We start from the raw sequence: 288,358 nt of genomic DNA on the forward strand, positions 1-288,358 counted from the left end.
ACGTTTAATTGTTTAATATCATACCAGATTATACAGACAGTCATCTAAACATCTGTTATAACCGGAAATTTCTGTAAACAATTTAATGTTGCTGACGTTATATTGGTTTTTATATTCGAGAAAAATATTCTAATAATGTCATACAATAGGCTACTAATGGAAATATTGCTTCAGTTTCCAATGTGGTTACGCCTACCCTAGTTTTAGGTACCGTATGTTTCCATTACACTAATTATCATCATGAGTGCCGACTAACTACTTCTGCCACCCCTCGTACGGTACCTTAGGAATTTGCCCTCGGCAGTGACCATAAGGGAAAGCACGTTCTGGAGATATTTTTACTGTATACATTACCACACCTCTAGCGAAGCTCAACCCCTAAACTAAGGTCGTGTTTGCTGACTGGTAAGACATGAGTCACGTAAGGTCGTGCTTACAAAGCGGATTATTTATTGTGCTTTCGTCTAATTTTACGCCGTTTCATCTTACCGCAATCTTTGTTCGTGCTGCGAAATTCTGTACATTGTTATTTTTAAGGCGTGCAATAATACGGTGGCTAATTTCTTGTGAACAAAGTGACGATTGCTATAAGAGAATAGCAGCCTGCCATTGCTGTTGTACAGTATGTTCTTAACTTGTAGTTTTAAATCATCTACAATCGAATCATTGTATAATAGTTCATTGATTCTGGGTTGTTTGTGTTGTTATCAAGGCGGCTATTATTGTGAGAAGTGATTTAGTAATTTTTATCTATCTGACTTAACGGTTATACGTTATTGCTAATACAATCAAACGATTTAGCGACGTTTATACATTAGAAACGGATATAAGACGGTTTATCAAAAAGGCTAAACTTACTAACTTAAGTGAAGGGGCTGGAAGTTTTGAGGAAATAAGTGCGTCAAGTGACAGTGTTGAACAGAACAAAGAGTGCAGTGTTCACGAATTGGAATCTTCACAAGATATATAACAATGCTGTGATAAAGCGGATCTTCATGGGGGGATTATTAACGAAGTATTTCTGAAAGATGAAAGTGGCAGAAAAGACATTGGCATGTTCTTAATGCGGGAAAATATATGTGACACTCTTAAGTATGAATTATTGTTAAAACCATGGGTCCCACAAGTAACCTACGATTTTAAAGTTGATTTGCGAGCTGGAACCAGCCGCGCTTTCAGACACCAGTGGTTGAAGGATTATTCTACGTGGCTATGCTATTTTCGTGAACTGAAGGGTGCTTTATGCCGAACGAGTGTTCTGTTTAAGCCGAGCGTTAAAAGAGGTCTTCAAGGTTCATTCATTACGAAACCTTTCACAAAATATAAGGACTTCAATGCCAGCGCCAAAGACCATATAAAATCAAACTGGCATAGAGAATCGTCAGAAAAAGCGAAAAACTTTGTGGACATCTACGAAGGAAGGCAACTCACGGAAGCTGATCTAATAAATAGTAGTCTCCAACATCAGACTGAACAAAATAGAAAGAAGCTGGAACCAATTTTGTCAACTGTCATTTTCTGCGGCACCCATAATATCTCACTTCGAGGGAAAACGTTAGACAGCGGAATTTTCCATGATTTATTGGAATTCCACCTGGAGGCGGGAGATGCGCAACTACAAGAACACCTCTCATATTCTGCAAAAAAATGCCAAGTACACTTCTCATCGAATTCAAAATGAAATGATAAGATTTTGTGAACAGGAATTACGAGAGATACTGGTTACGGAAGCAAATTCATGCAATGCTTTCTCTGTTATTGCTGACGAGACAGCTGACATATCTGGAACCGAGCAGCTGTCTATTGCAATTCGGTTCGTCAAGAATACATCTAGTTATGATTTGAAAGTATGTGAAGAATTCCTTGGGTTTCAGCCTTTGGAAGAAATGTATGCCAAGTCAATCGCAAATTCAATTTTGAGTTTTTTAACAAGCTCTGGTCTGGATTTAACCAAACTATGTGGTCAAGAATACGACGGTTGTGCTACTATGGCAGGGCGTGAAGGTGGAGTTGCAAAATTAATACAAGATAGGTATCAAAGGATATTTTCTGTCACTGTGCTAGTCATAAACTTAACCTGTTAATAAACAACCTCAATGAACTCTCTGTTGTGAATAATGCGGCAGGTACCATCAAGGAAATAATTCACTTTTTTCGTGAAAGTCCACTCCGAAGAAAGCAGATCTGTAACTTGCCTATTTTCTGTGAAACAAGATGGTCCTCAAAGTACAAAAGCATTAGGATCTTTTCAGAAAACTTTTCCAGTATCATGAAGGCTATCGAAAATATTTCTAACTGCCGAAGTTTCAATTCCAAGACTCGACAACGTGCACAAAATCTTCACTGTTCAGTATCGAACTCGGCCTTTATTGTTGCAATTCACGTAATGGCAAAATACAGTGGCATTTTAGAACCCGTAACAAACTCCTTTCAAGCGGAAGGACTGGAGCTCTTCAAATTTAGAGAACATATCTTGTTGCTACTGGACCTTTTTAAAAAACAACGATCAGACGCAATTACCCACTTTCAAAGAATAATGGTAGATGCTGAGGACACAGCTTCTAATAGTGGATTTGAAATAGCGATCCCTCGCCTCGCTCCCAAGCAGCGTCACAGGGCGAACTAGTGATGGGCAGTCTTAAATGAGGTCTCGAGATTTCTCGGGATTTCTCGAGACTAACGCAGGTACTATTTCTCGCGAGAAATTTCGAGAGATCTCAAGAGCGGTGTCCCCGGATTGTGCGGCGAGCAGCGTGTCGTAGGCCTACAGGTAGTCGGAGCTGAATGTTGTTTGAGCCGATTATGTTAGCCGACCACGGGCTTTATCAATTTCATAAATACGTGTCAACAAGCGACGAGGGCGTTCATTTCTACAGAGGTCTATTTTGTCGCAGTATAACATAATTATTCTGGCATTGTATGCACTGGTAGGTGTACGAATGAGTGGTTTAAGTACAGAACCTGACGGCTACTGTAGATACACGTACCTGGATACCAGAAGCGTGCATTATTCGAACTTGAGACGAGGCAAAATGCGCCTTGCTTCATATGCAACCACCACTACGCATGAGTGGAATGTGTAATCTAAAATGCTTCAGTTTGCTCCAATTCTTTCGACTGGTAGGTGTACATTGTTATCAGACCCCACATTCAATAACACATGACCACTGCTTGTGTTTACCGATATTTTGGTGACGAAGGAAATAATTCCTTACAATGTTATAGAGTATTCGCATCATAATTAGGTACTTCGATATATGACGGTGCATTGTGAAATTGTGTCTAGTTGTACGCGACAACTTGAAGACGATGTCCGAAACGCAACGTAAGACGTGGATGTCGGTTATATTGAAGATATGTCACATAGCACAGCCCGCTATGTTGCTTATGCAAAAGAAGAAAAATACGTCGGCAGAAATACACCTGGGATGATCTGACACTTAAAAACATAATATAAATGAAGAGCAATAGTCACAGAACATCTCCGGCCCGGTCTGAATCACAAGAAGCTACCCTGCCGACAACGATTGTGAGGCATCCAGGTAGGTTACATCATAATAATAGTTATTAACAAATTGTACGGGTTATTCAGCTAAGAAGTCCACCTGACATAACTCGTGAACAGTTTAAGATACTGGCATTCTGTCTTCACTTTCGTTAATGGTATTAAGGAGCTCATAGTTCAACACGCAGTGCTTTCCTAGGCTTTTGACAAAATTTATCGTCACACACGTTTCCATATGAGAACTGCTGATGACAACTATCAAGCTCACACTTTTAGTTACTGGGACGTCGCACAGCTCGCAGCACACGAGAATCGGTCTCGAGAGCGTTGCCCATCACCCCTACTGAAAGAATTGGAGCAAAGTCGGGCATTTTAGATTACACGTTCCACTCACGTGTAATGGGGGTGGCATATGCTGCAAAGCAAATCTTCCACGTCTCAGGTTCGAATAATGCACTCCTCTAGTATCCAAGTAGGTGTACATCCTATCTACAGTTAAGCCTATTCACCAATTATGCATGGTTATTCAGCTAAGATGTCCACCCCAAATAAGTCGTGAACAGTTTAAGATACTGACATTCTGTTTTCACTTTCGTTAATGGCATTAAGGGGTTCATAGTTGAACATGCAGTACTTTTCCAGGCTTTTGACAAAATGTATTGGCACACACGTTTCCATATGGGAATGTTATTTCACGCCATTAACTTCCAATGATATACTATCAAGTTTACAGTCGTAGTTACTGGTACGTCGCACAGCTTGCACTACAGGAGGATCGGTCTCGAGATCTGCGACGTCAGTCTCGAGAGTCTCGAGAGAGAGCGTTGCCCATCACTAGGGCGAACCACAATGAAACTATGGCTGAGGACTATTACAGAGTTTCAATCTACATTTCCTACATGGACTCACTGATACAGTCTCTAGAGTCGTGTTTTGGAGAACAAAACAAAACCATACTGATGCTGTATTCTCTCCATCCTTGTGTTATGAAGACATTAAGAAAGGAAGATTTTTTGCATTCCATGAAAGTTGTTGCTAATATCTACAAAATAGACAGGTTAATGGTGGACGCAGAGTTGTGGTATGACGTGTGGCAAACCAAGGACTGCAAACCAGATATGAATTTCCTGGAACTTTTAAAAGAAGGTAAGGATTTTTACCCAAGCGTAGGTGTTGTTTTAGAAATTTGTATATCCCTGCCCGCGACAACGTGCACAGCGGAGAGGAGTTTCAGCACGCTTCGTAGGGTGAAATCTTGGCTTAGATCAACAGTGACAAACGATCGACTTAGTGAGCTTTGCATGCTGTCTTTGCACCGTGAAAGAATGGTCGTGAACAAACAGAAGTTTATTAAAAACGTTATTACACGATTTTCCAGAGAAGCTCCTAGAAGAATGAAACTCCTCTTACCCGATTCTGTAGTTTAAGGACATATTACTTTAAAAAAGTAATTTAAACTATTAATCAGATTTAAGCGTGGTTTACATCCATTTAAATAAAAATGATGGATAATATTTGTCATCAGATAGATATGTTTTGATTGAATTAATGTGTATGCTGGAAATCGTATTACGAAACTAAGCCTTCATATTCCTTATGCTGCTAAATCAGTACAGATTTTTTGATTCGTACTTTTTTCTTCTCATTTAAAGTAGACAGAACATTTGCGTAGCTAATGCTTTTTATCACTGCCGTGAAACTAAGTTTGTGAGGAAATAAAATGAACATTACAAAGTTTGTCATTCCGTATAAGTTTTTCATTATTCTAACAAGAGCACTGCAAGATATTCATGATTGGCTGTGAAGAAGAGGGAAAACCTGATTATCCACTATAACAGTGAGTACAAAACTAATTTTTTTAAACTTGGGAATATTATTTTAAGTAACTGACAAATTATCCCATTGTGTGTGCCATTCGAATAATTAGCCAGGTTGAGTTTTAGAGATATTTCTACAGTTGAATTTAACATAGTGACTTGGTATTATCTCAAAATATACCCATTTCTTTAGAAAATCCGCCAACTTAGTTAACATTACCATTTTAAGAATTGCTTGATTTCTAATTTTTGGAAATACGAACTGATCATTATACCATTTGTAACCATTTTAAGAACTCAACCTTTTGATAATGAATCACAGAAGAGGAAACACAAAATTTTGTGGTCAAAATCTCTGAACTAAAGGCTAAATATCCATTCATTCCGGCCATAAAGTAGCCAACGGTTTCAGAGCAGCAAAGTGCTGCAACGAAAATGGGTGGGGGTGGCTGCTTGCGTATCATCGTCATCTAGGTAGGTAATGAAACGAAATAATTTATCTTCTTTATAGCAGGAAAGTTGATCTAGAAAAGTGTTAATGTGCCCCCCTGGAAAAGATCCTGCGGGCGCCCATGGTGAGCGTTAATGGCACAAATAACCAGACTGGTATTAAAATGAAGGGATAAAAAATAACTGTAATCACATTACTCGAAGGTAGTTTCTTTTTCAGAAATAGGAGCAATAATTAACAACTTCCCAATTCTCGAAGAGGTGAATGTCCCTCTAGAGGGAGATACTAAACTTATTTCTATTACTTATCAAAAGACCTATCTTCGCTGCAAAATGTCTTCAAACCTAGACGTAGACTTTGATGTTTCCGACTCAATCGCAAATTTGTTAGGATTTTCAAGTCAAAAATATGAAGCTAATAAATTGCACATTTCTGGGGAGATTATTAAAATTAATAACGTAAACTCGATTCGCGTATGTTTTACCCCATTGCTTTGGAATGACGGAAATTTCCGTCATTGTCCGCGGGTTCCCATAAATGCAATGACGGAAATTTCCGTCCACCCTCTTTATTGCTTTGTTGAGTTTTCCAAGTATACATATTGATATATCATTGCAATCCCAACATATCTACGAGATGTTGGTAATCGTATTTCAGCTATCTTTGTCCTTCAGCTACGTATTTCGCCGCCAAAGAGTCTAAATATGATCGAGTAAATTGCCGCGTAAAGCTTTAGTGAAGGTACAGTCAACGTCATGGCCGAGTAGGATGAAGCTCGAATATTACGTTTTTTGGAGGAAAGCGATGTCAGTGACGGTTTTTCCGATGCAAGTGATACTGAATTACCTTCGAGTGACGTCAGCATTAGTAATTCCGAAGAATTAGATGACATTATTGAAGAAAATGAAGGCGGGGACGCAGGTTGGCGTGTGCATAACCTAGAAGACTGAAAGTGTACACAAACAGACAATGTACCAAATAATATGTGGTGTAATCTTCTTGCTACCACAGAGTTCAGTTCTTCAAGCCCCGTACTTTTTCTTCTGCTGAAAGAAGGTATTGATGCGGTTTGTCAGTCTTGTATTTATTATTATTATTATTATTATTATTATTATTATCATCATTTCCTGATGCCTGACTAATGAGCGCAATTAAAGTTATTTAACTGATGCCGTTGCCTATTCCTTCTCCCAAAATCTCTTAATCTTCTCACTGTGGCTTTTCTTGCGAGGTCTGCTATGACTGCAGAGGAAAAATCCCAAGGGAAAGAACAGGGGTGAATCCCGCTATGAATGTGATAAGTGTAAGGTGGCACTGCATGTATATGAGTGTTTTAAGATCTACCACACTGTGTTGAACTATTGTTAAAATGTGAACTGTCTTTTAGTGTGTTGAGTTGCTGTAGCAAAAGTGTTCTCTTTTAAGCCAGATTAAATCGCAATCAATGTATATTTTCAAGGAGAATTGCAGTTCAATGGACCTATCTTCGCTGCAAAATATCTTCAAACCTAGACGTAGACTTTGATGTTTCCGACTCAATTGCAGATTTGTTCGAATTTTCACGTCAAAAATATGAAGCTAAAAATTGCACATTTCTGGGGAGAATATTAAAATTAATAACGTAAACTCGATTCGCGTATGTTGTAATCGCGTGTTAGGTTCAGGTTGCTATCTTAACGGTAAACAAACACATTCGTTATACAATTTGAAACCGCTTGTTCCAGCAGGCTATCGTATTGCAGTTCAACCGTCGAGTATAAGCTTCTTATAGGTAAACACTAGTGTTATTCAACATATATCCATTGTACTCGAAGATCAGTTCGAAAACCCAATCGACTTACAAGATGAGGATGTAACAGTAGAGTTAATTATTCGTCCAGTGAAAATACAATAATGGTATATAACATAAAGCGTATATTTATGTACTATCCTTCGAGTAAGGAACGAGTTCAGCAACAACATAATGGTAGTAATTCATAACAACCGGACAATAAAGCGAGGATTAAAAGAGAAAGCCGACAGAGTAGTAAAGTTTAGCGCCAAGTTGAAGAAAATCTCATCGTGTACTCTACATGAAAACATTAACTGCCATTAATAAAGATTTTTTTACAGTCGCTAGTCTACCGACTACTATAAGTTAAATTATATCTATTCTATTTCTCCTTCAGAAACTATTTGTAGTCTCTTTTCGTGCTGAATCAAGGTAACATCAAGAAGAATTATGTTTAACGTAGCAGACAAAGTTGTATTTGATAACGGAGTAGCCAGGCAGGAAGTAAGGAACTATCATTCATACGCAGGCACGAAATATAAAATTAACGATGAAATTTGAGTTCCTGTACACAACCAAGAGCATGTCTTTTTACTTTCCGAAGGCGATATTCACATAGAAGGTGATATTGTTAAATCAAGCACAGAGGATACACCTTCCACTTCAACCGTCCCCGGTCAGAACTTTGGAGCAAAACTCTCCGATGAAATTCGTATTAAATTAAATGCGAAGGATAAATTAAATGCGAAGGATATTGAAAGAACTCGGAAAGATTTTTTGCAGTCACTATGCTACCGACTACCATAAGATAAATTATATAAATCCTATTTCTCTTTCAGAAACTACTTTAGTCTCTTTTCGTGTATAATCAAGGTAACATCAAGAAGAATTATGTTCAACGTAACAGACAAAGTTGTATTTGATAACAGAGTAACCAGGCGGGAGAAAGGAGCTATCATCCACATGCGGGCACGAAATGTGAAAACAGTGATGAAATTCGAGTTCCTCTATACAACCAAAAGCACGTTTTTTACCTTCTGAAGCCGATGTTCACATAGGTGATATTGTTAGATCAAGCACAGAGAATGCGCCTTCAACTACAGCCGTCCCCGATCAAAACTTTGCAGCAAATCTCTTCGATGAAATTAGTATTGAATTAAATGGGAAGGAAATTGAAAGAACTCGGCGTGTAGGTACGACTAGTGCAAAAATAATTCACCTCTAATTCTAAAAATGGAATGCTAGCACTTCAAAATGCCGGTTATTTTCCCTCAATTACTACACGACTAAACAAAGCGAATGCTGTTCCATACAATCACCCCATTGCGTAGCTGCCTCTGTGGATCCGTGGTAGAGTGTCGGCCTCCGAATCCCAAGATAGCGGGTTCAAACCTGGCAGAGGTAGTCGGATTTTTGAAGGGCGTAAAAAAGTCCATTCGACACTCCATGTCGTACGATGTCGGCATGTAAAAGATCTCTGGTGATACTTTTGGTATTTACCCGACAAAATTAATTAAATCTCAGCCATAGGCGCCCAAGAGAGATCCGGTTTACTCTGTCTGCCATCTAGCGGACCTAGAGTAAAACGGAACGTCGAAATTGACGAGCAGACAGCCAGATGGCGTCAAATCGAAATGTCTGCACACGGTAGCTGAGGCCATACGATTATTATTATTATTATTTACCCCATTGCGTGTTCTTTGCAGTTTATTTGAGGACTACAAGAAACCATTTATAAACTGTAAACTTGAATTTATCTTTATTCGCTTTGTCTGGTTGTGTAGTAATTGAGGGAAAATAACCGGCATTTTGAAGTGCTAGCATTCCATTTTTAGAATAAGAGGTGAATTATTTTTGACAAGTGTGCACTGCTTTCAAACAACGCTGTAGATACATCTAAGGTTAAGGTACGCAAACTGTATATAAGGCCACCATCTGAAGCCGATGTTCAAATAGGTGATATTGTTAGATCAAGCACAGAGAATGCACCTTCAACTACAGCCGTCCCCGATCAAAACTTTGCAGCAAATCTCTTCGAAGAAATTAAATGGGAAGTAAATTGGAAGATCTCGGCGTGTAGGTGCGACTAGTGCAACTACAAATCTGTTCCATACAATCAACCCATTGCATGTTCTTTGCAGTTTATTTGAGGACTATAAGAAACCATTTATAAACTGTAAACTTGAATTTATCTTTATTCGTTCTAGACATGACAAATGTGCACTGCTTTCAAACAACGGGGTAGATACATCTGAGGTTAAGGTACGCAAAATGTATATAAGGCTACCAACTCTAATACTGTCCGACGAGGAAGAGGTTAAACGCATAAAGTTGATACAAAAAATCCTTCTATACCTGTAGCCTTTCGATCGTGCAGTTATCATGAGTTCCCCACAATTCCAAATTCAATGAAAATTAATTCAGAAGTTATGACTACGTCACAAGTAAAAAAACCGATAATTTTCATGCTTTGTTTCCAAACCGATAGAAAGGAAATTAATGTTGCTTCTTCTGAGTTCGATCACTGTAATATTCAATCCGTTGCCGTATTCTTAAATTCAAACTTTTATCCATATGCAGAAGGTGTAGCTAATTTTAACAATGGTGATTGTAGTGAATTGTATGATGTGTTCATCAAGTTTTGTAATGCGTATTATCAGCGTGGCGATATTCGTTCTGAACAGAATATATCACGAAGTGAATTTCAATCGCATTGTCCTATTGTTATTATTAATTGCATGGAACATGTAGAATCGATAAAATCTTCCTCTGTAGATGTTCGCATTGAAATTGAAACAAACGAACCTATTCTAGCCAACACTACTCTACATTGTATCGCTATTTATGATCGCATAATAAATTATAAACCTCTAACGAATTGAGTATTTTTCTTCCAATAATCATACACGAGTGTTTCTTCCCTTTTTTCCTAACTGCATATATAAACGAGATAGAGAGAATTCTCTGCTTCAGTTCTTTGATATGGGACACACTATGAGTGGAAAATCTGGGGGAGTGATTGTTGACACTCAAAAATTACCCACTGGAGTTTACGAGATAGCTTGTAATATAGATTCGTCTACAAATGCTTTCCCTACAGCAATATTAGGTATGAGTGTACCTAATTTAGATTTCACGCTTACGTCGTTCTTAAATCTTCTCAGTGATCAACAATACCAATATCTGGTTGTGTGCAACTGTGTTAATAAAAAATGAAATGGCGTATGGCTTTTAGTGCCGGGAGAGTCCGAGGACAAGTTCGGATCGCCAGATGCAGTTCTTATTTATTTTAAGCCCGTACGCCGTGATGAGGATGAAATGATGATGAAGACGACACCTACACCCAGTCCCCGTGTCTGCGAAATTAACCAATTGTGGTTAAAATTCCCGACCCTGCCGGGAATCGAACCCAGGCCCCTGTGACCAAAGGCCAGCACGCTAAACATTTAGCCATGGAGCAGGACACTGTGTTAATGAATTACGTCTAATGGTACCGCAAGAGTATCCTCGTTCATGCATAATTGACTTTAACACTATAGAAGGTGTATCCGATTTAAAGACAATGCGTAACGGGTGTTTCCCTGTCGATTGTCCGAGTCATTTACCACATGTTGCAAGACATTCAGGCAGCTGTGCTTTGTTCAACATTCACGCAGTTCATACTCGGTTAAAATCATCAGATGATTGCAGTGAATTGTATGATATGTTCATCAAGTTTTGAAATGCGTATTATCAGCTTGTTCTGAACAGAATATATCACGAAGTGAATTTCAATCGCATTGTCCTATTGTTATTATTGACTTTAACAAGTTCCAGGTGTAAGCAGATTCAATATATTTGAGTGGGCTTTCTTCCCTAAAAACATATTGACTATTTACGAACAACATCAGTTAAATGCGCTCTGGAAGTATCTACCAAATCATCTTCAGACAAAATTACACCATCCCTGTCAGGATTCATGAGCCAACAACAACTACTACTATTAACGTCTGAGCTTGATATCAGCTACTAATTCAACAATTATTAAGATGAAGAAAATAGATAGTGGTTTCATTTTTTGCGTTCTTTTTCTATTTCATTCTGCTATCAACTAATTTTCCTTTTTCTTGCTTTTTCCATTTTATTCTGCTGACAATTAATTTCCATTCTTCCTCTACGGGTGAGCACGAGAAGAAGAGTAAACAATTGTAGTATAATATATAAAAAATTGTGTACAATCATAGTTAACGATAAATAAGTGAAAAATAAAAAGAAATCCTTTTTTAATTCTCCTACTCCTATTTTAGTCAGAGTAAAAGTAATAAAAGAGATATAACACAGGAGCTAATAGGGTAGGATGGTTAAAAAATCTAACAACTTTTGATCATCTAGTTTGGATTTCATTTTTAGAAAAGGAAAGAGTAAAAAATAAGGTTTACAATGCACTTAAATATAGGACGTAGAAAAACAAAAATAAGTTAGATCGACAAAATTAAGGTTTACAATGCACTTTAATATAGAAAGTAGAAATATAGTATAGTAATTTGAATAAGTTTAATGTTTATCTAGTTTGTAATTCTATAAGGTAACAATTCTCTCTAAAATAAAAAGATTGATAAAATGAAGGTTTACAATTTACTTTAAACAGTACAATAAATCGAATACAGAAGAAACAAAAATAAGCTCATCTATTTGGCAATTCTATAAGATTACAATTCTCTTAAAGATCTTCTTATGCTATTACTTGATAAATTGGAGACAGTGAAGATGCACATTTCTCTGCTATCACATTATATTCTTTTTACATACGTAAGGGTAATCCGATGAGGAAGAGGTGTTTACGAAAAACTGATACACAAAAGGGGGCTACCATACAAGATAGCTGCCCCGAGGCAAAATGTCAGCTATACATTGGTTATATTCTTTTCGTCTTCATTTTACCTATCCGTTGTCTGCAAGACTGTAATGTCCAAGTGGTAATGTATTAATTTTGTTGCCTGTGATGTACCTTTTGTCATCATTACATGAGAGTGCTAGTTTATTTTGACGAATCGTGAACACGGAATGAGAAGTAGAAGTGATGCACACTTGTAGTTTGGTCAGTCGTCCACCTTCATAAAGGCAACGTCTATATTGATCAATTGAAAGGTTATCGACAACATTTTTTGACACCTTTTGCTTTACAAGTAGGTTTCGCCTTTTCACACAACTTAATAGCATACATCTTTGGTCGCAAACCTACAAATTCTTCAACGATACTTTCACCGTTTTCATCCGTTATTAAACCTATTTCGCCTGAATTTTTTCTTTCACTTTGGAAAGGATTATTTTCGTCATAGTTTCCCGTGTCAAACAAAACTGAATTTTCCTTCACAAACTCGTATATATTAGAAGAACAATTATATATTAATCTTTCGGTGTCAGTGTTTGCCAAAGTAACGTTGTAGTGAAAATCGTTCATTTTTTACAAATGTAAAATTGTAACACCGAGGTAAACCGGTTGATTGTGAAGAATTTGAAAGTTTCTTCTTTTTGATAATCATTCACTGATCGTCCACTATGATACGACGTTTAAAGTTTGCTTTTGCGATCAATGTAGGAGCACCACAACGGCCCTCCCACTGTGTGACCCATTTTATTTTTTTAAAAATGAAGCCATGTTTTCCAGTGTTGACTTAGTTAAATGTAACAAAGGCTTTTCAGTCTCTCAAACACACAGCAAATACAACGTAAATTAAAACACTATAAACATATCTGTAAAACACACACCAACATACAAAGAATGACATGTTTCGTTCTACAAGAACATCCTCAGATTCTATCAAATCACTTAAAAATAAGCTTATATGTGTACAGTATTGTTTACGTAGCGTAAACTTGTCAATGATAGAGAGATAAGTGATAACATGAAACAGTAATGACAAAAAATAAAATATATACAATTATTAATACACTGACTGACAGAGCAAATGCAACACCAAGGAGGAGTGGTTCGAAAGGGATGAAAGTTGGGGAAAAAACAGAGTCGGCACGGAAGAATAATTGATGTTTATTTCAAACCGATATGCAGGTTACACAATGCGCACGGCATCGACTCAGTAGGATGTAGGACCACCGCGAGCGGCGATGCACACAGAAACACGTCGAGGCACAGAGTCAATAAGAGTGCGGATGGTGTCCTGAGGGATGGTTCTCCATTCTCTGTCAACCATTTGCCACAGTTGGTCGTCCGTACGAGGCTGGGGCAGAGTTTGCAAACGGCGTCCAATGAGATCCCACACGTGTTCGATTGGTGAGAGATCCGGAGAGTACGCTGGCCACGGAAGCATCTGTACACCTCGTAGAGCCTGTTGGGAGATGCGAGCAGTGTGTGGGCCGGCATTATCCTGCTGAAACAGAGCACTGGGCAGCCCCTGAAGGTACGGGAGTGCCACCGGCCGCAGCACATGCTGCACGTAGCGGTGGGCATTTAACGTGCCTTGAATACGCACTAGAGGTGACGTGGAATCATACGCAATAGCGCCCCAAACCATGATGTCGCGTTGTCTAGCGGTAGGGCGCTCCACAGTTACTGCCGGATTTGACCTTTCTCCAAGCCGACGCCACACTCGTCTGCGGTGACTATCACTGACAGAACAGAAGCGTGACTCATCGGAGAACACGACGTTCCGCCATTCCCTCATCCAAGTCGCTCTAGCCCGGCACCATGCCACACGTGCACGTCTATGCTGTGGAGTCAATGGTAGTCTTCTGAGCGGACGCTGGGAGTGCAGGCCTCCTTCAACCAATCGACGGGAAATTGTTCTGGTCGATATTGGAACAGCCAGGGTGTCTTGCACATGCTGAAGAATGGCGGTTGACGTGGCGTGCGGGGCTGCCACCGCTTGGCGGCGGATGCGCCGATCCTCGCGTGCTGACGTCACTCGGGCTGCGCCTGGACCCCTCGCACGTGCCACATGTCCCTGCGCCAACCATCTTCGCCACAGGCGCTGCACCGTGGACACATCCCTATGGGTATCGGCTGCGATTTGACGAAGCGACCAACCTGCCCTTCTCAGCCCGATCACCATACCCCTCGTAAAGTCGTCTGTCTGCTGGAAATGCCTCCGTTGACGGCGGCCTGGCATTCTTAGCTATACACGTGTCCTGTGGCACACGACAACACGTTCTACAATGACTGTCGGCTGAGAAATCACGGTACGAAGTGGGCCATTCGCCAACGCCGTGTCCCATTTATCGTTCGCTACGTGCGCAGCACAGCGGCGCATTTCACATCATGAGCATACCTCAGTGACGTCAGTCTACCCTGCAATTGGCATAAAGTTCTGACCACTCCTTCTTGGTGTTGCATTTGCTCTGTCAGTCAGTGTATAATGAAAAACTTACGTATTTATCTGGACTGCCGATGTTAAGTCTGTTGTCACCAAACACTACTTCACTATTTTATGTCGCGCAACTTCCTTAAGTTCGTTAATGAACAACCAAAAATGGCGTTATTCATTAATTTATAGAAAATTTTCTCGAACTCAATTTTTGCTAGCTTTCGTTTCTCTGTGTTCAAATCAATGTAGCATTTTAACCACGCGCTTTGATTAAATTGAATTGGTCTGTAAATGCGAGCTACTTGCATACCTAATTCCACACTGTTTTAATAGTCTATAATGAAGAACATAGCGTTAGTTGTTGTAAAGAATGCATATTAGGTTCGTGGATTTTTCAGGGCACAAAGGATAATCGGCATGTTTGTCATGAAGTTCTGGGGGTAAATCAAATCTGCCTCCACCATATACTCTATACTGATTCATCTCCTACATTCATAATGTCCAAATTCTCGACCCATTGGAACCCGCCCGTTGGAAGAAACTGTTGCATAGCGAATCCAGACAAATTGTTCACGTCAAAATACATTATGTATGATTCGGGTTTTGACTCATCATATGTTGACATGTACTTGTTATTTGCTACTGCATGCCGCGTAACGCATTGCACATTACCACCGCGTATAGAGAGTTCGAAAAACTGCAGCATGTCAACATTTTGAAGTAATTCTAACAGGAACATCTGTTAGTTTCTTCATAGCGTCCAGGCCATAGACGGTGCCGTGTATAAATGAGCAGCATCAATACCATACGTCTCTTTACCGCTCAATCTAAAATTTTCAAATACATCAGCCAAGAGTAAAGTGTCGATTTTCAAGTAAGGATCGGAATATTCACCCAATAATTTACAGTTAAACTTATTCCATATGAGGTGAGCAAACGCGTAGTTTTCTTCCGATACATTTTCACCCTTCAAAGAGCTAAAGAATGAAACCCCTGGCGGCAAACTACTCTTGTCTAACACCTCGCAATAGTACATATAAATTAGGTTTGTTTAGAAGAGTTATGGGGAGGTAATTCAGAGAAACTGGGTGGGCTCGGAGCGGTGATGACAGCATAGGAAGCATGAAGTCAGGCAAGGATGACATAAAATTGTTAATTCAATTCAATTCAATCACTACTGATCTGCATTTGGGGCAGTCGCCTAGGTGGCAGATTCCCTATCTGTTGTTTTCCTAGTCTTTTCTTAAATGATTGCAAAGAAATTGGAAATTTATTGAACATCTTCCTTGGTAAGTTATTCCAATCCCTAACTCCCCTTCCTATAAACGAATATTTGCCCCAATTTGTCCTCTTGAATTCCAACTTTATCTTCATATTGTGATCTTTCCTACTTTTAAAGACACCATCCAAACTTATTCGTCTACTGATGTCCTCCCACGCTATCTCTCCACTGACAGCTCGGAACATACTACTTAGTCGAGCAGCTCATCTCCTTTCTCCCAAGTCTTCCCAGCCCAAACTTTGCAACATTTTTGTAACGCTACTCTTTTGTCGGAAATCGCCCAGAACAAATCGAGCTGCTTTTCTTAGGATTTTTTCCAGTTCCTGAATAAAGTAATCCTGGTAAGGGTCCCATACACTGGAACCATACTCAAGTTGAGGTCTCACCAGAGACAAATATGCTCTCTCCTTTACATCCTTACTACAACCCCTAAATACTCTCATAACCATATTCAGAGACCTGTACCCTTTGTTTACAATCATATTTATGTGATTACCCCAATGAAGATCTTTCCTTATATTTATACCTAGGTATTTACAATAATCCCCAGAGGGAACTAATGTTAAAATGTAGAAGTATTGTAAAGAAAGGAATAAAATTAAGTAATTTGATAAACACATATTTACCAGGTATTGTAATAGGAATTGAATAATGGCTGAGAAGTGATATTATGGATACTGAAATTTTCTCTCGGAACTGGTGTGTTTATCGTAGGGACAGGTTTTGAACCATAGGAGGGGGAGTATTTACACCGTTGAAAGATGAATTTGTAAGCTACAGAAAAGTTAAGGATGAGGAACATTAAATTCTAGGTGTAAGACTTATCTCTAAAGGATAGGCAACTTGATGTTTGTGGAGTGCACAGACCTGGCCAGGCTGACGCTGATGCAGAATTATATGATAATCAGCTATGTGGGGAACGACACCGAAAGGAACGTTATTGTAACGGGTGATCTGAACCTGCCAAATGTTAATTGGGAAGGGCATGCGAACGACAGAAAGCATGACCAACGAATGGGGAATAAGTTGTGGGAAGGACAGCTGAATCAGAAAGTGATGGAACCAACTAGAGGAGAAGATATTGTAGACGTGGTGTTGATAAAATTAGATGAGCTCTTCCGAGAAACTGAAGTGATAGATGGTATATATGGTGTTAGAAAGGAATGTCGTAAAAGTAGAACTATTAGGCAGTACCATATGGTTGAAAAGAAGGAATTATGATCAATGGAAAATGGTAAATAAAAATGTAAACAGCCTATAGGGTGGGTTTAAAGCAATTGTTGAGGACTGTGAAAACATATACTGTATGTACGAAGGCCATCCGGAAAGTGATACTCGTTTGCGCAATAAAGACACAGGAGTGAATATTAACAAATATACACATTTTTATTGGAAAGAGCATACTTTACACTACTTCTGCACATAATCTCCAAGCAGATTTAGGCATTTGTCATAACGTGGGACGAGTTTTTGTATTCTATCGGCATAGTCCTCCGCCGCCAGCGTATTGAGATAAGTAGTCACGACTCGTTTAAGTTCTTCAGCGCTGTCAAATCTTTTTCCCGCCAGAAAGTCTTTAAGCTTCGTAAAGAGATGAAAATCCGAAGGGGCCAAGTCCGGGCTATACGGGGGATGGTCGAAGATTTCCCACTTGAATTGCTGCAAAAGTTGTTGTGTTATCGCAGCTGCATGAGGCCTGGCATTGTCATGAAGGAGAATGACGCCTCTAGACAACAGACCTCGCCGTCATATTTTTTGCTACTTGCTTTACGTCGCACCGACGTAGATAGGTCTTATGGCGACGATGGGGCAGGAAAGGGCTAGGAGTGGGAAGGAAGCGGCCGTGGCCTTAATTAAGGTACAGCCCCAGCATTTTCTTGGTGTGAAAATGGGAAACCACGGAATACCATTTTCAGGGCTGCCGACAGTGGGGTTTGAACCCACTATCTCCCGAATACTGGATACTGGCCAAGCTAAGGCTGAAACAGGTTCCAGGGAGGACATTCCGGAGATCATTATTTCATTAATTAGCAAGGGGAGTGTATATGCGAGGACTTCCAGAAACCAGAAGTATTCAGTCAGCAATATGTAAAGGTAGTTGGATATAAAGACAATGTCCTGATAGAAGAGCCGACTAATACTCGCGAAATACTGACATTTATGTATGATAATCAAGAGATTTATAATAGCATTCAAAAGGTTGAAAGCTAGAAAGGCAGCTAGGATTGATAAGATTGCTGGAGATATATTAAAGTCTATGACTTGGGATATAGTGTCATATATGAAATACTTATTTGATTACACTTTGCATGAAGGAGCGATGCCAAATGAATGGAGAGTAGCAATAATAATCCCAGTGTACATAAAGCGGATGATTACAGGCCATTCCTAATACCTAATTGTCTCCTATCAAACCAGTTAGTAATTTCGCAAACATGTCTAATATAATCAGAAAGAATGCTTTCCCAGAGATTACAAACACATGCCAAACTGACTGGCCTGTAACAGTATTATTACAGTGAAGCTCAACTTGTAGGATTCCAGCGAGATATAGCAGTTATTTTAGGTTCAGTCAAACGGACTGTATCGCTATTGACCTAGACAAGCCTGTTGGGTGTGTTCTTATATGTATACAAAGCACTGGAATCACAGATAAGGCTACTTGCGGATGATGTACTGTAGAGTGTAGTAAATGTGTTGCAGGATTGTGAGCGACTGCAGGGGAATTTTAAACTATGTTGTGATATGAACAGCAGACAATAGCATGAATGTAAATGGGATGACAAGTCAAGTTAGACGTTTCACCAAGAGGGAAAGTCATCTGTTTTAATTATTGTGTTAATGGGATGATAGTACCTCATGGGGAACACTGTAAGTACCAACGAATGGTCCTCATTGGGATAATCATATTAACGAGGTTGTTGAGAAAGGTTATAGATCTCTTCACATAGTTATGCGAGTATTTAGGGGTAAGGATATGAAGCGGAGGGCATATAAGTCTCTGGTAAGACCGCTGTTACAGTATGGCTTTAGTGTACAAAGGGCACTAGGAAAGTTTTGCAACACGCAAAACCGATTGGCTGGACACTCCTGTTATGGTGAGCGAAGAAAAGAGGGGTGAAAACCGGTCTAGAAGACAGCAGGCGCGACCTTCACACCAGGCTGTTACCGAGCAGTGAGATTGAAAGCAAGTTAAGATGTCAGTGTGGTCTAAAGGTGAATATCGCGCAATTATCCGCTACAAATTTTGCTTGTGGATTAACTGTTGACCAGTGCCTGGAGGAAATGACTCCTGTGCTGGGGAAAGACTCTCCACATCGAACAACAATTTTCCGCTGGTACAAAGAGTTCCAGAGGGGAAATTTTGGGGTTGAAGACGATCCTCGTTCTGGGTGATCGTCTGAATCAGTGACTGATGAAAACATTGAAACTGTAAGGAAAATGTTGCAGCAAGACAGACGGTTGACATATCGGCAGGTAGAAGAGACCCTCCACATCCCTGCACCAGTTATTCATTCAGTTCTACAGTACCATCTTCATGTTAGAAAAGTTTGTTCCCTTTGGGAGCCCCACTCACTTTCAGAGGAACAAAGGGCACATCGAGTGAAATGGTGCCGAAAAATGCTAAAACAGTTTGAAAATGGGACTTCACGTAACGTCAATAGCATCGTTACTGACGAAACTTGGCTTTATTATTACGATGTCCCAACAGAACCCCGGAACAAGGTGTGGCTGTTTGAAGATGAGGGTACTCCTGTGACTGTGCGAAAGTCAAGGTCAGTGAAGAAAAGGATGATTGCAGTATTCCTCACTAAACGGGGCATCCTGACTCGGGGTGTGCTAGAAACACAAAGGGCAGTTATTACGAAGTGGTACAGTGAGACTTGTCTGCCTCAGGTCATCCAGGCTCTCAAGCAGCTCCGTCCAAGGTCACAGCTCAACACTTCGCTGTTGCATCACGGCAATGCTCCAGCACATCGTGCTAATGTAACAGTGGATTTTCTTGCCAGATCAGGGTTGACTGTGTTTGATCACCCTCCATACAGTCCTGATCTTGCCCCATGTGACTTCGCACTCTTCCCAGAAGTGAAGACGAAGCTGAAAGGGCGGCGTTTTTCATCCGACGAGGAGCTTCTTGCAGCGTGGGATCAAGAGTGTGAAAATGTAACCAAAAAAGTGGCAGAGTTGGTTGAGTGACTGGTTTTGACGTATGGAGAAGTATATTAAGTGTGGTGTAAATTATTTTGAAAAAAGTCTAAAGCGTTCACTCACATTGCGAAACTTTCCTAATGCCCTTTGTATGGGACACTCACCAGGACTACTTGATATGAGAAGTGGAAGAAATTCAAAGGAAAGCAGCACGGTTTGTTCTAGGTGATTTCCGACAAAGGAGTAGTGTTACTAAAATGTTGCAAACTTTGGTCTGGGAAGATCTGGGATTAAGGAGAAGAGATGCTCGACTATGTGGTATGTTTCAAGCGGTCATTAGAGATTTGGCGTGGAATGACATAAGTACGGCAGACGAATACGCTTGAGTGGAGCTGTTAAAAGTAGGAAATTTTATAGTTTGAAGATGTAGTTGGAATTCAAGAGGACAAATTAGAGCAAATATTCATTTATAGGATGAGAAGTAAGGGATTGGAATAAATTATCGAGGGAAATGTTCGATAAATTTCCAAGTTCTTTGAAAATGTTTAAGAAAAATGATAGGGAATTTGCCACCTGGGTGTTAGCCCTAAATGCAGATCATTGATTGATTGATTGATTGATTCACTCCATACTAGTGATATATTCGTATGGAAATATTCCTGTATGGAAATATTCCTTTCCGAGAAGCAAGTTTAAACTGTAAATCAACGGTGAAATACCGTCTTGTTATAAGCTTCGAGTCCTCACTAAGTAGTAGTAATAATGCCATTTTGTCCAGCAAAAAAGGAATAAAGTTGTATGTGTCTATAAATGGTAGTTCAACACATTGTCTTGGGTTATAATGAGAAAGTTTGAAAATCCCTTATATCGCTCTATGTTCACTGCTAATAATTTAATGACCGGGCGAGTTGGCCGTGCGCGTAGAGGCGCGCGGCTATGAGCTTGCATCCGGGAGATAGTAGGTTCGAATCCCACTATCGGCAGCCCTGAAAATGGTTTTCCGTGGTTTCCCATTTTCACACCAGGCAAATGCTGGGGCTGTACCTTAATTAAGGCCACGGCCGCTTCCTTCCAACTCCTAGGCCTTTCCTATCCCATCGTCGCCATAAGACCTTTCTGTGTCGGTGCGACGTAAAGCCCATAGCAAAAAAAAATTAATGTTTCCTCCATGATTTGCCGCAGCATCCCCTCTCTTCCTATGCAGTTCTTTAATTATAAAATGACCATCATAGGCCGTCAGATTATGGAATGCTACCGGCAATATAGAAATGTTACGATACTGTAAGTTACATGATTGATGTGCTGATCCCCTGTCAGCACCAGTTAAATGACAATGATCGCGAACTTCAATTTCATTATCTGTGATTTACTTCTCACATGTGACATAATGTAGACAAGAGGAAAGAATTTTCTTGCTCAAGAGATAGCGGTAACATCGGTTTCGTTTCAAAATAATATGGTGCACGCCTGTCTACTAAGTTATACATCTCATCTACGAACCATTTAACACAATCATTACCTCGATAGAGTTTGAAAGAACACAAATCTCTGTCAAAACTACAGCGTAAATAATATGCCAGGCTGTATGACACATGTTTGTGATGTGTTATCATTTGGAAAACAAGTAGACACAGGTTTCAGTATGCATTCTGTGTCAGCATACACAATAAAAGGCACTGTCTCTTTAACCTAATACTCTGTAAAGTGACCTAGTCGTTCACTATCCGTAGGCATTATACTTCTTGTCACCAGAAATTGTTTACAGTCATTACTGCGCAAATCTATTTTTTCCTCATTAAGGAAGTGAGACAATCATCGTCTGCATATACAAATTTTATTTTTATGCTTCGTAAGAGATGAGCGCACAAGACGTGAAAGATTCTTAATTAAACAGAAGTGATACTTCTCACTGTCACCAGTCTGAAGCATTAGCAGATCTACTTTATTTTCAGACGTTTTGTGTGAAACGTGCAAAGGTACAAGGGTAATCTCTTTACTGACTTCTTTCTGTCCTATGCACACCAGTTGTTTTCATCGCACTGTGCACCAAATACATTTACAGAGATTTTGTTTTGATCTTCAGACTTTCTAATACATCTCATTTTCATCGGGATTGGTATGCCTTTTAAATGTAAAATTAAATTACAATGTGGACAAGAAGAAATGCGATCCACATGATGTTTAGGCAGCAACCACACTCCATGGGAAGCAAGCATCCCGTGTGTTCTGCAGATTAATAACTGCCTTCTTGTTTGTAACTGTTGAAGGCGACTTCCACACATGAAAACCAACATAGTTATTTATGTTTATCCGCAATTCACAAATTCGTAGCAGAGACCAACCCGAATAACGAGCCTCGAACTCTGTCAAATTTTTCAAAATCGGTTTAGTTACACGCTCGTTATACCACTCTCTTAAATTCGTACTTTCGTTAATTTCTGCCTTCCTATCATAGTATGAAAACAACTGTTAGAGAATTTATCGTGAAGAACATGTTGTATGCAGAGGACAGTATTTACTTTCAGTGCTTGTGTATTAAGTGCTTTCTTCACATATTTATTAAACCACAAGTAAGATTTATCTAGGAACTTTTCGGAAAGTAAGAAATCATTTTTAACATTTACCACCACTAGTGTGTATGCTCTGCGACGAAAGGCTTCCTCAATGTGTTTATACTGTAAAGCAGATAGATCTAACTGAAGGGTTAGCCCTGCGAGCATGTAAATAAATTTCTAAAATCCGATTACGCAATTCCTCCAGCTCGTTAAGATTTTCAATCAACTCTAGCTAAGCAGCTTCTTCTCGCTCCTCACTAGGTTCGAACTTATACAAAATTAATTGGGATCCATTTACCTCCCTCATAAACTCACGAATACGTTCAAATGCTCTATTAAAATGAGCTTGCGTTCTTCCCTCACCTTCATCCGTATGTAAATTAATGTCTAATATTCTACGTTTGCTTGAAGGAAACTCCATGACTAAAATGTGGCCACAAATTACGTTCTGGTGCTAAAGTTTTCTGCGTTCTCAAGACAAGTCCAACAGTTGCTGTAGCAACGACTTATCAAGAATGTACAATCCGTCATCACACATTATAACCATCGAGCTAGCTCACTCCCTACTACACATCTAGTATTTTTCTACTCTGATGGCGGGCGGCCAACATGCTGTCAGGGGAAGTGGGGTGCGGGCAGTATGTCACTGCCCAATCAGACAAAAGATCGCCTAGCGGTGCCGCGTTCACTTCGCTCCACGAACTGCTGTGTTGCCGAGTAGTCTTACAGTGTGCGTTGGGTATTACAAAGAGCTTGTTTGATGAGTTTGTTTTATGAGTAATTCTTGCCGCGTCCTTTACTGCATTCTTCGATTAACGTTTTCGTGGCATGTGATGTGACGTTAGTTTTTTCTATTGCTTCTATTTGTGTTGCTCTGTGTTTTTTTTATATAATAATTGCACTATACGTACATCGTACAATGGCGAAGAGGAAGGAGATAAGGAGCCAGGGTAGAAAACTGATCAGCAATGTTCATGAATATTTTCAAAAGGAAGCAGAAAATAATGGTCCTTTAGTGAGTGTGTATAAAGTGCAGCAGAGAGTGTCGGAAGCTTGTCAAGTTAGTACGCGAACCGTTCAGCGTATAGTAAAGGAAGGTAAAGACAGTACCCAGTCATCTGGTTCCATCTCATTTCAATCACCGCGCAAACGAATCAAAAGGGACTGTATAACAAAGGCAATCGACGGATTCCATAAAGATGTAATTAGAAGAACTCTTCTCAGTTATTACGTAAAGGGTGAATACCCGACACTGAACAAATTACGTGGTGATTTAGAACGAGATATAAAATTTAAATGGGGAGTTACTTCATTGTGGAGGATACTGAAGTCTATGGGGTTCAAGTATAAAAAAAGCAACGACAGGAGAAGATTTTTAATGGAGAGAGCTGATATAGTAACAGCCAGAGTAACGTGTTTGAGAAAAATGCATCTCCTGAGGAATAAGGACCCATCGCCCCATATATTTCATTTAGATGAGACTTACATTCATCAGAATTACGCTCCAACGAAAATCTGGCAAGATAAAGAGGGTACAGGAGGTTTAAAAGTTCCTGTAGGGAAAGTGGACGAATTATTGTTTGTCACGTAGGTTCCAGTCGCACTGGTTTTCTACAGGAACGTAAATTGGTTTTCAGGCCAAAGGTGAAATCGACCAGTGATGACTACCACACTGATATGAACGCTATGGTTTTTAAAGAGTGGTTTTTGAAGTTTTTAGACGCTCTTGACGAAAGGAACATCAAAGACGCAGTGATTGTAATGGACAATGCCAGCTACCATTCAGTACAGCTAGAACGAATTCCTACAACGAACACACGAAAAGCTGATATATCGTGGTTATCTGCTAGGAATATTCCTCATGACAGCAATCACGACTCGAACTGTTGTCTCTTGTGAAACAATTCAAGCCAAAGGCAAAAATGTACGAAATTGATACACTTGCTGACAGAAAGGGTCATACCGTTGTTCGCCTGCCACCCTATCACTGTCAATATAACCCCATAGAACTGGTTTGGGGAAACGTTAAAACTGGTGTAGGGAAAAGGGAAAAAACTTTCAAACTAACTGACGTCCAATCTTTAATGGAAGAGGAGCTGGATAAAGTAACCGAACAGGAGTGGAAGGCTTGTGCGTCTCATGCTGAAAAATTTCAAGAGGACAATTACAAAAGGGACGTGGTATTGGATACAGTCATGGACGATATCATCATAAATCTGCGAGACGACAGCCACAGTGAGGAGTCGAGTGACGAGGATATTTCCGGTGACAGCTCTGGTGACGATGGCGAGTGTCGGGGTGCTGTAACACGGATTCTTCAGCTGGAATAAGGTAAGATAAAGTAAGAAAATGTGTTATGTAACTCTGTACTTTTGAACGAATTGTTTTTCGGTCTGTTGTCAATGCACTTGTTATATGCATTACTAACTAACTCGTATCATACTACATCGAAGATATAAGAAAATAATAGAAATAAATACATAAATAAATAAAAATAATAAAACTCATCCACGGGCCATAATCGAACTGTAACATACGAAGCTCTGTATTTCATTGTTATGTGGATTTCAACACAACTTAAACGCGCGCGGGCGCTCCTGGCAACGTTGTAGTAGCGGCCTCTGTCTCTCTCTCTCTTAACGGCCTCTCGCGTCGTGCTGGATTGGTCGGCCCCATGCTCCCCGCTCCCCTGACAGCATGTAGGCCGCCCGCCATCAGAGTAGAAAAATACTATAGTGAACAGTGAACAGCTTCGCTTGGAAACTTGTCCTGAAGCTTACCTAACAATATTTTCTGGTAATAACAAATTTTAGTCGATTCTTGTGAGGAAAAAGACAATTCAATTTTGTATATTTCTTCGAATGTGTTGTAACCAACAAACAGTAAAAATGTCCATTACTTGAAAATTCAGTTAAGAGAAATCGCACTACAGCAGTTGTTACCTCCTGCTGGCTTTCATATGCTTTACTAAGGTTCGTCACATACACTATGAAATTAAAGCGGGCACACCCTCTGCTCCATAGTTCAATACAATTACTAGACAGTTCTTGCTGTTGTTCTGCGCTCAGCTGTCCCGCTTCACCTTGATCATCCTGTGCACTTGTGTTGACTTCCTCCCCTCGATGTAATTGCAATCATTGACTCTGTATGATAGGATATGCTTGATTTTCGGATCCAGCCTTAATCTCCACTTTCTTCCACTTCATCATAGCAACACGGACCTGAAAAGAAGCAGCACATACTATTTTAAATTAACAAAACAATTATGCAAATAAGGACGAAAGAAGTTACATATGAGAAAGAAAAGAACTTCTGCATACTTACTTAATTAAAACAAATGTTGTAACTGGCAGCATTCTACTGTAGGAAGCACACTTGATGATACCCTCTCTCCATGCCTTGATACATCATTTTCAGGTTATTTTTTTAATAGTTATTTCTTCTAATTCTTCTGCAGAAAGTTTTGCAAATTGAGCTGGTAGGAAAACTCTCACAGTCTTCTTATCTTCACCCTCAATATCGGCTATTATTTTCCTTCCGAAACGTGTTTCCACTGCTCTCAGTTCTTTAACCTTAAAAGGATGGTTAATTTGCAACTCGCTTAATTTTCTGTTATGAAACTAAGGTGCCAATTGCTATCTTATTTAATTTTAGTAGCATATCCATTACTTTGAAAATAGTATTACTTTTTTAGAAATAACAAAGTAAATAAACTTAAACTCACTTACTGACGAGGAAAGAAAATGGGTAGTAGAGAAATTCTCTTCCAACTAGATGATGGTTAGCATGCCGTGCACTACTCCTTAAATACTCCCTGCTACCACCTTCACTCCTCACCAGTTGGGTGGACTCGTCGCTGGTTAGCCTTCACTCAAAATTACAACTTGCCATAAACATCCTGTTCATCTTTCACGGGTAGATAACCTTCAACAAGCTGTAAAGCAGATCTTGCCTATTGACACCTGCACTGCACCTCTCCTTGTTTTTTTCCCCCTCACCTACAGTAGGGGGGGGGCGGCCTTCAGTACAGAACAAGTTGCTTCTTGCATAAACTAACATCCTGTTCACCTTTCACCAGCAAGTAAACTTTAAAGCAAATCCAGTAGCCCCATGGTCACTGCACCTCACCCGCAATAACCTTCAAGAAATAACTGCCTCTTACATAAAGACCTCCCAGTGTGTAGTTAACCTTCAGCACACGCATAGTCCAGTGGCGGTTCGTGATATTTTACTCTGGCAGGGCTGTGCCGTCATCTCCTCCCCCCCCCCCCCCTTCCAACGGCCCAGTTTTCACTGTCCAGCACCACGATAATTGTAGATGAAATATAATAATAATAATAATAATAATAATAATAATAATAATAATAATAATAATAATAATAATAATAATAGTAATAATCCGATGACACTGGCTAAACACTGTATGTATCTTCTTCCGATGCAGAACGATCATGTAGCGAAAATACGATTTCTGTACATAAAAACCGTACTTACACATCGTGCCTTGAAGTTCCACCTTCTGGTGGCATTTCTTGGGATGCGCCTTTTTACCACTTCGTCCAAAACAGCAGTTCGTTTCCCAGATTTTGAAAAAAATTATGAAAACCCTTCTAAATTACTAAAAAAAGATCCTGACCTGCTTATTCTGAGTAGCGCATCGCTCAACAATTAAATTGAATTGATGCGCGTAGCAGTGCACAAAATGAGCGTTTTTGTAAACGACCTTGACCCTTGCTTGAACGCCAGTCTGCCTTCCACTCATTACTGAATGGCCGTCGTACGTCTACGCAATGACTTTGTCCGGAGTTTGGTCCAGCTTAAGTTTTTCCAACTCCTGGAATACTGCAGAATACTTCTGCTCAGTGATTATCAGGCAACACAAAACTTATGAATTTTTCATTTATTTTGCTACCCAGCTCGTACCGTACAACAAAAACGAGTTAAGATAAGGTGGAACAATCGGTGGTTTCATCAACTTGAATTGCCACAAAATTTGTCTGAGAGATTTCTTCCGAAATCGTTTGATGGCACACGGCATAGATTGGATTCAGAAGCTCGTTCTGTATGGTATTAGATAACCCAACAAATACTCTGTTATTTGCTCTTTCGATATGTTCTTTCAGTGTGCTGTCTAGCTCTGACATTAAATTGACTAAACCTCGAAAAATGCCTGGTTTATCAGACAGACGTGGTCCCTGAGCGCTAGTTCAAACTTCCCACAGAACTTAATAGCATCAATTAATTTACTAAGAATGTATCGATTCTTCGAAACCTCTTCATTTGATTGTTTAATTTTAAATCTGTATGCGCTGTCTAATTCGCATCGAATATCTACTCTACCAAGCATAGCAAATTCAATACTAGCGTTTATATGTTTCTCGCTCATTTTATGCTTTTTCACTTTTTCACCTAGGTGTTTTATGTCTGATACCCCGAATGATGTCCATGGAGCGTCAACGACATTCATTGCTAAACAAGAGTAACAGAAGAACGCATTCTTTCTCACATCCACACAGCCAGTCAGCCTGCTTATAAAGTAGGCCTATATGCATTTTTGTTCTTGTGCAATATTTAAATTCGGCCGAGAAGACCCTAATTTCTTCAATTCTATCCTATGTTCAAAACTTAAATTCCCGTCACTACTTAAAATACTATTTTCAGAATTCATCTTCCTTGTCTTCCTAAATTAAGACTGTAACATTTAGTTTCAAATGGGCAGGTAAGTACTAAACACACTAATGAAGATATTAAAACGACACTTAAAACTTAAGGTAGAATTTACAATGTTATTTAAACTATTATGGACCGTAGTAGTTATCTACTGGACACTTGCACAGCAACACTACACTAAATGGCATTTAAACACACACACATTAGCCGGCTAACAGCTACTGCAATCACGGCTACTCCTGTTTCACTGATCACAAACGACAATGACATTCACGAGAACAAATAAACAATGCACGCCAGAATTCCTTTCGGCTTCCTCAAATCTCAAAGAAATGTGACCAACGTACAAATAGTGCCGTCACCTTATGATTAGATTTTAAATATTTATTTTAGCTTATTTTTAGAACTGAATTGTTTAAATAGTCAGTCTAATGGAATCCATTGTTTTGTAAGCAGTTTTGGAATTAACCTCTAACAACAGTTAACGTAAGACGTGTGGGAAAAGGCCTAGGTACATTGTAAAGTGGTTGGCGACATTGCTACGGGCTCTGCCGGACAGCCCATATAACCTTCAAGTATTAAATGCTCTAAGCATACACCCCGCCTGCACTCTTCCTTCCCCTGACAAGCCCAAATCGTCTTCCAAGGCTCCTCCCGCACCCCTCACTCTTGTTAAACTCAAGGAGCTTACTGGGGGCTCTCCTGCCAGCACCCGACCGTCTAATGTCTAAAGAGAAAACATTGTGCTGGACCAAAGAGAAAACATCGTGCTTGCTGAACGGATGCCACGGTCAGACAGTCTTTGCCTTGTCTTTGAAAATAAAAAAAGTGAAACGTTTACAGCCAAAACAATAAAGATAACATTGAATAACTGAATAACACAGTACCATAAGTTAGACTTTGCTACATTGTCCATCTCTTTATATAATCAGCTACGGAGTGAAATTATGTTACGTGTTTTAGTAAAGGCGGCGGGGCGGCGCCCGAAAGCCCTTCATGCGCGAACCGCCACTGGCATAGTTCTGCCACAGGGGGTCCCCCACAGGGGGAGCTGGTGCGCACGCTTGCGCAGAGGCTGAGGTGGTCCAGAATCCCCAAAACTCACACTACTCATGTGAATGTTATATTATGAAAAGGAGAAGTCACCATGAAAAGATAAACTGCTATGGAAATGATTGTTTTTTTCACAAAAGCAACATTATATATTACATTCTTTCCAGAGGTGGGAAGGAAATATGTAAAAGTAACTGAATTACTTGTAACAAAAATCTTTTGAAGCATTTTTACTTGTAATCGTTACTTGTCACAAAATGTCATTTTTACTTATAATTTATTTCTTCTAATAAAATTGTAATTGTTAAGTTCAAATAATCAACATGCAACCCATCAAGAGTTTGGCAATGCTGGAGCCCCAGCACTCCAACGAGTCATGCCGTCAACTACAGCATAAAGCCAACACACGCTCATTCGTTTACTTTCACCTTGTGGTTACTGGTTGATATTTAGATAATCATGCATTACAGCTTTGTAAATTTATCAACGGAACCAGAATAAACTTGTGATTGTGAAGGGGTTAAGGAATTTCCATTCCCCTATTTGAATAAATATTTTGTATTACGTGGTCTTCAAAATATTGAGAACGTGAGGTGAAATACAAAATTTGCTTGGGAGTAATAATCTTCAAAGATCCAAGGTATCATCATTAGTTTCACTCTTTGATGATAGCCACTTAATGCATCTGTGTTAACAAGTACAAACAAAATTAATTAACTTTTTTTGCTTACAAATATCTGTGATTTTCTAAAGAACAGCATTCTGTGAAGTAACTGTAATTTTACTGATTACTGTTGAAAAGTAACTTTTAATTGAGTAAAATATTTCTCTGGTACCTAACTGTAATTCATCCCAATCACTTTTATTTTTGTTTTCTCATCACTGGTTGTTTCTTTGAATGCTGTTCAAACCTCTGATATAAATATTTGCTTATAAAGCCTCTATTTATATCTATCTAGTGTATCAAAATGAAACATTAAAAAAAATTAAAAAGTTGACTACCTATAATAAACCATTTGATGTTTTTGTTTCATTTAAGAGATGGCAATTGTTCTATCTTAATTAACAGCCACCCCCCTCTAGGGTCACAAGACCTTGATGTCTGTGCTCTTTTTTCCTTCATTTCTATTTCATTCTTTTCTAACCACCGTAATTTTTAATATCTCCGACTGTGTAGCCAGCCCCTTTGCCTTGGGTAGAACGTTTGTTTTCTGAATGAGTGCATGTGTATGTGGAGGTTTCATCCTTCCCCAGTCACAAGTTTTGTGTCGTGGCAAGGTGATGCATGGCTAATGGGAGAGTTGTTGCTCGTCGCCCACCTCCAGATACCGGGCAACCTCTGGAGTACGCAGCCTTACCTTGGCATGTAGGGCTCTGCCGAAGGTTGACTACTTCTTTCCCTACCAAGCTCGATAGCTGCAGTCACTTAAGTGCGGCCAGTATCCAGTATTCGGGAAATAGTGAGTTTGAACCCCACTGTCGGCAGCCCTGAAGATGGTTTTCTGTGGTTTCCCATTTTCACACCAGGCAAATGCTGGGGCTGTACCTTAAGTAAGTCCACAGACTCTTCCTTCCCACTCTAGTCCTTTCCTGTCCCATCGTCGCCATAAGACCTATCTGTGTCAGTGCAATGTAAAGCAACTTGTAAGAAGAACTTTTTTTCCCTAGCTACTCATAGGACCAAAAACAGAACCCTCTATTTCTTTCTCTTCAAAGGATGGCACCATCAAAATGGCATCTAAAAAGCTACAAAATGTACGAGGTATACTCCAGTACCTATCGACTACAAAAGTAATGAACGTCTTCCTCGATTCCTGGTTGCTAACAGGGTCAAGGGAGTTTTCTTGATGAGAGTCCTTTCCTTATTAGTAATGCTGTAAACAAAATTGTTCGTGGTGAAGTCAATGAGATACGAAAGCTTCATAATGGATCCGTATTCATCCAATGGCGGAGCAGTCCAGATGGCTACTTAAAGCCAAAACATTCAGAGGGGTAGAGGTTAACATCAAGAAACACAAATCCCTGAACTCCTGAAAGGGATTTGATTATAGCTTCCAATGATGACACGATCAGAAACCTTCCTCATCGGGGTGTAGCCGACTTGAGGATGTTAAAGAGGTGTGTCAGTGACAAGCTGCTCGATACGGGCGCTTTCAGGTTTCCTATGTGAATCAACATCTTTATCATTCATTCTTACCATCGAAGCCCAGATTCTGCCCGAATGAATCTGACTGTATGCCAGTACATTCCAGCACGAATGAGGTGTTACAATTGCCAGAAATTTGGCCACCTCATTGTGACGTCAAGGTGTGGTAACATTAAAATGTGTGGGAAAGGTGTGTATGGTGGTGTTGAATGTACACCACCACCCGTGTGCATCAACTGCACAGGTATACATGCTCCAATCTCTAACATGTGTCCCACATTCAAGGAGGAGAAGAAAATCCAGGAGATCAAAACTCTGGATGGAGAAAGTTCAGGTCCATGTCTGCTCCCGAGTTTTTAGTCTCCTTTGCTGAAAAGATCACAAATGTACAGATTATCCTGCAGAGTTTTGTTCCAACTTCAACTACACATGTAGAATTGAAAAGTCCTAACCACAAACCAGATGGCCCAGTAAAGGAACTGGAGATCCCTGGAAGGTATCCATTCCTCTTGGGAAACTATAAAGTATGTCATTGCCGATGTTGCCTGGAAAGGGCCCTTCCCAGGAACATTTTTGGCTGGGAAGTCTACCCCCACCAGGGCAGGGGGGAAAGACTTCCCCAACTAGGGCTGGTAAGCCCTCCTACCAATGCCCAGAAACATAAGGAGAAGGGGAAGCCCATCACACTCACTTAACAAGGTGGAGAAGAAGCCTTCTCCAACATGATCATGGGTCTCCGTATCCTCAAAAAGACCTGGCAAATCATCTGTCAGCCCTCCTGCAAACAGTGCGAAAACGGTGGACAAGAGTGATGGATCTCGACATCCCTCTACTTGGTCACTTTCTGGGGAACCTAGTTCACCCAGGACGAAGACCCACCGTTCCCATCAGACGGCCCTCCATCCATGGAGTGTTCAGTCGCCATGTCTCTCTCATTTGAGGAGAAAATGGAGGCTGTACCATTCATCATCATGAATGGTGACGATGACAATGATGGTGGAGAATGGAAAATAAAAGGACGAAAAAAGGACAAGCAATTGTCCTAATTTCGTTACAGCACTGTTGCAAAGAAACTGCAATACTTATCACTGTCGCCTACCTGAGTTACGTCAGTTGATATCCATCAATGAGGGGACCACAGCCTGTCTACAGGAATCACATCTGAGGCCTTGACACAACAAGATTATGAGAGGATTTTGCCCTTATTTCAAGGACGGAGTAGCTGTTGATGGTTCAGCGACTGCATGGTGGTGGTGATTATTGTTTTAAGAGGAAGTATAACTAGGCAACCATCCTCTATATAACACTAATCAGAGAGAAAAATGGAAAGTATCAGACACTTCGAAAAATGAAGGTATCAGCCAAAGACAAGGGCTATGAAGGGCGTGAAAATGAAAGAATCCATAAGCCTCTATTCGTAATACTGTTGAGGTTGAAAAAAAAACAGGAGTTGACCAAGGGAGGTTGGATAGATGAAAGTGAGGAGCCTGCCACAAGTAAGTGGACGCAATACCAGGACACAGCTAGGGCCCGTGGTCACCAATCCATGTTCAGAGCCCTTGGGGTCCCATATCGTCGCCTCTTACGACAGGCAAGGAATACCGTGGTTGTTGTTATACCGCCCTGACATCTTCAGTGAAAATGTGCTGCTACTAAATCAGTTGCAGTTTGCGCTCTTTTGCCTGTAATGACAACGGTGTGCAATGTGTACTTTTTACCGGACCACAATCTTAACTTGCATGAACTCCAGGACTTGATAGCTCAGTTACCTCCTCCCTTCCTCTTGCTTGGAGACGTGAATGCCTATAACACCCTCTGGAGTTCTTCGTCTTCCTGTGCTGGGATGATGCTTGTTGAGCAAGTGATCAACCAGTTTGATCTTTGTGTGCTCACAAAGGGGAATCTTCTCACTTTAGTAGCGCACATAACACATTCTCCCACCTGGATGTCACCTTGTGCGACCGTGTGCTAGTTCCCCCCTTGCAGTTGCAAGTTCGTGATGACCTCTCTGATAGTGACCATTTCCCAATATTTCTCATACTCTCGAATCAAAGACAGTCTGAAGCTCCGAAGCGGTGGGTAATGAAACAGGCAAATTAGCCACAGAACGTACAGTGATGGCTGAAGAAGTGCTGGGGTCTCTTAACGACCACGTTTCTTCCATTATAAATGGTATTCTGACTGCTGAAAAGGGGACAAACCTACCTCATCCCACATCCCCCACCAGAAATAAGTCCCATGTGGACTGATGAAACTGCAGCAGCCATATGTGATTGCCGATAGGCTTTTAAGCATTATAATTGGAATCCTACGATGACCAACCATGTTACAGAAATCAATTCCCATAGGGAACCTGAAATATTTGTCCCGAGACATATTTACTCATCTGATGGCCTAGCAAGCATCAATTTTTGAAAAAGAGACAGTCTCTCGTAGTGCATTGGCACTGCCGGTGGTTCCAAGTAGCCTACGCAGTAGCCTGCATGGTATACACTAGCCATGCATCTTGGTAGGTATGATAGTTACCAACTGATGAGCCTAAACTGGCACACTGGGGCGAAATGCTGGCAATAGGAATGACTTAGCTGGAAAGTTTATGTACATCCAATAACGGTCAAATTATATTGCTATTACTAGTGTGGTATTCGCTATCATCGGTCTGCCACCGACCATCTGGTTAGACTGGAGGGCGCCATTCAGGATGCCTTTCTCTGGAAGGAACACTGACCCAACCCTACCTGGCGATATGGGATAATCTCCACACTACACCAGTGGAGATTTTGGAGTAATTTACCTACGTTTACTGAGAACTTTATGTCCTTCCGTCTCTTTCGAGCCTGAGTACGCTAAAGAGCATGGAGTAGCGCAGGGATCTGTACTCAGTGTCACGCTGTTTGCAATTGCCATCAACGGCATAGTTGTCACTGCTGGGCCCGCAGTCATTCCATCGCTGTATGTAGACGATTTAGCTCTACATTTCAGCTCCGGAAGGATGGCATTTGCTGAGAGACAGCTACAGCAAGCTATTAACCATGTCAACAGATGGGCTCTACAACATGGTTTTCAATTCTCAGTGGCGAAAACTTCAGCTGTACACTTCTGTCGATGTTGGATTGTGTATCCTAAACCAGAGCTCCACTTATGAAACAGTGTCTTACCAATGGTAGACACCTACTGGTTCCTGGATCTTCATTTTGATAAGCGATTAACGTGGCAGCCCCACATCCATCAGCTGAAGGTAGCTTGCATGAAGAGACTTAATATGTACAAGTTTCTTAGCAGCACCTCCTGGGGAACCGAACCTGTGGTGCTGTTATGTTTCTACATGGCTACGATTCTATCCCAAACAGACTATGGTAGTGTGGCTTATGGTTCGGCATCAAGATCTACACTGAAACTTTTAGATAGTATTCAGCATAGTGGAGTTAAGCTGGCTACTGGAGCTTTTCAGACTAGCCCCTTTACCAGCCTACTTACCGAATCAGGACTTCCACCTTTACAAATAAGACACAGCAGATACTCCTCACGTACATGGCCAAAATTCATGAAATACCGCACCATCCAGGCTATCAATGCATCTTTAGAACCCGATACCACCAGAGGTACCAAAACTGACCGAATGCCACATGGCCGGTTGGGATTCGAATTGATAGCTTGTGTCGTGAGTTAGTTCAAATCAGCAGTTGTCTTGAGCGGACCCATAGCAAAGTACCTCTATGGCTAGTTCCATGGCTGGACATACGGCTAGATCTACTTCATGGACCCAAGATGAACACGGACACCTCTGTTCATCCGATATATTTTCAGGACTTCGTTTACCCGTATCCAGCCGTGCGACATATCTTTATGGATGGTTCTAAGATTGGGGAAAATGTAGGATGCTTTTTCGTCTCCGATGATATTAGCACAAAGATTCTACTTCCCACTTGTGTGTATACGGCAAAGCTTTTCGCCTAGAGGCTCTGCAGTTTGCACTGGCTGACGAAGAGACCACTTTCTCATATGTACTGACTTGTTTAGTTCTCTGCAGTCTATTGACATCTGTTTCCCACAACACCCACTGGTGTGGCGGATTCATGACCTTCTAGCCAGGTTGAGTCATGCTGGCACCAGAAACAGTTTCGTGTTGCTCCCAAGCCACATTGGGATTGCAAGAAATGAACTTGCAGATGAAGCTCCAAAAGAAGCGGCACTTTTACCACCTACAACTATGAAAATTTGTTCTCAGCTACGTTGGCATCCTGGGAATCAAGAGTGGCTAGATGTCCGAACTTGCAGATGAAGCTCCAAAAGAAGCGGCACTTTTACCACCTACAACTATTAATATTTGTTCTCAGCTACGTTGGTGTCCTGGGAATCAAGAGTGGCTAGATGTCCAAACTCCGAACAACCTAGAACAATTAAGAAGACAACTGCCATGACGCAGTCCTCTTTCTGGTCTTCCTGCAGAGAGACAGTAGTTTTATGTAGGCTGAGGATAGGTCATGGAAGATCTGCGCACTCTCACCTACTGAAAAGGGAAGACCCCCCCAATGTGTTCTTGTGATGCTGAATTCACCGTGGCCTACATCCTCACAGAGCGTGCCAATCTTTCTAGCCTAAGACGGAACCTTGTTCTGCAACAACCCATACTAGCCGATGACGGGAATACTGGTGATCTCGCTATTCACTTTGTGAGCGAGAATGGATTAATCAACGGGTTTTAAATTTCAATTTTTCAGTGTCCTTTTCGTCTTAATAAAATATTTTAATTTTTTTTTAAATTCACAATTCTCTGTTTAATAAGCAGCCTTAAATTTATTTTAATTTTTGTTTCTACCTAATTTGTTCAGCAAAAATGGTTACCTAGTTGTACTTCCTCTTAAAACAATAATTACCACCACCTTACAGATTAACAGCCACAGGCGTAATTCAAGGGTGGCAAGAGGTGGTAGTTGCCATACCAATATTAAGAGGGAAACCAAATTTTCTTAATATTACAGACTTAGAAATACATATTTTACAATTACATTTTTAGTTACTCTGTTTAACTTGATGAAACAAAATGATCATTGATCAATTGTATAGGCTACCTACATAATGTTGATAGAAATAATTTCAGTGGTACAAGGACTGGAACGGGTCCACTCAGCCTCGGGAGGTCAGCTGAGTATAGGGGGTGCAATTACTACCTCAGATATCCTCGAAATGGTTTTCCATGGTTTCCCATTTCTTCTCCAGACAAATGCCGGGATGGTACCTAACCTAAGGCCATGGCCGCTTCCCTTCCTCTTCCCTGCCTATCCCTTCCAATCCCCCACAAGGCCTCTATTTAGCATAACAGGTGAGGCCGCCTGGGTGAGGTACTGGTCCTCCTCTCCACTTGTATCCATGACCAAATGTCTTACGCTCCAGACAGTAGAGGTGGGATCCCTCGCTGAGTCCAAGGGAAAAATCAAACCTGGAGGATAAATGGATTTTTTTAAGGTTTTTAATATGTGCCAGTTTGTGTTAAAATTTATCACAACATTTTAAATCAAAATGTTATCTTTATGCAGAAACATTAATTAATTTAACACTATTAAATTACCTGGTAATTAAATAACATGATCTTTGCACTAACACTATTCATTTTACTTGTAAATAAATAGATATATATTATTTGTTAGATATTATTTCACGGACTGACTCTGCCAGCTAATGTTCTGTTAAAAAGCATGGATAATTTAAACTTTTTATTTTATTTGATTTTAGAAGAATTCTAATGCAGTGTGACTCGTTATGAAAGACTCTACAGTCCAGCAGTGTGCCCCACGAAGTTGGCAAATCAGTGAAGACACTTGTAAGTTTTACGGTCTTTTAGAACTGAAGAACCTTTTATTCAATCACTGCATGGAAGTAGCAGAGTTGCCAAGAAAAGGCAACAATTCGGCAAACACTGGTGGTGGGAGTAAAGCTCAATATGAGACAGTGCAACAGTAGGTACTACAAAGCTACAATGCTGTTTCTTGTTACTGACATACTTAAACTTACTGACATAGGAACAACATTTTACGTCAGTTTTTAAATGACAAAATTTTAAACTATTTCCATGGTTAACAACGCCATACTTAAGACTCAAAACTTTAAAAAGTGATCAAGACTCATTCAAACATTTGTTCATATTTTCCACCTTTGTTTTACAACTTGACCAACAAGTTTATAACTTGTAAATATTTTAGAAATGATTTTCTCTTTAAGCACCATCACGTTTTGTATTTTATCTAACCATTGTTATATCATTATTAAGGGTCCATAGTTTGTACTGCAACATGTTAACATCTTTGTTCATTTGTCCTGTTTTGGCTGATGATGGTGTCCAAGACATCGAGATGGGTACCAAAGCTTGACACTCTTTCCTTTGAGGAAATATTCTAAGCTATGCAAAGGTATAACTTTCGACCCTGAAAAATATCGATATATGGATGCAATTTTAACGACGGTGCACACCTTCGTTTTGGAATAATTGGTGGCTAATCTGTAAGTCTTATCACAAATCAGAAAGCACAATCGCCTTTCATTTTGGAGAGAACTACAACTTTGGTCCTATGACTTTTTATCGTATATCTATTCCTTATACGTTAAATAGAGCTGTATTTCTCAATTTCAAGTTAATTTTGTACTTTCACACGTATATGTTAACATTAATTTGGATCACTTATAGGAAAGATAGAATCATGACATTCGGCATGCACATTGGCATAACCAGTGGCAATGTGATAGCCAAATTTTATGATATGCGAAAACTGTACAAAATTTCACACCCAATGATTCTAACTCAATCTAAGCCATTAATATAGGAGATACGAGAAGATGCCATGGGACCAACCATGTAGAACACTGAAAGAGGCGTCTGATGATGAGGTCTGTTTGCAGATATGTCGCAGAGTTTCAAAACATTAACTCTCGAAATAAAGGTCTGCACTTCTAGAGTGTGTCTGTACATTGACTATTTTGGTGACATTTCTGTACAGTTATCCGTTTCAGGTGTAATAATGACCATCTGCATATTTTTAGCTTTGGTGTCTGTTTTTCTGTTTGTCTATAACTTGGAATCTACTGGATATATTTCCACCAAAATTCATATTTAGAATCCACCTGTCCTTGGGTAGGTTTCAGGGCAAATATTGTTTCTAAATCCATGAAATGACTGGGGGATTTATATGAAACCAAAACCGTGATTTTGCACTCCCACAAAATATACACAACCAAACTTAATAGAAATCTACCTGCCTTAATGGAAATTAATTTTTAAACTTTTTTTTCTCATGTGCATCATTTCGGTAAGAGGATATATAAGGGAGATATCATTAACCGGACTTAACTTAAGAACGGGCGCATGTTGAGCGTATTTCTTACAACTTGAAAACTATTGAAGATATTTGAACCAAACTTTATATTTAGCATCCACCTTTCCAAAGGCAGATTTTAAAGGTCAATAACATTTCCTGTTCCTGGAATGGACTGGCGGTTTATAGGGAACCGAAAGGTGAATTTACTCTTCCACAATATATACAGTATATGACCAACCAGACTGGAAATCAACCAAATTTGTTGGAAATCCATTTCTAAAACTTTTTTCATGTGTATTTTTTCGACAGAAAGATTAATAAGGGAAATATCATGAACGGTCGGTTTTGTAGGGTAGGTCCAGCAGACATAGACCAAAAGGTGTTGTACGTGGAGCAGATTCCTTATCCATCTATATAAGTAAAATCCTAACGACTGTGTGCCTGTTCATTGACTATTTTGGCGAAATGTTCGCACAGCTACGCGTTTAAGGGGTAATAATAACAACCATCTGCATAATTTTTTGATTTAGTTTCCTGATAGTCCTAATTTTAACCCTCCTCGCCCAAAATCCACATTGCGGCATAATCTGCCAGACGAACAAGAAAATAGAAATTTGGCAAAATTATACGTTTTAGCCTGTAACAGACAGAACATTTCCAAGAGCTTTAAATTTTTCACTTTTTTCCCCGACGAACATCGAAATATGGAGGCAATTTTAATGATGGTTCAGATCTTCGCGAAGTCCTATCACATAAGGGAAGGCACAATCTCCTTGGTCTTATGACTTTTTGTTGTATCTGTCTCCCATTTACGTTTGATTTTTGTCTGTTTCTCAATGTTAAGTAAATCTGGACTTTTCACATGCATAATACATACTTTCAATCACTTATAAGAAAGATAGAATCATCAAACCCTACACGAAAATTGGCCCACCCAGTAGCCATATGTGAGCCAAATGCTATGTATGTAGCTGTCACATAATTATCTGAAAAGTAATGCAATATGAGATAATCTTACAAAAATTTTACCCTATTCAACGTTTCTAACTCAATCTGACCCATGAATAGATCAGATATCATACGACCAGCCATTTAGGCCGCTAAATCTGACGTCTTATGGTACAATCCTTTGTCGATATGACATACCGTTTTGCAGCAGTCAATCTGTAAATGAAGGTCTGCAATATTTTAAGCATGCATATACTTTCATATGTCAATCTATATATATTCACTGATGTTGTCTTGTAGCGATCGAGAAAGGGTGTGTCTGCTATTGTAATCAGTACTCCCCACACCGACTTTGACTGGCAGTAGGAATGGGGTCCTTCTCCAACATCTGTGTAACTGGCATTAGTAAGGAAGGCCTAGCATTGTAGTGAATAATTCACTTCTCGATTTGACTTGCAGAAGGCAAGGGAGCATGCATTGTTGTTTAAAAGTCCCCTACCCAATTGTGTTTGGCTGTAGGCAAGGGTACCCGCCCTTATAAACAAATGTATCCATCTAAAATGTGACCGGTATTAGGCATAGTGACCTGCTATTTTGATGGAAACTCACCAACTTGGTGTGACTGGTAGTAAGCTGGCTGGCTGTAGGAAAAGGGGCCTGTCATTATAATTATAACTGCACAACTCAATTTTGACTGGTAGTAGGGAAGTTGCCAAACATTCTAATGAAAACTGTAATCTGTCTAGAAGTAGGAAAGGGGGCCTGCCATTGTAACGAAAACTCCCAAATCGATTGTGACCGTGCAGTAGGCGATGGGGCCTGCAATTATAATGAAAACTTCCCAACTCGATTGTGAATGGCAGTAGGCAAGTGAAGAGTAAAATATGCACTAAATAAGTTTTCTACAATTGAATATCTTAAGGTATCACTTAAATGTTTTAATTAACCTAATAACTTGGCTATGATCTAATCCTATGTATGTTATGATTATGAATAATTATTATTTATTAACCAGGTTTGACAGAGTTTCTTAAAGTGGAGGTGGTTTGACACGCTCCTAAATTCAGCAGGTAGGGTATTCCAAATTCAACTGGTGGCGACTACAAATGATCTTACATGTAATTAATCTCATAATAGAACCGTATTGAGGACAATATATTAAAATTATAAAATCCTTTTAATAACAAGGAGGTGTCACCTCATGATTATTTTATAATTCAATGAGTAATATAATGTATTGAGTAGGTGGTTGTTATTAAAAGGATTTTATAATTTTAATATATTGTCCTCAATACGGTTCTATTATGAGATTAATTACATGAAACATGTTCCATTATTTAAGACACCTCATGATTATTTTATAATTCAATGAGTAATATAATGTATTGAGTAGGTGGTTGTTATTAAAAGGATTTTATAATTTTAATACAAATGATCTACTGTAACCAGCTGAGCGGTGAATGGGAATGCTTAGTACTGAGGTGGATGATAATCTGGTAGGAATACTAGAAGGTGGTGCTAGGTAATGGAATTGTGTGGCAAGGTATTCAGGAGTGTTGAGGTTCAGTATACGATGTAACAGAGAAACAGTGTGTAAATTTCGTCGCTCTCTTAAGTGAGCCATGAAAGTCTATCAAATGCAGGAGAAATATGGTTAAACCTTGGTATATCTGAAATAAATCGAACACATGCGATATGTGCCTTTTAGAGCTTGATGGAAAGTGAGGCGCTCAGGTTTCTGTATACTACGTCACAGTAGTTGAATATTGGCATTACCATACTTCGGATAAGCAGTTTTCTTACATTTTGGGGGAGTAAATTTCTGAGTTTCTTAAAGGAATGTAAGGAATAAAACACTCGCTGACATATATCTATTACATGATCGTTCCCAACTAAGGTTTTTGTCCATTATCATCTCTAAGTTTTCAAATGTGTCTTTAAATTGTAACTGAGTGCCTCTTAATGTTACTGGATGAGTGTGAACGTCTGTGAGGCATGCATGTGTTTTTTGAGTAGCTAAAAGAATACACTGTGATTTTTGGGCAATGATTTTTAGTGCATGGTCATCGGTCCTCTTACATATTCTTTCTAAGTCGTCATTCATATTAGTTCAGTTGGTAAGTCACGAGGGTGTGCGTGTGTATATATTTGTAAGTCATCTGTGTATGCAAGAGATTGACTATGTTTAATTACTTGTGTTAGTCCTGAAATGAAGATCGAAAATAGGAGTGGTGCGAGCACTGACCCCTGTTGCATTCCAGTCTCTATAGATTGCCATGAGGAGAAATTTTCACCTGCTGATACACGCTGCCGGCGATAAGAGAGATAGGAATACATCCAGGATAGTGTGCTTTGTGAGAAGTTAAGAGCATGTAATTTTGCCGTCAGTATGTCCGTGTCAATGCAGTAGAAGGCTTTACTAAGGTCTAGAAGAGTTAGAACAGTAAATTCTCCCTTATCCATAGCTACTCCTATGTCATTTGTAACTTTAAGTAGTGCAGTAGTTGTGCTATGATTGCTTCTAAAACCAGACTGATATTTGCCAAGAAGTAAATTGTTATTTAAATATGAGGTTATTTGTCTGTGAACTACTTTCTCCAAAATTTTGGACAGAAATGGTTAAATACAAATGGATCGAAAGTCTTTGGGTTCCACAGGATTGTTAGTCTTTGGGAGTGGGCAAACAATTGCACATTTCCAAAGGGAAGCGAATATGCCGGTTATCAGTGAGGTATTAATGATGTAGGTTAGAGTTGGTAGGATTATGGCTCGAGTTTTTAACAGTAACTGTGGAACAATCTCGTCACATCTTGTCGCAGTTGCTTTTATTGATCCTGCGATTTGTCTCACTTCTGTGAGTGAAAAATATAACTGGTCTCCTCCATTGTTACTATTGTCATTGTGTAGAATTTTATTGTCTGTTCTTTTGTTGTCTCATCAATGTTAACGGGTCTTGTAGTAAAGTATTTGTTTAAATCATCCAGTGGTAGTTTAATGTCAGCAGTATGTATATTTTTTCCACCTATGCCCATTTTTTAAGTTTTCCAGTATTCCAGGTTCGTAAAATGTTTTTTTGAGTGTCTTATTTTAGATTTCCTTACGGCCTATGTGGTCCTGTTACGAAGGGTCTTGTACAGGTCAAAATCGTTTGGTACTTGGCTAGTTTTAGATTTTCTGAAAGCTTTGTCTCTCTCTGTCATTAAGTTTCGTATTTCCTGAGTCATCCATGGACCCGCAGGGCATTACACGGGCAGTGTGTTTTGGTGCGTGTTTATTGAGAAGAGCTAGCAGTTGTTTGTTTAAGAACTCCACTTTATCATCTATATTATCTAAAATATGAGCATTATACCAAGGTATGCTTGCAGCATCTTCTAATAGGGCTTCGTCATTTATAAATAAACATTATAAATTTACCAACTGATGAGCCCAACTTAGCACACTAGGGCGAAATGCTGGCATCCAGGAACGAGTTAGCTGGAAAATTTATAATGCCCTATAACTGATCATTTATACTGGTATTATAAATTTACTCATTTGGGACAAATATTTCAGGTTCCCTATGGGAATCAAATTCTGTATCATCTGATGGACAGGCAGGAATCAATTTTTGGTAATGCCACAAAGTCTCTCAAGTACACTGGCACTGCCGGTGGCTCCAAGTAGCATATGCAGTAGCCTCCACGGTATGCACTAGCCATGCGTCTTGGTAGGTGTGCTATTTACCAACTGATTAGCCCAACTTAGCACACTGGGGTGAAATGCTGGCAACCAGGAATGAGTTAGCTGGAAAATTTATAATGTCCAATAATGGACCATTTATATTGGTATTATAAATTTACTCATTCGGGACAAACATTTCAGGTTCCCTATGGGAATCAATTAAGTGGTATGTTCCGAGCTGTCAGCGGAGAGATGTCGTGTAATGACATTAGTAGATGAATAAGTTTGAGTGGTGTCTTTAAAAGTAGGAAAAATCACAATATGGAGATAAAGTGAAATTCAAAAGGACAAATTGGGGCAAATACTCATTTATAGGAAGGGGACTTAGGGATTGGAATAACTTACCAATGGAGATGTTCAATAAATTTCCAATTTCTTTGAAATAGTTTAAGAAAAGGCTTCCACCTGGGCGACTGCCCTAAATGCAGATCAGTACCGATTGATTGATTGATTGTAGTATAGATCTTGCCATTTCAAAAATAATTAATTACTTTAATTCAAATCGAAAGAGAAGACTTCATTTTGTGTAAAAATACTAATTTCCCTTCAAATGTGTTTATGTGCTATTAATCTTATTTAAGTGTTTGTGTGCTGATGATGGCTCCAAAAGCCGAAACATGTCCACTGATTAGGTTGTTAATCTAATTTTGCCTCAAGTTATATAGCCAATATGGACCAATATGAGCATGATTAACTTGTAATAAAAATACAGTGTTATCAGATTATGCAAAATAAAGGAAGGTTTGTTGTTTGTCCATGTCTGCTTGATTTTTACTTTTATGGATAAAAACAAGCCAAGTAACAACTACATTTAAATTAAGTCTACTTTTTAATCCTGTGTGAAGGTTCTTTACATTACAGACGTTTGCTTATTAAAGTGATTAACATGGAATATTAAAAGAAAGCTAGCAAGTATTAGCAATAACTTTGTGGTCGCAAACTGCTCTCAAAAGGGAGGAGCCATGGACCCCCCTCCACCCCCATGGTGATACCTGCACCCACCCCCATTCAAAATTCTCAAATTACGCCCATGTTAACAGCCTATTATACCAGTGCGTGTTAAAACTGTATGTTAATCTGAAATTACTATAATCAGCAACATATATGCAATTATTTCAGATCAAAAAAGAACCTCTGAGACTGGATATATAGGACTACGTCTGCAAATGCAAGTCAAGAACACTGAAGAATAAACATACTCAGGATATCATGTCATACATAGAAACAAAGATCCTTTTGAATTGTACATTCGTTTGTTCTTTTCCATTATTTATACTTGGGGTATGCTTTGTCGCACTGGAATTCAAATCTTTGAATAAAATACCTTCCATTTTTCTACCACTTCCACTGCTATGTTATAGCAATGGATAACAATACAATTTGAATAGCAGCTTTGGCAGTTTCTTCTCCATCATATGCAATTATCTTCATATTAATCGCATTGATACAATTACAATAGACAGACATAAGGATTCCACCTGATCAATACATATTTATTTACATGTGACGATTTTTATATATCACATTGTGGGACTAGTTTCAATCATATAGCGATCATCCTCAGCCACTTATAACTAAAAATTGACGAAGCAACCAAGCGATGAGGGACTTAGAACCATGAGACTACTTGAAATTAGTACCATTATGTGAGGAACACCATGGGTCGACGTCACTTGCGATTAGTACCACCAAGTGAGGAACACCCTGTTTCTACGTTACCTACGAACAGTACTATTAAGTGAGGTGCACCGCGGGTATGGGCGTCACCTGTGATTAGTACCATTGTATGCATCCCACTGTGGTGGGAGAGTGGGCGCTTGGCTGCACAGACTAGTGTCTAGCGGGAACAAGTGCTGAGTGCTGCACTCCAATGAATTGGTTCCACTATTTTCAGAATGGGTCTGTGTTTCCTATGAGTAGCACCACTATATGAGGAACATGCCTATGATTAGTACCACTTTGTGAAGAACACCATGGGTCTGTGCTGCGTGTGGAACCATAATGCGTGATACATCGTAAGTCTCCATTGCCTATGATCAGTACCACTATGTGAGGAATACCATGGGTCTACATTACCTGTGAGTGTTGCCATTATGTGACATACCATGGGTCTGGATTACCTGTGATTAGTACCACCATGCGAGGAACACCACGAGTCTGCATTACCTGTGATTAGTATCACTATAGTAGGAACCTGTGATTAGTACCACCATGCGAGGAACACCATGAATCTGCATTACCTGTGATTAGTATCACTATAGGAGGAACACCATGGTTCTGCTTTACCAGTGATTAGTACCATTATGAGAGGTCAGAGACCTGGACTTAGGACCCAGTGGTGGCAATTAGGGGGGGGAGAGAGACACGCGCGCGCAAACGCGTGTACTTTGTGGAGAAAACATCACATTTTAATGCCATTTTAGCTGCCTGAAACTAGGAATTAGTAAAAAAAAAAAAAAATTTGTAGAAGCCCTGTTGTCTTATCAGCTAATTCAATCCTTTATCTATATATATAAAATAACTTGTCCTGACTGACTGACTGACTGACTGATTCATCATCGCAGAGCCAAAACTACTGGACGTAAAGAAATAAAATTTTGGGGATATATTCATATTAAGATGTAGGTGCTCGCTAAGAGAGGATTTTTGGATATTCCTTCGCTAAGGGGGTGAAAAGAGGGGTGAAATTTTAAAATGAGTGTGTCTATATCTCGAAACTTTAAAAGTTTACAGATGTAGAAATTGGTATTTAGAATCTTCTTTAAAAATAAGGAAACACGTAATTTTTTGTTTTCAGAAAATCCCAATAGGAGGGGTGAAAAGGGGTGAAAATGGGGAAAATGGGTTGAATGCCCTTAATCAGGATACCAGTACTTATAGCTCAGAAACTGAAGATATTACAGAACTGAAAATTGGTACTTTTGATCTCTTTAAAAATAAAGAAACACGTATTTTTTTGTTTTTGGAAAATCCAATTAATGGGAGGGTGAAAAGGGGGTGAATTTTTAAAATGAGTGAATCTATATCTCCAAACTTTTAAAGTTTGCAGATATAAAAATTGGTATTTAGAATCTTCATTAAACATAAAGAAACACGTATTTTTTGTTTTAGGAAAATCGCAATAGGAGGGGTGAGAAGGGGTGAAAACGGGGTTGAATGCCTTTAATGAGGCTACTTATATTTCAGAAACTGAAGATATTACAGACCTGAAAATTGGTGTTTGGGATCTCCTTTAAAAATAAAGAAACACGTATTTTTTTCTGGAAAATCCAATTAAGGGGGGGGGCTGAAAAGGGGGTAATATTTAAAGATGAGTGTATCTATATCTCAAAACTTTTAAAGCTTATAGATGTGAAAATTGGTATTTAGAATCTCCTTTAAAAGTAAAGAAACACGTATTCTTTTGTTTTCGGAAAATCCCAATAGGAAGGGTGAAAAAGGTTGAAAAAGGTGTCGAATGATTTTAATGAGTCTACTTATGTTTCAGAACCTGAAGATATTACAGACCTGAAAATTGGTGTTTGGGATCTCCTTTAAAAATAAATAAACACGTATTTTTTTGTTTTTGGAAAATCCAATTAATGGGGGGTGGTGAAAAGTGGGTGAATTTTTAAAATGAGTGTATCTATATCTCAAAACTGTTAAAGTTTATAGATGTAAAAATTGGTATTTAGAATCTCCTTTAAAAGTAAAGAAACACGTATTCTTTTGTTTTTGGAAAATCCCAATAGGAAGGGTGTAAAAGGGTGAATAATGGGTTGAATGCCTTTAATGAGGCTACTTATATTTCAGAACCTGAAGATATTACAGACCTGAAAATTTATATTTGGGATCTACTTTAAATGTAAAGAAACACGTATTTTTTCGTTTTTGGAAAATCCAAATATTGGGGGGTGAAAAGGGGGTGAAATTTTTAAAAAGAATGTGTCTACATCTTAAAACTTTAAAATTTACAGATGTAAAAATTGGTAGTTAGAATCTCCTCTAAAAATAAAGGAACACGTATTTTTTTGTTTCCTGTAAATCCCAATAGGAGGGGTGTAAAAGGGTGAAAAATGGGTTGAATGCCTTTAATGAGGATACATATATCTCAGAAACGGAAGATATTACAGAACTGAAAATTTGTATATGGGATCTCCTTTAAAAATAAAGAAACACGTATTTTTTTTAGGTTTTGGAAAATCCTATTAATGGCGGTAAAACAGAAGTGACAAATTGGGGTGAAATTTTTGAAAGAATATCTTGGAAACGTAAAATATTACAGACGTAAAAAGTGGGTGTTTTGAATCTCCTGTAAATGTAAAGAAACATAGGTGATTTGTTTTTGGAAACTCCACTTAAGGGAAACCCAAAAGGGTTGAAATTTTAAAATGAGAATTTTTACAGTATAACTAAAAAAACTTAACACGTTACAGAAGTGAAAAATGGTATATTTTTATCTCTATTAAACATAAAGAAACGTGTATTTTTAATTTTCGGAAATACCACTTGGGTGGACGGGGGGTGAAAGTTACTGAAAATGTTGAATTCTTTTAATTAGGCTACTGATATCTTAAAAATGAAGATGTTACAGACATGAAATTTGATATTTGCAATCTGCTTTAAAAGTAAAGAAATACGTATTCTCGGAAAATCCAATGAAGGGGGGAAGGGAGGGGGTGAAAGAATTGAAAAAATAATTGACTTTAATTGTATGAGAATATATACATCTAATAAAAACTAAAGTTGTTACAGACGTGAAAATTCGTATTTGGATCTCCTTTAAAAACAAAGAAAAACGCGTTTGGGGGGGAAGACCATCTTGGGGGGGGCGGGAGTGTAAAGGAGTTGAATTCCTTTCATGAGGACACATAAATCAAAAAGTGAAGAAGTTAGAGTCGTGATAATTGGTATTTAGAAGATTCTTTACTATTAAAGAAACAAGTCTTTTAGCGGGAAATTTCAATTAGGGGGGGGGGGAGTAGTCTGAAATGAAGTGACATAAGTAAATTATATTTATGGGGATACTTATATCTCAAAACTGAAGGTAATAGACGTGAACATTGGTGTTTGGAATCTCCCTTAAACATAAAGAAACACGCCTTCTTTTAATTTGGGGGGGGGGGGGTTGGCAGTAAAAACTAACGGCGGTGGGGTGTAAAAGGAGGTGAAACCAATTGATTTTAGTGTTCTTAATGTACTTATAAGGATCCTCCGTTGCTCAGGCGGCAGCGCGCCGGCCTCTCACAGCTGGGTTCCGTGGTTCAAATCCCGGTCACTCCATGTGACATGCGTGCTGGACAAAACAGAGGCGGGACAGGTTTTTCTCCGGATACTCCGGTTTTCCCTGTCATCATTCATCCCAGCAACACATAATGATAATAATAATAATAATAATAATAGTAATAATAATAATAATAATAATAATGTTCCGGACCGTCGTCAAATGTGCGGACCGCGCTGGTAACGGCTCCTGGACGGCTAATGACTAAGAATGTAGTCCGGCCGCGGGTTCAGTGCCGCCAAGGCACCCACGCCGGATCTCCTGAAGGATTTTATCCAGATTAAAAATGATTATAGGAAAATACGGTATGGCAAAGATTTACGGACCCAACTGACCGGGAAGAATATCTGAGCCTAGCCCGGGAAGTACGAAATCGATTGCTGGAAAGGAAGATTGAAAAATGGGAGGAAACGTGCCGTAATCTAATAGAAAACGAGTCAGATCGGGAATTTTGGTGGATTCTCGCTGAAAACGAGTCAGATCGCGAATTTCGGCGGATTATATATCTAAAACAATAAGCATTCAATTATAAATTTCAGTATAATACCGTAGCGAAGCACGGGTACCTTGCTAGTTTTCTATAATTATTAACAAACCCAGGTACTGTTTGTTGCCTGTAAATTCATTCCCCCTTCCCCCTGCCTCTAATTCCCAATTGCACTACTATTTGGACCCTTTTCAACAACAAGCATCATCTCAGAAAATAAGACATTGTGAACTGGAGATAGCCTGCTTGTGTACCGTAACCATTGTTTTGGATTCGTGATCATTTTTTCATCATCATTCGTTTTAGATCTAGTCAGTGGACACATTTTGAAGTTTTAATTATAATTTCATTTCGTTGTACCTCATATCATTAGGGACTGATGGCCTAGCTGATAGGCCCCTTTAAACAACAAATATCTTTACTATTTTCTTTTTTCTTCTTCTTCTTCTCTTTTTTTTACTATTTGCTTTACGCCTCACCGACACAGAGAGGTCGTATGGTAACGATGGGATAGGAAAGGCCTAGGAGTAAAGGAAGCGGCCATGGCCTTAATTAAGGTACAGCCCCAGCATTTGCCCGGTGTGAAAATAGGAAAGCACAGAAAAACATCTTCGGGGCTGCCGACAATGGGGTTCAAACCCACTTCCCGGACGCAAGCTAACAGCTGCACACCCCTAACTGCATGGCTAACTCACCTAGTACAACAATTAGAGTAGGTGAAGTTTTATCTAACCCTGTAATAATTAAGAGGGGAATTCCTCAAGGCAGTATTATTGGACCTTTATGTTTTCTTATATATATAAATGATATGAGTAAAGGAGTGGAATCGGAGGCAAGGCTTTTTGCAGATGATGTTATTCTCTATAGAGTGATAAATAAGTTACAAGATTGTGAGCAACTGCAACGTGACCTCATGTTGTGAGATGGACAGCAGGCAATGGTATGTTGATAAACAGGGTTAAAAGTCAGGTTGTGAGTTTCACAAATAGGAAAAGTCCTCTCAGTTTTAATTACTGCGTTGATGGGGTGAAAGTTCCTTTTGGGGATCATTGTAAGTATCTAGGTGTTAATATAAGGAAAGATCTTCATTGGGGTAATCACATAAATGGGATTGTAAATAAAGGGTACAGATCTCTGCACATGGTTATGAGGGTGTTTAGGGGTTGTAGTAAGGATGTAAAGGAGAGTGCATATAAGTCTCTGGTAAGACCCCAACTAGAGTATGGTTCCAGTGTATGGGACCCTCACCAGGATTACCTGATTCAAGAACTGGAAAAAATACAAAGAAAAGCAGCTCGATTTGTTCTGGGTGATTTCCGACAAAAGAGTAGCGTTACAAAAATGTTGCAATGTTTGGATTGGGAAGAACTGAGAGAAAGAAGAAGAGCTGCTCGACTAAGTGGTATGTTCCGAGCTGTCAGCGGAGAGATGGCGTGGAATGACATCAGTAGACGAATAAGTTTGAATGGCGTTTATAAAAGTAGGAAAGATCACAATATGAAGATAAAGTTGGAATTCAAGAGAACAAACTGGGGCAAATTTTCATTTATAGGAAGGGGAGTTAGGGATTGGAATAACTTACCAAGGGAGATGTTCAATAAATTTCCAATTTCTTTGAAATCATTTAGGAAAAGGCTAGGAAAGCAACAGATAGGGAATCTGCCACCTGGGTGACTGCCCTAAATGCAGATCAGTATTGATTGACTGACTGAACATATCATATGATGAAGTTTGTAAATTGTATTATCATCATCATCACTGATATAATTATTTCTAAAGGGGCTAGCAAAACAAGTCAAAAAAACAGACAAAGGCAATGGCATATAGGCTACTGAGGGTTACCAAAGCAATTGGTGAAGCCCAAACCTCAAATGAGAACAATGGAACTCTTAAAGCACATTAACCATCTAACACACTGTTCTATTTACAAAACTTCAAAGCAATGAGAAAAAACGTCGCTCATATTTCTGAGTACAAGGCATCTGAGACTGACATTGCAGCCCAGGCGGTACGTCTCTCTCCCCTTGGACTGCCTCGTGCGGCTTGCTGCTGGATGTCCGATATGTGAAGGAACCGAGGTGATAGGTGTGCAAAGCTTCGCTCTGTCAGTCTGCCACTACTAACCAGAAGGAGAGAGAGAGAGCAACCATGCGTTCCTTATCACATATACTTCCTCGCTTAATACTTCTGACAAAATTATAGAGATAACAGAGTGCTGGCATTTCACTCCCATCTACTTCTACATCCTTGTAGGAAGACACTGCAATGTCTGCTGTTATAGAAGTAATATAATTTTATTTTTATATGTAGATCTGCTAAAATAAAAACATAAAAACCTCAACAACAAAAAAGGACACAAACAAAAAAATGAGTAAAGTAACACCATAACAACTTCATTTCCAAAAACTGTTCCACAAACATTGATGTAAGCCTACCAATCACGAGGCACTTTCCTATTAGAAAAATCAACCAAAATATTAGGCCTAATTACATTTTAAACCATAGTTCATTAGTTATAAGACCTCTTCCTAAGGTTGCATTCTCAAAGCACCATCAAGTCTGATAACTTCTCCATTCAAATAAGGATTTTCGATTATCGTCTGAACTAACATGGCATATTCTTCAGGTTTTCCCAATCTCTGTGGAAATGGGATGGTTTTAGACAAAAAGTTGCGTACTTTTTCAGGAAGAGCGGCTAATAATGGTGTATCAAACAATCCTGGAGCAACTGAACAGATACGAATTCCCTGACTGGCTAGATCACGAGCTATGGGCAATGTCATTCCAACTATGGCACCTTTACTTGCTGCGTAAGCTGCCTGACCCATCTGGCCATCATACGCTGCAACACTTGCAGTTGTAATGACCACTCCCCGTTGTCCATTTTCGTCTGGCTCATTCTCACCCACTAATCCCACTGCCAATCGAATTACATTAAAAGTTCCACATGTATTCACCATAAGAACTTTGGTGAAATCTTCTAGCTTATGTGGCAGTTTTTTGTGAAAATTGTAAGTCTTAAATGCAACACCTATTCCAGCACAATTCACCACTGCATCCAATCTTCCAAATGTTTTCTTTGTTAGTTCTAAGGCATTCACAACATCATTCTCTGATGTTACATCCACTGGGGCAAATACAACATTGTCACCTAAATCTTGAGCAATTTTATGACCCTGTGATGTTTGAAGATCACATAGAACAACTTTACCACCAGCGCGCGCGATATGCTTTACAGTAGCTAACCCCAGACCTGAAGCACCTCCAGTAACAAGGCCAACAATTTTCTGCAACATCATGCGACAATACCACGGTCGATACAAGTAGTGAAGAAGACTCTACCAAACGAAGAGAATAAGGACTATACCTCTTGATCTCTAATTAACACACTCAGCAAAGATCGATAAACTCTGTTACCATGTTCTTCATGAAACTCCCCTATCGCTAATATCTACAAAACACTCAATTTTGTTTCGAATATCTGCAAAAGGTTATGTTCTCACAGGTGATTCGAAATTCAAAACAGTCTTCACACGCACATGAAATTAATTCATCGTACCAGGCATAGCAACAGCGATAACAGTTCCGCAATAAATTGTCATAAGACTGGTACTTCATCACACAACACCTCTGACCCTTACATGATCCTTGCTCTGACCTCTGACTTCTGCTGTCTTGTCTTGTCTTGATCGTATAATTTAATGGGCTTCGCTTGGGAGCGGTATACCCAGCCACGCATTCTCTAAACAAACACAAAAGATGGAGGAGACTGAAACAGAATATGGAATGCAAAAAAAAAAGGGGGATAAGGAATTCAATTACATATCTACCACACAGGAAAAACACAAGGACACAAGGTACTAGACTTCACGCCAGAGTGACCGATACTTGGCGACTTCTACCATCCAGGTCGACACATACGGGGAAAAAGAAAACAACAACACCGAACCTACAGTAAACAATTAGTGTCATAAAGGAAATTCGAGAGGGCAATTACCGTAGTAGGCGTGGGATCGAGTATCCAACACGTCAACTGAGTGGGTAACGCGAATTGTGTACGAAAAAAAAGGTTGTAACCATTTACGCCTGCTAATTTCGAGTAACGGACATTGAAAAAGTAGATGATTAATGGTAGCAATCGACGTACGACACTGACAGAGGTTAGACGCGACCAACTTCTTCCGAAATAATTGATCCGGCGTGCACATGTGGTTAAGCCGCAAACGGACAAGATTCGTAATATGACGTCGAGTATAAGAATGTTGTGTAAACCACGGAGAACGTGGGACATTCGGGAGAATCGTGAATAAGTTCCGTCCTTTTCGACACGCGGGGTTACTCCACTCAGAGGGCCGGTTGCATAAAAATCGTTAACTGTAGTTCAGTTTTGATCGAAGATCGGAAATGAACTTCGTTCTTTTCTCTGTGTGAGTTGTATAACACTAATCTGAGATCACTGAACCAAGTTCAGTTTTGATCTAAGGTCGTCGAAACAGAGTTGACAACATCGCTAAACAAGAGAGATAATTGCGATTGTATCGAATCGAGTTGTATCGAACATGCGATTTAGATAGAAACGATCGACAATTCTCGACGCCATTCGACATTCATTTGTCTGCGATACGTAAACAAAGCCGCAAAATGGAGAAGAAAGATGAGTAACAAGAAGACGCGTACTGCAAATTTTAAGAAAGAGGAAAAAGATATGTCCTTCTTACTTCACCCTCCTCAGCAGGCATCTTGATGAATTGAGGTTTTAGAGCTGCAATCTCTCTAGTGACTTTGTGTATAGTCCTACTTGCAGTTCCTTTATTTACACTGAATACGGTACATCTCCAATTACTATTTGGAAGCTTCCAGTTGCGTAAAATCTTTAGTGTGAGAAGGATCATGAACATTGGATTCAGTGCATGATTTCGTTTAGTTTGTGTCCTTAATTGTAGATGTAATCTTTGTTCTAGTTCTTCAACTACACGTTTTCCTAATCGAAACCGTATTTTAAATTGTCGATCATTTAGTTCTAACAAGGGATTCCTTCTATGTTGAAACACGCGAGGAGCTCTTTGGAGTTCAAATTCTCCATTCTCGGATGAAACGTCAGAGTAATCTGAAATCTGAAAATGGCATAACCTATAGGCCCTAAGCATAAAACAGTGGAGAACAAACAACTTGTTAATAGTAGGATTATTGTTCAAATAATTACAATTAGCATTAGGCCTACTTATCATTTTATTTAATCAACAGTAGGCCTATTTATTATTTTTCTTCGTTATTATGTCATAGACACCTAAACAGATTTATTTCTCACAAAAATAATAATTATATTCCTTCTGCTGAACTTAGTTCAACCAGGTTAATCTGAGAAAATTCACCAGTCAGATTTGATCTTCCATCAAGAAGACATGATCTTGGATTAATGTTTATACAACCAAAATTCTAAGTTCAGCTTGACTGGAGATCAGTTTCGGGTGGTTGAACTCAGATTAACTTTTATGCAACCGGCCCTCAGTCTGCCAAATCTGTCGTAGAGTCTCGCAACAACCGCTCCAAAATTCCATGTAGGGCAACATCAAATAAAACGCCACACCCTGACCATGCGCAGCAGCCTGAGCTAAGCGATCAGCCTGTTTCATTACCAGTGATATGGGAATGACCCGGAACCCAGATAAATGTAATCTTTTTACCTCGTTGATGGAGATCGAAACAAATTTTTCGAAGATTCTGAATGTACCAATGAGAACGGTAATTGGGATTGTGTAAAGCCTGAAGCACACTCAAGGAATCAGAAGCAATAGTGGCAGTTTCGAGGCGGGAGTACTTAACGTATAAGAGGGCTTGACGGATGGCGAAAGCTTCAGCCGTAAAGATAGAAGTCTCCGACGGGAGGGAGAATTGTTTACCTAGAACAAGATCTGGAGAGAAAAAGGCCGCCCCCACACCTGGGGGGGGGGGGTGCAAATTTTGGACCCATCAGTATAGAAGACTGGTGCTAATGTGTGAACATCCTGTGCCAAAATGTGATGGACATATTTCCGAGCACTTTGTGTCCGGGCCGGGCCAAAAGATGGGACCTCCCCTGACGTGGGGAGTATCATGTCAGGGACATAGTAGTTTGCCTGAAAGGGAAAAATGTAGTTAGCTGTGGACGGGTTACGCAGAATAGAGTTGCGAAGATAGCTAAATTTCCAATAAGCCCAAGCCAGCGCGGGGAATCTGTATAACTGAGTACCCATATCTTGATAATAACGAACGAGCAAAGATAATTTAGGGATGAGAGGGTGAGAGTTTAGAGATAAAGTCCGTAGAAGAAACTTGGTTGCTAGCAATTTTCGCCGCAGATTTAAGGGGAATTCCGCAGCTTCAACCAGGGTGGCATTGTTGGGGGAAGATGGGAGAGCCCCAAGACAAAGTTTAACAAACTGTACTTGCAGTGAATCCAAGTGATTAAGTTTGTTCTTGGCCGCCGTGTCGATAAACCCCGAGCCATAATCCAAAGACGATCGAATAATGTTACGATATAACAGAAGCATCGTACTAGGATCGGATCCCCAAGATCTATGTCGTAGGGCAACAAAGAGTGATTTTTTAGGAAAGGACTTATCCACCAGGTATTTGAGGTGGGAATGCCATAGTAATTTCCGGTCAAGGTAAATACCAAGATATTTAGTAGACTGGACTATCGGGATCGAAAACCCTTGGAAGCGAATAGGCGGGTGATCTGTACGCCGAGCCCAAGAAAAAATCATCGCACGACATTTGGCGAAAGATACCTCTAAGTTATGATCATGGAGCCACTTTCCAAAATCCAATAACGTCAGATGTAATGACTTATAAACCTCTTCAAGATGTAGAAGACTGAGATATATCACGAGATCGTCAGCAAATTGGATCATACGTGCTCTGCGTGTAATAATGTTCTCGAGGGACATCGAATAGATTGAGAAGAGAATAGGACTTAGAATATCCCCCTGAGGGAGCCCCGTAGAGGTCAGACGTGCTGAGATTTGTGGGAAATGTTTGAGTTGAAGTGATCTGTGCCTTAGCATATTCAATAGGAGATTAATAAAGAGCGGCGGAAAATTGTAATGTAGCAATTTTTGGAGTAGAATTTTTAAGTCAACATGATCATATGCTCCCCGTAAGTCAAAGAAAATTGCCAACAAAGGTTCCTTCCGACAACGTGCTAAACTGATATCTGTGACCAAAAGATTAATGGCATCAGAGGCAGAACGACCCGGGAGGAAGGCAAATTGATATTTTGGTAGCAGGTTATAAAAATCGAGAGACCATTTGAGGCGTTCCAGAAGAATTTTTTGGAAAAGTTTCCTAAGGCATTAGCCCAGGTAGATACCCCTATAACTATCAGTAAGGAGAGGATTTTTACCTGGTTTCAACAGGGGTACGAGATAAAAGTCATTCCATGTGGAAGGGGTTCGAGCCGTCTCAAGGCAATGATTGAAAATGTGCAGTAAATGTTGCCTAGCTAGAAGGGGGAGTTGCTTTAGTACGGAATACGAGATCGCATCCCGTCCAGGTGTCGAATTGTTGGAAGTATTGATAACCAGATTTAATTCTTCTATGTCAATTGGGCTCATGAGCGACGAAAAGGTATTGGAACTAGGATGGATAACGAAACCATACTGAGGGTCTACCGAATCCGGCGTGAGGTGATGAAAAAAGGTTATCAAAGCATTCATATTGAAATGTATAGTAGACGATGGATTAAGGAGGCGGTTCGATAGACCAGCTATTGCTCTCCATATATGTTTGGACGTTGTCTGCCTATTTAACGAGGCAATGAAAGTTTTCCAAGCTCGGCGGCGTTTATCATTAAAAACCTTTTTCGATTGTGCTACTATGACTTTATAATGTAAATAAGATTGGAACGTACCCAAACGTCGAAAGGAGCGCAAAGCTGCTTTCCGGCGTGATATTAAGGCGGTGCATTCCGCGTCCCACCAGCGTGCATAAACGATAGATTTAGGTGGGAAATATGGTTGGAGTGGATGGTAGAGATCTAGATATTCAGTGATAATAGCTGTGAAGGAACTGTAGGACACCGGTTGACCTCCTAAGGCTGCAAACTTGTGGACTGAAAAATGTTGAAACTGAGAAGAATTGAAGTGGCGCATTCGTCTGCTTACTTTAACCGGGGGTTGAGCGGCGGGAAGACTGTCAGCCAACCCAATAAAGATAGGGAAATGGTCGCTGGAATGGGTGTCCTTGACGATCTCCCATTCCACACGGTGCGCCAGATTACTCGAACAGATAGTTAAATCCACAGCACTTTTATGCGTAGAAGGGGGCGTAACGCGAGTAGGTGACCCATCATTCAAAATCCGTAACTGATATGATGCCGCTAATTTAGCTATTTTATTGCCCTTAGGGCACGAAACGTCACACCCCCAACTCCGATGGTGCCCGTTTAAATCTCCCCCCAGAAGAAAGGGGTGCGGCAGTTGTGAGAAAAAAGTCTCCCAATCAGCATAAGTGCCTTGAATTCTCGGGGGGCAATAGATGGAAATCAAATGGATGTGGTCGATCACAATAGCGACCGCCTGTGTACCAGGTATTTTATACGTTAATGATACCGACGAGTATGGTAGGCTGTTATGGACCAAAATACACGCCCCGTCAAAACCATAATTGTCATGACGAATAACTGTATAATGGGGTATATGAAAATGTTTGGCCGGAGCCAACCAAGTTTCACTGATGAAAATGAGATGAGGTTTGTAAGAATCAATGAGTAAGAATAATTTATGTCTCTTGTGAATTACGCTACGTGCATTCCACTGAAGAATGATCATTTAACGATATAAATGATACTAATGAGTGGAGTAGTGACTGAACTTCCTCTTGCATGGTGAGGAGCATTTTAGACCATTTAGCATCGTTTTCAGCCGCCCGGGCATAAGCAGAAAGTTTGTTTGAAATAGCTGTAATGGTAGCCGATACCCGGTTCGAGGCCCGGGAACTGTCTTGCTTGGAGTATACAGTGGAATCTACATGCCTGGAAGTGGTCGGGAGGTTTGTCCCCGATAAGGAAGGTAGAGGATGTATAGCAGTTGTGACAGAGGGAGGCTGTTTGAGAAGAGCACGATATCCCTTGACATCGTAACCTGGCGAACGATCCGGACTAGGTGGGGGCGATGAAACGACCACCGTAAATTTTCGCTTTCTCGTCGGCTGGGGTTGAGGAAACGGCGAAGTGCTCGGAAGCGGAGGAAAGTTGTGTAAGTTCAAAATGGGGTTGAATCTATTGGCTGTCGGGGTAAAAAAGGACTCTGAGGATAACTGAGGGACGTCCAACGCCTGCTTTTTTTTCAGTTCCTGTTGCCGTTGATGTTCTGGGCATTGAAGAGAACCTACGGAATGTTCTCCTGAACAATTGAGACAACGTCGGGTAGAATTCTTACATTCTGTAGTTTCATGTTCATGTGCGCAATTAGCGCATCGAGGGTGTTGAGCCCTACAGTTTTTTCTGGTGTGGCCGTATCGTTGGCATCGCCGGCAAATCGTCGGCTGGAAAACAAATGGTTCGACCTGGGTACGAACCCGGTAGATGGAAATGAAAGCAGGGAGAGTCTGGCTGCGAAACGTGAGTCTAATGGTACCAGTTGGAATGTAACTGACGCGGGCATCCTGAAAGGAGCGTCGGTTCATTCTCTGTGCTTCGACTAAGGGGGCGGTTGATTCAGCAACCTTACAAAGTTCCTCGACCGATAAATCTTTATCAACCCCTCGAATAACGCCTATCTTATAGAGTGACGCGGAAGGAATAAACGCTTTAAGGTTTTTTCCTTTAAGATAGGGTTGGTGAGAAAATCGTTAGCTTCTGTTCGTGAATTAAACTCAATTTGGATCCTATGGCGACCTCGCCGAGCCAGTTGAGTAACAAATTTACGATCATAAAAATGTTTTCCCAAAGCCATGGGATGGATGCTGCCCAATTTCTTACCGTCAGCAATGGCCTCCACAAATACTAAGTAGGGTCCCGTATGTGTCTCATCATATGTCTGTGTGTCAGGTTTCAGAGAATACACATCAACTTTAGGAGAGGGAGCACGGTTACTATCAGGTGGGGGTGGGTCATTTAACACGAGGGTGTTATCCAAAGAGAACTCACGACTATCTACCTCAATTGACTCCTCCTCCATACTCTGTCCCCCACTCGACTCCGCCATGAGGTTCGGAGGGAGATGGGAAATTAATACATATAATTACTCACAAGACTCCCACACCACTCCCAAGGAAGCGAAGAAACTTGAACACCTTACCAAAACCGAACCTACTCGCACACTATACCGATTAATACGCTAGCACCGATAGTCACGTCCACTCGCCACCGGGAACCAGCGCGAACTCGACTTCTGCTGACTTGTCTCCGGTCGCCCGGTCGTCGGTCGCTGCTCTCAGCTTCTAGAGTTGGGTAGTTCATGAACTAACTAGTTCATTTGAACGACTCGTTTATTTGAAATAGTACGAGTTCGTTCAAATATTTTGAACGAGTCGTTCACGCGAGCATACAGCATATTAAAGGAGGTCGAAGATGTAAGCAAGCACCATCTATTGTAAATCTTACGTACTAGCTCAAGTCCGGCACGGAATACTATCTCTCTTGCGTCGCTGGTGCTGTTGCTAACATAGCTTTACCTAGTTCATTTGAACGAAATGCCGCCAGGGCTGCTTCCATGAAGACAGCAAAAAATGAACTACCTCGTTCATTTGAACGAAATGCCGCGAGAGCACAAATTAACTACCTCGTTTATTTGAACGACAAAATAAGCTCGCACAAAAATGGCAAATGGCGTCCCATGTTAATGATCACATGACAGCACATTTCTCAACTGGTGATGGAGCAGGAAGAAGAGTTATAAAAAATTAGAAATTTTATCTGTCTCTCGTAGATGCCTTTTCTCCACCTAGGGAGGCTGGCGCCGCCGCTGGGCACTGGACAGCTGTTTTCTGCTCGTGCTAGGCGCTCCGCAAGACGATGAATTACCAAGTTCATAGAATGTCGTACTAGCCGCCTAGCTTTGTAACTGAGCGCATGTTGGTTTGAGTCCGGTCCTATGCAAGATACTGCAACCATACCACCCACGCCTTTTTAGTCTAGAGTCAAATGCCACCTCATCTAGAAAACGAAGAAAAATAATCTTCAAAGTGATGGGTGAGCAAAAGCTCTTTCGACCGTGCAAGGATCAACTGCACACCTCCGTTCCAAAGAATCAAACCAATGGCCTCCCAGGGCCATGGTGCGTTCGCGACAAAATATAATAATATAACACTTAACTAACTTAAAGGCATAAATGAACGGAGGGAAATTTAGGATGCAATATTTTTCCGGCAAAATGACAATAAAAGAAAAGTTTAAAAAACCTATTTATTATTCCTTGATAAAATCACGAATAATTGAACTTAACCCTGAATAATTATACTATAATGAAAATAAAATATACAATATCCGATGGACTAAATACAAATTTGGAAATGTCACTCCTTTCATTAAGAAAATATAATAATTCATGTTTGTTAATAATTATCGATTAAATGTCGAAGTTGTTTATTCCGTTCCCTTTTTGACATGACAAGAAGTGTTACATTAAATAATCGGTACAAAATCCTTTTTAAGTACAGAAATATCCTTGTAAATGCGACGGTTCTTATTACAAGCCTTCTTCACTATTAGAAGAAACAATTATCTATGCGAAAAATTGGAGACAACTTGAAGTGGTCGCCTAACTAATTAATTATACTACTAAATAAATAAACAAAAGAATAAACGGACACTAGTGGATAAAATCATAATCATCAAAATAAGATTTGACTGATGTTGGGTCCAGAAATCGAACCCACATCACAATGACTCCGATGACAAATAACGAGACAGAACCCGTTTTGGAATCCAAACAAAGAGGACGTTTTATAGGGTTCGTCCTCCCAGCTCTTTAACAGATAAAAAGGACAATTATCATCTTAGAGCAATTTTTTTTCCGTGGATAAAGGCAGTAAATAGCTTCTTCTCTCTCAAACAGCTGGTTCATACTCCCTTTAAAATCGCCGAGCTTTAAACAACGTAGGAAGTGGGGTGGGGTCAAGGCTGTATGGTTTGCCATTCAAATAAAGGAATACGAAGACGTACGCTCGCGTGCGGTACGGAAAACTACCTCTGCTCACGTCGCTAGTGCTGTTGCCAAGAGAGCTCATAATAAACTACTTCGTTCATTTGAACGACGTGCCACGAGAGCTGTTTCCATAAAGACAGCACAAATCAACTACCTTGTTCATTTGAACGACTTCGTTCGTTTGAACGACTTCGTTCATTTGAACTAAATGCCGCAAGAGCACAAATGAACTACCTCGTTCATTTGAACGACATAATAAGCTCGCACAAAAATGGCCAATGGCGTGCCATGTTAATGGTCACGTGACAGCACATTTCTCACCTGCTCATGAACTACCTCGTTCATTTGAACGACTCAAGACGATGAACGGTATATCGAATGAACTAGTTCAAGCAAATGAACTGACTGGACCCATCCCTAGCTTACACACACTGCTACAGACCATCGCCCTCTACTATGACTGCGCTAATACGCCTTCCCAATCCAGCAATATGAGCGATATGGGCCTAGTTCCCATTTCTACCACCGAGCGCTGCTTCGCTGGCATTGAAACAAGATTGTTCATTACAGCACACGTTAAGTGTTTAGTATATTTCTGTTCAAATATATAGCCATTCACTCTAAAAACATATATGAATCACACCTTACACCTTAATAAAGAAATTCAGTGAAGAACGTACCCCTCCGCAGCGGAAAAGCTGTACAAAATAATGTTAACGGTTGGTAGTAAATACTGTAGAGAATTATATTCACACAATTTTCTGTTGAAGTGTTTCGCGTTCTCGCGTTCAAATTTATCAAAGATCTCTGTTGTTCATGTGGCTATGTTATTTAAGAATACAGGAATAGCACACTCGCAAATAACTTCGCTACCGGGCGAGTTGGCGGTGCGGTTAGGAACGCACAGCTGTGAGCTCGCATCTGGGAGATAGTGGGTTCGAACCCCACTGTCGGCAGTCCTGAAGATGGTTTTCCGTGGTTTCCGATTTTCACACCAGGAAAATGCTGGGGCTGTACCTTAATTAAGGCCACGGCCGCTTCCTTCCCATTCCTAGGCCTTTCCTGTCCCATCGTCGCCATAAGACCTATCTGCGTTGGTGCGACGTAAAGCAAATAGCAAAAATAAAAATAACTTCACTCAATAACTATGAATGTCCAATTTCAGGACAACTGAAGTGAGGAAAATCATGCAACACAGGCACTAAATGGTCACTCATAGATGCAAGAGGATTTTTATGCACAAATGGTTGTGCTTTCAATACAAAATCATGAATAACTTTCAAAATCCACAGTGGCAAATCAGATGGGTACTGCAGCCTGCTGTTTTAATCTCTTTTATAAATCAAGTCCATTAGCCCTGTTGAGCACCTTGGTCTTGTCAAAAGAATCAAGCATCTTGTCCGGCTGCAATGTTGCTACATTTGTGCTACGGACACGTATATCGAATCAATTTTGTATCGATAACGTGTATTTGACAGTGGTACCTGCATTAAAAATCGTGAATATATGTATACGAATGGTCTTTTAAATATCATAAGGCTGTTATTACTTCAGTCGCGAAAATATCTTTCGGGCGCAGCACATTCATTTTCATAAACTTAGGCGGCTCGATGTTTTTGCATGTAAGAAAAATGAACCTGTTTCACAGTTTAATTCGATTGCATCTGATACAGTTTCTTGATAAAATCACCATTTATATCCTGGGAAACATCAAACATAGATTTTGTGTGTGTGGGGGATTTCTTACTTTTCAGAATGAGCCATTTGTCAAAAGCAAGAGGCATTTCGCTATCAACAGGATAACACATCTTCGGTTTAATGTGTTTTGAAGAAGACATTCTTCTTATCCTGCTAACATTAGTCTTACGATTGTCACTCACAATGCGCAACACGAAAAAACCGCAAGCTTCGAATTCCTTTATTGTTTTGAGTGTTAATATACCTGTACCTAAAAGCCTCCTAAACAAGAAAAATGCTGCTGTAACCTTTATTTTGTAGTCACAGCAGAAATTATAAAACAGAAAAGTTATTGACTAGGGTAATTCGATTTCTACTTTCGCTTGCACGACAATCATCTTGAGTAGTATTTATTCGCTCAACATGGGATGAAGCGTCTTGCTGTTGAAAGAAGGTGTCGAGTTTCTTGTCATATAACAACTGCTGTTCGATGGACTACCAACAAACACAATCTCTCTGCTTCATTTAGGCGCTGACTTTCTGCTAAGAGGCGCTCCTTTACTGAGAGTGTTATTCCAGTCTCGCAGTTTATATCTCCTACGTGGCGTGAAAGTGTGGATTTATTCGGTGTGCCAAATATATCGTTTCGGTGATCTTGAATTGAAATTCGACGAGAAATTATGTTTTGAAGTAATATTTAGCCATTGATGACGTTATTCATTGAAAGTAAATTCATGAAACCAAATCCCACTTGCCGATCTGCTTTTCGTCTTACATTAAGGCACACAGTAGTAAATAATATTATGAACATAAACATTAAAACGGTTCACGACCAAAGAAACAAGCCAAATAAAGTAAATACAGGCTCAAATTACACCAGTACTCTTAGCAATGATCACTGAGTGTATCTCGTCAAGCAGACTAATGCCAGCTTCTCAGCGCTCCTAGCGCCTGAACTTGTAACTACGCCGTGTTCGCTCGTTTACATGTGTGACTGGGCGAATGGGAAGGCGTATTAGCGCAGTCATAGTAAAGGGCGATGTACAGACAGACCAGAGGGACAGAACCAGAACACTTTGAGATCATGGTGACCAACATAAAATTCCCCATTGAAGATTCTGTTTCGATTCACCAGAAACAAATGCCCACATACAGTAAAATATTGAAAAATAAGGGGTTTTGCTTTTTATAGTGTTTCGAGGAACACCAATTCAATGTTGTTGTTGGTTTTTTGAGTTGTGCATACTGGTGACTATAGCTCTACCAGATATACAACAAAGAAGGCCGGGAAATACAGCACACTCAGGCTCTCTCCAACGAGATAGAATAACATAGAGAGGCGGAAGCGCTGCCTGGGTGAAGCTAATAGAACGAATGTCCGCCATGTTTCCTGTTGTCACACAAGCAAGGGGGCATGGCCTTTAAATGACGAAAAGTGTAGAAAATACGCATTTTAGAATCACTGGGGGAGAATTAAAGACCGTTGCCGAAAGCTTGAAGCATTAAAGCGAATACCGCCACTTCATCATATTGCGGCACGAGGCCAACATCACGATCAGTTGATTGTAGGGTAGTTCGAAATCATCGCACAGTGACATAAGAATAGGCCTCGAAATCGGAACAAGAGCGTTACCCTGCTTGGCTGTTGTGGTTAAGCGTAAATTAGAATAAAAACGATGGACATAAATATTTATGACAGGAAGCCTTAAAATCATAGGGACCTACAACCTCATTCTGTTCATATTTTTAAAATTATTGCATCCTCATGAGTACTGTGTTCCTTTCTTAATCTGTTTACCCTGTTTATCCTTGGTTTTTCCTACGGACTCAGCGACGGATCCCACCTCTACCACCTCAAGGACAGTGTTCTGGAGCGTGAGACATTGGGTCGGGGGATACAGCTGTGAGGGAGGGCTGCACCTGCTATGCTGAACAGGGGCCTTGTGGGGGGGAGAAGGAAGCGGCTGTGGCCTTAAGTTAGGTACCATCCCGGCATTTGCCTGGAGGAGAAGTGGGAAACCATGGAAAATCACTTCGAGGATGGCTGAGGTGGGAGTCGAACCCACTTCTACTCAGTTGACCTCCCCAGGCTGATAGAATCCCGTTCCAGCCCCCGTACCCATTTTCAAATTTCGTGGCGGAGCCGGGAATCGAACCCGGGCTTCCAGGGGTGGCAGCTGCTCACGCTAACCAGTACACCACAGAGGCGGCCCATGAATACTTTACCACAATAATCGTTTAGTGTAATTATTTATTATAATATAGGGGGGATATCATGTTTTTCCCATTACCATACCATACTGGGATTACTAGCTGAATGGTAAGCTTGAAAGTTGTCCATTATGAAGTGTGGCAACAGAAATCTACAATAAAGGCTGTATAGATTTCAAAAATAGCAGTAAAATACTGTATTTACCATACTTGGTGTACGTTTGAACGAAATAAGTGTTCTTTTTTTTTGTGGTTACGTTTTCTTGGTGGTGGGCGCTCCATTTCCTTTATTTGTAAATGTGAATGAAAATTAAATAGGGCTGGAAATGTACAGAGCATAAGCAACTGAATTGAGTGGGATACCATTTATCTCTTTTCGCTCTCACAACGCATTGTTCCGTTAATTCCTTGTTCTTTAAACGAAATCTGAAACAAAATTCGATAAACAATTACCGTGGCTATCCGTACTTTCGCTAAGTAAACAATAAAATGGATTTAATTACAAACAGAAATTACAAAAAGTAATCTCGACTATAATTCAGTAATACTTACGTAAAGTACGATATATCCTTGGTTTTATTACTCCGATTAGTACAACCATACGCTGAGTTTACGGCTGGCATTCTTGAAAGCGAGATTCTAAGTTTTCACTTCTTAAAACTTAGAGAATTAAATTGGCATGCACGATCTCCCTGTCACCTCAACATAATTATGCTCTCGCGCCAATTCACTTGGTTTTGACAACCGTTAACATGGCTGCCCCTTATCAACTTGCTTCAAGCAGGGAGCGCTGATGACAGGCATACAGCCCCTGTATGTTATTCTATCTCGTTGGCTCTCTCCCACCTAGTGGAATCGAATCGAACCGAACAGCCGAAATTTCCACTCGACCGCTCACATCTAGCGGAACAGAATCGAACGGGATTCTACGGGAAACGTAGTGATGGGTTGCGACTGGAATCGCGAAGAATCGATTCCATATGCCTGGGGAATCGGGTACTCGATTCCGAGGAACTAGTAGCACCATCTATGATGGAGATACGTAAACACGTGCAGCACGAATGTGTTCTGTAATGTGAGTTCGTTTTGGCTTATAACCAGGTCTGTTTACAAGCCATGCCTGCTTTTATTGTAGTTTCCTGGAGTTATATACTCTAATGCGACTGTAGTTTCATCAGAAACTATGATCCTCTGTTTGAAACTATTCAAATTGTATTAAATCAAAACTTGTACGGGGATTATGACATAATATAACAGTACTCTTTCTACAAAATACAATTGTACTAAGGAGACAACCTTAACTAATGTTAAGCAGTGATGAAAAGAAAAATAGTAATTCTGAGAGTTTCTCATAATAATATTTAGTAGTAGTATGAAATGTTCTTATTTTTCTACAACTTTTCCCACACCTATGGGGTCGCGGGTGCGAACTGTATCGCGCATGTTGATTTGGCCCTGTTTTACAACCGGATGCCTTTTGTGACGCCAACCCTATGTGGAGGGATATAATCACTATTGCGTGTTCCTGCGGTGGATGGTAGTGTAGTGTGCTGTCTGAATATGAAGAGGAAAATGTTGGGACAAACACAAACACCCAGTTCCTGGGCCAAAAGAACTAATTGGAGGCGATTAAAATCCCCCAGCCTGCCGGGAATCGAACCCGGGACCCTCTGAACCGAAGGCCTCAGCTTTGACCATTCAGCCAGTGAACCCGACAGTGGTACGGTATGTTCATTGCAAATTAAATGCAACGGAAGCCAGTATGTTAGGAAACAAGTTGTATACTTATTTAAAATGTGACTTAATTCCACATATTTTATACGTTTATACTAGCGAAAATTGAAAACCACATTAGGAAAATACAGTATAAGCATAATAACAATGCCGATTGCTACACCCAGTGTCGAAATGTGTAATGTGATTTCCAGACTAGCAGGGTAAATTGTTATTTCATTATGTGGCATAATTCATTCACGACAACCAGTTACCCATTTCACTGTATACAAAAGAAATAGTAAATATTACACGTTCGAATTTACTCCACTTATATACGGAAGACTCACTCTATTGAGTGCGACCGGAACACTCTCGTGACGTCATCGGGAACCGATTCCTCGCATGCGACATTGAGTGCGACCGCGGAGTCGTAGGAACCGATTCTCGCGATTCCAGGCGTCATTCGCGCACATCACTAGGGAAACGTCACAGACTTGCAATGGACGGTCTGACAGAAGGTGTGAGGAGGTAGAAAATCATGAGAGGTCGGAGAAGTTTCTGGGTGCACGAAATTAACAAGAGAGCCGAAAGAAGAGTACTCAAACTTATTTGAATGTTGAATGCGCGATGAAGCTAAGTTTCGACGGTAGGCCAACTTCAGAGTTCCTGTATTGCAATTTCAACAACTATTTCAGATAGTAGATTTTAACAGAAAAGTTCAATTTTACAGGAGGAAATGCTACATCAGATGCAATGGGAGGCCGTGATCATTTTTAAAACTACTTTAACGCAGTAGATTGCGTTCCGTGGTAGGATGAAATCATTAATCGAGGTAGCCTCAACATTCCTTTTTTATTATTATCATTATTTTTGCAATTTGCTAGGTCTTATGGCGACGATGGGATAGGAAAGGGTTAGGACCGTGGCCTTGAATAAGGTACAGACCCAGCATTTCCCTATCTCCCGAATGAAAACTCACACCTACGCAACCCTAACCGCACAGCACACATACGACAGTTAAAAGTTAAATAAACGATCACAAAACAGAACATTCCCGACCGTATCCAACAAACAGCTGACTCTCCAGCTGAAGCTGATACACATTTTCCGGCTTGCCGCCAAATGGTCGTCCTAAAGATCTCGACACGACCCGACCGTCTACGAAGTTGCACGAATCTTGATAATTTTGTTCGATTCCGCTCCGCTAGTCAAAAAATATTCTTGGCAGAGAATCCTGTTCCGTTCGGTTCGATTCGGTTCGACTCGTGGCGATCGCCATCTCTATCTCCCATTTAAACCAAATACAGTAGAGACAATACATGACACTTACGGATTTCGCCTTGCTAAAACGGGAGACAATTTGACGGTGGCGCTCCTAGTGACTTGACCTGAACAAATCGCGCTAAATTCAAATATCAATGGAAATGTATATACGGAAATGGATAAATAAATTACGTCTAGAAAGAAAGTGGTATTGAGATATTAACTTCGAAGTTGCTATAGCAATTCTGGATAAATGAATGAAGAATTATTTAAAAGGTTATTATTCAAAGACTGAAATTAGACATATAAACAAGGTGTGAAATGCACTGCTGTGAAATGGCTTGATCTTTCATTTATGCATTACTTTTTTAACTTTAGCATACCTGCCTGAAATCTTACGGTTGGATTTGTCTTTTTCCTCATTTAACAATGTATCATCACATTAAGACATTTGTCAATAAAAATATCGGCACATTCCTTACACATATGATGCAATGAATTAACATCTAATAGCTGGACAATTTTCCTCTTAACATGAAGCCTACTAACAGAAAGGAAATCTATAAAATCCCGGCTTTAATCTGAGAAGAGGGATAAAAGAAAGAAAAGTTTGAAAATGTTGTCGATAGTGATGCTTTGAGGAATATTTACGTACAATTAGAGTAAAAATGTCACATACCCTTGGCTGTATAGCAGTGGCGGCCGGTCAGTACGTGCTACCGGGCTCCAGCACGTAGCTTGGAACTGTAAGGAATATTATTTATGTACAGTAGAATTATCCTGGTGTCTTTTCTTTGTTTTGAGTACGATATGAATTTGTGTTTTGTGAAAATCAGGACGAGATCTGTCGAACACCTAGCGCCGTTCTACCGGGGAACAAGCTCGTGCTCATGTGAAGTGAGCCCCTGCCTGTAGCCTGAAGGAAGCAATACGCAGGCGCAGCCAAGCTTGCAACACTCCCCCTAGCCGGCGGAGTATACCGTAAACCGGGATCAACTTTCACTGATCCAGTTTATACTTACTTCCTCTCCCGCAAGGGGGTAGAATTACTCGATGTCTCCTGCTACCAACGAGCTAGAAAGAGGACTATAGAGTGGCTACTGGACCGCCATATTTGAATCTACTTGAAAGCCACGTCCACCATATTGTAAGCGACCAAATCGAGTGGGCTTGTGATGAAGCAAGTACAGAGGCTGCGGGAATAAATACCATTTCACAGTTTTCTTTATTAGGGAAGCACTCAAAGATGCGCAATGTCTGTTTAAAAGGACATTAAAAAAATACAAGATACAGGCTACGTACTTACATATTGTATAAAGAAAGAAAATTAGCGCATTTCCACTAGTCCGAATTACAAAACAAATCACAAGACATTGACAAAAATTTAGACCCACTTATAGGGAATGAAAATATAGAACAGAAAACCTTGAGCAAAGCAATATAACAACATCGAGAAATAATTCATATAACTTTAATAATAATAATAATAATAATAATAATAATAATAATAATAATAATAATAATAAATCCTGATATCTTTACATTTACCTGGAATATGCATTTTGTATGGATTTAGTCTAATTTTACGACCGGATGCCCTTCCTGACGACGCCAACCCTAGGTGGAGTGATGTATTTACTATTGCGTGCTTCTGTAGTGGTTGTAGAATGTTCTGTTGTGTGTAGATGAAGAAGGTTATCCAGTCCCGGATCCAGAGGAATTAACTGTCGACTACCCGGTTAAAATGCTCAACCCGGTCGAATCTGGTGCCCTCTGAACCAAAGGCCAACATGCTGATCATTCACCCAAGAAGCCGGACACTAAACAACTTGGCAGGTTAGATCCTGGCTCAGTACGATAGTATTTAGGTGCTCAAATCCCTCAGAACTCCTGCGGGACAACATTCCGGCACCTCGGCTTATCCGAAAAAGTAGTTAGTAGGGCGTAAAACTAATAATAATTTACGAAAAATAAGTATTCTAGAGCCGTGGGGTACAAGGTTTGAAGTGAACAATGGTGTAATAAAGTATCCCTTAATAATAATAATAATAACAATAAAATAAGAACAATAATTTGTAGGATAAACAATTTGAAAAAATTGCTTAAAAAAAGAGAACAGTTCTTCTTGTGATAATGATCTTAAATCACATAAGTTATTTTTCCTGAATAATTCACTTCGATTATCTTTGGAAGAAGATTATGGTAACGCCGATTTTTTTATTTGCCTTATGTAGCACCCACTCAGACACGCCTTATAGCTACGATGGGATAGGAAAAGGCTAGGACTGCGAAGGAAGTGTCAGTGGCATTAAGGCACAGCAGCCCCCGTATTTGCCTGATGTGAAAATGGAAACCACGGAAAACCAGCTATCAGTGCTGTCGGCAGTGGGATTAGAACTCACTATATCCCGAATGCAAGCTAAGAGCTATATACCGCGAACCACGTAGCCAACTCGCTCAGTAGTAGTGGTGATGTAGGACTGAAAGTCCTCATATTACTCCGTATCGTTGGCAAAGGGGATGAGGTGACTAGGAAATTCTAAATATTGTAGGTGTGCGTTGGACAGCAGGCGTCTTGTAACATCGTTGTTCACTTTATATTTATTTTCAAAATGCTGGGGAAATGTGTTCTGTAGGATACAATGTAATAATAAATAGTGGTATTGGTTTTTCGTCCTACCGACTACTTAGTACGGTTTTCGGAGAAGCTGAAGTGCCGGAGATTTGCCCCGGTGGAGTTCCCTTACGGGCCGGTAAATCTACTGACACAAAGGTAACCTATCTGAGCACCTTCAAATACCAAATACAAGAAAATAAACGTAGGCCTAATGTACACGTGCTGGATTGTGCTACACAGGCAACGTAATTCTGCTAATCGCCCAAAACTGTGTACTTTAGTAAAAAAAGAATCTTATCTAAAATATGATATTTATTCTTCGTGTTTTATCTACAATTTATGCAGTTGCATGCCACACACGTAGAGAGCATATTTTCTTCGATCTAATCTATTAGAAGTATCGCACCGTATGCGGAGAAATTATATGAATGGCGCTTAAACTATGGAGTCGCTATTTCATCTTGGCACCACCCAGAGCACTGTAGCAGCCATGTTAGCCACTCTATAGTACTCTTTCTAGCTCGTTGCCTGCTACCCTTATGTTCACGGCCGACTTGATGCGTCGCTCTAGCTAGCTCCTTGGAGCGCAGCGAGGGATCCAGTCGGCCGTGCTTATGTTGAACGTGGTAAGCGAATCTGCCACTAAAGAGTAGCATCGTCTGGGCTCGAAAGTAAAGCGTAAGTGGAGGCAATCTATCTCACACATGCTTATTAAAATATCCATCTTCCTTTTGTGTCAAAAATAAGGAATTCGTAGGTGAGTCAAAGCATCTTTGACTGACCCTAAATGTTATCCCGCATTACAATGTAATTTACTCTGGTGAAATGAAATAGCGTATGGCTTTTAGTGCCGGATGCAGATCTCTTGATTTGACTCCCGTAGGCAACGTGCGAGTCGTGATGAGGTTGAAATGATGATGAAGATAACACGTACACCCAATGATGTTTAAAATTCCAGACCCTGCCGGGAATCGAACCCGGGATCCCTGTGACCAAAGGCCAGCGCGCTAACCATTTAGCCATGGAGGCGGACATTTACTCTGGTAATAGGGGAGGTCTCAATGAATCAGTTGGTAGCTCTTTCAGTTGCTTTGTGCGGTTTTGATTCCTGATATATGAATACAGCTTTTTCCATTTCCCTTTGTGGTCATTACCCTCTTGAAGTATGCCATTCATATAATTCTCCTTTGCTTCCTTTTTCACTCTAATCAGTTCCGTCATTAGCTGTTTTCTCGCGGTTATATTACTGGTGCGTGTTTTTTCTGTCATTGTGTTAGTGCTAAAGTTTATAGGAAGATTTATCAAATTATTTATCCACTGCAGTGTATATAAAGTGAAATTAAATTAGTGTTCTTAGTGGGGATTTATATTCCCACGATTCTATTTCAACTGATGTAAGTTGCGCCATTAGGTTAGTAAAAACAATATTTCTCCAATGAATTATTTATCACGTAGACAGTTGTCGAAGAATTCATCTGCTTCCAAATTAATGTTGTTTTAGTTTGTTCTGAGTTATAAATTGTGAGAAAAGTTGTATTATTATTATTATTATTATTATTATTATTATTATTATTATTATTATTATTATTATTATTATTATTATTATTATTATTATTATTATTATTACCAAGTTTGAAGTATGCGTTGTTCATCATGGCAATATGCAGATTTAAAACAGCGTATTTAGCTTGTTTTTTGTAGCACGTAGGACGATTTTTTCACGAGCCGCCACTGCTGTATAGTCGAGGATTTTTAAAGTCGCTGGCCTGGAAATGATCTGAACAGATCTTATAATTCTTATACAAGCGTAACGTCCCTTCTTTCTTGTACACTTTATCCAAATCGCTTCTGTGACATTTCAAAACCCACAGCTCACACCTAGAACACCACATCGGTATTGAAGGTTAACTGCTGCACTATACAATAAAATATGCGTATTATATTTTAAGCCCGTTAAAACATGGGTCGAGCAGGTCAGAAGATTATGAAGTACTATAAAAATCTCTGTCACTGGAAGAATATATATGCAAACACAATATTACTTACATGTTCTTGTCACGAGGGAACCTGAAGAACGACCGCGCATTTTTCTCTACTTCGTAATTACTGCAGCCAAACACAGTACATACCTTTCCCCTCATGTTGAGAGGAGATATCAAGGAATGACACACGCTATTATTTAATTATGTCAACTCACTGAAAACGCATAAATAACACCAAAAACTTCACACAAAAATACACGTGCTCTTATGACAGAATCGGTACCGTTCAGGTCTATCCGCTAGAATGAGCTCCAATAGCTGTCCCTCGATATCTCGCTCAGTGTCGTGTATTGACTCTACTGTATTTGTTTCACCGCCGTCTCGATCCTCCTATACTGCCTGCTCTATGCCACTAGTTTAACACAGGCTGGCGCGACTACCAATATTTCTTCAAATCGCCGTAAGAGTGCAGCAGTAGACGCACAATCTCTCCGCGGTAAATACAAGTGCTGCACAGTGTTATTGATGCTTGGGTGTGAAAAGCTGAGCTATTTCGTACAAATAGTAAACATAGCTGTTGTCTTCTGTTATTGCATGTGATAACGTTGTGTAGGACTGTGAAATGAATCAATCGTGCTATGCGTATAGATGTCTTAAAGGTACTTGTTCTATTCCGTTTGTGCAAGTTAACCCACATGTTTGTGCAGAACAGAGCCTTTATTAATTAATCGTGTTATGCTGAAGAATATTTTCAGAAATGGTCAATTGTTGTGTGCCATTTTGCAAATCTCGGCAAGGTGGTTCGCAGCCAAAAGAGATAAGATTCCACGAAATACCGTCTGGAAAAGAACTAAGAGAAAAGTGGTTGTCTGCTATATGTAGGCAAGGTCCCAAGAAGGGAAGTAGGTGGTTGCCCTCAGATTACTCTCGTGTGTTCAGCCTTCATTTTCGTAACACGGACTATAAGGAAAACGCAAAATTGAAGATTTTAAAGCCAGGCGCCGTACCAAGTATTTACCCTCAATATCCGAGTTATCTACAGTCCCGGCAGGTGAAGCCTCGTAAAGAACGTGCAACCTGTGCAACAAGCAACGATGCGATCGTCCATGATGATGACATTGGTAAGCATTTTTCGCATTATACAGTTTTAGAAATAGCTTCAAATAGTCATGAGTCTCTTACTTTGAAATTAAAAAAATACAATTAAGCCTTCTACTTCTTTCCCCAGGTGGCAGTATTGATGAACACCAGGCGGCTAGTCAGTGCTATCAGGGTCAAGTCGATGAACTTCGAAATCGAAGGGAAATTGGAATTCAAGTGGATATCCTCAATGAAAACAGTTCAACTAATCGTAGCGGACCAATTAATAAGCTTCGGTGTCAAATATTTAGACTTCAAAGGCAGATGGCAAAAATGAGAAATGAACTGAAAACTTTGCACGAGAGACTAAATGAAAATCCTGAACTTGACAAAATCGCTGCTATTAAAAAAGCCGCTAATGAAAGAAATCAAAAGGCCGTTTATTTGATTGATCAGATAAATAATTTTGGGAAGAGTAAACCAGAATGGTCGGAGCTGAGTATTCGGTATTGCGTGGCATGGAGATTAGTGTCTCCTAAAGGATACGAGCATCCAAGGCTTTCAAAATTATTGTCAGCCCCTTCGCGCAGCACGTTAGATAGGTACATAGGAAACGTGGAATGCGATGTCGGTATACCTCCTTTAATAAAGACTAGGCTTAGAACCGAAGCTGAAAACCTACAACCAATGGAGAAGCTTGTCTCTATTGTGGCTGATGAAATGGCTCTTAGAGAAAGACTACAGTATGACAGAACTAGTGATAAATTCTATGGAGTGGTAAATGCAGTGGGGGTATATGATCAGTGCATAGGTAAATGTCCCACATTAGCCAATAAGTTGCTCTGTTTTGTCGTGAACGGTCTCTCAAAAAAGTTCACTATCCCCGCTGCCTACTTTCTAGTGAGGAATTTACAAGGGTCCGAACTGTACACTTTATTTAAGAAGGTGATTAAAGCCGTAGAGGATAGTGGATTCCTTGTGATTAGAATTGTGACGGACAATCACAAAACAAACGTCTCCATGTTTAGACATTTTGGAAATGGTGATCTGAAAAGTAGCGTGACGCATCCTTTTGATAACGAACGTCAACTTTTTCTGAGTTTCGATTATTGTCATTTGATTAAGAATATCAGGTCGCAGTTTTTAGATAGAGAGATGACTGACGGAGATGGAATAATCTCAGTGGTGTATCTGAATGAAATATATAAGATGCAAAGAAACTTAACAGTGAAGCCTGTGCGCTACTTAACAAGGAAATACATCGAACCAAGCACGTTCGAGAAAATGAATGTTTTATACGCCGTACAAGTTTTTTCTCCTGCCGTGACGGCCACAATTGAATTCATGAAGAATAACCATATCCGTTTCGTTACAAATGTCGATTTTTCGAAAGCGGGTCCAACTATTAATTTCATGAAGATAATGTATAAATTCTTCACTTTACATGATGTAAGTGACAGGACCCAAGGCTTGAGGCAAAACAATCCAGATTGTATGGAGTTTTATTCTGCAGCCGATGAACGGCTAGCGTGGTTACAGCAAGATTTCGTTAATTACATCAAAACCCTTCAGACTGAATCGAAACGGGCTAAGATGAAAGGATTTACTAAGGAGACAGCTGAAGCACTCCTTTTTACTGTAACCTCTACTGTTGACTGTACAGTTCACCTTCTTCAGAATGGATTTTTCTACGTCCTCACGAGAAGATTTTCTGGAGATCCCGTCGAAGCTCTTTTCAGCTGTGTAAGAATGGGGGGAGGAAGCAATGACATTACCGATGCAAGAACAGCAGCATGTGCTATCAAACGGATTGTGAAGTCTGGACTCATGCTTCATTCCAAAGTTGCCAATGTAAGTGACGTTCATGAATTTTGCAGCGAAATCTTACCAACTGAAAGTGTGAATACCTACTCCACTGAGAGGGAAAGTGACGAAATTATTCTCCCAGATCACGTCTTGATTCTTTTGGACAACCTCAAATATCCAAACGATAATGTTCCAATCAATCTAGAAACAGTTTCTCAAGCTCTAGTTTGCGGGTACTTGGTTCGTGTTGTTGAAGAGAAGATGGAGTGTGACATTTGCGTCAGCAACATCTCACTGCCTAGAGCTTCGACACCACTATTGGAACTGATTATGGGTCAGGACAGAGGAGGGCTTCGATACCCAAAACCTTGTTTTGTTTCCCTAATTAAGCACCTGCAGGAATTTGTTGAAGCTGCTGTGCCCTACTGTCGGAAGTCCTCCAAACTTACGAGTGTAATACGAGGACTTGCTACTTCTTCCCTTTCAGAATGTGCTGTCTTAAAGTGTGACGTCAAAGAACATCAAAAAACTGTTAGTGAAATTATCTTATTGAAGTTTGTAAGACCTCTATTAACTGATATTGCGTTGGGAAGAACTCAAAAAGTTCGCCGTCCGGTATATCACTCCAAGCCTTCTTCCAGGAAAATTTTTAAATTGTGCTAAACTACTGCTTCATACAGGTAATAGACCCTATTACTAATGCAATTTACGAGCTTTTATGAACGTATGACTGTATTGCATCGGGTTCTGTAGACTGTCATCATAACAGTTAGTTAAGAACATTGTGCGTCTTTGTCTGCCATCTAGCGGAGAAAATTTGCCGCGGCGTAGTCGCAAAAAACCTCGCATAGAGCAGGCAGTATAGGAGGATCAAGACGGCGGTGATTTGTTTAAACACAAGTTAAAAACAAGTTCTGTTCGGTTCGATTCGATTGTTCGATTCCGTTCCACTAGGTGGGAGCGGGCCTTAAGACTTGCTAGGAAAATATGAAATGATGTAAGAAATCTAGGAATTTTATTGTAATTTCGCCGAGTAGAAATAATGCTGAAGTCCGGTGATATTAACATCGTAAAGGAGACTACAGTGTAAAGCGAAATATTAAAATATAGCTGAAACTTACGGTCGGTGAATAGGCTGGCTAACGTTCTATGTTCAACAACATGTGCTGCCTGCAAGCTTTCTCTCCTCGACAGGCATGACACCGGGCAACAAAGTTTCACTTTTTGTTTGTGATTCGGTTCTCTATATGCGTAGCCTAACTGGTTCATTTTGCCCAGAAATGAAGGTGTTTTTTTTTTTTGTTTTTTTTTCAATTTGCTTTACGACGCACCTTATGGCGATGAGATAGGAAAGGGCTAGGAGTGGGAAGGAAGCGGCCGTGGCCTTTTGTCTGGAGTGAAAACGAGAAACCACGGAAAACCATCTCCAGGGCTGCCGACAGAGGGTTCGAACCCTCTATCTCCCGAATGCAAGCTCACAGCTGCGCGGCTCTAACCGCACGGCCCCTTGCTCGCTGAAGGTATGATACAATAATCCTAATTTCTTTCTACGGTGAGGGCATCGATCGTTTAGAATTTTATGCGTTTTTCTCGACTGAATACCAGTGGCGAAGCTATTAGTTAATGAATGGGTAGGCAGAAAATCTTACCTTTTAAGATTTCTTGTAGACTAATTCCTAACGTCGAGTTTTCTTGGTTGCAAAATGATCAATCACATGATCCTTCAATAGTCGATCACTCATCAATTCCATCACAAGCTTTTGTCGATAGTAATGGGACAAAAACTGCTGTATTTCATTATTCATTGTATGTTTTCATCCTCTTCAGAGTACTCGTCTCAAAGGAAGCCGTGGTCACAGAAAATGTTAACATTAAGCGAATGGGTAGGAAGGGGGGGGGGGCTACCCCTGACTGCCAGATCGCTCGATCTTACGTCCCTGGATTTTTTCTGTGGGCCCATGTAAAACAACTGGTGTATGCACAGAAGCCGGCCAGTCCTTGTCACCTTAGACAGCTCATTACCGAGGTATGCCGATCCGTTTCGCCAGAGATGTTGCAACAGGCCAGATGGTCCTTACAACATCGCGTGCAGCTCTGTATCGACCACAGAGGTCGTCAGTTCGAGCAGGTGCTGCATTAAACGACGTGGATAACTGAAATCCTGTCACATGTTTCCTAGCCTCTATCAACCCAGCTCCAGACCAACAGCCCTTTTCAGGGCCAAAAAAAACAAATTAGTCTGTGGAAAATACCTGTATTAAGTATACAATCTTGCCACATCCCAGGCAACTAGCTTAAAAAAATACTTGCATGGGACTTGAACCGTCTAACCCTCGAGCACTGTCAACTATCACACATCCTACCGTGCTAGCCATGTGAGCTACTGCGCCACTTGACCTACGGCGCCCACGTCCCAGCCTATACTGGCCACAGGCCATCATCTCCACATCCTAGTCCAGCCTAGCACCATATCCAATGCGATACATACGGGCTTTCACAGGGTCAAATAAACAAATCAGTTCTTGGAAGCTATCAAGTATGCAACCTTACCACATCCCAGGCAACTGGCTGTTAATAAAAATTCTTACGTGCGATTCGAACCTCCTACCTCAAGCACTGTCCACTATCACATATCTGCCTGCCCGCTTGCCATGTGAGCTAGTCCACCTCCTGTTTTAAAGTACGTGTTCTGCTTATCTATACTCATTTTATGGGTTCATTGGAAGTACCCATACTGAATTAATAGTGGTGCTCACGATTCCTGCTGTCTTCCAGCTTGTAAACACACATCTCGTTATATTACACCGGTTTAGGGAGAAGGACCGATGTCTTTCAGAATTGTAGTAAATGTGAAGGGATGCATAAAACTGGATCGCAAGTGTGTGGTGGACCACCCGGTATGATTGACATATGACTTTTATCAATTAATCACCACTTTCGCAGAATATCGACACTTAATTCTGGTAAGCCCGATGCAGTCTTATCAATCAAAATATCATAAAAGCCTATTAAACTTTCAGTGAGACCCTGTTTTGAGCAACACCAGAATATTACACTGACTTGAAATCTATTTGAGACATCTAAGGTCTCATCCGCCTGAATACCAATGAAATCACAAGAATCTAACTCTGCTTTGATCGTCTCCTGAACTATGGTAGTTACAAACCCAATTAATTCATTCTGCATTTAACTTGATGTGCCTTTAAAGCCCGACATGGGCAGAAGATGATCTCAAATGTACTGTTCCTGTTTTGAAAGAAGATCTCTCGGTAAGTGTTCCCCTTCAAAATGTCCTCGAAATCCAAGCTCCTGTGTCCCAAGAAAACACACAATATCAACAAGTCTCTCAACAACAAGCCTATTTTGTTGCACAACTTTGTTATGTTTAATAGCTTGAATTCTTGCACCTTCAGATAAAAGAATTTTCTTTCCTCCTGCGCCCCAGTAAACAGAATATCTCTCAGTCTTAATATGTTTATTTGAATTTTGATGCTTCTCTGCTTTTCTAAGGAAGTTTTTTGTAACAATTACCCCCATTTAAAGCCCATTTCTTTTCACTAGCAAACAAAGCAAAAAAGCTTCTTGCTTTCGGAATAATTTGTTAACCACTATTATTGAGTATACCAAAAAATCTGAAATTTTCTAGCAGCTTCGCCGTCAAAATACGTAATATCTAAATTAGTTATACATCTTTTGTTTTTGGCTTCTCACTTCCCTTCGTTAAGTCCAAAAAGAGAACGGTTTACATTTTAAGGAGGACAAAGACTTGTAAAGTAAACACTACTTCACTCATTATTTGAACGTGGGTTTCCACCAGATGATGTCAGTATTGTTTTACACAACTAACAGAAGCTCAGAATTTTAATTGGTTGTTTCCAGATTGAATTGTCACTAATAATGCCAATAGTGCACTGATTGCCTACTAATTCAAAAGAATAGCGTACACACTAACGCAATTAACAATATGGTACTTTATTGTTGTCTTCGCGCTGGAGTTTCTACACACTCAAAGCAGAAGAGGCATGCCTCAGTGGACCCTAGACCTTGAGGAGAGAGGCGAGCAGGCGGTAACCTAACTTTCCTGCACCACCCCGCTCCCAATCACCAAGCTGGTGGAGCGCAAATGAAACAAAAATTCCTGGGTTAGTCAAGTACCATCGTGCCTCCCTGTCAGAATAAGTAGTGTGCCCTTACCATCTGGCAGGCGATCAGCAAAGCACATAGTCTGCTATCACCATGTAGCACATCTTAAATAGAGATTATTGTAGTTTTAGCACAATAACGATGGCAGATACATCTGTTATGACATTTATATTATTTTACCGTATTTTTTAGGGTAGGCATTGCCTCAGATGACTCTAAGTAGTTTCGCCGCTGCTGTATAGCACAGTTTCGCTCCGGATGAACAGTAAATGTTATCTCCAGTTTAGGATATCAGACGAGTCCCGCTACACTAAAAAATACATGTTTTTAACATAAATTTTTGCTTTTTTGTAAATATTATTACTTTTTCCATGAAACAAAGACTTTTACACTATCTCAAAATATGAATAGATGGGTAAAATGCATTTTAATTGACAACTACTAACATATTGTAACTAGAGTATATTGGACACTTCAAATAACAGACCAGACATATCTTTTCCAAGACAATACACAGTTCTTGTTTATTTTTAAGACTCTAAATTGCACACTGTGCAGATTTGACATCTTTTAGTAAAATTCTACATACATGGATTCAAAGTACTTGCGTATATATAAAAGTAAGGTGGTATTGATAAAAAATAAAAAAATAAAAAAAAATTTAAAAAACAAGCAAAAGATGATGCTGAATTGCTGCTTTGACTTGAAAAGTAAACAGATTTACACGGCTTCAACTTTCGTTTGTATTCCAATGGACTCTCAAGAAGAAGTCCTCAAATGTAATCTCCCATCATACTCTTCAACGACAATCCTTGAGTGTGGTGCTCCATGTCCATGATTTCTTGGTGGAACCTTTCTCCTTGTTCCTTCGAGAAATCTCCCTTATTGTCCTTCCATGTCTCAGATGAGAATCCAACATATGCATTTTGAGAGGAATGCAGCATCCCATTTTACCAAAATTGTCCACAAACTCCTCGAGCAGAGCTTGATATCTTTGAGCCTTGTGGTTTCCAAGGAAGCCTTCTGTCATGGCGGTAAAACTTCCCCAGACTACCTTTTATTTTTCTTTGAGCTTTTCTACAATATCTTCCTTTTTCATGATCTTTTTAATATGTGTCCCCACAAAGATACCTGCTTTTACTTTAGCTTCCGACAACTTAGGGAATTTATCTCAAAGTAACTGAAATGGCTCAGATTCTTGGTCCAGTCCTTTGACAGATAGATTGTTTCATAGGGCCGAGCTTAGTAATTTATGCAGTGGTAGCATTCAAATTTTTGTTGGATTGACCAATGGCTGCCACTTAACGTTCTTGTTGCCAACAGTAAACTGAAATCTCTGAGGACAAATCATCATCTTGTAATGCTCGTGGTTGTCACGACTATCCCATAATAAACAAAATAGCACAGATGCTTTGTATTTGATTTTTTAAAAAAGAAGATAGGCAGAACAGAAGTATAAATAATCAAAGTCATGTATGAAAAGTGTGTAAGTAGTGTGGCTAAGATAGGACAAATAAACTGGTTCATTGTAGAAACAGGACTTCGCCAAGGAAGTGTGCCGTATTATCCCCTCTACTCTTCAACACAATTGTGGATGAAATCTGCAAGAGTGTACAACAAAAAATGAGAAGCAAAGAGATAAAGGCCTTACTCTTTGCAGACAACTTAGTAATACAGGGAGAGGATGAAATGGAATGAAATGGAATCAGGAGATAGAGGAATATGGAATGAAAATAAGTGTGGAGAAGAGTAAGAGAGTAGTGATGAGAGGTAATAAGAGAAGAAAGAGTGAATTATTTAAGTAAATGGAAGACGGTTAGAAGTTGTGAAAAGCTTCAAATATTTGGGGAGTATACTGGCAAAAGATGGGAAAATAAAGAAATTTGAAAGAGAATCCAAAAAGCCAATGGGTTTTACCAATGTGTGAGAGGTATAGTACCAGGACATCCCTGAGAAAAACAAGAAAATTCTGTACTCAATGTATTACAAATGTATTACCAATTTTTACTTACATGGCAGGCACATGGACAACAATATAATGTGATGAAAACAGAACCCAAATCCAAGCAACCAAGATGACATACCTTAGAGGAATAATTGGGAAGGGATAAAATCAGAAACATAGAAATAAGAGAGAGAACTGGATTCCTTAAATTACAAAACAAGATAGAGACCAGTAAGCTGAAAAAGTAGAGATACATGATGAGAATGGAAGAGGATAGAGTTCCAAAGCAAGTATTTACAGAGAAAATAATAGGAGGAATGCCCAGGAAGAGGTGGATGGATACAGTGAGGGAGAGCATAGAGAAGAGAGGAGTAAAAGAAGAAGAAATATTCAAGGAAGGGAGTGGTGGTGAGACAGAAAACTGCGGAGGTCCTTGATTCACAACCCAACCCAGAAAACTGGAAATGAAGAAGAAGTGTATTAAGACATGGAGATGCCCCTTTTGTGTTTTCATGTTTGTCCTCGTCTCCTCTTTCTGTTGCTCCCTTCTCCTACCATTACATTTGTCTTATTTTGTGTTCCTTTTATCTAAAACTTGATTGGACACTTGTTTGTTTGTTCCTTACTACTTAAAATCAGTGTTGGAATCTCTACATCCTCGTTCATGTCTGACTATAAATGCTAATCTCGAGAACCACTGGATGGATTTTGATATGGTTTTCACCATTCTATAAATCATTTCTTGAGAAAGGTTTATGTATGGAAACATTCGTCTATGACCAAAGGAAACAGCAGTTAATGATTTCAGGGAAGCAAGTCAAAGAGAAACGACAGTCTGTGCTTCTTTTTAGCATACAGTTACTGTTAAAGATATATCTATACTAAGAGGGTAAGGATTGATCGGCATAACGAGTTCTATAAAAAAGATTTGGAGAATTTGTATCTATCTTTAACAACATTTTAAGGGGTTTTCTTGTTACAGTTTGCAGCAAAAAGCCAAAGTCGTATTTAGAAACTATTTAATTAATCGGTTTATATGGACATGTAAATGACACGCTTCAGAACGAATGAGCATATTGCGAGTCAGCGTGTGAACCTCTCACCCAAATTACGAAGGGCTTCACCCAGCAGCTAATGGCCAAGTTAAGACTTCAAAGAAGAGTGGATGTGTTCCAAGTTTCGCTGTTAATTCGATTCACCTCACCTTTTCTGTATTCCGTCTGTGAACATTTCAATCCACAAGCTGTTTGGAGTTTCCATGGTAATCTGATGCACTTCAGCTTTGCTTCATTCAGTCTGTGAACATTTCTTTCCACAGGCTATACAATCGAGTCGAGATTGGGGGCAGAGAGGATGTGCTTGGGGTTTCCATGGTAATTTGATTGATAGGAGTGGGAAGGAAGCATCTGTGGCCCAACATTTGCCTGGTGTGAAAATGGGAAACCATGGAAAACCATCTTCAGGGCTGCTGACAGTGGGCTTCGAACCCACTATTTCCCAAATGCAAGCTCACAGCTACGCATCCCCAACCGTCCATCTATGAACATTTCCTTGCACAAGCTACATTGTCAAGTTGAGACTGGGGGAAGGGTGTCTGTTGTGTTTGGAGTTTTGCTGATAATTACATGCACCTCAGCTTTTTTAAAAATTTTGTCTGTGAACATTTTGTTAGACATGCTACAATACAATAATTAAGATTTTTCCAGCGTTTTTCATTACGTATACAAAATCTGATAACACATCATGCTGAGATAGAGAGCAAACATAGGTATAGTACAGTACGTTGCATTCGAAAAAAATGTGTTTATTACACAACAATGAAATTGACGAATAAAGAGATTCTAGATTCTCACAGGACAGAGAAAGAATGACTTCAACAAAGACTAAGGGAGTCATCTTTTTCCAAATTCACTGCCCAGGTTCAAGTATATTACTCAGTAGACACAGTAGTCTATAGTGAAGAAGCTGTTCATTACCCTACAGAATTTCTACATTCTTTACATCCATCCAGCTTGTCACCACAAAAGCTTAAAATTAGGGGGTGCCTATTATAACCCATCAAAGGTACCGTATTCAGTTGGATGCGATTGGTAGTGAAAACTTTGAAAAACTGTTTGAGTGAAGCTACTATTTTAACTGGCTGTGCCACAGGAAAAACTGTCTTAACACTGAGAATCCCTATGATTTCTACAGATTTGCCTTTTGATTTCAAACAAGTTCACTTCCTGGCAACAGTCTGTTTTGGCACGACAATAAACAAAGCACTTAGTGCAGCTGGAGTTGATCTCAGTGGAGAATGTTTTACTCATGGACAGTGCGATACATCAAAACAAAATCTTTGCATGGTCACTACTGGAGGAAAAATGACTGATGTCATATACAAGGAAATCCTATAAGTCCTCGGTTAAAAGTAGTGCATTGCCTTATATTCATAACTGCTCCTGTGTGAAGCCGGGGCGGATAGCTAGTGTATTATAAAATTACAAAATGAAAAAATTCACTGGAACATACACTTGTTTAGAGGAAGAATTAATGAGGGAGATGTTTGATAATTACCAACTTTTTTAAAATCATTTCAAAAACGACTAAGTAAACAACCAATAGGGAATCTGCCACCTGGGTAACAGCCCTAAATGCAAATCAAAGGTGCTTGATAATCACAAATTTATAAGAAGTTATGTAGACCACATTTTATGGGACAAATAGATAATATATTTTAAATTATTTTAAATAGAAGCAACTCCAGCTGAATAATACTACCACCCACATTTCAACAGCTGCTGCTGAATATTGCAGCAATATAGCTATGCTTACAGTAACTTGCTGACAGACTGCAAAAAAAAAGAGCCGGAGCTATTATATAAAAAGTATGAAAAGATGCTTGAAATGTTGGAGCTTAGAAAGCAAAACAAGTACTTAAGAAGGAAGCACTGAAAAAGAAATTGGCAGATTTTTAGGAAGGGACAGTTTACACTAGTGAATGTGTTTGGAGAGTTTCTGTGATAATAAATACATAAAATATTAATATTTAACTGAAATAAGTCTGTAACAGAACAGATTATTTTAAAAAATAGTACTAACCTAAATATGCAATTAGTAGTGAACAAGTAGCTTAACATTCTGCAACTAACCTATAATAGCATAAAGCTCTGCAACAGATTTACATTACCAATGTTATTACTGCAACTCCTGCATTATGAGCTTGTCCTAATATCTATCTTATTAAAACTTATCTAGAAACTGAGTGAGTTGGCCGTGCGGTTGGTGATGCGTAGCTGTGAGCTTGAAATTGGGAAATAGTGGGTTCGAAACCCATGTCAGCAGCCCTGAAGATGGTTTTACGTGGTTTCCCATTTTCACACCAGGCAAATGCTGGGCCACAGATGCTTCCTTCCCACTCCTAGCCCTTTTCTATCCCATCGTCGCCGTAAGACCTATCTGTGTCGGAGCGAAAAAGCCAGTTGTTAGAAAATTCTTTATGTAGCAAAATGGTTGGTTATGACTACATTTTAAAATGCAATGGCAGTTGGAATGTCTTCTGTAACATTGGGAGGATAACCACCATCATTCATCCTGGGGTTGTGGAGTCTTCTCACAGACAGGCACTCTTGGAGTGTGTGGATTTCTGGAAGTAATTCATCTTTCGTTTGTATAGCGATATTACCGTATGCATTACTGCTGTTGCAACAATTATAAGAGCTTTATGAACCTTCAATCTTAGCCCCATGCTCAGAACAGGAAATTCTCTCTTCCATATACCATACACCGTTTCTACAAAATTCCTAGTTCTGACATGAGCTCTGTAGTACCTTACTTCTGCTCTCGTTTGTTTAATACTGGAATTATTGATAATCCTTTGAGAAAGTACACATTATCACCCAAAACTGGGTGGTTCACCAGCCCCTTGTGATTTAGTTTTATGCAGCCCACTGTTTTTACTACAATTCTGAAATACATCAGTCCCTCTCCTTAAACCAGGATAATGTAACTAGATATGCGATTATAGGCTAGAAGACAACAGACATCATGAGCGCCCCTATTAATTCATTATGGGTACCTTGAATGAATCCATAGAACGAGCACTGATACAAAGAACACACACCTTACAATAGGAGGTGCATACACAGACCAGGAGCAAGTACCGTACAGGCTGGAAACTGCGAGCTGCATGTCAAGCTTCGCAATAGCTTACTTGGCAGGAGCACGGTGGGAGTTGTGATAGTGGACGGTGCTCGAGGTGCGAAACCCACAGAAGTTGTTTTCTTTTTTCTTTCGTTTTTCTGTCAAATGCCTGGGATGTGGTAAGGTTACATACTTAACAGCTTCCACAGACTGATTTGTTTATTTGGCCCTATAATGGACCGCATGTATCGTGGCATAGGGTATTGAGCTGGGCTGGACGTGGATGAGGTGGTGATGGTCTGTGGCTAGGACAAAGGCAACCAATTAGCTACATCATACACGTTACAAGCTTCGTACACCTCAGGTAGTGCAAAGTGTGCTCTCTTGGCTAAATAACAACATGCAATGGCAGTAGGTATGTAGCTTCACGAACTCTCCTCCTTCGAGGCAAGTCACAAAGCAACAACACAACACAACACAAAGCTAGTGATGTATTCCGGTGACGAGTATATGTATACGTTACACATCTACGGAGAAACTAGACACAATGCAAACCAGGCACAACACCTGTATCAAGAACACTATCCAGATAGACGACAACCATAACATTTCGGAGTGTGGAAATGCGCCTGCAGGCTACTGCGTCCCTGCGAAGGACACAGACTGTTCCCGTGACATCTACTCACAATGAAGAGGTGGTGTTGGATGCTGTCCGGCATAACCCTCACAACTAGCACACAGGCCATTGCAGAGGATTATTTAATAATTACAATTGACTTAACACAGCACCGACACAGACAGGTCTTATGGCGACGATGGGATAGGAAAGTGTTGGAAGTGGGAAGGAAGCGGGTGTGGCCTTAAGGTACAGCCCGCCCCTGCATTTGCCTGGTGTGCAAATGGGAAACCACAGTAAATCAAATTCAGGGCTGCTAACAGAGAGGTTCGAACCCACCATCTCCCGAATGCAAGTTCACAGCTGCATGCTCCTGTTGTGCAGATATTGCATACCCAGCAGTGTCACCCATACCATCTGCACTTACACCAGGAGCTCCATTGGCATTATTTCAAAGCACGGGAGGCTTTCTGTCAATGGACCCTATAGCATGTGGACACTGATCCTGCCTTGTTTTAGCAACCATTTTATTTATGGACAAATCGTGGTTCCATAACAATGGACCTGTTAATCAACATAATGTGCATCACTGAAGTGTAGTACGATTTGCAGCTTTTCAGTTACAGTGAGGTGCAAATGTATGGTGTGGCATCGTGTGTTATCACCTAACTGGTCCCCATTTCTTTGAAGGTTCTCTGAAGGACGACCGCTATGTGCGGTTTCTCCTAGATTACCTACCACCGATCTTGGAACATATGCCACTCCTTGACCGATGCAGGATGTGGTCTAATCTTCACGGAGCTCTACCGCACTCAGTGGTGTCCAGAACCATCTCCATGCAACGTAACCTGATAAATGGATAGGAAGAGGAGGACCGGTCGCGTAGTCTGTCAGATTGTCTGATCTTACACCCCTGGATTTTTTCTGTGGAACCACGTAAAACAATTATTGTATGCACAGGAGCCGGGCAATCCTGGCCACCTTAGACAGCTCTCACCGAGGCATGCCGATCCGTTACGCCGGAGATGTTGCAACTTGCCAGATGGTCCTTACAACATCATGCTCAGCTCTGTATCAACCACGGAGGTTATCAGTTCGAGCAGGTGCTACGTTAATCGCTCAAGCCGATTCGACGTGTACGGACCTACAAAACATAAGCCAGGAGCGGTTAGACATATACCTGTACGGACTAGGCTAGCGATATTTTAGATGTACATCTCCGTGCCATCTGTTGGTTGTCAACGTTCAACGTCAATTTTTAACACGGCTCGCAGCACAGGGTATCATTCTATCATTCTTCTACCGTAACGCAGCATTATGTTGGCGCAAAAAGAATTTGTTTCATCAATGTCGATCGTTGTAAACAACATGGTGGCATCCTTGCATGGTCTGTATTTATCTAATGCAGCTCTCGAATGCATATTGGGTGAAAGTAGTTATGAGAACAATCAGAGTGATAATGAAAGTGTTAGTGATGATGATTATGCAGAAGAAGGAAATCTTGTGATGTCTCGCCATTTGCTGGTAAAGCTGAGCATGCTGGATTATTTACATCATCTTCCGCTGCGTACTTTCATAGGTCTGCCATTCTAATTTCCAACATGATTGTTCATGCAGTTTGAGACTAAATCTACGTAAACTGTGAATTTATCAAAGCTCATCAAAGACATCACTATTAAGATGTCAGATTCTGATGCAAATTCTGTCAATACAACTCCTACGTAAAAAGTTAAACGAGTAATGTCATATCAAAATAACTCGGAATCGTCATACACGTGGATGAAACCTGTTATTGGATAATGCCACAAGGCCCGATGTTCCATCTTTGCGTGTGAATTCTCGACATCTCATGGCGGTGAGACAGATCTTAAGCAACATACAAGAAATGAAACCCACAAAGCAAATTACAAGATCACGAAATAAAATGAAAAATCTGAATTTCTGTTTTTCTAATCAACTGACAACTCAAATACAGCAAGATAAAGTGACTGCAGCAGAATTAATTCTTGTGTTTCACACTGTAAAACCTAACCTTAGTTACGTCGGCATGGATTGTTCGAATAAACTGATCTCATATTTTGGGGGATTCCAGTGTTGCTAACAGTGCTTCATGTGGAAGAACAAAGGGACAAAGTTCGGTGCAAGATATATTGGCTACAAAGTCTCTAAAAGACATTGTGAGAGAACTTGTTTCTAAAAACTGTTTCTTTTCAATTGCAACAGATGCCAGCAATAAAGGTAATCATAAAATGTTTCTTCTCTGAGTAACATACTTCACAGCTACAAGTGGTGTACAAAACAAGTTGCTGGACTTTTATGAAAGTGCCAATGAACACAAGTTCAATTCATGTGTATCATTAAGGTAGTAAATGAAAATGGCCTGCCTTTTACCTATTCTGCAGACAACACTAATATCAATTACGGTAAGCACAATTCTGTTTTTAAGCTGCTTCATGGTGCACATGGCAGAATTTTGAAGTCAAATTGCTCAGCTCTTAACATCTAAAATACAATGAAGCATGCAACTGATTGCCTTGATATAGACAGAGAAAATGTTATTCTGAAAATACAGTCATTTTTCCATGTCTGTGAAGTGCTGTGAAGACCTAAAAAAAATTTGAGTTTGTAGATATTGAATGAATGGAGATATTGAAACAAGTTACAACTCCCTGACTTTCTTTAGAATGTGCATTAGAAAGATTAATCCACAACTGGCCTGCCATCAAAAGCTACTTCAAATCGCTGGGAGAGGACTGTTCCAAAGTTCTGAAGAAATATTTTGATCCAGAAAATGAACTGAAGGATTATTGCTAGAAATACATTTACTACTCTTCAGAAATGTAGCTAAGATTTTTGTTCAGTGCATCAAGATCTTAGAAAGAGACACCATTTATATGATGTAATGTGGTTACTGAAGAGAAAACTGGAACAAAGGAAAGATCAGTTCTTTGGAATTGCAGTTAAGAATGCCATGGAAGCTCTAACATCTTCAAAAAGAACCAAACTGGTAAAAGTTTTATGCAGTTCCATTAGAAAACCTTAACCCTTAAATGTGCAATTTATTATTTATTTTAAATATGACAGTTTTTCATTCCAAAAGTAATAGATTGTTACCAAAAAATATTTGTCAAAATTAATAAGTTTTTATTTATTTGGATCAATCAAAATGTTAAGAGTTTTGAATGTTTTACGCACAGGTACATGCGAAGCTGTATGATTACTGTAGCTACTGCCAGACTTCAATCTTAAGGATGTCCTGTCTCATGCAATATCTGAGGTAAACAACATTTTATTTGTTTTACCTTAACTGTTTAAAGTTTACACCACTCCAGCTGATTAGCAAGAAAAGTCATAAGCTCATGGAAGTATTGTCTCATAGAAATCCACCTTTCCAATACACTTGGTGATTTATTAAAAATCAAAATTGAAGTTACATGTTAAAATATCAGGATATGTTTCGCCTATAATACAATAGGCATCTTCAGCCGTATTGTCATTAACACTAAAATTGAAATTAAAGAGGTAGACTAGACTTAAAAGCTAAACTTAAAATGCTACATGTAGTGGCTTATAACATTAAAAGATCTATTACAAGAAAACACTTGTATGGATAAAATAAGCACTTGAATGAAACTGACATTTGTGTTGTGTCATTAAAACATCATAGTGGATAAAATGACGTTGGTCGTGTGTGGTAGTTGATATTTGCAAGCACTCAGGTACACTTGTAATTTGTATTCCTAGTATAAAAGTGCTACTGCTGGTTAAGACCGTGATTGTGGCTATTTAAAATCGTGAACTTATGAGTCATGGTAGCTGGGCTTGATCTGTGTGCATCTTGAAGACAGAGCAGCCCTGAGCAGAAGAGGGGACTTCAAGAGAAAGTTCTTCCTGTGGCTGGATATTATGTTATAGCGCAAAACTTACAACTTACAAGAAAAATCATAAAAGATTGTTTATTTCTTAATACATTAGCGACCCCTAGTGAGTTTGTCTGGAAGGCAGAAGTAAATGGATACTTGTAAAATCATAAATCAGATATAACAAGCAAGTATATCCTGCTTTGCACATATGCAATGCTGTGCATTTGAGGGTTAAACTGCCTTAAAAAAATCGTACGAATTCTCGGAGGAGAACGTTGCAGCGGAGGTACCAAGTTTTTGGTTTAAACAGAAGCATGGATTTTTCTTCCCTGTAAGCTGCAGTGAAATCCCTCCAGTTAACTGAAATAACTGATATGGAGGAACTGTATGAAGGGTTTTGTCTTGGTGGGAACATTCCTGCCAGTATTTTGGAGAGTACACAAGATGTCTGAAACAAGTGGTTGTCAGTGTTAACTAGTCATAAAGGACAAAAGAAATTAACAGAAGAATTTAAAAAAAAACCTCTTCTTTTTTAATGTGTGTTCCTGGTTCAAATGGATTTGTTGAACACGTTTTCTCCTTAATATCTAACAAGTGGTCAGACAGTAGAAACAGGTGTTCAGTAGATCAGATTAAAAGTGAACTACTAATTACTGTAAGCATGAACATGTCTTGTAGAGAGTTCCATGGCATGATAAAAGTTACAGTGCAATTTTAAAATGAGCTAAGTCAAATGTGAAGTACAGATGGAGAAAATAAGGTAGTTCTAATAGTGTTTTTTGTCATACCTAATGCATTGTAGTGTATGTACTGTTAAGAGGGTGTAAGTTAGTTTCTTTTACAGATTTCGATAACTATTTTATTCTGCTAATGAAACTAATTATCTAATTGAAATTGGTACCTAACATTTCATTTTCAAGTATTTATGAACTTTCCCTTATTTTTGTGAAAAATCCTGTATTTTTAGGTAAATGTCCCTTATTCTTACATCAAAACGTATGTATGTTGTTGAAATGTGTGTGTTGTGTTTAAATGGGGACGCGTATAAAAAATGTTATTGCCATTGTTATGTAAATATTGGCATGGGTTTCTTACCAATTCGGTGGTGTTCGAGTAAAGGGAGTTAAGTCATAACTATTAATTTTGAGAAAAATGAAAATAAAATTTCACCCTCTTACTGTAAATCAGAGAATGGTTTTGCAAACGTATAAAACATTAAATGTTAACAATGTCAATGTTTTTCACACACTGGATGTTTATGCGACAAATTAGTTGAGTTTGGACGATTTTAAATTCAAAATAAACAGAAGGTACTGACTTAACTCCTTTTACCCAAGTAGCAGTAAAGGCATATACCCTTTTGCACCTTCAAAATTTTATTTAAATACTGCAATACACTAACAAGTACAGTGTATTAAAAAAAAAAAAAAAAAGAATTTGAAAGAAAATACTTCATTGGTGCCAGGAAATGAACTTCCAAATTATCAAAGGAAATTAACTTTTTCTCATTTCACAAGAATACTGAATGCTAGAGATATAAACAATATATTTTTTTAAATTTAGTAATGAAACTATTACAAACAATGCCTTTGTTACATTTTAGTATCCTCATAACCACAAGTTTTGTCTATCTATTAGTAAAGCTCATCATCACCTTCATCACTGTCGGCAACAGTATTAGGAAGAAAATCAGGAGTTACATTTGTTGGAAGTCCCTTATAGTTGTAAAATACATCTTGTATTAAAGGGGGCAGAGAAAGAAGATCTTGTTTCTTCAGCACTGAAATCGGAACGGGTCCATTGTATGACTGCTGAGGTAATAGTCTATTATTACCTTGACCTCGTCTAGATACTGTAAAGAAATTTTTTTTTTTTTTCAGATTCATCCAACGAGTTTTTGTAGAGAAGTACTGTTGACTTTTTCTCATATCTAAGCCACTTTACATCCTTCCAATAAAACCTTTCCCCATCATCATTGTTTTTCTTCATTTGTAACACATTTTTGTACAAATCAGAGTAATCTAAGAAGTGTTCATTACTCATAGGGTATACTTTGAAAGGATGAGTCTTTCCACAGGAGCAAACAAGTTGCATTCCATCATGTGGATGATAAACTGGAATTGAAGCTTTCTTCTTCTTCTTCCTCTCAATAAGGCCATGGTCAGTACCACATTCTACGCGTGTATGTTCAGGGATCAAGAGCTTGTGGTCTATGATGTCTATAGTGCAACCATTTCTTAATGCAGACATGCACAATGCCACCATATTTTTATTTTTGTTTTGTCCTCCACATGCATCTGAGTACATTATTACTCTTTTCACATGAGAAGGGACACCTGTGAGATGTCTGGCCACACAAGATGCAATCTGATTGGAGCCTCTTCCACCATCTGCTTCACTCCACATGTAACAGTGCACCTGATTAGTTGTGCAGTCATGTACAGTGAGGTTGAAAGTCCATAGCAATCTCTTATAAAATGCAACAGAACTCTCTATGTTGAGGGTCGGAAGGCACTGCTGCATATCAAAAGCCAAGACAACAATAGTGCTATCTGACTGGGATAGTTTTTTATCACAACCGCAAATGAGTTAATCCAATTGTGTTTATATCTGACGTATCTTTTAAATGCAAATGAAATTTTAAATATCTGAATTCCTTGAATAGTTTACGCATCCAAAGTTTTCGCCTGCATTTTTCATCAGAAAAGTGCATTAAACATGCAAGAAAATATGGTACTTTAGCAATAAATATTAAATGTCTTAATATTTTTAGTATTGTACTGTTTCTGTAGTTATTGCACATCAAATTTCACCAAGAGAAAGTAAAAGCCAAGTTTTCTAACAAGTGAACTCTTTCTTCAGATTAACCTTTCAACGACACAGATTTAAAGAGCTGCCAGTTAAGAGGAGATGTATCTAGGTTTGATCATTGTGGGAAAAGAAAAAACAAGCATAGAAGCAGTCCATCTACAGTCAAGGATATAAGGAATTTACCTTTTGATTTTCAAAGAATTTCCAAACATCGTTGGAATTTTATTTCTGTACGAAGAAATCTCAAAAACATAGTGAAGGATAATGGGAAGCAATAAAGGTATACAAGAGATAACATTATAGCTTAACAATCAAGTAAAAAAATTAGCAGTAATGATGACTTTTTATATTAATTTCAAGTAAGTGGTTAAAAATAAAAGGCTAACTTGCCCTGTAAGCATCCATTTGATACACTGCTATTTCATTTTTAAAACACAAATAAAATTGTAAATGAACATTCTGAAATACACTGAAGACCAGAGAATAAGTATTAACAATTATTGAAACAACAGAACTTATCAAACACAAGTCACAAGACTCGTCGTCAACTGACCCAACGAAGTAAGGAACACATTAGTTCTTATCACAAAAATCTTCAACTACAGTAATTTAGAACGAACACAGCAGCCTCGTAATAAATTTCACTTTTTGCTTTTGTCCTTATCCTTCTCTTCATCCTTTCGTTCTTTCTTATCTTTATCCTTAGAGAGGTTGCCTACAGCTTGGCGTATAGCTTCACTCTGTGGGTCTACACCAGGAAGATTTTCTAAGACACTCTGAAGGAATTCAGGATCATTCATCACTTCCGAATAGTCTTCATCTCCTTCTACTTCCATCGGCGTTTCCTTGGGCTGGTCCGTCTTCGTTTCAACGGGGATCTGAACACCGCCTCTGCCCCGTATAAGCCTGCGCTCCTCTATAAATAAAACATCACTTCAGAATTCAATACATAACACACACACATATTTCTTAAGAATAACAACCATACATTAAATGAAAATCCACAGCCTGTTTCCAGTCATCTGAACACGTCAGAAATGGAATGATTGAAGCCCCATCTAGTGGCAAAAATAGGAATTGTGCCAGCTACCGAAGCCTGTCTCACTCCCCTGGAACAATGATTAATGACTGATAGATGAAATGGAATGATACTGGAGAGTGTTGCTGGAATGAAAGATGACAGGGAAAATCAGAATACCGGGAGTAAACCTGTCCAGCGTCTGCTTTGTCCAGCACAGATCTCAGATGGAGTGACTGGCATTTGAACCGCGGAAGCAACAACCATACATGAAAAGATATCTGTATGTTGGATATTCAGCCTGAAGGCTGGTGTGACCCTTCACAGCTCTGATAACAGCTGTCATAGATAGCCTAGGCATCACTGAAGAGGCATACTAGGGAAATGAGCTAGGTTTTTTCCTGCTGATTTCCTCACTAAGCCAGAAGTTGCTATTATCTATTAGTCTGTCAAGCCCACCGAAATGCATGCGACTCTGTGAGTGATATTTTCACACCATTAATTTAAATTCTGAACAATTTTGTTTACTGACTGTAATTATATACAATTTACATTATATTGGATTTGTGTATCTGGCAGGAAAATATGCCTCGAAAGTTATCATAAAATGAAGGACGGAGATAAAATTTACCTATCATGATGGAAATGAACTGCTAAATGCTCATATCTCTCATAAGGAGAAGATAATTATTAGCTAACAGAGCATGTGGTTGGGTATGAAAATGTAATCTATCTGAACTAACACAATTTTTTCTCCAGTATATTGAAAGCAGGCGACTAGCAGTCAATGCCGCAGGGTAAAATATACCTCCCACAAGGTCAAAAGATGTCCTGGGAGCCTGTCCACATGGTGAATTACTACGCACCTCACGCCATAATGTAGCCAGATCAATGATAGCTAACGCTTTGAGAGGACAAGGTTATAATGTCTAGGAAGAGGTACAGGGTCTCTCCAACAGAGGAAGCAACTGACGCATTGATATTATTGCTTTTAAGCCATCTTGTTCTGAAGGTTTCACCATTGATCCAACAACTAGATTTGAGACCAACGAAAACTAGCTGGAAGAGGTCGATGCAGAAAAAAGAAGAATTTATGAAGAAACGGTGGACTTCTATAAGCGAAAGTATAAGCTCCCATCCATCTCTGTAATCGGCTTGATGTTAGGTGATAAGTACCTAATCTCATTTTGTTCCATACTGAAGATACAATAAGTAAAATTCTTTCAAGAATAAAATGACTGTGTCCACCTATTCAATACAATTATATTTTGTAGTGATTAAATCCTACATGAATTATAAACACTAGTTAGGAACATGTTTCACCCTAATTTTGGGCATCTTCAGCCTCATACTAATCTTAAGGTCAAGTCTTAAATCTACCTTAACTCTTATACGCTCAGCGAGCCGATCTATCGGCTCGAGTGGTATTGCTTAAAACACTCAGCGTGCCAATCTATCGGCTTTGTGTTCGGATGGCTGTATAAGTACCTTAATGGACTCCCAGATATCAGGAAAAGACATCAATAGTAGCTTTTGGATTTAGTTTACACTTTTCTCGAGAGATAGAGACACTAAGCTCACCTGTTTGGAACAAATAAAGTTATCAAACCGCGTATGTTCACCGCATGGTGAGTTGAAGTGTGCTGCTTGCGAGTACAGTCTCATTTAAGCTTCAAAATAGGTGTTTTCCTTCTTTTTATTGTTTCCATTTTAATAATAGATTATTGTTTATTATATTTTGTTTATATTCTACATTTATCAATGTTCTCAAGTGAATTTTAGTTTAACATTTCGTGTTATTAGATTTTTGTGCCACAAGTAGGCCTAATTTTTTACATGGCTGGGCCAAGTTCTAGGCTAAATAATTCCGATGTTTTAGATTATTTAGATGCTTTAGACGATGACAGTGATGTTATAGCCGATACTGATTCGTATTTCAGTCCTACTCATTGGCTGAATGATCAGCGTTGAGGCCTTCGGTTCAGAGGGCCCGGGTTCTGACCCGGGACCTGGGTGTTTGTGTTTGTCCCAACACTTTCTTCTTCATATTCAGAGAACACACTACACTACAAACTACCACGGAAACACGCGATAGTGATTACCTCCCCCCTAATAGGGTTGGCGTCAGCAAGGGCATCCGGCCATAAAACACGAGCCAAATCCACATGTGCGACACAGTTCGCACCCGCGACACCACAGGTGTGGGAAAAGCTGTAGATAAAGAAGAAGAGTGATTCGGGTTTTACAGGTACTGATGATAGAATGTTTTCCAAAACACAAATGCTGACTCCGGAAGGTACGTGTACAGTTCTTTACGGCAGGTGCGATAACTCATGAGTAAATAAGAATACAAAAAACAAAATTATATCATGTTATACAGAATTAAATGCTCTTATTTTCAGAATGACTGAACAACAATATCACTAAGGAACATAACTTTTTTAGTATTTGAAAACCGATTTTTATTTTTTGTAATATATTTTCAAATTTCAAAATTTATTTTGTAGTAAAATATGCCATGAGCAATTTTGGGATATTTTTTTTCCTAAAACGATATTAAATAGTGTACTACTGTGATTTTTTTCAATTTTGTAACTGGGGATTTCTTTATATGGCAATTTTTTACATTTTAACATGCATAATCATGAAAAATGGCCTGAGTGTTTTGGGCTTGACTGGTGAAAATAGCCTGAGAGCAAAAGGGCTAAGATTAGTATGTTCCACCATTCAACACATTGTAAAATACATTAAATTATAAGAAGAATATGAGAAAAAGAATTGCCTTTTTCTGTCATCTTTCTAGATTAAATTATAATAGGGTAATAAAACAACTATTTAATTACTTTTGGAAAACTAAAACAAAAAAATTGGTTTAAAGAAGTTCAGAATGATTTAGAAGAGCTGAATATTACAATGAAGCAAATTGAAAATAAAGAAAAAAGGATTCTCAAGAACAAAAAAGTAAGATTGTCATTAAAAACTGTACAACACAAACAATATGTCATATCTGATGAAGAAAGGACAGCCAGGTCAGCCAGAATGAAGAGGTTTTGGGAAAGGAAGATGATGCAAGCTAAATCTTTAGTTAATTCTTTGTTAACATAAATGTATTTGGGTTTGATTTAAGTGCTCCAATGTGGGCGTAAACTATGTAAATAATAATAATAAAATAAATAAGAAGACCGGTTTTGACTCCCTTGGAGTCATCATCAGTTCCTGTTGAAAATTAATTCAGGGGGAATCTGATAACAATCATCATAATAAGAAAATTTAAAGGTGATAGCCTGGAAAAACATCAACGGCAAGACATTACTTTGAAATGCAACTCAAGCAGCACTTGGAACTTAATATGTTCCTAGTTCTGGCCTAAACTGCCCTGTGTTCATGGAACATGTAACACTGGAAACACATGCACTGTTGAACACATGACACTGACACTTATAATGATATGAAACCTTGGCTCTCTAAGAGTGTTCCTGGATTTGACAGTTCTGTTTCTATCTTAAAAAACTAGATAAAATATACACACCTTGAAACAAATGTACAAAGACATGGTTCTGGTCTAGACTGTTGCGCGTTCACAGACATGGAAATACTGGAATTTCTTGCACTGGTTAAAAACACATGATATGAGACACTTACGATATGAAACAATTTGGCATTTCAAGTATGTTCCTGGGCTTGACAGTCTTGCCTCCAACTGATTAAACTAGATGAAACATATATACATTAAATGTACAAAGACAAACCACTTGGCATCTAAAAGTTCTTGGTTTGGTTTCAAAAAAATTGTCATGTGTTCGTGGAATTAGAATAGAACCGTTGGTCCTGCTACAATCTATTGGAAACAAATGCACTATCGTAGTTGAGAATATACACATTGATTGAAAGTTTATGTACAGATATGAAACATATGGCACTTTAACGTTTTTGGATATGAGTAAAAGTGCTGTCGTGTGTCCATGCAACTCGGCACAGACCCGACAAGCGGTCTTGCCACACTCAACTGCAATAGGTGAACAAACAAAAACATAACTTGTTAACCATTATGACCATACAATCACAAGAAGTCAACAAATTAATTTAAAAAGCCACCTAATCGATACTTTATTTCTTTTGCCTTTGGCAAACTTAAAAATACATTAACAAACACAGTACATGTTTCGACCACTTAGTGGTCATCTTCAGCTGTATATAAAAAATCTTAGATGATAACATTTAAAAGAAAGCACATTGGATCTTAAAAACTATATCCCATGGGAATCCAAAAACTATTGTTCTAGATGCTTTAAATGAATTGGAAGATGGGCGGGGGGGGTTTGGGGGTAAGGAGATTTATGTGAATGATACTTAAATTACAGCATCGTTTACAATTGTGTTTAAAAAACTTAAATGTTGAAAAACATATTTAAAATATTTAAAAGCATCTATGGTAAAATTCTTTTTGATAAAATTAGGTGGCGTGAATAAAAAGTTTGTGTTTGTAAAAATCTTCAGGCATTTGTGAGAAAATAATAACTTAATTAAAATTTCGCGTCTGTGGTGCTGTTAAACACTTTGTTTTTAATAAACACACTTTAAAATATTCTAGAGTCTTTATGGTAAGGCACTTATTCAAAAACACTTGTGCTTGAATGAAAGTTTATGTCAGATGCACCAGTCTTCAGGTATTTATTGTTTATATTTAATAACTTCTTTGAGTGATATTCTTGTGGTTAAAAGGCCGTGTTAACTGTTTAACTTCCGAGAATTGCTCTTCGGAATGTGATAAAAGAAATTGTGTTAGTCGTTTAACTTGTTAAAACCCTGTGGTGGCTTCTGTTATACAAAATGGCGATCTGATTCGGGCAGCTTGCCTCGCGATCTGTAACCAGCAGGAGATCGTAATATATTAAAATATAACATATGATAAAAGTAAAAAGCTCCGAATTCTAAATAGATAGCGGGAAGATATTTGTATTCGAGATTGCGTGGCCTTGACTTACCTTATCTGGCAAATGTTTAATCCGCGTTGCCTTGGAGAACTGCCTTCGTGCACGACCTAGTGTGATAGCGGTGTGACATGGTCTGATTGTTCGTGGAATATTCCGGAGAAAGGGGAAGTAGAGTTGTGTCGACATCTAGTGCGTCTTGTGAGAGGGGAGGGATTACTGGTTGTGTTTCAGTGACGTCGTGTTCGAGTATTTCATTTGTTTGTCTTGTTTGTTTACTGTTTACCATTTCCACGTATTTACTGAATTGTTCGTATAGGAGGTTTTTTTCGTTCGTTTCGTTTAGATTCCGTTCCCTGTTCTCTAGTTTATCGAGAGTAATGTGGATGTTTTCTAGGTTATTCATTAAACTTCCTTTGTTAATCATACTGATAATTTGGAGATCTTGTCTGATGTTAGTGAAATTGTGATTTGCCTCCTTCATATGAGCTCCCATAGCAGAGTATCTTCTGTATTTCTCTGCATTAACATGTTCCTGATATCTAATTAAAAAGCTCCTCCCAGATTGCCCCATGTATGTTTTTTTGCACTGGGTACATGTCAATCTGTAAATGCCAGATTCTTGGAATTCGTCATCTTTAAGTTTATTGACTTTATTGTGATTAAAAAATCTGTGTTTTGTATTGTTGTTGGTTGAGAAAGCTATTTTGGTATTGTGCTTCTTAAACAAATTCGTGATTTCATAAATCCTCGGCTTGTTAAAGGTGAATTTGACGTATTTCTTTGCATTTTCCGATTGTTGCTTTAGTTTAATTTGTTGTTGATATTTGCACTTAGTAATGATTTTGTTAATGAATTTCAAACTGAAACCGTTATGTAAGGCTTGTTGACGAATGAAAGATAGTTCCTTCTTTCTGTCCGTATCTGTTAACAGGATTTCAAAGGCCCTGTTGACGAAACTGTAGTAGGCGGATTTCTTTTGTGAAGTGGGATGTAAAGAATCGCTTTTAATTGTAGTCGGTGTAAAAGTGGGTTTTCTGTGTATTTTAAACTGGAAATGGTTGTTTATCCGAATTGTTTGAATATCTAGAAAATTGAGTGTACCTTCTTCTTCTTCTTCTTCTGCTGTAAATTTAATGTTTGGGTCTAAAGTATTCAAGGTATTTAGAATCCTTTGACTGTCATTAAGTTCTTTGTTTATAATGACAAAAGTATCGTCAACAAAGCGTACCCAGAAATCTAGTCCTTTAATGTGGCCTACTATCTGAGTGTATTCCAAGTGATCGAGGTATATGTTAGCTAAAATTCCGGAGGCCGGTGCTCCCATAGGTAGTCCGTCTTGCTGATAAATTTTATTATTAAAAGAAAAGAAATTACGGTTCAATACGAATTCCAGGATAGTTATGAAGTTTTCTATTTCAGGTTTACTGATGCGTTTATGGTCTAATAAATTAGTTTTTATAATCTTGATAGTGTCTTTTATAGGAATGTTCGTATACATGTCTTTAATGTCGAAAGAACTTGTTACGTGAGAATAAGTTAATTTGAAATCTTTAGCGGCCTTACAAAACTCTTTAGAGTTTTTTATTGAGGTTTTGGTATAAAATACATAGTTTTGGGACAAAAATTTATGGATAAATTGAGAGGCTTTGTACGTAGGACTTTTCCGAAAATTAATTACTGGTCTAATAGGTACGTCCTTTTTATGTAATTTAGGCATAGCTCTTGCCTTAGGAAGTCCAGGGTTCATATTTATGAGTTTATGGACTTCTTGGTCATTTAAAAGGAAGGTGCATTGCTTCAGTATTCCTTTCAAATTCATTTGGATTTTTAGGGTGGGGTCTTTCTCAATTACCTTAAACTTGTTACTATTGAAAAAAGTTTCTGTTTTCTTAATGTATTCGGTTTCATTTAATATTACCACTGTTCCTCCTTTGTCGGCTTTTGTTATAACTACGTCATTTTGCCTAATTTTACGCTGAAGATCCTTCTCAACTTTTGAAATGGTGGAATTAGTTAATAATCCTGTAATAACGGAGGGAATCTTTTTCTTTGCTTCGTACCGTACATCATTTTGAATGTCGACTGGAAGAGTTTGTATGGCCGTTTCTGTTTCTGCTAACGTTTGTATTAATTCTAGTTTGTTGTTGATACTTTGCCAATTATGATTTGGACCTTTGCCTAATATTTGTAGTTCTTGTTCTGTAAAAGTCGTATCAGACGAATTTTTTTACAGGGGGTGGGAGTTTTTCACAATTGAAAGGTGTTTTAGGTTGAGGCTTATATTGTTTAGTTAGGGCATTGCTTTTTAGGTTTTCTAACTTCTTATTCAATGTCGCCTGTTTCTTGTTCATTAGACTCTCTACTTTATCTCTACAGTATTTTTGTACAGAATCCCATTCTAACGGTACCAAATTTATTGACGCTGAAAGGTGCGCTAGGTAAAGTTCCCGATTAAGGAAGGATTTCTTCCTATACATAAATTTGATTTCTCTTTTAAGCTATATACGGTTAACTGTTTTCTGGGTTGAAATTTGGAATACTGAGCGTATACTGTTTCTTTGTGTCCCTTTTAAGAAATTAGGAACCAGGTTGTTAATCAAACATTCTTTCAGGTATGTTATATCTGTGCTTACTTTTGCAAGTTTCATCTTTAGTTTAAGATAGATGTTCGTACTATTTCCTGCTTGGTTAGCATTCGTATTGCAAGCTGTCCACCTCATGGCCGTATCGATGAGTTTAATCAACAAATTAATCTAAAAAGCCACCTAATCGATACTTTATTTCTTTTGCCTTTGGCAAACTTAAAAATACATTAACAAACACAGTACTACAAATATTAGGCAAAGGTCCAAATCATAATTGGCAAAGTATCAACAACAAACTAGAATTAATACAAACGTTAGCAGAAACAGAAACGGCCATACAAACTCTTCCAGTCGACATTCAAAATGATGTACGGTACGAAGCAAAGAAAAAGATTCCCTCCGTTATTACAGGATTATTAACTAATTCCACCATTTCAAAAGTTGAGAAGGATCTTCAGCGTAAAATTAGGCAAAATGACGTAGTTATAACAAAAGCCGACAAAGGAGGAACAGTGGTAATATTAAATGAAACCGAATACATTAAGAAAACAGAAACTTTTTTCAATAGTAACAAGTTTAAGGTAATTGAGAAAGACCCCACCCTAAAAATCCAAATGAATTTGAAAGGAATACTGAAGCAATGCACCTTCCTTTTAAATGACCAAGAAGTCCATAAACTCATAAATATGAACCCTGGACTTCCTAAGGCAAGAGCTATGCCTAAATTACATAAAAAGGACGTACCTATTAGACCAGTAATTAATTTTCGGAAAAGTCCTACGTACAAAGCCTCTCAATTTATCCATAAATTTTTGTCCCAAAACTATGTATTTTATACCAAAACCTCAATAAAAAACTCTAAAGAGTTTTGTAAGGCCGCTAAAGATTTCAAATTAACTTATTCTCACGTAACAAGTTCTTTCGACATTAAAGACATGTATACGAACATTCCTATAAAAGACACTATCAAGATTATAAAAACTAATTTATTAGACCATAAACGCATCAGTAAACCTGAAATAGAAAACTTCATAACTATCCTGGAATTCGTATTGAACCGTAATTTCTTTTCTTTTAATAATAAAATTTATCAGCAAGACGGACTACCTATGGGAGCACCGGCCTCCGGAATTTTAGCTAACATATACCTCGATCACTTGGAATACACTCAGATAGTAGGCCACATTAAAGGACTAGATTTCTGGGTACGCTTTGTTGACGATACTTTTGTCATTATAAACAAAGAACTTAATGACAGTCAAAGGATTCTAAATACCTTGAATACTTTAGACCCAAACATTAAATTTACAGCAGAAGAAGAAGAAGAAGAAGGTACACTCAATTTTCTAGATATTCAAACAATTCGGATAAACAACCATTTCCAGTTTAAAATACACAGAAAACCCACTTTTACACCGACTACAATTAAAAGCGATTCTTTACATCCCACTTCACAAAAGAAATCCGCCTACTACAGTTTCGTCAACAGGGCCTTTGAAATCCTGTTAACAGATACGGACAGAAAGAAGGAACTATCTTTCATTCGTCAACAAGCCTTACATAACGGTTTCAGTTTGAAATTCATTAACAAAATCATTACTAAGTGCAAATATCAACAACAAATTAAACTAAAGCAACAATCGGAAAATGCAAAGAAATACGTCAAATTCACCTTTAACAAGCCGAGGATTTATGAAATCACGAATTTGTTTAAGAAGCACAATACCAAAATAGCTTTCTCAACCAACAACAATACAAAACACAGATTTTTTAATCACAATAAAGTCAATAAACTTAAAGATGACGAATTCCAAGAATCTGGCATTTACAGATTGACATGTACCCAGTGCAAAAAAACATACGTGGGGCAATCTGGGAGGAGCTTTTTAATTAGATATCAGGAACATGTTAATGCAGAGAAATACAGAAGATACTCGGCTATGGGAGCTCATATGAAGGAGGCAAATCACAATTTCACTAACATCAGACAAGATCTCCAAATTATCAGTAGGATTAACAAAGGAAGTTTAATGAATAACCTAGAAAACATCCACATTACTCTCGATAAACTAGAGAACAGGGAACGGAATCTAAACGAAACGAACGAAAAAAACCTCCTATACGAACAATTCAGTAAATACGTGGAAATGGTAAACAGTAAACAAACAAGACAAACAAATGAAATACTCGAACACGACGTCACTGAAACACAACCAGTAATCCCTCCCCCCTCACAAGACGCACTAGATGTCGACACAACTCTACTTCCCCTTTCTCCGGAATATTCCACGAACAATCAGACCATGTCACACCGCTATCACACTAGGTCGTGCACGAAGGCAGTTCTCCAAGGCAACGCGGATTAAACATTTGCCAGATAAGGTAAGTCAAGGCCACGCAATCTCGAATACAAATATCTTCCCGCTATCTATTTAGAATTCGGAGCTTTTTAATTTTATCATATGTTATATTTTAATATATTACGATCTCCTGCTGGTTACAGATCGCGAGGCAAGCTGCCCGAATCAGATCGCCATTTTGTATAACAGAAGCCACCACAGGGTTTTAACAAGTTAAACGACTAACACAATTTCTTTTATCACATTCCGAAGAGCAATTCTCGGAAGTTAAACAGTCAACACGGCCTTTTAACCACAAGAATATCACTCAAAGAAGTTATTAAATATAAACAATAAATACCTGAAGACTGGTGCATCTGACATAAACTTTCATTCAAGCACAAGTGTTTTTGAATAAGTGCCTTACCATAAAGACTCTACAATATTTTAAAGTGTGTTTATTAAAAACAAAGTGTTTAACAGCACCACAGACGCGAAATTTTAATTAAGTTATTATTTTCTCACAAATGCCTGAAGATTTTTACAAACACAAACTTTTTATTCACGCCACCTAATTTTATCAAAAAGAATTTTACCATAGACGCTTTTAAATATTTTAAATATGTTTTTCAACATTTAAGTTTTTTAAACACAATTGTAAACGATGCTGTAATTTAAGTATCATTCACATAAATCTCCTTACCCCCAACCCCCCCCCCCCCCCCATCTTCCAATTCATTTAAAGCATCTAGAACAATAGTTTTTGGATTCCCATGGGATATAGTTTTTAAGATCCAATGTGCTTTCTTTTAAATGTTATCATCTAAGATTTTTTATATACAGCTGAAGATGACCACTAAGTGGTCGAAACATGTACTGTGTTTGTTAATGTATTTTTAAGTTTGCCAAAGGCAAAAGAAATAAAGTATCGATTAGGTGGCTTTTTAGATTAATTTGTTGATTAAACTCATCGATACGGCCATGAAGTGGACAGCTTGCAATCACAAGAAGTGTTTGGTAATCAGCTGAAATTATACATTGCCTTGAGATGCTTAGTATTACAGAAAGGTCTTGGGTCTAATTTAGAATTATTACCGTGTGTTTGTGGAACACGGAACTTGATTGTCGGCCCTGATTTAAACAACCTGATAAAAGAAGTAGTTGAAATGAGAATATGTTTGACAATGAAAATATTTAGAACTTGCTGGTTTAGTTTATATGTTCTTGCAGTGTTTTAGGATAGATGGATAAACTTATTAGTAAATTTAAGATGGTAGAAGAGCTGGGGGAACATCCATCATTATGGATCACTTGCTCATGCAGTTGTAACCGTCGTCGACTATTGTTGATGTAGAATGGTGATGGTATGGCCTTGGCTTATGAAAACGTGCATTGAAGGTGTCTGAGGAAAAAGAAAGAAAGAATGAGAAACTGTTGTGTGTTTGAGTTAAATTGAAATAATATTAGTATTACTCGCTCTGTACCTGGTCGTGCTGACCCGCTGTTAGAGTGGGTTGCGATCTGTTCGACTGTGCTTGTGCGAGTGTGTGTGGTGCTATTGTTGGCTAGTAGAGGGGGCAGGAAGAAGAGGGGGAAGGGGTGTGGCTTGTTTTGGGTTGGCTGAGGGGTGGAGGGGGTATGTGAGAGAGGGGAAGTGCTTTTTGTCAAGTCGTTCGGACTAGATATGTCTTGATGATGAGGGGTTGAATGACCTCGTAAACGATGTTTGTTTTTTCGGTGGATTCATTCAGATTATGATTAAAATTAACTTGCTGGTCTAACGATATGTAAAACATTTGATATTGAGTAGGGGTCCCTTTTCCATGGTTTCAATAATTTGCAGGTCTTTGTCTATGTCGGAAAATTTATGATTTGATTCGTGCATGTGTAGATCCATGGCTGAATGTCTGTTATGTTTAACTGCATTGATGTGTTCGGTGTATCTGGTGTTAAAGCTCCGTCCTGTTTGTCCAATGTAGCTGGCTGCACAAATTTGACACTGTAATCTGTAGATGCCTTATTTGCCATATTTGTCCAATTTATTCACGGTCCCTGGATTGTGGAAATGGGAACGATTGTTGTTGGTTGTTTTGAATGCTATTTTTACCCCGTGATTTTAAATAGGTTAGTTAATTGGTAAACAGAATCGTTGTTGAAGGTAAAAACTGAAAAACTGTCCTTTTGCTTCTTTTCTATAATGAGAGTAGATTTAGGTTTGTTTTGGATTTTAGATATAATTTGGTCAATGAACCTTTTGTTGTACCCATTAGAAAGAGCAACTGTCCTGATGGTGTCTAGTTCTTTTTTTTAGGTTGGAGCGAGATAATGGAATATTAAAAGCCCTGTGGACTAAGCTATAGTAGGCTGCTTTTTTATGGGAGCTAGGGTGGATTGAGTGTTGTTTTATGGTGTGGATAGTTTGTATAGGTTTCCTGTAAATGTCATGAGGGAGTGTTGATCTCTTGTGACTGTTAGGTCTAGAAAGTTTAGAGAACGGTTGGGCTCTGTTTCTAGTGTGAACTGTGTATGGGGGTTCAGTTTGTTCAACTCCTCAAGAATGGTTAGGCTGTTGGTGTGTCTACCATCTAATATTGTGAAGGTGTCATTGACAAACCTGGTCCAGAAAAAAAAAAATGTTATTTTGCTGATGTATGTTCTAGGTGGTCTAGGTAAATATGTCTGTCATGATGCCCTATGCGGGGGATCCCATTGGAAGGCTGTTTTGTTGATATATTATTCCGTCAAAAACAAAAAATGTTGTATGTTGTAAACTTAACCAGACTGATGAATTCTTCTATTTCAAGTGTACTCAGTTTGCTGTGTTGGTGTAAGTTACGTTGTACGATGGAAATGGTCTCGTCTAATGGAATGCTCGGGTACATATTCTTTGATCAGATCAAAAATTAGATTGATGGCTTTTCCGGCGTTTGCTCTATTAACCAGCGTTTCGTCTTAGGTCTGACACTAGACTCTTCAGAGTGGGATGTGTCAGACCCTACCCACTGACGCTGGGGTGTATGCAGGTGAACTTATCAGAAGCTTATTTATGAAGCACAGTCTGATAACTGCATACGGGAGCAATTCCAAATGGAAATTCTAAGTTCCCATGGAGGGAATTAGATTCTTTTCCACCAATAGAGCATATCGGAATTGCTAGGCGGGCATTAATTCCATTGTGGAGTTTTATCTCCCGTATGCAGTTATCAGACTGTGCTTCATAAATAAGCTTCTGATAAGTTCACCTGCATACACCCCAGCGTCAGTGGGTAGGGTCTGACACATCCCACTCTGAAGAGTCTAGTGTCAGACCTAAGACGAAACGCTGGTTAATAGAGCAAACGCCGGAAAAGCCATCCATCTAATTTTTGATCTGATTTTTGATATGCTCTATTGGTGGAAAAGAATCTAATTCCCTCCATGGGAACTTAGAATTTCCATTTGGAATTGCTAGGCGGGCATTAATTCCATTGTGGAGTTTTATCTCCCGTATGCAGTTATCAGACTGTGCTTCATAAATAAGCTTCTGATAAGTTCACCTGCATACACCCCAGCGTCAGTGGGTAGGGTCTGACACATCCCACTCTGAAGAGTCCAGTGTCAGACCTAAGATGAAACGCTGGTTAATAGAGCAAACGCCGGAAAAGCCATCCATCTAATTTTTGATCTGATTTTTGATATGCTCTATTGGTGGAAAAGAATCTAATTCCCTCCATGGGAACTTAGAATTTCCATTTACATATTCTTTGTCGAAAGATGCTAGTGCATTGAATGTAGCAGAAACAGAATCTATTCGAGACAAAAGGCATGGTTTTTTAGATACAAAGAAAGTTTGACTCGAACTGAGAAGAGCTTTTGAAAACAGGAGCAAGAAAGAGCATAAAGGTGTAGTCCTATTTAAACAGTATACTCCAGCGAATACATGGATTTGTGATAATAAAAGATTGTCTTGCAATGAATGGCGTGACGCAATAAAAAGGAACGCCAATGGTTCTGCTGTGCGTACTGTACCTGGCAGATCCCAGGGCAATAGCCTATGTCGGCGTTGCCACAGTGTGTTCGAAACTCTTTCACATGTCCGGGGAGCCTGTCCACACGGTGAATTACTACGCACCTCATGCCATAATGTAGCCAGATCAATGAGAGCTAATGCTTTGAGAGGACAAGGTTATAATGTCTAGGAAGAAGTACATGGTCTCTCCAACAGAGGAAGCAACCGACGCATTGACATTATTGCTTTCAAGCCATCTTGTTCTTAAGGTTTCACCACTGATCCAACAACTAGATTTGAGACCAACGAAAACCAGCCGGAAGAGGTTGATACAGAAAAAAGAAGAATTTCTGAAAAAACGGTAGACTTCTATAAGCGAAGGTATAAGCTCTCATCCATCTCTGTAATCGGCTTAATGTTAGGTGCTCGAGGAACCTTACCTACATTTTTTGTCAATTTCTGCAATACCTTTGGGCTGAATAGAGATTTCATCTATAACATCACGATTAACACATTCAAGAAGTCCATCATGATCTTCAAGAACCATGCTTGCGGACCTCAAATAAATGTTCGACATGCCTCACTTGATTGCCTACACTTAACATCATACGATCGCATTATCTACTATATCTATATCCATTACTGTTGTTAAGGTACTCTTTATCCTTGGGCAACCTGCAGCTGTTGCAGGAAGATTGTATAATAAATAATGCTGCAAAGCTAAAATTTCCCATCTAAGAAGAATATGTTCACTACTGGAGAAAGCAGGAGGAGGCTCTACATAATGCTAAGAGAAGTACGCGATCCTTCAGGGGTCCAAAGCATGGAAAAATATCTTAAGATAGATAATGAGCTCTTCATGTACTTCGAAGAATTAAGAAATATTGGAATTGGGGCATCATATAAAATGCTTCAATTTCAATCATGTGAAACTGCAGCATAGAGAAATATACCCAGAGCAAATTTCAAAGTAAGCCGCGGCTAGATACATAGACGGATAAGGAGAAATAATATTGTACTATGAAGGATATCTCTGTGTGAAAATGCTTCAATTTCATGCACATACAATGCAGTACAGAGGAATATACCTTAAGCAGATTTCAAAGCAAGCCGTGGCTGGATACACAGACAGATGAGGAGAAATAATACTGTACTACGAAGGACATGTCTGTGTCAAAAGCTGCCTAGTGATCACACGGAAAAAGTTATTGAATTTTATCGTTACTTAATTAGACTGCAGGAACACAATCTGAAATATTTGTCCCGAATGAGTAATTTTATAATATATATTGGAGGTTCCCTATGGGAATCAACATCTACATCATCTGATGGCCAGGCAGGCATCAATTTTGGTAATTTAACAAAGTCTCTCATAGTGCATTGGCACTGCCGGTGGCCCCAAGTAGCCCAACTTAGCACACTGGGGCAAAACGCTGGCAACCAGGAATGAGTTAGCTGGAAAAATTTATGGAAAATTTATAATTTCCAATAACGGACTCATTCAGATCAAAAATTTCAGGTTCCCTATGGGAATCAACATCTACATCATCTGATGGCCAAGCAGGCATAAATTTTTGGTAATGAGACAAAGTCTCTCACAGTGCATTGGCACCGCCGGTGGCCCCGAGTAGCCTACGCAGTGGCCTCCACGGTATGCACTAGCCATGTGTCGTGTGGGTGTGCTATTTACCAACTAAAGAGCCCAACTTAGCACACTGGGGCAAAACGCTGGCAACCAGGAATGAGTTAACTGGAAAATTTATAATGTACAATAACCAGTGTTGCCAACTGAGCTGATTTTCAAACTTCTGTTAACGATTTTCAGCAGTAACAGTATCACCCTTCATCACCAGGAGAAATAATATAGAACTTACTACGGTATAATAGTCTACTTAATCTCATTGCATTGAACTTATGCTGCATACTACCACTCGTTTTCTTGTCCATCTCTGGCCTACAGCCTCAGTCAGAATTTGTTGCAATCGTTACTGTACTCTTGATGAGCCAGGTAGTGTCGTGTTTGATACTGTGTTTCTCTTGACATCAGGTTCTTTTTGGTATATCAATATGTTGAAAGAAAAGGTAAAATAACTTTCGGAATAGATTTGAAAAATTTGGTGTGTGTTTTGCTGCTGTGAACTACTAGTACATATTTTGAAAAAGAATAGTACCAGGTGGCTTCAAATGAAACGACAGGACCTCAACCTAGCATATCAGCTTCAGAGCATACAGTGCGGGGAGGAGAATATGATGACATGTTCTGAAAATGCTGAGTGTTGAGTTAATCTTCTGTATTAAAACAGCTGGTATATGCCGTTTTGCTTCAGTTAGAAATTTAGTGGATTTTTCAACTAAAATTTAGCAGAGAAAAGATTTATGGGTTGGCAATACTGCCGATAACGGACCATTTATATTGGTATTATACTTGCAATTACCGCAGATGGAAGAAAACTTCCGCCATATGTTTATCTTCAAGAGAAAAACAATGCCAAATGTCATTTTCCACATAGGTTACATGTACACATGCAAGAAAAGGACTGGATGGACAGCAATCTAATGAAAGCCTGGGTAAAAACTGTCCGGAAAAGCTACCCTGGTACTGTACTTCGCCTACCATCCATGTTAGGGGTTGACAGCTTTAGGTATAACATCTCAGCCAAGAAGTCAAGGACTCTCTTCTTGAAGGAAGAACAGACATGGTAGTAATTCCAGGTGGACTGACATCTGTTCTACAATTTCTAGATGTGTCAATTAACAAACCTTTTAAGGATCACATCCAACGTTATACGGAATGGATGGTAGCGGGCAAGCACACATTCACTCCAGGTGGCAAGATTCAGCGTCCCCCTCTCGAATTAATGAGCCAGTGGATAATAGGAAGCTGGAATTTAATTCCATGTGAAATGGTTACAAAGAGCTCCAGGAAAACGGGAATATTCATATTCATCAGCCCCATTATGTTAGTCAGTGAGTTACCCGAGTGCATTATCTGAATACTGTAAATGCACCTTGGATGCTTTTTCCATGACATTTGAAAGGTTTAAACTGTGAATCAAGGTTAATTTTATGCAGTAAAGGATCTTTCACATTTTGTGATGCGGCAAGGTTTGACATTTCTGAATTACAAGTTGACGGTTAATTTGAAGTCCGACTTTTGCGTCCCAACGACTTCAAATTAACGAGGCTTTACTGTAATGACGTTCAGTAACTGGTATACCAGAACTGAATAAGATAATCTTCACGTGCTGTTGGGTAGGCCATCCGCTCGTCAGAATTGAGGTGCGTTTGCTTACTTTCCTCTGTGTGTTTCTCCTGTGTGTTATATAGTGTGTGCCGTCTGGTATTGGCTGTATAGAGACATGTTGCGCAAAATATCTGGCGATATAAAAAAAAAGGATGAATTTCAAGTATATTTTGAAGAAAAAGGCTACATTTTAATTCATTATGCTGAAAGTTCCAAATTCGTTACAATGAAATATTTCAACACACATTAAACAAGGAAAAAGGAAGGGTTCTAAAATAATTTTGCTATTCTGAACATTTTGTTAAACTTACGTTCGTTACAATGACATTTTACTGTATTTGTAATCTGCTAGTTTCTACTAATACAAGACAAGCAAAAATTAGACGAGGAGTGCAACAAGGCTGCCCACTGTCACCATATCTCTTTAACCTGTTTATAGAAAATGCAGTTAGAGAAATGAAAGAGCACACTAAGGGGATGAATTTTAATGGTATTCAGGTGCACAGTATCCACTTTGCAGATGATACTGCTCTCTTAGCTATATGAGTAAGTTGCTACGAACATTCAACAAACCCGCAGAAAAATTTAAATTAAAAATAAATATAAAGAAAACAAAATTCATGACAGTAGACAAAAAGAAGCCTACAGGCAGAAAACACTTGAAATTAAATAATAAACCGATAGAACAAGTCAGAGAATTCTCCTAATTGGGTAGTGCAATTACCTCTGATAACAGATCCCTTTCAGAAATAAAGAAAAGAATAGTGGTAGCAAAACAAGCCTTCCAAAATAAGGACTAATTGCTAAACAACTATCTCAGTTTAGAGACCAGAAAATCATTTCTCAAGACCTTTGTTTAGAGTGTGCTACTGTATGGGTGTGAAACCTGGACATTAGGGAAACAGGAAGAAACAAAACTTGAGGCTGCTGAAATGTGGTTTTGGAGAAGAATTATAAAAAACAAGCTGGACTGATAAAAAAAAAAAAGACTGTTTTAAAGAAATGAAAACATGAAGGACAAAATAATATCAGTTTAAAGTCTCACTAGCATCTCACACTGATGTTTTCACATAGTATTCAAGCCACATGAAGTTAACAGAACTAAAAAGTGAAAGATTCTAACCCACAACATATTCCCTGTAAATACAATTTTCAACATATAACTGCCATCATTGTTGCCATTCATAATGCACCGTGTACTCATTGACACCCAATGAGTCTCTCCGTCCATGCCAACCAAATTCAACATACTTATTAAACCATATTCATGAAATTGGGACTTCAACCAGACAACTTCCAGTATGACTACGCCTATAGTACCTCATTTGACATTCTTGAATAAACAGTGGAATATTTTCCCCTGCCCCCTATGGTTATGAACTGAGGTTGGACCACTCTGCATATTAATGATAGTGATAATGCTACATTCGTCAACCAACGGCTAAAACAATGGGATGCATTTAATGCCAGACATTTTGTATCCTTTCACACCAAGCTGCTCTCTTGTAAACATCTATTAAAGCTTGTAATTTCTCAACTGTTCAATTGAATATTGTAAAATTACTGTATAGTTACTCTGTCAACCTGTAATCGTTCAACCAAAGGCAGTAATTAGTGTATGAGCATTGACCCCAGACACTTTATACCCTTTCCCCCCTATCTGTTTCCATGTAAATATATGTATAAACTTTATTATTTCCTATGATTTTCTAATGGAGTAGCGTCAATTGGGGCGTTCAGTGCACAAAGGAATCAAGTCACAATAAGAATGTTTTGAGAAAAATAGACATAAAGGTTTTGCTGAATAATTAATTACAGGAAGACGTTTACAATGTTTTAAAGTGTTTCAATAATAGAAGTTATTTTGTATAATGTATTCGCATATTACAAAAGGGTAAATATAAGTGCTAATACATGCTAACTAAAATAGAAAAGTAAAGTTTTGGACTTGATTCTTTTGTGCTCTGAATGTATTGAACTTGTACCTTGGATTTGGACTTGATTCTTTTGTGCTCTGAATGTGTTGTACTTGTATCTTTATTATAGGCTTCTGGTTTTATTAAGGAAGCAGTAAAGGAAATACCTATCTTGAATATATAATTATAATTTTCTTCTCTATGTACGCTTACAGCAAATATTTCCAAACAGTAAGTTATACAATTCAGATTCAAAGAAATACGTATTCACTTTCATCTCCTTGCCCTTGCAAAGCTGAGGAAGCCCTTGTGGCAGTTTCACATGGTAGGCTCTTGAAATAATTATGATGCACAGGCGGAATGTATAGCAGTAAATCCTATATGTCCTTTTTCTTCGCTTTTGTTACTGGTCGACGTTGGGTATAAAGAGGGCCTTGCTGGATGTTTTAAAGGTGTGTTATGCGATGGTCGGGAGACTTCTTTCTTACGTCAACTTAGTCAAATTGCATATCAGGGTTCAGAGTCTGCTGAAACATCAGGGTAAAAGGGGATTCACTTTTATAAAGCAACTAGTTCATAGTCAGCCAATTGATGTCTTAACCATGTTTTCTTTTTTCTGTTCGTTACTGAATTCTAGTTTCTGGTGTATAAGAAGTCTGAGAATTTCATTCCAATGACCTCAAATTCAAGGGACGTTTTCTTTGCTTGTCTAACGATATCCATCCAATCATTTGGTGCGCAAAGGTGCGAGATTGTCCTACTGGCTTTCTCCACTAAACCAAAATCACTGTCATTAGGTAAGTAATAATGTCCTGATACCAAGAATTTGTGATCAATGGCTGAGACATTCATGCTCGGATCTTGACACAACTTCATCAGAGACAATGACATTTTAATTAAATCTCACACACCGACAAAGCAAACCATGGAAACTGTGCCAATGGACATGTTCCCATTGTGCTCTGAACAAATGACTGCTTCCCTCCGTGCTCAACAGAATTGTCGATTCATGTAACAGTTATTTACAATATCTGGACATGAATCTTTTATGCTCTGAAAGCAGCTTCATAAATAGTACTTAAAGGTGGAATAAGTCCAAAATGACCAAAAATGGACTTGATTCCTTTGTGCTCTGAACGACCCAATTATTCTTCGGACCACCACTGCTGGACTCTGCTAAAATACCCTGTGATTTTACGCATTGGTGCCGACTACTGTGTCTATAAACATATAATGTTCAACTGTACCATCACTGAACATGTTTTTCTTTTTTCTTGACTTTCCCAATGTAACATGTTAAGTTTGTATCTTAGTGTTTACATTTTAATTACCAATCAGGTACCTGATTTATGCCTTGAGGAGGTACTATGACTGATGATGCCCTCAATGAAGGGCGAAACATGCCTCAATAGGAAATAATAATAAATTCCTAAGTGTTTAAAAATGTATATTGTAAAGCTATTCCCATGTCAATTTTTAGTGAGGAGGTTATAATTTCTCTACATGCGTTTCAAATAGGTTTTAATGATACATATACGGTTAGGTTAGGTGATGCCGTTTGAAGAAGAAAATTGAAATGTTTGCCACAGAAGCCTCTGGAGTGATACCGTATTTCTCCGAATCCAAGACGATGTTTTTATCTCAGAATCTCATGTGAAAAATCAAGGGTTGTTTTGCATTCACGGCCTGATAGCAATGAACACCACTGGCAACTACCGCAGTAACCACGCTGTTTCTTTTCACCCGCGCGCGCGTACTCACAAAACTCGCTGACAATAAACGAACGCCTCTTTATCATACATCGCTAGCTGTGGTGACCGGTTGTACAGTGCCTGTGTGTAACATCACTGGATCTCAGGAAATAGTGAAGAGAGAATGACATTGTATTATCCTATTATTCTCAAATCTGCAGAATGGCATCAAAACATGCAAGCCTTTGAATTCTTAGAAAGGTCATGGCTACTCAGTAGCAGAGTTATAACGCGTCTGCTGTTCCGGGTGCTTAGTAAAATTAAGTTTTATAGACAGCAGGAACATTTTCGTGATGGATCGTCGTACCGTAAAGATACGTGGAACAGGTATTGCCGGCAAATTTTCAACGGGTTTTCGTCAATGTTATGAAGCCAATTTAAAGGCTATTAAACAGTCGGAAAGGTATAATAATTGTGCAGCCGTAAGACAATACGACATAGGCCTAACTAAAGCCAATATTCTGCGTTACCGTGAAGAGAAAGATAGCTTAAAAATGCGTACTGCACAAAAATGCATTCAGTGGCCTGCAACAAGGACGCTTTAAAGAATGATGACATAGATGATGATTCCCATAGGGAATCGGAAATATTTGTCCCAAATGAGTAAATTTCCAATAACGGACCATTTATATTGGTCGCTTTAAAGAGGTTGAAGATGACATCGTGAGTTTTGTGCACAAAAATGCAACGGTTGAATTCCATACCGGGGCGCAATAAACTTACTTGTTGACATTCAAAGTCCGTGATTAAGGCCTATAATTCACTAGCCGCTGACAATGGTCAAAACCGGCAAGCAAGACGTGTGTGTAGCGGCAGCCAGTTATATCTGACGCTGAGTAAAAGTAACAGTTTTATAGCAAGCAAGAATATTTTCCTGATGGATCATTGTCTTTAAAAATTAAATAATTGAAGTTCAACCAATTCAATTGGTTGAACTTCAATTATTTAATTGGTTGAACTTCAATTATTTAATTTTTAATGTTAATAATTTCAATACGGAACAATGAAATTTTTATCTTTAAATGGATCATTGTCTTGTAGAGATTTGTGGAATGTGTATTGCCAGCAAATTTTGAACGAGTTCCCTTCTATATTATGATGGCAATTTTAAGTTAATGGTTATTAAACCCACGAAAATAAAGCATAATTGTACAGCCGCAAAAAAAAAGGCATAACTAAAGCCAACATTCAGCGTCTACAAATAGTCTAAAAATGTGTACTGTATAAAAAAGACATTCATATGATTTTACAAAGCACATTTGAAGCACAATTAAAATTTTTTGAAAGAAAATGTGGGGGTCGTCTTGGATTTGGAGAAATGCAGTAATATATTCTTTTCAGAATGACATTAAACACACACTTTTCTGTAGTATCGGATTTTGTGGGGGGAAAAGCCACAAGTATGCCATAGTGTGGATATTATCCACGAAAACACAAGCTTTGAACAAACTTATTGCCATTTCACACTGATTTTAATGTGTATGGGGAGTTTTCCCGACTTTTACAAAAAATCGAATATAATGACAATCCGCTATAGCGAGTAAATCTCTCGCCGTTATGAATTCTCGCTATAACAGACTTCTATTGTATATGTTAGCATAACATGCATCATAACTTATGGCCTTCAATATCGATATGGCTTCTAGAGTTCCACTGGACGTCAATGATCTGAACTGTGTCCTGATCATCTTAATCAGGCTAAAAATTCATTCACACTCAGCATTACTATCTGATATGGTAAGAACAGGCAGCATGAATCTAGAGATCCTGTCATATTTATAATGACCTTCAGCTCCACAGATATTCAACAACTGTGCCCACTTTAAATCATTTGTAGCTTGGTTACTTACAACACTAGGTAAGCAGTCTATCCGAAGAACCACAAACTGGTTTTGGAGTTCATTAACAGAGTAATCTCTTGTTTCATTTTCTCTTTTACACAAAATAACAGGAAACAGCTCCAAAAATAAATTAACAGAAGAAATTTGTGCTTCTTCAATGGCATCAAGTTTAACAACCTGTGCATGTTTTAGCACATCGTTCTTAAAAGGGAACTTGTTAACCATGTAGTGTAGTCACAGGCTCCACAGAAATAGTTTCTGACTGACAAGAAAAACAGATTTGTCTTTATCTTGTAGCACCTTAACCAAGTTTGAGGTTTGAATACCAATAATTCATCATCCTTCTGATTCTGGATTGAGTGATACTGGACATTTAGCACATTTAACTACACTTGGCTTCACAAACTTGGTGAGCATATGTTTCGATAGATCAAACAGTACATAGATATGTGGGGAAGCATTCTGCAAGACTGTATTGATCTTGTCAAATGATGGGATAGTTATATGTAAAAAAAGTACAAAATGCCTTGTTTAGGTCAAAGGAAGGAAACAAACAGCTTTTCTTCACGAGATGTAGTGGGATTCACGTTTCTGAGGTGTGTCACGTTTGGAAGAACATGCCACTCTTTTGGCAGAAAATGAGGAGGAGGGGGGAGGATCACAAAATCCCTTCATTTGTCATCATATTTATTGTGTCCTTTGGGAATAGTAAAAAAATATATATAAATTGGCAGAAATATTTGGAGCACACACTACCACCTCATCCTTAAAAAATAATCTAATAATCTGTCTAAACACCTGGCTAGGGATAACCATCTTGTGCACACATGCTTCAACAACTTCTTTCTTTTTTTCTTTCTTTCTTTTCCATCCATAGTTTGAAATTTCTAATGACGTTCTCTTTTTTGGTACACTTCTCCAAGTAACAGAAACTATCAACAAGAATCTCATCAATTCTAACTGGTAAACTTGTAGCAGCTAAGTTCATTAGATGCCAGCTGCAAGCAATACCAAAAATATCCTGATGAGCTTCTTTCAAAACTGCTAGAACTCCATTTTTCTGTCCAAGCATAACAGGAGCATTGCCAGAATAGAATGCCAGACAGTTCGTGACTGATACTTTAATTCCAACTGCGACAATAGCAGTTTTCCTATGTTGTGCAATGTTGAATCCCCATCCAATGCTGGTATCAATAAAACAGTACTTCTAATATTTTCTCAAACTGCGTGATAAAAAGTAACCACTATGAGATACAACATGGAATCGCTATCATTGCTTCTATCTGTCGATAAAGAAAATGGACTATTCTGTAAACAAGTAACAATGTCCTGTTTTGTAGTATGCACCATTTCGCTTAGGAAACACACTTTTGTGCGACCACAACCATACTTTTTTTGCGTTTTCTGACATAGAAAACATTTTTCTGAACAAAGTTCCTGCATGATCATTTGCATTCAATGGAATGTTGTGTTTTGCTAAAAAAGAAGTAAATAAACACACTGCCTTTATTACATCATAAACAATATCTTCAGCTGTGGCAGAAAAAACCCTGTTTATTTTCTGATTTCCTTCCTTAGATTTCAAATTCCCAGGATGTTTAAGAAACTTTACATGATTAGCACATGGCGGCAAAAACTACCTACTATGTTAATACCTCAAGAGCACACGGTACAAAAGGCAAATTTGTCACCTTTCAGTATAACTTACATGGGAAACTCAAAGAATAGGCTTCCCTAAACACCTGATTATAATGTGGTTTTTTTTGTAGATTTACTCATGATTACCGATAAACAACTATCATAACACAGAATAAGCAACAAACACAATTCACGTTACTCCACAACTACATAACCTCAGCTTCGAAATACGTGGCAATACATATGAATCAAATTAAGCAATGAATATATTTCACATGTTTTTTTTGTAACTACAACATAACCTGATATGACATGACCTATTCGTGGTGAACAACAAAAGAACTACTTTTTATACAGGATGGTAAAGGTTATTATCGAATGAATCAATGCAAAGAACAAGCGAACGGTTATCCAAGAGTTAGTCTGTTTCAACACAAAAAAATCAATATCAATTGACTGGGATACAGGACGCATCTCGTATTCCCAGTCAAAGACTGTAACGATCAGATGAATATAAATCAGAGCGATGTATCAAATATTCGCTAGTCACAAACCATGTATCAGCGGCTTGCAGAAGTTTCTTCTGGTGCAAATTTTTTAAAGATCCTGGTACGTAAAATTGTAAAACATTATAGTTCATCTGTAAAACCGTAAAACACTCTGCTTTTCCATAAATTTTATGGACAAACCGTAAAAGTTGGCAGGTATGTCTTTGACATTGAACTGTCTTCCTGTTGTGCAGTTTCCAATGTTCTCTGCATCTTCAATAACCGTGAGCTTTTCTTTAGCCACGAACAAATGATGAGAACCTGTAGCCATACTTCTAATATGCTCCTGACACCACACAGACCAAGACGAACAAGGCTCTAGTATAACGGGATCCAGTGTATGAGGCTAAGAGGTACAACCTTATTGCAATTTATGCGCACTAAATTCCAGAAAAAATTATACATAGAATACAGTAGAAGTCCGTTATAGCAAGAATTCATAACAGCGAAAAATTTACTCGCTATAACGGATTGTCGTTATATCCGATGTTTGTATAAAAGTCGGAAAAACCTTCATGCACTTTAAAATCGGTATGAAACGGCAATCAGTTTGTTCAAAACTTGCGTTTCCGCAGATGATATCCACACTACGGCTTACTTGTTTGTTATTTTTCGTAATCCGATACAACGTGAGAGTGTGTGTTTAATTTCATTCTGAAAAAAATATAGTTCCGTATTTCTCCAAATCCAAGATGAACCCCACTTTTTCCTTCAAAAAATTTAAATCAGGCACAAAAAGAAGTTTGTAAAATCATACAGGCCTACGCATTTTTAGACTATTTTTAGACGCTGAACAATGACTTTCGTCAAGCCGTATTTCTTTTTTTTTTTTTGCGGCTATACAATTATTCTTCATTTCCGCGGGTTTAAGGACCATTAACTTAACATTGGCATCATAATACCAAAGAGAACTCGTTGAAAATTTTCCGGCAATACCTATTCCATGCCTCTCTACAATACAACGATCCATCAGGAAATTATTCTTGCTGTCCTTAAAACTGTTACTTTTACGCAGCGTCAGATATAACCGGCTACCGCTACACGCCCGTCTCGCTTGTTGGGTGCGGCCAAATTCAACGGCTAGCGATGTATAGGCCTAATCGCGAAAGCTGAAAGTCAACGAACGAGTTTATTGCGCCACGGTATGGCCAACCGCTCTTGCGTTTTTCGTGCACATACCTCACAATTTCATCATAGACTTCTTTAAAGCATCCTTGTTGCGGACCACTGAATGCATTTTTTGTACAGTACGCATTTTTTAAGCGCTTTGTTTTCACGCTAACGCCAAATATTGGCTTTAGTTAGGCCTATGCCGTATTTTTCTTGCGGCTGCACAATTATTCTACATTTCCGAGTGTTTAATAAACATTAACTTAAAATTGGCATCATAATATCGACTAGAACCCGTTTAAAATTTGCCGGCAATACCTTTTCCACGTATCTTTACAATACGACGATCCATCACGAAAATATTCCTGCTGTCCATAAACCTTAATTTTACTAAGCGTCAAGTACAATAGACGCGTTATGACTCTGCCACTGAGTAGCCATGGCTTTTCTAAGAATTTGAAGGGTCGCGTGTTTTGATGCCATTCTGCAGATTTGAGAGACACACAGGCACTGTACACTGTACAACCGGTAGTGATGTGTAGTAACGAGGCGGTCATTTATTGTCAAGGAGTTCTGTCTGCATGTGAAAAGAAGCAGCGTGGTTACCGCAGTAGTTGCTAGTGGTATCCATTAACTTCCTGTTAGGCAGCGAATGCAACAACCCTTCAGTTTTGGCATGAGATTCTGAGAAAGAAAAAAAGAGTCTTGGATTCGGAGAAATACGGTATCACTCCAGAGATTTCTGTGGCAAACACCTCAGCTTTCTTCTTCAAACAGCGTCACCTAACCTAACCGTACAATGCAGCCTATCATGAAAACATATTTGAAACGCATGTAGTGAAATAACCTCCTCGCGAAAAATGTACATGTAAATAGCCGTAACTAGACGCGAGAAGATATGAAATATCCTCTGAAATCAGTGATGTACTCTGCCATATCTTGAGGTGTATCACATTCTTACTTCATTTCCGCATATAACATTAAAATTAAGATATCGTTTACTTCAGTCTTTATTTTTAACGAGTTAACAACTGCTATCGGCCACGTTATTTACGCTTTATTACGAAAACGTATTATCTTTCATTTCGAATTTTCTTTAAGAGAACAGCAGTCAATGGGTATTACTAATCAACTCCAACATCACCTTTGAATGTCAATGAGAGAGCTCGCAAATGCACAAAGTGAATAAACTATACCGTACCGAAGATGATCGATCGCATTTTGTTGCAAACGTTTCAGTTTTCTTATTCAAACAGCGTAACCTATCCTAACTTAACCGTACTATACGTATGATGAAAACACACTTCAAGCGCCAGTAGAGAAATTATACCTTTCTCGCTATGAATTTTCACAATAGCCTTTCCGTAATTTAACCAGACGCGACAAAATATAAACTAAACTCTGAAATCAATTAAGCACTCTGCCATATCTCGAGGTGTATCCCATTCTTACTTAATTGCAGTAGGTCGCCTCAAAATTAAGCGGTCGTTTAGTCATCCTTAATTTTTAACGAGTTAACAACCGTTATCGGACATGTTATTTACGCATTTATTACGAAAATATGTTCTCTTTCATTTCGAATTTTCTTTACGGAACAGCTGTCGACGGATATTACTAATCGACTCCGACATCGCCTTCGAATGTTGACGAGAGAAATCGCTAGTGCACATAGCGAGGAAACGATGTCGAAGGTAATCGATCGCATGAAATTTCATCGCTGGGGTGCATAAATATCGGTAACGGAAAAAATCGCGCACGCTTAATCGCTCGTAATAACGGATGCGCCAGTGATAGGGTTCTCGCTGTAACCGAAGGACGATACACAGTTTAATATAGGAATTTTTGAAGGGACAGAAAAAAGTCGTCACTATAACGGAGTTCTCGTTATGTGCCGTACTCGGTATAGCGGACTTCTACTGTATTTGCGTATATACCCAATTTCTTTTTTTTTTTTTTTGTCAAAGGTGATGTCTATTCAACAAGTGCTGCCAATCTTGAAGATACTGTGAACTACTTCATGGACCGTGCAAGAATCTTTCAAGTTCTTGGCCAAGATGGAACTAATGCTGTAGTGTCTGGCATTAATTCGTGCATGCTGTGCTTTTAAGACATGAAGTGGGGTGACAATGACGACAACGGTTTATGTCAGAGAATCTACCTCGAAAAACTCATCCTGTTTCTATATTGTCTACCATCTAAAGGCCATCACACTATTTGCTGGTATACATACATATTATGAAAATAAAACTGTATAGTAGAAGTCTGGTATAACGAGTACGGCATATAACAAGAACTCCGTTATAGCGACGACTTTTTCCCGTCCCCTCAAAATTCATATATTACACGTTATAGCGACAACTTTTTCCTGTCCCCTCAAAATTCATATATCACACTGTGTATCATCCTTCGGTTACAGCGAGAACCCTATCATTGGCGCATCCGTTTTTACGAGCAATTAAGCGTGCGCAATTTTTCCGTTACTGATATTTATGCACCTCAGCGATGAAATTTCATGCGACATCGTTTCCTCGCTATGTGCACTAGCAATTTCTCTCATCGACATTCGAAGGTGATGTCAGAGTCAATTATTAATATCCGTCGACAGCTGTTCCGTAAAGAAAATTCGAAATGAAAGAGAACATATTTTCGTAATAAATGCGTAAATAACGTGTCCGATAACGGTTGTTAACTCGTTAAAAATTAAGGCTGACTAAACGACCGCTTAATTTTGAGGCTAAATACTGCAATTAAGTAAGAATGGGATACACCTCGAGATATGGCAGAGTTCTTAATTGATTTCAGAGGTTAGTTTATATTTTGTCGCGTCTGATTAAATTACGGAAAGGCTATTATGAAAATTTATAGCAAGAAAGGTATAATTTCTCTATTGGCGCTTGAAGTGTGTTTTCATACGTATAGTACGGTTGGATACGTGATGCTGTTTGAGTAAGAAAACTGAAACGTTTGCAACAAAATGCGATCGATCAACTTCGATACGGTATAGTTTTCTCACTTTGTGCATTTGCGAGCTCTCTCGTTGACATTCAAAGGCGATGTTGGAGTTGATTAATAATACCCATCGACTGCTGTTCTCTAAAGAAAATTCGAAATGAAAGAGGATAACACGTTTTCGTAATAAATGCGTAAATAACGTGGCCGATAGCAGTTGTTAACTCGTTAAAAATAAAGACTGAATAAACTATATCTTAATTTTAATGTTATATACGGAAATGAAGTAAGAATGTGATACACCTCAAGATATGGCAGAGTACATCACTGATTTCAGAGGATATTTCATATCTTCTCGTGTCTAGTTACGGCTATTTACATGTACATTTTTTGCGAGGAAGTTATTTCTCAACATGCGTTTCAAATATGTTTTCATGATAAGCTACATATACCGGTATGGTTAGGTTAGGTGACGCTGTTTGAAGAAGAAAGCTGAGGTGTTTGCCACAGAAATCTCTGGAGTGATACCGTATTTCTCTGAATCCAAGACATTCTTTCTCAGAATCTCATGCGAAAACTGAAGGGTTGTTGCATTCGCTGCCTAACAGTAAGTTAATGGATACCACTGGCAACTACCGCGGTAACCACGCTGCTTCTTTTCACACATGCACAGAACTCCTTGACAATAAACGACCGCCCCTTTACACACATCGCTAGCCGCGACAATCGGTTGTACAGTGCCTGTGTGTTTCTCAAATCTGCAGAATGGCATCAAAACATGCGACCCTTCGAATTCTTAGAAAAGCCATGGCTACTCAGTGGCAGAGTCATGTATGTTTAGTCCTCAGCCCGAAGCCTGTTTGGATCCTCAACAGCTCCGCCATCAGCTGTCATAGAAGAGGCGTACTAGGGAAATGAGGAGTGAGGTAGTTTCCCGTTGCTTTCCTCACCGAGCCAGAATTTGCTATTACATACCAGTCTGCCAAACCCACTGAAATGCATCCACCAACCGACCCTATGAGCAATATTTTCATAGACTGGCTACAGAAGGAATGGCATTACTAGCATCACTCATACCTCAGTCACTTTCATTTTGATAAAGCTGAGACAGATCAATGAAAGTAACAAAATTGCTCTAGCCCATACCAGAAGACATAGTGTACTGTAAACACTAGGTCCAGCCAGCAAAGGCTCGGCAGAGTCATAACGGCGTATGCTGTACTTTTTGTTGTTTATAAGTTTCATTTCCGTATTGATAGATATTACTTTACAAAAACAATATAAATATAAGTCACCACCTTATCAATACAAAATTTATTTACATTCAGCTAGTAAATATGTTCAAGACCGGTTTCGACCCCTAGGGGGTCATCTTCAGTTGACATGCATAAAAGATATATTTTACAAAAACATCACATATAATGATTAAAACTGATCATAAATGTTGGTATGTATGTCTTGGTACATTTGAGCTATTGTATGTGTCAATCCTAAGTTTCCCAGCATACAGTGTCAAGGTAAGTAGTTAACTAATTTACATCATCCATGAAATTACATGCTATTTTTCATGTTATCACTGTCTAATTTGAGTTGTACAATGTGGAATGAGATATACATACATTTGTGTAAATTAATAGTAGTGAGTTCAGTAATATACATTAAAAATTGGTTCTTAAATTACATTAATTAATGATCAGTCATATGAAAATGTAGAATTATTGGTTTGGACACTTGTGATTATAATATTAGTATGCAATACCTTGTTGGCATATATCTTAAATACTAAAATATCAGTTTATAAAGCCTATTATTGTTATTTTATGTCTTGGAATAGGGTTGAACTTTTAGAAAACTATTTGTTTTGTTGAATATAGGCACTGGATAATCTTGTTAAATTGGACACATAACTAAAACAGTGGTATATATATACCTTGTTAAAAATACATTGCATTAACATTATTCATATGTGGTGCTATATATACATTGTTTAGGGTAAAATGGGGTTAATGAAGTCTTTCACAACAGTATTTGATTAGTTATGATGTTCCGATATAATGGGTCCGTAAAAATATATAACTATATACATAATTGCAGTTAGATAAGTATTTGTATAATCTGTTTGCAATTTAGGTAATATTTGGTTGTAATGTCTGGCGATATTTTGGGCAGCTACTGTTGTTAGAGCTATTAAGAGTCTTGAGTATTATTGATGGAGCACGTTCTTCATTTAGTGTGCCGTAATATGTTGAGTTCGTGACATTTGTAAAAACACGTTGAATGTTATGCGTCCTGGTAGGGTGCACGTTGATTTTATCGTAGAAGCATATAAGTTGTGAAAACAAAGTATCTGAAAGTAGAAATAATGAGCGTGAAAATGGTGCGGTATGAAAGTGTAATAGTAAATCGTATGTCGTTTCACTTACGTTAGGTGTTGGAACCGTGCACTCTGTGTAGCTGCCTGTTGAGATCTAATGCGTGTTGCTCTGGGATTGTAGTTGGCGACGGTAGAGGGGAGGTTTGGGGGGTTGGGTGGAGTGTTAGTAACGGGAGTGGGGTTGGAGGGGAAGAGGTCTTGGAGCGGTTGATTTGAGCGTATGGATTTTTGTTTATTAATTATTTTAAGGTAGTAATCTTTTAGTAAAGGAATTACTGCATGAAAAAGAATATTGTTTCTGTCTATGTTTTCGTTTAAGTTGGAGTTCAGATTGACGTATTTGTCTAAATTTATGTAAAATTCTTCTATTATATAAATACTTATCTAACTGCAATTATGTATATAGTTATATATTTTTACGGACCCATTATATCGGAACATCATAACTAATCAAATACTGTTGTGAAAGACTTCATTAACCCCATTTTACCCTGAACAATGTATATATAGCACCACATATTAATAATGTTAATGCAATGTATTTTTAACAAGGTATATATATACCACTCTTTTAGTTATGTGTCCAATTTAACAAGATTATCCAATGCCTATGTTCAACAAAACAAATAGTTTTCTAAAAGTTCAACCCTATTCCAAGACATAAAATAACAATAATAGGCTTTATAAACTGATATTTTAGTATTTAAGATATATGCCAACAAGGTATTGCATACTAATATTTTAATCACAAGTGCCCAAACCAATAATTCTACATTTTCATATGACTGATCATTAATTAATGTAATTTAAGAACCAATTTTTAATGTATATTACTGAACTCACTACTATTAATTTACACAAATGTATGTATATCTCATTCCACATTGTACAACTCAAATTAGACAGTGATAACATGAAAAATAGCATGTAATTTCATGGATGATGTAAATTAGTTAACCACTTACCTTGACACTGTATGCTGGGAAACTTAGGATTGACACATACAATAGCTCAAATGTACCAAGACATACATACCAACATTTATGACCAGTTGGACTTAATTTTAGTTTTAATCATTACATGTGATGTTTTTGTAAAATATATCTTTTATGCATGTCAACTGAAGATGACCCCCTAAGGGTCGAAACCGGTCTTGAACATATTTACTAGCTGAATGTAAATAAATTTTGTATTGATAAGGTGGTGACTTATATTTATATTGTTTTTGTAAAGTATACTGTACTTGACGCTTAGTAAAATTAAGGTTTATAGACAGCAGGAATATTTTCGTGATGGATAGTCTTATTGTAAAGATACGTGGAAAAGGTATTGCCGGCAAATATTAAACGGGTTCTAGTCGATATTATGATGCCAATTTTAAGTTAATGTTTATTAAACACTCGGAAATGTAGAATAATTGTGCAGCCGCAAGAAAATACAGCATAGGCCTAACTAAAGCCAATATTTGGCGTCAGCGTGAAGACAAAGGGCTAAAAAATGCGTACTGTACAAAAATGCATTCAGTGGTCCGCAACAAGGACACTTTAAAGAAGTCGAAGATGAAATTGTGAGGTATGTGCACGAAAAACGCAAGAGAGGTTGGCCATACCGTGGCGCAATAAACCCGTTCGTTGACTTTCAACTTTCACGATTAGGCCTATACATCACTAGCCGTTGAATTTGGCCGCACCCAACAAGCGAGACGTGCGTGTAGCGGTAGCCGGTTATATCTGACGCTGCGTAAAAGTAACAGTTTTAAGGACAGCAAAAATAATTTCCTGATGGATCGTTGTATTGTAGAGGCATGGAATAGGTATTGCCAGAAAATTTCCAACGAGTTCTCTTTGGTATTATGATGCCAATGTTAAGTTAATGGTCCTTAAACATGCGGAAATAAACAATAATTGTGCAGCCGCAAAAAAAAAAAAAAAAGAAATCCGGCGTGAGAAAAGTCAATGTTCGGCGTCTAAAAATAGTCTACAAATGCGTAGGCCTACTGTAAAACAAGGCATTCATATGATTTTACAAACTTTTTTTTGAGCCTTATTTAAATATTTTGAAGGAAAAAGTGGAGTTCATCTTGGATTCGGAGAAATACGGTACTATGTTTTTTTCAGAATGAAACTAAACATACACTTTCATGTAGTATCGGATTACGAAAAATAACAAACAAGTAAGCCATAGTGTGGATATCATCTGCGGAAACGCAAGTTTTGAACAAAGTGACTGCCGTTTCATACCGATTTTAAAGTGCATGAAGGGTTTTCCGACTTTTATGCAAAAATCGGATATAACGGCAATCCGTTATAGGGAGTAAATTTTTCGCTGTTACAAATTCTCGCTATAACGGACTTCTACTGTATTTGATACATACATTATTATTTTATCATTGCTCTTATTAGAAGGAGATGAGACAATGTCAGAAGGAAAAAAAAAAATTGAGAGTATGTATTGTAACTAAATACTGAAATACAGTAAAACTCGGTTAAGAAGTTCCCGCACAAGAAGTTTTCCCGGCTAAGAAATGTAATATTTTTGGTCCCTTAATCAGTTGCATTAAGATATATGTATATTTTTCCCATTTAAAGTGTTCTTTTTACTTCCGAATTTGGCCAACTGTGGAATCACGTGAAACTTAATGCTTTCTGGCCAGTCTTCTTCTTTTCTCTTCCCAGAACTTCTTCATTAGTTCACTCTTTATTTTTCTCTGCTCGTCGGATATTACAAATTTGGGCCTGTTCTTCCGCTGCTCTTCATGGAGTTTGTGGTCATCTACTCGAGTTCTGAACTTCTTTCTGTTGAGGATCAATTCTGGTGTTATTTTAATTTCTTCTGCGTCCTTCTTAACCTCCTCCACACATTTTGTTGTCCTCCTCAATCCAATTATATATTTAAATATTCTTTTAGTCAGGCGATTGTCATTCATTCTGATGAGATGTCCGTAAAATTTCAGTCTTTTTCGCATTGTGCCCATGATCTTTTCAGAATACTTGTAGAGATCATCATTTCTCCTTTTCTTCCATGTCCCATCCATCGTTTTCTGAGGTCCAAGAATTTTACTCAGAATTTTCCTTTCCTTCTCGATTCCTTTCAGTTCCCTTTTTTCACTTAAGATAAGGCATTCTGAACCGTACAGCCCCTCTGGTATTACAACAACCTTGTAGTGTTTAATTTTGGCTGTGTAGGATATGGCCCATTTACTGTACTTGTTCTGTGTCAGTCTGTAGGCCCGTTCCAATTTTCTAGCTCTTTCCTTGTTTGCCTCCTTGTCTAGTCTATTGGGATGGATCAGTTCTCCCAAATACTTAAACTTTTCTACTCTTCTAATCTTTTCACACTTCACTTCCATGCTTTTCTCTCCCTATGTCGGTACTCCATGTACTTCGTCTTTTCGTAGGAGGCTTTGAGACCTGTTTTCTTCGCAATGTCATGAAGAAGCTCCAGCAACCTTTGGGCATCCTTTTTGTTTTGAGCTAAGAGAGCAAGATTATCAGCAAAAGCTAGACATTTAATTTTCAAGTTTTGTCCCTTGCGCCCAAGATGAATTCCCTGTCTGTCTTCTACTTTCAGTAAGTAACATATAAGAAGCTGCTCTGTTGTGAACAAATACATTTTACGGGTTTTAATTAATGTTGAGGCCACCTCGATTAATGACTTCACCCTGTCGCGGCACGGAACTGACTGCATTAAAGTTTTATCAAATCATGCATTGCGAGCTTTATGTTTCCCGCGTAGAATCCTGTTTGATTCTATTCTGCTAGATGTGAATGGTAGAGTGGAAATTTCAACTGATAGGTTTGATTAGATTCTACACGGTGAGTGTGAGCATCTGGTGTTCATTTTGTCATAGCGTGACGTCGTATGGCCTTGGCAAGCCTGGACAGGCTCGGTGACACCAGACCCCCACTGCAAGCGCGCGAACGGTCTAACACAGGGTGAAACTTGCACAGAGACTGGAGGGTTCTAACCATGAGCTGCACTGAGTGGACATTTTAGATCTCAAGGGGTTCTAAAATATGAACTGTTTAACCAGGAAATATATTTACAACAGAACAATTTAAATAGGTAGCAGGTAAGGACCCTCTTCAGAGGCAGCCCTGCTCAGGGAATTGGCGTCCCTGCCCACGGATTGGCGTCCCTGAATTTGTGAGCCCCAGAGCACACTGACCCAGTGTGTAACATCTGGTAAGGGTCCCAGCTCAGGGTTACAAGTGAAGACCTCAACAGAATCTACAACGCAGAAGATGGACTTTGGAACGGTGGAGATTGTGGAAGAGGCAGCCCAGTACTCAGGGAATAGTATGAGTACACTATATAACAGCAGCGTCTGTTTCCCAGGTGAGGGCCGGCTGCAAGGACGTCTGTTCCCCATGTAAGGGACGGCCCAGAACAAACTATCTCTAGTGATGAAAGGGAAGTCTAGAAAGCCACGTTGCTTCAAAAATGTCAGGACTTTACTGTGCAAGTACACCAGTAACAAGTCAGCTTGGATGACAAGTTCCCTGTTTGAAGACTATATGAAGGCATTAGATGACAAAAAGGGGAGCCGGAATAGGAAGATAGTGGTGGTTGTGGACCACTGTCCTTCTCATCCCAAGGAGTAGCACCATTTAAGGAACATCAAGGTAGAATTTTTTCCACCGAATACAACATCGGTACTACAGCCCATGGACCAAGGAATCATTAAGGTATTGGAGCAGAGGTACCAAAAATCAGTTGTACGCCGTATGCTGCTACGCATGGAGGCAGGCAAACCCATCTACAAACCATCTCTTTTTGACACAATGCATTTCACTGCCTCATCATGGGATTCAGTGGAACCTGTAATAATAGCAAACTGCTTCAAGAAAAAAGGCTTCGGTGGTGGTACCAACAGCATTGTTATGGAAGTTTTTGATAAAGAGCCAGGGTGTTGGAAAATGACACAGGAAAAGATTGAGATTACCAGTAGTTTCAACGACTTCACTGCCATTGATCATATAGTAATCACTTGCGAGGAGCAGACCATCGATGAGATCTGCAAGGAAATTCAGGCAGGAGATGAGGAGATTGAGGAAGAAGAGGAGGAGGAGGTGGAGTTAGAGAATCCCCCAAGACCATCTTGCAGTGAAACAAGCATCTGCCTTGGTTTTGTGGAAGGTTCAGTCAGTGTGCCTCAGAACAGATGGAAAGCAATGTGGGAAATGGAGAGGCTTATACTTGAAGAAAGCAGTAAAATTTCTTTTCCAAGTAGGAGCCTAGACTTTTGTGTTTGGAAATGTATTTAACGTCTAATGCAGTATGGAATTTACATAACGTACAATTACCATCTACCGTTGTAATGTTTTTAGTATTTCTTATCTCTCGTGCAAGGTTTTATATAATATGTTCCCTTCTCTTATCAAGTATTTTTATAATACAGTATGTTCAATTATTTTACCTTATCTCTAAAAATACATGTCATGATAGTAAAATTTGTATATTATGGCTTTCTTCTAGCACCTCTTATATATCGGCCTATTTCGGTATTGTTCACAAACAAGGAAATCTGTTGGCTGTGTGTTTCACACGTATTTCAAAGTACATATCAAGTTACCTGCTTAGGAAGTTTTTTTTTTTTTTTTTTTTTTTTTTTTTTTGGAAAAACTTCTTAAACAGAATTTCACTGTATGTTCTCCTTAAACATGTACTGTACTACAGCCAAAAATACTGAAAAAAATATGTGTATTAATCTTTTTAAATTATAATTCATAAGTGTAAGTTAAATTTTTCAGCTGGAACCGATACATAAACATGTAATTTCTAACCCTATTAATTTGAAACTTACGACTGTCCTGCATCGACATCTGCATAGCAAACGCTATCTGCTCCTCTTCACTCATGGTAGAGAAGTCTGGGATGTTGACAGGTATCTGTTCCTCTTCACCACCTTCTAAGGACATGGCCAAAGCTCGTTCCAAAAGAGCCTCTTCATTTGCAACTGAAAGTAAAACATAAAACCCTCATCAGCAAATGAAGCTTTATTAACGATAAACAAGCCAAAGTTAACTAACCAACAAACTCATGAAACAAGGGTTAGTCATTCCAATCACCACTCAGGATGAAGATTTATTTTGTGCCTGAAATGCCTATCAAATTCTTGTATTGTACAGAGCTTCAGCATGATACCTTTCTCTGCAACAAGGATAGCATTTCCCTTCAAACCAGAAATGACTTAAGTCCATACAGCCTACTACAGAAAACTATGTCACAAACAAGGATTTAGTTGACAACAATCAAGAGGTTCTGATGGATTTGACTCTGTTAAAGATCTCGAGTATGTTCTGGATGAAGCAGCCACTAATATTGCTGGCAAAGGTGAAGAAACTAGATTTGACAATACTTTCACCCGAGCACTAGATTTAAATGATTACAAATGCTGATAAGGAGGAGCTGAAATTCCTGTCACAGTGTTAAAAGAGGGCATTTTTAATCCAACTCACCTAAATTAAGAAGATGGCAAGAAAGTTGAATCGCTCAAAACAATGCTCTGCTTCAAAAGGGAAATCTCCTAGTATTCAAAACACACAAACTTTTAATGATGCCTACCTTTTTTGACTTTTGAACCAAACCAACAAGTAACAGAAAGGCACCAAGCTCTTAGAAAAATACAACTACTACAGTTGTACCCATATGGTAAGACACTTACAAAGGAGAAATTGTTTTATGTATTTGAGCTGGTATATTCCACCAGTTCATTCAAACAACTGAAAGGCTTCAAGTAAACTGTTCCCTCATTTGACCATAGAGTAAATCTCAATCAGCCAATTCCGATGTGCTGATGTTTGTAGTTCAAGTTTCCAGCCTACTTCTGAGAGAAGTTACCAAGTAATTATATCAAATGTCTTCCTTTGCATTTCTCATCTTTCAACATTTAAGGAAAGCTTTAATTTCTGTTAGCACATAAGAGAAAAATCTGTTGAATTATGTATTTAGTTTTAATACATTTATATTCCTTTAGTTAATGATTCAACAAAATGCAGCTTAGAATTATGGGGTAGATATTTTATCAGATAGTAACTTGCTTGCTTTATTATGCAATAGCTCAGCATTACATGGTAATTTCCATTTGTTAGCATAAAATATATTATCCCCATTTCAATGTACTACAATTGATTTTTCCAATTCCCAAGTTGCGAGTGGAATAGTTAACCTACTAATACTCCGATCGCCGAGTTGCGAGTGGAATAGCTAACCTACTGGAGAGTTTGACGGCAAGCAGTTGGCGGAAACTATGAAGGTCACTTGGAGTGAGGGAAGATCTGTGATAGTGAGTTGACTGGCTATGCTATGACATGTGACCTCATGTTAAACGGGCTACAGAAGAGGGGTCACAGTTAAATATTAATGGGTACATTGAGATCACGCATGTCAACCAACGAACCAATAAGGCTAAGCCGTGCTATACGTCACAAAGTTTTATAAGGACTGATAACTAACAGCTCATTCTTCTTTCTTGTCTGTCTGAAATGGAGTTAAGTTCAGTACTCTCTCCAGAGAACATTTGAAATTACTACATCACTCGGAACTGGTTTTAAGGCTGTATTTAAGTTGCAGGTAATCAAGGAGAGTGCTAAATAATTGTAGTCTTCATACATTACACCAGGAAGGATTTTCAGCGAGGAATTTTCTGGAACTTCCGTTGTGGGAAGGACATAACGGTGCATATTCAAGCCTGGATGGCAGCTAGGCAAGGCTAAATGGAGCGTAAGCCTTGATCTGAACGATGAAACCCCCGGAAGAAGCGGAAAAGCCATGGAACTGACCGTCAACTCACATGAGTACAACCAACAAATTCATTTGTGTTTTTTTATGTCTTGATCTCATTTACACTGAAGAAAACAGAAACTGCAACACCCAGAAGGAGTGGTGCTACATTGCTGCAATTCAACATGCAGGACGAGTGTTCGGTTGTGATTTGATGATTACACTTTCAGGTCCTTCTGACCGCAAGTTTGGACAACAATCAATACAGGATGTGCCCACCACGAGCTGCAATACATTGATGAATTCGTCGAGGCATGGAGTCGATAACGCCCCGGATCGCTTCCTGAGGAATTGTGGCTCATGCTTGCTGCACTGCACGGGTCAGTTGTTCCAGAGTTGTGGGTGGCTGAGGACGGTTAGCCAGTTGTCGACCCATCATGTCCCACAAATGCTCAATAGGACTGAGGTCCGGGGATCTGGCGGGCCATTCGAAGGTTGTGATGTCGTGGAGAGCTTCTCTGGAGATGCGTGCAGTGTGAACCCGGGCATTGTCCTGCTGAAACATCCCATTATCAATGTTCGCCATCATAGGGACAACCAGTGGATTAAGTACCCTATCAACGTACTGTCGAGCAGTCATAGTGCCCTCAACAAGCACTAATTGTGATTTCACATTAAAGCCAATAGCTCCCCAGACCATAAAGCATGGTGTTGGCCCTGTGTGCCTCTCGACAATAAGATCTGGGCAGCCCCTCCCCTTGGTACATCGGCGCACACGATTCCGGCGATCACTGCAGGCAAGACAGAAGCGCGATTCATCACTAAAGACGACCCTATGCCATACGTCGACCTTTCTAGACACAAGGCCAGCCTTACACGTTGCTGTTGTGGGGTCAATGGAACACCTTCTGCAGGGACACGGGCTCGTAAGCCAGCTGCACGCAGGCGATTACCAACTATTTGTTGTGTAACGTGGGGTGCCACAGCTGCTCGAATTTGCGCTGCTGTTGCATGGGGTTCCATTCGGGCCATCTGAATGATGCGGCGATCCTCTCTCACAGTTGTCTGTCGCGCTGGGCCTGTGCCAGGTCTACGAGTGTGGGTACCTTCATTTGACCACTGCTGCCATACACGTTGTACCATAGATGCCTGTCGGCCAACACGTGCAGCACCAGCCCTTAGCGATAATACAGCCTCACACAACCCAATTATCTGAGCACTCTCAAACGGCGACAGTTGATAGCGTGCTCTTCTCTGTCGTCGAGGCATGTTTCACTGCACAGACTGCAAGTCAACTACGCTACACCAGAGTCTGTATACTGAAGTCGATTCCTCCGCGACCAATCACGTGAAGAGACCTGTAGCAACAATCCAATGGGTCTGAAACTTTGATCGTTTACATACCTACATGGCATCGTTCCATATCTTGAAAATCAACACAATTGACCAATGCCTTCATAGTGTTGCAATTTCCATTTTCTTAAGTGTAGCTCTTTTTTTAAGTACATTCGTTTAGTTGTTCTTATTTGTAGAAAGACTTCTTTCAATTTCATTAATTTCTGTAGATTTGATGTAGAATTTGTATACGCCGATAGTGGTCGTCTGGTACGGATTCCTTAAATTATATCTCGGATGAAGATGATAATCATGGTCATAATAATCACTAACTCACTTGGTAATTTAAGTCAATAAATACATTTTGAATTAATCCAACTTGTATAGTGGAATGAAGAGTAGGGAAAGGTCGTCTCTAAAAGATGCTATTTTCATGTCGTGTTTTCATGACTGAGTCTTCGTAAATTATACCCAGTCGATTTGTTAATGACGGACAATACAATTAAACGAACAAGGAATAATATTCTGAAAATAAATGTTAGAGTAGCAATAAGATAATTATTATGATTAAAGACGTGAAAGTGTTGTGTGTGTAATAAAATTATAATAATATGATGATACTGCTGACTTATTAATGATATTCACTAGTGATAGGATGTGCTCTAGTTCTTATTTTATGCGATATGTGAGTGTTTACTGTTGGAATAATACAGTGGGTCATCGTACCTACCTAATTTTCAGCATCTTTGTGAATTATTAGTGAGCATTATGCAGCAATTATGATTGTCATGTGAGTGAATGTTAAAATATTTAATTTAAATTACCTCACATCCCCTGAACTATGGTGATGCGATTGGAATGCATACTTGCCCATAATAAATATGATTAGAACTAGTTGTAGTTCGGCTCCTCATTCTATTTTCAAGTGGATTTAACACTGTGGTTTTACCTCAATGATGATAGACTGAATAAGTGACCATATGATAGTTTCAGTCACAAACTGGGTTCCGTGGTTCAAATCCCAGTCACTCCATGTGCGATTTGTGCTGGACAAAGCGGAGGCGAGACAGGTTTTTCTCAGGGTACTCAAGTTTTCCCTGTCACATTTAATTCCAGCAACACTCTCCAATATCATTTCATTTGTCATTCATTAATCATTGCCCCAAAGGAGTGCAACAGGCTTCGGCAGCCAGCACAATTCCTATCCTCGCCGTTAGATGGGGACTTCATTCATACCATTCCTGACCCGGTCGAATGATTGGAAACAGCCTGTGGATTTTCATTTCAAGATCTTCAGAAGGGAATTGGGACTTACGCCTATTTAATAATAATAATAATAATAATAATAATAATAATAATAATAATAATAATAAACATAATTTCAGTGACCTGGATAAAAGTGTAAATAACTTAAATTACAATTTTGAATGTTTTTAGTATGTGATGTTGTTACAGTGATTTTCAGAACATCGTATGACCACTTTACCTATTTGATTTTGTATTATTTTGTAAATAATTTTTATCTAATGTGAACGTAAGTTATGTATTAATTTCATCGTCGCCGAACTTGTTTCCGGCACTGAATAAGGACATTTCTGGTGAAACGGACGGAAAGACAGTAATTAATTTATCGTGAGTGCAAGATGTCCAGAAGGTGGTGATTATTTTTGAGATTGAAGCATAATTTAACATTTCTCTGACAAGAATCTTATTAATTTATTAGTCGAAGACATAACGTAATACCGATAAGTTAAGACAATAGTGGAACACCTACTGAAGATTGTTCATAGGCAACGTTATAGATTAATAATGCATTTGTGGCCAAGAGCAGAGGATAACTGTACATGTTCAAACAGGAATAATGAATATAAAGATAACTTCATGAAGTATTTGATCATAATAGATAATTACAGGGCAAATTTTGTCAAAGATTGGAAATATTGCAGTATAATTCTAAAATGAAATTCAAATTGATACACGTAGAATTGTAGGCATAATATCAGTTTTCGTGACAGTAAATGAGTTTATCAGTTTCTAATAAGAAGATCAATTTATTATGTTTAAAGCTGAACTTACTGGAAGAATTAATGATAATTTAAGAATGTGATGTGAAGCCAATGTCAAGATTAATTTCAGATCATTTCAAATCAATTCTATGATTTTAATAAATTCATTTAGTTCAATTTGTCGATCATTATTTGCATGTCAGTGTCTCGCTTACAAGGAGGAGGTTAGGTACTCAAAGCTCATCTTTTTAAGTGAAATACTGGTACGAGTGTTGCCAGGATATACTGGCATCTATTCAAAGTTATATTCAGAACCCCTCTATTTGGATTGCAGTAGATAAAACGACAAACGTCTTTATTGTTGCAAAACTGGATCCAGAAACCTCCTTCAAGTCACACCTAATCTGTTCGATAATAATCCTGGAGCAAACAAACCAGGCAACAATTGCGTGATATGTTAACAAAGGGTTGAAAGTTTTATGGCCTGAAAGCATACAAGCAGATGCACTTGTTGAGTATTCAAATGCTGCGGCCCATTTGTTGAAATGTACTAAATCACTGCAAGCTTTTTTTTATGCTAACACTGTTCATTTCACATTTTTAGCATATGCATTACAATGAATTGCTGAAGAAGTGAGGAGTAATTTTACGAACGTAAATAATTTAACTGTCAACAACAACAACAACAACAACAACAACAACAAAAGGATATTTGTGAAAGCCCCCATGAGAGTTCAATATTATAAAGGACATCTACCGCACATTGTCTTGTCACCTGAACCTCTTAACATGATGGAGCACTTGGCTTCAAGCTGTTAGTTTCTAGAATGAACATATTGAAGTTGTTAAGTCACTTGCAGCATCAGTACAAGATTCTCAGAATGCATTCAGTGAACAAAATGTAGTCAGCAATATTACGTACATTCAGAGCAATTTTACTTAGATTGCAGAAAGCATTACAAAACTAAAGGCCATTGGCCTTCCACTTCAAGAATCCATGACTATTATGGAGAATGCTAAATTGAACCTCAGTAGTACCATGGCAGGACAAATCGGTGACAGAGTTTCTAACAAAATTCATGCAGTCTTGAAACAAAATGCACATTATTCAAGTTTTCTATCTGTTTGTAAAATCATTCATGGATATATTAACATTAATTTTACTTATTAACTTGTTTTTTTTCATTTTCAGGGCATGAGGACAAGGGGAAATTAGCTACAACAGAGGGCAATGGGAAATTAGCTACAACAAGAACTTGTTTAATATACTTCGCGATTTAGAGTGCATAATATTCTCTTTTAAATAACCTTAAAGTATTGTGAATGTGACTTTAATTTGATTATTTAAAACTATACTTTCCGTCAAAATTAGAAAAACAGACTTTGTCGTAAAATATGCAAGTATTTAATGCAATTTTACTGTCTCCTATCATAACAATGAGCCATAATAAAAGGAATATATGAACATTTTTGTAAATTTAATACACTGATACTAATAGATATTTTACGAATATGACACATTGAATTACATATTGTGTGAATATTACATATTTAATTCCATATTTCACTGATATTTACTACAATTTTATGTACGTATTTTGCACATTGATATTACATAAAAATCCAGGCCCTAGTGATGATACTAAAAAAACTGTTGGAACGAATGAAGCATATCAGCGAATAACTTGAAGATTAAGAGAAGGTGGAGTGTAAAAATAGGAAAAAATGAAGAAGAGAAATTAAAGTGAAGTTTGGAAAAGGAATAACTGAGGGGGGGGGGGGGGGGGGAAGGAAATTTAAGCGCTCTCTCTCTCGACGTCTGTTGTATTTTTACTGTTTTGTTGAAAGACGGGTGGGGGGGGGGGTGGGGGGGCGAATTTACTTATTTCTTCAAAAAGAATGTTGTAGCTGTCATTTATTTCATTAAGACTGTAACTGGTGTTAAACCTCTGGTCCAAATGAATGAAAAAATTCTCGTAAATGTTCATTAGAGTACCCTTGTTGACAACAGGTAACATTGCAAGATCTTGGTCAGTCGAAGAAAAGGAACGATTAAAATTGGACATGTATGCTCATCGCTGAATATTTGTTGTGTTTGCATTGGTGTATTTCTGGAAAGGAATTACAAAACTCCTTCCTGCATTTTACCTTGTCTATTCCTGAGTTAGAATTTATTTTACTATTATGAACAATGCTGTGCTGATTATGAAACAGATAGCTGTTAGTGTTGAAATTTTGCTTCTTGAAAAGGTAGGTAATTTGGAAAAATGTTATTACTAGTGTACCATTACGTTACAGTTGAGATGATCATTAACATGGAGACGTAGCAGATAAAATGGCGCGGAGCAGCTTCAGACAGCGCAAATGTATATTAAGTGTATCCATGTATCATGTTAATCGTAATTAGAAGGCGAGAAAGAAAAGAGTTTCTTAGATAGAACAACTATGGTCCTTAAAAAAAATAATTGAAATCATTCTATTCTTAACTACTTTGTAAGAGAAGATCGCATTTAAAAAAGATAGTAATTTTACTGCGAGCCAAGAAAAGTATTATCAACGTAGGGAAGAAAGCCAAGAGATAATATACATTTGAGCGGAGAATTTAGTTATTTACGCCCACAAAATAAGCCGAGACGAGAGGAAAATGCATGCACTTTCGAATTTAAAAATATTGAAGGTAAGGAAAGCTACGGACCAGTAAAAGATAGAGGAGAAAAGGGCCAGTTGCATTATAATAAGTGGCCACATACCATCAAAACAGCAAAGATATTATTTAGAAGCATTAGTCAACGTTCAGCAGACAATATTTTTAAGGATAATAAGCTTCAGTGGAAATATATATATATATTTAGAGCACAATTTCGAAGTATTAAGAAATACCAGTAGCCATTCATACTTCCTAGAATGCTTATAATGGAAGATCTAGTTATGTATTCTGCCCAAATAATGTTGTCTTCGGTTTGCATGGACACCGGCAATATGATGAAACACGCTTAAACTGGTGGAGGACTACCTGAGATGCTATGACTCAAGCCAGACTGCCGAGACCGATGCCCAGCTGTGACGTATACGAAGACCGAAGCTGATTTCTCAGAGATGGCATAATGAACGAGCAGGAGCCAGCAGTTGACCCAATCGAGACGAGATGAGTAATAAGTTTCCGAATTATCAGTTCAAAGTTATTTGTAGTTGTTGAAATATAATAGTAGGAGTGCAGAATTGCCCACAAATTATATGAGCCAGTATGTGAATGTCGGTGCTAGATTTTAAGAAGTTAACCGCAAGCATGTGCCAATTTGAGTAATAGTTATACCGCACTCGTAAGATGATTTTAGGTTATTGTAAACATATATGGAATGTGTATATCAATGTTTATGTACCAATCTACTCGGAAAGATCACTTAGCGTTGAACTAGGCGAAATCAAGAAGAGAGTCTGAATTACAGAGTAAAACCTCGATGCTGAAGAGACCAAATCGGCACACATGGCCATTATGACTGTATTATAAGAAGAAATGGATTAAATATTGGGAATTCGCGGTTAATAACAAGAATATGTCGTCGATGGACTAGTAAACCATAATAAAGAGGTTGTTTAGAAGAAATGAGTTGAGAATATATGTATGCAGATGAGTTTATAATAAGAGATATATGAGAATTATGAAGTAATGATAGTATTGGAGAATATTAATTGTTCATTGTGTGAGCATTGGTTGGAAGATGATTTTACGGATTTATGTGTTAGTTACGGTTATTGTATGATAAATAAGACACAAGGAGCGAGGTTAGGTCATGCTCATATGAATATAGAGATACAGTCCAGGTGATTAAAGGTCGATTGGTAGTATAACATGACAGATTATGCTAGGTTAATTGAATCTCAGATACTTTATGGAGTTGATACAGGGATATTAAGCAACATCGCCTTACGGAACGAATGTTTCACAATGTGAATGTAGATTGGTGAATTGAATTACAACGTAGTATTGGCACAGCGGTAAATGATATAAGAGTTTATTTTAATTTCAGTAGCACATAAATATATAATTGTACAGCACGATTTTCATAGTTTGAACTGACTGATTATTCTATTAGTGGCAGTTACTGGTAAAATATTTGATTTCTACTGGCATATACGAGTGAATATGACAATACTTACTTAATATTATTATAGATATAGTAATTTAAAGTGTGATGACAATTTGAAACCACATTCAGGAAACTTATTGACTATCTCGTATCTCAAAAAAGTTAATACAAAAATCCAAACTAAATATAAAGAAACCCTACTCACTCCTGAAATAAAGAATCAATTCTCATTTACCCCATGAACTATTTGTATGCAAAAGTGATGAAATGAAATGATTCAACAAAAAATATTAATGACAAGTTATGAATGAAAAGATTATAGTAAATCCAATGTCAACTATGTCAATTGAAATAATTTATGTATCCAAGTTAAATATGTAACATAACTTCATTTTCTTTTCTCTACAGCCCTCAATTCGATTTTATTTCATATCATGTTAGCATGCTAATAAACTAAAGTTAGGATAATTTATGAGTTTTCTTTTTGAAAATAGGTAATGATATGTAGTCATAAGATAGTATAAATGCTAATAGTAATAATCTCTGAGATGATATGATTGATATCATGGTTAATTGCTTGATTATGGGGGGTTGAATGATTGATATGCGAATGTCTTTACTCTTCAACAGAACCTACGATTATAGTAACAGATTTTTGTGGACTAAGTTGATATTTTTACCCTGGGTAGCTGGCTGGAACATATACTTCCTACCACCATACATGATTTATGCAATTAACCCCCATTCTTGAAAAGATTAATGAAATAATGATAGGTGGAAGGGTGTACTAGTATATGAGAAAGTGACAAATGTTTTTTTTCCCCCCCTCAGAGTCTTTCATGAGTGTGAATTTTGGTCTGCTTCTAATTTTATTGATAATTCTGTCTATGAAATTTTTATTGTAGCCATTACCAGCCGTGACTGCGTACATGGTTTGAATTTATTTTATAAAATCTTTCTGTGACATGGGAATACTTTCAGCTCTGTTAATTACACTAAAACAGTGTGAGCTCCAGGGAGAAGGGATCTTGGTTGATAGTGTTAATTGTCAGAGGTGGTTTCCTAAAAAGTTTGAAAGAAAAGTGATTGTTGTTTCTTGTTACAGTAATGTCAAGGAAATTAAGCGATTTATTGATTTCAGATTCCAGTATTAACTTAATGAAAGGGTCTAATGAGTTGTTCTATTACTATCGAAGTACTAGTGATTTGCTTATCAGTAACTGAAGCATGCAGCCGAACAACGGGACAAGCGCCAATTTGAACAAAGTAGAAATTTCAGTGGTACATAGAGATTAAGTCCTCTTCTATTGTGATTCGTAGTCTAAGGGGAAATCCACTAGAAAGTGAGTCAGGCTCATTTAGTTAAATGAGCCATATTTTGTGTCCCGTGGAACAACAGGACAAGTGCCAATAAAAGCACTGTCATTTCGTGCAGTATCCGCTAACCAGTGTGGTTTTTCCTTCCTCCCGAGTCTAACATGCTTGTTTGAGATTGAGATTGTTATCACAAGTACCATAGCTATACTTACCATGAACAATTGGCTGTACTACAGTCTTTGATAAAACTGTCAGTTGTTAAAAGACATTGGAGTGCAAGGAATGACGCTACCTCACACCGTACTTGTACTATTCAATATACTATCGATAGGGGCCGCATTTTTTGGTAATAGCGATAAGCACGAAATTTTTCATATCTTCTTTCTAGCCTTTATATGACCTTGTAGGTACCGTACCGTAACGTATTTTAGCGAAATCTGTTTATTACGCGAATCGCGCAAATAATCACGAAATATACCCTAGAAAAATTCGAAATCGTATCGGAAAAGATCTCCAATAAACGTTTAAATGCTCTTGAGAACTTGACGATAGTAGTTTCCTTCTCAGTTGATTGATAGCGCTGTATATTCTCTACACAAATGCACACAAAGCGATGAGCCCTGTGTATCGGAAGTATGTGTCGAAAGTTCGCCACTTATGAACCTTTATCAGCAAATGTCCAGCATTGAAGTACAAAAATGCTGAAAACTAAAGTCGCAACAGTTTTTCCGAGGGCCGAGGAATACAACAGTGAGGCGTTCTATGTATTTGATGCTGCAAGAAAGATTCTAATGTGTAAGTACTGTAATGTTCGCAGTACGTGAAAACGAAGAGATGCATGCGATAAATATTGTAGAGAATCAGAAACACACAAAAAGAAGAAGAATGAAGCAAATGAACATAATTTTAAGCGGCAAATAACAATCGGCAATACTTTACACATCGCAAAGGAGTTGAAAAATGATAGAGAGCAATTTGTAACAGACACAACAAAAGCATTCATGCAAGCCAGCATTTCTATAGAAAAATGAGATAATCCTGGCATGAGGACAAAATTCAATATAAAAGGGAAGGTAAATAATACCGACTTTATTATAAAATATGACGATATTAGTAGGCTAGGCCTATTCTAAATAAATCGCACCGAGCTTGATAGCTGCAGTCGCTTAAGTGGAGGCAGTATCCAGTAATCCGGAAATAGTGGGTTCGAGCCCCACTATCGGCAGCCCTGAAGATGGTTTTCAGTGGTTTCCCATTTTCACACCAGGCAAATGCCGGGGTTTTAAGGCCACGGCCGCTTCCTTCCAATTCCTAGGCCTTTTCTATCCCATCGTCGCCGTAAGAGCTATCTGTGTCGGTGCGATGTACAGCAAAGAGCAAATAAATAAATAAATCGCCTGGTTGAGTTGTAATAATGTTATTGTTTTTACGTCCCACTAACTACTTTTACGGTTTTTGGAGATGCCGAGATGTCTGAATGTTGTCCCACAGGAGGTTTTTACGCGCCAATAGAACTAGTAACATGGGGCTGACGTATTTAAGCACCGGACTGAGCCAGGATTGTACCTACCAACTTGGGCTCAGAAAGCCAACACCTTAACCGTCTGAGTTACTCATCCCTGGCCAGGCAGCACCAGCATATCCATGAATATCTTCCAGGGATATATGGCTTTGCAAAATGCAGTGAAAGCACGTCTGATAGAAGAGAAGAAAGAAGACATTGTTAGTGAAGTTTTAGGAGGATTTGCACCAAGTGTTCGCAAGTATTATGGTTTCCGACGTCTAATGTGGTCAGCGAAAAGGGCTGCTTTGTTTACAAAAACATACCTTCTGACTGTCGCACAACTCTGAATCCTGATAATGTTGAAACCATGCGTAGTTTTTTACTGTGGAGACAAGTCATTCAAAATGTTAAAACATGTCGAACCAAACCAAACCCCACGGCACTTAACGCCCTGAAAGGGCCTTGGCCTGTCCTGTGACCGCTGCTCAGCCTGAAGGCCTGCAGATTACGAGGGGTCGTGTGGTCAGCACGACGCATCCTCTCGGACATTATTCTGGGCTTTCAGGACCGGGGCCAATATCTCATCGTCAATAGCTCCTCAGTTCTAATCAGATAGGCTGAGTGGACCTCGAACCAGCCTTCAGGTCGAGAAAAAAAAATCCCTGACCTGGCCGGGAATCGAACCTGGGGCCTCCTGGCAAGAGGCAGGCATGCTACCCCTACACCACGGGACCGGCAAAAACGTGTAGGCTACGCATAAATTCCTAACGTCCGCCTAACTTCATTTTGAGGTTTCAGTGATTTATATAGGCCTACCGGTATTTATTTCTACAACATTTTGTATATTTGGTTGTTCTAAGGTTTAATAACAATTTAATACATTACAAGTGTTCACTTTAAAACCCCTAATCACAAAATTAGATTTACCCCACACCATAAGGAATATTTCACAAGATACATCGATCAGTATGACAATTTATTTCACGAAATACCTACCGAAATAGTGTTAATTTTAACACCGAAATTAAGTTTTATTTCACCAAAAAATAAGGCCCTTAACTATCGATAACTGGAGGTGTACCGTAAAATGTTTCTGGATACACTGCAAATCACAATGCGCCGTATCAAAACACTTCATAAGAGAATGGAGGATAACTTTGTTGTCCCAATCGATGGCCGTGGGAAACACAGGAACAGATCTCACGCAGTACCTCACGCTAATAGAGCATTGATAAAGTCACATATTGGCAGTTTCCCGAAACAAGTTTCTCATTATAGTAGGAAGGAAAGTGAGACAGAATGTCTGAGCTCTGTGCCGTTTGTTCACAGAATTACACCCCGATGTGAAAGCTAGTAAGACCCCGTATAACGAAGTTTAGGGCTCCCTCGTTCTAAGTATGAATAGAATGTCTTTCTAAGAATAAACACTGTACCTACATTTGTGAGTTTAGATTAGAAATGTTATTTCAGATAAAAGCTGATTTCTAAATTTAATATTTTTTCTAACAAAATGTGTAATACTTTGTTCTTACTAGGAAAATAATGTTTTGTAAAAATACCATTTTCTTTCGTTAAACATGATTTCAGTTATGTACATAACATAGCGTATAAGAATGCAATTGAAAATATTAAGGCATCCCTCAGTCACCCGTTGGATACGGAGCAAGCATAGTACATAATACTTACGGCAATACACATAGGGTTGCCAGATGTACGGTTTTGCCCGGAACAATACGGTTTTTTCTCATTTTGTTCCGCGTACGGTGCACTATTTAAACCGTACGCCCAATGTTCCGTTTTTTAAAATATCATGGTTTAGACAATAGTATAGTATCAAAAAAGTGTGCGGTTATGATCAAAATATTCTGTATTCTGACCTGACCAATGATCAGCCATCATAGTTGAGAACAGCGCTTCTGGCAGTGTTCTAGCGGTACTAGCGGGCATGTAGTCTCCTCCATTTTATATATATCAGTGGTTTAATTGGCCCAGAAAAACTGAAGAACATTTTGATGGTACTTAAGTTTCTCTTAAGTAAATCTCCATCGAATGCATGTACTGAAAGAGTAATTTCAGTAATGGCAATAAAATGGAGAGACGACAGAAACAGATGCTGAGTAGATATAATAAAAAATGAACTTATTGTGTACTTCAACTATGATGACAATTGTAAGGAATTTCTCAAGAAAGTTTTGTTGAATAAGAAACTGTTACAAATTGCTTCTTCAAACGACAAGTACTTGTGAAATGTTAATTTCAATGTAAAGACTAACGCACTATTACTTTTTAATAAGTACCTATATATTTCTTGCTGACGCTGTTATATTATTAACGATATTTACTTGTTAATATATACCTGGTATTTTCTCTTAATCGTCGCTATGGTGTCTTAATTTAGCGCTATTTGGCAAGGAACTGGAAGTGTTCCTTATTTGCCATCTGGAAATCTGGCAACCCTAAATACACATGATACAAGGTCAGCCTGGGTATGACAGGTTACAAATCACCTCTCTGAGACACACACACACACACACACACACACACACACACACACACACACACACACACACACACACACACACACACACACACACACACACACAGCTACATCCCTCCCATTAGCAAAGGTAAACACGTGCAAAAAAGTCATGAGTTATATTTTTCTTAATATACGACACTTCACACGACACAAAACTTTCATTAAAATAAATGAAAGGTTTCAAAATCTAGCATGTTAGATCGTACTTCTCATAACTCAGCCTATCATATGTGGACACAGTGAAAACAACAGTCCATGTTGTTAAAATATTTTGTCATAGGACAAAATTACTAGATGATAAACATTTCATTGAGTTTTGATTCTCAAAATAAAAAAACCAATGTGAAGATCACGATGTTCTAAAAGTGACAATAATATCTTAAGTGATGTCTCAAGTTTACGGATGCTCAAGTGCGTATGTATCAGGTTGAACAGGGCTTCTTTTTCCTAGGTTGAATTTTGCTACTATACCGTTGTGTAGCCGGACAAATTGAATGGTCCATATATTGAGGATATGTAAAATATACTAAAAAGGAAACGGAAAGAAAAGGGTAAGGGACTTGTACAAATTCTAAGGTAAATTTGGTTTTTATGGCATTTGAGCATTTAAACCCCCCCCATTCTCTCTCTCTCTCTCTCTCATCTCCAGCCAGCCCATGTGCAGTCCTGTGTGGGACTGCTGCTTACTGTTGATTGTATGCTAGGAGTAGTGTGTTCCAGAGCAGAGATGGAAAACGGGAAATAAAAATGTAAACAGACTCTGATATGGGCTTAAAGCAATTGTTGAGGAATATGAAAACAGGTTTGTAGCTTCAAAGGTTGTAAGGAATGGTAAAGATCCACTATATTATAACGGAGAAGTAAAAAGACTAAGAAGGAGGTGCCGGTTGGAAAGAAATGGCTGTGGAAGTAAGGAGAAATTGAAGGAACTTACTAGGAAATTGAATCAAGCAAAGAAGTCAGCTAAGGATAACATGATGGCAACTGGCAGTCATACAAATTTTAGTGAAAAAAGGAAGGCTGCAGAAACAGGTTCCAAGGACATTCCGGGAATCATTAACGAACAAAGGGAGAGTGTATGTGAGGATCTTCAGAAGTATTCAGTCAGCAGTATATAAAGATTGTTGGTTACAAGGATAATGACCAGATAGAAGAGGTGACTAATACTAAAAAAGTATTAAAATTACCTATGATAAATCACATTTACAGTTAGATACAAAAGTTGAAAACTAGAAAAACAGCTGGAATTGACAAGGTTTCGGGGGATATACTAAAGACAATGGGTTCAGAAATAGTACCATATCTGAAGTACTTATTTGATTATTGTTTGCATGAAGGAGCTATACGAAATGAATCGAGAGTTGCTATGGTAGACCCTGTGTATAAAGGAAAGGGTGACAGACATAAAACTGAAAATTACAGGCCAGTCAGTTTGACATGCATTGCATGTAAGCTTTGCGAAAGCATTCTTTCTGATTATATTAGACATGTTTGCAAAATTAATAACTGGTTCGACAGAAGGCTGTTCGGGTTTAGGAAAGGTTATTCCACTAAAGCTCAACTTGTAGGATTCCAGCAAGATATAGCAGATATCCTGGATTCAGGAGGTCAAATGGACTGTAATGCGATAGACCTACCTAAGGCATTTAATAGGGTAGATCATGGGAGACTACTGGCAAAAATGAATGCAACTGGACTAGACAAAAGTGACTGAATAGATGGCTATATTTCTAGAAAATAGAACTCAAGAGAATTACAGTATGAATTTTATCTGACCCTGTAATTATTAAGAGGGGAATTCCTCAAGGCAGTATTACTGGACCTCTATGTTCTCTTATATATACAGTATATACAGTAAAAGTCCGATATAGCGAGTACGGCATATAACGAGAACCCTGTTATACCAACAGTGTTGTGCTGTCCTTCAAAATTCCTATATTAAACTGTTACAGCGAGAGCCCTATCACTGACCCATCCGTTATTACGAGCGATTAAGCGCGCTCGATTTTTTCCATTACCGATATTTATGCACCCAAGCGATTATCTTGCATTTGATTATCTTCGGTATCGTTAACTGGCTATGTCCCCTAGTCCACTAGTGAGTTCTCTCATAGACATTCGAAGGTGATTCACAACTCAGCATTTTTAATTTTCCACCTTGTTGATACACTAAATTGCTTAAGGCAACTTATTGGTTAAAAGTGGTACATGTTTTGTATATTATAATATATATATTATATTATTTATGTATTGCAATATATGTCTTCATGCAATGAAGGACTTCGTCATTTGAAATTTTCAGTACCCAAGGTATTCGGAGTAAGCGCAATATTGATACATTTCAAAAGCATCAATTCCTTTTTCTAGATTTTGGTCAAGGGTCCAGCTTTCACATCCAAAGAGAAAAACGGAGAATACAGAGCACCGAACCATTTGCATTCTTAATTGCACACTTTGATCCGATTTTGTAAATACCTGTTGCATGCTAAGAAATTGTCTCCTGGCCTGTTCTATTCGAGATTTTATCTCTCTCTTGGAATCACATTCCTCATCTAGCGAAGTACCCAAGTATTTGAAGGAGGATACTTGTTCAATCTTACTGCCTTTTATTGACAGGGTTGCTGGAATTTTTCTTTTAGAGAAGACTACAACTTTGGTCTTGGAAGCGTTGACAAACAGGCCAAACTCTTCACTGCGCTGGACTAATTTGTCTATCATGCGTTGGAGCATGCTATGATAACATCATCTGCATACCTGATATTGTTAATTGCCTGTCCATATATAACTATCCCGCTATTTTCCTCCAACAACACCTCCCTAAATATTGCCTCAGAATAAATGTTGAATAAGAAAGGTGACAGCACACAACCCTGACGAACACCTTTTCTGATTGTAGTCGCTTCTGATGTCCTTTGGTCGATTTTGACATCTGCAGTTTGATTCCAGTACAGTGCGCTGATAATGCGTAAATCGCATTGGTCAATACCAGTCTATCTTAATATCTCTACCATCTTTTCATGTTTCACACAGTCGAAGGCTTTTTAGTAGTCAATGAAACACGTACATACATCGACAGTCATGTCCCTGCACCTCTGTACTAGTACATTTGAGGAGAAGAGTGCTTCACAGGTGCCGACCCCATTTCGGAATCCAAACTGGGTCTGATCCATATGAGATTCACATTTCTTGTAAATCTGGGTGTGTATGATTTGCATAAATATTTTGAGGACATGGGACATCAAACTAATCTTCATTGGGGTAATCACATAAATGGGATTGTAAATAAAGGGTACAAATCTCTGCACTTGGTTATGAGGGTATTTAGGGGTTGTAGTAATGATGTAAAGGAGAGGGCATATACTGTAAGTCTCTGGTAAGACCAACTAGAGCATGGTTCCATTGTATGGGACCCTCATTAGGATTACTTGATTCAAGAACTGGAAAAATAACAAAGAAAAGCAGCTTGGTTTGTTCTGGGTGATTTCCAGCAAAAGAGTAACTTTATAAAAATGTTGCAAAGTTTGTGCTGGGAAGTCTTGGGAGAAAGGAGACGAGCTGCTCGACTAAGTGGTATGTTACATGTTATAAATCTCATTTTTGGTCCGTATTGAAAATTTCAATTCAAAAACAATAAAGGAGCGAGTTAAAAATGGGATTACTGATAACCCACTTCAAAGGTTGGCACCTCTGTAGCTACCAACACAACAGCAGATAACAAATAACAACTTTCAACTAACACGTAAGTCCTCATCTGTTCCAAACTATGTAATCAGAATTCTCTCTTTGCGTTCAACTTCTTAATTCATCCTTTCCTTCTCTTACAGAGAACATTTTCCAGTATCTACTGACATTTCCTGACAAGGTTTCAGGCAATAATACTGCCTACCGGTGCTAAGGGCCACTTCTACAATAATTCACCTGATGCTTCTGTTTCACCTTATGCTCACAAATTCATCAGCGGCCTTGAACATATTGTATTTATGACATTGATGTATGTGCTTGTGTTCACGCCCTTATGTCATTGGCATTATGTTATTATCATTTTGGTATTCCACCTACAATTTTAAATGAACTATTTTAATTAGAATTTTAATGGAAGAAGTTTTAGTCTCCGACAAGATTATAGTTTAATCCATTGACAGTGTTTCCATTAACATGTTTGTATAAGGTATCATTTTTCACATTTTTATGTCCCGAATTTTAGTAACTAGCTAAACTTTTAGCTGCCATATTTAATATTAGATGTACTCTTGAAGATTGTTTTTAGGCTGAAGATGCCCTAAATTGAGGGCGAAACATGTCCCATTTAACTGACAGTCTGTTTATGTAACCACTATGAGTGAAAATAAAAGTATTGAATAGGTGGATTATAAAACACCTTTATTGTTTTTTAAGTGGTATGTTCCGAGCTGTCAGTTGAGAGATTGCGTGGAATGACATCAGTAGAAGAATAAATTTGAGTGGCGTCTTTAAAAGTTGGAAAGCTGGATTTCAGGAGGACAAATTGGGGAGACTAAATCAGGTTGTTTTTGGGGTTACTTCTTTGGTCAATGTTAAAATTTTAAAAAGTATTTTCATATATGTTATCCCATCAAAAATTCAGTTGAATTTTTCCAACAACAACCAAAATTAAATTTATGAAACTTATAACATTCTCTTTGAGGAAATCATAAAAACTTTCTTCAGAATACAAACAATTCTAACACTTCAAATTTTTCCGTTCCCCTCTACTCGACTCCCTACTACACATCCCCCACCTCCGCTCTGGAACATGCTGCTCCTAGCATACAATCAACAGCGAGAGAGAGAGAGAGAGAGAGAGAGCGAGAGCGAGAGCGAGAGAGAGAGAGAGAAATGGGGCTGAAAAGTACTCAGATGCCGTAAAAACCTAATTTACCTTAGAATTTGTAGAAGTCTCTTGCCTTTCCTTGATTTCCAGTATATTTTACATACCCTTAAAATGTGGACCATATGATTTGTCCAGCTACACAACCAGTATACTCGGAAAATCCACCAAGGAAAAACAAGTCCTGTTTAACCAGATACATATGCACTCGAGCATCCATTGGGACGACCTCAACTAACCATCAGTTTTTTATTTTGAGAATCAAAATTCAATGGAACTTTTAGCATTTAGTAAATTTGTTCCTATGACAAAACATTTTAACAACATGAACTGTTTTTAACTGTGACCACATACGATAAAGCGAGTCATTTTGACTCTTTAAAATTTATGGATTTGTTTTTATTGTTACCAAGAATATCATGTGTCCTCTATTATAATTATATTTAGGCTGAAGTTGTCTCAAATGGAAGAAAGAAAACATGTCCCTTTTTAAAATAAAATAAAAGGAATAATACTGTACAGTTTTGTAAACGTGGAGTTGATGATGTCTGCCAAATACCATATTTCTCCGAATCCAAGATGACACTCATTTCTTCCTTCAAAAAAGGTAAATCAGGTTTAAAAAGTGCTTTGTGATATATCAATTTTATTTGTCTGACTCGTTGGTTGCATGGTCAGCATACTGGCCTTAAGTTCAGAGGATCCCAGGTTCGATTCCCGGCAGGGTCAGGGATTTAAATCACTTCTGATTAATTCTTCCGACTCGGGGACTGGGTGTTTTATGTCTGTCCCAACACTCTCCTCTGCATATTCCAACAACATACTACACTACCAGCCACCACAGATACACACAATAGTGATTACATCCCTCCGGAGGGGGTGGCGTCAGGAAGGGCATCCTGCCATAAAACAGGACCAAATTCACATGTGCGACACAGTTCGCACCCGCGACCCTACGGGTGTGGGAAAAGCAGTAGGAAAAGAAGAAGAATATATCATTTTTTTAATAAAACCTTCAAATTTAATTTGAGAAAAAATAAACACACAAGTATCATGTAAATCCTACCTACTTCCCTCATAATTTTCAATAGAGGTATCTGATACTGCCTTTGAAAGTTCAGTGAATTCTTCTTCGAGAGTCCGCATTCGAATCGCATCTTGAGTTATGACCACTGCGACCTTGCGTTTTTCACGCACATACCTCACAATTTCGTTTGAATTCTTTAAAGCATCCTTGCTGCGGGCCACTGAATACCTTTCTTGTACAGTTCGCATTTTTAGACTATCTTTGACTTCAGCCAATGCTGAACATTGGCTTTAGTTATGCCGTATTTTCTTGCGGTGGCACAATTATTTTTTATTTTAGTGTGTTTAATAACCATTAACTTAAAATTGGCATCATAATATCGATGAGAACCTGTTGAAAATTTGCCAGCAATAACTGTTCCATGTGTGTCTACAATATGACGATCCATAAGGAAAATATTCATACTGTCTATAAAACTGTTCTTGATGTGAAAATCAATGATATTTATAAGTAGACAAATCGGTCTTCACTTGCAGCAAGGGGGAGCCACGCAGGCTCACAGAAGCTTTGATTACCATTTTAAAGTAAGAAACAAGCTTCAAATTTATTTAGTTTATTATGGTAGTTAACTTATGACTCAAATAACAATATAATTTCTTAACCATTGCAAAGAGTATATCTCATTACAAGAAGCAATTGATTCTGACTGTGGGCCTTGGAAGGCACCTCTTGGTCATTGTAGGGTTAATGGAATTAAATATAAATACAAATATTTTAACTCCAATTAAATATTATAAATAAGATGAACAAGAGTTACTACCTTCCTTCACAGGGTTTGGAGCTGGGGTGGCAGTTCCCCCATCGGCAGCTGAAGCTACCTGAGCCCGTCTAGCTTCCTCTTCTTGCCGCTGTCTCTGTTCCTCCATGGATACTCTCAGAGCCTAAAAAAATTTTTTTTAAATTAAAAAATACCGAGATGTACTCAAATCTAGTAACTTACTTTCTAAAAGGACAATTTTCTACCTTTAGAGGCGCATTCCATATTTGATCTAGATATTTCAATAAGTAAAATAACAGCACGTGCAAGAAATAGCAAGGTGCCGATCATCTGTTGGGACTGACAGCGAATGGATAGTTCGAATCCAGGCGTATGTCAATATTTTGAAATTCTGGTTTTAATTAATACTATCTTTCTCACACATAATATGTTAATGTGTTATTTTTTCAAATATTTCCTAATTTATTTTAACCTGAATTAGTTTTGACAGACTGAAGAACCTCCCAGTTAGAGATTTTTAATTTTCAACTATTTCACCTATTAAAATAACTCCACCAAAGTCCAGTCCCAAGTCTGGAATGAGAAAGGAGTGTTTGCCTGGGTGACAACCAGCTGTAAAATGTGCTAACACTGAGTGACAGGCAGTGGAATATAACCGGACTCTCAATAGTGGCCAAAAGCTTTGAGCAAATGTGTGATGTTTTTATAATCACAAATAAAATGTGCATTGATTAGGTGGATATTCTTTTTCATCCTATTAATTGTTTAAAAAATGCTGCTGTGGTGCTGTTTGGAAAAATGTTGCTGTAGTGAATGAAAGTATACATTTATGAATCACTGCTCAGATGTTCAATAACCTTCACATTAACATAAGAAAATTTTTAAAATGCACTATGGTACTTGAAATTAACAACACAAATATCACACAAAATTAACTACAACAAAATATAACACTATGAACACTGAACGTTAGCGACTCAGTCTGTTGTAAAAGTAATGATAAACTTTACGCAAGAACATTTTCAAACCTGTCATATTTTGGTTTTTCAATTCTGAGAGAGCGATGATGGAGAGGCTGTGGCTTGCTTGGACTAACTTTCTGCCCTCTCTGAGACAGAACTTACTGTCTCAGTCCTAGATATTTTTACAGTTTGCTTTATGTTGCACTGATATAGATAGGTCTTATGACAACGATGGGATAGGAGCAGGAAGGAAGCGACCATAGCCTTAAGGTACAGCCCCAGCATTTGCCATTTGTGAAATTGGGAAAAAACGGAAAACCATCTTCAGGGCTACCGACAGTGGGGTTCAAACCCACTATCTCCCGAATTCAAGCTGACAGCTACATGACCCAAACCACGCCACTCGCTCGATCATCCTAGTTTTACGGAGAAACAAATGAGAATCTGTTTGCAAGTGTGATGTCTGATGAAGCGCTTTGACAGGTTAAACTTGAGTTAGCCTCTAGTGGCAAGGTCATGTAACAGCTGTGTAATCTTATTTCTATCACTGTAGTTTGATATAAATGGAAACCAACAACTACTGCAGTGTTATGAAAGAATGTAGAGCCTAATGAGTGCGTTTTTAAGATTTATTGCAGTTATTAGCAAGGAAATTACATTCTTCATAGACTGTTCTGCACGAAGTCTTATACAGCCAATGACAAGCAACTTCCACTTGCTATGTCACGTAGGAGCTCGGCGAGAAGTCGTGTGGGAACAATCTCGCACAGTACTTCGCTGTGCTAGTGAGAATAGCTAAATTAAGTAGCTGTTCTGCTGATAAAATCCTATTCACGGGTAATGGAACAAAGACCGAAATGTGCATTATGCATAATAGTGCCTTAGCATGTATATTTTCTTGATTTGACCTTGAAATAATAATACCTGGCATTTGTTGATGAGTCCAGGGTTAGGATTTTTAGGTGTGAACCTTTTTTTGTTAGGGTGAAGTAAAGCTGCTCGGAAAGATATCACAGTGCGAAATTTTGTTTCTTTTTTTGCTAGTGGCTTTACGTCGCACCGACACAGATAGGTTTTATGGTGACCATGGGATAGAAAAGGCCTAGGAGTCTGAAGGAAGCGGCCGTGGCCATAATTAAGGTCAGCCCCAGCATTTGCCTGGTGTGAAAACCATCTTCAGGGGTTACAATAGAGTAAATTAATGTATTATTTGGGTCCACGTTTTCAATACAAAACGTAAATAGTTTAAATTACATAAATGATTAGGGACTAGTTTCGACCTAGTAATAGGTCATCGTCAGCGTAAAGCAAAATTAAAACACAAATAACGAAGAAATTAAACAATGTAAAGACACGTACGGTCTCGTAAAAGTACATACCATGTGAGATATTGTGCAGCACTATGTTAAAAAAAATAACTCTCTGAAGAGATTCATAATAGGTCCAGTGCATATTAAAAAGATGTTACAGATAGGAATCCTTGAGTTGCTGGAATATGCTAGCTCCTTTAAGATGCAGGTATCCAACTGAAGAACCACTGAGCCGAAGTTACGTCGTTTATTTATGAATGAAGTCCAGTGGGCCGTATAGCATTAAAAAGTCCAGTGCGCACTAAAAAGATGTTATAGAAAAGAATTCTTGAGTTGCTGGATAAGGAGATTAGAATATGCTGGCTCCTTTAAGATACTGGTATCCAATTGAAGAACCACTGAGCCGAAGTCACGTCGTTTATTTACGATTAAAGACCAGTGCACCGTATAGCATTAAAAAGTTGATAGGGATGGAAATTTTTCAGTTGTTGGTCAAGGAATTCAACATATGCAGGCTTCTTAAATTTGCTGCTGTATATTTGAAGAACAACTGAGATGAAGTTACGTCGTTTTATTAAGATATTCATAGACGTAAAAACACATGGATGCTGGAAAGGCTCTTCAGTTTTTTGGAACTTGAAGGAAGGTAATTGTTGCGCGTGGAGGCTTAAGAATCCAGAGATGCGTTACATTATGTTAAAAAATAAGAGATCCATAAAAAGGTCCCTGCGCCGTACAAAAGTAACAAGTTGTAAAAGTAATACTTAAGTTGTTGGTCATGGAAATCGAAAAAGGTTGGTTTTCAAGCGATGCTGCTGTTCATTCAGAGATCAATTTAAATTACTTCGCGTCGACATTTATTTCAAGTTTTATAAACATCTTGAGAAGACAATGTTACGGTACTGTAATTTTAGCTGATAGTGTGCAACTGGTGGCGGGAAGAGAAATATGGGCGGAGAGGAGGGCAGGCGCATGCGGGTTAGGTAGAGTGGAGGTGGCTTAGGAAGAATGGAGGTGGCTTGGGATGGGATGGGATGGGGGTTTAAGGCGGAGCTGAAGGGTAATTGTTTCGGAAAAGTACCTTTAATTAAATTTAGGATTGAGTTCTGGTTGGCTGCATTATTGTTTCTGAGAAAAGTGGTAAATAAACCGAAAAGTATGTTGGGTTTCTCTGAGATTTCATTAAGATTGTAATTAGCGTTCAAATATTGGTCTAGGTATATATAGTAATTTTCCATTATGTTGAGTAAAGGGCTCTTATTTGCTAATTCAAGGATGTCCATGTCCTATTCGATATTGGTAAAATTATGGTTATAATCTTGCATGTGTTGGCCAATAGCTGAAAACTTATTGTATTTTATTGCGTTAAGGGGCACATAGACGTGCAATATTATTGCGCAATATCGGAGTTTGTGCAATAAAATTGATAGTGTGTATTTAATATTGAAGGGTTGTGCAATATATTGTACGAAATCAAGAAAGTTTGAAATATATTGTGCAAATCGCAAAATACTATGCTGTGTGTTGGCAATATTGTGCAATATCCCGTCCTCCCGCCAGTTGGTATCAACAAGCGTTGGAGAAGACATCGTGATGGCAGGCAAAAAGGAGGAGAAAAAGTTTATTTTGGAGTTTATCGAAGTGTACCATCGCCTTCCGGCTCTGTGGGACATTTTTTTTTTTTCCTATTTGTTTTACGTTGCACCGACACAGATATGTCTTACGGCGACGATGGGACGGGAAAGGCCTAGGAATTGGAAGGAAGCGGCCGTGGCCTTAATTAAAGTACAGCCCCAGCATTTGCCTGGTGTGAAAATGGGAAACCACGGAAAACCATCTTCAGAGCTGCCGACAGTGGGGCTGGAACCCACTATCTCCCGATTACTGGACACTAGCCGCACTTAAGCGACTGCAGCTATCGAGCTCGGTCTGTGGGACGTTAAGAGCAAAGCGAAGAGTTCATCATACAATTCACCAATCATGCGCAGAAAGTTTCGAAAATCATTTGGTTCCCATTTTTCTCAGTTCACCGAGTAAATTTTCATGAGTGTACTTTTCTCTGTCTAGAAACCACTGTTTCGCCCTTGTGCTTCTTTTCCGTTTCTGCTTCTTTTTGGCACTTACACCCACGGCGATGAAAACGCAGCAAAGATTAGTGTCACTCAATATAATCACCAAATAAAATACCGGCATGGACTGACTATATATTGCAACGCATATTGTACGTCTATGACCGCTTTGCACAATATATTGCACAACTATCAATATTATCTCCACACGATTTTATTTATTGCACAATATATTGTACAATCCATTTTGTGCAATAATATTGCACGTCTACGGGCCCCTTTAGTGTGCTCATGGTAACTTATATTGAAGGTTCTTCCGGTTTGCCCACCCATCAGCTCCGCCTTAACCCCTCATCCCAAGCCACCACCACTCTTCCTAACCCGCATGCGCCTGCCGTCCTCCCCGCCCATATTTCTCTTCCCGCCACCAGTTGCACACTATCAGCTAAACCACACACACCGCAGTGCGAGGTTAGTATCCTTTCACTTTATGGTAATCTTTTCCTCTTTCTGCGTACTTTGCTTTTTACTGGCTTTTCTTAATTTTAATAGGTCCAATTTGGTTTCCGCTATGAACTGAGAATTCCACCAATTAATATCTCCATGCGCAGTGTCTACTTTCTTAACAACTCCAACAATCAACAATGCAGCCCATCAACACGGCTTGGTTACTTAATAAACCAACTGCCAAATTCTCTGCTTAAGCTGATACAGTGTAAAGTTGACTCTGCACCTAGAGAGTATCACATTTTACTACCCAGACATTGTACCTACTTGTCGATTTTTGATATGTGTCATTTTACATTGTGTTCATCATTACCAGGACCTACTGAATTCCATGAGTGTATAAAATTTTACAACACAGAGCACCTTATTTGTAATTTTATTCCAGACTTCTTAGTATGTATTATTTACTTATATTAATTATTACCCGCCTGCATCACACACACGTAATATCTCTCATTTTCATTTGCAACATTTCAACCACACTTCATATTGTAAATTATATATCCATAAGATTCTTACTGTTAAAAAACATGTTTTAGGATTTCACCATACACTGTGTATGTTTTAATATGGCTGATGATGACCCCGAGGAGGGTTGAAACTAGTCCCATGTAATGTGAATATTGTAAATACATCTTAGTATTGAATAGGTGGAAATCTCTACTGTGTTATAATTCATATGTTATTGTCAGTTCAATACGGACCGTATGTACAGTCATCAGCCCTAAGGCTGGTTGGATCCTCAACAGCTACGCCATCAGCTGTCATAGATGGCCTAGGCATCACTGAAGAGGCGTACTAGGGAAATGAGGAGCAAGGTAGTTTCCCGTTGCTTTCCTCACCAAGCCGGAAGTTGCTATTACTTATCAGTCCGTCAAGCCCACTGAAATGCCTGCACCAACTGACCCTATGAGCAACATTTTCACACCATTCATAGCAGCAATACGGACCAACAACATGAAATTCATAACCCTTGATGATGTAGCTTACCAGGCAAAACAGAAAGCCTTTCAATATCTAAGCCTAAAATTAAAGATAGCCAAATTACGCAAAGACGTCGATTTCCTAAAACAATGTATATCACTTAACTTGACGCCTAATTTTCCAAGAAGCAATAAGAAGAAACATTGGATTTCACCCCAAACCATCAAAAATCAAAACAAAACCAACAAAATATGGTTAAGAGACGAAATTAAATTCTTGTATAGGAAGAATTCTTTTTTGAATCAGAAATTATATGACGCTCACCTCGCAGCAACTAAACTACTTTCAAACGCACAATGGACACTTTTCTATCACCAAGTAGAAAACAAATTACTCACTAACTTGCCAGGAAAGAGTCAAATTTGGAGAAAAATTCAACAGGCTAAAAAACTCCCAATTACATAACAATCAAACTAGAATCTCCAACAGGAACACGTTCGATTGTTCGCAGTTTCATCCAGCTGTCGTAAATCTATCAAACACGCCCTTAAGCGAAATTGAACACTTAACTTTAGCCAAAGGACCCAAAACACAACTGGCCCAATTTGAACAGCCTCAACATAGCCACCACTATAATTACAGAATCAGAGCTAGCCATTAGCAAAATGCCAGAGGATTCGCAAAATGAGGTTAGAACAGATGTTAAACAGCAACTGAGCAACAACCTCTCCAATTTAACCAACCCCGCGAATGACCTCAATAACAGAGAAAAAATAGCTGAACAAAAGCGCATATACGCCCTCAAAAAGAAAATTAAAGACAACAAATTCATCGTAACCAAAGCTGACAAAGGCAATGCAACAGTAATCATAGATTAAAAAAAAGAATATATTGAAAAAAACAAAAAAAATTTCACAGACAGCTCATTTTCCATAATCAAAAAATACTCCACCCAAAAAAATCAAAGACTACTTAAACAAACTCTTAAAAACACTTCATTTTTATTTACTGAACAGGAAAAAACCAAACTCATACATATGAACCCAGGTCTCCCCACTGTTAAAGCTATCCCCAAAATACACAAAGCCGGAGTTCCCATTCGCCCAATTATCAACTATAGACCAAGCCCCTTATACAAAATATCACAATTCATCCAAAGTTTCTTAAGAAAAAATTATCAATTTTTATTCAAAAAGTCTATTAAAAACACATCAGAGCTAGTAGAAAAACTAAACAAGTTCAGTATGCAACCTGATTACTCGATCCACTCTTTCGATATTGTAAATATGTACCCAAGCATACAAGTATCAAAATTAATTCTGATAATTAAAAACAATTTAAACAAAAACAGCCACTTAAGCAAACTAGAGATACAAGACTTTATCGCAGTATTAAAACTAATCGTCAACAATAACTTTTTCACTTTCGACAATGTCATATATCAACAGGATGGTTTGGCAATAGGATCACCGACCTCAGGCATCTTGGCAGAAATATACCTAGACTTCCTCGAATACACCAAAATAGACAATGAATTTGAAAACATTCACTTCTGGGCCAAATATGTTGACGATGTTTTCGTAATCATGGACGAAAAATCAATTGACGCTTCCGTCACCCTCTTAAGACTCAACAATATTGATCCTCATATCAAATTCACACTAGAATCAGAATCAAATTAAAAAATCAACTTTCTAGATTTAACTATAACTAGAAACTCAGATTCTTTCAGTTATAAAATATTCAGAAAACCTACTCAAACAGCCTCCACCATTCATCAAGATTCAGTGCACCCCCAGTCCCACAAACAAGCTACATACAATAACCTGGTTCATCGAGCCTTTAGCATACGTATGTCCAAGAAAGATCTAAAGAATGAACCTAACACAATCCGCGAAATTGCGAAATTCAACGCCTTCAGCAATCATTTTATAGTAAAGATAATCAATAAACACAAACATCGCCCTAAAACTACCCTCAAAAAAGAAATAACTAAACCTCTAACATTTTCCACCTTCAAGTTCAACAATGATATTTACAAGTTAACCAATACCTTCAAGAAACGGGGCGTTAAAATAGCCTTCAAAACCAACAATAAAAAAATGAACGTTTTACACAATACTTCACATATCAACAAGACTAGAGGTTTTTTAAATCAGGAGTTTATAGGATCAAATGCAATACCTGTGAAAAATCCTACATTGGGCAAACCGGAAGAAACTTCAATATAAGATAATATGAGCACACTAACGCAATAAAATAAAATAAGTTTTCAGCTATCGGCCAACACATGCAGGATTATAACCATAATTTTACCAATATCGAACAGGACATGGACATCCTTGAATTAGCAAACAAGGGCCCCTTACTCAACATAATGGAAAATTACTACATACACCTAGACCAATATTTTAACACTAATTACAATCTTAATGAAATCTCAGAGAAACCCAACATACTTTTCGGTTTATTTATCATTTTTCTCAGAACCAATAATGCAGCCAACCAGAACTCAATCCTAAGTTTAATTAAAGGTACTTTTCCGAAACAATTGCCCTTTCTCCTGCACCCTTCAGCTCCGCCTTAAACCCCCATCCCATCCCAAGCCACCTCCATTCTTCCTAAGCCACCTCCACTCTACCTAACCCGCATGCGCCTGCCCTCCTCTCCGCCCATATTTCTCTTCCCGCCACCAGTTGCACACTATCAGCTAAACTACACACCCCGCAGCACGAGGTAAGTGTCCTTTTCACATTATGGTAATCTTTTCCTCTTTCCGCATACTTTGCTTTTTACTGGCTTTTCTCAATTTTAATAGGTCCAATTTGGTTTCCGCTATGAACTGAGAATTCCACCAATTAATATCTCCATGCGCAGTGTCTACTTTCTTCTTAACAAGAATTCAAAATAGCTTCACATTCTGCAAAACTCCAACAATCAACAATGCAGCCCATCAACACGGCTTGGTTACTTAATAAACCAACTGCCAAATTCTCTGCTTAAGATGATACAGTGTAAAGTCGACTCTGCACCTAGAGAGTATCACATTTCACTACCCAGACATTGTACATACTTGTATATTTTTGTGTGTGTCATTAGTTCAAAGGAGAGGCATATTAAGGGTACTTTAATTCGTATACAAAATTTTGTAACCTCAGAAGTGAATTATGCTGACAACTTGATTAAAGTCAAACTTGAACAACTGCTTTCAGTACAGTAAAACCTCTATGCATTGTTTTTCACAGGAGAGGATGGAAATGACAGTGGATGCAGGGAAACGATAAATGCGGGTGACATAAAATAGGGGGAAAGCAAAATAATAAAATATGGGTACTGTATTTGGGCATTTTACGTCATGTAAATATAATAATAATAATAATAATGATGAATATGATGGCGTGTGGCCTTCGAAGCCGGGTGTAGATCTTTCGAGTTGTCCCGTGATAGGTGACCTACACGCTCATGAAAATGCAGCTGTACCTCAGATGAATCCTAATGCATAAGTCGCCGCACACACACAGCCTTCGAGCTGTTGAAATTAAACATTGAAAGTTAAAATCCCTGACCCGATCGTGTCCTCTTGAACCGAAGGCCAACACGTGCTAATCATTTAGCCATGTAGCCAGACATGGCTCTACTATACATTACAGTATCGAACTTTTGCAATCATGATATACGCGATGAAAATAAAAAGCGCAACTTTTACGCTATTTCGTTTAACTTTTCCTTATATCTCGTAATTGGAAAACCTTCAAGGTCATTTATCTTATTGCAAATTAATGATATACGTGGATATTACAGCGATAACCTGTATTTAGTAAAGATTCTGTAGACCCTTCGCGAACAATAGGTTAGGGATCCCACATGGCGCGGCTCGGACACTGTCACAGAGGTTAGAAATTCAACATGGAGCGCGTCGGACGATGTCACAGCGGGCAAAGCGGTGCTGACAACTTGGGAATTAGTTTCAAGACCAGGCTAGTGAAAAGATTATTAGTCTGGCTTGGTTAGGTCCCGCTTGTAACAAGACAACTGGGCAGGGGGAAACAAAGTGGTCAACAGGCCCCTAGCATCCCACACACATCACAAGGTACGATGTGATTAATAACCCTGTGACTAATTAAAACATACGCGGCACACACCGTGACTATTTTAAACTGCGAGATTTTCTCATTTTCAACTAAGTTGGCAGCCCAAGCCAGCCAATAGCAACACAAAAAATGGTGGCAAATTTTGAGTTTTACAGTCCCTCCGTTTTAATTCTAGTAAATAAGAATACTTCTAGGGGCTGGTTACTGGGTCGAGGAGAAGCGTTGGTGCCAGGAAACTCATAGTGAGGTTGCGCGTGAATAACCTGCGCACAGCACTCCAGCATATGAGATCCTTGCTCAAGACTAGCAACTCGTAATCGCTCGTACATTCTCACATAACAGATTGCCGCTGTTGTATGCAAAAGTATTCAGCTTTCTCTTTAAATTCAAAAAGCTTTTAGAGTATATTTTTCTTACGTACGATCGATCCATGTGGGAAAATTGTGGCCGAGGACAAATACTCTTTTGACGATCGATGCAATAAAACAATAGTTCGGGGAACGATAGATGCGGAAATTTAACATTGGTTTATATGGAACATTTTTGGGATCGAATAAATTGAACAATGGATACAGGAAAACAACAGTTCCGGGAACGATGCATCGAAGTTCTACTGTAAACGATGTATTTAAATTAGTACAAACTAAATGGGAAATTAATTATGATAATGACGAACATCTCCCGCATCGCAATGAGTTTGAGGATACAAATGATCTTCTTAAAGCCAAATTAAGAAGTGCAATTAAACAAAAGGACATAATTGCATATGCTGACTCACATTATTATCCTTCTAATGACCCAACTTCAAACCATATATGGCTCCCAAAGATTAATCTCCCGCCATTTAATGTATCATTAACACCATGGTTACATTTCAAGGACACATTTGAAAACTTAGTTGTTAAAAATGGTGAACTGAAGAGATATTGAGAAATTTCACTGTTATCTGAACTTCAGGGTGAACATAAAGAAGCCATAAAGAACAAATGCATTTCAGATTCCAACTTCAAAGTTGCTTATAATGTTATAATGAACAGATATCACTCTCCCAAACTGATAGCATCTGAATAATTAAAACAACTTTTAAAATTGCCAACGGAACCCTGATCAAATGAAGTTGAGCTATGTCTGTTAGTCAACATTCCAAGGTGCAATAGATGTCTTAATGCCCATAATGCTCAGCCTAGCACCCACAACATTGCACAACTATCACTCATGTCAGTGGATAGAAAAATTAGATTAGAACATGAAACAAAGCATTCTCACGAGTTTGTAGAGTTAAGGAACTACTCGGCTTCCTAGAAAAACAATGTCAAACTCGTCAACTCTGATTACAGCCCATCTGTTAAACTGACAAGAACATAACTAAGCAAAACCCCAAGACAACTCAACAATCATAAATAGCAATTTCAAAGCAATGTCTTATTTATCCTGAAGAACACAAATTGTACAAATGCCCAGAATTTTTATATTTAAGTTATGTATGTATGTATGTATGTATACCCCACGTTGTTCCATCTTAAGCGATGGGTCGGCGAACTAGGCTTCTCCACCTCCTGCGGTCTCTGAACTTCTCTCCTTCTTCGATGCTTTCCAAAGTATGCCCTCGCTGTTGAATACCAATCTTCACCATGTCCTTGTACCTGAGTCTTGGTCGCCCTCTTGGTCTTTTGTCTTCAAGTTTTAGATCATACATTTGTTTCTCCCATGCGTTGCATATGTCCATACCAACAAATCTCATTTCTGGGCCTGGATTCTACTAACATCTTAATTTCTCATGGTCCATGTTTTGCAACCATAGGTCAGGAGTGGTATGTAATAGGCTTCATATATGACTCTCTTACATTTTGTTGGTACTTTCATGTTCCATATCATGTCTAACTATTTTGTAAAAGTTGCTACCTGCCTGAATTCTGTGGAAAATTTCCTTGTCTACAGAACCAGTATCAGAGATAACACTTCCAAGATATTTGAATTGATGGTTCATCTGTAGCCGTTTCCCCTCCATTCCAATGTGTCCCGCTGGTTGCCCGTATTACTTCATGACCATAACCTCACTTTTCTCTTGGCTGAAGATGGGTCCATATTCTTTAGCAGCTTCTGTCGAGGAGTTTATTTTGTTCTTGAAGGTCTTCTTTAGACTCTCCCCACAAGCATATATCGTCCGCGAACAAGATAACTTTCATTTTCTTACCTCCAATGGTTTGGTGAACTTTTCTCTGAATCTCAAAGTTTAAGTTCTGATCAAAAATTCAAGGTTGTCAAGAAAAACAAAATTTGCACCAACTGCTCAAGTTCAACGCACACCTGGAAACAATGCACATCTCATTCCACATGCAGATTCTGTAACAGATATCACCACACTCTCTTACATGATGACACTAAAAACTCATCACCTCAAGGACACCCTCACGAGTCCTCTGAAGAAACACCTGCTATTAAGATTCCCCAGAAATGATCGTATCATTCTCTGAGAAGCACACCAAAAAATAAAATTCTTCCAAGTACCGCTTTAGTTAAGATGAAGAATGCCCATGGAAGATTCCATTCAGTTCGTGCCATAATGGACAATGGGTCCCAAAGCAATTTCATATCTGAAAATACGGTACAGCTACTAAGGTTAAAGAAAATAAAAAGTCCCATAACTCTGCAAGCATTCAGTGATCTTACATCTCAAGATGTAATGGCGCTCAACGTTCATTGAAATATTCTGAACAGCAAATGAGTAATTCAGTATGGAATGTGCAGTCCTTCACAAGTAGGGTTGCCAGATGTATGGTTTTGCCCGGAAAAATATGTTTGTTCCTCATTTTGTTCCGCGTACGGTGCACCCTTTAAACCGTACCCCCAATGTTCTGTTTTTTTAAATATCGCAGTTTAGACAATAGTATAGTATCGAAAAAGTGCACGGTTATGATCAAAATATTTCTGACCTGACCAATGATCAGCCATCACAGTTGAGAACAGCACCTCTGGCAGTGTGCTAGTGGTACTAGCAGGCATGTAGAGCATGAGTTTCCTCCATTTTATTCTTGAGTTACATTGTGAGCAGACGCAGGACGTGTGCGGTAAACAAGAAATTGCTTTCGCATAGTGCGTTATGTAAACGACAGCTACGTTAACCACATGGAATATTTTGAGTGATAGCCGCAATGGATAAATTTATATATAAACGAGAACGAGAAGAGATCGATGAAGTGGAAGAGAAAGACACAAAGAAGAAAAGGAGGTTGCAGCAGTATTGTTCCATCTGGGAAAAAGATTTCCCAGAATTACAGTACGTCGTGGGTAATAAGTACAATGCGAGTTGCAGAGTGTGTACTGGAGAAGGCTTTTCTATTAGTCATGGCGGAATAATGGATGTATGGCAACATTTCAACAGTGCTTCGCATATGGAGAGGCAGAATGCAGCACGGCATGCAACTGTAGTGAAAAGCTCCCGGTACTTTCAGAATAATTCTTCTGAGTCAGAAAAGGTAAGTGAACATTTTCATTGCAAGAAATGGGTCAGCGTACATTTTCTTAAACGAGTAGGGCTATTTTTCCCTGAAAAGTTCATCAGAACTTATGCTTGTATAATGCTATAAAACACCACCTAAGTTACGCCAGCACAGACTGCAGTGTCAGACTTCTGTCAGAATTGTTTCCGGATTGTTCCCCAGCAAATAAAATATCATGTGGAAGACAAAGTGTGAGGATCTAGTGAAAGCTGTATTATGTCCATATAGTGTGGAATGTGTAACAAAAGAATTAAGAAAACACGCCTTTTTATGGTGTGGGTTTTGATGCTTCAAATAAAGGAAACCAAATATGTTTCCTAATAGCTGTAAGGTATTTCGCCAAAAAACTAGGTATTTGTAACAGAATTATAGACATCTATGAAGATGCGGACGAAATTGCTATAAAAATGTCTCAACAAATTTATAACAGAATTTCACACCCTGGTTTAACCCTTACCACTCGTCTGTTGGGTGAGGCCCGACATTACGATATTCCAGTTCCGGTCGCATGTCGGGGAAGTCCCGGCATGACATTTTATCGCCCACCGCTCGTCTGCCGTCTCTTAGGCGACAAAATACACGATGATATACTGTACTGCCACCTTTTGGTTCCGTGTGGAACTTTGTAGAATCCAGATGCAATTTGACAGTCAGTCAAAAATATATTATTTAGATGGCAGTGTAGCCGTCAGCTGTCCACTCACGCACACGAAAGCTCGAGCGATAGTAAATAAATATTGTTGCCATGTGCTCTTCTAGTCATATATATGTTGTATATGTCAGGCAATACACGAAACTACAGTATTTTTGCACCTCTGTTCCTAATGAATATATCTAATAGCATTTTACGATGCCTAAAAGTGAACTGAAGATGGTCAGTTTGTGTACCGTAACCCAACATGTACCTGATGCTGACGGCTGGCACAATTATAAATCAATAGATCCAGATTTCAAGAAATCGCCGTTTATAGTGGTTTTAGCCTACAATCTACCGAGAGGTATGAAACCACAGACTGAATAGTTTTTTTCAATTGATTTTTAGCGATAATTTGTACACTGAAATTAACGAAACCGATCGGTATGCGATGATAATAATAATAATAATAATAATAATAATAATAATATAAAAATGCAAAATAATTTGTCTTAAATTTCACGTATTGCTTTTATTTGCTCCAGTATACGTGTGTATACGTGTATAGCCTAACTACATCATTTAAAAGCAAGTGCTATCTCCAAAATCGTGAAAGATGAATACAGGCCATATAAGATAAAAATGTACATTTAAAATACGAGTAGTAGAGACAACACAGAGAACTTTAATTCGAGGGGTAAGGGTTAATGTTGTCCCAGATCTCAAGGTATATGCTAACAACACAAATTCTAATTTTGAGAAAAAGAATTCTGTATATGTACACCTAAAAGCAGAAAATCCAACCTTGGTTACAAGTCTAATTGTTGTGCACATGTTGTTCACAATTCATGTAAAGCTGGGATGAATTCTATGTCAATTAATATTGAAATGTTGATAGTTAAAAGTATTCAATTACTTTTCAAATTCAGCAAAAAGAGTTTCACACCTAAAAGAATTTCAGTTTTTGATATTGAATACACTAATTTGTTAAGACGTGCCAACAAGATAGCTTTCTATAAAGCCTGCTATTGAAAGACTGCTGAGAAACCTCCCAGCGATAGTATCTTATTTTTTAAAGTGGTGATGACTGTCCAGTATTCATTAAGAAAAATTTGTTAGGTTCCTCAGAATCAGATTCTGGTAAGCAAACACTTCTAGTCTACATTTTTTTACATTTAGCAAATGTTTTCCATAAGGCAGTTCTTAGTCTTGAAAATACTGTAGTGATCTGGCAGTCTGTGAGGTATATACTGTTGTGAAAAATTTGAAAATGCAACTGGAACAGAGAATGGGGGAATCATGTTTTGGTTACAAAGTGACTTGCACATTAAATAAATTGAATGATTTGTTTACTGGGGAAGTTACGGTTTGTGAAAATGATTTTGTACATGTCTATGAGGTTTGTGTTAATTATCTATGTAAATGGTTTGATTTTAGTGATGATTCATAATGTTTTTTCACTGATGAATTGCATAACTCTAGAAAGCTCACATCAGCACAGCAAGATTTTAAAGTAAGTGGAGACACTAGGTTTACAGGAAATGCTGAATATTGATGACACGTGTTCAGAAGTTGTAGAAATAGTCAATTTGTTTTCTGGTGAGAGTGGTGCTGGTGAAAAGCTAAAACTAACTTTCCTAAGAAAAATAATACCAGATAGGTGGGTATATGTCACCGGCTTAATTGGCCCAGAAAAACTGAAGAAAATTTTGATGGTAGGGCTACTTAAGATTGTCTTTGGTATATTTCCATCGAATGCATATACTGAAAGAGTATTTTCAGTAATGGCAATAAAATGGAGAGATGACAGAAACAGATGCTCGGTAGATTTAATTAAAAATGAACTTCTTGTGTACTTCAACTATGATGAGAATTGTAAGGAATTTCTCAAGAAAGTTTTGTTGAATAAGAAACTGTTACAAATTGCTTCTTCAAATGACAAGTACTTGCGAAATGTTCATTTCAATGTAAAGACTAACGCATCATTAGTTTGTAATAAATTAAGTACCTACATATTTCACCTTGACGCTGTTATATTATTACCGGTATTTAGTTGTTAATATAACCCTGGTCTTTTCTCTTAATCATGGCTATGGTGCCTTAATTTTGCGCTATATGGCAAGGAAATTGAAGTGTTCCTTATTTGCTATCTGGAATCGAGAGACTGTTCCTTACTTGCCATCCGGAAATCTGGCAACCCCATTCCCAAGATTACTCGTAATATCCAAGCATCGTACATAAACCTACAAAACTGGAACATCCCACAAGAATAGGTTCTAAAGCTGGAGAGCAAATGTTGTCCTCAATACCCTGTTATGCAGAACACACATTCAGAGAATATCAGTAGTCGCAAGGCAAAAGCAACAATGAACAAACGTCATCTAATACTCTTTTCGTCAGATCTGATTTGTAACTGGAGAGCCAACTGCAGAAGTTTTGGAAACTAGAAGAATTCAAATAATCCATTTGGAAGAAGAATGGGAATGCAAAAAAGACCATTTTTCCCTAGAGCCCATTTTATTTTTTTGCACTGGACTTTATTGCCTATCAGGAATAATAAAATAACTGTGAATAGAGATGGAAATGCTTTTAAGGAACACTAACAGCACACACTTACCAAGGCAAGTTCTGGATCTTCATTGGGATCAACTCCAAACTCAAATCCAGACCCCCCAAGGCCAGCAGCTCCCATTCCATCTTCTCCCTGCAACATAAAAATAGTCATCAACTTACCAGTTCACAAGAAATATAATCCAAGTCATTCCCGCAGAATTAGGTAAATGAAATAATAAAGCGACTACAAACAATTTACTGATGAAATTCAGTCTAGTTTGACACTTTCTACAACTGTTCAATATCTATGTTCAGTTCTGCTAGATGGGAATTTAGAATTACCATTTGAACACCACTATTGTCGGAAGAACAGAATTTTATTCATCACATAGACGTTTTATTTTATCTCATAACTAGGGGCCGTATTTTTTGGTAATAACGATATTCACAAGTTTTTGTATATCGTCTTTCTTGTCTATATATGACTTCCCAGGTTCTAAAAATACCGTATTTTAGCAAAATGAACTTGCGAAATATCGTGAAATTTGATTTATTGCGCGAATTGCACAAATAACCCCGAAATATACACCACTTGGTGCAAAAAATGCGAAATGGTACCGGAAGAGCTCTCCAATAAAAGCTTAAATGCTTCTGAGCACTTGACCATTGTAGTTTCCTTCTCATTTGCTTAATAGCGCAGTATATTCTCCACACAAATGCACACAAAGCGGTACGCACAGTGTATCGAAAGTATGTGTATTCAGTTCCGCGATTTCTAAGGCAGTCGATAAAAATCAATATCTGTTATAGATTACAGCAAATAGCGTTGTGGTCGTAACAAGATACAAGACCGGTCGTGGATACAGCAGCGCACAATGAGAGTTCGTTACTTACGAAACTTTATCGGCAAATGTCCAACATTTAAGTATAAAAATACCGAAAACTGAAGTCACAACAGGTTTTTCGAGGGCCGAAGAATACAACAGTGAGGGGTTCTATGTATTTGATGCTGCAAGAAAGATTCTAATGTATCAATAGTGTACCGGTAATATTTGTAAAGTTGAAATGTACAATGCACACAGCAGAGAATCAGAATGAAGCAAATGAACATAATTCTAAGTGGTAAATAACAATCGGCGATACTTTACAGATCGTAAAGGTGTTGAAAAATTATAGAGAGCAATTTGTAATGGACATAAAAAAAGTATTCATGCAAGCCAACATGCCTCCAGAAAAATAGGATAATCCTAGCATGAGGAAGGGAATGAATATTAAAGGAAAGATAAATAATACTGTCCTTACTGTAAAATATGATGGTATTGGTAGGCCTATTGTAAATAAATCGCCTGTTTGAATAGTAATAATGTTATTGTTTCTATGTCCCAGTAACTACTTTTACGTTTTCCAGAGACGCCGAGATACCGGAATGTTGTCCCGCAGGAGTTATTTTACATGGCAGTAAACTAGTGACACGAGGCTGACCTATTTGAACTCCTTCAAATACCACCGGACTGAGCCAGAATCAAACCTGCCAAACTGGGGTCAGAAAGCCAGCGCTTTAACCATCTGAGCTACTCATCCCCGACCAGGGAAAAAGAACATATCCATGAACATCTTCCAGAGCTATATGACTTTGAAAAATACACTGAAACCACATCTGGTTGAGGAAGTGAAAGAAGACAGTGTTAGCCAAGTTTTAGGAAGTTTTATAAAAGACCACAGTGAATTTAAATCCAAGTGTTCGCAAGCTTTATGGTTTCCGACGTCTAATGTGGTCAGTGAGAGGAGCTTCTCTGCTTACACAAAGACACTTTCTGTCGCACAACTCTGCATCCTGATAATGTTGAAACCATCTTAGTTTGCACTTTGGAGACAAGTAATTCAACGTCTGAAAATGTAGGCTATGTATAAATGTATATTACAGGGCAGATTACCTAACTTCATTTCGAAGTATCAGTGATTTATATATTTATTTCTATAAAAATTGCATATTTGGTGTTTCTAAGATTTAATAACAATGATACATTACAGGAGTTTACTTTAAAACCCCTTATATCAAAGTTAGTTACTTTGTTTTTTTTTTTTTTTTTTTGCTAGGGGCTTTACGTCGCACCGACACAGATAGGAAATTGATTTTAGTACTAGGTACAATAAATAAATATTTGATACATCTCAAGATACGATAGTATGCATCACAGATTTCAGAGGTTAGTTTATTACCACGTCGGGTTAAATTTCAGAAAGCTGTTATCTCAAAAAATTTACAGCGTAATTATTATTATTTTGCTGGGACGTACAATATGTTTCCATAATACGTGCATGATGAAGTATTTGGTTTTTTGCGTATCTGCCATACGCTACCACAAGGAAGATTTCGCAGGAAACATCGATCAGTATAACAATTTATTTCACGAAATACCTACCGAAATAGTGTCAGTTTTAACACCGAAATCAACAGTTTTATTTCACCAAAAAATAAGGGCCCTACTCATAACAAGACACAAGCCCTAATACGTTTAAAGGACGAGTTTCCGCAAGCTAATGTATCCAATACGTGTGCATAAGACTTAACATCAAGATCAAAATAAACTTTTAACACAACAGTTAAAAGTTGTATTCGAATTTAGTGTTGTAAACTTTAAATGCAAATGTAATATAGCCTAGAATAGTTTTAACTTTCAATTTTGCACAGTGAAACATTTTTAATCGCTGCACTTTTTGCCAGTTTTGGTAACTGGTCCCTTGTTTGAATTATGTTGGTGTGTTTTATTTTGTATTATAGAAAGTTGTGTGTTGAAACTCTATTCATGTCCTGTCGATCAAAGACTTTGACAGAATTGACCATTGCGATTCGAGTATTAATGGTGCTCGCTGAGTCGCTAAGCATGCTGGGATTTGTAGGAATGTAAACAACAAAAATGACTTCATGACCGGCGGATGTTGTGCGCGTGTTAACTGCCAAAGTATGAAGCAAATCTCCGCCTTTATTCAGGGAGCTCCGTAGAGTATCACAATAAAATGAATAAAGCAAATTCGTACGAGATGATAGAAGAGAAAGTTCTCAAGGAAGTGGACAGCTTTTATATTTATTACTGTATGATAACCTGTAAGTCAACACCATCCGCAATGTTCGATTTATGACGATCTTTGCATATTATTATTATTATTATTAGTAGTAGTAGTAGTAGTAGTAGCAAATTCTCCCATTATTGGAAGCAAATAACACGATCAATATTATTATTGAATTCCTAATATGTTTTCGTGCAATAAGGTACGAATTTCTTTTGCACTGCTATCATTTTCTATTCAAATCCTGTGCATAAATGCAATATAACATAACCTCTGCAAATGATGTTAAGACAGTAAATACATTACAAAAAATTATGTAGAAGAATATCGCAATCTTTTTTTCCATGTAAATTACGCCTTACTGCATGTTTCTCTTCCCTTTAAGAATATATCACACTGCTAGTCCAAGAACCACAACTGCTGGTTGACTTTCCTCCACATTAAAACAAAATTCTATCAAACCTTGCCGAATCTTTTCAAATCTTGTCAAACCTTCAGCAATGTTGAACAGTCTTTGACAAATTTTTCTTGTGAAGTACTGAACTGAAAAAAAAATGTGATGGTGTACAAGAGGCATTTTTAGTCGTATATTTCTGAAGGCTAGATTTAAATTGAACACGATCGACCATCCATATCGATTTCTCACTACGTCCACTATCCACACTAGCGAGCTATCTCGCGCTACCCATTATTAATCCCTGTTGACTGGTGAAAAAAATAATATTCACGTTCGGAACGAGAGAGAACATGCCTTCATAATTCTCCTTCATAAGTGCGTAAATAACGTGACAGATAGCTTTCGTTAGCTCGGTCAAAATAAAGGCTGAAATAAACAACTGATTTCAGTAATAACTATGTAATTGGCCTAACATACCTCTAAGTACCTGTACCGGTTTTCGGAGACGCCGAGCTGTCAAAATTTTGTCCTGCAGGAGTTCTTTTATGTACCAATAAACCTATGAACACGAGGCTGATGTATATCAGAACCTTCAAATACCATCGGACTGAGCCAGGATTGAACCTACCAAGTTGGGGTCAGAAGGCCAGTGCCTCAACTGTCTGAACCACTCAGCCCGGAAATTGATTTTAGTACTAGGTACAATAAATAAATATTTGATACATCTCAAGATACGATAGTATGCATCACAGATTTCAGAGGTTAGTTTATTACCACCTCGGGTTAAATTTCAGAAAGCTGTTATCTCAAAAAATTTACAGCATAATTATTATTATTTTGCTGGGACGTACAATATGTTTCCATGATACGTGCATGATGAAGTATTTGGTTTTTTGCGTATCTTTTCTGAAATTTAGGGAAAATCGGTTATAACGACAATCTGCTATAGTAAGTAAATTTTTGCCGTTGTAAATTCTCGCCATAACAGACTTCTACTGTATTTGCAAAAGGAGACAAGTCATGACATGTAAAATGTTCAGAAGCATGAAAACCTGTCCAGGTTTAAGGTGCATGAACATGGGTACAAATACACTGAGCCCTAGAAGAACAAACACCTATACATTCATTCCAAATTAACTGTCTGTAAACAGAATAACATATTTCTAATATAGATTTACAGTCACAGATTTGGAATGATACTTTCAATTCTGTTAGAAATGCCATTTCCCAGTATTCAATGGAAAGAGTAATCATTTTATAAAACTTACGTTGTAATTTCTTATAATTTATGTACAACTTAAAATTGATCAAGGGAACATGAACCAGCAATAAGTTTTTGTTATACTCTTCAGAATGGTAAATCGGATCCACACAACAAATTATTTCTCATTACACCAGCTAACTACCATGTGATTCATCATGGAACACTGCACACTATTTTGAACTGTTTGTAAGACTCAGTTCATCATAAGCCTCCCTATCTTCTACCAGATAAAAGCAAGCTGTATTAGTTATCAATGCAAAATTAACATGAAATGCTTCTCAACACAATTTTAAAGTAACTATCTTATCTCACTAAGGACTCCGATACTGCTCTTCATTTCAGTCCACCTTATCCTCTGCATTCTTCTTCACATCCACATTTCAACTGCCTCTAGCTTTTTCTTTTCTTGCATTCCTAATGTCCAGCGTTCGCAACCATACATAAGCACGCCCCATACAATGGTTTTTGCACTGGCCTTCCGAGTTTGAATATCTATATATTTGTTGGCTAGCAGATGCTTTTTATCTTGGAATGCTCTCTTTCCCATTGCTATCCTCTTCGTGACTTCTGATATGCTCCGATTATCACTCGTGATCTGGGTTCCAAGGTAACAAAAGTTTCACTTGTTCAATTTTAAATTAAATTCTTTCAAGGTCCACCTATTGAATACAATGACGTTTTATTGTGATTCAATCACATGTCGAATGGTACTAGTTTCGGCATCTATGTGCCATCAACAGCCTTAAGTACAAATTAAACAATATATATATGCCAATATATTCCAATGAAATTCATAACTTGTTCAATTTTATCAAGGCCAATTTTGAAGCGTGTTATAGGTGTTTTCTCGTATTTACATATTGCCATGGTTTTTGTTTTCCTTGTATTAATTTTGAGGTTCAATTTGCCTCAAGTTTCTGCTAATATACTGATAATTCTCTGCATACTTTTACCCGTTTCCGCTAGTGATGTGGCCACCAGGAAACGAACCACACTTCTCTGCTCTTCATTGCTTGCCTCCATTTGTACAGCTGGACAAACACACTAGACCAGTCCGCACACAAAGACAAAACCCAACAACTGTGTGCACCTGTGAATTGTCACTATGCAGTTCTCCTACCACAGCGATGGCAATATTGATACATAACAGTGTTGCCATCTTCTGCGTGTAATGTGTGTTATGGCAGGTGTTCGATTTTCATTTCACTGCCCCTCATATTTTAGTTTTCGGATACTGGCCTGATTTTGGTCCCCAAAATGATCAGCCTGTCTTCTTGGCACAGTGCAAGTGTTCTATTTGTTCATGCCAGCAGCATACAAAACTACATCACGACTGCCGTTAAGTTTTTGCAAATGCGACCATCACGGTTAAAACTGTGCATCATAATGAATGTTTTCTTACCCATCACTAAGCACTATCCACATACATATGCAAAAATAATTAGCAGAGACCGTGTTCATCTCCCACGTGGTTACTACAAGCGTACCAGCAATGCTTCCATAGACTAACACTGTGTAGCTGCCAAGCAATTTTGTTACTGCCACTTGTGCTTCTCAGCTGCAGCCTACACACTGATGATCGTCTGTTGAAACAACATATACTCCCTTGACCGTACATTTCACACAAACGTAAATAAAAAAACACATTGATGACAAACCTTTCACACAACTATGACAGGAAAATTATGCAAACTCCCCCCCACCAAACTTCCACTTCAAAATTAATGGTGGAAAAATTATGCAGGTAGAGGGTATTTGGGCTAAGGTTAGGAAAAATAAATGTTGCTACAGCCTATTTGGAAGGCTATCCTTGCATTTAACTTAAACTGAAATGCAATAGCACAGAACACCATTTTTAGGATAGCTGAGAATAGGATTTTAACAAACTTCTCATTTATATTTTCCAGGTGCATAAGAGTTCCTGTCACTTATCTTACATTCATAGCTGAACTGGAAAAAGGATTCATGCCAACGAGGCAGGAAGAAACAGAGCTAACCCTTTGACAACTGTGGCAGACCCAGTAATTTTTATTACATTGAGTGAATAGAATTTACAGTCCTGAACAGTTTAATGAACTCCTGAACAGTTTAATGAACTTGGTGGTGGTGAAAATTCCCTTGGTACATTTATCTCAACACGGCACGTTTATTTCATGTGATTTTGGGAAAAAAATATGTGCAAAGTATTAAATTTTTTAATTTTATATTTTTGCTATCATTATAGCTGTACCAAACTACAGTAAGTAGAATAAAGAATATGACTGTTAACATACCTGAATAACTGGAGAAGAGATGAGAGCATCTGATAAATGAGGACCTGGAGGAACAGTAACAAGATGACTTCCTATTCCATCTTTTCCATTCAGTGTGTTGATGAATGCTGTGAGCAAGTCATTGTTTGGTACCTAGACATCATGGAATAGGAAATTAGCCATATGCAAAAGGGAAGATAAACTCAAAGATTGCCTTACAAATCATTAAAACACTACTAGAGACAATGATTTTAAACCAATTTAATCAAAGCCCCATATCTGGCTTGCAGATCTATTGTCATGTCTGCTTTGTCTGGAGTAATTTCTCCTCTGAAAATGAGTATGACGATCAGCCAGTTACATAGCTGCCAACTTTTAGAAATAAAAAAAATATGGAGATGTTTTAATTCTTGGATTTTATCACATATACTGCGCCACAGTCTAAGTGAAAAAAGGACAGGATAAAAGGCATACATATCTACAGTTACAATGTGAATTGAAATTAAATTTAAAATCTTAAAACTAAAAAAACATATAAAATAGTCACAAGAAAATGTACCTAATCACTCTCATACACATACATACGAATAATAATGCGGCCAAACCTTGATATCGCGAACCTCCATTACACAAATTTTCAGTATCTCAAAGTAACTTAAGTTTTCCGGCCGTTTGTCCTATTCTTCATGTGTATTTATTTCTCTATTGCTCGAAATTCAGTTACACGAATTTCTTGATTTCTCGAAGCAAACATTTCCTTCCTTGAAGCAAAATATACTCTGTAATTGGAATTTTATGCAACATTAACTGTGCAATACACATCTGTGGTTTGCGAGGAACAGTTAACAAGTAAAGAAAGGGTTACAGTGAAGCTGGCATCTAATATGACGGGAATCGAAAAACTCGAACTTCTAGCGATCGGAAAATCGGCAAAGCTTCCCTGTTTCTGGGGTGTCAATCGCCAGTTAAGTAGAAAAGCAAACTCAGAAGTCGCGGATGACAAGCTCCATTTACGAAACTCAGCAGCGTGGTATTGACGAGAAGATTTAACGTGAAGGGAGGAAAGGTTAACCGCAACAAACAGAAGAGACTAATGGATTTTTTTCCAAAGGTGGTAATGGAACTATATTTCTTGTTTCACTACTGTATGTACTGTATCCTGTCTTCTAAAAAGTTACTATAATAAGTGTTACAATTAAAGTGATGTAAAATAGTTTCTTCGTATATTTGTAAGTACTGTTAAAAATAATGTATTCCGTAAAAGACCGTAGATACATATGATTCAATTATGTGATATACATGCTCAAAAATGGAATTCTCTATATCTCAAAATTTTGATAACTCGAAATAAAATTTATCTCCCGAGATGATTCGAAATATCGAAGTTCCACTGTATTTACATCACATAGACGCACGCAACAAAACACATAATAGTTTCCTTTATTAGACTGTAAAATGAATGGAAATTACATTTTATAGGTATCTCTGAACACTTGGTAATAATGTTTGTTAAGTTTTTTGGCCATAACGTGAAGAGAAAATAGCAGAAACTGTCACCGACAGAACTTACTCATTCAACTCTTTAAAATTATGAAGTAAGAATAAACAAAAATGCACTGAAATACGCAAAACTACTACATACAAAATGGATCGGTATGTTGCATACATTATTAACAAGACAAGGGGAAAAGCACAGAACCGTTACAAAAAACACGTGGTCTACAACTCCAATGAAATGACGCACAGAAACGATATTAATAGTGTGCAAACCACACATTAAGAAACTCATTCTTTCGTTCCGATTAACTGAGTCGCTAGTGCGCGCTAGCCTGTCTCGCTTGTAGGACGATTGCCGTCCCGAATCCCCAGCCGTAAAGCACACATGCTGCTGTAGCGAGCACGAAACACGATACACTAAAGCAACGGACGATACACTCGCGAAATAAAGCATCAAATAAATTCGCTAGAAAATGAAGTTGGGTAAATTACACAAGCACATAAGAATTTATCTTTTATCCTAGAGAAAGAGTATTGACCATACTGGAGATAATATTGGTCAGAAATAAGAATTAAAAATGAATCGGAAAATCGGAAGACGAGTTAAAAAACGGAAAGTTTCTGGGTAAATCGGAAGGGTTGGCAGATATGCAGTTAGGCTATTGTGTCCAACTTTACTCCAGACTCCAAATAAGTGTTACAGAGCCACTGTAATTGTCTTACTGGGAACACGATTCTACTTTCTCAGCATTACACTTCCTCCTTTTAATTTACTTGATCATCCTTCTCAGAACAATGCCCACATTATTTAACATCCATATAAACTCCTCAGGTAATTTTCCCAAAATACCTATGCGACCACAAAAGTAGATTTCCAGCATCTTGGGCCCAATAGTCCACGATAATTTGAAGACAAGACCACCTTACAATTTGCTTCAGATGCTGAGTGAAAGAAATGACTGCATTTCTTAGCTATCATACCTCAGTTTTTAAATGGATAAAAATGTTCACTATTTTATTATTTGTACAGGACTTTTTGGAATCACTTTAGCTACCTGAGCAACCACGTCAACATAAAATTTTTATCTTTTCAGTTATTACCTTTGTCCAGATGAACTTAATCATCTTAGTATTATGAGTAAAGTTTTCATTACCAGCATTTCATTCTGAACAACTTTATTGTGACTATATGAAGTAATAATAGATACCTGCTGTTTTGACAAGATCAAGAAATAAATGTACTGTATTGTTAATTCCTTCAGATTAATGCTCTATCTGGTAGCTAAAGGTATAAACTTCATATACTTTATTGCTCAGATGATTTTTTTTTTTTTTTTTTTTTTGCTAGTTGTTTTACGTCATACCGACACAGATAGGTCTTCTGGCGACGATGGGACAGGAAAGATCCAGGAGTGGGAAGGAAGCGACTGTGGCCTTAATTAAGGTACTATTTGCCTGGTGTGAAAATGGGAAACCACGGAAAACCATTTTCAGGGCTGCCAACAGTGGGGTTCGAACCTACTATCTCCCGAATACTGGATACTGGCCACACTTAAGCGAATGCAGCTATCGAGCTCGGTAGATTTGTTCTTAACATAGTTTTGCAGGAAATAAATTTTGACCAAATGCCCTCAATCACTGATGTAAAGTTTTGCGTCAAGTGACTGATTGATTTTGCTATTTCATGTTGTATGCTTTTACACAGAATATTCTTTTGGAACATTTTACACGTGCAATTTATGGCGTAGTGTTTAAAATCTTCTGCTCTATTTAGTCGTGAAATTGCAGGCATTTGCGAAAGAGGTCTGAACTAATGTAATCAATATAACACACAATGCGGTATTTGAATTTGATAGAATATAATACTGTATTTAAATGAGCAATAAAATTGGATAAAAAGTACCATACTCTATACCGCACTGAAATTTTTTTAAAAGTAAACTGAATCACTAAATGATAATTTTGTTGGCTAGTCAAGTGATGCAAAACAAAAAATTAAGGAACCGCAATAAAGCATTAAAATGACCAGGCGCCATTATTTCAGATTATGATAATATATTTAAGGGTTGGCATCAGGAAGGGCATCCGGCCGTAAAACAGGGCCAAATCCACAAGTGCTACACAGTTCGCACCCACGACCCCACTGATGTGGGGAAAGAGCTGTAGAAAAAGAAGAAGAAAATATGTTTAACCCATTCACATACCACTTAACTGAACTTATTTATGCCTTGGTGTACCATTTATTTTCATTACTTTACATGATATCACTGACACTGAAAAACAGTGGTGTATACTGAGGGCTACCAAAGCTATCGGCGAAACCCAAACCTCAAATGATAACGATAGAAAGCTAAAGAACGTTACAACATAAGCATCTGACACACTATTCCATTCACAAAACTTGAAAGCAAGGGGAAAAAAACATTGCACATATTTCTGAGAGCAAGGGATTGGAGAGTGATCTCACAGCCCAGGCTCTGCATCCCTCTTCCCTCGACCTTCCTCACGTGACTTGATGCTGTATTACAGATAGGTGCGGGGACCGGGGAGAAGACAGGTGTGCTAGGCTTTGGTCCGTCAGATCGCCACTGCTAACTATCAACCCTACGTTTCTCATCGTATATACCTCTTTACCTCATCCTTCTGACTTAATTATGTAGATAACAGAGTGCAGATATTTCAGTGTACGGTACTTCTATATCCTTGTAGGATGACACTGCAGGGCAGCTGTTACAGGAGCAATACAGTTTTCTTTTTATAGGTACCAGTAGATGTGCTCAAATGAAATGCGATCTTTCAGGTTTAGTGTTCTCTTTTGTTGATTGGATTCGAGCCCGTGATCGTGAGTCGGACACCACCACTGATCTCCCGAGGGAGCTAAGAAACCAGTGAACGATGGGTACGACCGCTGGTAATGTTATAAACTTCAAAATTTTAATTTAATAATAATAATAATTTTTTTTCTACCACTTTTCCCACATCTGCGGGGTCGCGAGTGCAAACTGTGCCGCACATGTGGGTTTGGCCCTGTTTTGCGGCCGGATGCCCTTCCTGACGCCAACCCCCCCATGCGTGTTTCTGTGGTGGTTGGTCGTGTAGTGTGTTGTCTGAATATGAAGAGGAAAGTGTTGGAACAAACACAAACACCCAGTCCTAGAATCGGAAGAATTAATGAGAAGCGATTAAAATCCCCAACTCGGCCGGGAATCTAACCCTCTGAACCAAAGGCCTCAACGCTGACCATTCAGCCAACAAGTCGAATAATAATGATGATGATAATAATAATAATAATAATAATAATAATAATAATAATGGTGCACGGCATTTGTATCGGCTTGGTAGTGACCGAATGAAGATGAAATATATGGCAAGGATGCCATAAACACCCAGTCCTCAAGCCAGGGAAATTGAGAGTACGAAGTGTTTAATAGTGAGAATTGAATCGGGACCATCGGACCAAAGGCAAGCATTTAGCCACAAAGCCGGACTATAATTTTCTGAACCTTTAGGCTACCAACTCCACTGATCAGGTGTTGAGTACTGACAGTAGCAGGGGCCAGCTTATGAAGCGGCCTTGACAACACAGCATGCTTCCCCGTTGGCTATTAGCTGCAGCTCAAAACTCTTAAGGCTTGATGTTCTTATGGGTATGTAATAAATCTTGTACATATTTTCCTTTGCTTCCACTGGCACATCTTTGTCCCATAACATGTTTCTTACACTATGATAGAAACAGCTTCCAGCATGAATCCTCTTACTAATTTCCACATCCAGTCAGGATTGCTTCACGTGTTCCTTGAAGACAAACTGACCATCTCCCAACTCACCTTCAACTTGTTTTTCTATTCTTCTGTAAATAATACGTGTTAAAATTTTGGAGGCACAAGATACTAAACTAATGGTGCAGTAATTTTCACACTTGCCCGCACCGGCTTTCTTGGGAATAGATCTGCAATTTTGCTCTAATTGTCTTTAGGTTGGCTCTATGGCGTTGTGTGCTAACCAGTCGCTAGATGGCACCGTTGTCAATGTCTGTGGTAGGTTTCAGCGTTATCAGATCAGTACAGCTTACGCTGTTGCGACCTAAAGATGGCTGTGCCACACTCTGTTTGCACCAAGGGAAGAACAGCATTCCGTAATCTGGTTTTTGTGGTCTGAGGGTATACCAGGAGTGAAAATTCATAGACAACTTTCAGCACAACACGGGGACAATGTTTTGCCACACTGAAGTGTTTACCAGTGGATTGAACAGCTCAAAAAGGGTTGCATGAGCGTGAAGGAGGAGGAAAGATCCGGGAGTCCATCTGCAGCTGTACGTGATGCCAATATTGAACAAGTGTGTGATACGATCCTGAATAACAGATGAGTGATCGATCATGATGTGGCAAACTATATGCATGTTAGAAATGGTTTTGCATATGAAATCATGCATAACAGGCTTAACTATCACAAAGTCTGTTAGAGATGGGTTCCAAAACAACTCAATGAAGAGCAAAAGCGCAATCGCATGAGAATCTGACAGCACCTACTAGACCGTCATGCTGACGAAGGTGAAACGTTTCTGAAACGGATCATCACTGGAGATGAAACATGGATTCACCATTTCGAACCACAAAGCAACCGTCAGAGCATGGAATGGACGCATCCCGGATCCCCAGTCAAAAAAAAATTCAAGAGTCAAGCTTCTGCAGGAAAAGTGGTGCACATAGTATTTTGGGACTCTCAAGGGCCAATCATGGAACAATACCAGGAAAAGGGGAAGAGTAAACAGTGAACGTTACAGTTATTTGCTGGTAAACAAGCTGCAATTCCCAACAAACACAGAGGTCGATTGTAGGAAGAAGTTCTTTTACTCCATGAAAATGCGCGTCCACATACCACTAACCACACCGCTCAAACTCTTCAGATGCTACATTTTGAGGCATCGGAGCATCCTGTGTACAGTCCTGATCTCGTCCCGATGGATTTCCATCTGTTTGGTCCACTTAAAAATGCTCTAAGAGGCAGTCGATTCGGTTCCGATCAACAGGTGAAGGAAGCGGTGTATACATGGCTTGCTGTGCAACCAAACCCCTTTTTTGCAGAGGATATAAGAAAGCTTATGAAAAGGTAGATCATGTGCATTGGAAAGCAGGGTGACTATGTTAAAAAATGATATCAATAAAAAGTGTGTACTCATTTTGTACTAAATTATAAAAATTGATTGCAGATACTTACTGACTTGCCCTTGTATAACCAACATTCTTCCGAAAATCGGATGGCACTTCTCCTGTCTCATACATCTTGCACACTAGATGGAATAATCTTGCCATGCTGGTTTCTCCAAAGTCAGTCAGTAATTCAGAGGGAATGTCATCAATTCCAGGTGCTTGTTCCTATTTAGGTCTCTCACAGCTCTGTTGAACTCTGACCTCAAAATTGGGTCTCCCATTTAATCAGCATCAACAGCCTCTTCTTGTTCCAAAACCATATCACCTATGTCTTTACCTTAATACAACTGTCAGATATGTTATTTCCATATTTCCCTAGAAGTGGTTTTCCATCTGCACTCTTAATATTCATACACCACCTAGATTTCCTGTCTCCAACAGTTTCCTTGATTTTCCTGTATGCAGCACCTACCTTTCCTAGAACCATACAACCTTCAACATCCTTGCACTTCTCCTTCAGCCATTATTCCTTAGCTATCTTGCACTTTCTATCCACTCCATTCTTTTCTGCCCTCTTCATTTCTTGCATTCTTGTATTTTCATTGTTTATCAATCAGGTCAAGTATCTTCTGAATTATCCATTGATTCTTGGTTGACCTTACCTTCCTTCCTAACATTTCTCCAGCAGTCCTACTGACCTCGTTTTTCACGACAGTCCATTCTTCTTCTACTGTGTATCCTTCCACATTTTCATTTAGTCCTTGTGCAACACATTCTTTGAAACAATCCCACACACTTTCCTTTCACCTAGTCTAGATCCCATCTCCTTGCATTCCTTTCTTGAATTTCTTCAGCTTCAGATGGCATTTCATGACCAACAAGTTGTGGTTAGAGTCCACGTCTGCTCCTGGGAAAATTTTGCAATCCAAGACAGCGGCACAATCTGCCAGATGAGCTACAAAATTGAAATTTGGAAAAATTATAGCGTTTCGCCGGTAACCGACATAAAAATTCCAAGATTTTTAAATTTTACATTTTTTTACCCCCAAAAAATATCGAAATGTGGAGGCAATTTTAATGACAGTGGAGACCTTCCAAGACCTCACAATATCACCATTGCAATAAGAACTACACGTTTGCTACATGACAACAGGCAACACGATAGGGGGATCGTCTCGCAATAAACGTGGACATTTGCGCCACATAGCCCGATGCAAATGTCGCTTGAGAGATTGGCAATAGTAGTCACTGTCGACGGTTTGTCCCTCAGACACAGCATGTGCAAGGATAACACCCTCGTAGTCGTATACCACAATCAGTATAAGCTCCACACGACTGGGTTCCTGTTGAATTTCCTGCGGACGTGGCGAACCTGAGCGACGCCATTCAGGATCAAAGGTTCGTGCCCACGTCTCATCAATGGCGACAATATATATTAGGCTAGTGGCTTTACGTCGCATCAAAAATATGCTGCAGAAATGAGTCTCCTTTGTTGAGGTATCTGCCCAGGTGGATCCCAGCCAGTTCATACAGGTGCCATTTCTGTACATCTGTGAATTTATGTTGAACCCAACGGGACGCAAATTTTTCCCATATTAACCCCTTGACTACCAATTTGATTTGCTGCACCATAACAATGAATACTTATTTAAAATGGAGGCTATAATACAGAATGCCCCATGCGACAAAGAACATGACAAAGCATACAATTCACTACATAAATCACTGAAATCTTGTGAACATGTTTACAAATGTTTAGATATACCTGTAAATGAGTACGAAGCATACAAACGCCATTGTTTTGCTAAGTAAAGGAGTTTCAATAATACTCCCCTTCGACCAGTACATTTTTACGCAGGACATTTTTTACTTGTGACATAATAATACATAGCACGAAATAAGCCTTCAATTCATTATTGCATGTAAGAAGATGTACAATATTAGAAGGATCCACCTTTCAATACTCCGTTGTAAGTTGAACTAAAAAGAAGTCACAACTTGTTTATTGGGACCGGTTTCGACACATTACCAGTGTCATCATCAGCCAAATAGTAAAATAGGGCAAGATATAAAGATCTTAAAACAACTAATACATTGAACACAGGCAAAAAATTAACATTGATTCATATCGCAGCAATTCAGTTAATGTCCAAAACACAATGATCGCATTCAAAAGAGTAAACAGAACATCATTGTCTTGCGCCGAAAACAAATATAGTTGAAGTTCACAAGCAGGTCAAGTATGCACTTATGTACAGTCGTTGCTACGCAGGTCTTGTAGGCATTTGTTTCTCAGGCCGAAGAGTAAAAGGTGACATAATTGAAGTCTTAGGAAAACAGTGTAGGATTTAATTTCGTCAAATTCAAAGTAGGTATATAAGTTTGAAAATAATTTAAAACATTAAAAAGAATAAAGTAAAATAAAAATATATTAAAAATAGGAAGAAATAATAAAAGAAAATTGCAATGTGAGGTTCAACTCGAAACAACTTGCCGTAGTAATTGATAGATGAATGGGAGATGATAAATAGAGAAAAGGTTGGGGAACGTTTATTAGAGGGTGGTGGTGGTGATTATTGCTATTAGAGGAAGTACAAATGGGTAAATATTTTCTATATAACACTAAACCGAGGAAAAAAGAGGAAGAGGTCCGACACTTCGAAAAATGAAGATATCGGTAAAAGGAAGACAAGGGCCACGAAGGGCGTGAAAATGAAAGACTCCCTAGCCCTCGCAAACCTAATAGCGTCGGGGTCGGAAAAGAACAAGAGTTGACCAAGGGAGGTCGGACAGGATAGATGAAAGTGAGGAGCCTGGCACAAGTAAGTGGAAGCAATGCCAGGACTCAGCTAAGGGTCCTGTGGTCGCCAACCCACGCTCCGAAGTTCCGAGCCCCTGGGGGGTTAGAGAGTGGGAAGGAAAGGAAAAATGGAAGGGATCCGATATTTCAAAAAATGAAGATATCAGCCAAAGGAAGACAAGGGCCACGAAGGGCGTGAAAATGAAAAGACTCCCTAGCCCTCGGAAACCTAATAGCATCGGGGTCGGAAAAGAACAAGAGTTGACCAAGGGAGGTCGGACAGGATAGATGAAAGTGAGGAGCCTGGCACAAGTAAGTGGAAGCAATGCCAGGACTCAGCTAAGGGCCCCGTGGTTGCCAACCCATGCTCCGAAGTTCAGAGCCCCTGGGGCTTAGGGGTGGGAGGGAAAAGGAAGAAAAGGGGGGGTGGGGGGATCTAAGGAGGATCAAGGGGGGTGTTGCGGAAGGGGGAAGTGGCATGAGAGGGTATTGTGTAAATTGTGAAAGACTGATCTCTTACTTGTTGACTTCAGGTTATTTAAAATGGAGATGAGAAAATCGAAAAGGGCATTGGGCTTCTCAGAAATATCATTCAGATTAAGATTTGGATTGAAAAACTGGTCAAGGTGTATAAAACAGTTTTCGGTGATGTCTAGGAGAGGGCCTTTATTTAGAGTGCTGAGAATTTCAATATCCTGGTTTATTGTAGTGGAAACATGTTTTGTGTCATGTATGTGTTGTCCCACTGCCGAAAATCTGTTGTGCTTTATTGCATTAACGTGTTCAAGGTACCTAATTTTGAAGTTACGACCAGTTTGACCTATGTAAGAAGAATTACAGTTGTGGCACTTAAAACGATATACACCTGATTTAGAAAAGACACTTGTTCTATTTATGGAGTCGGAGTTATGAAATAATTCAAGGTTTCTATTATTAGTTTGAAAAGAAATCATGGTATTATGTTTTTTGAAGACATTAGCTATACTGTAGGTATTTGTATTGAATGTGAATGTGGTGTAAGCAGCTGGTTTAGGAATATCTTTAAATAGTGTTGTGTTAGGGCGGTGTCTAAATTTGTTAATGATTTGTTCAATAAAATATGTATTAAAACCATTAAATTTGGCAATGGAGCGGATGATGTTTAGTTCTTTATTTAAGTTATCTTTTGATAGCGTTATTTTGAAGGCACGGTTAACCATACTGTTGTATGAGGCACGTTTATGTGACTGTGGGTAAAAAGAGTCTTGTTTTATGGTATTAGCTGTATGTGTGGGTTTTCTATAAATCATATATGATAATGAGGAAGGTAATCTGCTTATTGTTATGTCTAGAAAATTAATTGATTTGTTTTGTTCTATTTCAAGAGTGAATTTAATATGCGGATCAATTTTATTGAGGCTATTAAGAGTAGAAGCTGCATTGATATCTCTATCATCCAGTATCACAAAAGTGTCATCTACATATCTAGCCCAAAATAATACATGTTTAAAGTCGTCATTGTTATCAATGAAATGTATTAGTTGTTTTAAGATCTTTATATCTTGCCCTATTTTACTATTTGGCTGATGATGACACTTGTAATGTGTCGAAACCGGTCCCAATAAACAAGTTGTGACTTCTTTTTAGTCCAACTTACAACGGAGTATTGAAAGGTGGATCCTTCTAATATTGTACATCATCTTATTTCTCTATTCAATATGGAACGATCATGAAGTTTTTAACTTTATTGCATGTGTCAAACCACTTATCATAAAGTTTTTCATAATCCGGGTTTTCTAAGCACTGTTTAGCGTATCTGTTCGTCGGTCAGAACACACGCTAGAACGTCTATGCTGAAGGTCTCTCCCCCAAATTACAAGTAATTACGGCACTGAGAGACGATACATTACTAAATTTACAAATACCTGGTACACTGTCTTCATCCTTCCAATTCCAGTCACTTTCAACTGATCATGTTCCAGCACCAAAATTTCATCTTTGCGATGCGGATGGCTGAGCTACAACTAACACTTTGTTGGAGTGTACATCACTTTCCGACATAGATTCATTACTTTCGTGAACGATAAATTCCTCTTCATCGCCTTCAGATTCACATGACACTTTACTCTCACCACTTTCGTATAAATAATTATGTATATCAAGCCGAGTCAAATGTTTATTGCTGGGCGCGGCCATCTTGGCATGGAACTACCGTAGTGGAAGACATCCCACCTTATTTTCAAATATTTCAACGATTTAGATGCTTAGATGTGGATATTCTTTTAGTAGGAAGTCTTAGAAGGTTTACAGAATAGCACACAAGTGCCATCTATGAGTGACATGCCGAACAAACAAGCGGCAAAGTTCATCACGTCTGAGAGAGGTGGTTGGGCTGTTTGGTCTCGGCGGAGGACCATGTCTCCGAGACGATGTTAGTCATCAAGTGGTTAAGACATTTCATCAATATGTGCCACACAATTTGATGACTGAGGCCAACCTCTACAGATAATTCCTGGACAGTCCATCCACAGTCTACGGAAACGAGACCAAACACGATGTATTGTCTGATCTTGAGGAATGGACACCCGACCTGTGAGGCGCAAATCAGCTGTCTCATTACAAGCCTCACGAAACACCTTGACCCATCGTGCAACCATCCTATATGGTAATGCATTCTCGCCACAGACTTCACGTAATCCTTAATAACATTCTAATGCATTTTTGCCATGGGCAACCTTGAATTATATCCACAGACACTGATCACCTTTTGAAAACATGCTTTAGAGCGGTGAAATACACACTGTTTACTTCAATGCCACACAGCAACAACACTCCCCCTGCAAATGTCTGGACTACGTTGCCACTATTTTATTTACAGCCCTAGTGTAATTACAAATATCACAACTCTTCTTTTTTTTTTTTTAAGATAAATACGAGTAAATCTGTACCTTCCGCTAATCTAGGTTCGTACAGGTTAAACCGTTAAAATTTGCTAGTTAAATTTAACCTTAGATCAAGCTAAAATTATTTTAAGATTAAAATTTATGCAACCAAAATTGTAAGTTTAGACTGACTGAAGTTTAATTTTGTTGCTTGATCTCAGATTAACTTTTTATGCAACCGGCCATCAGTATATCAAATTATCTGGTGGAATAAATCTAAAATATAAACAGAGAATAAAAAAATGATGTCTTAAAGGACTGAAAACTAAATATCAAATAATGTATGTCAATCTACTTCTCACCTGAGGACTCACCTCCTCTCCAAAACTCACAATATCGACATTTACTTTCTCTTTCTTTAACCTCTTGGCAAGTTTCACAAGTTCTTTTTCATCTGTCTCAACTGGACTTCCTACAAATGCTACAATTCGCATCTTGTGATTTTTACCCTGACGGTGTTTCAGAGCAAGCTGAAATGACAAACAATCTTACGTTAGAAATAAATAAAACAATATAAGAACATCACAAAGAAAACAGTGATTCTGATCCTTTTGTTACACAAAATTAACAACTTACGTGAGCAATTCGAATACCGGTAAGAAGATTTATAGTTCCTTGAGGCTGGACCTGATGAAGTTTAGATAATATTTTACCTACATCTGAAGTCAAGGTTGCTAGAACCTCTGAACTGAAAACGAGGACGACACAAGTTATTTTCCCGATACAGACTACTGCAATGTACAATAAAGTGTATAATTCTTTAAGGGTATTAAGTGAACAACTATCAACTTACTTGGCCAAAGTAAGCAGTCCTACATTGTTTTCTGGATTTGATCTTGTTTTTGAGTGGCATACAAGGTTAACTGCATCTTGCTGTGCTTGCAGACGTGTAGGCAAAAAATCTCCATTTCTCATATAGTCACTGTTGTCAACACTGTAAAATAAAAATAATATGTACGTTACCAAGCAATAATTAACAGAGAAGATGGTTTTAGGGTCGGTTCAACCACTGGCTGGAGAAGGAAAACTTCCCGCAGGTGTTCTACGACCGTGCAACCACTACGTAGCTACCCAGAGCTAGACATTGATACAGGGGCTGGAAAGAGTGATTTTTGGCAATTTCTCATCTTCGACTGAGCTGTTGTCTATTGTTAGATCTATGAAGCTCATTTAGATCGTCTTAATTTTCAGAACATGTATCACCAACATGGCTAACAAACAGGGTCTGTAGTGATATTGACACTGATTTTGTGGAGCTTTCATAAGGTTAACTACATAGGTTCATAAACAGTACCTATTTGGGCTTAAAATCTCAAGATTTTAACATTTCATTTTTCATACACCAGTTTAAGACATGATTTAAGCCAGCACTTCGGAAAGGGTTCTCGAGCACAGTGGTCAAGAAGCTTGCTCTATAGTGGAAGGTGAGCAGGTTCAAGTTCTGTTATGTTTACTTTAATTTTAATTAAATTGAAGTAATTTTTGTTCCATGCCATTGTTTTCAACTTCATGTCTATTACATGCTTCCGTACACATCATGTACATAATACATACATACATACATACATACATACATACATAAGCATCAAAATGTTTGAAGTTACCTCTGAAATGACATTCTTGAAACTGATACCTAATTGAGATTTGCAGGATTTCTGATCTATTCCCTGCTGCAGGTATTTGTCATTTATGATCTATTACACAATAAAACATTGTATGTAATTATTATTTGGGTATAATATGTATCTGAAGAGTGACATATGTAATAAAATATTCAATCAGTGTGCAGCAAACATCAGCCAGATTCTATTACACTGCTATACCAAACAATTAATGAACCTGAAAAGACACCATTGTTTTTGTTGTTGAAATAATCTATTGTTACCTATACTTTTCCTCCTTTTTGGTTTATAAAATACTTTTCCTCCTTTTTGGTTTTGTTTTCCAACAATGACTTTTCTTCAGTACTGCTCCAATTTTTGCACAATAGAGACTCACTGCAGACATGAGGGGGAAAACTTAGAAAAAGTGAAAAGTGTGCTTTGGCATGTGCTTACCAGACAGCTGATCAAATCAGCAGATAGCAATAAAATTAGGAATTTTGGAATTTTGCATTAATTTTGCTTTGAAGCAAACAAAGGAGGCAGGCATTTGCAAAGATCAAGTAGCAGAGGTAGTGGATGTCCTAAAAGAATAACTATTGTGGTCTTAAGCAAGCACAATAGAAGACTTACAGCTTTGCACATCTGCTCTGACATCAACAGAACTAGAAAATAATCACAGTCAGTGTCGACTGTGAAATTAACGTTTTCATGATTAGTTGCATGGGCATGTATCAAAAAGTTTCTTTTAACCCTCCATTGGTCGCGGGGTGAGCGTGGCGCTCACCTTCCTTTTTAAAGATGTGCCGTGCGAAGCTAAGTAGCGCTACACTTCTTAATCACCGAGTAGCTGACTTTTGGAATGTTCTGAGCAAGTCCAACAATGTTGCAGGGTGCGGCGCGACTTTCATTAGCAGCCAGGCATTGTTAATGACCACAGTGCATTATAAGTGAGCGAGTCGCTCACCCGCGACCATTGGCGTTACATTTTTTCCAACTTCCACATTATTCTTATCATATTAGCCTACCAGTCATGAGTCAAGATTCTACGATTTGTAATTGGTTATTAGAGGAGTCGGATGATGAAGCAGTTCTCTTAGCTGTAGGCAATAAGGAAGATTCTGAGTACTCAGATACAAAGCAACCCGCCAACAGCGATCACAACAGCGCATCTGATGTTTCTGGGGACGAAGCCGTTCCTGGTCAGCCAGTTGAGCCTGCTCCTCAATATATTGGTCGTGACAACATTACTCTGTGGAATATTCATCCCCCTCGCCCCAACAAACGTAGGAAGAAAAGAAATATCGTGATTCATCCACCAGGTGTCACACACGTTGCACAGAATGCGAAGACAGTATGTGAATCGTGGGTTCTCTACTTCCCAGACAGTGTGTTGGAGAAAATTGTGTTTCACACGAATGTTCGCTTATGCATTACGGGAGCTAATTATTCTCGGGAGAGAGATGCTGTGCATACCAATATTGATGAAATCAGGGCTCTTATAGGATTACTTTACTTATCCGGTGTGATGAAGTCCTCTCATCAAAATGTTGAAGATTTGTGGATGACTGATGGGACAGCTCCAGAAATATTTCGTCTAGTGATGTCATACCGGAGATTTTACTTACTTTTGAGATGTCTCCGATTTGATGATGCTCAGATGAGAAATGGAAGGAAATTCGTCAATAAATTGGCAGCAATACGAGAAATATTTGAGGATTTTGTACAGCGTTGTAAAGTTTGCTATTCTGCAGGAGAGTATGTCACAGTTGACGAGATGCTCGAGTCTTTTCAAGGGCGGTGAAGTTTCAGGCAGTATATGACAAAGAAGCCATGGTCTCATGATTTTCGCCATGGTGGATTCACGGATGTTTTACACCTCAAATATGGAGATCTAGCATGGAGTTCAACCGGATGGGCCGTTTGTTACCGATAACAGACCAAGTGCCATTGTGAAAAGATTGACAGAACCAATAAAAAACACTGGGCTTAATATAACGATGGGCAACTGGTTCTCTTCAGTGGAGCTAGTGAATGAACTGATGAGAAATGACAATCTTACTGTTGTTGCTACCATCAGAAAGAACAAGACTGCAATCCCACCAGAAATTGTGAACTCTAGGCAAAGGGAAGTGAACTCTAGTCTGTTTGCATTCGGTGAGGATGCTTTGTTAGTATCCTCCGTGCTACGAAAATATAGGAACGTGATACTAATATCAAGTATACACGATTCTGATGAGATCGATGAATCTTCTGGGGACTTGAGGAAGCCTACAGTCATTACATTTTACAACCTTACCAAGGGAGAGGTGGACGTAGTAGAAAAGCTGAAAACTCTGTACACCGTAGAAAGGATGTGCTATCGATGACCTCCTCGTATATTTTTCACATTACTTGATATAGGAGGAATCAACGCCCAGATCATTTTCCGAAGCAACACAAATGAAGAGATGACGCAACGAAAGTTCTTGAAAACACTGGCTCTAGATCTGACCAAGAATCGTGCGGCAAGGGGAGCTTCTACTAGTGGCATTCATTCAGATCTTTGAATGAGAATGCAACAAAACCTTGGGCTACCACAAGAAGAGCTGACAACTTTGCCACAACTAGACCAAGCTAGGGCGAAATGTGCCTACTGCCCGAAGAAGAAGAATCGAAAAACAATGACAAGATGCAGTAAATGTAGCTCCCAATATGTGATCAACACACTGTCAGTATTTGTCAGAGATGCCCTGGGAATGTTGAGATAGGCATGGAAAACAGTGACTATATGTACCACGAGTCCACAACACAGCATGCATGGTCGGAAAAAAAAACATTTATCAGTGACATAATAATGTTAACTTGATAATTATTGGAATGTTAATTATGCATTTCACAACAATAATTTGTATTGTAATTTGTAGTTATTCATTGTGCAGTGTTAGATTCCTATTTATTCGCTGTTAAATATGTAAACATATATTTCACATGTAAATAGTAAGAAAAATGTATTTAAAAATGGCATGTGTAGCATTAAGTACTTTACCATGGTGTTTGCAATAATTATGTGTATTCTGTTTCAATGAATACTGTACTTGAAATGGCGTATGGCTTTTAGTGCCGGGAGTGTCCGAGGACAAGTTCGGCTCGCCAGATGCAGGTCTTTTGATTTGACACCAGTAGGCGACCTGCGCATCGAGATGAGGATGAAATGATGATGAAGACTATGCATACACCCAGCCCCCGTGCCAGCGAAATTAACCAATGATGGTTAAAATTCTCGACCCTGCTGGGAATCGAACCCGGGACCCCTGTGACCAAAGGCCAGCACGCTAACCATTTAACCATGGAGCCGGACAATATTGTACTTAACCTATCAACAAAAAAATAATTAAAAAATAAACAAGTGTCAAACTTAATAACACCAAAAATAATAACAATAAAGGCCTCAAAAATCATATTACATTACTGGTAAGCGCTCCGCTCACCCGCGACCAGCGGCGTTAAGAACTGAGACGCGACCAACGTAGGGTTAACACATACATACACACAAATCTCGGATTTCATTGGGCATGACAACACAACACAACGATTGGACCAATGATCAGTGGAAATGTATACTATGGAGTGATTAGTCAAAATATGAGAAGTTTGAATCAAATTATCACTACGTCTGCCATCATCCAGGAGAAAAAAAATACCAGAAGACAGTCTAACATCAAGTGTGAAGCAAGGGGTGGTATCATTATTAGTGGGGGTTGTAAGCATTATGGCTTAGGGTTGTTTCTGTAATAATAAGGTTGGGCGGAGTTTGCTGTGCAGCAGGACAACACGAAACACATGACAAATCTATGCAGGAAATATGTAAGAAACAAAGAATCATCGGGAGTTCTACAAGTAATGAACTGGTCCGTTCAGTCACCCGATTTATTAATAATTATCTTGGTTTTACATCCCACCAACTACCTTTATGGTTTTCAAAGACATCAAGGCGCCAGAATTTTGTCCCACAGGAAGTCTTTTGTGTGCCAGCAAACCTGACATGAGGCTGGTGTATTTGAGCACCTAATATAAATGGGAAGCGTTTGCTGGACTTTTGCATTAGTATGGGTTTAGCAGCTACGAGTACGTTCGAGCATAAGGCTATGCACCGATACGCATGGGAGGGTAGGGGCACCAGATCCATAACTGACTATATTTAACTGACTTGGAATTCAGGAAATCTGTCAGGATTGTGCAAGTTTTCTGGGGATTTTTCAATCATACAGACCACTATCTGATCTGTAGTGAACTAAGTATCTTTAGGCCTAGGATAGAGTAAAATCTGTCTCCAAACGAATAAGGGTAGAAAATCTCTCGTACGAGGAAATTAGACAGAAATACATGGATATGATTAATGAAAAGTTCCAAACAGTGGATAGCAAGCAGGTTCAGGACAAAGAAAGAGAATGGGTTGTCATACAGGGATGCTGTCGTAGAAACAACTAGGGAATGCCTAGGAATAACTGTGTACATCATGGTGGAATGATGCAGCTAGAGAGGCTTGTAAAAGTAAAAAGAAGGCATATACAAACAAGGACTGATGCAGGGAGGGAATTGTACATAGATGAAAGAAACAGATCAAAACAAATAGCCTCCCTGAGTCCAGTTGCGGTTGATCATCGCATCACATTGGTAAAAGTTCCACCATATACTGTCCCTTTTTTGTTGAAGCTCTTGTACGAGTTCCTAATATGCTGGGGTGGCCGGGAGCAGTAGTTTCAAACGCAGCTCTTCCATAAAGAATAATTCCCTCGATAGTTGGTATACGAGGCATGATGGAGTGTACTTTGATAGGCAAAGTACTTTCTTTAAATAGAATGCTTTCACCTTCTCTATACTATGTAATTGCCTCTTTCCAAGATATATCCATATATTTTCTAATCCATAGGTGGCTACAGGACTAACCTTAAGATGAAATAACTCGATGGCACTTGAAAGTGAGAGACAGCTCAAAGATCTGATGTCGTCAATGGATTTTATGGCAGCATTTAGTCGGTCTTTTACATGTAAAGAGAACACGTTCCCCGGTGTTTGAAAAGTGACTCCTAGGTACTTAAAATTTGTGACTGACTTCAATTGCTGGTCATTGATTAAGAATGTTCCCCATTTTCCTCCTTTTCTGAAGGTCAAAGAGACAGTCTTCATTTAACCTCAGCTGGTTCTCTTCTGCCCACTTCGTAACTTTATTAAAAGTAGTCTGCAAATCCAACTGAGAAGTTGATGTCAGAACCATGTCATCTGCATACATGAGAATATTGACATTTTCTGAATCTACTCTTTGTACAATGTCAGCTGTGGCGGCAATGAAAAACAATGGGCTTAGGGGGTCGCCTTGAAGGACGCCAATGGTTTGAAGTATCGGATATGACTTGGTGACGCCATCACTAATCTCTACCCAGTTGTCTGTAAGGAGATTCTTAATGATTGGAAGTAGATAACAAGTAGGCCCGATGATCTTACGGAACTTCTCTAATACGATAACTCTATTGATCGTATCAAAAGCCTTAGAATAATCAATAAAGATTGCATGAAGTTTTCCTTTTGGATTTGCAAGAGCTTCATTAATATACTGTTGAAGACAATCGATTGCTTGAATGGTTGATCTTCTTCTTCTTCTGAAGCCAAACTGGGAATCTGGAAGCTTGTCGTCTATTAATATTGCAAGGCGCTTACATACTAGCTGAGTGAGTGTCTTTAACAGTGTGCATTCCAGAGCAATTCCTCTGTATGAATTAGGGTCTGCTGTATCACCTTTACCCTTATACATCATTTTTATTGTGGACTTAGCCCAACAGTCTGGTATCCTACCCTGTTGTAAACATTCATTCAATAACTGGCAAAGAGAATCCACTACATCTTATTTTAGCTACTATAAAGTATCAAGAGCTGCTTAAGAGGAATTCAGCAAATATTATGGTCATTAGTAGCAATACACAAGATGTGATGAAGAGAGATTTGTTTCACAAAACAAGATCAAAAGATGGTAGGTATAACCTGACGATAATGAAAAGGTTATTTACATGGCAATGCATATTATTTGATGGTGCTGAAAAATTATACTGACAATCATATTCCACAAGCCTAATACATAACTCCACAATGGTGAAAAATATTTAAGTTGATTTTTGTACTACAATATATAAACACAGTTATTTAGGTGCTTAATACCAGTGTAATGAAATTACCAGCACATAGTGCTACCATCCAATACTAACGTATTAATGTTAAATGTTATATTCCCATACTGACAAAACTCAATGTGTTGTCTGTGGATAATGCATTCCAGAACGCCTTCTTTTTTAAATAGATATATATCAGCATTTTAGTACACAATGAAGTAGCTGAATATTTTAAAACATGAAAATGAACACAATATTTAAATGATATCTGAAAGGGTTCTCTTAAGAATAAGTAACTGTTGCGTGGCCACTAACATCTCGTGAGAAATTCATCGTAAGTCTGCCACCTACTCGCAGGTAACACTGCATTTCTTCCCACTCCTTCAAGGCTTCATACAAGAGAATGGGCTTCAGCTTGGTCCTTATGTGCCGGCAGATATAAGAAACCACTGTCACAACTTGGTTAAAGATTTCACTGCTTACTTCTCCAAAAATACAGACTCTCAAAACTGGATCAAAAATCTATTTTCTGATAACGAGGCTTCGCCAGCAGTCTTGACACATCAAGAAAGAGAACAAGTCACTGAATTTTCATGTAAAACTGCACTGAAAAATGTATTTTCTAAATATCCTCTTTCGGACTTTCGAATTAAAGGATGATGGGCAATCAAGTTCTTAGAAAGCAAGGATTTTCAAGACTGGTATTTATCACAGACTGTGTGTGGTGGCCAACCTGAGGCTAATACCAAGTCTGGTATAAATAAACCAATTTCAGTGATGCAAGTTCAAGTAAATCGTTTAGTATTAATCTCTGTTCAATCTATTCTACTCACTTTTTGAGATTACTACACACAGAAAGATTCAGAATGAATGTGACAAACTCATATACTGAAGATTGTTGCTAATTAATATGACAAAACAACACCGCGCATATGGACCACATCGGTGCCGATCAAGGAAGCAAAGTTTTCATCAAAAAAAGATTAAGCAAGCAAGCAAGCAAGCAAGCAACATAAGACATAAAATGGCTCTTTTCTTTTTTTTTTATACAACTGACCTTACATCGCACCGACACAGATAGGTCTTATGATGGCGATGGGATAGGAAACGGCATTTCCCTGAAAACGGGAAACCAAGCAAAACCATCTTCAGGGCTGCTGACGGTGGGGTTTGAACCCACTATCTCCCGAATGCAAGCTCACAGCTGCATGCCCCTAACCACACAGCCAACTCGCTCAGTGCAAAATAGCTGACATGGTTTACGCATGTATGGGGCTGCTAACGGGAATGGAAGAGAGGCAGTGTGGGGGTACACAGTGAAATATCCCTTGTGCATGCAGCTGCATTGTAACGTATATTTGTGCATCTGCTATATGACACACTGAACTTGCAACCATATTTTGTGAGGAGAAATATTAGGTTTGGTTGAACTTTAAGGTACTGTAGAGTATGATGTTGCACTGTTTCCCTTTCTGACTACTTGGTTGGCCCCATCATCCTGTCACTACGTTACCGGACCTGGTAACTGTAACTACCTGTTGTATGTACCCCTGAATGTAAGACAACGCATGCAGTTCCAGCACGTGGTGCAACCCCACATTTCAGTAATGTGACGAGGCAGTACTTTACTGCGATGTTTGGAAATCTGTGGATAAGCAAATGTAGTCCAAGATCGCCCAACTTCAATCCTCTGGATTTGTTCCTCTAGGGTCATATATGCAGTATGGTGTATGAGGATCCTGTTCATCGACTGAAAGATCTACATAGGATTATCGTTAGCCTGCAATCTCAAACTGAAATGGTGTGGGAATCATTTAGAAGACTGTCAATGTTGCCTAGATACAGGTCAACATTTTGAACAAATGTTGTGAAGAAGTCAGTAATATTTTTAGGCTGCAACTGAGTTATCCTGTTTCCAATAGTTGGTGTTGATTTATTGGTCCATGTATTCATTTACAGTGCCTGTTACATGCATTATGGGACAATTAGTGCTATATGCAACATATATGTGGTTTGTTTGTTTTCCTACTGGTTTAATGTTCCATTAACACACCAAAATTTTCAGCAACGAAGGAATGGGAAGTGGGCTAGGATTTGGAAGGTAACGACTGTGTCCTTGAGGTAAGCCCCAGCATTTGACTGGTGTGAAAATGGGAAACTATGGAAAACCAGCTTAAGGACTGCTGGCGGTGGGATTCAAACCCACGATCTCCCAAACTCAAGCCCTAATGTATAAGTAAGAAAGGAATAAACCAATACAAATGCATATACCAAATCCTGCGGTGCTAACTGTTAGTCTTTGTTTTGTTGTATTTGCAGCACTGGTGCAGTCTAGATGCTCAAGGTAGTTTTGTTAATCACTGCAAGAGTTACATGCATTCATTATGAATCACTTTGTATATTACCTAGCCATTAACAAATAATATATTAATTTTCAGAATAAGATTTCAGTCTTTAAAAATGTTTTTTTTCTTTATTGCCTTTTGAATTCAGGTAGCCTACTGGCTGTACTAAAAAAAAGAAAGAAAAAAGAAGAAGTGGTACTTCTGACAAAAAAAAAACCTGAGAAACACTGATTTATAGCAATCTACAGTACATCCAAGTTTGCTAAGAATGTTCCTGCATTACATTCAGTATGTATATAATCACATCATTAAAAACTAGACTGAAATAGTAATCATGATACAGGTAGTACCTATGGAATATTTGTGATCAATGTAGGAGGGCTTCACAATTACAAACAAGGGTAATAGCAGTAAAATGAATACACAAATGAAGGTAATCTTATATACAAAATATTAAATTGTATATCTCAATAATTTCCCACACAAGGGCCATTTAGTGTTAATGTAGTCATACTGACAGAGTTGTGATCTAAAACAGAGGTAGAGGTTGTGGCATCTCTCTGCCTAACAACAAAAATTGCTTAATTACCCTGATGCTAGATTTAAGTTCCCTTCTTCGTGAAACAGACAACTGTTGTATAACTTATGTATTAATATTATAAAATCCACAATGTGAAGGAAATACACTGTTTCAAATTACCATACAATATTTCCCACAGAATTAGAAAACTGTCAATTCTAACACAAATAGTACTAAAACTGTGACCTTCAAAGGAAATCAAAAAAGAAGTCTAGTGAAGAAAGAAATACCCTAAATCAAGCAGGTTGTAGAAAAGTCAATGATTATCTGTAGGGCCTACTAGACTGAACCTCTATACTGTACATAGTGAACTAAACCCTAATTACTTTTGACATTTGTATATATTTTGAGATAGCAAGCTATTATTCCAAAACAAAACAATAAACAGAGGAAATTTTACTGACCCTAAATTAAATAAGTTATATAACGCACTAAAATGCAAGTAAACAGTGCATTAAAAAAAACTACAGTATAATAACATCAATTTTACTAAAACAGCAATGCATTCGACTAGGTTATGGCAGAAATGTTATCATCCTAATAGTCCCGAATAATTAACTGATGGTGATACTTATGAATAAATACACTTGTGTCTTTGATAAATTAATTAACAGAAGCTTTTAAAGCAAAGTGTGCGAATTAATTTTCTTAGAAGATCTATGTCAGGCTATGCTTCAAACTATGCTTTGTCATCAACAAACCGATCTAACCTAAAGCAATCACTATTTCACACTGCAATGATGAACAAATGATCCAAAAAAATAGAAACGTATATTATAAAATAAAAACAGACAGCACCACATTGCAAAATATACCTCGGAAACACAAAAAATAATTAAAAATCTCTCAACTTACCATATCATCGTACTTTCCAACACCATCTTGAAAGCCCAATTTCACGTTACTGCTTCTCGCAGTTTCCGAAACGCAGGACCGTAGACCCATAAACCATTGTTCAATTTTGGTGGCTATTTTAAATGTGTTAAAATACTGTACTATTTGTCATCTTTCTAAGTGGAAGGTATTTAGTTAAAACAGGGAGCAAATCTTTATATATCTGAAATATTTAAGGTATGCAGGTAGGAAACAAAGTGGATAAAATGATACTGATAGGAAATGTCATTAAAACTTTCAACTGACGCATCATGTTCATCTACGGATCGAAATATTATTATGGGACCAAACATTTCCCTCGTGATTGTAATTCAGTAATAACTGATAGAATTTATCACAAACTTTCATGTACCATGTATGAAGTACGTTACTATTAGGTTGTATGAAATTCAAATGGGCCTAACTACTACTATTAAGTTGTATGAAATTCAAGTTGTCCTAACATCTAGGTCATCGGCCCCAAGTGATGATTTAAATGTATGTATTATTATCTGACAATCAAGATTGATTGATTGATTGATTGTATCAAGAGGGATAAATAGAAAGTACAGCACTGTTTACTTCCTGCAGATGTCCTCATCAGGCAATAATAACAATGATTAATGCGGCGAATGCCCAAAAGCAATTACAAGGTATATAAAAATGAATTATTCCTTACTTAATACAGTCAAGGACATATTCCATCAGGTAATGGGCCACCTAATTGGTCGGCGCACCCCCCGGAAAATCCAAGAGGGGATAGTCATGACGTCACGAAGTCGGGTACGTATATAGTCCGTATTTCGAATACCGTGAATCATTTTGTTTGTGGATGCAGCAGAGTACATGTGACGACTGGTGTGTTTGTGAACCATACTGTGATATCTATAGAGTTTGTGAATTTATCGATAATGGAGCAGTTCTATTCCTTATTGTGTGTAATGGGAATTTCTGCAATGTCTGGAGATTTCAATCCTACCGTCGATATCGTCGGTAAATTACCGCCTGAAGTAGCAATTCAAATACTAAGGTGAGCGATTTATTTCAACCAAGTAGATCAATTCACTTTATGTGTTGATTGTATAGTCTTTCCATTTTCTTCCCGTAAATGTATATATCGAAGACATTTCGAAATTTGGATCACCATAATACAGAGTATTCACGGTTGTCATTATAAAATTTGTGTAAACACGAGATACCAAAAACCTGTCAAATATTGTACCGGTACTGTGTTTTGTATCATTATGAGAGCTGTGATACGCATCACATAACAAAGTGCAAAAAATAGACCAAAATCAATAAATGAATAGAGGAAGGAATAACTTGTGCCCAAATGTTTACTTGAGTATAGTATATATTGTATAATATATAATATTATATTGTATTACATATAATTCAGAGTATTTTAAGTGTAATGGGGTAGACTTACGTAGCTTGAGAAATAATTCATCCTTACTGCGATTAATTGCTTTAACATGCATGGTGTTATATATTATCGAAAGATATAGGGAGCTATGAATATACAATTGTCATATTTATTTCTGTAGGCTATTATTTTATTACAATACTATTGCAGCGGGGCGATAGGTAGTAAATACGTGAACGATTATGTACTGAATGTCATTATTATTACCGCCACTATTTTTATTTTATTGCGATAAAGAATTCAAATTTACTTCCGTATTCAATTCAGGAATGTTGATTTCCATTTCCATTACATGGTGTTGGATGGAATGAATTTGTTTATGCCTACCAATTTGAAGCAAATGCTACATACACATTTGAGTGCGGATGGAGATTGATAGGCACTTTAAGCGGGAACAATGAGAATTTCTGCATACGAAACATAGTAAATCTGATCGGAATGTATTGCTTTTTAAGCATACGGCCCAGTAAGGGTATCGAATTCTGCATAATGTTACGTAAATTCAAGCTCTATAAATGTATGAATAATAATTTAACGAAGTCATACATACGTTAACATTATAGACTGTTATGCCTTTCAGCGTTCAGTCTGCAAGCCTCCGTGAATTTACTAAACGTCGCCACAATACTCGATTTACAACTAGTGTTGTGGCCTCATTTAGTTCTATACCTCTTATCTTTAAATCGTTAGAAACCGAGTCTAACCATCGTCGTCTTCGTCTACCTCTACTTCTCTTACCCTCCATAAGTCCATTATTCTCCTAGGTAACCTATCCTCCTCCATTTGCCTCACATGACCCCACCACCGAAGCCGGTTTATGCGTACAGCTTCATCAATCGAGTTCATTCCTAAATTGGCCTTTGTCTCCTCATTCCGAGTACCCTCCTGTCATTGTTCCCACCTGTTTGTACCAGCAATCATTCTTGCTACTTTCATGTCTGTTACGTCTAACTTATGAATAAGATATCCTGAGTCCACCCAGCTTTCGCTCTCGTAAAGCAAAGTTGGTCTGAAAACAGACCGATGTAAAAATAGTTTCTTATGGGAGCTGACTTCCTCCTTACAGAATACTGTTACGACACCTTGATTCAATCACTATATTACCATCCTTGGAAAACACACAATCTAAACACTTGAAATTATTGACCTGTTCTAGCTTTGTATCACCAATTTGACATTCAATTCTGTTGAATTTCTTACCTACTGACATCAATTTAGTCGTCGAGAGGCTAATTTTCATACCATACTCATTGCACCTATTTTCAAGTTCCAAGATATTAGACTGCAGGCATTCGGCACAATCTGCCATTAAGACAAAGTCGTCAGCATAGGCCAAGACTGCTTACTACATTTCCACCTAACTGAATCCTTCCCTGCCATTTTATTCCTTTCAGCAGATTATCCATGTAAACTACGAACAGCAAAGGTGGAAGATTACAGCCTTCTCTTATCCCTCTAAGTACCCTGAAGCAAGAACTCATTATACCATCAATTCTCACTGAAGCCCAATTGCCTTTGATTTTAATAATCTACCTTTAATTCCATAGTCCCCCAGTATATTGAACATCTTTTCCCTCGGTACCCTGTTATATGCTTTCTCTAGATCTACGAAACATAAACACAACTGCCTATTCCTCTCGTAGCATTTTTCAATTACCTGGTGCATACTGAAAATCTGATCCTGACAGCCTCTCTGTGGTCTGAAACCACACTGGTTTTCATCCAGCTTCCTCTCAACTGATCGCACCCTCCCTTCCAAGATGCCAGTGAATACTTTGCCTGGTATACTAATCAATGAGATACCTCGATAGTTGTTGCAGTCCTTCCTGTTTCCTTGTTTATAGATAGGTGCAATTACTGCTTTTGTCCAATCTGAAGGTACCTTACCAACACTCCATGCTAATTTTACTACTCTATGAAGCCATTTCATCCCTGCCTTCCCACTATACTTCACCATTCAGGTCTAATTCCTGCTGCTTTATGACAATGGAGTTTATTTACTATCCTTTCCACTTCCTCAAGTGTAATTTCACCATCATCATTTTCCTCCTCCCCATGAGCTTGGCTGTTCGCAACACCACCAGGGTGATTTCCTTTTACATTGAGAAAATGTTCAAAATATTCCCTCCACCTCTCCAGTGATTCCCTGGGATCTATTATGAGTTCACCTGAATTACTCAAAACACTGTTCATTTCCCTTTTTCCCTCCCTTCCTAAGATTCTTTATTACTGTCCAGAAAGGTTTCCCTGCTGCTTGACCTAGCCATTCCAGGTTATTACGAAAATCTTCCCAGGACTTCTTTTTGGATTCAACAACTATTTGTTTCGCTCTGTTTCTTTCATCTACGTACAAATCCCTGTCTGCCTCGGCCCTTGTTTGGAGTCACTTCTGATAAGCCTTCTTTTTACGTTTACAAGGTGCTCTCACTTCATCATTCCACCAAGATGTTCACCTTTTCCCATCTTTACACACAGTTGTTCTTAGGCATTCCCTTGCTGTTTCTACTACAGCATCCCTGTATGCCACCCATTCACTTTCTGTATCCTGAACCTGCTTACTGTCTACTGTTTGAAACTTCTCACTAATCACATCCATGTACTTCTGTCTAATTTCCTCGTCCTGGAGATTTTCTATCCTTATTCGTTCGCAGGCAGATTTCACTTTTCTCTACCCTAGGCCTAGAAATACTTAGTTCACTACAGATCAGATAGTGGTCTGTATCATCGAAAAATCCCTGGAAAACTCGTACATTCCTAACAAATTTCCTGAATTCGAAGTCTGTTATGATATAATCTATAATGGATCTGGTACCCCTAGCCTCCCTTGTGTAGCGGTGAATAGCCTTATGCTTGAAGAATGTATTCGTAACTGCTAAACCCACACTAGCACAGAACTCCAGCAAACTCTTCCCATTCCCATTAGCTTCCATATCTTCCCCACATTTACCAATCACCCTTTCGTATCCTTCAGTTCTATTCCCAACTCTCGCATTGAAATCGCCCATTAGCACTATTCTATCCTTGCTGTTGACCCTGACCACGATGTTACTCAATGCTTCATAAAACTTGTCAACTTCATCCTCATCTGCACCCTCACATGGTGAATACACGGACACAATTCTAGTCCCATTTCCTCCAACTGACAAATCTACCCTCATCATTCGCTCGTTTATGTGCCTAACAGAAACTATGTTGCGTGCAATGGTATTCCTGATAAAGAGCCCTACCCCAGACTCTGCCCTTCCCTTTCTGACATCCGTCAAGTACACTTTATAATCTCCTCTCTCTTCCTCATTATCTCCCCTTACCCGAATATCACTTACTCCTAGCACATCCAGATGCATCCTCTTTGCTGACTCAGCCAGTTCTACTTTCTTCCATAAGCCCCATTAATATTGATAGCTCCCCATCGAATTCCATTTCGTTCACCAAGTTGTTTCCAAGGAGTCAAATGGGAGTGGGACTCCGTTACTCCCATAGGTCCGAGGCTTGCTTAAAATGTTCTGAGCTCGGTCAATTCATGAAGCAGGATGCTACCCTACTTGCACATAGTCCAAGTGAGGATCTCTCCTCTAACAGGTTATGGACCACTGGTGAATAGCATAGTCCTAGCCGCCTGAGCACAACGAGGGCCACGATTCATATGTCCGAGATGCCCACTCCCATTCTATAGCAACTGGTATCCCGACCACTTACTAGGCCACTCAGCCGTTGCCCATGGTTCACGAACTAGGACAGTAACTCACACCATGAACCATCAAAGTCATATTGTAAGTAATATTCACGTTGGTATAATTTCCATCAGTCTTGATAACTGACACAAGAGCCTGTCTATTTTGATGTAAAAGGAACATACCATTATATCTGTCTTTCTCTACAGTAAAGTACAGTCCTTCTCGTTCACTGTAGCGCTCTCATGCCTAACTTTTCTCGGGATTCATGAATATTGGTGTCCTTACGCGGTGTTTGTAGTAATTTGACATTTTATCACCTACTGACCAGCTGAAAATTTTAAATAAGTTACCTACCTGTACAAAGTCCGTAATACCAGTGTCCTTTCTTTTGAGTGGTCAGTCAGCAAGCCTCTGTGACTTGACTGAACGCTGCCACAATTCTTTATTTGTAACTAGTTTCATGGTCTCATTTAGTTCTGTTCCTCTTATCTTTAAATCATTAGAAATAGAATCGTCGTTAGAAATAGAATCGTCGTCTTGGTCTCCATCTTCTTCTCTCACCCTCGTTGACAGAGTCCATCATTTTCCTAGGTAACCTATCCTCCATTCGCCTCACATGACCCCACTACTGAAGCTAGATTATCCTTACAGTTTCATCAATAGCTAGTTCATTCCTAATTTAGCATTCATCTCCTCGATCCAAGTACCCTTCCACCATTGTTTCCATCTGTTTCTACCAGTGATCATTCTCGCTAATTTAATGTCTGTAACAGTACTTCTAACTTATGGTATGAATAAGATATCCTGAGTAGTTGGTAAAAACAATTTTGGTTATCTTATCATATCAACCACATTTTAAATTACTGATGTGTGTGCTACCACAATTTGCTGCTAAATACAGATTTACTTTTCTTTCTTCTAGATTACATTTTTAACCTGAATACAATACACCTCATAAATGTGTTCAATAAGCTATAACTAGGGAGCAGATTTTTATGTAATTACATATATTTCTTCTGTAATAAAATCTTTCCAATGTGTTAGACACACAACAATTTCAAATGCAAATCTGTAAAAATCACATATTATATACAAAGAATGACATGTTTTGTTCTACAAGAACATCCTCAGATTCTATCAAATCACTTAAATAATGTGCATATATGTAGAGATCGGGCCAGTTAGGAAGACATCCGGTGAGGGGAAGTGTGCGAGTGAGAAAGCAGAGCCGTGGGAGCGAGAACGCTGACTTCCCCTTCTCGCTCAGTGTTGTGGCGACGTACAGTTGACCCGAAATATTTGTTATAACTGACATGTAACACTCCGCAGATTTTCAGTTAGTGGACTTCCCTTCCGGCTGTAAATTACAGACATACCTAGACGAAATGAATGCATTTAGACGTGTTACAGATGACAGATAGATTGAAGGAGTTGGAACATAATTTAACCTCTTATTATAGTAGCTGTCAAAATCGTTTCCGTGTATCAATTTGCTAGTCCTTATTTTTAAATTATAATTTGATGTAAAATGAACTTTACGACGCTGTATATGTACAGTGTAGAATATGGTTTGCTATAACACCAGGCTTCATAACCTGAGCCACGTCATGTAAAGTAACTCGATAATAATAATAATAATAATAATCTACAAGAAAATTGAAAACTCTCAGAAACTATGTGAACAAGGAGGATAAACTTTTACGGCCATCTTCTCCTCAGAATGAACTCTATGATTAACCGAACAAATCTTGACTTCTTCCGTAACCCAAAACAAAACCGAACAGGTTTAAAGAAACTAAAAAAGACGTGGTAGAATAAAAAATTACAGAAAATTCACTATTCGGTCGAATAGCTAATGTAATAACTAAAGAAGAAAACATAACGTTCCAAAACAAATCTACATTAAAAGCCAAATTTATTATCTCGGAAGACGAGAAGAAACGAAGATCAGAAAGAATGAAGAAATACTGGGCACTAAGAAAAGAACAACACACAGAGAAAGAATTGATTCAACATACCCCAAAGAGGGTGAAACAAAATAATAATAATAATAATAATGTCCTCCTCTGTGGTGTAGTGGTTAGCGTGATTAGCTGCCACCCCCGGAGGCCAGGGTTCAATTCCCGGCTCTGCCACGAAATTTGAAAAGTGGTACGAGGGCTGGAACGGGGTCCACTCAGCCTCGGGAGGTCAACTGAGTAGAGGTGGGTTCGATTCCTACCTCAGCCATCCTGGAAGTGGTTTTCCATGGTTTCCCACTTCACCTCCAAGCAAATGCCGGGATGGTACCTAACTTAAGGCCACGGCTGCTTCCTTCCCTCTTCCTTGTATACCCCTTCCAATCTTTCCATCTCCCACCAAGGTCCCTGTTCAGCATAGCAGGTGAGGCAGCCTGGGCGAGGTACTGGTCATTCTCCCCAATTGTATCCCCCGACCCAATGTCTCACGCTCCAGGACACTACCCTTGAGGCGGTAGAGGTGGGATCCTTCGCTGAGTCCGAAGGAAAAACCGACCCTGGAGGGTAAGAAGATTAAGAAATAATGATAATGATAATAATAATAATAATAAGTACTTTTACTTTAATGCCAATATTTTGTTGCTTTCTTGTAAAACAAGAAATGTGACTTTAACGATATGACATATAATTACATAATTGTTCTCAGGTACAAGAACAAATATAATTCATAAAAGGAAACACCATAAAGGGTCTACATATGCTGAGTAACAACGTATGTATACGAAGATAACTTAAATGACACTAGAAATAATAAGTAATAAAATAATTACACTATAATTATTCACAAAATGAGCACATTCTTGTTTTATTATGTTCACTACATCTCTTCAATTCCACTGAGTCCTCCGTCATCACTTCTGTCGTCCTCACCGGATGACGTGTCATCGGCTCCCAGCTGGATCGCAAAGGACTCCATAACGTCTTCAAAATTTTCCCCATCCCTTATGTTCCAGTCTTCGACGGATATTGACGCGAATTTCTGTCTAATGAGTTTATCTATGTCGTCAATAGTGAAGGTGACGTTGTGAGAAGCTACCCAGTTCTTCACTTTTGCCCACATTATTTCAGTACTGTTTAATTCAGGGTGATATGGGGGCAGTCGAATTACCGAGTGTCCGTACTGTTCCATGAGTTCATCTAGGACGCAGGTTTTGTGTGCCGGCTTGTGCAATTTGATAAGCTCATAAAACTCGTGTTTGTACATCGTCTCACGGTGTGGAATGTTCCTATTCACTAGCCAGGAGATCGTCACTTTACGTGAGCTGGAGGTTGGAGCACGATCTACTTCCTTGTTGTGATATGACGCGTAGTCAATCACGAGGACACTGCGAGGTGGAAGTTATCTTTCATATCTTTCATTCTGTTAAAAAAAAAAAAAGTTCACTATTCATGTCATCATGGTAGTCGCCACTCTTGTTGCCAGACTTCCAGATTAGCAGACAGTTCTCGATGAAACCCATTTCACCGCCAGCATGTACAACTATCCTCCACCCGATACTGGGCAGCTTTTTAATAAACAAACCTTTTGTATTTTATGTCATGTTTTTCCATTAGGATGCGCTTGTTAGTGTTAGTTTTTTCTGATGATATCCTAATGATCGAAGAATTCGCTTGACACTAGTATTGGATCCTGAACTTTAAGTCTTTACCTAACTTTGCACGAATTTTTGAAATTGTAGGTAAACATTTTTCATCTAAATAAAAATTGCTAACGATAAGACGTACAGCACCTTCGTCAAAGTCGTTCAATCCAGTAATATTCTTCGTGCGCATTCGGTTTTTGTTTGGTGTTTCAAACAGACTATCCATAGGTTTTCCTAATTCTTTCGTTTTTCATTCTTAATCCGTACCAAAGAACTTTCTGACACTCCAACAGCTGCTGATACTCTTTCCTGCACTTTTTTACTATCTATCACGAACTTTTCTTCCATTTCCACCCTTTCCATAAAGTCTATAACGTTCAAGATTGCTGCACGAGTCTGACTGTTTAGCACCTTACGATGCACGCTACTTTTAACGCCTTCCATACTGTCACAGATAGGCCTAACGTACACCACCACTAACCACAGTTACTACTCAACGGGAAATTAGAAAGCAGAGCGCGGCAGCTGAGTGTAAACTTATGCACTGAACTGTCCTTGTAGCAGGAGCTCTGTTAGGAGGGGATGCGCTACGCGAGATAGTCCAAAGTACGCATGCGCTCCCAGATGTCTTCCTAGCTGGCCCGATCTCTACAATATAGTTTTCGTAGTGTAAACTTGTCAATGATATGGAGTTAGTTGATAATGTGAACCATATGTGAGCAAGAAATGATTGCATGGGAAACAACCAATATAGTATAATGAAATATTTTGTACTTATCTACAAAGCCAAAGAAATGTCTGTTGTCACTTCACCATAACAGATCTGTGAACCGAGGAGAGGAACAGTTTTGAACTTTGCTAATGGTTCCTCGGGGAAGGGCGCGTGTAATGATGTGGATCTTTCCTATTGGTTGGAGGAGAGTGGGTTGCTACCTTCATCCTATAGCTAGCAACTGTAACCTGGGGAGGGGGGTATTGGGGGGGAGAGCGTTGTGAAACTTGCTTCAACTATCTTCTCCTAGTAATGATGTATTATGAATAAATACAAGTTTATGACGTGGGTTTAATAAATTAGTTATTGAAATTGAGTGTAGGTTCTACCTATTAGACGTCATTTTTAATGACTGCATGAAACTTTTTTAAATTTACTATTAATATCATTGTTATTACAATATTTTAGGAGTGTTTCTGCGAATCTTATTTAGCGATATTCGATAAAAGCCTGGAAAGTTTTGATTACACTTCTTAAGTTGACAGTGGAAAATATGGCTTTTATCTTAAAAAAAAAAAATTTGGATGTTTTAACACAATTTAAGTTTATTATTTCCATTGTGTATCCCCAAGTATTTTTATTTACACAGAAAAGCACACAATGTGCAGGGGTGTAAACTTAATCACTACAAAGTTTTGTCAGAGAACACGGTCTCTTCGGGCACTCCAGTGCATGGCAAAAACCACAGAACTTGTCACACCATCAACATACAGTCATGGTTCAGATCGTGAAATCTAGGTACAACACGTGCCTTATGATGGAAGCCATGGACAGCTGCACGGGTCACTGTATGTCTGAGGTCGAAGCAACTCTGACACCAATCGACTGTTATCATTGCATCCGTTATATCGAAATCGTTCCAAATTTTTGTCTTCTTTAATTTTAAATCATGTAAAACCTAATCTTATTTCACGTAAAAACACACATTTCACAAAAAAAAATCTAAATACGTATTTTAAGAAAATCCATAAAAAGCACATAGGCCTAAATTGGTGATTTTTGTTTCTGAATAAAGTTTAAAATACTACTGTGTTAAATAATTATGCTCATATTCACATTTTACGGTTATGGTCTTGTTTTTTAACAGTATATCTTATGTCATATTTCTCAATGTTGTGGCTATTTATGGACTTCCCTCCAGAAGTTCGAAGACTTGCTGGTCCCTAACTAAATATACCTTAGCTATCATAAGTTACGATCTTAATTTCCGTGTTTACGTTTAACCAATAATGTAGAGTTTGAGGGATGTTCCACCATTCAACACATTGCAACAATTTAATAAATTTATTTAAATTAGTTCAATTAGTTAGTTAAATTTATTAAATTGTTGCAATGTGTTGAATGGTGGAACATCCCTCAAACTCTACATTATACCTTAGCTAGCATTGTAACTTGCTCGTATTAGGCAGCCAGCTCTGGTTTTGTTCATAGAATGTTAGCGAAAGGCAATCGCAGAGATATAAGGCGACGAGGTTGTATGTTGGGTATTCAGCTCGAAGGCTGATTTGATCCTCCACAGCTTCATGAACAGCTGTCATAAATAGCCTAGGTGTCACTGAAGAGGCATACTAGGGAAATGAAGAGTGAGATAGTTGCCCATTGCTTTCCTCACTGAGCCAGAAGTTGCTATTAAATATGTCTGCCAAGCCCACTGAAATGCATGCACCAACCAACACTATGAGCGATATTTTCATAACAGGGACTGGCTGCATAAGGAATGGTATTACCAGCATCACTCATACCTCAGTCACTTTTATATTGTCAAAGCCAAGGAGGAGACTGTCAGGTCAGTGAAAGTAACAAATTTATTCTAAACCATGCCAGAAGACACAGTGCACTGTAAACACTACATCTTGTCAGCAAAGGCATGGTGACGAGGAATACCGTAATTTAAACTGCACACTGGAAGGATATTCTCACTGGGATTGTCACTCCTTAGAGTAAGGTTAGATGTTCAGGTCCATATATCATTCCCGTGGTCATGTCATTTTTTTTTTTTTTTTTCTGAATTTCTTAGAGAGATGTTACGAAAAAACTTTACAAAGAATTCGGGTGGCGTGCGATAGCGAGAAACTGTGGGTGAGCATTGACAAAACCATTGATTCAAGTGGCAGAAAAGTAGGAAATGTTGTAGTTGGTGTGTTGAAGAATGACAGAACTGCTTGTGAACATTCCTATTTGCTAGCATGTAAAGAAGTGCCTGCTACAAACAATGTCACTGTAGCTAGGTTGTTTAATGAAGCCATGCACTTACAGTACTTTGGCCAAAAGTTGTAAAATATGACAATGTACTGCTTATACTTACTGATAGTGCAGCTTACATGAAAAAAAGCAGTCAAAGACACCTCTAAGCTTTCTGAAAATGATAAACGTTACTTGCGTAGTTTATGCTCTACTCGGGTTATGTGAAACTGTAAGGGATCAGTATTTTAAAGTGGATAACTTAGTCGTCTAATGATAAAGAATGTAAAAGCACCCTCAAGAATCGATCTGTGTAAGGACAAAAACCCAGGTGTTGCTCTTCCTCCTGCTATTGTTATACAGTGGGGTACCTGGCTTAGCGAGTGGTGTAGTACACAGCCAATTTTTAAAGTTTCATATCCATTGGGAATGCACTAGATAAAACCAATGCATCTTCAATTGAAATTATTCAAGAGGTTCGGAAAGACAGCTCTTTGAAAAGTGATTTGGCATTTATATCTGTCAATCTAAGCTTCTAGTGTAAAATCATACATGTACTAGAAAAATCCACTAACCTGTTGTCCAAAACAGTGAAGGAAGTGTGTGCCGTTGAAAGTAACTTAGATTCAATCTCAGCTTCGCAGGTACAGGAACTGTTAAAAGACCAAATTTCAAAATTTGTTTTAAAAAAAAAAGTTCCAAGTTGCTGAAGTACTGGAGGGTGTTCATGTTGGTGAATTTGAAGGCGTTAATGTTGGTGACATTCCTCTCTTTAACTATGCACGTCTGATGTCCTGTGATGTTGAGCGACGGTTTTCGCGGTATAATAGGTTCGTCAGAGATGATCGGCATGCATTTGTGATGGACAATTTGGAGATGACCTTTGTTGTTCATTGCAATTCTGAGACTACTTTTAGCAACTAATATTCCAGCATGTGATTGGTGAGTACGAACTGGTTCAATTTTTTCAGAGATGATAGTCTTTTTGCTATAATTAAACAAAACATTACAATTTTTTAAATACTATAATATCTAGTCAGGGACATCAAAAATTAATATACCGTCCTGTACTTTTCCATATATAGACATCCATTTGCCTTAAGGAGCATGTTTGTTATTTTGCTTTACGTCGCACCAACACAGATAGGTCTTATGGTGATGATGGGACAGAAAAGGCCTAAGAATGAGAAGGAAGCGGCCGTGGCCTTAAGGTACAGCCCTAGCATTTGCCTGGTGTGAAAATGCGAAACTATGGAAAACAATCCTCAGGGCTGCTGACAGTGGGATTCAAACCCACTATCTCCTGTTTGCGAGCTCACAGCTGCGCACTCCTTACCGCACTGCCAACTTGCCCTGTGGAGCATGTTTGGAGCACTATGTTTTAATACAAAACTTTATATCCATTTACCTCTTGAACGCAAGTGGTTATGAGATATTTAAAGCAGAATATTTTAAAATTTTTATCAATTATTTTAGGTTTTTAGCACACAAAAAAGTAATATTTTTCACTCTTTTAGGACATAAAATCTGCTCCCTAGTTATAATGGTCAGGTATCAGAATTGCAGAAATTTTGTTCTTTTTAGATACGAAAACTTTGTCAATAGACTTGCTGTATAACTTTGATATACCAACATATTTAGAAAACAATTTTCCATTTTCTAATACAAACTGAAACATAAACTCGGTTACAAACCATTATGTGCTGTCTTCGAAACATTTAATTCAAGTTAACCTCTCATAAAGTAAACCACAGGGCTCTAAACTACCATATCTCTTTAAACATTCCTCACAATGGCTGTTGGTACAGCAACTGTGCGAACTACTACTATTAAAACATGTTTACAATACAGTGCTAGGGAGGAATATGGCACATCAAACAAAAACTCAAGGTGTGGCCAATCAGAAATCGAGCAGACTTGGCCGCATTGAATGAATATATTTACTGTAGGCCAAACTGTTTACTACATTTCTACCTAACTGAATCCCTCCCTGCCACTTAATATCTTTCGGTACATGATCCATGTAAACTATGAACAACAATGGTGAAGGGTTGCAGCCTAATCCAACTCCTGTTACGATGTTGAACAACAAGCTCTTTCTACCAGAAATTCTCAACGCAGCTCAATTGGCAACATAATTGCCTTTGATTATCCTTAATCCCATAGTCCCACAGTACAGCGAATGTCTTTTCCCTCGGTACTCTTGTCATATACCTTCTCTGGATGTAACATAACTGTCTATTACTCTTGTAGCATTTTTTCAAATGTCTGGTACTTACTAAAAATCTGATCGTGACAGGCCCTTTGTGGTCTGAAATCACACTGGTTTTCATCCAACTTACTCTCAACCACTACGCTACCTTCAAAAATGCCAGTGAACACTTTGCCCATCATACTGATCCATGCTGTGAGCTTGCATCCAGGAGATAGTGGGTTCAAACCCTACTGTTGGCAGCCCTGAAGATGGTTTCAGTTTTCACACCAGGCAAATGCTGTGGCTGTACCTTCATTAAGGTCACGGCCACTTCCTTCCCATTCCTAGGCCTTTCCTATCCCATTGTCGCCATAAGACCTATCTGTGTTGCTGCAACGTAATGCAAATAGCACTCTGTTCTGGATTTCCAGTTTAGCACTCCCATTTTTTATTTGAATCAGAAGTACAATGGAATAATACTACATTTAAAAGAAACAAACTATATACACAGATATATACAAGTAAGAGGTCTTCAACAGTATATGCCATACACAGATGTCGCACAGATTCGGCCCAAAATTTGGCCACTTCAAAGGCATTTGGATTGGCCAGCACCAAGTCTTCCATTGTGGATTGGCCAGCACCAAGTCTTCCATTGTACAGTTTGATGGACACAGGGGGTAGCATAGCAGGTGTTCAGTTGTCTGAAGTTCACCACAGTCACAAATGGTCATATCGATGGGAGGTTCCATTTTTGTAGATTCGCTCTGGTTCTACCCACTTCAGATCGAAGTCTGTTTAAAGACCTCCATGTCATCCAGTTTTCGGTGTGACCAGGAGGCAACACTTCCCATGGTTCCATCCATTTCAAGAGGCCAGGGGTCTTTTGTTTCCATTTGGTAATCCTGACTTTGTTCGATGATCCTTCCAGGTGTTCTGAAGATGTTAAGAAGGCTTTCCTGGACTTCAGTCTTCGTTGGGAAGGTTGGTGTCCAACGAGTGGATGTGAAGGTATTAGATTTGTTTTAAGCCTTTTGTTATTAGCAGCAACCTCTCTTCTGACATCACAAGGGGCAATCCCGGCAAGGTAATTGATTTTCTCGAGAGGAGTTGGCTTCAGGACACCAGTAATTATTCTACAGCTTTCATTGAGTGCCACATCAATCTGTTTTGCGTGGGCAGATTTGTACCATACTGGGCAGGCATATTCACCAGCGGAGTAACTAAAGGATAGTGCAATAGTTCTAACAGTTTGTGGGTGTATGGCCCCAAGTAGATCCAACAAGTTTTCTAAGTAGTGTATTCCTGGAAGACGCCTTTTGTTTTACATTCATACAGTGCACCTTGAAGGTGAGACTGCGATCGAGGGTGATGCCCAAGTTTTGGGGATGGAAGCAGTGGTCTAGCGTAGCTCCATTCCATGTCACAAAGTGTTTCCTGTTGGCTTGTCGATGTCGTAAATGGAATGCAAAAGCTTGGGTTTTGCTCGGGTTTGGCACAAGTTGGTTTTGATCATAGTAGTTGCAGAGTTCTTCTAGGGCGGCTTTCAGGGTAAATTCTGTCGTTTCAAAACTATCTGACTGGAGAGCGAGAGCAAGGTCATCAGCATAGATGAAACTCTTTGTGTCTTGAGGCTGTGGCTGATCATTTGTGTATATATTAAACAACAAAGGCACCAGTACACTTCCTTGAGGCAAACCGTTCTTTTGAGTTCGCCAACAACTTCGCCGGCCCTGAACTTAACAAAGAATCGGCAGTTATGAAGAAGTGTAGCTACCAGTCGTGTTAACTCAAGATCTTTAGTAAGACTGCAACATTTTTTTAACAGGAGTCTATGGTTTACAGTGTCATTTGCCGCTGCGAGATTAACAAATGCGACACCTGTGACTTTTTAAAACTCAAAGCCATCTTCAATGTGCTGAGTTGGATGCAAAATCTGGAAGGTGCAATTTCTTCCAAGTCTAAATCCTCTCTGCTTTGGAATAAGAAGTAGGTCAATAACTTAAGTAAGGCGATTTAGAATCGTTCGTTCCATGATTTTATACAAGGGGCACAGAAGAGATATTGGTCTATAACTTTTTGGACCTTCAGGGTTTTTGCCTGGTTTTATGATTGCAATCACATGTGCCTTCTGCCAAATCTTTGGGATGTTGGATGATGCCAGGCATTTGTTGAATAATTCCATGAGCCACAACTTTGTTCCAAAACCAAAGTGCTTTATTTGCTCAGTGCAGATATTGTCCAAACCTGCAGCTTTACCATTTTGCACATTGTAATACCAGTTTCTAATTCAGCAAGATGAAATGGTCTGGCTAAAGTACTGATAGCCTCAGATTCCCCGGTCACAATTTTTGACTTTGATTTCCTAATAGTTGATCGTGATTTGCCATTATTAAGCAACTGGGAAGCAATATGATTGGCTGTGACATTAGCATGGACTGAGCATTTAGTTGGGTCACTGTTCAGTTTTTTCAGAAGCCTCCAAGCCTTTTGACTATTAGCTGAGAAATCAGTTTCCTCCATCAGTTTCAACCAAGTTTTCCTTTTGTTGTCTGAGATTGAAGAGAGCAAGTCATGTCCGTTTCTGTGAAGGTGGGGCATTGTGCGTCGGATCCACTGATTGTCTTAAATTCATCCATTCATTCTTCATCACATTTTGAATTCTGGTCAGTGGATGATTTTGGGCTTTTAAATTGTCATTACATTTCATCTCATTTTGTACTATTAGGGGCCAATGACCCTTGGAACAAGCATCGTCAAGTTGAATAGTCTTATTCAATTTATAAAATGGACAGGCTAATCACCATCTTATGATTTTAGAAGTCAATTTAGATAATTTATTATCTCTTCTCTTTACCTATTTTGTTACAATCACTTGCCTTCCATAACTCATGGTTTGGTTTGCCTGATTTGCTTTTGTTCAAACAAGTTGACATGCTTAAAGCATAATCTTTCTGAAATAAATATTAGACTATAAATTCATTAGCTGTCACTTGCTCAGGATATGTGATGCACTCTGATATTATTTGTTTAAGGATTTTAAAAAATCTGATTGGCTTGAAGAATAAGTTAATGTTTCAGCTAGTTGCTGAAATGTAAAAAGAATGCAGTACGGTACTCGCTTTGTACCATATTTATTCTCCAAGATTCTAATAATTAATGGAATATTTCCCATTTTGTAGAAGTCATCAAACATTATCTTTTGTATAATGCAAAATTTTGGAGCTCTTGTAAATTTTAGAACCACCAAATTAACCTCGCATTTGTTGATATGGTTCATAAATTGGTTTACAGAATATCTGAATCTCTCAATCATATCTCATCCTTTGATGATACTGAATCTTAACTTGTATTAACATGCAAGAGCATCCACCAATTACACAGGCTACACACATTATGGTTTTGCTCAATTGTTCTGAGGGTGTATGATACTTGTTTCTCAGATATTTCTTGTTTCATGCAATGTACTCTTACTGTTCACAGGTTGTTGGATTCTAGATCCTTGGTATCTGCTGCTCTGGTAAGCAAGCGCTGGTTACAGCTTTGTCGAATGGATCGTACTCTTAAGCATAGAGTACACAGACAATTACATCGTGAGAGATGTAAGATATACGAGTTGATCATTGGCAGTCAGCCGACTGTACTGAGGGATTGTGATGAAAACAGTGCAATACCGGTACCATTTGCACCAAGGAATGATCGCTTTAAGACAGTCAAGCCTTCTAGCCAAAGTGAGTAGTTGTGGGTGTTTTTTACCATGTACACATCAATCCAAACTAAGATAACTGCAGTTGGGACAAAGCTCGTAATTTTAGTTAGTGGCAACAATAGGAAGCTCTAATACAATATCTGTGAACCATTACTGTAATGTGGCAACTGGTGTGAGCTTATGACAGGAATATAATTCAGGAATATGTCTTAGTCATGATTCTGTGGTGCAAAAACTGTGCCATTCCATAGCATGACAGGTTGAGAGGTAGTAAGCTAGAAATGTTTTTCCTTTCTCACAAACATACCATGTCACTGTAAAATACTAATGATTTCTTTCTTTGTCTTCAGGTATTAACTACACCACTTCAACTGCAAGTCAGCAGCTAGTAGTTCTAGATCAGTACCTGCCTCCAGTTACCCTTGCAAACAGGCAATTGGATAGAAGTGCTGGGTGGTTAATGGCTAAAGGTGGGCAGAAGATGAACACTGAATCCAGAACCAAGATAGCTGCTCTTAGAAAGAATGAACAGTTTCGTAGAAGACGTCTACGTTTGTAGTGAATGTTGTACTTGTATCTACCAATGTTGATCAGTGGTAATAAATGTTTTTAATAAGTTAAACTGATTTTTATATTAATTTTCTATCCTGGTTATTTTAAGTTTCCCTGAAACGATGCACATGCAAAAATGAATACCTTACTTAGTCTTAGCAAGTTTTATGCAAAGGGTTATGCAATTCAGAAGCATTATATTCATAGGAAGAAACAACAGTATTTTGAATCAGTTTAGAGGTTCATATGTAAGACAAAAAAGCACTGTAATGAGTGACCTGGCATTTGGTTCTGAAACTGTACAAAAAATTGAAGAGTTTATGGATTGTAATTTAGTGGAAAAGGTTTATATGATAGTTTTAATTCTTTATCCGTTGTTTGAAATTATGCGACTACATGCATATCTGACCACCGTTCAACAAGCCATATTATTTATACAACAGTTGTTTATGTGCTGCAAACACTACCTTACACACTAGATTTTCAAACATCCATATCTTCCAGTTGCCATTCCCACAAACCAGAGTACTGAAGGTACTGCACTGATAACAAATCATTTGCCATCTGGATGACAGTGCTAAATGCTGTTCAATGATAATTGATTTGCACCTAACCGAATGCCTCCCAGTCATTTTATACCTTTCAGCATATGAACCATGTGTATTAAGAACAACAAAGGTGAGAGATCACGGCCTAATCTAACCCTGGTAACTACTTGAACCCTTAAATGCATAGCATTTGTGCACAGGAGAATTTATGTGCTTGTTATGCATCATGTCTTAGATAAAAATAATTATTTCTTTTATAATCTCTTTAAGGGCACCCGGAAGGGGTGACGTCTGCCATGTTAAGATGGGCGTTTTTAAGAAACATTTTCTAGTAAAGTTATGAACCAAGGAAAGTCATTTTTTGTATATATATTTACTAGACCTTCGCACGTAGATAGATGACATCATTTCTTAATATCTGCTGTATTTTTGGAAATATGAATTTTTAAGTGAACATCAAAATTTTAGGTTATGAAATGAGACATTTTGTTCCATAATTCAGAAATTGAACCTTTGATTTTCAAAATCTCATGTTAAAGTACGTAGAATGATTAGCTACATGCCAAGTACAAGTTTGGTTAATGTACATTTAATGGCATCAGAGTAAATGTTCCTTAGGTACAGAAAAAACTACTTTTCAGGAAATGAGCCTCAAAGTTTCTTAATGCATTCCATCTCCATAAAGTGGATCAATTGGGTTGTCTTCCATCTCATCTTGTAATCTCCTATTTACAATTCTTTTCTTCTGTCTTCCTAGCTTCACCAGTTCCTTTTCTATTGCATCTACTTTCCTTTTCCTTTCCTTATCTATAATTGACATTCGTTTCAGTGTTGTGTCCTGGAGGTATACATAGTCTTTATAGAACTTCGCACTTCGAGATTATTGCCTTCATTGTATGTTGCCACGGCATCATAAACACCAAAGTGGAGTGTTTTTATACCCACAAATACTCTCTTGGGAATCTGCGCCCAGATCAAATTATTTAGGTATTCATTGGGGTTTTGGATTTTACCGTGAATGCATTTCCAGAGGAGATTTTCAACGGATAAGTCTCTGAAGACTGGCCTTATGGATTCCGCGACTGCATACGGCAGACTGTGGTTGTGGTCGTAGTTTCCTTCATTTTTGTGGTATTTGCACTGTGTGTCCTCTCCTTTTGGACACAAGCCGCGCTGTGGTTGTTCGTTCTGCATCTTATTCTGTAGTCACTTGGGGCACACACATGTGCACACTCAATTGTAACGTTCGGAATAACAGTGATTTTCGGATTTCCCACATTCTTCCGCACCTTGAAAATCCTATTACTATGTCTAGGCATCTTGTTCAATGTATAAAACCAAACGGAAACAAAGCAGCTGAGTACTGGTGTAAAAGAAATCGCCAAAAACAATAAACACAGGCAGTTATGTCCTCAATTGGTCTGCCGTCCAGGTTGAGCAACAATTGAAAGTTGTACTTTCCTGCAGCAGAGATATCCTCTAGCAGAAATGGCCATGTTCTGAAACATGAACACCGTCAACAGGGTCTTTGTCACCGCTGACAAATGGAAAGTAATGTTATGTCACATCATTTCAAGGACTTTTCATGTCCGACATCTGCAGCACTCCAGATAATATAAAAATTAATAGCCTTTCAAACGTTGCAGAGGTCTGAAACAAAAAGTATTCAAAAGAAGAAAGTCACAGGTATATAAAACTGCAAAAGAAAATAACTATTTTTTTTCGATTTCACCCCTTCCGGGTGCCCTTAAATTGCCCCCTCAGCATCAGTCTTTGTTTCCACATCCTTCAGCCCCACCTTATACTCTCCTTCACCCCTCCCTCCTCAGTTTACATTGCCTGCTTCCTACAAGTCAGTGCTTGTTCCCTACCCACTCCTTTGTTTCATGGCCTGCCCGCTTCCTCCAGTAAGTCAGTGCTTGTTTTACATCAGACAGAGGTGAGTCTCATAAATAACTTTTCTACTTTTTTTTCTTTTCTGTACGTTTATTCATTCCTAATTCTGGCCTTCATTTCCAGATTTACTTCTTTGTGCGAGGTCCTAAGTGAACTTTAAGGCATCATATCATGACAAGATCACAACCACAAATTTTATTATATGTAGTTTAAAGTTATAATTATTCCTGCAACATTGTCTTTGTTATACATATGTTTTAGTTATCACATAATCTGTTTAATTTTTATTTCAGTAATATAATTTACTTTTTATATTGTATTGAAAAGGTCTGTCAATTTATTCTTACAATGCCTACAACACCAGCCAACTGGAAAATTTATAATGTCCAATAACGGACTATTTATATTGGTATTATAAATTTACTCATTTGGAACAAATATTTCAGATTCTGATGGCCAGACAGGCATCAATTTTTGATAATGAGGCGAAGTCTCTCATAGTGCATTGGCACTGCCGGTGGCTACAATTAGCCTACATAGTGGCCTCCACGGTATGCACTAGCCAGATGCTAGGTACCAACTGATGAGCCCAGCCTTGCACACTGGGGTGAAATGCTGGCAACCAGGAATGAGTTAGCTGGAAAATTTATAATGTCCAATAACGGGCCATTTATATTGGTATTATTTGATGAAGTCATCAATTGAAGTTGAACTTCTTCGTGGTGCCTGCCAAATAGTTACAACACTGTTGGTTAAGATCATGTATTTAATATATTAATTTACTCTATTGTAAGATCATGTATGATCTCAAAAAACAAAACCGTTGTAAAAGTCGCGTGTGGGTGAGGAAGTGGATGGAAGAGATGATGTAGGTGCATCTGAGCAACTTTAACTTTCACAAGATCATTTATGAATGACAAAGGTCAATTTTAACTTTTTTATTGGAACATATGACACCAATGATACAAAAGCAGAATGCCACAATGAGAGAGGCTTTACCTCCAAAAGTGAAGCTGGAAATTATGCTGAGATACACAGTTTAAAAAAAAAAAAAAGATAAGGGGAACATATTTTGTAACATCTGGTATGTGAACATTAATTTAGTAGATGGGGTTCCAATAATCATACAGCATATCTTGAGATCTTAGCTACTGTGGATATATCAAATCGATATTATACTCCATCTGTAGGCATAGCCATGCATTAAACTGTCAGGTGAGCCCTCAAAACAAAGTGAATAGCAGTGCGTCCATGTGTCGTTGTGAGGTACACCGACGTGACCTCGAAAATGTTGTGAGATTGACAGCAGGCAATGGTATGTTGATAAACGGGGTTAAAAGTCAGGTTGTGAGTTTCACGAATAGGAAAAGTCCTCTCAGTTTTAATTACTGCGTTGATGGGGTGAAAGTTCCTTTTGGGGATCATTGTAAGTATCTAGGTGTTAATATAAGGAAAGATCTTCATTGGGGTAATCACATAAATGGGATTGTAAATAAAGGGTACAGATCTCTGCACATGGTTATGAGGGTGTTTAGGGGTTGTAGTAAGGATGTAAAGGAGAGTGCATATAGATCTCTGGTAAGACCCCAACTAGAGTACGGTTCCAGTGTATGGGACCCTCACCAGGATTACCTGATTCAAGAACTGGAAAAATCCAAAGAAAAGCAGCTCGATTTGTTCTGGGTGATTTCCGACAAAAGAGTAGCGTTACAAAAATGCTGCAAAGTTTGAGTTGGGAAGAATTGAGAGAAAGAAGACGAGCTGCTCGACTAAGTGGTATGTTCCGAGCTGTCAGCGGAGAGATGGCGTGGAATGACATTAGTAGATGAATAAGTTTGAATGGCGTTTATAAAAGTAGGAAAGATCACAATATGAAGATAAAGTTGGAATTCAAGAGGACAAACTGGGGCAAATATTCATTTATAGGAAGGGGAGTTAGGGATTGGAATAACTTACCAAGGGAGATGTTCAATAAATTTCCAATTTCTTTGAAATCATTTACGAAAAGGCTAGGGAAACAATAGGGAATCTGCCACCTGGGCGACTGCCCTAAATGCAGATCAGTATTGATTGATTTGATTGATTGATTGATGTTGACTGCTGCAGTCATTTGAGCACATTGTTTGTCAACCAGCACATACCATGAGACAACTTAGTGAGGTTCAAGTTGCGAGGGCAGTTACTTTAATCCTGGAAGGATGGACTTTTTGTTGTGTTGCTGTGGATCTCAATGTCTCTCCATCAGGAATTGCTACAATGAGACAGGCCAGTTCACGAGGGTTGGACAATGTTGTGGACACACGAGAACCGCACAGAATGACCGATATCTGACCCTCTGTGTGTTGCGGCGTCATTCATCAAATGCCAGAAAACTGCAACAAGACCTCAGGAGGTTCACTGGAGTCACGGGGACTGACCTGACAGTAAGGAACAGGTTAAGAGAAGTGTCCTGTTCGAGTGCCCTGTTTAACACAGTGTTGCGCCGCTCACCTTGTTTGCCCGTACCCACGTCAACTAGCAACTCCACCAATGGAGACTTGTGGTGTTCACAGACGAGTCCAGATTTTCTGACACAGCATGATGGAAGTCAACATGAATGGTGAGCAGTACATGCCAAATGTTGTCCAGGAAGATGATAGATTTGGACATGGTTCTGTGATGGTGTGCGGTGGCATCAGTATTGATGGCCATACGGATCTTGTCATACGTGGTAATCTTACCGCTGCGGGGTACATCGAGCAGATACTGCTACAGCATGTGTTGGTTGCTGCATACGCATACCTGCCAACTTTACAAAACCAAAATTCAGGAGATTTTGATTTGAAAATCAGGAGATACAATTGGTCAAAATTGCTTATTATACATATCTTGCGCAATACAGTACTACGATATATTTACAACGCTTATTGTCTCAAAGCCAGACTGTTGCTATACGAGGTTACAGTGCTAAAAATTACACATCTCCATTCCCTCAGAGGAAGTATGTGAGTGAGATGATCGGTCTCCGATAAGCCTACCGAAAATAGTATGAACTCATGCACTTAGATGCCATTACTTAGCAAATGCATAGATTAATATATTACATCAAGTGCCCGCGTGATTATGTGAAGATTAAATAACTAGCTGATGTACCCTCCTTCGCTATGGAATTCTCAGAAAGACTGTCCTTATAGTTTTCCCAACTGAAGGCAACATGTCATTACAATGCTGCCAGTGTGAATGTCACGATTAAAAGCAATGCTTTCAATATTTGATAAAATGAAAACGGAACATTTTCTCACTTTTAGCGAAAAGTACTACGGTGTCAATCTAACAGTTCAAAGAGCTAGAATGACCAGGCTGCAGACAGCCGTGAACACTCCTGTGTAATTATTCCGTTTAAGTGTGCACATTGCTCATTCAAATCACTACCTCAAGAGTAGGGATCGAATAGGTGGAATACTATGATGATCCAGTGTGTTATTGTGTTACGTACCAGTAGTATCAGAAAATTTATTAACCACAGGAATGCCATGCTAAAGAAAGAGATCTAACTCCCCACTTCCCAGCTTCTTCCCTCCAATATTCAGGCAGGCTGTTATACTCGAAATGCACACATGTGAAGCACGAGTTCATACTATTTTCGGTAGGCTTATCGGAGACTGATCATCTCACTCACATACTTCCTCTGAGGGAGTGGAGATGTGTAATTTTTAGCATTGTAACCTCGTATAGCAACAGTCGGGCTTTGAGACAATAAGCGTTGTAAATATATCGTAGTACTGTATTGCACAAGACATGTGTAACATACGGTACTTTTCATTGTAATCCATGTATGAATAGATAATGTTTCAGACATTTGACCTTAAGGTTACCTACAGGCTGATTATGCCCTTAACAAGGGGGTGAAACATGTCCCTGAGAAGTGTATATAGTGTTATGTAAATTTCATCCACGTAGCAGGTGGCTTGTATTGAATAGGTGGCGATAATAGAATAAATTATTTTTGTGATAATTTGCTTAAGTATCATTCATGAGAACTGTCTCTTGCAAAACTGAGTAAGACATAAATAATCGGAAATTGCATTCTCTGTAACTTTTGTTATGTAGTACTTTTCAATATGGCCACTAAGATATGTAATTAAAAATTAAATTTTTGGCACCTTCCCCTAAACTACCATTTCGAACAGAGTGAATAAAATTATTTATAGCATAGACTGTAGTTCCTCATTCCCTGACTTTACATAAAATTCTGTTCGCCATTTTCTTGTACCTCGGCGCTGATATGGACTTAGCAAAAAAAAAAAAAAAAAAAAAAAAAATCCAAATTCATGAATGTCTAATCATAGCTGGTACAGTAAAAATTTATCATCCATAAATGATACGAAATTTAATAATATATAACTTTAGTTATGTAGTATTTATCACTAGGGGCAATAATAACAAATATTTGAGAATTAAATTTTAGGCCTTCCCCTAAACTACCATTTCACTCCGAGTGAATATAATTATTTATGGCCTAGATTGTAGCGACTTATTCCCCGACGTTATATACCGATTTTCATTAAATTCTCTTCAGCAGTTTTCTCGTAATAAGCCTGCGTACGTACGTACGTACGTACATACATACAGACAGAAATTACAGAAAATTAAAACGGGCATTTCCCCTTGTTACTATGGTCACGACCGGCACGGAAATATTATTTTTAAATTCTGAGTAATCTACAGGCAAAACTCTTATTTTTATTTATATTGAGATAAACTAAAATTAGTCAGAATTGTCTCCAAATGGCTCCTAAAATCTCTAGAAAAGTCACTAGTCGTTATCATTGAAATTATGTCACTAACTTACTAAGAAAGCGACTAGTCTCTAGAATCGACCAAAGAGGATGGAATCGACTAGACTGATGTGAACGAACACGAACATAGCACGCGAGAACGAGAGATTGACAGTCGATATACGCGTCGCACATTTCTCGCATTAATAAACGTCGATATTTCGTTTGAAAGCGGCCAATGAGCGAAGGACTTCCGGCCACTGGCGTATAGAGGTGTGACGGTCCAGAAATAATGTGTCACTGCTCCAGTGACACGACTGGAGCAGTGACAAACCGGTCCAACCACAGATGGAGCTGAGGAGCATGGCATAGTATGCAGAGCGCGGTGACACGTTGCCGGTCCAGTCACCGGTACAAGCACAAATGGAGCTGAGGAATATAGCATTGTAGGCTTACGTAGTCAGCTGAGGCACGATTTGCTCTGTTCTTCGAATATGTCATGATCACGCCTGTCTTATCTGATTCGATAATGGCACAATGGTGGTAGGTTGAAAGTATAGAAAATATTTTTTATCTTCAATTAATAAATTCATACATAATAATGTTATTTGTTTTACGTCCCAATAAGTACATTTACGGTTTTCGGAGATGCCGAGGTGCCGGAATTTTGTTCTACAGGAGTTCTTTTAACTTGCCAATAAATATACTAATAATAATGTTATTTGCTTTACGTCCCACTAACTACTATTACGATTTTCGGAGACACCGACATGCCGAAATTTAGTCCCGCATGAGTTCCTTTACGTGCCTCTAAATCTGCCGATACCGTATGTGAGCACCTTCAAATACCACCCGACTGAGCCAGGATCGAACTTGCCAAGTTTGAGTCAGAAGGCCGGCGCTGTACCGACCAAGCTACTTCGCCCGGCACAATTTTATTTCAAGAAGCAGTGGTTTAGTTGGACCGGATCGCCGTTCCGGAAAATATTTTCCAGCTTTAGAATGACGTGACATTTTTACATTCAATAAGAAAATCTTATAATCTATACATAACGCTGAAACGTCATGGGTGTACTCTAGCGGACTAATATCGAACCTTATGGTTTTATGTTCATGAGATACGGTCGCTTTTACATTCCTGGGGCGGATTTCTGGTTCTTTAAGGTTGGCTACACTGTTACTGGATTTGGAGAGCGGGAAGTGAGCACAACGTTCTTCCACTCGTTATATTTGTGTGAATCCAAGTTTTATTTTATGTTTTGCTCAGTGTGTTGCTGTTAGGCAAAGACTTTAATATTACTGTGAAGCAGATATGGAATCTCTCTGCAGTTAATGAACATCAGTAGCCCCGTAGTACCTTCCAAGTTTTCCAGTGGCTGTGAAAGTGAGTTGTGACTGTGACCATGAGTTTACTGAATTGGCTGGGTTCAAAAACCGTGCCGCGGATGAAGATGAAGAATCAAAGAATACTAAAAAGATGTGCGATGGCTCAAGTAAAAACGAAACTGAATAGAGTTCCGAGAACATTAGTTTCTTTAAAGACGTGAGTATAAAGACAGAGCCTGGATTAAATGTTGCTGAAACGCGTGATGCAGATTCAAGGGAGAATCTAGGTTATGGTTCTACACCTTCTGCCATCGACTGTGAAAGTAAATTAGGATTAGGATTTTCTAAAGGGGCAGGACTTACGCTAATGAAAGTATGGGTAGAATGCAAGGTTCATCCCAAAGGAAATGATATTAATCAACAACAAATAAACCTTCGGAAAAAAAATATTTGAGCACAAAAATTTCAGAATTTCACAAAAAACTATGTTACAAAAATCAGAATCTAATAAAAAGATATTTGAAAGTTGTTTGGACACTATGAATGTCAAACACCTAGAAACCACCGTTCGAGTATTTCGAACAGCATACTCAATTGCGAAAAGAAATAGACCCTCCGTAGACCTACAGGCTTATGTTGAACAATTAAATGGTTTAAATACGGGACGAGTTCTTCATACAAATTTGAGTTGTGCTAATATTATTCCCCCCTGTGGGTGGGGGCGGTAGAATAACACCCACGGTATCCCCTGCCTGTCGTAAGAGGCGACTAAAAGGGGCCCAGGGGCTCTGAAATTCGGAGCGTGGGTTGCCGACCACGGGGCCCTTAGCTGAGTCCTGGCATTGCTTCCACTTACTTGTGCCAGGCTCCTCACTTTCATCTATCCTATCCTACCTCTCTTGGTCAACTCTTGTTCTTTTCCGACCCCGACGCTATTAGGTTTGCGAGGGCTAGGGAGTCTTTCATTCACGCCCTTCGTGGCCCTTGTCTTTCTTTGCCCGATATCTTCATTTTTCGAAGTGTCGGATCCCTTCCATTTTTCCCTCTGATTAGTGTTATATAGAGGATGGTTGCCTAGTTGTACTTCCTCTTAAAACATTAATCACTACTACTACTATTTGCTAATATTATTGAACACATTTCACAGGAAATGAGAAATAGCAAAATCTGTTACAGAAAATCAGAAGAGAATCAGTATTATGACTGACGAATCAACAACAGTTAGTGTAAAACCTGTTTTAGTATTATGTTTGAGATGTGCTCTTTCAGATAATTCTGAAGTTGTTTCCTTTTTCTGGGACTTGATAGAACTTGAATCAACTACAGCAGATGTTATTACTCGAGAGATATTGAAGAATTTTGCTTCGTATGGGATGAATGAAAACTTTCTGGCAGAACATTTAGTTGGTCTAGCATGTGATGTGACCTTTGTAATGTTAGGTAGAAAAATGGAGTTGGAGCACAGTTTTTAAAGTTATTTCCAGATATAGTAATCTGACACTGTTTAAATCACCGCTTGGAATTGGCCGTTTCTGATACAAGAAATGAAGTTACATGTGTTAAGCATTTCCATTCTTTCTTTGACAGATTGTATTCTTTATACATCATGTCTCCCAAAAATCAAAGGGAACTCAACATTTGTGCTGCTTCACTGGAACAAAGGGTTAAGAAGATTAGGAAAATATTTACAATAAGATGATAGCATCAAGCCAGAAAACTGTAAAATCTATATAGGAAAACTATAGTGCACTAGTAAAACATTTTAGTAAGGCCACTTCTACTTTGGATATCTGCTTTGATGAGAGTGTTGGCAACCTTTGTGACTTTTTCCACATGTCAGATAAGAGGAGGTTCATTAATGCTTTTAGAAAGTATGTCGAGACCAAGGAAATTCCAGTGGGTCTGATGCCTTTAATCAAGACTGTACAGACCATTCCCATCTCTTGAGCAGAAGCTGAAAGAGCTTTCAGTATCATGAATGAGATCCAAACCGAAAAGAGAAATAGACTGCTGGTTGGAAGAACAAGCGGACTTATTTTCATGAACAGCGTTGAACCTCCTGTGCATATATTTAACCCACAACCATATGCCAAGTCATGGCTACGAAAGGAGAGACGTTCAGCTGATGAAACAGCTTGTCGGAAACATGAGGCCGCTGATTTTGACACCCAATACGAGTCCATTTGGAAATTGCTGAATTAATAAGGTGAGTTCCTGTAAATATTGTGTTCCAACTAAATCACTGTCAAAAAGTAAATTACAAGTAGACTTTGTGGAAAAAGTAACAATACGGGTATTTTTTAAATGTAATCGTTACAAGTAATCCGATTACTTTTACCCAGTTACTTCCCAACTAGGAAAATGATATTTTGTGTGCAATTCTTCCCTAAGATTCTGACATGTGAATGACCTATAATGTTTAGAAATCGCCGATGATCATTTTGAAATAGGTATCTGACGTTTTAAAAAGTCTTCAGTGTTGTGAATTTAAAATGTTCATTGATCATATTCGCCAGATTAAATGATTACTTACAGTATTAAAAGTGGCGTTTAACTATATTTTAACTATGTTAAGAAAAACAATCATAATAATAATCACAATAATATATTATTAATATTATTATTATTATTTGTAGAAACGTTTTAATGCTGAAGTAGATTACTATGGATTTCCTTCGTTCACGTGAAATATTGAACACCATACCGGTATGTCTCCGTCCTGTTCTTGTCACAACCTTCCTAACGGTACGGGACGACGACGGCTGTGTCACTGGACCGTTTGCGAATAGCAGTAACAACACTTCACGGTTCGGCAAACTGAGAGTCGCAGCGCAAGACCGTCCAGTCTGGTCACAGTAGCAGACAGCAGTGGACCGGTAGCAGCAAACTGCGAGTCGCATCGCAAGACTGTCACAGTAGCAGTGGACCGGTAGCAGCAAACTGCGAGTCGCAGCGCAAGACTGTTACAGTAGCAGTGGACCGGTAGAGAAGAGGATCCTGGAGCAGGTTGTCACTGCTCCATTCGGAGAATAGGTGACGCATACCGGTACGCCAGTACCGACATACATCTACTGGCGGAAAAAAAGCTGAAAAGGCGGGATTTGAAAACAAATGTTTGAAATTCACTAAAAAATAAGCTAAAATCGGGAGAAAAGATACGAGTAATCGAGAGGCGGGAAAAACTGTAGAAAATCGGGAGTCTCCCGCCTAAATCAGGAAAGTTGGCAGGTATGCACGATATTGGCCCTGAATTCATACTCGTGCAGGACAGTGCCATGGCTCATGTAGCGCATATCACCAGAGCTGTCTTGAGAGAACTGGGCATTCAAGAGATGGAATGGCCAGCAGCGAGTCCCGACCTTAATCCCATCGAGCAAGTGAGGGATAGGCTTGACAGAAGTGTTCGTGGCATCCTGTTCTACCACAGACTCTCCAAGACCTCGAACAGGCTCTCATTAAAGGATGGGACCTGATACCTCGACTCGACCTCCGTCGACTTATACAGAGTATGCCACGTAGGTGCCAAGCTGCGATAAATGCTCGTGGAGGACATACACCATACTGAAGCTCTCCAACTGTGATAAAAATCCACCCTGGAGGACTGCTACGACTTTTTCACCCCTATTTGGACATTTCCGTTTGTGTTCTGGAAATGAACATGAATCCATCGATGTTCTTTTGTATACCGGTACTTCAAAGGTAAAGAATAAAGATTTAGTTGGTAATGTACCTGGGTGTGAAGTATATTTTGTGGAGCATGCATGGCATATGTTCAAAAACATGTTCTCCTCTTTTATTTGAACTCTGTATTAGCATCTGGAGATTCTTTTGCCTCTTTACGGTATTTGTATCAAGTTCCAAACTGCAAAATTACAGCATCCCTGTTCTTGTATAAACAAGAGTTCACATCCCACAAAAAGGATACTTGAAGGAATTTTAGAACTTTTTCTGAATTCCACTTTGCATTCCTTTTTTATTACTTATTTATTAAATTCTGGTCCCACGACACACTTCACAGAAAGCAACTTGAGCATATTTTTATCCCTTCTTGTTTACTCGTTGCCAAGGAATCTCCTGTGGTGCGATAAGTCATCGCTGGTGCAAGGAAAGTTGGAACGCTACCAACTTTTCAGGTCCATGCATGCACTGATTGAACTTGTGTGCCATTAAGGTTTATAGTATGTGCAAGCCTTTTTTTTTTGCTTCCAAGCCAAAAGCTACTGGCGCCAGTCAATCTATGCACGTTTAAATCTGGCATAATGGTACAGCTTTGCACATATGCAAACATTCAGACCTAATCGTATTTTGACTTTGAGTTAATAAGTTCAATATCTTTCTGATGATTATACCTTTCTTCTGCAATGAAAGAATTGATATTTGAATGTAATAAATCGTGTATTTAAGGCTTTAATCAAGAACTCGTTCTACCATTAATTCTCACTGTGGCCAAACTGTCAGCATAAATGCTTTTAATAATCTACCCTTATTCCCATAATCTCACAGTACAGCTTTCAAATCTCTTCCTTTGGTATTCTGTTGTATGCCATTTCTGTATTTTCGAAATATGAACATAACTGTATATTCACCTCATAGCATTTTTAAATTACACGCAGTAAAAGTCTAGTTCTGACAGCCATCTTGTGGTTTGAAAAAACACTAGTTTGCATCAGACTTAACCAAGTATAACATATTATGATAAGTTGCAAGTAACAACTGTCAAGATTGGTCCGTATTGAAACTGACTATAAGCAAAATTATCACAAAAATGATTTATTTATTTATTATCACCACCACCTATTCAATACCGTACATGCCACATGTTCAGGGGGGTTAGGGCTTTTGGTTCCAATCTGTAGCTAGCTTCAGGTAGTTTCAGTCTCTTTTTCTAGATGGCGCTGGAGGTTATTCATAACGTGTAAATAGTTATATACACGTTCTGTAGATGGCACGCAAGTAAGCATAAAATGAGCGTTGTTAATAATTAACGGCACTTTGTCTCGAAGTGAAGTATTTAAAGTTTTTCAAGTCTAACCTCAATCAGTGGGCACTTCTCACAAATTAATTCGTCATAAAACGTCAAGCATTGTGGAGATAATATTGCTGAATTGTTCAAACTTATATCGATTTTAATCGATAGTTCCCATGATGCTACAGTATTTGTGTTGTTTGAATTCCAAGTGCTCATGTGCTTGTGATGTAAATCTTAGTTCCTTGTGCTTGGTTATTTGAAATATATCTTCGCCAGTCCTCCTGAAATCCTGTATTTTCTGTTGGAGTACACATCAGGGGCTGAAAGCTGAATGGTTCTATTAATGTAGTTCTATATATTTCCTGTCTCAGTACATTTAATTCTGTTATTTTTATTTTCATGTGGTACTTGGATATTGATGTGATACCCCATTGTCTTGTGTATGGTGTGCTCTATTGTCTTGCTTTCGAAGGGATTTCTTATTTGTTATAATATCAGCTTTGTGTTAATGTGTCAATCATTCATTTGAAGTTAAAGCTGCTTTGAGGTGTGTGGTTATGTTCTCAGTAACATAGTATGCCATACGAACTAGGGGTATCAGATCATTATTTACAACGTAGTAAGTACTTGGAAATAAAAATATATGAATTACAATGTATTGGGCATGGAAGTAGTAGAATTGCATTATTATCGCCGTTTGTTGGGGGGGGGGGGGCGAGGGGCAGGGAAAGGAGGGGGGAGGAGCCGTAAGCATACCCGGATGTGCGTCACTGCGCCGGATGTTAATTCTCCGCGCTATCTGTTGAAAGTAATACTAAGGTATTGCACCAGAATCACCGCCGTCTCGATCCTCCTATACTGCCTGCTCTATGCGAGCATTTTTGCGACTACGCTGCGACAAAATTTCTCCGCTAGATGGCAGACATAGACGCACCATGTTCTAAACCTATTCTAATGACGACAGCCTACAAAATACTATGCAGTATGGTCATATGTTCACTGAAGCTCGTAAATTACATCAGTAATATTAAATATCGGCAATATTACCTGTATGAAGTCGCAGTTGGCCTGTTAATGCACAATTTAAAGATTTTCCTGGACGAAGGCTTGGAGTGGTACCGTACTTTTTGTACTCTTGCCAACGCAATATCAAATAATAGAGGTCTTTACGAACTTAGGATAATATCACTAACAGTTTGCTGATGTTCTTTGACCTCAAACTGTAACAAGACATATTCTGAAAGTTCTTTTTTTGTTTGGCTATTTGTTTTACGTCTCACCGACACAGATAGGTCTTGTGGCGAAGATGGGATAGGAATGGGAAGGAAGCGCCCGTGGCCTTAATTAAGGTACAGCTTGGTGTGAAAATGGGAAACCAAGCAAAACCATCTTCAGGGCTGCCGACAGTGGGGTTCGAACCCACTATCTCCCGGATGCATGCTCACAGCGCTCCTAACCGCACGGCCAACTCGCCCGGAATTCTGAAAGGGAAGACGTCGCAAGTCCTCGTATTACGCGCGTACGTTTGAGGACTTCGACAATAGGGCACAGCAGCTTAAACGAACTCCTGCAGATGCTTCACCAGAGCAACAAAACAAGGTTTTGGGTATCGAACTCCTCCCCTGTCCTGATGCATAATCAGTTCCATTTAGCGGTGTCGAAGCTCTAGGCAGTGAAATGTTACTGACACAAATGTCACACTCCATCCCCTCTTCAACAACACGAACCTAGTACCCGCAAATTAGGATTTGATTTACCGTTTCTGGTTTGATTGGAATGTTATCGTCTGGATATCTGAGGTTGTCCAAACTGTCTAAACATGAACACGTTTGTTTTGTGATTGTCCGTCACAATTCTTATCACAAGAAATCCACTATCCTCCACGGTTTTAATCACATTGTGAAAAAAAATCCGCAGCCTGTTTCCAGTCATTCGACCGGGTCAGGAATGGAGCGAATGAAGCCCCCATCTAGCAGCGAAGATAGGAATTGTGCCGGCCGCCGAAGGCTGTCGCACTCCTCCGGGGGATTAATGAATGACAGATGAAATGAAATGATATTCGAGAGTGTTGTTGGAATGAAATATGACAGGGAAAATCGGAGTATCCGAAGAAAAACCTGTCCCGCCTCCGCTGGACAAATCTCACATGGAGTGACCGGGATTTGAACCACAGAACCCAGCGGAAAGAAGCCGGCGCGCTGCCACCTGAGCCGTGGAGGCTCCATCACCTTCTGAAATAAGGTGTAAATGCACAGATGCGAGAGTAATCTGAGGATATCCAATTACTTCCTTTATTAGGTCCTTGCCTAGATAAAGCCGACAGCCGCTTTACTAGACGGTATTTCATGGAGTCGTATCCTTTCTGGCTGCGAACCACCTTGCCGAGATTGGCAAAATGGTACACAACAGATGAATATTTCGGGGAAAGAATCTGAAGTTTCAGTTCTACGAAAAATATACCTTGCACGAACGGAAAGAAACAAGTACTAACACCTTAAAATCACTTTCGAAATATCTATAAGCATAAGATGATTAAGTCATTTCACAGTTCTATACAAAATATATCTTGTACGAACGGAAGTGACCAGACACGTTTACTAATTGTACGAAATAACTCAGGTTTTCACACACATTAATGCTCCAATAACACAGTGTTACACCCACACTGACAGCGAAGATTGTGCGTCTACTGCTGCACTATTACGGCGACTTGGAGAAATATTGGTAGTCGCGCCTTCCTGTGTTAAACTAGTGGCATAGAGCAGGCAGTATAAGAAGATCGAGACGGCGGTGACCAGAATGCACACTGTGGCGCTATCTTTGATTTGAAAGTAATTTGCACTGGAAGGGTCATATTGATGACATTGTTGGGAAAGCATACAGATCATTACATGTCATAATGAGGCTACTTAAAGGATGCAACAAAGAATTTAAAAAAAAGTTACTTGAGTATGGTTCGTCCATTATTGGAATATGCAAACAGTGTTTGGGATCATCACCATGAATACCTAATAAAAGAAATAGATAGTGTGCAGAGGAAAGCAGCAAGATTTGTAACAGGGGATTTCAGGAGAAAGAGTAGTGTATCAGAAATGTTAAAGGAACTTGGGTGGGAAACTTTAAGTAAGAGAAGGGAGAAAACTAGACTTACAGGATTATATAGAGCCTATACAGGAGAAGAAGCATGGGGAGATATCCGTGAGAGGCTTCAGTTGGAAAATAATTATATCGGCAGGACTGACCACAAATATAAAATTAGAAGGAATTTTAGCAGAAGCGATTGGGGTAAATTTTCATTCATTGGGAAGGGTGTGAAGGAGTGGAACAGTTTACCAGGGGTAGTGTTTGATCCTTTTCCAAAATCTGTACAGATATTCAAGAAGAGAATAAACAGCAACAGAGAAAATAAACGAAGTGTTAGAGGGCATTCGACCGGTGCAGGTTATTGTAAATAAAAAAAATGTGTGTGAATAAATTAATTCCATCCCCTGGTCTAAGGAGTTTGGACAGCCAAAGTAGGGGACTGCCTGTAGGGGTGAAGTACAGTGGGGACTTCGAGGGCCCTGGGACCGCTACGGTAGCTGTGAAGGCCCTTCAGGAACTCTGAAAAGTGGTGGCAAAAGGGGCTCTGGTTAAGACGCAGCAGGTCGTTATGCTACTTAGGATCCAGAACGGGTAAAAAAAAAATTGTAAATAAATAAATGCAATGTAAATATTAATGTTATACCAGTTTTATAGTATCATTTGAAGCAATTCCACATACTGTATATCAGATGACTATATTTGTAAGTTGTACAGGAGATATTATAATTAGAATTTTGCAAACAATATAAAGTTATTAAGGATGAGCTGTGTGTTTAATAGAAAACATTGTTAGCGTAAATTGTATAATATTGTATTATAGGAAAAAATTTCTTCTCTTGTTAATTTAATATTTAGTGCTTGACAATAATGTATTTTAGTGTACCATTTGCCACCGAGGTAGACACCTCATTTGCAAATAAAGAGATTTTGATTTGATTTGATTTGATCTCGGAAAAGAGACTAAAACTACTAGCGCCAAGTGGCTTGGAACCGAAATTTATCATTGAGTTTCATCTCTATTCTATTCTCTTTGCACATGTTACGTGGTTGAAATTTTGTTTCGTAAGGGCATCATCAGCCTGTAGGTAACTTGAAGGTCAAATGTCTGAAACCTTGTCCATCCATACATGGTTTACAATGAAAGTTCCTTTACAGATCAAAGACCTCTTAAAATTAATATGCTACAATTATACTATAAAAAGATGCCACATTACACACTATGAGTTTCGAGAATTGATGGTATATAGTAAACATAAAAATTAAAAACATATTGGTGCTGTTCATAGGGATAGCAACAGTCTTGAGTAAAGAGTGTACTCTTTCTTAGGTACATTTGACCCAAATGTTCACTGTACCTGATCATGATAAAATCAATGTCAATTTAATTATAAACAACAGCTGGATGTTGAACAGTAAATTAGATAAGATTGAATGTTATTAAAATGTTGTAATTATAAAAATATACGATTGTATTTTTTCTGTCGCGTGAAGCAGTGTGAAGATTCCAAGTTGAGGCTGCTGCTTAATTGTGTCCTTGGCGTTTAAGAACCGTCATGTGTGAATGGTCTTTCTTGTTGATGTGATTATTAGCATTGGAAAGGAATATTGTTCGTCAAGGTTGTGCTATTATCAAAGGGTAGGAAGGGTCCACTTATTCAATACTATTAGTTTGTATATCGTCTTATAAAACTGGGACTAGTTTCAACCCCATATATATTGGATCATCTTCAGCCACGCTCAAATTGGAAGACATAAGCACACATATAACCAATAATGATTAAAAACACTGATATGACACAATTTATAGTCTTAATTTAAACCATCGATGAAGACTGAAGAACATATCTGCACCTTAAAACTAAATAACACATCAAAAATATTGTGGTTGATGGCAAACTATTTTGTCGTTTCTACAGCGGCTATTGTTTTTGAGTTGATCTGGAAGTTGGTATCCTTTTCTGTGTAGATAAGAAACTTGATTGATATTCATGTTTGTTCAATAGTAATATGGGTCAAGACTTGTGTAGCTTTAAGGGGAACATTCATACTTTGAATAGGTTTTCCTTATTATCAGTGTGGTGATCTATTGTTTAATTTGGTATCCGTACCAAATGCACGTAACTCACAAACAACATAGGGACATTGACATTTGATGTTAGCCCCTTAAAACAACAAGCAAACAAGCAACCCGATGTGTGAAACACTTTGAATCTACGTTACTTGCATGAGAAATACAATGGTTCTAATTTACTACCAATCAAGTACCATTATGAGGGGCCGTTGACCTGGATTTTGGACCCCTTTAGACAACAAACATAATTGATTGAGACTGTACTTTGGAAGCAGTCCCTTGGTCAGTACAGTATATCGTCGTTGCTGGGACAAAACCTCCTATGTGATATTTTTGGATATATACCGACCCCCAGCACATACATTATGAAGAGCGAGAATGCCTTGACAACATTCACACAATATTGCGCCTTAAATGACAGAACCTTAACGGCCAAATTTCTAAGCTAATATATTTCACATAGGAGGTTTTGTCCCGGAAGCGACAATATACTACCGTTTCAAGATAGCTTCTGGGAAGGTGTGGCATTGCAGGTCGGATCCACTGATTGTTGTAAGGTAATAATCATGGTTCATTGTAGTCTTTTCAAATTCTAGTCGGTGGATTGATTTTGGAATTATTTTTTAACTTTCAATATTGTGAATTTTAGTTCATATTCATCCATTCATTGTTCATCACGTCTCAAATTTTGGTCAGTGGATGAATTTTAGACTTATAAATTGTCATTACATTTCATACCATTAGGCCCCAGTAAACAACAGTAATCAGAGACATAAAGATTTGCAGAGAAGTTATTATATATTTAGCCACTGAACCCTGGAATTTTGTGCAGACACTTTTTGATTACTGATGTTTTTCTCCATATGTAATATGGACGTTAAGTCATTCCTTGTCATGGGTATGGCCCTGGATGTTTTTTAGTGTAGTGGTAATGACATTCATCCAGTAAGGGGGTTTGTAAGGTAAAAGGACCATTAGATGACAGTGGACCAGTAGATGGCACTTGCAGATGTTAAACCAATTCTTAAGCTTGTAAGGGAAGTTATAATCGTTTTCAATCAATAGTTCGCTTCTATGATTCCAGAGTGCAGCATATGAAATAAAGTGAAATATATTAGTACCTTCTCCATATTTCCAAGGAGGTTTTATAAAGAGCCGTATGAGCATTAGATGTAAAAATGGCGTCTGCTTAAAGTTAGTGTTAACGAGGAAGTAACAATACAGATATGTTGCTGGGCAGGGTTTTGTTGTACCTTGGTCATTTGATTCATTTTTACCAAATACTTTCTTTGGGGAGTGTAATATTAGCATATTCGGAAGTTATAACTACGACTGAAGAAATATATTGTTAGTGTCATCTATTGGTCCCTAATATAGCTAGTGGACTAGTAGTTGGCAGGGTATGCCATCTTCTCAACCCGTCCACAAGACCTCATGGGTCTAGTAGTTGACATGACAGCCTGAATGTGTATACTTCAATGTGATAGCAAATTCTGGTGAATACAGTAGTTCATATCAATCTCTAATTGGTAAATTATATTGTAGGAAGGAAAGGAAAACTTAAAGGTGATGGAATATTACATTAATGATAAGTAGCAGTCTATGTACGCCTATAAATCATGACACGGTTATACGCACACTTAGGACAGAGGGTATGGCCTGTTTTGATCTATTTAACTTCAGTCGGAATTAACAGAATTTGTTAAACGTTATCAAATTTAGGTACATGTGTGTTTAAGTGCATTCCATATATACATTTCTGATAAAGTAATGTTATAGCTCAGTTGCTACAGTTTGTTGAAGGTATGTTCAATTTGCAGGTCATGCTCTGATCTAAACATTGCTTTTGTTATTAATTTCAGAGTCCTGTATCTATCTTATCATGCCTGCCAGGGGGAAAGGATCACTTTTTAAATACTCCTTGGAGTCAATGCAAAATGCCATCGAAGCAGTTAAGAAGGACACACCATATACCACTGCAGCTACTTGATTTTGTGTTCCACGTGTAACATTGATGAACATTTGCAAAAAAATGCAAGAGTGAACAAACGCCTTTCAGAAGAAAAATGGACCCACCAAGTGTTCTAAATGAAGAATGACTGGATAGTGAAAATGGGAAAAGCTGGTTTCCCAATAACAAAAAACCGAACGCTTAGTGAGCGTGCAACGATTAGTGCACGAATTAAAGCATGACAATCCGTTTACTGATGGTAAACCTAGCAAATCCTGGTACACATCATTCATGAAGAGGCACCAGGAATTAAGCATACGCATCCAAAGCATCCATTGATTTTTCTAAGATTCCTTCCACTGGAGGGAAGGAAGAAGTCTTGAGTGTTTCAGCAACCCAGCAGCATGTGGCATGAATACCAAGTAGCCATAGAAGTAATGGAAAAACAAATTGGTGGAAGTAAAATTGAATACTTCAAGCAGAAAAAAAACTGTGGCAGCTGGATAGAAGTCATTAAAGAAGCGGACAGATACTTATTTTTATTGTGGAGGAAGTTGGTGGAAATTGTTGAAGTCTACTCACCTCCCATGATGAACAGCCCATTAGTAATCTATAAGGACATACCAGTGCTTGATCCCACACCTACTGTCATGAATCAAGTTACTATTCTGGCAGTTGCAAAGGAAAACACAGCACATATACCTCAAAATGAACTGTCATTGTCAGAGGTTTCTCCTTCCACAACTCAGTCACCAACTCAAGGATCATCATCAGATCTTCAGCCCATCCCCTCAACATCAACACAGAATCTATATCCAACTGAAAATATTTCAATCACTCCAACACTGCAACCTTCACTTGAGGACAATAGGTATCATCATACCAATGCTACTGGTGCAGAATGTTCCACAAGCAATGTCCCTTCTCCCTTCAAACGAGCGTTATTTTACCCTAAAGAACTACCTTCAACACCAAAAAGAAAGAAAGAAAAAATTCCAAGTGTTGTGGTATCAAAAGATTGGCAGTTATTCCATGAAAGGAAGCAAAAAGCAAAAGATGAAGCAGAGAGATTGAAAGAAGAAAGAGCAACTATAAAGAAAAAATGTGCTGAATTAGAAATGAAAAAAGCCAAGCAGGGGCTTAAGTTGACTGAAATTCCAGAAAATGACAGTGAATCAGAAGAACGTGTTTTGACAAGTGCCCCAACGAATTTACGTAAGGGAGCTTACGTGATATGTGATTATGAGGGTGAATATTATTCTGGAATTATTTAGAAGTTAGATACAAATCGGGCATATATCAAAGTAATGGCCGTGGCAGGAATTAATGCATGGAAGTGGCCAAAATCTGACGATGTGTGTTGGTATGATAAGGAAGATATAAAGGAAGAGATTTCAAGCCCCACATTGTACACTAACAGAGGACACTATCGAATATCAGAAATTCATAAATATCGCACATTTTAAGATATCTGGTTCAATGATATAACCTTGTTTCAGTATTGCTTTGTATTCCCTTTATTTAAAGTTTTCTATAAATTAATAATGAAAAGTTTGTGGGTTAGTAACTTTTTATAAACAAACTGTCAACAACTGGTGTCATGATGTGTCAACTACTGGCGCAATGGCTAAAGACAGATGCCATCTACTGGTGACTTGTCATACCTGTTTTTCTTGTTCGATTTTATAGTTGGGAAAGAATCCATTTATTACTTTCATTACATTTTTATGTAAAGGGATTACTGAAGTAAACAAATCAATAATAAATTTAAATAGTTCACCCTACATGAAATTCAATATGAATATTTGTGTCTGAAATTTCCCTTAAAGTGTCATCTACTGGTCCCATTACCTTATATGTTGTGGTGAAATTTCGTTTTTCGCGATGACACCGAAGTGCCAGTCACACGCTAGATATGAATGCCCACTAAGGATTTATGGATTTCCTCCAGTGTGAAGTCTGGATGAAGAGCCATAAACTGACACGAGACAATTTTTACATTATTATTTTGGCCGCCACATTGATCCGAGTAATTACTCTCTTCATAGGTAATAAATTGCATATTATTCCGTACTCAACAGCAATATAATGTAAAACAAAAGCTTTATTAATTACTCTCTTCCTTTTGATGTTTTTAAAAATGTAATGTAGGATGCACATCCCAAACTCTTGCAGTTCTCGGGATGCTTTGCATTTCTTGGCAGGTTTGTTTGTGCCAAAGTCTTGTATTTCAAGGCAGTATGTCCACAATTGCCTCTTTTAGTAACAAAAACCTGTCATAAGTACCAGTGTTGGTAAGATCTTCAACCCCACTGTCGGCAGCCATGAAGATGGTTTTCCGTGGTTTCCCATTTTCACACCAGGAAAATGCTAGGGCTGTACCTTATTTAAGGCCACGGCTGCTTCCTTCCCAAACCTAGCCCTTTCTTGTCCCATCATCTCCATAAGACCTATCAGAGTCAGTGCGATGTTAAACAACTAATAAACGAAAGTCGTCAAATACAATGCAATAAGTCGTATTGCTGTTAGGATGTGTCCCTTCTGGATCCTGATGCATTCCAGTCCGCACGCTCTCAGCCTTTTGTTGATGTAACATATTTTAACATCCCCACTAAGCCTTATCTTCTGCAGTGATGACTGCATCATGTTTCATTTTATAGAAGTCTCACATTTTCAGCAGGAATCGCTTACATGTGGATGAAACGACAGACTGAATTGTGTATTACAAATGTGATCAAAAATGTAGTGCGAGACGGTCACTACGCACGGATCCATGTATATTCCCAAAAGTAAGGTCCAGTGAATTATACTTCCGATTCACACTTTTTCATTTGTGCATAAAGGTTCTGATATGCTGGAAAACGTTTTACGAAGTTCTCTACTTCAACCCAACCGTCTTTTCCATTTGTTTTGTTTTCGCATAAGAATCCTTCTAATCCTGCCGTCTGATATTTGCAAACTATTCCTAAAGAACACTTTATATGCACCATAACTTGCCCCTCTTCACTGAAAATTGTATTTTTGTATTGTTCGTCGCAACTCTTGTAATAAGAGGCATATGCGCGTGCCTTTGGGATGATCTTTAGCATACCAAAATTATATGCAGACCGCAGGTCAAAACTACTTAATATGTAGTCAAATACATGTTGCCGATGTTCAGGTGAAGTGTGTTGAAAACATATTCTTACCCGGACATGTTCCGATAGATCTGACAGATTACAGATACATATGTGCAAAATTGTTCATATCACATAGTATCCTTGGACAGCTCATCGCACGAACACATCAATCCTGAACGAACTTCAGATAAAAGTTCGTCTATAGTGTAAGGTCTCTCAGCGGATTGTACGCTACTTTGGACATATTATGCGCCGAGATGGTGGTCTTCAAAAGCCGATTGTTGAGGGCAAAGTCCAGGCAACCAGACAACGAGGATGAATACCAACCAAGTTGACGTGGTGAACGGCCCTCTAGTGTTCTCTCAGAGTAACCACATTGAAAGCTTTAGGTAGGGAAGAATGGCAGAGTATGGTTCATCGGCTAGAGGGCTGAATATTATGATAGTCACGACGCCTCAGTCATGATGCAAAACTAAGAAGAAGAAGTCCAATAAGAGAACATGTGATCATCCTTACCTTGCAGTGCAGCTTCAACATTGTCATCAGAGCTATTGCACATTTCATTCTGAAGCATGCGCATACACACATACATACTAATGAATGTTTCACAGTGTGTCTATCACAATATCGTTAGCATCTACCGCAATTGTCTCTTCCATTGGCTGTTGCATGCTGTACGACTCCTGGTATGATGTACCACCATGCATGAACAGAGCAACAGTGGCCTAGGCCAGTGTAATACCAATATAGTTGGTCCATTATTGGACATTATAAATGTTCCAGCTATCTCATTCCTAGTTGCCAGCATTTTGCCCCAGTGTGCTAAGATAGGCTCATCAGTTGGTAAATAGCACACCTACCAATATGCATGGCTAGTGCATACCGTGGAGGCATGATCATCAAATTCTTTCATTCCCCACCCTGAGGACAACACCCTCTCTCTGGCCAGGGCCGTGGAGGCCACTGTGTAGACTATGTGGAGCCACTGGCAGTGCCAATGCACTATGGAGACTATCTCTTTTCAAAAATTGATGCCTGCCTAGCAATCAGATTATATAGATGTTTATTCCCATAGGGAACCTGAAATATTTGTCCTGAATGAGTAAATTTATAATACCAATATAGTTGGACCATCATTGGACATTATAAATTTTCCAGCTAACTCATTCTTGGTTGCCAACGTTTTTCCCCAGTGTGCTAAGTTGGGTTCATCAGTCGAGACAAAAGTTCTCTATGGGAATCAACAGCTAGAGTATATGTAGGCCAGTATTGCGCTCCGTTTATTATGGAACTATACGATGCATAAACATCTTGTTCTGCAAAATTGTGCATGTTGTCCAAAGGCGTTTGACCACTGTAGGATGCGAGGGTAGGGTATAAAGGCCAATGTGGTTTAGGCCAATATTGTGCTCATAGCCCCCTTTCATAGAACTATGAAACATTTCCCTGGATAAATGATTCCATTCTCCAATTCCTCTTTGTATAAACTAATATTTGTCCCACTTCTTCCTCTTGAATTCCAACTTTATCTTTGTATCTTTCCTATCTTTTAAACCTTCAAGCTTATTCGTTCTAATGTCATTACACATTACCTCATCACTGACAGTTCGGAAAATCCCATTTAGTAGCGAAGCTAGTCTCCCTATTCCCAAGCCTCGTCTTCCCAGCATAAAGTGTGCTACATTTTTGTAACACTATTCTTTTGTTAGAAATTACCCAGAACAAATCATGCTGCTTTCCTCTGGATCTTTTCCAGTTCTTGAATGAAATAATCTTTCCATATGTTAACACTGAAGTACTTTCAGTGATTCCCTTTAGGTACTCTCACTCCACCAACACAGCAATTAATACTGAGAGGACTTTTCTTTTCCTCTTGATGACGCAACCTGACTTTTCATCCCATTTACCACCATACCATCGCCTGCTGTCCATCTCACAATAGTGTTAAGATCCTTTTGTAGTCGCTCACAATCCTCTAATCGTCATCTGCAAAAAGCTTTATCTGCGATTCTAGTTCTTTACTTATCATTTACGTTTCTGAGATGTACAAAAGACACAAGTACCAAGGGGAAAAGTTAACTTTTTTTTTTTTTTTACATCGCACCAACACAGATAGGTCTTATGGAGACTACGGGATAGGAAAGTCCTGGGAGTCGGAAGGAAGCTGCTATGTCCTTAAGGTACAGCCCCAACATTTGCCTGGTGTGAAAATTGGAAACCATGGGCTGCTGACAGTGTGGCTCGAACTACCTCCCTCCCAGCAAGCTCACAGCTGCAGCCCTAACCACATGGCCAACTCATACCGATGATTTTGTCTTAATGGCTGAATGTGTCGAAAGTATCTTCAAGCTTGAAAAGAGCTGCAGTTGAGTACAGCATTTGCAAAGCTAGCATAAGATCTTGCGGGGGCATGGCATGACTGAAGGTTAACAAACTGATGATCTTGTCTTAATGGCTGAATGTGCTAAAAGTAAACAATCTAACTTGAAAAGAGATGCAATAGAGTATTATCATTTGCAGCTAGCATAGACCTCGTGGGGGCATGGCATGCCTGAAGGTTAACGGACTGACTAGCCAACTTTACTCACGCGAACAAAGTTTTGGTATTGCAACAACTGTCATTCTATGCTACAGTGGAGGGAACTGAGGACATTTTTTTTAACCCAAGAATTGCTAAAAGTAGCTTTCTTTGCTTTCCTTTGGTGCCAAGATCACTTGTTGAGAACCTTTGTACTGTATACAGTAAAACCTGTCTTAACGGACACCTCTCACCGGCGGACACCCCTCATTGGCGGACGATTGCCTAGGTCCGTAATTAAATGCCATGTTGTGTATGAGTAATTTATCCCTCTTATACGGACACCCTTTATTACGGACACGGACACACCATAGGCAAAAAAAAAACTCCAATTAAATCTCTCCTAACGGACAATTTCTTTTTCAAAAAATTCTGTATTTGTGTCCTGGACAGTATGTATTCGCTTACTTTTTGCACAGCCGGTACTTCCAAGAATCACAGACATCGTCACTTTTGATCCTGGCTGTACACATTCTTGGAAGGCAACACTAAGCTACGCTATCACTTCCGGAAGTTGTGTGATCTGACATGCTCGACAGCGCTGGAATTCGTACCTTCACTGTCAGGTTATTTTTCATTGACTCATGGGCTTTTGCTGTGTTCAATTTTACGTTAGTAAGTGTGTGTAAACATGGCTCCGAGGAAGTTTTTAACTTTAAAAGAAAAGGTAGGCATAATAGAATATCATAAATGTGAGAAGTGTGGTGAGCGTAAACTGTCCGAAGTGTTTAAGATTGGAAAGACACAGACAGCTGAAACTGTGAAAAAGCTAGAGATTTCAACGCCTCGAATGGCTGGCTAGAAAGATTCAGAAAGCGACATGGTATCAACTTCAGAGTGATTTGAGGAGAATCATCCAGTGTTAATATGGAGATTGTTGACGACTGACAAGAAAAAATACCCTCGATCATAGACGGGTATGCTCCGGAAAATATTTTGAATGCTGATGAAACTGGATTATTTTTCCGTGCTTTACCAGGCAAAACTTTGTGTTTCAAAGGAAATTGTTGTACTGGTGTTAAAAGTTGCGAAAGAACGACTTACGGTCTTGTTATGTGCAAGTATGAGTGGTGAACGGGAGGAGACCCTTGTGATAGGAAAAGCTGCAAAACCAAGGTGTTTTAAAAAAATGGACGTTACGAAGTTTGGCATTGAATGGAAAGCGAATAGGAAAGCATGGATGACCAGAGAAATAATGACAGAGTGGCTAGGACAATTGGACAGAAAAATGATACGCCAGGAGCGAAAAGTGTTATTCCTCGATAATGCAGCATCGCATCCAGATACAATTAAGTTGCCAAATGTGAAGATCGTCTTTCTCCCACCAAATGTAACATCAGTTTCTCAGCCGCTTGACCAAGGAGTGATTAAGAACTTCAACGTTATGTACAGACAGTTAGTGATGAAGCACATAGTATCAGAACTTAACGGGAATGAAGTAACCCTTCAAACACTGACAAAAGGGCTGAATGTTCTCCAAGCAATTTCATGGATAACCAATGCATGGAAAAACGTCACGGCCTCAACAATTCGTAACTGCTTTCTGAAAGCTGGGTTTTCCGCTAGTGGTGGACATCCCGAAATAGAATCAGATACCCTTCCTGACAGCATGGAAACAACACAAGAGTTGATTAATGCAGCAGGTTCCAGTGTACAAGTGAACACCTATATCGAAATTGATTCAGATATTCCAACAGAGTGTGAGAGTGGAGATACGAAAACGATTCTTCAGTCAATCCAAGGGAAGAAGGTTAAAAATGAAGATTCTGACGAAAGCGGGAGTGAAGGTGATGGTAATGACGACTTTGAAGAAAATACGGAAATGAATGTGCTGCCAATAACCTCGTACAGTGAGGCTCTTGGCATTGTTAAGTGACTGAAAGAATTTTATTATAAACAAAACGATGAAAAAGGTGTAAATTTGACCCAGGACTAAACTGCACATAGTGAAAACATCATTGCTAAACCGAAATGGACAAAACAAACGAACATTAAGGATTTTTTCAAGTGCTAATATTTTACTGTACTGTGCTAGATATTGCTACATCTACATACTGATTTGAAGTTTCAAAAATTCATACGTTCTTCTTAATTTTAACATGGTGAATGGTAACAGTGTGTAGTGTGCTCAATAGAGGTTTCCATATAAGTGTTTTTGTCTCTTTAATACAGTGCATCGCAGCTGCAGCAGCCCATCTACAACTTTCTCATGCGAGTATAGTGCAGTATATTGTACAATACTGTATACAGTATACAATTATAGGTACATTTGCGAGAACTGTTAACACATACAATACATGAGTTATTGTGTTCCAACTTATGTGTAATGGTACCGGTTTCATAACCTCTCGCGGGCAGACACCCCTTCATAACGGACATTTTTTCGGTCCCGAAGGTGTCCGTTATAGGGAGGTTTTACTGTATGTGTTTTCTTGACTGTTATGACATCTACTCAGTCAATCAGTCACTATTGATCAACTGTATGTGTTTTCTTGACTGTTATGACATCTACTCAGTCAATCAGTCACTATTGATCTGCATTTAGGGCAGTCATCCAGTTGGCAGATTTCCCATCGGTTTTCCTAGCCTATTCTTGCAGGATTTCAAAGAAATTGGAAATTTATTGAACATCTCCCTTGGTAAGTTATTCAAATCCCTAACTCCCCTTCCAATAAACGAATATTTGCCCCAATTTGTCCTTGAATTTCAACTTCATATTCTAATCTATCCTACTTTTAAAGACACCACTCAAACTTATTCGTCTACTAATGCCATTCCACGCCTTCTCTCCATCTACAGCTCGGAACATACCAAGCAAGCAGCTCGTCTTCTTTCTCCCAAGTCTTCCCAGCCCAAACTTTGGAACATTTTTGTAATGCTACTCCTTTGTTTAGAAATCACCCAGAACAAATCAGTCTGCTTTTCTTTGGATTTTTTCCAGTTCTTGAATCGAGTAATCCTGGTGAGGGTCAAATACGCTGGAACCATACTCTAGTTGGGGTATTACCAGAGACTTGTAAGCTACGTTATCATATAAAATACTCCATCAAATGAAAAGTGCACATTTTCTCACTTTTCACGAACAGTTCTACGGTGCCAATCTAACAGTCCACAGTTCCAGTGCTGGAATGACCAGGCCGCGGACAGCCGCGAACACTACTATTATTCCGTTAAATAAGCAACCTGCTCATTCCAATCAGTTCCCCTTCTTCCCTATCTTCAACAAATAAAAATATTTTTAGCATGTGTACAGCCAGGGAATATTATGTACTCACAACGTGTGCGTCGTGTGAAGTGCCAATCCTACAAATAAGCTATATGTAGCAAAATGTACACCGCGTGTACTAATGTCAGATGATTGGTCTCTAAAAATGAGATGGAAGCCTTTCTTGCTTAACTGTACATATGCAGTGCCATAGGAGCAAGGGCTTACAACTGAACTTATTGTGGGTCAGCGAAGTGGGGCAATTCTATTGTCCACATATTCTTTATTTGTATGGTCAATATTCTACATCAAAATACACTTTGTGTATTTAAGTTGACGAAAAAATATCCAGCGCAGGTACTGGTGTATTCATTGGCTCTACACTTGATACAAATATTTCTTTTTCAGAGTATAGAGAAGAAAGAACTAACAGCTGGGTCACTGCAGTTCTAGTATTAAGTGCACTGGACTGGTTAGTTCGTTTTGATCACGAATTTCAGCATTTCCTCACGGAATGAAATTTAGTTTTTCTATTAACCACGACATAATTTCTCTCCTCGTAGTGTTTGATGTGGGAGCACGACTTAGCTGCTTGTTGTGATAAGGAGCATTATTTATGTTCAGGACTGTATGAAGTAGTAAATTTGGTATTAATTTCTCCGCAAGTTTCATAGTTCGTAAAGTCCAGATCATTGTGATAATCCAGTATTCTGGACAGATTTAAATCTTACATCGGCATTTGGTACAAAACTGTCCTCTCCGTCCACATCGATAACGATAATTTTGTTTCTATACAAAACAGGTTTCAACAGGTCCTGTAGTGAAGTTACACTATCTATATGGTGCTATGTGAAGTGTGAATGTAAATCTCGTCCACCTAGACAATTGGATGATAGTCATTCCTGTACTTCCCATCACTTAAGTAGGCAAATGTTTGAGAGTACTTTTCAGTTAAACAGGGTTAAGCGAAATTTGCGCACTCGGGCGTCGCAGCGCGATTCCTCACTTGCGAGCAATTAGAAAAAGTCTCTCACAAAAGTTCGTCCTGCAAGTATATCCGGGAGAAAAAGGAGGTTGAAGAGTGGCAATCTAGCAACACTGAAACTTTATGTAGGATAACTACCTCCGTCAGCACGTATTAGTCATGCTGTACAGTTGGTGCAGTGGATAGAGTTTCGGGTTAGCATGCTGGAGGTCGAGGGGGTCGATCCTGGTTTGAAGCGTATGTTTTTTATTTTGCAAATGTAGTCCAGGTGGTATGGTATCTGGCATCTTAATCGTCAACAGCGATTGCAGCGGGTCCAACCATTTGCACTTACATAATACTTTCCTCGAAATGCACAAACATTCATTTTCATTGGCCAGCTTTGAAAGACACCCTTTCTACATCGTGGGCATGAATTTATTCGCACCACTTCATCTACTAGATGTGTTCACCGTTACTAAATTTTGTAAATGTAGGATACATGTGACCTAAGAAACAGTGTCTTACTGTATCACAATATGTAATGTCCAATGGAAATTAGCAAATAAAAAAGTGCGTCTCAACCCAGGATCGAACCCTTGACCTCCTGCATGCTAACGCAAAACTCTATCCACTGCACCAACAGTACAACACGACTAGTATGTGCTGACAGAGGTACTACCTTACATGTGGTTACAGTGTTGCCAGATTGCCACTCTTTAAAGTTCTTTTTCTGCCGGATGTACTCGCAGGCAAACTTTTGTGACACACTTTTTTATTGCTGGCATGCGAGGAGTCGCACTGCGATGCTCGAGTGCGCGAATTTCGCTTCACTCTGTATAGTCTTCCACTTGTATCCTAGAATGCTAAGAATTTTTCAGTGTGTGTTTACACTTTCTTTGGATTCATTAAAATCTGTAATTTTCCATCAATATTCTTGAAAGTGGTATTCATTTATCTGTAATGTAGAAATTATTTACCACACAGTGAATAATTCGTTCACTGAAACTGCCTGGTGGCCTTCCACGATCTTTTGGCTCTTTCCTTGCGAGGTGTTGTAATGACCATTTTCTCGCATCTGGATAAATGTCATAAAGGCTTTTCATAGGTAAATTTATAGTGAAAGGGTCATCATTACTCTACTGGCGCTTGGAAAAAGTTTTCATGATACATAAGATGAAGTTAGGTTAGGTTAGGTGAAATGGTTTGAATAAGAAAACTGAAAAGTTACCCAAAGAAGCCACTGGAGTGATTCTGTTCCAATTTTTCAGAATGAAATTGAACTTGCACATTCACATCTCAGAATTTAAAACATAACTAACAACAAAGCCATAGTATAAAAATATGCAAAACCGCGAGTTTTGGACAAATTGATTGCCGTTGTGTACCAATTTTAATGTGCAAGGTTTTTACCAGACATTTACAAAATATCTGATATAACTACCTCAGCTAGTGCAAGTAAACTTTTTGCTGTTATGAATTGCTATAGACTTCTGCTGTATTTATAAATCTAAACAGTGTGTTGAAGTAATATTATATAGTTAGCCAGCCTGGTGGCCATGATCATTAACACGTTCAGTACCTGCTCCTGAACGAGACACTTGAATGCCTGGACCAGCCATTTTCATGCCCGGCCGTCTTAACGTGCATCACTTAATACAGTTTAAAATTATTCCTAAAATAAAAAGTTAGAATAATTATACTTTGTGCTTGTCCAGTAAATATTTAGGGTGATAAAATGTTAGAATAATTATACTTTGTGCTTGTCTCTAGTAAATATTTAGGGTGTGAATCAGGTATCATAGGTTTCAAAATACGTCCAATTTTATACAGCCTAACTGTATTTTTGGCATGATTACTGTCACCGAAGTGAAGAAATGAAAGAATACGAATGAAGCGTATTCGGAACATTGTATTAGAAAATATCGGAGTATGGAAAACATGGTCCTCAGTCCTGTACGTTTTTATATCAAGATTTTGGACTAATCAGTTTCCACGATTGCATGCTCGAATTCTTTGTGAAAGGCTGGGGCACCGCACTTGACTAGAGTATAGATTGGTCTGCTCACACACACTGATAAAATTCGTCATTCATGAAAATACTCATGTAACTCAAAATATCCTGCTTATTTTCTATTTGAAAGTTTTTACCTGAATTCTCTGTAAATAGTGGAACGGGTGGACAATAACTAGGATGATATGTATCAGGCACTTCACTTTTCTCTATAGGCCTATCGGAATTTCCTCGTCGCTCTCACTTTCACTATCTGAGTATTTCGGGAATAAGTTCATCACCAGAATAATCATTGTGAACAATATCTAATAATTATTCTTCCGTTTTATAAGCCATTATACTACACTCGGTAAGAACGACACGCACTGCACTGGAATCTCATGTACAGTCTTGACGCGCGAGGAAGTGCTGAGATATTCCCGCTAAAACAGCTAAGATAAACATGAGCCCACTCAACGTGACAGTTATCTCAAAAAGGTCAACCAACTTCCTGCTACAACCAGTTACGCTGACTAAGGTGTAAGAGTGCATATATGACGAATATAAACAGCATTGCTTCGCGCGGAATATTAAGACATTGTCCATGGCCCGCAGCATAGGAGCAAGCTTAAACGTCTTACGCCGTCCACGGTCCACAATGAGTTAAGACATTGAAGTCTAAACGATCTCTCACCGTTCCGAGTCCCATTGGTCGAAAAATGTCACCATCAGAATGTTCTGTAGGTGTTGATTCCCGTAGGGAACCTGAAATATGTCCCGACTGAGCTAATTTATACACAAGAACCTCGTTTATCTGGATTAAGTGGGACCAGAACAGATCCAGATTATCAAAAATACGGAAAACTAAAAAACGAAGACAGTACATGTTATAAAATCTAACATAAATTGTACAGTAATATCCTTTTTTCAATTGTACAAAAAAGAGCACTTTTCATACATTTAAGACTGTTTGATGCACTAAAATGTGTTGATTTTGTTTTACATTCGTAGAGTTTGCGCACAGCACGATTACGACGTTTTACTAATAACAGTTCTGCCGGTGTGGTTTCAGTCTAGGATTCTAAATAGACCATCAGTTTGTCCGTTCAGCTGTATTGTTTCCCCTCCACGAGTCATTGTTTCTTCTGATGGAGCACCGGTTTCATTTTCAAATTCACCATCAGTGAATTACTAGTGCATTGCATTTAGAAGAGCGTGGTTCGAATTCCACCTCGGCCATCCTGGGAATAGTTTTCCACGGTTTCCCATTCGCAATTGCAGGCGAATGCCGGGACGGTACTTTTGATAAGACTGTGGCTGAATTACTTGAAATTCCTGTCCTAAACTATCCTTGGGGGAAAAGACGACTTGCCCGGTGAAAAGACATTCAAGAAGAGTCGACCCAGTAAAAGAAATACTGAGCAAGTAAAATTACATTTTAATTATTTTCGATCCGGATTAATGACTACTGGATAAACAAGGTTCTTGTGTATATCATCTGATGGCCAGGCAGGCATCAATTTTTGGTAATGAGACAAAGTCTCTTATAGTGCACTGGCACTGCCGGTGGCTTCAAGTAGCCTACGCAGTAGTCAAAAGCCTCGATTAAATTCCAAACCTCTCCGCAGTGCTCATATGGAGCCAAGGGCATATGCCGCTGTTGAATGGCAATTCGGCCATCGAACGGAGACTAAGTCTTGATCAGACCCTTGGTATCATTCAACAGGAGTAGGCTATGTGCCGGCACCATCTTTCTCCCACTCCCTACCATCATATATCAAGTCATCCATTTCAACCCGTGAACTCTTCCGATGAGGTGTATTTAGGGAAAGTCATAAAAATCTGCCGAGAGATTAACTGCCATTAGTGTATCATAGCACCATTTCGTAAACAATTATTTTTCCACTATGCCACTCAATTATGATTTATGTGCTAGATCTCGGCCAATAGACTATTCCTGTTACAATGAACACCTCGTTTAGTGAAACTAGACCCGCATTAGCATGAAGTATAGATGAATGTGGACAAGGAAAACTTTGGCTTGGGACAAGTTAGTACATACAATCGACTATTTGAAGAACAGGTACCATATTCATATATAGACTATTCTGAAACTCGTGTAGTGTACAAGGAAATCTTACAAACTAGCATTTCTTTGATCCGGTACCTACAAGCATTAGAAAATATCACTTGCCTAACAGACGCAACAAGATTCTACAGGGGGTGAAAGGGAAATTTGATTTAGGGCAAGGTAGGTATATTCAGAGTAATGAGGTTCCTGGATATTGCTGGATCCTGAGAGAAATAAAATCTCAGAAAAGTCCCGTGTTTCAAAAACAGACCCAAGACACCTATAGGGAAGCGAATATAAAGATTCGATGGAGTGCACTTATCCGACATGATGTACACATACTTCAAAAAAATTGCCGAACGCTAAAATATTGGAAGGTAGTATTTTGTATCTTCACTCAAATAGTGCTGAATGCCTACTTGATGTACAAATTAAATGCTTTCGGGTGAATTTATGAGACTTAGTTCACTTCCTATTAACTGCCTGTTTGAAGGTATCTTGCATAGTGTAACTAAGTGTTAAAAGTGAACCGGCATGAAATGTGCAATCATTTCTTAAAATTAAAAACTATAGTGCCTAAGACATTTCACATTTTAAACAGCACGTAGCTGCAGACAATAAAATTTATTAATTTGCGACTTTCATTTTGATAATTAATAACCCTCTGGAACCCACTTAAATAGAAGTTGCACTAGAACGCATGGTGGCAAAATGGCCGCCTGAAAAACTGTTTTTCTTTCAGCTCATAATGATCATAATGAAATATCTTGTAACTATGCAGCTATATGAAACTATAACATTTGAAGAACACGCTCATGTAGAATAAGCATTATATATTTAACACAAGAAATAATACATCACATTGCGATGTGAATTAAGATAAAAATAAATATTGCCTTGGGGACATTTAGCATACACATACAAAAATACCTTGCTCCTAATAAGAAAATGAAAAGGCATAACTTGTATCCCATGAAATCTAAATAAAAATTAATTAAAGTCACAAAATTAAAAATAACAAGAAAAACAAAAATTGAGATCAATTTTTTTTTTTAGAAACAACAAAACTGAAAACACATCACTCACGTTTTTCCAAATCACAAACCTCAGGACACATCGCGTATAACTTATTCCAGTCTGCAATCTCGTGTTTTTTTTTTTTTTTTTTGCTAACTCTAGATGTGTGAGCATTTCTTGCAGACAAGACAATGTGATCCACAAAATTAACAAATTCCTCTTTGAACAGGTGAGGTGGTATTAGAGACAGCAGGGGGTTCCTTGTATTTGGAGAGGAAAAGTCCGATATCCTTCGAAAGACTCCAGTTTGTAGCTCAGTTTCCAAGATTCTGTTCCATCAACAGCTGGGCAAGTTCATCTAGATAATGCCGCCTTCTGAAATTTTCTTCTCTGCAGACGTTGGTTCTTTAAATTTTGAACGAGTTCATTCCCGCAATATCCAGTTGCCTGAAGAATACTGTCGTAGGTCATCTTGTTTTCCTAGCTGTGGTCAATGTAGAACACATCTGGTCCACCGAATCCAGCCCCCCTTTCGTCATATAATCAAGTATCATTATGGGTTTACCGGTTTCCGGGTCGATTTCAGCAGTATCGTGCGAAGCTGACAAGAGAATGGCGGTTCGTTTTCCTCTTCGTTACAAAACTCACCAAGGACTGATCATACTGTAAACCAAATAACGATGCTCTGGAGGAAGTGTTCCTAGGAATGTCATTCCACTTTCGAGCAAATAGTCTGCTAAGGCAATACTTGAGTAGTAATTGTCCATAGTCAGGTTATGGTTGGACCTTTTTAGTGGTTCAACCAATCGTTTAACAACGTTTAGGGTCTTGTACGAATGTCCAAAATAGGGCCCCTTGGGCTTCTTCCCACAATATATTTAAATTGTGAAAACATCTTGCTGTCCACAATTGCATACATTTTGATGCCGTATTTTGCTGGTATTTGTGGCATAAATCTAGTAAAACTGGACCTGCCACAAAAGGCAACAAGCATCTCATCCATTGTCATAAGTTCACCAACGCTGTAGCTATTTCAGCAATTTTTGATGAATTTCGAGTGGAAGTCGTGAACAGATTGCAAAAGAAGCAAAAACCTACTGAAGCTGAAATTCGTTCCCAGCGTTATCAGTCCCAACCCATCAATTTTCCACAGTTCCCTCACGTTAGCTCGAATGACTTTTTACAGGCAATCAAATAAAGCCCCAATAAGTGCCACGATTTCTTCTCTACTTGTCAATCTGAAGTCTCCCGTAACATTACGACTTCTCCGTTCTTGCCACTCCTGGAGTCTGTTTTGGTGAATCTTTGATAAAGAAATATTTGTATATTTCACAAATTCATCTATCATGTGGAGACTTATGATATGTAGAAATGCATCGAGGGGTTTTGGCATCTCATACAGTTCCTTTCAGCCCAGGCAAAATTCGAATATTTTTAATTCTAGTTTTCCTGAAGAACTGCATTGTATATTTCAAATAATCTACCCATAATGTTTCCTGGTCCCTACCAATATAAAAATGTAATTCAGAAAGATCATCCTCAAGCAGTATTTTTACGTCCAATCTGGCATCTTTCTGCCCTTGTACAGACTTTTCAGAATCTGAACTAGTATCCTCTTGTTCTATATTCTCGGGTTCGTAATTGATATCACTTCCTTCACTCTCGATATATCCTTTCTCCTCAGCTTCACCCTCAGATAGTCCTCGTAAACATCGAAGAGTATCTTCATAGGTACGAAATCTGCGCTTCCTACGATAGAAGCGAAAATACGACAAAACTGGGAATGGACAATGTTGTTTGGGTGATTGATTTTCAATGAACAGCCTTTTCCATTCCCACCACACCACCATCCGAAGTGCCCTCCAAGAAAACATAATTAGATAGTAATTACATGACCACATGCACACGTCAATTTCTGCAAGTTTAATATCCGCGTAGCAGCAAGCTGGCCGCAGGTCTGCTCACTATTATCTCTTGCACTGAACCGACGCCACATTAGTCGAGGCAGAAGGCTGACGGTGCCTCCATACGCCGAATAGAGTAACGTTAGCATACCTGACAGCTTTTCCCGCTACCGTTCGATCTGAATAATTTTTTTCGGGGAAAAAAACTAAATTTTCGGCAGTTTTGCCTCACACGCAGGTTCCAGAGGGTTAAAGCAATAATTTAAAACTAAATTTTCGGCAGTTTTGCCGCACACGCGGGTTCCAGAGGGTTAAACCAATAATTTAATATGTTGGATAGTGATATGTAACATAGTACAGTAAGCGGCAGCCAGCTGTGCACTCCCCTATCTCATTCCTCCACTGCCATGCAAGTCAATGTTAAGGCCGGTCTACAGGCACACATTCGACATAGTCCTTGTACTGCTCATCACCCCTCTTCTGCCCCTGTGCTCCTAAGGCCAAATGCATAGCTAGCTGCCCACATCTGATATTGGGAACATGTAAAGCAACTCCTTATGCAAGATAAGTAAAAATTTTGGAGGTATCTTCAAACAGTTAGGGTGTAGTTAAAAAGTTTGCTGAAACATTGCTATTTTCAAAAAGAAAGAAAATGAGTTAACTGACCCCATTGTCCACAAACTAAAAAGTAGCCAATATTCAAACTAAAAATAATTACCTTGAAAATGAATAATTAGTCAAAATAATTATACTTGGAAATTAATTATTTGTTCAAATAGGAAGTGTCCAGGACATTATTTTAGCATCCCTATTATTGGTAAAACCGACTGCATTTTCAACTGCCAGTTTCAGGAATATGACTTAGGGGATGTATCTCAGTATTTAACACAATGAAGTTTTTTTTTTTTTTTTTGACTTTGGTCCTTTTAACAAACACCTATTCAAATAGAATACAGGAAAAGGTGTTTTTTTTTTCTTAACAGATAGTCTACTTGGTGTTGGTTCCAAATGTGAAACAGGCTCCCGGAAATAAGTGCCTGGCAGAGGAGTCCTCCATTTCCCACTTTTTCCAAGCAGCAAGGCAGATATCAAAAGGAACTGCTCCAAAGAAGGATGGCTTTCTTCCTAATTAAGTGGAAGTGCGGGGAAAAAGGGCTGGAAATGAAAACTGGATTAAAGTAATGGCGTGAAAGGTGAAGGTTCGTATAAACCACAAAAAGACCTTATGAGCCTATTCCAAGCGTTTTATATAGATTCCAAATAAAACAAAATTACATATTGCTGGGAACATTATCTACATGGTCAACCATGCCATGAACACTTTACTGAAGTAGATAAGATTAAAGTTGCACTTTATATTTAACAGGAACTCATAACAACACACTGGAAAAATGAATAGCAGTAGATTGCATAACATTCCCGCTCTAGCAAAGTAACAAATCTGCAAATTGGCAAAAAATGAGGAGAGTTGAAAGAAGTTGAGATTACTCATGTCAAATACATTTTTATATTTAATGATTTATGTGTTAGCCATACAGAGGTTTAGTGAAACTTCACAACTACAGTTTCCCTAGTTTGTCACTTTCGCTAGTTAGCCGTAGTGGGGACAATAATGGTATGCCTTTCAGTAGTACTGCACTTCTTACAGAATATCAGACAGGGATAGTCTAAGTTTTCCAGTTAAAAATGGACAATACATGCCTAAGTCGCCTCACTTCAAATTCAGAAGGGCATTAAAACCTGGGAACAAAGAACATTAAAAAAGTGTTAATAAGAAGTACTCATATGTACAGGTGGTAATAATTTTAAAATCAATCTTACCATTTCAGGCAACCACACCATTTCAGGTAGTCAGCAACAGGACGGTGAATATCCTAGAAGAGCAGGTAATTTCTGTCAATCAGTCTTGCAATAAAGCATATTACTCATTTAAACACAGTAATTATGCTCTAATGCAAGAATGATGAACAGCAAATTCTGGTCACAAGATGTTCAACCATTCACCAAAAATAAAAGAAACAAAACTGCAAATTTCTCAGTGCACAATTAGTCAAAAAAAGTAGACAGTTTGAAAAGAATAAGTGATGGAAAAAAGCAATTTACCACATAACCAAGGCAAGATGTCCCTACCCACAAATTCCTTCCTTCCCCTAAAATATCTTGAATGCAGCAGGGGAATCTCATTGGAAAAGTGAAGCACGGACATATGCAAGCAAATGAAACACATTCTACCAATATCCACAAATGGGTGCTCTAACATATTGCAGGCACTTGCATCTTGGCCAGCGAGAGATGTCTGCTATGTCAGAGCATGCAATATATGACCCAAGTCATTTGTTCGGCGATGGAATAGCTTAACAGCCCTATAATATTAACAGATGCGATTACTATCTCCTGGGTAAATCATGGCTGCCCTCAATAGTTAGGTCCTCCAACTTTATCCAAGGCTCCAGAAGCCCTTGGACGGACTATCCTTCCGACTGGGTCAATCTATCTAGTCGCTATGGATTGGCATCAATAGGTTTCATTGTTCAGCTGTGAAGACTGAACTTGGTGGTGGTGATTTTGTTTTAAGAGGAAGTACAAGCAAGAGAGAAACATGTCAGCTTATACAGAATTAAGGGAGAACCTAATACCAACACACACCATTATGTAATTTTAGTAGCCATTAAGTCTACTTTAAAAGAACCAAAAAAGATTCAAAGCCATTAGTTATGCAACAAAAGATGAAAACAAAGAGTGTAAACTCATGCATTGTATTTAGCTGCAATTCTAAACAAGCAGAAATAAGAATAGTTTCATAGAATTTCAGTTAAAACTGAAACATGTCTGGTAGTGATGGGCAACGCTTCTCACTCGAGACCGACGTCGCAGATCTCGAGACCAATCCTCCTGTAGTGCACACTGGAAGACGTACCAGTAACTACGACTGTAAACTTCATTGGCAGTTATTGCGTGAAATAATGTTCTCATATGAACCACGCAAACGTGTGAGCCAATACATTGTCAAAAGCCTGGAAGAAAAGTACTGCATGTTCAACTATGAACCCCTTAATACCATAAACAAACGTGAAAACAGAATGTCAGAATAACTGAAGATAGGATGTACACCTACTTGGATACTAGAGGCGTGCCATTATTCGAACCTGAGAAGGGGAAGATTTGCTTTGCTACATATGCAACCCCCATTACACTAGTGGAATGTGTAATCTAAAATACCAGACTTTGCTCCAATTCTTTCAGCAGGGACGATAGGCAATGCTCAAGACCGATTCTGCGTGTGCTGCGAGCTGTGCGACATCCCAGTAACTATGAGTGTAAGCTTGATAAGCGTCGGATCATCCCAGAAGTATTTCTGCCAATGTAGTTTACTTCTCTTGAATAAGCAACACAGTGGGCTGTGCCATGTGACAACTTGGGAATTATTATGAGACCCTAAATTGGACTCAACAGGTGATAAGCACATGTAATAAAGTACACAAATGCTTATATCCTCTGAAGCGATTCTGTAATGCATCCTCGGTTCGACTTAAAAAAGGTACAACTAATTCACTCTCTTATACTACCTATACAAGACTATTCTGACACTGTGTTGACTGAAATTACCTGAGACAGTAACAAGAAATTGACTGAAGCCTAATGGCCGCATAATATATTTAGTAATCTGCGATATGATGCTCATATATCACCATATTATAAGGAACTGTCATGGCTTTGAGTGCACCACCACCGTGAATTTCACATGTTATCACTTCTGCACAAATACTTTCCAATACTCCCAAATATCTTTCTTCACCTTTTTCTTACCTCTCATCATATCATGACCACAATACGAAATCTGGCTCCTCTCTTACCATACCTCTAAACCGCACTGCTGCTTACAAACGCTCCATAGTCTGCGTCCCTGGGCATGGAATTTGCTATGAATGGGAAGAATGAACTGATTATTGCAGTTGCTCACTTAAGTGTACTTTACTTTGTGTATTTTAAAATTAAGTATTCTTTTATAGTCATCACTAATATTACTATTGTTTATGCTATTAACCCCTCAGTGTCGCAGCCATTTAAAGAGCTTCCTACCCCACGGCCGGATGAGATTTCAGCTACGCGCGACTGAAATACATTGATTCACTTAAAGCGTTACTACAAGAGTAGCCCGATATTCACAAAATTTGGAATTTGTTATGACAGAACTATGCACATGTAGATCATAATTGTTTCACATTTCCTTAATAATTAAGTTCTGTGTGATATTCGAGTTCGAAGCACTCTTGGAGACAGACCCATGTCACACTCCTGGCAGCAGTACACTGACGTCTTCTTTTCGCCGTGTTTTGAATACTAGATACAACACCTCTGAGGTTTGTATTTCTCACTCTTGGGTGCTAATTTCCTGATAAAATGTCTTTCCTGCAACCTTGGAACTGTATTATTTGATGCGAACCGGCCTTGAACATTTCGTTGCCCGCCCGAGCGAGCATATTTTGTGAACAAATCTTTCACCAGCTGAACCTGATAAGGTAATTGCTCAATATTTGTCTGTGACTTGTGTGAGTATTATTAGTTATTTTAGCAATCAGAATTCACTGTTGAAAACTTCCCTTTGACCTGTATAATTATCTATAGCCTCCTACACAAAATTTCCAAGTACTGTTTCCTCCTCATCGTCGCTCTCATTATTTACCAATGCTACATCATCTATTTCATTATCACTGCTGCTGATACTGTCACTACTACTTCCGACTAAACTTTCATCTCAATTATACGGTATTTCAAGCACATTATTGTCAGTCAAACCACGGCTGAGCACAGCGCATCAAACGGACTGATGAAGCTGCAGCGAGACCGAAAGCAGCAGGACGAAACTGAATGAGGGGAATAACATTTATGACGAAACAAACCAACTCGATACATATTTCAGATGAAAGGTCGAGTCATCGTCTTTCAAGCGAGATATATGCCATGAACAACTGGTTCTCGTATCGTATGACAGAAAGTAGCAATAACTCATGCCTACAGAGTGCTCGTGGAGAGCTACGAAAATATTACGAGCTGAGAAATAGAGAAGTATATAATAAATAAACTGCACTCCTAATGTACAAATAGAGCAAAGAACATCACTCGAAAAGAAACTTCTCAGATCATAATTTCTTTATTTTATTCTGTGGGAAAGAATGAAGCAAACAGACTTAAAAAAAAAAGCAGAGATCAGTGCTCAGACTTACATGACAAATACAGTACTTAAAAAGAAATTGAAAGAGGAAAATAAAATGAAAAAGTTGGAAACTTGGAATCTGTTTTCCATATATAAAACATCATTTTTAATTTTTAATTCCTTCACTGCACATCCACTCCTCATTTTTTTATTCCACAACTCTTGAATTTTAACACACACACTTTTTAATTTTTTACCCATATCATTATCAAGAATTATCTCATGACAATTGTTATATGCACACAGTCTAATGAAGTAACAATCTTGAACATTCACTGAAGAATGTCAGAAGATGGCTCCAGTTAATCAAAGCATCATTCTCCATAATAGTGGTATAATTAGCAATGCACCTTTAAAGTAAATATTGGTAGGATAAAATAATCTTAAATGGAAATGAAAAAGAGACTAATTGAAATCATAAAACGTAAGTTACCTTCTATTGCTAGCGGTGTAGCCCTGCAAGTGTAGTGTATACTATAAGGTCCTAACCATTGTCCGAGGGCGAATGAAAAAGAACTGGCCATTCAATAATGGTAACCTGGAACAGGATCTTAAAAAGACAAGAGCTCCCATCAAGATAGAACAATACAGAGCTGAGAAAGGAGTGTGAAAATTCAAGTTAAAAATCAAAACAGAATAATGATTTTTTTTACTCAAAAGTGTTCAATGGGAATAACTTTCTGTATAAAATACGATTCAGAAGGCAATGACCCAGAAATATATTTATCCTTCCAGTGTCTGAAATTTTTTTTTTTTTTTTTTCAGAGCATTTATAAAAGAGGAAAATTTCCAAAATGTGCAAAATAGTATGATGAATGAGGCTCTCGTAGGTTATCAGTATTGTCTCTTGCTAAGATAATATTTGAAACACCCCACTGGATGATATGGCTTGTGCGTACAGGTCTTTCATTAGTAGTCTTTCGTCTTCTGGCCCTTCTGTGGTCTGAATATAATGGAAACGACACGCAAGTAAAAAGATGACGAGGAACATTCTGGAAAAAGCACAGCAGGAAGGATTAAAAAAGTGCATGAGCTTGTTTATGAGGCCTAAATTTAAGGTAATTTAATAATACTTTTATTGCAGCCAATGGCCACAACATGTAGCTTCCCTCTTGGATGTCCAAGAGCCCCACATACACAATTTTAAAAACATTTTACTGCCTGTCTTATCTACATTTCCTAAAAGCTACATCTGCACCATGCAAGTCAGAAAATTGAAGAAACATTTCAATACATATTCAAAAGATACTTGAGAACATACACCAAGAATAATATTGTCCCTCATATTTGATCAAATTCCATAGGAGGAAAGGTGTGATTATGAAATTCAATCCAAAAAGAAATGAAATTCAACCCTAAGAGATAATTTAATACATTCCTTACTCAAAAGTACACTTTACTTACCTAAACTGTCCTCTCAAAAGTGTGTTCCCTCTCGACTAGATTCAGCATGGATGATGGCGCATTGCCCAACAGCAATGAATTCATGACATAATGAATTAAAGTTACAAAATGTCACAAATTCATTGCTGACGGGAGAATGACTACCACTAATCTTTAGGCAACAAACCACACCAAAAAGAGTTAGGAAAAACTAACCAGATATGTGCAACTTCAACCCCACCAACAGCAAATTAACAGCAAAATACAATATAACAAAGAATGTACATTTGCTGTTAATCTGCATATGGTAAGAGTCTTAAATTCACTATGATGTGATCTGGAAGGAAATATAGGATATATGAACAGTATACTTTAATTACCAAAAATAAGACAAGAAGCTAAAGCCTTCACCACAAAGACACATATCAGGCAGCCTAATAATCTGACATAAGCATAACAAACCAAATAAACAAGGAAAAATCAAATTACTAACAGGACAACCAAGAAAATCAGCCATGTCCACAGGAACAAGGAAATGCACTTAACAATTTTCAGTCATTTCTGTCTGTCTGGATTTATGTATGTACACACATCACAAAATGGTTGAAAAAATTAATGAAAATCTTATAGTCGGGGAATAAGGCACTACACTTTAAAAACTTAAATACTATGTAAGAGGATACAATTTCCAATCATTTATATCCAATAGTCTTTACCTCACTATGACAATAGAAATCATTCATTTGGACTTTTATTGGTTAGTCCATATCATATCAAGTGTTGTGCATTGTGCATTGCTAACATGGAAATATTGTTCAATCCTGCTAACTAGCTATGGGTTTGTCGTGAATGACTGCATAGTCATCAGCTCATAGAGAAGGAAAGTGTTTTACAAGATTTTTAAAAAAAATGAGAAAACAATCTTAAGGAATGATCTCTTGAAGAACAACCCAGAGACTTGTGAAAGACGGGAGGACTCCACTCCCTATACTTTGGAAGCCCAGCTCATAGAGAAGGAAAATGTTTTACAAGATTTTTAAAAAAATGAGAAAACAATCTTAAGGAATGATCTCTTGAAGAACAAGCCCAGAGAGTTTTGAAAGAAGGAAGGACTCACTCACTCCCTTTACTTTGGAAGCCCTAATATCTAAAGTCAGAATAAAACTAAATGTTATGAATTACAATATCCCATAAGACCTATCTGTCTCTGTGTGACGTGAAGCAACTAGGAAAAAAAAATGTACAATATTGAAAGCCCATCAAATTGATCAAAATTGATAACATTACATTGAACACTGTTCTATTCGGATGTGCTCGGACTCCTTTTGCTGCCATTCATCTCCAATTCATGGGATTACTGTTGCATCCCGAGTAAAACAGCCTGCATGAATAGTGGCAGGAAGTAGCTGGGGAGTTAGATAACTTTCTTTCTTTAGATTGCCATTCCCATGTTCGGACAACTACCGGTACGTAACACAATGGATCATGATAGTCAGCTATTTGATCCCTGCTCTGAGGCCCTGATTGGAATGAGCCGAGTGTATACTTCACGGATATCAGTTTTAAAAACTTCGAGTAGGATCCTAGCTGTAAGTTATCCAACAATTTCACCAGGGGGGTACCGTACTTCAGAAGGGGCATAAAGAATAAAACTGTATGCAGTTGGTTTTACCATTCATGTGGAAGCCCATCAGTGGCATTCATGTGGAAGCCCAAGAACCGGTAACTAAAAAACTCTGTAGGCTAGAGTGGCACGAGTGGAACCAAATCACCAATGCTACACGGTCAGCTGTATTAATGGAAGTTGCACTGATAGGCCTGTAACGAAATAAAAACTCCTCATAATATTCGCAGTCCACGCATAAAAATTTCTCGACTTTGTAATTCATGAGATAAAATGAAACATTTCGAAAAGCGAAAGCAATATTGTGCTTTGTATACCTTCAAAAAGGACTTTTTAAACAGATCACATAAAACATTAATACATACACCAGATTGCATAATCATAACATGACACTTTTCTCAAATAAAGTAAATTACTCACTGAAACTAGTTTGAGGCTACTTTTCATAGTTTGCGGGTACACTGAGCAGAATGTAGAGTTTGAAGATCTCTGCAAATTTCAATCACTCTGAAGAATGATTTCTCTCGTTCTGAAGAGGAATCGGCACTTTAAATAGTGGTAGCACCAGTTGGAATAATGACCAAAATATGTTCAATAAAAAATATTGCCCCACATTGACCTAAACAAGATCAGTTGTATATTAATTTTCCTTTCAGTCTGGGAAAGAATGTCACACACTCCTTGAGAGGGATGTGTTGGAAACCTTGTGCCACTGCCAGATCCATAATATTGAATTGCTATAAGAACTGAAAATTTTCTTGCATTCCTGACGGAGAGGAGACACCGGATATACACTTGTGCCACTGCCGGATCCATAATATTGAATTTCCACAAGAACTGAACATTTTTTTTTTTTTTGCATTCATGACAGAGAAGACACCGGATATACACTTGACAAATTTTGCGAATTGCCTAACATCATACCCAGTCACATGGCAAAACTACTTTTTGATCAAAGGATTGAGAAAGGGGCATAACTCCGCCACAGCAACTTTCCCAATCTTCGACATTTAAACAGCCCTAAATAACTATTTTCTTTGAAGGAAGTTACCACTGACCTTTTCACAACCTTGCGCACTTTCACATTCCTGGTCAACAATTGCTATCTGGTTTACAAAAGACGTCGGCATCAATTCACTTTTCGGCTTCATTTCCTCCAGGTGATAAGTGCCTGCTCTACAGGAACGTAGATACATTGTAGTGAATACAAATGAAGAAAATCTATCATGGATTTTCTGACTGAACTGAGTAATTGAAAGATTCCAAAGTGCTACTGCAAGGAATCCTGAGCAAGTTTTCCTGGCAATACATAAGCATAACCTCTTTCCCGGAGCATTTGCACATCTCTTTATGTACTTCAAAGTGTTACCATTAACAATTCCATGGTCCTGGATGATGCAAACAATTCTTTCGTTCTGTTTAATTAATACAAGGTTCAGTGTGGGTAACTGTAGCCATGTCCTAGTCCGTAAACTGTGGGCAAAGGCTGAGTGGCGTAGCAAAGGGACCTTTCCCCTGGTCTTCGTTCCCAAGGAATCAGGGGACGCACGGGTCATATGTGACCTTAGCACTTGGACCTCCATTGATCACCCTTGCTTCTTTGCGAAAGGCCCACTGCAGGCGTTAGCTTCAATTCCGCCCCCATCACCTGCCCTGCAAACTTGACTTGCGGTCTGGTTTCAATCAGATCCCCATAGATCAGCATACGCGTTACCTTTCTATGGTATCTTGTACCGAGGGCCCATCAATGCACGATATCGTTGCTGGATATCAGTTGCAATGGAATGGGAGTGGGCATCTGACATATTCTGAGCCATGGCACTCCTTGTGCTCAGCTGGCTAGAGCTATACAATCCACTGTGGCCCCTAACCCATTTAAAGAGGCGAGATCCTTACTCGGACTATATGTAAGAGCAGCATCCTTCTTCACAGAGCATGCTCAGAAAGGTTTAAGCAAGCCTCAGAACTATGGGAGTAAGAGTCCCAATCATTTGATAGGTGAGGGACTCCCTAGGAATCAACTTGGCGAACAAAACGGAATATGATGGGGACCTATCAATTAATTGGGCTTGTGGTAGGAGGAACCGGCTGAGTCAGCTAAGAGGATGCATCTGGATGTGCTAGGAGTAAATGATATTCAGGTAAGGGTAGATAACAGTGAAGAAATAGGAGTTAATAAAGTATACTTGACTGGTGTTAAGAAGGAAAAGGGCAGTGTGGGGTAGGGCTGTTCATCAGGCAGTTGGCAGTTGGGAAGAATTATGGATGAGAATTGTCTCAGTGTATGCACCATGAGAGGGTGAAATTGAGAAGTTTTATGAAGCATTGAGTGATAATCAGGGTCAACGGCAAGTGTACGAGTGCTAATCAGCGATTTCAATGCCAGAGTTGCAAATAGAACTTAAATATACGAAAGGGTGATGTTAATAGGAATGGGAAGCATTTGCTGGGCTTCTGTGCTAGTATAGCTTAACTATTCATTCAAGGCCCAAGTGAATCGATTCACAGGAATGGCAAGCTCACGGCACACGATTCAGCTGACTTGCAGCAGTCAAGTGCTGAGTGACGCACTCGCAAATCATTAGTGGGACACTTGGACATCGACGGGGAGCCAAACTTCTGTTGCAGCGAGACATAGAGAGCCATGGCACACTGAAAGAATCGTATGCAGTTACGGATCAGCGAGACGCACACGGCTCATTATCAGTACACTGGATGTTGGCGAAGGGCGAACTTCCGCTACAGCGATACAGAGCCATAGTTACAAGTAACAACTCTCATTATTGTTCCGTATTGAAGAAGACGTTAGGCATAGATATCCAGGATAATTTAATAAAAAACCACCTATTCAATACTTTCCACGTTTAATGTGGTCATTATCTACATGATTTTATGTAGACTTATTTGGTCAGGAACATGTTTCACCCATTATTTTGGGCATCTTCAGCCTGTAAACAACCTTTAGGTCAAGGTTTGGGACCTTTTTAACCGATATAAACATACCAATATATACACTATATACAACATATACATTATATACAATATATACAAACATAAGTCAATACAGTAAAGTTCTTTGGTCCTAATCTATCTAATACGGAAAATGTCCAAAAACTAAAATGGATCATCTTTTCGTTAAGAGGATTGCATATCGGGGTTTATGTGACCCCTGTATCATATTAAGTTCTTGACGTATCGTGTCCGGTGACAGGATGTGTCGTCAACAATAAGTGGAGATTTGAACTGATTGTAGGTTGGTCAAGATTGAAAATATAAATTTAAATTAATTGTGTTTTAACTTGGCAGTTCTATTCTGGTTAACTTAAAATGTTCAAAACTAAAAATAAAATGAAACGGATCTTCTTTTTTCTTGAGAAGGGGTGATACTAAAACTGGAGCTTGTTTGACCCACGATTTTTATTTTCATGTTCTTGACGTAACTAATATTTAAATGTGTTGTCGTGCACAAGTGGAGATTCAAAAGCCGATTGTTGTAGGTAGACTGGTCAAAAACGTTGTGAATGAGACTGTTAGCGTCTTGACTTTGGGTCTCATGTAACGTCAAGGAATTGACAAGAGTATAATATTTAGCTGTTTCATAGTTTTAGGCTGCTGCTTAATTGGGAAGAAACATCCTAGACACTTGATACAGTCTTGTGCGAAAATTGTTCCCGTTGATGTGTTGCTTGGTCTTTGGGAGGGATCTTAAGAATATCTGTAATGAAGTAGAAAAATAATTTTGAATTAAAAATTTTTTTTTTGAGCACGCGTTGTGATAAAATGTATTAAATTAACACCTCTTAACTGTTAACCTCTTACAGTTAAGAGGTGTTAATTTAATACATTTTATCACAACGCGTGCTCAAAAAAAAAATAATTTTTAATTCAAAATTATTTTTCTACTTCATTACAGATATTCTTAAGATCCCTCCCAAAGACCAAGCAACACATCAACGGGAACAATTTTCGCACAAGACTGTATCAAGTGTCTAGGATGTTTCTTCCCAATTAAGCAGCAGCCTAAAACTATGAAACAGCTAAATATTATACTCTTGTCAATTCCTTGACGTTACATGAGACCCAAAGTCAAGACGCTAACAGTCTCATTCACAACGTTTTTGACCAGTCTACCTACAACAATCGGCTTTTGAATCTCCACTTGTGCATGACAACACATTTAAATATTAGTTACGTCAAGAACATGAAAATAAAAATCGTGGGTCAAACAAGCTCCAGTTTTAATATCACCCCTTCTCAAGAAAAAAGAAGATCCGTTTCATTTTATTTTTAGTTTTGAACATTTTAAGTTAACCAGAATAGAACTGCCAAGTTAAAACACAATTAATTTAAATTTATATTTTCAATCTTGACCAACCTACAATCAGTTCAAATCTCCACTTATTGTTGACGACACATCCTGTCACCAGACACGATACGTCAAGAACTTAATATGATATAGGGGTCACATAAACCCCGATATGCAATCCTCTTCACCGAAAAGAAGATCCATTTTAGTTTTTGGACATTTTCCGTATTAGATAGATTAGGACCAAAGAACTTTACTGTATTGACTTATGTCTTTATATATTGTATATAATGTATGTTGTATATAGTGTATATATTGGTATGTTTATATCGGTTAAAAAGGTCCCAAACCTTGACCTAAAGGTTGTTTACAGGCTGAAGATGCCCAAAATAATGGGTGAAACATGTTCCTGACCAAATAAGTCTACATAAAATCATGTAGATAATAACCACATTAAACGTGGAAAGTATTGAATAGGTGGTTTTTTATTAAATTATCCTCGATATCTATGCCTACAGAGCCATAGCACACTGAAAGAATCATTCGCTATAATGGACTCACACTCGGCTCAATACCCACTACAGTAAATAATAGACTGATTTATATGCACCGAGCTCGATAGCTGCAGTCGCTTAAGTGCGACCAGTATCCAGTATTCGGGAGATAGTAGGTTCGAACCCCACTGTCGGCAGCCCTGAAAATGGTTTTCCGTGGTTTCCCATTTTCACACCAGGCAAATGCTGGGGTTGTACCTTAATTAAGGCCACGGCCGCTTCCTTCCCCCTCCTAGCCCTTCCCTGTCCCAACGTCGCCATAAGACCTATCTGTGTCGGTGCGACGTAAAGCAACTGGCAAAAAAAAAAAAAGATTTATATGCAGTGTTAAAAAGGTACTCAAAACAATTCCAAAGTACCTAGTTTGTAAGTAGGTAGGCTATTAGGCTATTTTATAGACCGTATTAGTTTATAATCAATCAGTATTTATATTAAAACTAGTTGGCATTCGACAATTAATTAGGAACTCTGCTCTCTAGCCTGGCTGAGTGGCTCAGACGGTTGAGGCCTGGCCTTGTGACCCCAACCTGGCAGGTTCGATCCTGGTTCAATCTAGTCATATTTGAAGGTGCTCAAATATGTCAGCATCATGTCGGTAGATTTACTGGCACGTAAAAGAACTCCTGCGGGATTAAATTCCAGTACTTCGGCATCTCTAAAAACCGTAAAAGTAGTTATCTAGCCTACCCTTATGTCTTGAGTCTTGCTCATGACCACTCAGAATTTTCTGTTTTAATATTGGTAAGAACCACTCTGTATTCTCTCAGTTTGTATGTTACATCAATCGAATGACAAAATCATTGGTGTACGTGGATAGCGAGTAATAAGAGCCTACTGATGCAATAGATTCAATAAAAAGAAGTTTAAACAGAAAATCAATGGGCTACTGTACATCTTGGGTAGCCTATATAAAATATGACCGATTAAAAAAGTATTCTCCTGATGGAAAAGACATTTTCAAAGATGACCGAGCTAGTTGGCCATGCGTCGAGGGTCGCATATTTTTTCCTGCATTTCAATCTGCAACTCTTTTGGTGTTCTGTACTTACTGAGAATAATGAAATTTCCAAGTTGTCTGAAATCATTTAAAGACTAGGCAAACAATTGATAGGGAATCTCCCACCTACGCGACAGCTCTAAGTGCAGATACTTGATGCAAAATAGTGGCTGCAGAAGGAACGAGAATCTGAAAGCTAGATGATGCATAGGAAAGCATAGAAAGAAGACCAGATGGCAGCAGCAAGCATTGAATGTTGTTGCTGCTGTACACTACACAGATGCAATAGTATCGGCGACTAATGAGCTGTGAATCGGTTCACTGTATCGATTCAGTAACATGAACGGAATCAAATGAATCTAATATCCCACCACTACTACACACCGGAGGATAGGGGCACCATATCCATACTATATTATAACCAACTTTGAATTCAAGAAATCTGTTAGCAATGTGCGGGTTTCAAGGATTTTTTGATGATGCGGACCACTGATCTGCAGTGAACTACATATCTCTAGGCCTATGATAAAAGTGAAATCAGTCTGCAGACAAACATGAGTGAATATCTCCAGGTCGAGGAAATTAGAAGTACATAGATAAGAAAAAGGCTCCAACCAGTGGACAGTAAGTAGGTTCAGGATATAGATACAGAATAGGTGGCATAAAGGGATGCTGTAGTAGAAACAGCAAGGGAATGCCTAGGAACAACTGTACAAAAGTTGGGAAAAAGCTAAAATCATGGTGGAATGATGGAAGTGAGGACTGCTTGAAAATGAGAGAAATAGCAAGGGGATGCCTAGGAACAACTGTATGTAAAGTTGGGAAAAAGTTAAAATCATGGTGAAATGATGGAAGTGAGGACTGCTTGTAAATGAGAGAAACAGCAAGGGAATGCCTAGGAACAACTGTATGTAAAGTTGGGAAAAAGCTAAAATCATGGTGGAATGATGGAAGTGAGGACTGCTTGTAAACAAGAGAAACAAATACAGTAGTCTCGTTAATCCAAACTAATTGGGACTATGATGTACATTTGTAATAGTGATCTTTTGTGGTATCTGATCCACTTGAGGGTATAAAATTCCTGGCATTAAATCAATCCAACATTGCTCGATCTCTCCTTGCTCAGTACAATTTACCAACTTCATCGTATAGATCCATACAGTTAAAACTAAGAAACAAAGTTAAGTTTTGATCCATTTGAGACTTCATCGGCCATAAAATCCTGTGGTAGATTACAAAGCTCAAATCGGAAACTGAACAAAATGTAAATTTGGAAGAACTCAATGTCTGTAAAAACTATTAGGGAAATGCAAAAATGTAAATATATATACACATTATTTACACAAATTGACCTCACTTCTTGCAAAAAACTTTAAGTCTTCAATGTTGGAACTGAAATCAATTTGATATTGACAAGCCGGCCAAGACGTCTTGTACGGAATCTATGTCCGTTGTTGCTGTCCGTATTTGAAACAGAAGTTCCATTTTTAAACTATTGCGAAAACATAGAACAAATTACATATATTAAAGAGGTAGCTTAAAACTCTTGCAAACAATCTTAGAGCCAAGTTAAAATGAACGATCTTACTTGAAAAACGTTGCAGCATTGTTAGAATCTGGTAGTTTCAGTGTGTTGACTAGGGAGATCGAAATTCTGGCCTTGGAAATGGATTGGCACTAAATTCATGCCTGAACAATTAAAAGCATACGCTTGTAGAAGATTCATTGAAAGTTTAGCTAATATGGTAGAAGAAATCTGAAGCCTTAAGAGACCGCCCATCGTATGGCAAAGACCAGTGCTGCATGACCACCATATTCGTGGCTTAAATTCAATGAATAATCCTTTTTAGAAAAAGACAAGGTCTGGAAAGAAAGAGATAAAAATTAATGGGTTTAAAACCCTTAGATAACTAAGAAAAGAGATTCAGTCATGAATGCACGACGTAAAAGCTTATCGTAAAGGAGACTCCCTATAGCTGGTTGATCGAGCCTCGCTCTTACTTGCTTCTCGCCACGCTACTGCATGTGTTGTAGTTGTGTTTTTTTCTCACGGCTGAACAAGGCTAGTGGCGGTAGGGCGGGGAAGCAGTGTTATTAGTGGGGAAAGGAGAAATAGCTCGGCCTGTAGGAGTGGGAGGGCAGGAAGTTTTAATTAGAGGAGGAGACTTCCAATTATTAATTCTCCACGAGGATAGAAGCAATGGTATTTTTGCATTACCCTAATAGTCTTTAAAGATACCGAGTTCTTCCATATTTACACTTTGTTCGGTTTCTGATTTGAGTGTTGTAATTGAAGTGATTTTATTAATTAATCAATACTGATCTGCATTTAGGGCAGTCGTCCAGGCGGCAGATTACCTATCTGTTGTTTTCCTAGATGTTTCTAAAATGATTTCAAAGAAATTGGACATTTATTTAACATCTCACTTGGTAAGTTATTCCATTCTCTAACTCCTTCCTATAAATGAATATTTGCCGCAGTTTGTCCTCTTGAATTCCAACTATATCTTCATACTGTGATCTTTCCTTCTTTTAAATACGCTACTCAAACTTACTCTTCTACTAATGTCATTCCACACTATCTCTCCGCTTACAGCACGGAACATACCACTTAGTCAAGCAGCTCAGTCTTCTTTCTCCCAATTCTTCCGAGCCCAAACTTTGCTACATTTTTGCAATGCTACTCTGTCAGAAATCACCCAGAACAAATAAGAGCTGCTTTTCTTTGGACTTTTTCCAGTTCTTGAATCAACAAGTAATCCTGGTGAGGGTCCCATACACTGGAACCATACTCTAGTTGGGGCCTTACCAGAGATGTATATGCCCTTTCCTTTACATCTTTACTACAACCCATAAACACCCTCATAACCATGTGCAGAGATTTGTACCCTTTATTTACAATCCCATTTATGTGATTAATCCAATGAAGATCTTTCCTAATATTAACACCTAGATACTGACAATGATCCCCAAAAGGAACTTTCACCCTATCAACGGGGTAATTAAAAACTGAGAGGTCTTTTCCAATTTGTGAAACTTACGACCCGACATTATCGAGGTCACGTTGCAGTTGCTCACAATCTCGTTACTTATTTATACAGAATATCATCCGCAAAAAGCCTGACCTCCGATTCCACTTGTTTACTCATATAATTTATATAATATATAAGAAAACATAAAGGTCCAATAATACTGCCTTGAGGAATTCCCCTATTAATTATTACAGGGTTAGATAAAGCTTCGCCTACTCTAATTCCCAGAGATCTATTTTCTATAAATATAGCAACCCACTAAAGTCAATCTTTTGTCTAGTCCAATAGCACTCGATTTTTGCCAGTAGTCTTCCATGATCTACCCTATCAAATGACTTAAAGACAGGTCAAGGATATCTGCTATATCTTGCTGGAATCCTACAAGTTGAGCTTCAGTGGAAAAACCTTTCCTAAAACCGAACTGCCTACTATTGAACCAGTTATTAAATTAATTTCGCACATGTCTAATATAAATGGTAATTCTAAATTCCCATGGAGGGAATCAAGATATTTTTCCACCAATAGAGCATATCAAAAATCAGATCAAAAATTAGATGTATGGCTTTTCAGGCGTTTGCTCTATTAACCAGCATTTCGTCTTAGGTCCGACACTAGACTCGTCAGAGTGGGATGTGTCAGACCCGGTCCGACACTAGACTCGTCAGAGTGGGATGTGTCAGACCCTACCATTTGGAATTGCTAGGCGGGCATTAATTCCATTGTGGAATTTTACCTCCCGTATGCAGTTATCAGACTGTGCCACATAAGAGGCTTCTGATAAGTTCACCTGCATACACCCCAGCATCAGTGGGTAGGGTCTGACACATCCCACTCTGACGAGTCTAGTGTCAAACCTATGACGAAATGCTGGTTAATAGAGCAAACGCCTGAAAAGCCATACATATAATTTTTGATCTGATTTTCATGTCTAATATAATCAGAAAGAATCCCTTCCCAAAGCTTACATACAACGCATGTCAATTTACTGGCCTGTAATTATCAGCTTTATGTCTATCACCCTTTCCTTTTACACAGGGGCTACTATAGCAAATCCCCATTCATTTGGTATAGCTCCTTCAACCAAACAATAATCAAATAAGTACTTCAGATATGGTACTATATCCCAACCCAGTCTTTAGTATATCCTCAGAAATCTTAAATCAATTCCATGTGCTTGCCTAGTTTTTAACTTTTGTATCTTATTGTAAATGTCATTGTTATTGTACCGCGAGGTACACCTCAACTCCGCACATTCAAAAGAAGCGCGTAAAGAACTCTACCCAGCAAACAAATTGATTGGATTTATTTTGTTTTGTTTTGGTGCACATCAAGAAGTTTGAACTTTTCTCCATAGATGTCTATACAAAACTGAGGTTATGCACTCTGGTGCAAAATGGAATAATTTGTTAATGAAAGAAATTTTGTGTTTATAGGTTTTCTCAAGTAAATATATTATATATATTTCAAGGTTTGCAACACTTCCTTCTCATTCCGCCAGTTTTTGAATCTGGCCAATAAGGGATTTTCTGTAGGGATTTTTCTGTAATTATTTTTCAGCCTATCACAGGCTTCTCGTTGGTTTTTGGGTGTAACTTTTGATTCTGCCAATAAAATTGAGAGGGTGTGTCCAGATTAGTCCAGAACCCTCTAGAACCATCCCCTCGTGTATATAAGCTGCAGCCTACCTTGTCTTGACTGCCATATAGCTGAGAGTGTGTGTGTTAAGACAGGAGGCGGGGCACCTCATTCTTCGCCAGGCAGTCCATCAGCCCAGGTAATGGCCAGCAGTCCTCTGTAACTATCTCCGCCGACTTACACAAGGTGAAGGTTCGAATTTCTAACTATGTAACTGCTCTTTTCTAAAATGTAAATTTTCTTTCACCCGATATAAAATTTCAAAAATTCTTAAAACTGTATCGGGGATAGAGAATGCGTTACCCTCTCGAGTTCCCCTTCAATTTATCCTGGAGGTGACGATTTTGTAACTGTTTCTCTTTTTCATAAAGCATTAAATTAACCTTCATTCGAGTCGCCTCAGTAGCTTGGGATTAGTCCCTGTATCATTGGGCCGAGAGCCTAATTAGGGTTTTATACTAAAATTTCTAGGAGCACAAGTGTACGCCTCCATTCATTGTGTGTTCGGGCCAGTAATTTAACATGTTCTTTCCACGAAGGCCCAGTAGTTTGGGTAATTGATACCCCTGTGTAAATATTGCTAAGGTGTAAGATGTTGATGTAACCATGGGCGACGCTCTCCAGAGCACCATACCTAAGTCGCGTGACAATTTTTCACTATAAAAACTTAGATAAGGGCGAGGAATACCGATTTATAGATTTAAATGCCATCTGTTAGTTGGATCCTTTGCGAGCGCGGAGAGTGACCGCTGCTCTGCTGCGCCCGTAATATTGCGAGCGTGACATTCTTCTGACTTTATCAACGCAATACTCCCAATGTTGACATAAGAAGTCATTCAAACTCCGTGGGAGGATACACATCTCTGCAGTTGATAGGAGCTTACGAAATGAAAATCTGTTGATTCATTCATGAGCTATTGAGATAAATACGACACTCTGCTTTACGAGCTGCTCTGCGGTATGCCCAGCGCACAAGCTAGCAGTGAGGCCCGCATCAGGGATGAGTAAGCTACAGTATGTCGACTGCCAGTAAAGCGTGCGATCTTACCGAATCCCGAGGTTGACGAGTGCTATCCACATTAGAATCGGAAGATGAACATTCCGATTTTTAGTGATTTCAAGAATAATTATGATAGTGATGACACCGATTATAATGAAAGAACAGAAGTTGTCCAACTAGCCGGGGACAAACTGGTTAGACTGACAGAGACATTTTCCTTCCCCTGTACCACCCACCCCAAAGAAGAGATTTCCTGCCAGGTACTGCCATGTGTGTAAACACCACGCTTGATGAGAAAAAGAAGAAAGAGATATATGTGTGAAAAATGAGACGGACTCTGTGTACACCCCTGCTTTGTGTACACCCCTGCTTCGGAAACTACCATACCCTAATAAGGTACTGAAGGAGATGAACTTGTTTTCGTGCGAATGAACACTTCCAAAGAAGACATGCGATTTGAAAAAATGTAGGCTACGCACAGTTTTGGAATTACCAGTTTTGTACAACCCTTGATTAATTGGTCTGGACCATATGGTGATATCAAACCAAGATGTATAGGGATTTTTAATGCATTCTCCGTGTTTTAATCTTTTAATATTTTACCATAAAATTTAGATACCTTTTTTACTCATGTTAGACACCCCTGAAGTTATTGTCTTCAGTTTAGTTATATATCGGCACTTGGAAGTGGACAGCTAGGACCACCTGTATCCACTGAAACATGTAAGTTGAGCTTTTTACTGTTATTTTTAATTATTAGTTCAATTTTTGTTTAATTGTTGGCCTTTTATGTTGGACAACCTTGAATTTCCTGTGCAACATATAACTAATTTTGTGTTAAAAAATCACTTTAGGACTTTTCATATTTAGTATAAAAATATATGACAAGCAGGCAAGAACCCTCTGGTTTTTCCCATCTTATTCCAGACTTTTATGTTTTGAAGTTAATTATTAAAAATAATTCAGCACAGGGCTTTTACAAAAGAGAATTTATCTCAGCAATGAAAAGGTTAACCCCATGATGACATCTTCAATAAGCCTTGGAAACAGGCTGCGCAGTCTAACAAAACAATACCTTAAGCAGCAATGGGAATTTAACATAGGAGACTAAAGATATAGTTTTCAACAAAGTTACTGCATTGTCTTCTTTGACCAAAGTATGAAATAACCAGCTTGTGCATCACAAGATAATGTATAGGTTAGCTTCGGCAGACTGCAGAACCCAATAGTTTTAAATAAAGAGCTGAAACTGAAAGATAGCTTCTTTTTTTTCTCTGCCAGTGGGCAATACGAAATTTTCTTGTAACAGAGCTTTTGGTCTCGTGAGAAGGAAAGCACCATGCGACACGTACTTCTCCAGCAGACATTGTCTCAGTCACTAATGTAACAAAGCTGTCACCAGAATAGAAACTGGCAAGCTGTTAGAAAATATGTAAGACTGGCAATGTATGTTCACTGCTCATGGTTGGTAAAAAGTTCCTCAAATCACATGTTTCAGTAATTTTTGCTGAGGAAAATCATTTGCTTCGGGGTATCGGTCCGCCTGTCAATACAATTTATTATGCAATATCTTATTCAAGAAAATCCGTAAGAAGGTACTTCAATGTATAACACATAAAACCTCCAAATAAATCAAAATAAAAGTATCTACAATATTTTTAACCATTAAAATTCAACTGAAACAGTTTAGGGTTTAAATATTGAACAATTTTTCTGAAGAAAATGAATATATGTCTTTTAGACAATGAATGACAGGAAATAGAACTGTTGAGATTTGATAAAGTGATCAGTATTGAAGCACACACTGGACTTCTACCTTGGAGGATACAAATGTCTGGTGTTGTACCAGCTATGCCTGTGTAGTATTTCCAGCAAGAGCAAGGCATCTTCTCCACTCTTAATACTAAAGTTAGTGATGTATGGTTATTTTCAAACTGTTGGGTTAGATTCAGTGTAGCTAATCATACAGTTTGGGGACCCTACTTGCCAATAAGACATCTTAGAGTTACAGTTAAAACGTGCATGTTAGCACTAGGTACTTAACAAATAAAAAGTACTGAATTTATAAAATCCTCCTTATCAATACAAATCAAATCATCTGTTAGATGGAACAGAGTTAAAACATGTTTCAGCCTATTCTCAAGGCCATCTTCAGTAGCAGAACAATTATGATCAGTCATTTCACTTCACCAAGATTTTTAATTTGTTTTGAGTTATGTAATAATTGTTCTGCTACTGAAGATGGCCTTGAGAATAGGCTGAAACATGTACAGACTCTTGTTTCCATCTAACAGATGATTTGATTTGTATTGATAAAGAGGATTTTATAAATACTTAGTAAAGTGATAACCGTCAACATGGAATGAGATTTATAACTAGTAAGAGCACTAAGTAGTCTTATATTTTTTTTGCATCTTGTGAGATTACACTTAACACCATGTGTAAAGTCACTATTACATTTGAGAGAATAAGTAATGCATGTTTTCTGTAGGACAGTAAATCAATTTAGATAAGTAGAATTGTGGCATGTTCCAGTTTTTTTTATCCGGCGCTAATCCTTGAAGGACCGTGGCCTTGTCATCACTGGTCTCTTCCAATCTGTTGGAAGTGTGGTTTTCTCATAAAAATAAAATGCCATGTGTATATAGTTTTAAGGAATACAACATTGAGGTTATGTGTCGGTAACTCATAATTGAGTGGAGTGGTTAATCTTCGGTTGCTTTTGTTCTTTCAACATTTGATTTGCTTCATGTGAGAAAGTCAGTTGTAGTCAACAGCTCGTAATAAATGGATGTGTGTGGAGAAGCTCGTGTTTCGATGGTATAATCTGATTACCTAAACCAGTGAAACGAGCAGAAATGAAGATATATCAACAGGTTATGGGTCCAGAGCTCCAGAGCGCCAAAACGCCGCAGTAACTTTCGGACAATATAAGTGGAAATGGAGTAACTGGAATCAGTAATAGGGTATGAGGATACGCCAGGTTGTCAACTGCCTCACACAGAAACAAGACGGTGAGCACGAAACAATGTGATCGCGTTAGCGGATATTTTCGAATACGTAGGAGAAAATTTTGAAAGTGACATTGCAGATATTGAATCAGCGAAAAAGGCATGGGAAATACTGGAAGAGTTGTGCAATGACGGAGGGCTAGTGAATTGTGCTATGACCCTGAAACAGTTAACTCATTTTGTGAAGCCCAAGGACACGAGTGTTCAAGAATACTTTGCAAAAATAAATCAACTGTGGAGGAGAATGAGTAAAGCCAGATACGAGTTCACCGATCAACAAGTTGCAGGAATGATCACCGGAAATCTTACAGAGGAATGTGCGGCTTGTATACCTTCCTTGGAAGCTCCTTGGAAGTGACCATCTTGAAGGTGAAGGTGAGATTATTCATGGAGGAAAGCAAAATGGAGGAAAGGCTTACGACACTGGAAAACGTGAGGAGGATGAAGCTCAAGCCATGGTTGTTCAACAGAAGCGAGATATCAAGAAAGAAGACGTGGGACAAGGAAAATGTAGTTGCTACAATTGCGGTAAACAGGGACATGTATCTAAATATTGTCACAGTACCCAAAAGTGCTTCAATAAGTCAGGACATTATTCAAAAGTATGTCCAACAATGAAGAGTGACGAATCATCACAGGAGAGCAAATCAGTGAATGCGAGTGGAAATTATGGTAGTTTCTGTAGGAACTGAGAAAATTAAAGATTGGCTGTTCGATTCAGGTGCGTCCCATCATATGTGTCCAACAAAGGAGATGTTTATAGACATGTTAACATATGTAACCGGGAATGTAGAAATAGGAGATAACAGGAAGCTGGATATTAGAGGTATCGGTAAGGTCACAGTAAAAATGTCAACAGGCTGGACAATTACACTTACGGATGTGTTGTACGTACCAAACTTAGGTGCAAATTTAATATCAGTTGGTACGTTTACCAGCAAAGGTTTCAAAGTAGGATTTGCAGGTGAGAAAGCAGTGGTTGTAGATAAGAATGGAGATGAAACATTTTGTTGCAAACAGGAGGAATGATGTGTATGTAGTACAGATAGAGGGAAGAAATGATATTGTAGCTGTGAGTGACTGATCAAATAATAGATCAAGAATGTAATAACAATGTAGCATTTAAAAGTGTTGGGCAGGTTAGGTTGTGGCATGAGAGATATGGACATGTTCATTCTGAAGCTTTGTTTAAATTTGCTTTATGTTAGAATTGAAAAGAAGTAATGATCCCTGTATGCATTCAGGGAAAACTAAGTAACAAGGGAGTACGTAAGTCTTGTTGAGCGTAAGGCAGAAAAACCACTTAATGTTGTGCACACTGATGTAGTTGGAAAAATAGTCCACCATCACTTGGGAAATCTCAATATGTTAACAATGATTGATGAATACTCCAGATTTAATGTGGCTGTATGTGTGAAAAATAAGGATGAAGTGTTGAAGGTGTTTAATATGTATCAGGTAAAGGAAGAAGTTACATGGTGTAGGAATTAAGATAGTGCAATCTGACAATGGTACAGAGTATACATGTAGCGGGCTTCAAGCACAATTGCAAAAATGTGGTATTACTCATAGGAGATCTGTACTGTATACTCCACAACAAAATGGATTAGCAGAGAGGCATAATAGAACTATGTTTAATACTGTTAGATGTCTATTGATCCAGTCAGGGTTACCAAAGGAATTCTGGGGAGAAGCGATAATGACTGTAGTATACTTAATAGGAGCCCATCCTCAGCAATAAATTTTCAGATATCATAAGAACTGTGGTTCAGCAGGAAGTTGAATCAGGAAGAAATAGGTAGATTGAAAGTATTTGGATGTCAGGCATGGGCGGTAAGGGCAGATAATAGGAAGGCGTTATAATAGGTATTGCAGTAGGTACGTAAAGGTTGGATGGCAGAATGTCTAGATGTAACTAGTGCTTACTTAGTGAAATCAGTTTTACTGTATACATGGAACAACCAGAATTGTTCATAGAAAAAGATGTCCAAAACTATGTATGTAAATTGAAGAAAAACATCTATGGACTACCTAATTAGAGTTAAGACTGGAATGCTTGTGTTGATGCTATAATTAGAAGACAGATTTTAAGAAATGTGTCAAAGAACCATGTGTGTATGTAAAGCGAGTGTTGTATTATTGGCTTGTATGTCAACGACATACTTGTAATGGGTGACAAAGAGGTTTTTAAGTTGTTTAAAATACGGTTGGCAGATGAGTTAAATTAAAGATCTAGGGAAAAGCAACAAACTTACTGTCAATAAAAATAGAACAGACAAAAGAACGGGAAAGTTGTGTTTAAAAAATTGTGAGGAGTCAGTACAAGTCTTCTGTGATGCAGATTGGGGAGGAGATACTAAATCTAGAAGATCAGTGAGTGGGTATGTAACCACAGTGGAAGGGGGAGCAGTATCATGGTATAGTAAGAAATAGTTGTATTGCTAGATCTACCATAGATGCTGAATACATGGCAATGGCAGAGGTATCTCGAGAAGTATCTTGGATGAAAGATTTGCTATCAGAGCTAGGGCTGGAAAGCTTTATGGATATAACTTGTAAAAAAGTTTTTTCTGACAATGCTGCAGCAATTAAATTGAGTAAAACCTATATTGTGAGTGAAAGGTCAAAACATATTGACATCATGTACCATGTATGAAGAGAGCTAGTAGAAAAAGGGTTCGAGTTTGTATATGTAGCATCAGAGAGAAACGCTGGCAACAAGCTTGAGAGTTTGTATGAGCTTGTAGGTTTGCAATGAGAGGACAGTTGATTGAAATGTAGTTTTATTTTTTGAGAAAAGGGGGAGTGTTGGAAGTGTGGTTTCTCATAAAATGTCATGTGTATATAGTTTTAAGGAATACAACATTGAGGATGTGACGGTAACTCAGATAATTGAGTGGAGTGCTTTATCTTCGGTTGCTTTTGTTCTTAGAACATTTGAATTGCTTCATGTGTGTGAAAGTCAGTTGTAGTCAAAACAGCTCGTAATAAATGGATGTGTGTGAAGAAGCTGGTGTTGTCAATGGTATAATTTGATTACTTAAACCGGTGTAATGAGCAGAAATGAAGATATATCAACATAATCGTCTCTCCAAGCGGCCAGCCTTCTCGTTCCGTATTCCTACTGCTCAAGTCCGCCTCTCGTCCAGCCACCGTAATCTTGGTCGTCACATTGAACGACTTCCCTCGGGCTTGGTGACACCTTCCTTGGCACTCGCTGTTCCTCCATTCACTACACATGTCCCAACCACCGTAATCTTCTTCAAACGTTTATATCTGCAGTTATTGATGGATTCTGATAAAGAGTTCATACAGCTCTTTGCTGGTACTAATTCTCCAGCCACTCTTCTCAAGTACTTCACCATATATCTTCAACACTTTTCATTCCCATGTATCCAAAGTACTTCCTAATTTGTTGTGTAACTGTCCACATGTTTTCGATCCATACATAACTACAGTTTTCTTTTTTTTTTGCTAGGGGCTTTACGTCGCACCGACACATAGGTCTTATGCGACGATGGGATAGGAAAGGCCTAGGAGTTGGATGGAAGCGGCCGTGGCCTTAATTAAGGTACAGCCCCAGCATTTGCCTGGAGTGAAAATGGGAAACCACGGAAAACCATTTTCAGGGCTGCCGATAGTGGGATTCGAACCTACTATCTCCCGGATGCAAGCTCACAGCCGAACTACAGTTTTCTATAATACTTTTATACACTGTCAACTTCAGCTGCATTCAGATGATTTGATGATGACCGCAACAAGTTGGCATGTTCAAATAATGCATTTATTAATGTACTTCGTAAGCAATGATGAATTCAGAAGTTTATTAATTAATAACAGTCTTATTTCGTCCTACTCCCATGTGAAATTTAATTAACCCTCTAATGGCGGTCATCTATCCTGTATTGGCAGCGATATTTTACTGGTGTTGTAGACTTTTAGTATAAATTGTGTTAAAAATCGTCATGTTATACATACATAAACAGCACAACCTTTTAACCTCGAAAAGTAGAAAGAATAAGATGATGGTACAAAAGCTGTTATTTATCATCCACAAATTGTAAGACCAAAAAATAAATGAATTTGATTATATTATTCATTTTTGCAAAAGTTTCTATATATATAATATGTTTATACAGCATAATTCGTTCCGGCAACATGCTCGTAATCCAAATTGCTCGTAAATCAAAGCAAATTTTCCCATAAACTATTGAAACTCGGATGATTCGTCCACAACACAAAAAACATTTATTCGCATAACATTTCTAAAACAAAATATAACGTAAAACAATCAAACTGCAATTTACCTTACAATAGAATCATTGTTGGTGTGAGGGAGACAAGAGATGATATGAGAAGAGTTACTGTGTAACACGAATTTCACTAACGGAATCGCTGCTATCAGTTGGCTCATTGGGAAGCGTTTTCTTTTCGTGCAACTTTTTAACGAGGAACCTGTAGAATGACTTGCTTTTGATGATTTCATGAAAAGGCGACATTGCATTGTCATTGAACAGATTCATCCACTGAAATCATCATCTTCCGACCAAATTTAAAATATTTGCTCATCTTGCAAAACACTCATAGACCAAGTTACTTGCAATCCGAGGTTCCACTGTATTTAGGTAAATTTTTAAAAAATAACATATACAAAAGGAGCATCAGTTCATAGGAAATAGTTGCATACTGGTATATAGTTTATAATACTGTTCTTAGCTGGAAAAATTATACAACAATTGTATGCTACCACTTGTACATTTTACTCAAGAGTCACTTGGGTGGGTCTTTTTACTCCACGATTGTCAGGCCTCCAGAAGTGCACTAGTTTATGATAACACCCTGGGTGAATACCACCATTACATCATGGACACCAGAATGTAGACTTTCTCTTCCTTTCTTGCAAGCACACAACACATAGGTGAGGCAATTTTTCAAGAGCATGAGAGAGGCCTTCTGCATGACTGTTGGCCTCACAACTGGAATTGGGAACTGTTCATTTAGCAATCCCCTAACTAAACTGACCATGAAGTCTCATCTTGCAAAAGGCTTATAGGTGTTCTTTATGTACAGGATGCAAGTGTCAAATAATGTCATATCTAAAAGATTTGAAATAAAATGCTTCCAGTACCTTCTGGTGGGTCTGGAACAAGTGGCATGGAAAATGCACTTATCTTAATTATCTACACCTCCCATGAAGATATTGTACTTATGAATCAGTAGGTTTCAACCCCTCATTTCCCTTTCAACTCCTTACAACAGTGCCCTAGCACGACATCCAGTTGTGAGACAATAAACTGGTTTCCATGTTTTCGTCTCTTAATAAGCAACCAGTAGAATGTCACCTTGCCTAAAGTAAACTGTTGACCTAGGTTCTCAAGTTTTGTACCTAAAACAATCTGACAGTCCCTTTGAAGATTTATTCACTGTTCCTGTGAGGAAATGATTCAGTATTGCTGACATGAGTGCATATCAACACTTCAGATTGATATCAGAAGGAAAACTGGCGACTAAATATAGCTGGCTCATCCGAGACATGCGTGTGGCCGGCCGCTGAGTATGTAGCAGTAAGCACAAGACGGCGGGATTATGACGCTACTTTGGCAACGATTTACACTAGATTAGTGCAAGATGCTATTAAACAAAACTATTTCATCATTATGACCGAATATTTCTCCTTCAATTGGTTCGAAATGACCACATTTCGATAAATAATAATTCGCTTATCGAAACAAAATGAAGAGCATGTCAAAATGCCTGATCAGGCGTTGCCACTGGTCAAACGTATAAAACGCCTGATATCAGGCGTTTGCCACACCTACATCATCTTCCAATGCTGTGCATTCTATAGATCCCACTGGCTTTCCCAAAGTATGACCTATCCATTTCCTCCTCTTGATTTCCACGACTGGAACTTTTATGTTGTCAAAGATATAACCAGCCTACAAGGTGAAAATATGCTCAAAAATCTCTACTCTTATTGAAGGGAGAAGACATTCACACAAAAGAATAGAAAGGCATTACTGCTTATAAAGGAATAGGAAGGCATTAAGTAATTTCTGGAACTTTTTATTTTATTAAATTGCATCATTTAAGAAGTATCCCTCTTTTCAAGAACACAGTTATAATAATGTGTGGATCAAAATAAAAGGCAGAAGTATATAACATTAAATTAAGCACTTTTTAAATAATTGTCAATTTCATTGCTAGCCACTGTAGGGTTTAAGGCCACTCTTATTCATCCCTCCTCTCCCTCTCTCTCGCCTGACGATTATCGTCAGTGTATTGCCTGCTGCGTTCCGGAGTAGTTTTATTAAGTTTTCTTTCACTCTCAAGTAAAGTTCAGGAGGTTTATGGTGGCTTTCAGTGAAGAGCAGTACTTGAGCTCTATCTCTTTTAAGTGTGACTAAATTATTCATTGAAATGTATAAATGCAAACGTCGAGGCAATTTGCTCACGTAATTTTACCAGATGTTGCAAAAAAATTCATTAATTTTGATAAATTGAGAAAATATTTTTACTGGGTAATTATGTTCGTACTAGGTGAGAGGCAGTTAAAAACAGGGTACATAGTTATATTTTTATCAGAGCATTCACTGCCAAAAGAAACTAGCAGCTCATTAAAACATTAAGCGTGAGCAATTTACCTTCACGCGACCTCTCGCGTTCTAAAATGAGTGTGACCTCTTACGTGTGAATTCCTCATTGAGCTTGAAAAGTGAATTAAGAACATTACATCATAAATTTTATATCATTTATTAGGGTAAGGGAACCTCCATTATTAATGCTTGCATTGAGGTTAGTTATGATATATGTCTGAAATTTAATATTAATGCTTGCATTGAGATTAGTTATGATTTATGTCAATTTTAATATGATTTTTATGTCTGAATTTGAATACGTAACTAGTAAAGTTGGCAGCAGAGACAAGCCATAAAAAAGACGGATGTTTAGATAAACCTAGCAAGACAACATAATGAATTCAGAACAAATTACGAGAACAGGATTTAATATGCTATGCTCAGCCTACCATGACATTTCCATTTAGGACATTATTCAGTATGAAATCGGCAAGGAATTTCTACCACTTTTCACACTAATTATGCTGAACACCAATAAACATGGGTGCTGCATTTCCTACCCAAATCTGGAAGTATTCTCTGCTACGAGAATGAAACGGGATGCTCCCAGGAATTGAAAAGAGCAAACAAAATTAACTAAGTAAACTGGAGACAGGTACTATAGAACATCCAGACTGGTTTAGGTATGACTCCCAAGAAACTCAATCACAATCCCTCCAAGAATTAATCCACAAAATCCTTTCATGGGCAAATGAAGAGAGTTAGGATGAGAATTCCAATTCAGTGAACGAACTCTACCCATATTTAAAATGAGACGAACTTGGCGCAACACATTTCCTTAAACAGGAAACAATATTAAATTGTAACCGAGTTATCAGAAAGGTGTATATAATACTGCGAGGAGTGCTTATGAAACAGCATATAAGAAAAAATACAGTGGTAGTTTGACTTTCTGAAGAAGAGTGTACGGAATAAAATAAGTATCAATGAGCACAAATGGAACAAACTTCAAAATTACAAAAAACTAAAATATTCAATAAGATCCAACAGGTAATGACTCGTACCAATACAGCCCAATGAAAATATAGATCACTAGAACTGGCCCTGGTAAATACACAGAGATGCGCAAGTCAACTTAAGATTGTGAATTAATGCTTTAAATACACAGGAATATCAAAGAAAATAGCAGAAGTGTACCGGTATATAAAGTTTGTTTTCAAACAAACTCGCATGAAGAGGCACCCAGTACCAAGACCCAGTAAAATGCATAATACAACTAATATAAGTATTAATGCAAAATACTGGGTCCTAGGAAAGGCATAAATCATTATCAGCACAGTTCCATAACATTGGGCATGTCCTTAAGCACACAAAAATAATTAAGATAATTAAGACATGTTACAAATGAGGTATGACAACTTGCAGATGATAAAACTGCTGGCTTTCTCCCAGAAAAAGTACATTACATATAAGGTATGACTTCTCACAGGTGATGAACTGCTGGCTTTCTTCCAGATGATCACAGTGGATTCTGGGGTGGAATTTTCTGCAGTGGTTGAACTGCAGTTTCCACAGAGATGGCAAAAGTTTGAATCCTTGTAGTCTCCTGAAAAAGCATTCAGCCTTAGATCCCCAGATAAATTCAGGAAGTGACAAAGAAAATTTACACCTCTAAAAAGGTAATATTAATGGAAGTTCATATTCAGTCACCTAGTAACCTCTAATTTCATGCTAGTTCCATTCCCTAAATAAATTAACCAAAGGAAAGTAAAAAAACATTAGTGAGAAAGTGACAGATTCAACAGCCTTTCGAGACCAGGTATCAGCCCACGATGCAAGGATTCTTTACATTCCTTAGAACCAGACGCAAGGATTCTATAGGGCTGGTTTACATGGGTAGAGTAGCGAGGCGAGTAGAGTAGATAGTAGAGTAGCCACGTTACTCTATACTCTACCACTGTGTGGTAGAGTTGACACTCGTATCGTTCATACAGGAGTAGTCAGAGTAGAGTAGTAGCACCACGTCAAGGCACAAGCACATCGTAACTAAAGAGTTTAAAGACATTTGCAAACATTAATGCTGCAAGAGGTTAGTGAAGCGTTAGAAGAAGCAAATGAGGAAAGAAGGGAATGAGTAGGAGCCTGGCTTAGGAGAGATACACTCGGGGCATCAACTTTAATTCTGAGAGAACTTGCGACAGAAAAGTATGAAAAAGAAAGCTTCAAGACCTGACATTGTACTGTAAACAATAATTATTTTGGATATTCCAAACAAAATATGAAAATTATTCTGTTTGTTGTGGACATTACTGTTATTGCTTAAAATTAATGGCATTGACAAGTAATATGTAGAAGATCCCTATGTTATTAATATGATTAAAGTACAGTCCTGCATCATTGTCCAACTTACGAGACGCATGATGAACACGCCGTGGAACACAAACTTGAGAAACCTTCATTTAAAGGGACAATCCAGCTGACACGTTTATTATTGTTGTTGCATCTTAGAAACTATCATAGGTTCACGTATTTTAAAAATCCTTCTTCCATCGAAAAGACGGAGGTATGTTCTGCATTATAGGACAATACACGTGCATGTGTTTGACCTCCAAAGGTGTACCTCGCCTCAATATCACTCAGCTATAATGTTACGTTGTGGATGAATAGCCTTATAGTATTCTTTTTTCTTTCTTTCTTTCTTTCTTGCTTAATCTGTTTACCTTCCAGGGTTGGTTTTTCCCTCAGACTCCGAGAGGGATCCCACCTCTACCGCCTCAAGGGCAGTGTCCTGGAGTGTGACACATTGGGTCGGGGGATAAACTGGGGAAGATGACCAGTACCTCTCCCAGGCGGCCTTACCTGCTCTGCTTAACAGGGGCCTTGGTGGGGGATGGGAAGATTGGAAGGGATAGACAAGGAAGAGGGAAGGAAGCAGCCGTGGCCTTAAGTTAGGTACCATCCCGGCATTTGCCTGGAGAGGCGGGAAACCACGGAAAACCACTTCCAGGATGGCTGAGGTGGGAATCGAACCCACCTCTACTGAGTTGACCTCCCGAGGCTGAGTGGACCCCGTTCCAGCCCTCATACCATTTCATGTCAGAGTCGGGAATCGAACCCAGGCCTCCAGGGGTGGCAGCTAATCACACTCGCCACACCACAGAGGCGGACAGCTTTTAGTACTACCTTGCAAATTATGTAGTTCATGGACACC

General features: G+C 38.6%; 3 protein-coding genes across 4 annotated transcripts; 1 reads left to right on the forward strand and 2 right to left on the reverse strand.

The window, feature by feature from the left end:
• Positions 1-51,698: 51,698 nt before the first annotated feature.
• scu (scully) lies at positions 51,699-53,107 on the reverse strand. The gene has a single exon (XM_068227112.1). The coding sequence runs from the start codon at positions 52,725-52,727 to the stop codon at positions 51,957-51,959; it is 771 nt and encodes a 256-aa protein (XP_068083213.1). The 5' UTR covers positions 52,728-53,107; the 3' UTR covers positions 51,699-51,956.
• Positions 53,108-93,739: 40,632 nt separating this feature from the next.
• Positions 93,740-200,359, reverse strand: Rpn10 (regulatory particle non-ATPase 10). Of its 2 annotated transcripts, none has more exons than XM_067135459.2 (9): positions 200,233-200,359; positions 189,502-189,642; positions 189,285-189,396; positions 189,023-189,178; positions 176,362-176,493; positions 169,423-169,509; positions 152,851-152,971; positions 131,450-131,602; positions 93,740-94,324 (listed from the first exon to the last, which is right to left on the reverse strand). In XM_067135459.2, the coding sequence occupies exons 1-9, from the start codon at positions 200,256-200,258 to the stop codon at positions 94,050-94,052; spliced, it is 1,203 nt and encodes a 400-aa protein (XP_066991560.1). In that variant the 5' UTR covers positions 200,259-200,359; the 3' UTR covers positions 93,740-94,049. The 2 variants fall into 2 exon arrangements, with proteins under 2 accessions (XP_066991560.1, XP_066991559.1); XM_067135458.2 differs by having other exon boundaries at positions 189,011-189,178.
• A 734-nt stretch (positions 200,360-201,093) lies between these two features.
• LOC136857078 (uncharacterized) lies at positions 201,094-218,397 on the forward strand. Its single transcript, XM_067135461.2, has 3 exons — positions 201,094-201,280; positions 217,582-217,829; positions 218,158-218,397. Exons 1-3 carry the CDS (start codon positions 201,162-201,164, stop codon positions 218,364-218,366), a joined length of 576 nt encoding a protein of 191 aa, XP_066991562.2. The 5' UTR covers positions 201,094-201,161; the 3' UTR covers positions 218,367-218,397.
• Positions 218,398-288,358: the final 69,961 nt, after the last annotated feature.

The sequence above is a fragment of the Anabrus simplex genome, chromosome 1, assembly GCF_040414725.1.
Source record: "Anabrus simplex isolate iqAnaSimp1 chromosome 1, ASM4041472v1, whole genome shotgun sequence".
Lineage (NCBI taxonomy): Eukaryota > Metazoa > Arthropoda > Insecta > Orthoptera > Tettigoniidae > Anabrus > Anabrus simplex.

What these genes read in the sequence shown, in the direction of transcription:
- scu (XM_068227112.1), bottom strand. Translation starts at nt 52,727, where the DNA reads ATGATGTTGCAGAAAATTGTTGGCCTTGTTACTGGAGGTGCTTCAGGT.
- LOC136857078 (XM_067135461.2), top strand. Translation starts at nt 201,162, where the DNA reads ATGGAGCAGTTCTATTCCTTATTGTGTGTAATGGGAATTTCTGCAATG. An exon ending in GTAGCAATTCAAATACTAAG is followed by an intron (nt 201,281 to 217,581) that starts GTGAGCGATTTA and finishes TACTGTTCACAG; the next exon opens with GTTGTTGGATTCTAGATCCT. An exon ending in AGTCAAGCCTTCTAGCCAAA is followed by an intron (nt 217,830 to 218,157) that starts GTGAGTAGTTGT and finishes CTTTGTCTTCAG; the next exon opens with GTATTAACTACACCACTTCA.
- Rpn10 (XM_067135458.2), bottom strand. Translation starts at nt 200,258, where the DNA reads ATGGTGTTGGAAAGTACGATGATATG. An exon ending in TTGGAAAGTACGATGATATG is followed by an intron (nt 189,643 to 200,232) that starts GTAAGTTGAGAG and finishes TTTATTTTACAG; the next exon opens with TGTTGACAACAGTGACTATA. An exon ending in GATGTCGATGCAGGACAGTC is followed by an intron (nt 94,325 to 131,449) that starts GTAAGTTTCAAA and finishes TTTTATTTATAG; the next exon opens with AGGAGCGCAGGCTTATACGG.